This window comes from Bufo bufo, chromosome 10 (assembly GCF_905171765.1).
Source record: "Bufo bufo chromosome 10, aBufBuf1.1, whole genome shotgun sequence".
NCBI lineage: Eukaryota > Metazoa > Chordata > Amphibia > Anura > Bufonidae > Bufo > Bufo bufo.
The window spans coordinates 26,920,777-27,209,134 of NC_053398.1; the positions used below are offsets into that span (position 1 = coordinate 26,920,777).

At 43.7% G+C, this 288,358-nt stretch overlaps 1 protein-coding gene across 3 annotated transcripts; it reads left to right on the forward strand.

The window, feature by feature from the left end:
- Positions 1-57,135: 57,135 nt before the first annotated feature.
- MPPED2 (metallophosphoesterase domain containing 2) lies at positions 57,136-231,077 on the forward strand. Of its 3 annotated transcripts, XM_040410238.1 has the most exons (8): positions 57,136-57,165; positions 57,269-57,453; positions 89,662-89,905; positions 114,538-114,719; positions 148,788-149,013; positions 219,236-219,351; positions 228,962-229,075; positions 230,699-231,077. In XM_040410238.1, the coding sequence occupies exons 3-8, from the start codon at positions 89,778-89,780 to the stop codon at positions 230,815-230,817; spliced, it is 885 nt and encodes a 294-aa protein (XP_040266172.1). In that variant the 5' UTR covers positions 57,136-57,165; positions 57,269-57,453; positions 89,662-89,777; the 3' UTR covers positions 230,818-231,077. The 3 variants fall into 3 exon arrangements, with proteins under 3 accessions (XP_040266172.1, XP_040266173.1, XP_040266174.1); XM_040410239.1 differs by lacking the exons at positions 57,136-57,165; positions 57,269-57,453 and adding an exon at positions 59,076-59,174; XM_040410240.1 differs by lacking the exons at positions 57,136-57,165; positions 57,269-57,453 and adding an exon at positions 59,113-59,245.
- Positions 231,078-288,358: the final 57,281 nt, after the last annotated feature.

A 288,358-nucleotide genomic window follows, 5' to 3' on the forward strand; every position in this document is an offset into this window, starting at 1 on the left:
TGGAGTTAGGGTCGGTCACAGATTTATTTATCTTTTACTTGTTCTTCACAAAAACCACCCAACTTTATCAAATGACAATAATCGCTTCCAGTAGTGTAAGAAGCGATATGCCCCACTGATATCACAGTGGGCAAGTCTGCCTTCTCCTCTGCTCTTAGTATTTTATTTCAATCGACCTCCACGGAGGAGCCCGTGTACCTCTACACGGCGCTCCGACCACAACCCAACAGAAACAAGGCCTGTTCTACAGCGTCTTGAAGCCAGAAAGAAAAATATCTAGGCCACACCGCCACGGGAATGAACGAAACGAGAGGTCCTAGCATTAACAGTGCGTCTGCCTCTCTCAATAGCCCCCGCGTCCCTGGCACCCTGCCAAGTAACTCTGGATACCATCTCTGACCAAACCAAAATAATTTCCGGAAAAAAGGTAGGAATAGCTAATGGTGTGCTGTCCGCATTTTTTGCGGACCCATTGAAATGAATGGGTCCGCATCCTATCCGCAAAAAAAAACGGAACAGACACGGAAACAAAATACGTTTGTGTACATGAGGCCTTAAAAGAAGAGATCCTTAAGGCATCCTCTGTCAGTGACCTTGCTCATCTCCTGTTAGTCGACAACAGTGCACTGTCATCCATACTTCCAGATGTGTGCGTAGCCTTGCTACTATTCTTAAAGCTACCTGTGACAGTAGCAAGTGCTGAAAGATCCTTTTCAAAGCTGAGATTAATAAAAAAAAACTACTTGAGGAGTACTATGTCCGAACAGAGGCTTTCTGGACTTGCAGTGCTGAGCATTGAAAATGAGAGAGCTAGGAAACTAGACATAGACAGCATTGTAGACACGTTTGAAGAACTCAAGGCGCGCAGGCGTGTGTTGTAAGAAACGGTCTTCTGTGTAAGTGTAAAGTTGTTTGGGAGGTTTGAAGTTTCAGCAGTTGACCGTTTCCTGCTGAACTAACCAAAAAGTTTTACTAACAGTTTCTTTATTGGAATTGCATATATATTCAGTTTAAAGTAACACTCCTGAAAGAGTGTCACTTTTTATACTGTGAGGATTGAATAGATACTGTGATACTTCTCAAATGATTATTTAGGGGAGTGGTGTTCTCTAGGAATAATAATAAGAATAATAAAAAGGTCAGTATGCATAATGTAGCAAGAAATGTGGTTTGGATTGTCATATATCTTCTATATAAAAAGAATCTTCATATAAAAGAGAGGATAAAAAAAAAAAACGTAAAATGATATTATCCTTCAGGCGGACATAATCGCCTTTAAGTTCTTTTTATCAAGTATCTTAATTTGATTTGTGCAAGCAGTGAAACAAAGGGACAATTGTATATGCAAAAATATATAATCGTTTATTATAAAGACAAAGAATATAAAATCAATACAATTGCAAAACAAATGATGAAGTTACAAAATAATACCCAAAATGCACCACACGGTGGTGTTAACATACCCCTATCTGATCAGCACAGTATGATTTTGTGATTTATGACAACCAGTGTCATACTTTTAACAAACAGACTCATATACCAAGAGAAACTTAGGATCTTCTGTTTATCAAACAGGCTATAGCAATAAAACACGGATTATACAGGAAAATAACTGTTATCCCTTGACTCTGTTTTTTTATGACTAATCAAAAATATATGATATTAATATGATAAAATATTCAGCTCGGCAATCAGACTATGGAAAATAACTTTCCAAGGGTTTAGTCCTCTTTTTAAATAATGTCCGATCTTCCATTAACAATATGCATCTTTGCTAAGAGAATAATCAGCATTATGGAGGCGCCTAACACTATATATTCCCACAGTATGGGGACTCTTGCCTTTTTCCCGAGAGAAATATCTTATTAATATCACGAGTAGTAAACAAAATATACGTTACCGGGTCAAAGGTAGACAGAGTTCAGATGGGATCAGTTCTGAAGAACTTTCCTAGTAATCCAGAAAGAATAATCCAAGTTTCTTCTGGTAAAGTTTTCTTTTTGATTGATTGAATGAATGGATTGATGGATGGATGGATGAATCTATGGCTTAATATGGATCAATATGGATCTATATGGATCTCCCTTGCTACTCCACACACGAGTAATTATTCCCCCCTTATCTAAGAATCATCCCCTTTAGATTAGGGATTCCCAATCAGGTAAGGTGGGTGTTTTCACATGCTAATAACACCATGATGTCATATTAACTCCTAATATGGTATAGAACAAATAATGAAATAATATAATATTGTCCATCTGCCTCCAGATGGCACTGCGGTACTGCAGATGAACATCACAACTTTTAAGCATTAAAATTAAATATCTAATAATATGTTCACATGACCTCGTTGACCTTCTTAATATAAATCATTAAGGAAGGTCTTTTCCTGACACTTTTAATTACCTATCCTTCCTGGACTTGTTGGAGTTGGCTGTCTTCTCCTATCTTTTTGAAATATAGGTTGACTTTATGAAAATTTTATATAACGGCTTTGATGCTTGGCATCGGAATTTGTACATTTCACTTATCTACATCCATGAATAACTATTGTTTTGAAATAACATTTACTCTTCTCAGAAATCCAATTAACATAAATTTACTTCAATGTTTCTGTACCTTCTACAATACCTTCTAAATGATAAATACATGGTATAACATATATATAAATCGATACATTGTTACACATACAGTACAGACCAAAAGTTTGGACACACCTTCTCATTCAAAGAGTTTTCTTTATTTTCATGACTATGAAAATTGTAGATTCCCACTGAAGGCATCAAAACTATGAATTAACACATGTGGAATTATATACATAAAAAATAAGTGTGAAACAACAGAAAATATGTCATATTCTAGGTTCTTCAAAGTAGCCACCTTTTGCTTTGATTACTGCTTTGCACACTCTTGGCATTCTCTTGATGAGCTTCAAGAGGTGGTCCCCTGAAATGGTTTTCACTTCATAGGTGTGCCCTGTCAGGTTTAATAAGTGGGATTTCTTGCCTTATAAATGGGGTTGGGACCATCAGTTGCGTTGAGGAGAAGTCAGGTGGGTACACAGGTGATAGTCCTACTGAATAGACTGTTATAATTTGTATTATGGCAAGAAAAAAGCAGCTAAGTAAAGAAAAACGAGTGGCCATGATTACTTTAAGAAATTAAGGTCAGTCAGTCAGCTGAAAAATTGGGAAAACTTTGAAAGTAAGGGCTATTTGACCATGAAGGAGAGTGATGGGGTGCTGCGCCAGATGACCTGGCCTCCACAGTCACCGGACCTGAACCCAATCGAGATGGTTTGGGGTGAGCTGGACCGCAGAGTGAAGGCAAAAGGGCCAACAAGTGCTAAGCATCTCTGGGAACTCCTTCAAGACTGTTGGAAGACCATTTCAGGGGACTACCTCTTGAAGCTCATCAAGAGAATGCCAAGAGTGTGCAAAGCAGTAATCAAAGCAAAAGGTGGCTACTTTGAAGAACCTAGAATATGACATATTTTCAGTTGTTTCACACTTGTTTGTTATGTATATAATTCCACATGTGTTAATTCATAGTTTTGATGCCTTCATAGTCATGAAAATAAATAAAACTCTTTGAATGAGAAGGTGTGTCCAAACTTTTGGTCTGTACTGTAGATAACACATTATATGAATTATTGATTAACATATGTTGTAAACTAAATATACCATACAGAGATATATATAATATAATTATGAATATATACATTGAACCTCATACAGCAGGTGTGCCTCAAGGATATGAATCCTTATCACATCATTGCTTATCCATGAAATAACCTTGTTCCCCCCAGACAGACATGTCTTAGGAAGTTGGCTTACTCCTTACTGATAATCCCATATCTTTAGTAATAACTTTAAATACAATGTCCGTTTTATGTTCACAATTATTTTTATATAAACTGAACTTGCCATGAACTCATCTTGGCTTCCTCAGCCACATAATAGAACTTTGGTTCAGGCTGATTTTATTCTTAAAGGCAATGAGATGAGCATTCATTTTGATTATAATGTCATTAGATAATATTGTATACGTATGAAAATGCACAACAGGATATAGGGGTGGTCCTCTAAATGAGTTGGTCTGTTGGAGAGGTTTCACTATATATTCAATTCTTACCTCTGTAAAGCTGACCATACACATTAGATCTGGTGAACGCTGGTTTCACAGACACAGTAATAACCATTTTAGTCTATTTGACTGTTGTTGTTCAAACTTCCATACATGTTCAATGAATAAAACAGGTCTAGAAATATCTTTCATGGAATGTTCTTTCAAAGAAAGAGCTTTTGTTCACAGTCTTTCTATGAACAAAAGATCTTTTGGCTGCCTATCGGACGACATCGGTATTGAACACTTCTTTTCCACCATTGTTCCCCTAAAACTGTTCGTCATTGTTAAATTTCACCCGACAATCATTTCTTTTCATAGATATTGTCCATTTTGATCAAGTGTAAAAACGATATGTATGGTCCCCTTTGGATTTTATTAGCTGCCCAAATGTTTGACTGGTTTGAGGGCCTGGACAGTGTTTATAAAGACACAAACTAAATGTTGGTTTCTTTTCTCTAGGTTGCAACGCCATTGGTTTCAAGTTCTGTTTATGTTAATGTAAGTTTTACAAACATCGTTTGAACCAATCCTGCTATAATTTCTAAATGTAGAAGAAACAGAATTGTACATGCATATGGATGAGTTATATTTCCTTTTTTGTGTCCAAAGATTGCTTTCTTGTTGCACTTCTACGTGTTTATCGTTGAAATACATGTGAATGACAGAGATGGTCCTCTCCTGGTTCTTTTGGTTTCTGGTAAGATTTTTGTTGTATTATATGTGTGTAGAATTTAGTACATTTTAAAATGTCTGTTATACTTTCAAATATAAATAGTACATTTTATGTGAGAATACATTTTTTTTTTGTTATTTAGGTTGTAGTTATGTTTTTCAAGTTGGAACAAAAAAGCTAGAAGAGATGGAGACAAGAAAGTTCTGATTTTATTTGTCGTGTTTCAGGTACATTTTTAATAAACTGTTATGCCTTTTATTTGTTATGCAATACTTTTATTATACTTATAACAATTTGAAGAGCATGTCACCTCTTCTCCCACTATATCACTTTAGTAAATAATGCATTCCTAACAATATAACACTTGTTGATCATTATTTCTCTTAACTGTGCCTTGTGCAATTTCCCTGTTCTAAGTTATTCTGAGTTCATTGTCAATTGGGTACGTCCCTACAATCTGAGACTGCATCAGGCTGTATAGAAACACATCCACCATTTTGTAAATACAGTTGCCAATAAACTTAGAAACTTAGAATAACAGAGTAATGAAACAATGCAAAGTTGTGAGAAAAGATTATCCGGAATTGTTTGTTGTGGAATGCAGTGTAATTAATAAAACAGACATATCACAGGTGTGGTGATGGGTCCTATTTCACAAAGGGGTACAGGAAAAGAAGGGAGGGAAATGTAAAGTTTGGCAAAGGCAGTGATACAATTCTCTATATCAGGGATCAGCAACCTCTGGCACTCCAGCAGTTCCTAAACTATTATACGCAGGATGCTTAGTTCACTTCTATGGGGGTTACAAGAACAGCTTAGCAAGTGTGCATGCTGGGAGTTGTAGTTTCTCTGCATCTGGAGTGCCAAAGGTTGATCCCTGCTCTATATAATGAAACATACATACATACATACATACATACATACATACATACATAATACAGTCCTGATCAAAAGTTTAAGACCACTTGAAAAATGGCAAAAAATCATATTTAGCATGGCTGGATCTTAACAAGGTTCCAACTAGAGCTTCAACATGCAACAAGAAGAAATGGAAGTGAGACAAAACATTTTTGGAGCATTCAATTTAATGAAAACAACGAATAAATTGAAACAGGCTGTTTTTCAGCTGATCAAAAGTTTAGGACCACACCTCCAAAAAAAAACGAAACCCCGCCAAAACAGAAATCCAACTTCCAAACATGAACTCAGTAATGAGTAGCTCCGCCGTTATTGTTGATCACTTCAAAAATTAGTTTCGGCATGCTTGATGCAAGCATTTCCATGAGGTGAGTGGGAACATTTCTCCAAGTGGTGAAGACGGCCGCACGAAGGCCATCTACTGTCTGGAACTGTTGTCCATTTTTGTAAACTTCCCTTGCCATCCATCCCCAAAGGTTCTCAATTGGATTTAGATCAGGGGAACACGCAGGATGGGCCAAAAGAGTGATGTTATTCTCCTGGAAGAAGTCCCTTGTCCTGGGGCATTGTGTACTGTAGCGTTGTCCTGTTGAAAACCCCAGTCGGTACCACACAGATGAGGGCCCTCAGTCATGAGGAATGCTCTCTGCAACATCTGGACATAGCCAGAGGCCGTTTGACGCCCCTGCACTTCCTGAAGCTCCATTGTTCCACTGAAGGAAAAAGCACCCAAGACAATTATGGCGCCCCCTCCACTGTGACGCGTAGAAAACATCTCAGGTGTGATCTGCTTGTCATGCCAGTAACGTTGGAAACCATCAAGGTTAAATTTTTTCTCATCAGAGAATAAAACTATCTTCCACCTTTGAATGTCCCATGTTTGGTGCTCTCTTGCAAAGTCGAGCGGTTCAAAACGAGCAGTTCTGTGGCGTTCAAGGGGACGAGGTCTTTGAAGAAGTTTTTTGTTTTTGAAGCTCTTCAGTCTCAGATGCCGTCTGATGGTTATGGGGCTTCAGTCAGCACCAGTAAGGGCCTTAATTTGGGTCGAGGATTGTCCAGTGTCTTGACGGACAGCCAATTGGATCCTCCGGCTGGTGAATTTTTTTGGGGTCTTCCACTTGACTTTTTTGTTCCATAACCCTCAGGATCATTTAAGAAATTCCAAATGACTGTCTTACTGCAGCCCACCTCAGCAGCGATGGCGCGCTGTGAGAGACCCTGCTTATGCAGTTCAACAACCAGACAACGTTAAAAAAGGGAGAGTTTTTTTGCCTTTGCCATTACAACGTGTGACTACCTGACAGAAAATGACAAAGAATCCACATCTTTGCACAGATTTGGCCTTTCAAAAGGCATGTGGTCCTAAAATTTGGATCAGCTGAAAAACAGCCTGTTTAAGTTTAATCGTTATTTTCAATTAATTGAATGCTCAAAAAATGTTTTGTCTCACTCTCATTTCTTCTTGTTGCATGTTGAAGTTCTACTTGGAACCTTGTTAAGATCCAACAATGTAAAAAATGATTTTTTGCCATTTTTCAGGCTGGACTGTATCTTCATGTATTATGTATATTTAACATTATATTTATCTAAACAGAGAGAATTTCTGTGAATTGAAATGCTGTGCCAGGGAAGGTTCTTCGGAAGTCCAAAGCAAGAATTTTGTATCTTTTTGCTGGAATCTGTAACTGTAAAAAAAGTGCAACATAGTCTTGGAAAGGTCAAATATTTTGTTCCTGGCAATAAAGTGTTTTCAGTATTAGTTACAAGTATTTCAGCCTTTGAATCTTTTTTTTACCTCCCCATGTAAGGGGGCTGTAAGGGATGCGTGGGGGGGAAGGGGGTGATCTTGACTAGTCACAGGAGTGTGGGGGTTGCATGGGAGGAGGGTTAAGACTTTGACAGGGCCCCCACAACAGTATTATGCAACCTTTTGCTTTGATTACTGCTTTGCACACTCTTGGCATTCTCTTGATGAGCTTCAAGAGGTAGTCCCCTGAAATGGTCTTTCAACAGTCTTGAAGGAGTTCCCAGAGATGCTTAGCACTTGTTGGCCCTTTTGCCTTCACTCTGCGGTCCAGCTCACCCCAAACCATCTCGATTGGGTTCAGGTCCGGTGACTGTGGAGGCCACGTCATCTGGCGCAGCACCCCATCACTCTCCTTCATGGTCAAATAGCCCTTACTTTCAAAGTTTTCCCAATTTTTTGGCTGACTGACTGACCTTCATTTCTTAAAGTAATGATGGCCACTCGTTTTTCTTTACTTAGTGTCATGGTCTTACCTTCTTGCTGTTCTCCTTCGTTTGACATGTGCTGGCGGCCATCTTGGTTTCTGGGTTTCTTGTAGCCTTCCACCCTGCGGCTCCTCCTTCCCACTGGGAGGAGCTGGATGCCTAGCTCATATATATAGGAGGTCTGTGGCTTCAGTTCCTTGCTTGGTCCTCCTGTGTTCACATGCTTCTAAGACTGCTGCTGCTTCTGGTTCCTGATCCTGGCTTCGTCTGACTACCCTGCTGGTTCCTGATCCTGGCTTCGTCTGACTACCCTGCTGGTTCCTGATCCTGGCTTCGTCTGACTACCCTTCTGGTTCCTGATCTCTGGCCTCTCAAAGACTCTGCTTCGGTTTCACCATTCGTTTGGACTTTTGCTTTACAGCTTTATTTTCAATAAAGCCTTCTTATTTTCACTTATCTCTTGTTGTACGTCTGGTTCATGGTTCCGTGACATTAGGACCAAGCCATGAGTTCTGACGGTACAGGGCCATCCTCGCTACCCATGCTGGTTGCCAGACTTGATCAGCAGGATCACCTGTTGGGTCGGTTCGCTGTGGCGTTGCAAACCCTGCTTGAACGCACGGCTCATTTCGCTCCCGTTGCCGATGGGTCGGTTGTCGCTCCTACTGCCGCTCCGGTTGTTGCGCCAGAGTCTACCCCGACACCTGTTGTTGCGCCTGCGGTGTTTCGGGGTATGACCGGTTCTGCCCCTCTTCCACAGCGCTTTGGGGGAGAGCCAACTCAGTGCCGAGGTTTCCTTAACCAGGTGGGCATTTATTTCGAGTTGCTGCCACATGCCTTTCCTACTGAGAGATCAAAGGTGGGCTTCTTGATCTCGTTGCTCTCGGACAAGGCCTTGGCCTGGGCCAGCCCTTTATGGGAGAACAACAATCCGGTGGTTGCCGAGTTTTCCGGTTTTGTTGCTTCTCTTCGGAAGGTATTCGATGTGCCGGCTCGTGCTGCCTCTGCTGCGAAGCTCCTTATGTCCATCAGACAGGGTTCACGATCCGTAGCTGAATACGCCATTGAGTTTCGTACCCTGGCAGCAGAGGTGGGCTGGAATAATGAGGCTCTGGTCGCTGCTTTCTCTCATGGTCTCTCGGATGCCTTGAAGGATGAGGTTGCAGCTAAGGACCTACCAGTGGAGCTCGAGTCTCTTATTTCTTTCCTGATTTTGATTGACACCAGACTCAGGGAGAGACCTTCCTTTAAGGAGAGCCTGCGGAGGTCTTCTAACAGATTGGCGCCTACGTTTGCTGTCCCACCCGTGCCTCCCTCTCCTCCCACGCCTCCTGGGGATGACTTGTCTGGGGGTGAACCCATGCAGCTGGGGTTTGCTCGCCTGTCCGAGGGGGAGAGGGTACTCCGGAGACGCGAGGGTCGATGCATGTACTGTGGTCTCGGTGGGCATTTTCGGTTGGCATGTCCGAACTGTCCGGGAAACGCTCGTACCTGAGATCCTGTCGGGGGCAGATCTTGGGTGGAGTCTCCTCGTCCCCGGTTTCCCATGTTGACAAACCATTGATCACTGTTGTCCTCTCCTGGGTCGGGGGCTCGGTGACGACCCAGGCGTTGGTGGACTCTGGTGCTGGTGGTTTGTTCATTGATAGTGTGTTCGCTGCCGCCAATTCCATTCCTCTGCAGGCTCGAGGTTCCCCACTGGCTCTTGAGGCGATAGACGGCAGACCCCTTCTGTCGTCACACGTGACTCATGAGACCCTTCCAGTGGGGATAGCCATTGGTGCCGTTCACAGAGAGTCGGTCTGTCTCCAGGTTATTTCGTCTCCACACTACTCGATGGTCTTGGGGTACCCCTGGCTCCAGAAGCATAATCCGACTTTCGATTGGAGATCGGCCGAGATCCTCTCGTGGTCACCGCAGTGTGGGGCCAGTTGCATCCATGGGTCTGTCAAGTTGCTGTGTACTTCCTCGGACTCTCTGTTGCCTCCTGAATACGAGGAGTACCGGGATGTATTCGATAAGGTGCGCGCGGTTGCCCTACCTCCGCACCGCCCATACGATTGTGCCATAGAGTTACAACCTGGTGCCGTTCCTCCTCGTGGCAAAGTCTATCCACTGTCGGTAGCGGAGAATGAGGCCATGGAGGAGTACGTGAGGGAGGCGCTTTCACGCGGACACATTCGCAAATCCTCGTCCCCGGCAGGGGCTGGATTTTTCTTTGTGAAAAAGAAGGGCGGTGAGTTGAGGCCTTGCATCGATTACAGGGGTCTCAATCGCATCACGATCAAGAACGCTTACCCGATACCCTTGATTTCCGAGCTGTTCGATCGCCTTAAAGGGGCCACGGTCTTTACCAAACTCGACCTGAGGGCGGCATATAACCTGGTAAGGATCAAGGCGGGCGATGAGTGGAAGACCGCGTTTAACACCAGGACCGGTCATTATGAATCCTTGGTTATGCCCTTTGGGTTGTGCAATGCGCCCGCAGTCTTTCAGGAATTCATCAACGATGTTTTCCGTGACCTGTTGCAGCAGTGTGTGGTGGTCTATTTGGATGACATCTTGGTATATTCTGAATCCATGGAGGCCCACATTCTGGATGTCAGACGAGTGTTGCAACGGTTACGAGAGAACAAGCTGTTCGGTAAGCTTGAGAAATGCGAATTTCACCGATCCCAGGTAACCTTCTTAGGTTACATCATTTCCGCTGAGGGGTTCTCCATGGATCCTGGGAAGGTTTCGGCTGTCTTACAGTGGCCCCAGCCCAGTGGTCTTCGTTCCCTGCAGCGCTTTTTGGGCTTCGCCAATTATTATCGGAAGTTCATCAGGGACTTTTCCATGCTGGCCAAGCCTCTCACGGATCTGACCAGGAAGGGCAGTAATTCCCAGGTCTGGCCGCTCGAGGCCATCCGAGCTTTTGAGGCCCTAAAGTCCGCTTTTGTGTCGGCTCCGATTCTGTCGCATCCCAACCCTGGGTTGCCCTTTGTCCTCGAGGTGGACGCGTCTGAGACGGGAGTAGGCGCCCTTCTGTGTCAGCGTAGAACACCAGAGGGTCCTCTGCTTCCTTGTGGGTTTTACTCCCGGAAACTGTCTTCCGCGGAGTGCAACTATCAGATTGGTGACAGGGAGTTATTGGCCATCGTGCAGGCCCTTAAAGAATGGAGACACTTGCTCGAGGGTTCGGTGGTTCCGGTTCTCATCCTGACGGACCATAAGAATCTGACCTACCTTTCTGAGGCCAAGAGATTGACACCACGTCAGGCCAGATGGGCTCTGTTCTTGTCACGTTTTAATTACGTGGTCTCCTACCTACCCGGTTCCAAGAACATCAGGGCGGATGCCCTATCACGGCAGTACTCCGAGCTGTCCAGGGAGGAGTCGATTCCGACTTCGGTCATACCTCCGAATCAGATCCTGGCCGCCATTCGCACCAGCCTGACCTCTCCCCTGGGTGAGCAGATTTTGGCGGCTCAATCTGGTGCTCCCCCTGGGAGACCCAACGGCAGATGTTTTGTGCCTGAGGAGTTGCGCACTCGGTTGTTGCGAACCTACCATAACTCCAAGACCGCGGGGCATCCTGGAAAGAATCAGCTGTCCTGGGCTGTTTCACGTCTGTTCTGGTGGCCTTCCCTACGTTCCGACATCGCCGCATATGTAGCGGCATGCTCCGTTTGTGCCCAGAGTAAGTCCCCTCGGCACCTTCCGTTGGGCCTTCTGCAACCCATAGCCACCGGGGAGCGCCCATGGTCACACCTGGGGATGGATTTCATTGTGGACCTCCCTGCATCCCGAGGCCATACGGTCATTCTCATGATTGTGGATCGGTTTTCCAAAATGTGCCACTGTGTTCCTCTCAAGAAGTTACCCTCTGCACAAGAGTTGGCCACGATTTTTGCCAGGGAGGTCTTCCGGTTGCACGGTTTGCCCAAGGAGATTGTGTCGGATCGGGGGAGTCAGTTTGTGTCCAGGTTCTGGCGCGCCTTTTGCTCCCAGTTGGGGATTCATCTCTCCTTCTCCTCGGCCTACCACCCTCAGTCCAATGGGGCCGCAGAACGATCCAATCAGGCCTTGGAGCAATTCCTTCGTTGCTATGTCTCCGATCACCAAGACAATTGGGTTGACCTTCTGCCTTGGGCTGAGTTTGCCAGGAACACGGCGGTGAACTCTACCTCTGGGACGTCTCACTTCATGGCCAATTATGGGTTCCAACCTGCCGTGTTACCGGAGGTATTCTCTCCCCAGGATATTCCGGCTGTGGAGGATCACCTTTCCGTCCTACGTGCTTCTTGGGTACAGATCCAGAAGTCCCTTGAGGCCTCTGCGCAGCGCCAGAGACTCCAGGCTGATCGCAGACGAGCCCCTGCTCCTTCCTACCAGGTCGGAGACCGTGTATGGTTGTCCACCCGCAACCTCAACCTTCGAGTGCCCACTCCCAAGCTGGCGCCTCGCTTTGTTGGTCCCTTCCGAGTGCTTCGCAGGGTAAACCCGGTAGCCTATGCCCTTGCGCTTCCTCCTGGCATGCGGATCTCTAACGTGTTTCATGTCTCCCTGTTGAAGCCACTGGTGTGTAATCGTTTCACTTCCTCGGTTCCTCGGCCTCGTCCGGTCCGAGTGGGCAATCATGAGGAGTATGAGGTGAGCAATATCCTGGACTCACGCCTGGTCCGCGGTCGGGTGCAGTTTTTGGTCCATTGGCGTGGTTATGGTCCAGAGGAGCGTTCCTGGGTTCCCTCCGCAGATGTCCATGCTCCTGCCTTGCTCCGAGCCTTCCACGCACGCTTCCCTCAGAAACCGTTTTTTGCTCCGCGGAGGAGGGGCCCTTGAGGGGGAGGTACTGTCATGGTCTTACCTTCTAGCTGTTCTCCTTCGTTTGACATGTGCTGGCGGCCATCTTGGTTTCTGGGTTTCTTGTAGCCTTCCACCCTGCGGCTCCTCCTTCCCACTGGGAGGAGCTGGATGCCTAGCTCATATATATAGGAGGTCTGTGGCTTCAGTTCCTTGCTTGGTCCTCCTGTGTTCACATGCTTCTAAGACTGCTGCTGCTTCTGGTTCCTGATCCTGGCTTCGTCTGACTACCCTGCTGGTTCCTGATCCTGGCTTCGTCTGACTACCCTGCTGGTTCCTGATCCTGGCTTCGTCTGACTACCCTTCTGGTTCCTGATCTCTGGCCTCTCAAAGACTCTGCTTCGGTTTCACCATTCGTTTGGACTTTTGCTTTACAGCTTTATTTTCAATAAAGCCTTCTTATTTTCACTTATCTCTTGTTGTACGTCTGGTTCATGGTTCCGTGACACTTAGCTGCTTTTTTCTTGCCATAATACAAATTCTAACAGTCTATTCAGTAGGACTATCAGCTGTGTATCCACCTGACTTCTCCTCAACGCAACTGATGGTCCCAACCCCATTTATAAGGCAAGAAATCCCACTTATTAAACCTGACAGGGCACACCTGTGAAGTGAAAACCATTTCAGGGGACTACCTCTTGAAGCTCATCAAGAGAATGCCAAGAGTGTGCAAAGCAGTAATCAAAGCAAAAGTTGGCTACTTTGAAGAACCTAGAATATGACATATTTTCAGTTGTTTCACAATTGTTTGTTATGAATATAATTCCACATGTGTTAATTCATAGTTTTGATGCCTTCAATGTGAATCTACAATTTTCATAGTCATGAAAATAAAAAAAACTCTTTGAATTTGAAGGTGTGTCCAAACTTTTGGTCTGTACTGTATATATATATATATATATATATATATATATGCAGTACAGACCAAAAGTTTGGACACACCTTCTCATTCAAACAGTTTTCTTTATTTTCATGACTATGAAAATTGTAGATTTACACTGAAGGCATCAAAACTATGAATTAACACATATGGAATTATATACATAACAAACAAGTGTGAAACAACTGAAAATATGTCATATTCTAGGTTCTTCAAAGTAGCCACCTTTTGCTTTGATTACTGCTTTGCACACTCATGGCATTCTCTTGATGAGCTTCAAGAGGTAGTTCCCTGAAATGGTTTTCACTTTACAGGTGTGCCCTGTCAGGTTTAATAAGTGGGATTTCTTGCCTTATAAATGGGGTTGGGACCATCAGTTGCGTTGAGGAGAAGTCCATGAATCATGGACCGGGAACCAGTTTCATAGCGAATGACCCACTCCAAGAAGGAACTAAATAATTAAAAAAAGTGGCAATAAATGGAGCAACCCATGGGGAGGCAGGTGTCAAAATAATAACACTCATCTATCATGCAATCCAGCAGATGGTAACAATCCGGGTGCACTGGAAGCAGCCGGAAGGCCGTTTCTATATCCAATTTTGCCATCAAAGCACCTTTGCCTGCCTCCCTGACCAAAGTGACCACTCTGTCAAATGAAACGTAGGAAACCGAGGCGTCGTCCTTTGAAATACCATCGTTACCCGAGGATCCCTTGGGGAAGGAGAGGTGGTGGATCAGACGAAACTTCCCTGTCTCCCACTTAGGGACAAGTCCCAAAGGGGATACCTTGTTAGAAAAAGGGGTTGAAGTAAATGGGCCAACTATTCTCCCCAATTTAACCTCCTTGTGAATTTCTTCCCGCAAAACGGCTGGGTAGCATTTGGCGGAGGAAAAATTATCGGCATGAGTGGGGGAACTGGAAAAATGGAAAGGAATGAAAAAAACGAAGGAAAAACCGCAGTTGGGCAGCGGCACGTTTATTGAGGCACTGGTCGAGCCACGGGGACATCGTGACCACTAGAGTCTTTCCCACTAGTGGGCCCTGAGGGGTGCATGTCGTGAACATCGAATGGCTGGGTGGCAGCCGCCGCATACCAAGCATTCGTGTTTGTAATTACACAGTGCAAATAATTTGAAGTGGCTCTCGTTATAGAGCCAGCAAGCTCCAGGTCTGAAAACGACCACAGGCCCCTGACCGCTGGAGGAGGAGACAGGGGCTGTGGCTGGAAAGGGGTGGACTCTCTGAGACATCATCAGGTGTAGCCAAATATCTGTGGCTTTTACTCCCCAACCAATTTCCAGGTGAAGTGCCAAACGTCTACGGAATTCCTCATCATATCGCCACCAAGCGGACTTGCCATGCGACTTATAGGCACTGTATATAGAATCCATTTACACAACTTATTCTGAACAACGTTCTGGATGTTGCTGCCCCATAAAATATCCTAATACTGAGAACACTTGTAACCAATTACCCATGGTGTGAGCCACCCTGGGCCTGCGATAAATAAATCTATCAGATTTGGGCCTACGCTCTTTGTCCTAAGGGAGGAAGAGGAGGGAGTGTGGCTGGGGCTTAGGCGACATGGAGGGCGGGTGCGCCGTGGGGTCCGCCTTTCCCCAACCGAGGAAGATGCTGGCAGAGCTAGAGGGGGCTCCTGCAAGCCAGACAACCGGGATAAGAATCCCGGTCCCTCAGCTTGGAGCTTGGCAGAGATGGCTGCCAAAAGTGCTTTTTCGTCGGCCATACCTGCAGAAGGGAACATTCCTGGTGAAGGTGCCAGTGAAAAAGAGACCAAGAAGGGGTAAGCCCTCCTATTTATTTACTCTAGGGGAGGGACAGGAGGAAACCAACTAAACTGCACCAAAAGGAAAGGGGGAAGGGGAAGAGGGATTTGGGGAGGGGCGACCAGCAACACAAAACAGGCAGAGCTGTGCCTGTAGGAGAAAAACACCCCCCAAACCACCATGCCTCGGCAGGAAGACATGGTAATTTAACCCCCCGGGCTACCCATTCAGTCTCTGCAGTCAACAGCGCCCTTGCTATTTGATGTGGCGCTTACCACACCCCCGACCCCCGCTACAAAGATAACTTCTTATCTCTCATTCCTGTGGTGGAGAGGAATAGCAAAATGGTGCAATACCAGAAGGTCCTTGTGGAAAAATTGCTCTAAAAATTTCCATCTGACAACGCTGGCAGCAGAGTATGTAGTTCCTTGGCCAAACGAGGATGGGAGACGAGGGGAACACACAGCAGTTCCAACAGAGGCAGGGCAACACTCTCCAAGGCCTGGGACAGTTTCATGACACCCCACCAGCACCCTCACCTTGATGCGTGGCCTAGTGTCACAAGGAGGGAAAAGTTTTGGAAGATGGTCCTCAATGATCCCTCTGTGCCTTACAATTATTGGGTGTCCAAGCTGGACACGTGGCATAAACTGCCGCTCTACGCCTTCGAGGTGCTGGCCTGCCTTGCTGCCAGCGTTTTGTCAGAGCGGGTATTTAGTGCTGCTGGGGGCATAATAACTGATAAGCGCATCCACCTGTCAACTGAAAATGCTGATCGGTTGACTCTCATCAAAATGAACAAGGCCTGGATTGCCCCTGACTTCTCTACTCCACCAGAGGAAAGCGGCTGAACATAAAGGCACTTTAAATGTGCCTTTTATGGTGTATTGAATACACTGTATTCCCATGCACCCCTTCCACCACAAAAAAGGGTATATGGTTCAATCTTCCTTTTCTCTTTCTCATCCTCCATCATATCAACATGCTTATTAGGCTGCCCTTGCTCCTAATGTTTTAGAGGGTCAGCTCAGCAGCAGACCCTCACCCCTAATGTTTTAGATGGTCAGCTCAGCAGCAGACCCTCCCCCTAATTTTTTAGATGGTCAGATCAGCAGCAGGCCCTCGTCCATAATGTTTTAGATGGTCAGATCAGCAGCAGACCCTCACCTCAAATTTTTTAGATGGTCAGCTCAGCATCAGACCCTCACCCCTAATGTTTTAGAGGGTCACCAGCAGTCTATCAATCATAATTTTTCAAGGGTGTGTATGATGCCCACCTTTATGTGTAATAAAGGGTGTTTTGGAGTGCCGGTTCCTTGTAATTTTTGGCAGCCCTTTCACTTAGTGCATAGGCTTTATGAGTGTAGGAGTCCCACTACCTGAACAATTGTACCACAATGTGAATGAGGCCCTCCTTTATGTGATATACAGGTTGTATCGGAGTGCCTCTTCCTTGTAATTTTTGGCAGCACTTGCACTTTATATACAAGTAAATATACAGGAAAGAATGTTTCCTAACAATTTTTCCTCTAAAATCGATTTTATCTTCGGTTTGACATGTATTATTGTCAGTCTGTGAAAGTGGCGTACTACTCGTTCAACATCGTTCCCAGAAGCGACCTGGGAGTCCAAGACGCATCCAGACAACCTCTCCATGCTGTTCCCGAACTATTTCGGTGGTGTTTCCATCAATTTCTTAACTTTTCCTATGAACCAGACACGCTCCCCTCTTCAGAGCAGGGGGTGTCGGGTTCTCCCATTGACTTCCATTGTGCTCAGGTGCTCTGTAGAGCCCCCGAGCATCCCAAAGTGTTCTACACGAGCACCCGAGCACTTTGGTGCTCGATCAACACTACTATTAATAAATACCAACAATGGCTGTATGACAATGTAAATTCACCGCAGAACGGCTAATAATACGTACTTATTTTTCCCATTAATACACTCCAACAATGGCTGTATAACGATGTCGGTTCACTGCAGACTGGCTAATAAGACGTATTCTTTTTCCTATTAATACACCCCAAAAAAATAAATATAACAATCACAATTCACCACAGAACGGCTAATAGGACGTACGTATCTATTCTATTAATACACCCCGTGAATGGCTGTAGTACAATGGAACTTCACCGATGAACGGCAAAGAATATATATTTTTTGCCACTAATACACGCCAAAAAGGGCTTTAATTTTCTCACTTCACCACACAATGGCTAATAGGCCCTTTTTCTTTTTCCCCACTAATACACGCCAAAAAGAGGCTTAAGAACATTTAACTGCAACTGTGAACGGCAAATAATATATTTTTTTGCCACTAATACACGCCAAAAAGGGCTGTAATTTTCTCACTTCACCACACAACAGCTAATAAGCCCCTTTGTTTCCCCCACTAATACACAACAATAAAAGGCTTTAGAACATATAACTGCATCCGTGAACTGCAAATAATACTTTTTTGCCACTAAGGGCTCTTTCACACCTGCGTTGTTGTCTTCCGGCATAGAGTTCCGTCGTCGGGGCTCTATGCCGGAAGAATCCTGATCAGGATTATCCTAATGCATTCTGAATGGAGAGAAATCCGTTCAGGATGCATCAGGATGTCTTCAGTTCCGGAACGGAACGTTTTTTGGCCGGAGAAAATACCGCAGCATGCTGCGCTTTTTGCTCCGGCCAAAAATCCGGAACACTTGCCGCAAGGCCGGATCCGGAATTAATGCCCATTGAAAGGCATTGATCCGGATCCGGCCTTAAGCTAAACGTCGTTTCGGCGCATTGCCGCATCCGACATTTAGCTTTTTCAGAGTGGTTACCATGGCTGCCGGGACGCTAAAGTCCTGGCAGCCATGGTAAAGTGTAGTGGGGAGCGGGGAGCAGTGTACTTACCGTCCGTGCGGCTCCCCGGGCGCTCCAGAGTGACGTCAGGGCGCCCCAAGCGCATGGATCATGTGATCACATGGATCACGTCATCCATGCGCATGGGGCGCTCTGACGTCATTCTGGAGCGCCCCGGGAGCCGCACGGACTGTAAGTATACCGCTCCCCCGCTCCCCACTACTACTATGGCAACCAGGACTTTAATAGCGTCCTGGGTGCCATAGTAACACTGAACGCATTTGGAAGACGGTTCCGTCTTCAAATGCTTTCAGTACACTTGCGTTTTTCCGGATCCGGAGTGTAATTCCGGCAAGTGGAGTACACGCCGGATCCGGACAACGCAAGTGTGAAAGAGGCCTAATACACACCAAAAAGGGCTTTAATTTTCTCACTTCACCACACAACGGCTAATAAGCCCTTTTTCTTTTTCCCCACTAATACACAACAAAAAACGGCTTTAGAACATATAACTGCACCGCACAAGGGCTAATAAGACCCCAATAACAAGAACGTTTTGCTGGAATTACAGAGGTATTGCAAACCTGAAATGAGCAGCAGTATGGATTGGCAGTCAGTGCAGCAAGGTGTAATAGGGTTGTTCCTATTACCCAGGCTGTACACTCCTCTATTGAACCATGTTCTTCTTCAATACTGTGGAATAATTCCTCCCTATCCTTTCCCTACACTTCTACTGCTCTTTCCCTGAACTTCTATTGAGGCTTTTTGTTTTTTCCCCCCAAAAAAACGCTTGAAAAAGTGCCTGACTTACTCATTATTTTTGTTGTAGCACTTTAATGAGGCGTTGTTGCCCGTTTTATCACCTAGAGTTTTTTTTCAAAGCTTTTTTGTATGCCTGCCATTTAATTTTTTAGTTTTAGAGGAACGTATTTTGTATTTAAAAAAAAGCTTTGGTTTAAAAACAACATGGCATTAAAAACGCCAACACAAATCGCAAATGCGTTTTTTAGAAGCTGCAAATAAAGCACAAAAAGAAAGAAAACAAAAAATAATAGAGGTCTATGGGAGGAAATATGTGCTATGGTTTAAAAAAATGCAATTGACTCAAAAACCACACCTCAAGGGTGAAAAAAACTCTACATTGTGTGCAATATCAAATGGTGCCATTAAAAAGTGCAATTTAGGGTGGATTCACACTAGCGTTAGGGTTTCTGTTATGCCTTTCAGTTATAACATGGTTATAACGGTAAATAATGGAGTCCATAAGACGGAAGGACGTATCCGTTCTTCTGCCCATAGACTTGTATTACGACGGAATGTACAGGGTGGGCCATTTATATAGATACACCTTAATAAAATGGGAATGGTTGGTGACATTAACTTCCTGTTTGTGGCACATTAGTATATGTGAGGGGGGAAACTTTTTAAGATGGGTGGTGACCTTGGCGGCCATTTTGAAGTGGGCCATTTTGAATCCAACTTGCAAATAACTCATGAAAGAATAAAGTTACGTTAAAACCAAGCACACCATTGTTTTTCTTGTGAAATTCTCAATAAGTTTGATGTGTTACATGACCCTCTTCCGATTGAAAAAACAAAAGTTGGATTCAAAATGGCCGACTTTAAAATGGCCGCCATGTTCACCACCCATCTTGAAAAATTTCCCCCCTCACATATACTAATGTGCCACAAAGAGGAAGTTAATATCACCAACCATTCCCATTTTATTAAGGTGTATCCATATAAATGGCCCACTCTGTACAATGGAAGCCTTTAAAAAGCATTCCGTTTGCTCTCCGTCCTAATAAAAGTCTCTGGGAATAAAAACGGATCCGTCTGGGTCCCGTTATGCAAGACGGAAAACAGGACTTTGTTTTCCGTCTTGCATAACGGGACCCAGACAGATCCGTTATGCTTTCCCATAGACTTCTATTAGGACGGAAAGCAAACGGAATGTCTTTTAAAGGCTTCCTTTTTGCATTCTGTCTGGGCATTCCGTTATTTTTCGTTATAACCTAATGCTAGTGTGAACCCACCCTTTTCTCTAAAAAAGAAAACAGAGCAGAAAAATAAAAAAGTTATGGCTCGGGGAAGGCAGGGAGTAAAAAATGAAAACACAAAAAAATTAAATCACAGGTTGCTGAAGGGTGCTAAAGTGTTCCTGTACTTTAGCAAAACATTTGATATGTCATAGGGACATATAAAATATTTTGATTGGTGGGGATCTGAGTGCTGAGACCCCCGCCGATCTCTAGAATGAAGAGAAAGAAGCGCTTGCACAAAGCTCCATCTCTCCTCACTGCAGATAGGCACATAGAAATGCCGAGCCCGTCTTCAGCAGAGAGGAGATATAGGGCTCTCTGTGAGCGCTTATTTCTCCTTGTTTTAATGATCGGCGGGGGTCTCAGCACTCAGACCCCCACCAATCAAAACCCTTGATGTGCTACTGTGACATATCATAAAGTACAGGGGCACGTTAAGAAGAAGATTATGGAAACATCTGTGTATCCCTCTTCATATTTCATGCTATCGAAAAATCCACAATTAGTTTGAGATTTATATTTCTACTCTCGAAAGTGTTTCATACATGATTTAGAGGGCGGCAGGAAGGCGTCATCAATAAACAAATTTGCCTGAGGGTACAATGTATCTTGAGATAAATTGTTAAAATATAGGACAAAATATAACCAAAAATATTGTCTACTTTCAGTCCTAATATTAATAGATCCTTTCCATCTGCGTTGCTTTCATGGTATTTGGTATGGTAATGTGTTTTATGTGTCTGTTGTAGCCCTTGGTAATTGATTATCCTTACGAATGTGGTGCAGGCTGCATCTATTTTCTGTAACATTAAGTACACACATTATCTATTTGTCGTCAGCCCTGGCGTGTTCTGTACGATGTAGATGGTGAAATGCGTTACTCCCAATCTATCATCTACTGTACATTCCTCTTTGCATTAGCTGGTAGATTGGCATGAATTTCAAGATTGGCTCCAATTTTTTCCAGCTGTCTTTGGCTCCCTCTGATCCTTTAGTACAAATGCCCAAGTGTACGTAAAACTAACGCATTTCTTTGTCAGCATGGTGGCAAGGATTTAAATAAAATGCAATCGGACCAGTGAGTGCCACCTATAACCAAAGAAACATTAGGTGTATATCATTCATATTACAAAATAATAAGAAACGAGATGTGCATATCCTGAAGGCTGAAGAAAATACATAGTGCTTGAAAAGAGCGGAAAGCTTTTGTGTGTGTTTGAGAGAGAGAGCTTAAGGTACATAGTGCTTGAAAAGAGCGGAAAGCTTTTGTGTGTGTGTGTGAGAGAGTTTAACATGTAATAGAACAGTTGAAAGGTACATAGTAATTTCTGTATTCTACTGTGGTTGGTGTGTTATTTAGAATATAATACTAGAGGCATAGTCTATACTAACACCAAGTGTATCTAAATCATAGTATATATAATATAGAATTGTAGAGAATACTAGTACAGTTCAAAGTATATAGCAATTATTGCACAGTCAACAAAAATGATCATGTATTATTTGAAATGTCATGCAAAAAAATGTGTTACCTACTAGCTAGTGCTGAGCGAATCGAAGTACAGTACAGACCAAAAGTTTGGACACACCTTCTCATTCAAAGAGTTTTCTTTATTTTCATGACTATGAAAATTGTAGATTCACACTGAAGGCATCAAAACTATGAATTAACACATGTGGAATTATATACATAACAAACAAGTGTGAAACAACTGAAAATATGTCATATTCTAGGTTCTTCAAAGTATCCACCTTTTGCTTTGATTACTGCTTTGCACACTCTTGGCATTCTCTTGATGAGCTTCAAGAGGTAGTCCCCTGAAATGGTTTTCACTTCATAGGTGTGCCCTGTCAGGTTTAATAAGTGGGATTTCTTGCCTTATAAATGGGGTTGGGACCATCAGTTGCGTTGAGGAGAAGTCAGGTGGATACACAGCTGATAGTCCTACTGAATAGACTGTTAGAATTGGTATTATGGCAAGAAAAAAGCAGCTAAGTAAAGAAAAACGAGTGGCCATCATTACTTTAAGAAATAAAGGTCAGTCAGTCAGCCGAAAAATTGGGAAAACTTTGAAAGTAAGGGCTATTTGACCATGAAGGAGAGTGATGGGGTGCTGCGCCAGATGACCTGGCCTCCACAGTCACCGGACCTGAACCCAATCGAGATGGTTTGGGGTGAGCTGGACCGCAGAGTGAAGGCAAAAGGGCCAACAAGTGCTAAGCATCTCTGGGAACTCCTTCAAGACTGTTGGAAGACCATTTCAGGGGACTACCTCTTGAAGCTCATCAAGAGAATGCCAAGAGTGTGCAAAGCAGTAATCAAAGCAAAAGGTGGCTACTTTGAAGAACCTAGAATATGACATATTTTCAGTTGTTTCACACTTGTTTGTTATGTATATAATTCCACATGTGTTAATTCATAGTTTTGATGCCTTCATAGTCATGAAAATAAAGAAAACTGAGAAGGTGTGTCCAAACTTTTGGTCTGTACTGTATATGAAGTGGACTTCAATCCGAGTTTCAGGGAAAATTGGATTTGCCGTAAAGCCGAATTTTCTCGTGCTTTGCGGTAACTAATCAATTTTCCCTGAAATGGAAGTTAAAAAAAAAAGTACATACCTCATTCATTTGAGCGCAAAGAGGCTGCCACGGCCATCTTGATTTAAGATCCCACACGAAATCTCCTCCGCTGTGATGTATGATGTCACCACGCCAGCAAGCCTGGTAAATATTTATTTATATATTTATATATAAATATTTATAAATAAAATATCAGACTATGAGGAATAACAATACAGTACTTTCCAAGCACTATAATAACCCCAGGCATCACCCCCACCCATCTCCTCCAAACCACCCACCCGGCTTGTAGCCTAGGAGCTGGGGATCCGTCGTGTCAATGGTGTCACCGTTCCTATGCAGGTTGAGGACACCAGGAGTTATGTTCCTGGACTGTCATCCTGATGGAGGAGAAGGCATCAGTCAGAACGAACCATGCATCTGACATGGTGGTGGTGGACGTCCAGATGCTAGAAGCTCTGCAGGTGGGGTTCCAGGTTCCTCTATAGCAATGTGAGTACTTGTCAGTAGGAAGCAGGGTAGTGATCCGGAGGAGCTGAGTAGATTCATATAAAATGTTTTGGAAAATGATTAAACATTAATTAGATTTCATTATATTACAGGGGACCTCTCACCTCTCCTGACACATCTGTTTTAGTAACTACTTGCAATCCCCATGTCATAATAATTATGCAGCATTGATTCTTAAAACTGTATGTTGTGTTATAATAGAGGAAAGGCTCAATATAGAGTCATAAGTATAAATGTTCCCAACATTGTTATTTCATGCGGAGTGCAATTATGTACTAATACAGACATGTCAGGAGCGGTGACATGCCCTCACCAAAAATGTAATCTACCAGTTAAAATCAGATAGTAGCACATCTCCTTTATTTCTAATATGCTTTTATTTTCTGATTACAGATTTTTGTATTCTATTTTCTGAACATTATTATGGGGGCGGCCATCTTGCCTGAGCTGTTCTTAACAGCATTTAGAAAGCATAAAGAAAATTGCTTTACAGCAGCCCCGTGGTCCATAGACACAATGGTCAGGAGAGGACCCTATTGACTTCTATGGGAGAGTTTTCTAGGCATGTTCTGTGACCTGTGCAGAGGTCATTGTACAGAGAGGGAGTAGATCAGCTTTGGCAATCACCTACTGTGAATGGAGGATCATGTGTTATCTATACACAGAGGTGATATCATTACAGGCAGGATTAGAATGACAGATAAGGAGGTAACGGCAGTAAAGTGATCTGCACAGACCAAGAAGTGGTGCTTATTATTAGGCTTAGTGGCCAGTGCAAAAACTGCAGGATTTTATGGGTTTTGTTTAAAATATAGCTATGGAAAGTTAAAAATAACAATCAAATATTCTTTAAAAAAAATATGTTAAACATAAAAACATGATTTAAACAATAGCTTATTTTCTAATGACATATTCCCTTTAAATCCTTGTTTTTTTGCTTAGGAGTCCGGTGGGCGGTCCCAATAAGTGATTGGCAGGCTTCCTTGTTTGAGAGTTTTCCCAGGATTCCTCAGTCTAGAGTGGGCATTAGGGTACTTTTACACTAGCGGCAGGACGGATCCGACAGGCTGTTCACCCTGTCGGATTCGTCCTGCCGCTATTTTGCCGTGCCGTCGGACCACCGCTCTGTCCCCATTGACTATAATGGGGACGGGGGCGGAGCTCCGGCGCAGCACGGCAGTTCGCGGTGAGAGGCCAACGGACTAAAAAGTCGGACATGCAGTACTTTTAGTCCGGCGGCCTTTCGCCGTGCACTGCCGTGCTGCGCCGGAGCTCCGCCCCTGTCCCCATTATAGTCAATGGGGACGGAGCGGCGGTCCGACGGCACGGCAAAATAGCGGCAGGACGAATCCGACAGGGTGAACAGCCTGTCGGATCCGTCCTGCCGCTAGTGTGAAAGTACCCTTAAATGATTCTGAATCTTTTCCCACCAAGCTATATATCAGTTTACTCAGCTTATCCAGCGCTATAGCATACTACCTCAGATCAGACCGCATTTTCAACCCTTCAGTATGAGTGATTTAACATTTTACTTATGAACCAAGAAGCTCAATATGAACAGTGTTATAGGTTCTTTTTTAATAGTATTAAAATAAGGTAAAAAAAATTATAAATAAAAAATAATGATATATTGTATATTTATTTATCCATCTATCATATATATATATATCGGTGAAACTCAAAAAATTTGTTCATTTATTTCTGTAATGCAACTTAAAAGGTGAAACTAATATATGAGACTCATTACAGGCAAAGCGAGATATTTCAAGCCTTTATTTGTTATAATTTGGATGATTATGGCTTATAGCTTATGAAACCCCAAAGTCACAATCTCAGGTCCCCTTTGCTCAGGGGGTATGGATTAATTAGCTGACTAGAGTGCGACACTTCGAGCCTAGAATATTGAACCTTTTCACAATATTCTAATTTTAAGCTGCATTAATGCAATTCCTTTTAAGTTGCATTACTGAAATAAAACTTTTGCACAATATTCTAATTTTTCGAGTTTCATCTGTGTATATATATATATATATATATATATATATATATATATATACACACATATATACAGTGTATATATATTGTCTGTTTCCACCTTGTGCCAGTAGATGAGAAGCTTATACTTTCCTTCTCCGGGTAGATGCACCGGTAGAAACACATTTCTGTAAAATGGCCCCATTATTTTTTCCATAAATCAAGCCCACAAGTTAGATGGTGACATAATGTCTCTGTTAAATTGCTCGGCCCCATTTCTTGGCACGTCTCTTATACAAAGCCATGTTTGGTGCTGGCGTAAAGGACACAATTACGTAGCTATTAGCACGAGGGAACATTTCTTCGTTAGCCAAGACCGATCCTGGCTCTGGTTCAAGTTATCATGCCTATGGTGGAAGAAAAAAAAAAAAAGAGCAAAAATAGAAATGTATAGAATAAAAAAAGGACACATATAAATCAGAGGAGGAATTATTTGTCTAGTAAAGCAGAAACCCACAAGTAACATTAAAAGAAATAAACATTTACATTTAAACGAGATGCTTCTCAGTGGAAACATCAATAGATGAGTGAAATGCTGTTCCCTGTATAAGGAATCTGAATGCTCAGAATTTCAAAACGCTATTTCTAAATGGAAAAATTCCTTTTCGCCCCAGAAGTGGGCGCTATTGCTAAATATTAAGCATACTTATCAACACTGCAGTTGGTAAATTAAGGACAGGAAGGCTTGCCCCTGGGAACTCCCCTAAATCACAAAAGACTGCCCACTTATGGGTGAGGCTTAGATAAGCCCCACCCATTTGGGGGCAGGTACAGACCGAATTTGCAGGGAATGTGTCTCTGAAAATTAGGGACAGTCGCTTCAAATTTGGGACTCTTAGCAACTATGATTTAGGTGTCACAGTGGTGAGCAATATGAATTACAGATATGGACCCTTGGTTTGATTTATATTGTGCCATATGCAGAATATAAAACTTACCACTAGGGGGAGCTTACTGCATACTGTTGATACAGTGATCTCAATAATAACATAGTATGCAGTAAGTTTCTAAACTCCCCCTAGTGGTGGAATCAGGCAACCAGAATGTTATCATTTAAATCGATGGCTGTTCCGGGAAATTTGGTAACTTGTATAAGAAAAAAATAGGAGCTCTGACTGGTATAAGGAAATGAACGCAATATTTGGCGCCTAAAATTGTAATGATGATAAAAGGTGGTGATTTTCTTTAAACAGGTTGTACGGGTGTTTCAAGGGTCACTATCTCTCCAAAAATGTTTGATGTCATATGACATATCAAAAGTTTAGATTGGTATTATCCCCTCATCGATCCCTAGAACAAGGGGAGAGTAGTGCACAAATAGCACACTCTCTCCTCACAGCTCAAGATGGGCTCCATAGAAGTCTACGGGGCCATCTTGATTCCATCCTCAACAACGAGGAGAGAGAGTGCGCTTTGCGTTCTAAGGATCTGTGGGGGTCTCAGCACTCTCACCAATCTAAACCTATGATACTGTATGTCTCTATGACATATCAAAAGTTTTTTGAAAAGTTTGTGACCCTTTAATCCTTATGACTAACGTCAGGATAGGTCATCATTATCAGATCTTGGGGGTCCAACTCCTAGCACCCCCACCATTCAGCTTTACACATAAAAGTATGGGTCCGCGCTAAATGTCTCTTAGGTACAAGATTGTTCACAAGCAGTTACTCTTCCAGAGGCCGTTCCTTTTTAATCCCTGGCTTCCAACCTCTTCAGTCACTGAACCAACCGGCAGCAGAAACCTTCTTTTGTCCCTTCGAAAGGAAAGAGATATAGTGCAGACCCGCAAGTATAAAACTTCTCTGTATTTTATTGTACTTACAAGATCATTTCTTGCAACATCGCATATACTAATGTCCGTATACGGAACAGAAACGGGAAAAAAAAGTTTGTGTGCAAGAGGCCTAAGAGGCATTTAGTGCGGACCCATACTTTTATGTGTACTGTTCAGATTTTATAGGGAGAACGGACCTACTCTCTGTTTTTGGGACTGCAGCTTTTAAAAGAAAAAACGTTCAGAAACTGCACACAAAACCCTTTTTCTTTTAACCCAGAGTCTGAGACACTCCTATGAGCACTGCAGCCTCCTCGCCGCTAACCAAGCATGGCGCCATCCATTGTAGAGTGGCTGTGCTTGGTATTGCAGCTCAGCTCAATTCACTTCTACACTGAGGATAGGCCATCGATATCAAAATCTCGGACAAATCCACGCAGTATGATTTGCAAGAAGCATGGTATAAAGCGAGAGGAGCTGAGCAGTCTGATATATAATTTTTGGGGAAAAGCTAAGTATAACATATCGTTTTTTTTCATTTTTATTTCAATGTATTGTGGGCTTAGAAGTCCATACGTCGAGCCTACTCAGTGGTTGACAGCTAATTCTGTATGTATACTAATACAAAGAAGGATATCAATCATTAATAGGACTCCTAAGCCTAGAATAACCAGAAATCTAAATGAATAAATAACATTTTATCCTGAACCTTTACCAACAAACAAACTATATCTGCGCAGCTCCTCCAGCTCTATAACATGGTGCCTGCAGATTATTTTGCATTTTCATGGCAACAGGTTCCCTTTAAAGTGATAAAATGCATCTCTCGTGTAGTTCTCCTTTAAATTTCAGGGTCTATTAGTTCCCCTTTAAATTTCAAGGGTTTTTTTTGCCCATTTTTGTGATATGAGGTCTGCCTTTTGGGACTTCAGCTTACACACGGACAATAAGTGACAGTCTGAGTTTTATTTCTAGAGAAGACATGTTGACAAAGCGAAAAGGTACTTGAAGCCAGCTGCTCTCCGGAGAGATTTCTCACAGGCCGGCAAAGGGCACTCTCTGAACGGAGGTCACCTTACAATAATTAAGGGCAGGATAAAGAGATTGTTTCTGCCACCGGTAATGCCAGGTGATTGAATGGCTTCTTTAGGCCTTTATGGATGCATCTTGCGCTTTTCTTCCACATTATTAAAAGAGATGACAACGCCAGTCGTTTAAAAGGTTAAAAATGACAGCACAACAACATGATAGGGCCAATTACGAAGAATGATATACATTATGTATCAGCACACATCAGGCGCCATATATCGCCATGGTAATAACAATTCGCCAGGATAAAGATTTGTCACCAATCGTACTGATTTGCATTTTAGAGAACCAACCCAGAAGAGAAAGCTTGAAGATTAGAATAACCTCTCTCATGTAGAAATATGAAACAATGCTTAGAATTTGTGTAGAAGAAGAGGCGGCTTCCAGCGATTTCAATAATGGTGCTTTTTAATCCAAGAAAAAAAATAGTACAAGCAACCCAGATGTGTGACGTTTCGGCTATACCTTACCCTTCCTCAATCATGCTTGAGGAAGGCTAAGGTATAGTCGAAACGTCGCACATCTGGGTTGCTTGTACTCAGTGGCGGACTGAGAACTTAAAGTGGCCCTGGAAAAAATACTAAAAGTGGCCCCGTTTTGTAGTTGGGTCCAAATTGATGGAAGGCAGGGCCCGTAATACCATATTGCGGCACATCATACCACCCCAACAGAGCCAAATACCACAGTCCACCACAAAATACTGCCAGCAGCACAAAATGCATCCCCAAAAACTTTCACTGGCCGGCCGTGAGGAGGGCCCAGGCGGCCCCCTGGGCATCGGCCCACCAGGAAATTTCCCTGTAAGATCTATGGCTAATCTGCCCCTGCTTGTGCTATTTTTTCTTGGACTAACCTAAAAAACGCCTCCCAAACCACCAGCATTATCTTAAAGTAGCCATCAGTAGGTTTCTAAAGATCCTATTCTTCATCCGGCCAGATGCACCAAAATCTTGAAAAACAAACTTTATTCCGCTGCACGCACTATGTAACAGCAGAGTTTGAAGTCAAGGGGGCAGCGGCCTCCTCGCTTCAAGTCAGGATAACCACGCCCCCTTTCCCTGCCCCTTCACCTCTGATTGACAGCCGCGCACGTGAACGTTCTGATGCACACTCACACCCCGGGAGCCTGCAAATTGAGCCGCTAAAAACTACCTATAACAGCGGTATACAGCAATGTGCAGGCACGTTAATAGAGACGTCAGGGCGCATGTGTGAGACTTCGGCCAGAAGTCAATCAAAAGCAAAAGGGCAGGGAAAGGGGCGCGGTTATCCTGACTTGAAGCGAGGAGGCCGCTGCCCCCTTGACTTTAAACTCTGCTGTTACATAGCGCGTGCAGGGGAAAAAAGTTAGTTTTTCAGGATTTTGGAGCATCTGGCCAGAGGAAAAATGGGATCTTTCGAAAAATACTGCTGGCTACTTAAAGGTAATGCTGGTGGTTTGGGAGGCGTTTTTTGGTGACAGGTTTCCTTTAAAGAGCACCATTATTGAAATCACTGGAAGCTGCCTCTTCTTCTACACTGACCACAGGAATGGGCTTTTGGATACAGCTCTGGAGCGCTCATCTAGGTTCTCAGGACTTGATTCTTTTGGTAGGTGCTTCATTTGTTTCATTTTAAACGCTTATAATTAGAGATGAGCGAAGCTCTTCAAAGTTCAATTCGGCTGCTTCGCCGAATTTTACAAAAAAAATTGGTTTGTGATGGATCACGAAGTGCAATTCTTTGTAAGTAGTGGGTGAAATGAAATGGCCCGCCGATTGCGCCGCTCCCTGTCATTGTATCCCTCAGATGCCGCAATCATACATGAAGATCTGGCCGGAAATCTCGCGCGGCCCGAGATGACGTCATCACACCAGCTGCCAAGGATTTCGGCCGAGATCTTCCATCAAGATGGTGGCGGCCGGCCTGTGGCGAGTAAATAGAGGAGGTAAGTATAATTTTTTTTGTTTTTACACTAATTCAGGTTAAATCTACTATGAAGCACAAGAAAATTTGGCTTAGTGGCGAATCAAATTTATCCTGAAATTTGGAACGAATTCCACTTCGTCGGATTCCATTCGCTCAACACTAGTTATAATTAAATAAATAAAAATAATTATGCTTTTTTTTTTCTCCCCAGAAACAGAGCCATGCTTGCCAATGGGCAACACCTGGTATGGCAGCTCAGTCCTATATTTCTGCAATACCACACACAGCCTATGGACAAGAGTGGCACTGTTTCTGGATAGAAAACAGCCATAAAACTTCTTTATTTGGTGCCTATGCATAAGGCCACTAGAGAAATGTCATTCTGATATTTTCAAAAAAAGTTTTAAAAGGGTTTTACTCTCCTCAATATCTGATCTGTAGAGGTCTGACACTTGACACCCACACCGATCAGCTGTTTGACACTCACTGGAGAATTGTGACCAAGTAACTGGTTTGACGTTGGGCCAAACCCTAAGGGTGTTATTCTGGCGCTCTCCTGGTTTTCACCCTTTAACCCATGTACACGGATGTAGACTTCGCTGCAAGGGAGAAAGTGGACTACCTCCTAAGATGGTCATGAGGTACTTGGTAGCTGACCCATGGTCATAGACACTAGTGGAAGGCACCAGTGGCACAGACTAGGCACTAAGACAGAACAATGTAGAATACAGGCAAATCCAAGGCAAACACGTAATACAGGCAAAAGACAAAACACGGAACACAGGCAAATGGACAGACTTTAGGAACCCAAACATACAGATTACAGTAACCCATTCAGAAACAGCAAATACATGTGCAGTAACTTAGCAAGATGACCTTCAGGAACCCATTCACACATAGCGAATACATGCAGTAACTCAGTAAGACAGACTTAAGGAACCCATTCATGCGAATACTGGATGGCAGCAGTAAAGACATCTAGGTGGAAGGATGCACAAGACACTCACCCTGTTGGCACAGGAAACAGTTCACACAGCGGTACAGGACTTTAGCAGTGCACATACAATCCATGACAAGGTCAAGCAAACAGTGTACATATAATGCATAGCAAAGTCACAGGCTATGGCATACAACACTAGGTCAGAATTCGGACAGAACCAGAACAATCCAGACACAAACCGGATAAAGCTCCAAGACAGGACACAGACAGACTCCAAATGGATCAAAGCAAGGCATGACACGTTGCACAACCAGGGTAGGTCACAGAACTCAAGAGACAAATAACACTCTGAAAGAACTCAGGAACATATAAAGCAGACTTAAACTCATTGGACAAACAGATGACCTCGCACAGCCAGAGAATGTTATACCCTCGCCATGCAGAACTGAGGAGCAATACAAGCACATTGGCACAGTTCACACCACATGTAAACGATGGCGGGATACACGGAGCAGCGGCTGCATAATTGCTTATTCTTGCTCATTTGTCACATTCAAATGTTTCAGATCATCCGACTAATTTTAATGTGAGATAGGGATTGCGCGAGAAAACACAAAATGAGCTTTTAAGTGATCCTTCTATTTATTGAAGATGAATATGTATTCAAAAACCTATCAGCCAGGTGAAGAAGTAAATGTCTTCCTAATCGTACTCATTTTTTGCAGAATTTTATTCATTCAGCTACTGTACATTGGAGGCAGTGGCGTACATAAAGAAGTAAGGGCCCCATAGCAAGGATCAAACCAGGTCCCCTACACAGGACATAAGGGTTTCCACCTAAACCCCTTTTCAATGACCCTTGGGCCATTGTTTCCACTGCCTCATTTACTAAAAGTTGTTTCTTTAGAGGGTAGAGTCCTGACTAAGTTTTTACCTCCAACTGGACCCCCTCTTGCCCTGGGCCCCATACCAGTCGCATGGTCTTCCGCTATGGTAGTTACCGGTACACCCCTGATTGGAGGATTTTCAGGCATAAACTATGCATTTATGTGAGAGGTTTAGCTTTGTGCCAGATCTAGCTTTGACTAATCAGTCAGTAAAATATTTTCCAAAAGTCTTTGGGGTTATTTAGATTTTTTTGGGTCAAAAGTGAGATGAGCTTTTGTCTTATTTTTGTTCAGAAGTGGTTTGCCCCTTGAAACTCTACCGTGGATGCCATTTTTGTCCAGTGTCTTTCTTACTGTGGGCCTTAAGTGAGGCCTGTAGTTCTTGAGATGTTGGTCTGAGTACTTTTGTGACCTTCTGAATGAGTTGTCAATGGTGGTGAAATTTTTTATAGGCAGGCAACTCCCGGGAAGGTTCACCACTTTTTTAAAGTTTTCTTCATTTGTAAATCACGGCTTTCACTGTGGTTTGCTGGCGTCCTAGAGTCTTATCAATGGCTTTGTAGCCCTTTCCAGACTGGCAGAGTTTGATGACTTTGTTTTGCATCTGAATTTGAATTTCTTTAAATTGTGGCATCATTTGTTACTTTTTAAGATCTATCTGCCTGCTTCACATTGCCAGAAAGAGGGCTTGTCCCAATAAGACCAATTATTCCCAGTCCACAGGATAGAGGATGCGTCTGATCAGAGGGGGTCCGACTGCTGGGGCCACCGAAGATCATGAGGATGGGGGCCTGTGCTCCTCATTTTGAATGGAGTGGCAGTCACACATGCACGCTGCGGCTCCATACAGCTCTACAGGGCTGCCGAAGATAGCAGAGAGCTTGCACTTAGCTATTTCTCTGGCAGCTCCATAGAGTTGAATGGAGTGGTGGACACACATGCGTGTCTGCTTCTTCATTCAAATGGAGATCACGGGCCCACATTTATCGTGATTGGGCGATCCTGTAGTTGCACCTCCACTTATTAGATACGGTGGACAGAGGATAAGTTGTCTCAATGGGAGAACCCCTTAGTGATGTTCAGATTCCACAGGTTTGGCAGTAATCATGCCCAGGCGTGGCTAGTAAAACGGAACCCAGTTGTCAACCAAATCTGGTTAAGGGGCAATTACTTTTTCACACGAGGTCAGGTAAGGTTGAACAGCGGTTTTCCTTCATAAATGAAATCATCATTTAACCCTTTACTGACATCCGCCGTACATGAACGGTGGATGTCAGGTCTTTAATGATGCTGCCTGCTCCACCACACAGCAGACACCAGGGGCAAATGTCTGCGATTGGTGATAATGTGACCACAGCATCTGAGAATAAAAAAATTAAAAAACTGGAAGCATGTGCTTCCTGGGCAGGAATGCCTCCCCCTCGCTGAGATCAGTGAAGGGGTTCTTTGGTAGTAATAGGCCAGAGCCTGTACAAGGCTTCTAGGCCTATTACTGGAATATTCCAGTGCTGACCAGCAGGTGACAGCACTGCATTGGAATATACTGATGTATTCAGTAATGAATAAAATTCCATTACTGGCAAATCTGAAGACTGTAGGTCAGGGACCCTCGGGGCCTAAATGAAAGATAAAAAAAGGTAAAAAAAAGAAAAAAGAAATTTATATATATATATATATTTGTGTTGGGTACAGCTATCAGAGCGATATTATGTAACCAATTGCAGCAGTGAAGGTGTGGCGGAACTGCTATTTGATAGGGCAGCCTAAAGGGGGCCGACCTAGGAGTGAAATGAGGAAGAAAAACAGTTGGTCAGATCAAGAACACTCTCCAGGAGGTAAGTGTATCTGTGTCAAAGTCAACAATCAGGAGAAGACTTCACCAGAGTGAATACAGAGGGTTCACCACAAGATGTAAACCATTGGTGAGCCTCAAAAACAGGAAGGCCAGATTAGAGTTTGCCAAACGACATCTAAAAAAGCCTTCACAGTTCTGGAATAAAATCCTATGGACAGATGAGACCAAGATCAACTTGTACCAGAGTGATGGGAAGAGAAGAGTATGGAGAAGGAAAGGAACTGCTCATGATCCTAAGCATACCACCTCATCAGTGAAGCATGGTGGTGGTTGTGTCATGGCGTGGGCATGTATGGCTGCCAATGGAACTGGTTCTCTTGTATTTATTGATGATGTGACTGCTGACAAAAGCAGCAGGATGAATTCTGAAGTGTTTCGGGCAATATTATCTGCTCATATTCAGCCAAATGCTTCAGAACTCATTGGACGGCGCTTCACAGGGCAGATGGACAATGACCCAAAGCATACTGCAAAAGCAACCAAAGAGTTTTTTAAGGGAAAGAAGTGGAATGTTCTGCAATGGCCAAGTCAATCACCTGACCTGAATCCGATTGAGCATGCATTTCACTTGCTGAAGACAAAACTGAAGGGAAAATGCCCCAAGAACAAGCAGGAACTGAAGACAGTTGCAGTAGAGGCCTGGCAGAGCATCACCAGGGATGAAACCCAGCGTCTGGTGATGTCTATGCGTTCCAGACTTCAGGCTGTAATTGACTGCAAAGGATTTGCAACCAAGTATTAAAAAGTGAAAGTTTGATTTATGATTATTCTGTCCCATTACTTTTGGTCCCTTAACAAGTGGGAGGCACATATGCCAAGTGTTGTAATTCCTGCACCGTTCACCTGATTTGGATGTAAATACCCTCAAATTAAAGCTGACAGTCTGCAGGTAAAGCACATCTTGTTTGTTTCATTTCAAATCCATTGTGGTGGTGTATAGAGCCAAAAATGTTAGAATTGTGTCGGTGTCCCCATATTTATGGACCTGACTGTATATATATTTGGAATAAACTTGCATTACTAAAAAAAAATCTGCTAATTTTTGGAGTCACCCCGTCACGTCCGCTGTCAGACGTATCATACCTTGAATACTCAGGCTCATAAAAAGATAAATCAGAGCGGACTGTTTAATGGGATCCTAGTTGGCAGACCCTGTGATAAGGCTGCCCCCTTTTATTGATCAAGGTCAAACCTAATTTATTTACTTGCTGGGTTACACTACGTCGCAGGCATTGCAAGTAATTAATAGTGTATTTAAACAGCAATCACTACTATATATTCGCACTTGTTATACTCTATAGATTTACTGTCAGGCGGAGGAGCGCACTGCCGGCAAAATTATTTTTTTAATATCCTTTCGTTATTTTACTTTTACTGTTAAAAGCGATGCTGTGGTGGGTAAACAAGAAACATAATAAGGGATTTTACCCGGCAACAGACAGGATGAATTCTCCATATGATATAGTTTTATGGCGCTCAGTCTGCCGCATAGGAAATGTGACATTTATGGCTCGACCTTATCTGCCCTTTTTGCAGTTCAAAAACCTCAAGTCACATTTAATCTATTGTCTTGTAATGCCCTTTACCCACGTGGAATGATTCCTCTCTTAGGTTTCCTTTCCGAAATTCAAGTGTTTTTTTTTTTTTTTTTACAAGCTTTTTTAAATCAGGTCTTTTTTCTACCACTATACAGAAGTCTATGGGAACTTAGAGCATGAAAGGTACATTTTACAAACCAGCACCTGGATCTGAACACTACATTATTTAGTAAGATCTACTGTATGTGTATAGCACCCCCTGCTGTTTGACCTTTCCCTTATTTCTGCTGAGGTGGTCGCACATGCTCAGTTCCATCTTTTAACTGCCCCAGCCATATCTACTGTTAGAATCTTTGACAATTACAGGGAAAGAGAGGAACAGAAAGGACACGCCTCCTTAGCTGTGATAGTTGGAGAGCTGCAGCAGAAAGGACACGGCCCTGAGCTGTGTTAGTGAGAGAGCCGCAGCAGAAAGGACACACCCCTGAGCTGTGTTAGCGAGAGAGCCGCAGCAGAAAGGACACACCCCTGAGCTGTGTTAGTGAGAGAACTGCAGCAAAAAGGACACACTCCTGAGCTGTGATAGGAAGAGATATTAAGGAAAAAGAACACTTTCCCTGAGCTGTGATAAGGGGAGAGAGCTGAAGCAGAAGGGACCACCCCTGAGCTGTGATGAGGAGAGAGCTGCAGTAGAAAGGACACACCCCTGAGCTGTGATGGTGGGAGAGAGGTGCAGCATAAAGGACACACCCCTAAGCTGTGATGCGGAGAGAGCTGCAGCATAAAGGACACACCCCTAAGCTGTGATGTGGAGAGAGCTGCAGCATAAAGGACACACCCCTAAGATGTGATGGGGAGAGAGGTGCAGCATAAAGGACACACCCCTAAGCTGTGATGGGGAGAGAGGTGCAGGAGAAAGGACACAGCCCCTGAGCTGAGATAGGGAGAGAGGTGCAGGAGAAAGGACACAGCCCCTGAGCTGAGATAGGGAGAGAGCTGCAGGAGAAAGGACACACCTAGAGCAGTAGCAGAAAGGACATGCCCCCTGAGCTGTGATAATCCAGGTACAATACACACAGTGATGTTCTGTGTCCAGTGAAGTCATGTTCACAGTTCCTGGATAATAAACACAGCATCATAATACAAGGATAATGCACACAGTAATGTTACAGCACAGAGGTAATGAACACAGTGATATCACAGTATGGAGAAGTTATAAACAAGGTCATAAAGGCTAAAAAGGGGTAATGCACACAGCGATGTCACAGTACATGTAACAGACGGACACCTATAGGCAGGGTGTACGCATCCTGCGCTCTTGGCCCCTAATGTTTAGAGGGTTAGTTCTTCAGCCCATGGTATTCAGCCATTGGACTCTAGTCAATAATTCCCAAGACCAGTGTCCAGAGGTCACTAAGTTTTGTGCCTCGTCCTGCACGACTCTCCTGCTTCATCAGATCCACTTATAGATAACTTCCCATCTTCATTTAACTGTGCAGGAAACAAATAGAGCAACAGTCATCTGATAGCGGATCCACTGACATTCATTAGGATTCATTATGATTAGCAAGTTCCAGAAACGGCGCCATTCTAGGTCATGGGATGGGTCTAGTATTGCAGCATAGCCCTATTTAGGCCTCATGCACACGACAGTTGTTTTTTGCGTCCACAAATTGTGCGTCCGCCAAAAAAAAAAAAGCATGCGGCATCCGTTTTTTTGGGAGGATCCGTTTTTTTCCACAAATCCCTTGTAATAAATGCCTATCCTTGTCCGCAAATGTGAAAAAAGTAGGACATGCACTATTTTTTGGGCTGAAGGGAAACACGGACAACGGACGCGGAACACAAACGGATAAACTATCAGCATTTTTTTGTTGACCCGTTGAAATGAATGGGTCCCCATCCTATCCGCAAAAAAAACGGAACGGAGGCCGAGAAAAACATGGCCTTCCATATCTCTGTATCTTCCATTACGGATAAGGATACTACTGTTCTATTAGGGGCCAGCTGTTCTGTTCCACAAAATACAGAATGCACACGGACGTCATCCGTATTTTTTGCGAATCCGTTTTTTTTTCCGGACTGCAAAATACATACTGTCACGTGCACGAGCCCTAAAGCTGTACTTCTGGATGACTGTTCCTCGGTCCTAAAATATACATCACATATTTCTAAGCTTCCAGAAGATTACCTAAAGAGTTACGGACTCAGCGCCTAGCATATTGTTCCCGGCCGCTAATAATGGTATAAATTTGCATGCTATGTGATATAATAATATTATTCCTGGGGTGATAGTCTATTGGAGATGGTTGGAAAATTCCGTTTTCACCGCAGTGCATGATCATTAGACGCTTTCATCCCATTCCGCACACTGAAGCATGCGATGCGGCCATCTGAAATGGTATTATATTATTTAACAAGCGATTGCAGGTTGTTATTTTATTACACTGGATGTTAATACCTTAGGTGTGATGAAAACGCCATCATTCCTGCTGTGACACTTTCGCTTGCAGACACGCCGTAAACTTGGCGGAAACATTATAGAGGTAGCAGGAGGGCGCGATTTAAAGGAATTGTCAAATTTAGCAATCTTTCGAGGCCATGCGACAACTTGTATTTTATGGTCAGAGAATATGTGGTGCATTTCTGATTAATACTCCCCATCCGAAAATAAAAGGCTCTCGTTTTGTGCTTTTCCCGTTTCTTTATGCTCTTCTGTCCCAGTATCTAGATTTTCACCCACCTGGGGCAAAGATCCAGTTTGCTGTCCTAAAGACCCCCATGCTCATTGACGTATTGTCAGCTGAATCCCACCGTATGGGGTGATCCCAAGTTTACTCTCCCCTGACAGATGATGTTGAGGGAGAGAAGGATTAAGTGCACTGAATTTCACTCAGTCCTTTTGTTCTCCTCTCTCCCCGTTGACAACACATGCATGCTCGGCCAATGTGAGATTGTCTGTGTACAGGGGGGTTGGGAGATATAGCCTTATTGGGCCGGCAGCTACTGAAGGATTATAGGCACCCTAAATTTGCTGACCGAGGTACAATGGGTTGTTTGTGCCCCATTTGACATCTAGGCACATTTCATGCCAGACTCCCGCCGCATCCTAGCTACAGTATGCCCCCTGGTGTTTTGCGGTGTCTAGAATTTGGAGGGCAAAGGGTGAAAAAAAATTGTTACACCTACAAGCTATTAGTAGTGTAGTGGCAGAACGCATAGCAATATCTTGCCCTAACAGCCTGGGTACCAAGTGCAAGGAATGCAGAGAGATCTCAGCTCTGAAGCATGCAGAATTATGAATTCAGCTCTGTACAATAATACAGACTGTAACTCGCTATGAGTACAAGATAAGTAATTACACTTCAGAAAGGCCTCCAGGCCCCTTTTAGACTTTTATAGTGAGTTCACCGCCTCCTCAGAGATTTCCATAGTCTCACTGCTCTCACTGTAAAAAAGCCTCTTCTATGTTTTTGTAGAAACCTTCTTTACTCCAGACTATGTTCTCATCAAGGGCATCTATGCCCCTTTTGATGCACCCCATAATCGTATTGGCCTTGGCAGCAGCTGCCTGACACTGGTTTTTGCAGCTTAGTTTGCTGTTCACTAAAATTCCTAAGTCCTTTTCCATGTCAGTGTTACCGAGTGTTTTACCATTTAGTATGTACGGGTGACTTGCATTATTCCTTCCCATGTGCATAACTTTACATTTGTCAGTGTTAAACCTCATCTGCCACTTATCTGCCCAAGCCTCCAATCTATCCAGATCCCTCTGTAGCTGTATACTGTCCTCTGTTGTATATATATATATAAGTCTATCAAGAAAAAACGCATCCGTCACTACCCGATGTGTGATCAATCTGAATAGACCCTTATCAGCACTAAATCAAAAGCGATATTCGGTGGTGCTCTGCTCAATAGATTCATATAAATACTTAGTAGTAAGAAACACAAGTAACGGCACTCACCATAATGTTCACTTTGCAGCTTTATTGGAAGTAAAAAGGATCAGACACAGGCACTGCACAAAAAATCAGGCAACAGCCATTTCGCACCCCTTGCGCTTTGTCAAGCTATATATATATATATATATATATATATATATATATATATATATATACAGTATACTGTCCTCTGTAAGATATGTACATACAGTATACTGTCCTCTGCAGAATATATGTATATACAGTATCGGGTCCTCTGTAGTATATATATATATATATATATATACATACAGTATACTGTCCTCTGTAGTATATATATATACAGCATACTGTCCTCTGTAGTATATATATACAGTATACTGTCCTCATTTGTGTTAATTACTTTTCATAGTTTAGTGTCTACTGCAAAAATTGATATTTTACTGTGAACGCCTTCTACAAGATCATTAATAAAAAATATTAAAGAGAATAGGGCTCAACACTAACCCCTGTGGTACTCCACTAGTGACAGTGACCCTCCAACACTAACCCCTGAGGTACTCCACTAGTGACAGTGACCCTCCAACACTAACCCCTGAGGTACTCCACTAGTGACAGTGACCCTCCAACACTAACCCCTGAGGTACTCCACTAGTGACAGTGACCCTCCAACACTAACCCCTGAGGTACTCCACTAGTGACAGTGACCCTCCAACACTAACCCCTGAGGTACTCCACTAGTGACAGTGACCCTCCAACACTAACCCCTGAGGTACTCCACTAGTGACAGTGACCCTCCAACACTAACCCCTGAGGTACTCCACTAGTGACAGTGGCCCTCCAACACTAACCCCTGAGGTACTCCACTAGTGACAGTGGCCCTCCAACACTAACCCCTGAGGTACTCCACTAGTGACAGTGACCCTCCAACACTAACCCCTGAGGTACTCCACTAGTGACAGTGACCCTCCAACACTAACCCCTGAGGTACTCCACTAGTGACAGTGGCCCTCCAACACTAACCCCTGAGGTACTCCACTAGTGACAGTGGCCCTCCAACACTAACCCCTGAGGTACTCCACTAGTGACAGTGACCCTCCAACACTAACCCCTGAGGTACTCCACTAGTGACAGTGGCCCTCCAACACTAACCCCTGAGGTACTCCACTAGTGACAGTGGCCCTCCAACACTAACCCCTGAGGTACTCCACTAGTGACAGTGACCCTCCAACACTAACCCCTGAGGTACTCCACTAGTGACAGTGACCCTCCAACACTAACCCCTGAGGTACTCCACTAGTGACAGTGGCCCTCCAACACTAACCCCTGAGGTACTCCACTAGTGACAGTGACCCTCCAACACTAACCCCTGAGGTACTCCACTAGTGACAGTGGCCCTCCAACACTAACCCCTGAGGTACTCCACTAGTGACAGTGACCCTCCAACACTAACCCCTGAGGTACTCCACTAGTGACAGTGGCCCTCCAACACTAACCCCTGTGGTACCCCACTAGTGACAGTGACCCTCCAACACTAACCCCTGAGGTACTCCACTAGTGACAGTGACCCTCCAACACTAACCCCTGAGGTACTCCACTAGTGACAGTGGCCCTCCAACACTAACCCCTGAGGTACTCCACTAGTGACAGTGACCCTCCAACACTAACCCCTGAGGTACTCCACTAGTGACAGTGACCCTCCAACACTAACCCCTGTGGTACCCTACTAGTGACAGTGACCCTCCAACACTAACCCACTAGTAACCCCTCCAATACTGTCCCTTGTAATATTCCACCAGCAACAGTAACCCGACTGATACTGACCCCACTAGTACTAACCCCTGTGGTATCCCACTAGTGACAGTAACCCATCCAATAGCTTCCCCTGTGATACCCCGACTAGTATTGGTAACTCCTCCAATACTAACCCTACTAGTAAGGGTCACCCCTCTAAAACTGACCCCTGTGGTACCCCACTAGTAACAGTGACCCAATCTGAGTATGTACCAATAATAACCACCCAGGCAGTTACTTACCCACATACACGCATTTTTTTGGGTTGGGGAATAGAATTCCAGCCATTGCGCTGTGATCAGAATACAGGAGGCCATATTCTTCCTGCAGAGAATTACAATGAAATAATGGCTTTTATGTGACATCTGTCACGGCTGAGGATGGGGGAAATCCTCAGCCGTGTGGCGCCCGGTGATGTTACGGCTGCTTGGCCATGAAGACAGGATTAGGGAGCAGGTCACCTCCTAAACGCATCCCTAACCTGACCCTGGCTCCTAGCTACATGAGCCAACCTTGATGGTAGGAGGGCCCATGCTCCGGAACCTAAAAGTCCCTGCTAGCCCTCAAGATGACCCTCACCTAGGAGCTGAGTAAGACAAGCCCACTCCTCCTAGACACGGAGGAGCAGGAGTCTCAACGGCCAAGCTGCAGGAAAAGGGGAGACATAAACAGCTCTATGGATATGGCAGGTGAACAAAGAGTTCCACCTACCTGCCACAGCCTTGCTGACTGGATCCCTGTGTTAGCAGGGTGCAGATCACAAACGCATCCCCACACAGGGACCCAGATCCATAGCTGCACAAAATCACATATAAAACATCACACGGACATCACACATAACTAGAAATAACTTAAAGCGACATTATGGTTATGACATTATGGTTATGACCACAGGGGTGGCTCTTACTGGCAGGTAATAAATACATGCGGCTGCTCTCAGCTAAGCATGGCTGAAGCAACCTGAAGGCCTGCAAAAGCAGTGAGGCTTTATAGGCCAAGAAGCCACACCCCACAGTCGGACACACCCAGTGATCACACACACTAGGAAGGGGATTAACCCTTCCAACACCAGGGAAGGGAAAACACCACTTAAAGGGAACGTGCACACAATAACATAAAACACAGTGCACACATCCACACATCACACACAAAACCGCATGCGCAGCGTAGCGAGCTGCATGGCACAGCTCAGCCTGCTACGCTGCCACATACATACTGTTGCCAGCGGCAACCACAGGTGAGGCCAATACCACAGCCCTCACCTGTGATTGAACACCAATGAAAACCGCTGACAACCGCATGCGGTTCAGGAGTCACGGTCATAGCCATGGCCGTGACAACATCATATGACTGGCTGGCTATTCGTACCTGATAGCTGGAAGCTGATGAGTGCGGTCAATGGGGGAGGGGTGGTTGAGGAAGCACAAAGAGATCTTAATAAGCCCTATATCTGGCGGTGGATCCGCCAAGGTTTTGAAGAGGCGCCGGCCTCTACATAACTTCGGTGTATCCAGCGCTGGTCTAAATGTAAGCCATTTTCTACACCTAAAACAAGCATAGAAAATTATAAATGAGATGGGCCGGCCGGCCCCGTCCTCTTCCCGCCCATTCTTTTAGATCTGGGAAAAGTCGTAGATTGCGGTGCAAATAACTTTTGTGCCACAATCTGCACCAGAAATACCCCTAATATAGGCGGATTTCTGGATAATAAATGACCCCCTTAGTATTTTATTTACACAGGAGGTTAAGATGTTTTGCACAAATTGCTAAATCTGGACAATTTCTTATTCCTTTAATATCCTGTTATTATAACAATTTCTATTATGGGGGTTCTTGACTTTATTTCTATATCAACAAAGCTCGTATCATGAAACATTTGATGTGTTGCAACCGTGCAAAATATAAAGTGCTGAAAATTCTGGGCAAGGGCCATGATCTCAGGAACTACGCCTGCAGGGAGCAGTGTGCATTTACTTTCACAGAACATCCTGTATGGATACTGTATGTTAGCTGATCTCTTTCAACATATTGTATCAATACAGGTTTCTTTATGGAAATGCATCACCCAAAAATAGCCGCCACCCCCTGACGTCCCGGAGAAGAACAAGCACAGATCCCTCACAGCCCATACGTGCACTGCTCGTGTTGTTTAGGGCTACTTTAATTCGTTAACCCCTTAAAGGTGCGGAGTTGTTTTTGTTTTTTTTAATTATCTCCATATTTCGAGTCGTTTTTTAACATTTTTTTTTATCTCCACATTTAGAACACCATAACTTTTTATTGTCCACATAGTCGTAAGAGGGATACTTTTTTGAAGGGCGGGTTTTATTTTTTAAAACTGAACATTTTCGAGTTCATATAATTTATTGTATAACTTTTTTACATTTTTGGTGGTGGATGGCAGCATTTTCACCTTTGGCTTTTCTTTTTTCTTTTGTTTGTTTATATGGCATTCACTTTGCAGTTTTAGGGCTCACGCAGACGGCCGATGAACCGGCCGTTCTGTGCATTGGGGACTGCAATTTCCATGTGGATTCCGCAGACGGATTCTAGACCCATTCGACTTGAATGGGTCCGTGGTCCGTCCGCACCGCAAAAAAATAGTGCATGCAAGTTGAATGGGTCTGGATTAGTGATGAGCGGCAGGGGCAATATTCGAATTCGCGAATATTCGCCATATATTCGAGAATTCATGATCTCCAGGCATTATTTTCTCGATTGCAAAAATTTGCATGAACTGGTATTTAAAAAAAAATAGAATATTCGCGATTACGAATATATTTTGCGATATTCTAAATATTTGCAAATTCTCGAAGTGCCGATATTCGCGATTAAAATTTGCAATTAGAATATTCGTGATCAACACTAGTCTGGATCCGTCTGCGGAATCGGCACGGATGTTGCCTGTACATTGCGGTCCCCAATGCACAGAATGGCCGATCAACGGTTGTGTGCGTGACCCCTTATACTGCAAAGTGAATGCCATATAGACAAACAAAACAAAGAAGAAACCAAAGGTGAAAATGCTGTCATCGACCTCTCTGTTTGAGGGCCGCAATACGGGCACGGCCCTAAGTGATATGATAACTTACTCTGTCGGTCAGTATCATTACGGTGATACTAAAGTTATGAAATTTTCATAAAGTTTTTCTTTTTATACTTTTCTACTTCTAGGCTAATGTCTATATTTTTTTTAAATAATTTGTTTCTGTGTTGCCGCATTCAAAGACCTATAAAAAAAATTTCCATCCACGATACTCATGCACATGGGAAGGAATGATGCAAGTCAACCATACATACTAAATGGTAAAACACTGGGTAAAGCCTCATTCACACGTCAGTGTTTCAGGGACGTGTGCTGTACGTGTTCTCCACGGACAGCACGCGTTCCCATTCATTTTTTAATGTGTGTATTCAGACATCAGTCTTTTAGCACCGTGGGTCAGTGTTTTTAGCTCTATTTTGTCCGTGTTCACGGTTCCATCACGTCCATTATAGTCTATGGGTCCATGAAAACCACGGATGCAACACAGATGCCATCCGTGTGCCATCCGTGTTTCACGGATCATTAAGAAGAGATGCTTTTAAAATTATTTTTCAGCTGTTCAGTGTCAGTGAAACACAGATGCAACACGGACAGCAAAAAACGGCCACACATGGACCCGACACGGATCCTTCACGTACAGCTTCACCGACAACCTGCTCACGGATTTGAGCACGAACACGGACGTGTGAATGAGGCTTAACACTGAGAGCATGTTGTTTGGGGGAGATGTATTTTGCATTGGTGGAATTTTGATAATTTTTTATTGTGTTATTTTATTAGACGGAAAGGACAATAAATAACTTTTTTATATGTTTTTTTTCTACAGGAAAACAAATTTGATCACTTTATTGTATTAGTCATTACGGGCATGGTGGTGCCAATTATATATTGTTTTTTTTTCAAGGAAATAAAGACCTTTATAATAAGAATAGGCTTTTTTTGCATTTTTGAGGTTTCTTGAAATTTTTTGTTCTTATTTTTCAAAACAATTTTTTGTCTTTTTTTTTTACAGTACAGGATTTGAACCTGCAATCTACTGATCATCCATATAATAGACTACAATAATTTAGTAAATCTAGCAGGGTCTAATAGACGTCCATATGTGACAGGCCTGGAGGAGGCCATTGTTATGCCCCTGGCAGTCCGCAATTGCTTCATGTGGGGACAGATGGGGAGATAAAGCATGTCCCCTGCAGAGCTACCTGAAACAATTCCATTTTTTTTTTTACACCATTCATTACGTGCATTGACCCGTAGGGGAAGTGCTGTGAGCAGAATAGGAGTGGTAGTTGTGACACTGATGGAAGTTGTAGTGATCACGGCAGCTGTCCACACTCCAAAGCTACCGTGGGCTGTGCCGTGAATAGAAGGTGCACCCTGGGGCCCCCGCCTGGTGATAGTTGGGGTGCTCTTGATTGTAGATAGTTGGCAGGGAGCAAGGCAGGGGCAGATACTTGGGCCGGCGGAGATATGGTGGAGTTAAAGGGGTTCTCTGGGCTCTCCTATATTGATGACCTATCCTCAGGCATCTAAAGGCCTTGTTGTTTGCAGGACGACTTGTAGTTTTTACTGGGGCCATTTTGGTTGTAAATATGAATTTTTGATTACTTTTTATAGGATGAACAAAGAAAGAGAAATGTTGCCACCTTTGTAGGGTTTTTCTTACAGCTTTCACAATGCTGGAAAATGAACAGGTGAATTTTATCGTACAAGTTGTTATACCTGTAGATATGTCAATACCAGTTATGTGTATAAAAATATTTTTCTATATGCTTTACTTACATTTTATTTATATTTTTTCATGTCTTTCAGCCCTACTTGGCCATACAGTCCTTTTTTTTCTTAAATAGCACACTGCAATACTCCTGTATTGCAGTGTATTATACCTGTCCGTGTAAAACTGTCAGTCAGACTATTAGACTATTAGGCTAGGTAGGTCTTCCCGCGACACATAGGGCACAACTACACTGCAACATGTGTCGCGCGACAATTTTTATAATTATAGTCTACGGTGTCGCACTGTGACATGCTGCGACGTGACAGTCGCAGAAAAATCCATTTCGAATGGATTTTTTGCGACTGTCACGTCGCAGTATGTCGCATGTCGCAGTGCGACACCATAGACTGCCATTATAAAAATGTCGCCGTGTAGACCTAGTCTTAGGCATTCATACATGATAGACCTGGGGCCTTTGTTAGGCCCACTGCTGCTATAACAGCCTATCAGCCCCCTCGGATCATGTCTCAGGGGTGCCAATGAGTTTACAACTGCCGGGATCTGCGTTAACTCAGATCTGCACACGACCGTATGTGTTTTGCGGTCTGCAAATTGCGGATCCGTTTTTTTTTGCGGATCCATTGTAATAATGCCTATCCTTGTCCGCAAACTAGAAAAAAATAGGACATGCACTATTTTTCTTGCGGAGCAACGGAACGGACATACTGATGCGGACAGCACACGGTGTGCTGTCCGTGTTTTTTGCGGACCCATTGAAATGAATGGGTCCGCATCCTATCCGCAAAAAAAACGGATCGGACACGGAAACAAAATACGGTCGTGTGCATGAGGCCTTTAGTCTGTGGCTTTTTTTTTTTTGCAACTAAAAAAAAAAAAAATCGCAGTGCGGGCTCATGCACACAACCGCTCTGTGTTTTTTGGTCTGCAAATTGCAGATCCACAAAACACGGATGCCGGCCCGTGTGCGTTTCGCAATTTGCAGAATGGAACCGGTCGCCCATAATATAAATAGATATTCTTGTCCGCAAAATGGACAAGAATAGGACATGCTCTATTTTTTTTGCGGGGTCACGGAACGGAGCAACTGATGCGGACAGCACACGGAGTGCTGTCCGCATCTTTTGTGGCCCCATCGAAGTGAATGGGTCTGCATCCGAGCCGCAAAAAATGCGGCTTGGATACGGAAGCAAACAACGTTCGTGTGCATGAGCCCTGATAAGGGTGGGTTCGCACTAGCATTATGGCATTCTGTTATCGGTTCCGTTTCTAACGGAATATAACTTAATGCCCAGCCGGAATGCAAAATGGAAGCCTTTAAGAGGCATTCCGTTTTGATCCGTCCCAATAGAAGTCTATGGGCAAGCATAACGGATCTGTCTGGTTTCCGTTATGCAGGGCAGAAAAAAAAAAAAGTCCTGTCGACAGGAAACCAGACGGATCCGTTATGCTTGCCCATAGACTTCTATTGTGACTAGAGATGAGCGAACTTCTGTTTTAAGTTCGGCGTCTAAAGTTCGGCTTCCGGTTAGCGGAGGATCCCGATATGGATTCCGAATTCCGTTGTGGTCCGTGGTAGCGGAATCAATAATGGTCATTATTGATTCCGCTACCACGGACCACAACGGAATTCGGAATCCATATCGGGATCCTCCGCTAACCGGAAGCTTATTGATTCCGCTACCACGGACCACAACGGAATTCGGAATCCATATCGGGATCCTCCGCTAACCGGAAGCCGAACTTTAGACGCCGAACTTAAAACAGAAGTTCGCTCATCTCTAATTGTGAGGGATCAAAACGGAATGCCTCTTAAAGGCTTCCATTCTGCATTCCGGCTGGGCATTCCGTTATATTCCGTTAGAAACGGAACCGATAACGGAAGGCAATAACAGAAGCACAAACCCCCCTCTAAATCTGCTGAGAAACTAATTATCATAGCTGACCACTCCCATTTTACCGCCCACTTGTCCAATCTGGAGTGAGTGGTGTAAAAATGCAAAAGATCACAAACTGCACAAATAAGTCCAAAACGTGGCAAAAACAAACTATAAAAAAGTAGTATCCCTGCTCTATAGTTGGATTATGCTTGCTTCTAAGGATGCGGCTACACGGCCCGGATTGCAGAGTGTCCGTGATCCCGTAGAACTGAATGCGATTGCAGCGCGAGTCACAAAAAAATCCAACACTGCTGGACTGTTTTGTGAGTTACGCAGAAATCCCATACATTTCTATGGGATCACCGCTACTCTGTGATCCTGGCCACGTCAGCTGTCGCGCGACCAGTGTTGCCATATGGCCGTACAACCATAATGGCATATCTCTGTTGGGTGGGACAATCTCTTTTGGTTCCCAAGGCAGGGTTTTCACAATGCCCCCCCCCCCTCCCATTCCTCATACAGTTTGGTATGATAGCTATTGAATGGGCAATCATTAATTTTATTTCTGTATAAGGGCTCATACCCACGAACGTAAGGGCACTGTGGCGTGCAACTAGCGGTCCGCAATGCACAGGCACCGTCCGTGTGCACTCCGTGCTCCGGATGCAGACCCATTGACTTGAATGGATCCGCAATCCGCAAAATACGGCAGAAGATAGGGCATGTCTTATCTTTTGTGGTGGGGAGGCACGGACCCGAAAACTCACGGAAGCGCTTCGTAGTGTTTCCTTGGGGATTCTGATCCGTGCCTCTGCTCTGCTAAAGATAGGACACGTCCTACACTTTGGCCGTATCTTGTGGATCGCGGACCCATTCAAGTTCACGGGTCCGCATCCGCAGCACAGAGTGCACACGGCTAGTGCCCGTAGACTGCGCACCCACCGTTTGTGGTCCGCAATATGGGCACAGAGCCCTTAGGCCTCATGCACACGACCGTTGTTTTATTCCGTGTCCGTTGTTCAGTTTTTCGTGATTTTCTGCGGACCGGTTGACTTTCAATGGGTCCGTTGAAAACTCGGCTAATGCACCGTTTGTCATCCGTGATCCGTGGTTCCAGTCCGTCAAAAAAATATAACCTGTCCTATTTTTTTCACGGAAAATGGTCCGCGTCCGTTTTTTTCCTATCATTTGCATGGCAAACTTGACTTAGACTTTTTTTTTACTTTACTTCATGTCTGGTGTTCCTCCAAAAATAAAGGAAGACACACGGAAACGGATCACGGAACACGGAACAACGGAAACCCATTTTGCGGAACGGAACACAACAACGGTCATGTGCATGAGCCCTAACAAAACGTAATGGTTATATAAAAAATATATCAGCATCAGGCCTCATTCACATGAACGTTGTTTTGGTTCGCATCCGAGCTGCATTTTTTGCACCTTGGATGTGGACCCATTCACTTCACTTCCGTGGCCCCACAAAAAAAATAGAACATGTCCTATTCTTGTCCGTTTTGAGGACAAGTATTGGCATTTCTATTATGGGCGCCCGTTCCTCAAAATGCAGAACGCACCGTGTTTTGTGGATCCGCAATTTGCGGACCACATAACAAAGCGCGGTCGTGTGCACGAGGCCTCAGAATGTAAGTGGTGAAGGAACGGTGAGTAACGCTTTTTTTTTTTTGCATTTTTAACCCACTCTGTCTCTTTTTAAACAGATTTTATCTCCTGGACAAGCCCTTTAAAAAAGAAAAGGCAGATATTATCTGTAGAGTAAAATTCTTTTAATTCGGCAATGCATCAATTAATATGATACCTGGCCAGCGAACACATGCGGGCTGCCATCTTTAGTAAGGCAGACTCACCCGTCCGGCGATGCACAGGTAAGTCCTTACCTGTGCCTGTGCTGCGAGCTCGTCTGAAATCAAATGCAGTCACCGGAGCAGGTAGTTCCGAGAACAGCCCGCCGGGGGCCTTCATCGGGCTGTTCTCGGAACTGCCTGCTCCCGGTGACTGCATTTGATTTCAGACCGGCTCCCGGCACAGGTAACGGCTTACCTGTGCATCGCCGGACGGGTGAGTCTACCTTACTAAAGATGGCAGCCCGCATGTGTTCGCTGGCGAACACTGCGAACTGACCCTCACTGTACCTGGCACTCGTTTCTAGGGTACAACCGCAATACTAGAATAATAATAATGATATTTTTATAGCGCTTTTCTCCCTGGGGACTCAATATAAAGTGGAATTTTACAAGTTCACATGGAGAAAAGGGATCAGAGAGCCAGTTATTTAATGTCTGTGACTTTTCAACACATCTGACTGGGGTCATCCATGCCCATGCTGGAGGAACAACCCCATTCACATGTGTGGAACTGATTCTCAGTCACAGAAAATTCTGCAGCAAATCAGTAAGTAGTTAGGTGGTCATTAATCAAACAGGTATAAAGTAGAACTGGCTTAGTTGTCCATAGCAACCAATCAGATTCTACCTTTCATTTTGGACTGCGCCTTTGGAAAATGAAAGGTGGAATTTGATTGGTCGCTTTGGGCAACTAAGCCAGTTCTACTTTAGTCCAGTTTGATAAATGATCCCCCTACCTAAATACTTCCTTTATACTTTTGGTTCCACTCTTGTGTGTTTGGCTAACAAATCTATGCAAAAACTACGGGGGAGATTTATCAAACTGGTGTAAAGTAGAACTGGCTTAGGTGCCCATAGCAACCAATCAGATTCCACCTTTCATTTTCCAAAGGAGCTGTGAAAAATGAAAGGTGGAATTTGATTGGTTGCTATGGGCAACACAGCCAGTTCTACTTTACACCAGTTTGATAAATCTCCCCCTACGGCCTCTTTCACACGGGCATGTGCACCACGTTGCCGTATTGCAGACTGCATTTGCGGATCCGCAATACACGGGTGCCGTTTCGTGGGCATTCCGCATCACGGATGCGGACCCATTCACTTTAATGGGTCCGCAAATCCGGAGATGCGGAATGGTGCGGAACGGAACCCTACGGAAGCACTACAGAGTGCTTCCGTGGGATTTTGTCCCGTACTTCTGTTCCGCAAAAAGATAGAACATGTCCTATCTTTTTTCGGAATGGACGGATCGCGGACCCATTTAAGTGAATGGGTCCGCGATCCGCTGCGGCTGCCCCATGGACTGTGCTCGTGCATTGCGGCCCGCAGCAAGACCATGGGGCGCACACGCTCGTGTGAAAGAGGCCTACATGTGTGATTCCAGCCTAAGGCCTGATTCACATGTCAGCGATTCACGGACGCATGCTGTCCGCCTTCTCCACAGATACCACACGTACCCATTCATTTAAGGGCTCATGCACACAACCGCATGGCCGTGGTGCCCGTATTGCGGCCCGCAAACTTCAATGGGTGTGCAATCCGCAACGTACGACTGAAGATAGGCATTCACCTAATTTTTGTAGAGTGGAACCACGAATCGGAAGCCCGCCGAAGCACTGCGAAGTGGTTCCTGGGGCTTCAGATTCGTGTCTCCGCACCGCAAAAAGATAGAACATATTCTAACTTTGGCCGTATGTTGTAGATCGTGGACCCATTAAAGTCAACGGATCCACATCCGCAAACGTAGTGCATACAGCCGGTGCCCTGCATTGCGGACCGCCATTTGCTGCCCACAGCACAGGCACTGAGCCATTAAGCTTGTGTGCAGGAGCCCTTAATGTGTGCGCTCACAGTCCGCAGGTCCATGGTTTTTGCTTGGAAGCATGCCCTATTTTTTCCGTGCTCACAGATCCATTACAGTCTATGGGTCCGTGAAAAACATGGAAGCAACATAAATGCCATCCGTGTTTCATGGACCATTAAGAGGACATGTTCTGAAGATGAATTTTTAGCTGTGCAGTGCTTGTGGAACACGGATGACACACGGAGAACACAAAACTGACACAATGACCAAACACAGACTCTTCACAGAAATCTTCATAGATGAATCGCTGATAGTGTTGAGCGAACTTCTGTTTTAAGTTCGGCGTCTAAAGTTCGGCTCCCGGTTAGCGGAGAATCCCAATATGGATTCCAGATTCCGTTGTGGTCCGTGGTAGCGGAATCAATAATTGGCCATTATTGATTCCGCTACCACGGACCACAACGGAATTCGGAATCCATATCGGGATTCTCCGCTAACCGGAAGCCGAACTTTAGACGCCGAACTTAAAACAGAAGTTCGCTCAACACTAATCGCTGATCATCTCATCACAGATTTCATCATGGAAACGGACGTGAAAATCTGCATGAAATCGCCACCAAAACCGCACAGAAATTTGGCTTTTTCAGTGTTTTGCAGGCCGTTTTTAACGTATCCGTTTTTCAGTTTTTTGTTTCAGTAGTGTTTCCTGTTCCATTTTTCCATTCCGTTTTACCATATGGCATACACAGTATACAGTAATTACATAGAAAAAATTGGGCTGGGCATAACATTTTCAATAGATGGTTCCACAAAAACGGAACGGATACGGAAGACATACGGAGTACATTCCGTATGTGTTCCTTTTTTTTGCAGACCCGTTGACTTGAATGGAGCCACGGAACGTGATTTGCGGGCAATAAGGCTCCATTCACACGTCCGCAAGTGTTGTCGGCACCCGTTCCGCAATTGTGCGGAATGGGTGCGGACTCATTCATTCTCTATCGGGACGGAAGAGATGTGCTGTCTGCATCCGCATTTCCGGAGCGCGCCCCCGATCTTCCTGTCCGCGGCTCCGTAAAAAAATAGAACATGTCCTATTCTTGTCCGCAATTGCGGACAGTGGATACATTTCTATGGGGGTGCTGGCCGGGTGTGTTGCGGATCCGCAATACACTACGGACGTGTGAATGGACTCTAATAGGACATGTTCTATCTCTGAACGTAACAGAAATACGGAGACGGAATGCAGGGGGGTAACTAGAAGTGACTGGGCCCCACAGCAAATATTTGTAAGGGCCCACCCAGCGCGCTTCGCACCTCCCTCCTCCTGTGTAAACCCCACTCCTTTGGCACAGTGTAGCGGTATACTGTATATTGTGTGGCACAGTGTAGAGGTATACTGTATATTGTGTGGCACAGTGTAGCGGTATACTGTATATTGTGTGGCACAGTGTAGCGGTATACTGTATATTGTCGGGCACAGTGTAGCGGTATACTGTATATTGTCGGGCACAGTGTAGCGGTATTCTGTATATTATGTGGCACAGTGGATGCTATATGTGTATAACATAAACATATTTCACATGAAAACTTACAGTTACTTGACTTGGCCCTTGGGGGTCTCGAACGCCACTTCCACACTTTGGCCGGGGCTCGGCTGAGCTGATGTTGTGCTTTATCCTAATGAGAAAGATTTCATAATAAGGTTTTGGAGAAGGGGCAGAGGTATAGCAGAGCAGGGAGAGGCTGGTGCTGCTACTAGGGGGTCATACCATGGGGGAGTAATAAAGCCCACCATAATGCCCACCCCCCAGTAGTAATAATTCTCCTTATAATGTGACCAGTATCAGGTGCCTCCCCCCATGTGCCAGTATCAGGTACCTCTCTTTCCCCCCCCCCCATGTGCCAGTATCAGATGCCAACCCCCCCCCCCCTCCCCCCCAGGTGCCAGTATCAGGTGCCAACCCCTCCCCCCAGGTGCCAGTATCAGGTGCCAAGGTGCCAACCCCTCCCCCCCCCCATGTGCCAGTATCAGATGCCTCTCTCCCCCCCCCCCATGTGCCAGTATCAGGTGCTCCCCCGCTCCCCCCATGGCAGTAACAGTCGGGTATTAAAAAATAATAATAAACACCTCTACTTACCTTCATGTCAGCCTCTTCCTGTGTCCCGCCCTGTATGTCCATGTATGGAGTCAGTGCTTGTAATTCAGAAACGGATTCTGCTGGGATTCGAACCCACGACCTTCTGTATCAGAGGCAAAGCATCTAACCACAAGACCACAAGAGATGCCTTGCTGCTGATTGAAAAAATATGAGACTTCTACTGTTATAGCTGACATCTATACACATGACAGCTGCTCATATATAGAGATATAGCAGAGCTGAGTGTGCTGGGACAGCTGTCATATAGAGATATAGCAGTGCTGGGTGTGTTGGGGCAGCTGTCATGTGTATAGATGTAGCAGAGCTGGGTTTGCTGGGGCAGCTGTCATATAAAGAGATATAGTAGAGCTGAGTGTGCTGGTGCAGCTGTCATGTGTATTAGATGTAGCACTGCTGGGTGTGTTTGGGCAGCTGTCATGTGTATAGATGTAGCAGAGCTGGGTTTGCTGGAGCAGCTGTCATATATAGAGATATAGTAGAGCTGAGTGTGCTGGTGCAGCTGTCATGTGTATAGATGTAGCAGTGCTGGGTTTGCTGGGGCAGCTGTCATATATAGAGATATAGTAGAGCTGAGTGTGCTGGTGCAGCTGTCATGTGTATTAGATGTAGCAGTGCTGGGTGTGTTGGGGCAGCTGTCATGTGTATCGATGTACACTTAGCCAGCTATAACAGTAGTCTCATATTTTTTCAATCAGTTGTATTGCAGCCTTTATGGTTGTGAGGGTAAATGCTTTGCCTCTGATCCATTCAGACATTGGAGGTTGTGGGTTCAAATCCCAGACACATCAGAAGACTTTACTGTCTGTAAGATTAGATCACATTAGCGAGGGGGCCTGGTCGATATTTAACGAACTTGAAAATAAACTGTCACACACGCTGCCGGGACGCCGGGCCCCCTTGGCAGCCCCGGGCCCCGAAGCAGCTGCTTCCCCGGTAGTTACGCCACTGACGAAATGCATACGGAGTACATTCAGTTTTTTTTGCGGAACCATTGAAATGAATGGCTCCGTATTCGGACCGTATACGGAACGCAAAAAACGGCCCGTATACGGAACGCAAAAAATGTTGGTGTAAACGAGCCCTTAAACGCAGGTTTTTTTGCAGTTTCTAGGCGGTATTTGGTCCGGATTTGCTGTGTTTTTGGAAAGGGTGAAATTCGCACACAGAAAACACAACAATAATTGACATGCTGCAGATTTCATGCTGCGGACCCGCAATACGGATGGATTTTCACGTGAGCATACTAATATATCCACTATACAGACATATCATCAGTGTGTCAGTATATCATCAATTCTACTGATCAGTAAGTCCTTATTCAGACGTCGGCGAATCGCGAAGATGTGCTGTTCGTGTTCTCTACAGACAGCACACGTACCCATTGATTTTAATGTATGTATTCACACACCTATGATTCACCATGATCCAGGCTTACACCACGGAAGTATGCCCCATGTTTGTCTGTGTTTACTGATCCATTGTTGGTTGGGGTAAATCTTTCGAGGACTATGTGCACCATGAAATGCAGTGCAATCTGTAAGCAACGTGTTATAGAGCAGGAGGAGCTGAGCAGATTTAGGGCTCATGAGACGAACGTGTGCCGACCTGACCAGTACTGCCGCCCGAAAACAGCGGGTCTGCAATATACGGGCCTTGGCTGTTTTTGCACCGCATCATGGATGTGGACCCATTCACTTGAACGGGTCTGCAATCTGAAAGGTGAGGTGCGGAACGGAGTCACGGAACCCCACGGAAGCACTATGGAGCGCTTTCATGGGGTTTCTGTCCATGCCTACTGCATGCACTACTTTTTTGCAGTGTGGACCGTCGGATGCGTATCGCAGACCCCATTCAAGTGAATGGGTCCGCGTCTGCATACGGCGGCCCTACGGTTGGTGGCCATGCATTGCGGACCACAGTTTGTTTGTGTGCATTATAGGTTTGTAGCAAAATAGTCCTCAAAACCTGCATTTATTCATTTTATACAATGATATTTACCTGCCTAAAATCCAGAATATTCAATAATCTGGCACCTAAGAAGTCTCATTTCATACTATTTTCATATTTTGCAAGCTGTTTCTCTCTCTCTCTCTGGACATTGGAAACATCTCTCAATGTGTATACCTTTTAGCGTCCAACGCAAAAATATTATAATGTCGGTAGGACTATGTATGTGCAAGCATTAAAGGGTTTTTAAAGAAATTTGGTCATCAATATCGGATCGGCGGGGTCTAACTCCAGACATCCCTGCCGATCAGGTTTTTTAAGGAGGTCACTGGAGCTCTGGCAAGCATCGTGGTCTCTTCACAGTTTACCACAGCACCACACATTGAATAGTGGCTGAGCTTGGTATTGCAGCTCAGCGCCATTCACTTGAATGGGACTGAGCTGTGCCTAGGCCATGTGACTGATGTACGGTGATGTCACTGACCTAGGAAGAGGCCTAAGCACTCAAGGAGCGACGCAGCCTCTTCAAGCAGCTGATCTGCAGGGGTGCTGGGAGTCGGACCCCATACTATCTGATATTGATTACCTATCCTGAGGATAGGCCATCAATATCAAATTCACTGATAACCCCATTTAAAGATTTTTTTCATCTAATCTACTGTATTTACCCCTCTATTCATATTTGTATGTAATTTTATATGTGTATATATATATATATATATATATATATATATATATCATAAAAAATGTTTTTATTATCCCTCTAAATATATATATTGAGAAAGGCTTCATGTTGGAGCTGAAGCGTCGCATCACTTATGGGTGAATAAATAAATACATCCCTTTTTTTACCGCAATCTTTTTCAGCTATACAATTTGGGTAAGCCTCTCATTTGGAGCTAGCACCCATTCACAATATTGGTTGGTGCTGCCATATTTTTTACTTTATATATATATATATATATTACACACATAATGTATATGATACAAACAAAAAATAACATCATCTCTCCATGTATTTGCCCTAGGCTACAGCTACAAAGTGACGTGTTGCGCAACGAGAAAGTTGTGCGACATTTCATGCGATATATTTCAATGCAACATGGTGCGAAGCGACTGCCACCCAAGTTGATCTTTTTTGTGAAAATACATGAAATGTAGCCGTGTAGCCGTACCCTTAACATGAAATATTACAGCTGCTTGGGGTAAATATCCTGATGACCGTGAGCAGGTAGCTGCATAATCTTAAATGGCATCCCCCCCCTCCTCATTCGCCATGGAGATGAAGTGTCATTTTAGGACAAATCACCAGAAAATCTTGACCTTTGTTGCTACTCTATGAGACAGTTTAGAGAATTTGCTGGTGTGATTGACAGCTGTCACAGAGCAGCACCTTCCTATTAGATGTTACTATATTATATTATGGGACTGCAGTGAGAATGTTTGTTTATTTATATATCACCGCAACAATGTATCAACTCTGCAAAACATGAAACAAGCAAGAAGAAGAAGAAGAAGGAAGTGAGCAGCCTGTGAGGATGGGAGAGCAGAGGGTAGGAGGAGGTGACCCCAGGGGCAGCCCCTCTCTGCTCCCTGACCCAGTGGCAGCCCCTACTCACTGCACTCTCTGCTCTCTCTCTCTCTCTCTCTCCTCAGATCGAGGCTCTGCTCTCATTTTCCTCCCTGAGTCTCTCATTTCCACTCTGGAGCAGCCGAGGGACCCTCAGGGTCGAAGGTTTCACCCTGTCTGCTCCTTCTGACAGCACCTCCCGACCCCCCCAGCCCTCATGGAGGGGCTCCCAGCCCAGCACTGAAGGCAGCCCAGGGACACAGGCAGCAAGGTAAAAGAATCCTCATCCTCAGCCCACATTTTTATAGCAAAGAGGGGGGGGGGGGGGGGGATGTAAATCAGATAGAAACAACACACAAAGCCTGTGGGTTAGAGGTGCCTTGTCATTGCCAGCAGCAGGGCAGACAGGGGGCTGTGCCCCCCACCCCCACATTACAGCACAGGGCAAGGATGGGGGGGGGGGGGGTGCAGAGCAGGGGGCCACTCATTGGGCTTGTACTGGGTTGCATGATTTTTCTTTGCTAATTAATTGGAGAGCGACATGATCTGCCCTCTCCCTCCCACCTCTCTCCTCTTCTTCCTTCCTTCCCTTTCTGTCCCTCTACTTCCAGGTGGAATGGAGGGATCAGCAGGCATTATTTTGCAAGGTCTGGGGGGCATTGCAATGTCACATCAGGCCAAGGGAAGGGAGGCGGGGGGGGGGGGGGCACACACCACTGAATAATATTCCCAGGGAGATGTCTATTGTGATGGAGGCTGGGCAGTCATATACAGACACATCCCCCCCCCCTCCTCCTCCTCCTGCATATACACATATACTGTATGCACCGACTATTATATGCCATAGCAATTCTCTTGGTGATCTGAGGCCTTGGCCAGGCGAGGGGACTTGTGCGTTACAAGCAGAAAGCACATAAGTAAGTCGTTGAAACGTGTGCACAAAAAAAAACGAAAAAAAAAAGGGGCCTGTTATAATAGGCGCAAGTTAGATTTAAAAAAAAAAAAACTGGCATTCAAGGGGTTAAAAAGTCTTTGGCGCGACCACCGTGATATAAGGCTAGGGCTAGGTAGGACACTACGTAGCAGAGCCTTTCATCTTTTAAACCCATTGCATGAATTTTTTATTTTTTATTTTTTTATTTTTTTAACCCCGTCTAAAAGCTGGGGAGAGGTCGTCGCAGGTCTAAAATAATTTTTATTTAATTTTTTTGTTTTATTGAATATTTTCGGTTGGATGTTCTCTAAATCTAAGCACATTGTGATATTTATCTAGAGTGTGTATTTTGGTGGATTTAAGCTCCCAAAAAAAAATAAAATAAAATACTGGTATAATACTTTTGTCCTTAAACATCACATGGTACCACGCTATTTTTTTTATTTTTTTTTTGCTACACATCGTCATTTTAAAATACAAAAAGGTTGTTGTTGTTTTTTTGGACATTTCTTAAAAATATCCCCTTCGGGTTTTGCAAATCTAATATTAATGATTTACGGAATAATGAACCCAAAAAAATAATAATTGCAAGAATAATTATTATATAGGTTAAGACTCATCTACCCCATGCAGTTATCATAAAGAAGACGCCCTCCTTTCCCTGCCGCCTTTTAATAGCTTGTCCCCTAATAATCGCTCAACCTGTCATATTCCTGGCGCAGTGAAATAATATTAATATCTTTCATATATCCCCCCCCCCCTTCTTTTTTTTTTTTTTTTTCTCGTCTGTCATGTCCCCCAGACTCTGGATTTCACAGTGCAGCGGCCAGCCAAGTGCATGCTCATGTCACAGCCTTTGGTCACTGATTGTAATCAATCAATCCCAGAATAAGGCAGAGGGGAGGGGGAGAGAGAGAGAGAGAGAGACAGGGAGTGTGTCAGCCAGAGAAAGAGAGAGAGAGAGGACTGAGAGGAGACACTGAGGATCAGCCAGCAGGGAGATCTACAGGGGGAAGACCATCAGCGATCAGCATTCAGCCCAGCATGGACTTTAATAGGTAGCGAGCAGCACTCTCTATCAGCCTCACAGACTTTGCAAACTCCTAAAACCATCCCTTTTGCAGGAGAGGTATAGATTTTAGTGGCATGGATGGACCCTTTAAGAAAGCATCAATGTGCATGTCCATGTGTTTGCATCAGCTAGTGATACTATGTGTCTATCCATGCATCCTTGTATACTTATACCATGTATTTTTTTTTTGGGGGGGGGGGGAGATGTTTTGAATGGCAATGTTGTGTTTGACTTTCCTGCCTAAAGGGTTGATGTCATTGTGTATAGACCTATGCTATGAGGTCTGGGGGGAGCGAGAGGTTTTGAGCAAATACAGTATTTACGTGGGCACCTGCTTTGTGGGGTGGTAAGACTGGCATCCGCTGTAAGTGCAAACGTAGGGTCGAGGGGTGGGGGGGGGGGTAGCTCCTGGATTTAGATTGTGTAACGCCGGTTTACTTTGCTGATGTATTATATTGGTTCATTTCTTGGATGATTGAATTGCAGCGTGGAAGGCGAAATTCCTGCCAATTATCCGCAGCTAGTGTTTCCCAGCTCCGCAATTAAAGTACGATGCATATGATGTGGCACGTTTCGCTGCTGCAGAAACGGCTTCATGGACTTTCCAAATGCTTAGAAATTAATAACAGTTTGATTAAAACCCACAGTTATTACAATGGCCCCCCCCCCCCCCCCCCCGATACCATGCGTTCCAGAAGCCGGGACGGCTGCTGTCCTAAAGTCCACTTCATACTGATGCAGATGGGAAGCCTTTGTTCTGTACTTTCCTAGGATTTTAATTGTCGCGTAATAAAAATTATATCCATAAACAATATTGATACCTAGGACTGTCCTCCTCGTGTGATTGTAGGAGAGATTGGTGGGGGGGGGGGGGGGGGGGGGGGGGATGTAGAACTGATAGCTGTATACGATATCAGCCATAGCTGTGTGTATGGATGGAGAGTAATATGTTTCGTCTGTCTGTGATAAGTGGAGGATGTCATTATATATTATGGTCTAGATAGACGTGTGCGTGTCGGCGAAGTAGACGCAAGTTCATATCAAGCTGGATAATTCTGTCGCGTTCCAACTTTGGAAAGCGTCTACACATTTATCCGGATCTTTTCTTTAGACTGTACTGTATATATGTACAGGTAGATCCTGATTATTTGTGTGCATATACTCTACGTGAGAGTGTATATTATTGTACTAGTATATGTAGATAGATGATGGATAGAGCGTTATTTTGTAACCCGGTTGAATTTGTCATTTAGTTATCTTTAAGCATTTCTATAATTCCGTGACTTAAGGTGACTTATTAAGTTTATCGTCCTGCGCCAAACCACAGAGGGCAGATTGCCAAATTACAAAATGAGCTCTGCTTTTTGGTCTATAATGCATGTAAAAGTTTTAAATTGAGACACATCACATGCCTATAAATCTGAAGGCCCGTGGACACATAGCACAATATCTATCTATCGACTATCCTCTTTTCTGAAAAGTAAGCTATTTCTTGAGTTGGTAAAGTATTGAGTTTTGATTTTAGTATTGACGCATGTTTTTCTATCTTTCTATTTTTATGTAGAGAGAAATATCTATATAATATCTATATCAGTCTATATGTCAATTCATTCTACTAGTGAGTAGTAGGATGCTAAAGTTTGAATTCTTAAATATAATATTGAGACTTTATTATCTATCTATCTATCTATCTATCTATCTATCTATCTATCTATCTATCTATCTATCTATCTATCTATCTATCTATCTATCTATCTATCTATCTATCTAAAAAAAAAACTAAAAGTAGCAGCAGTACAGTCAATGTGATGCTGGGTGCAATCCCTCCTGAACTTGAGGCGAAAGTCCACAGACAATATCCAAAAAGCAAATGATGAGGCAGCACTCCGAAATCCGTGAAGGCTGTCAGACCTGCTTATTTCCCCAGTCGCAACGTTTCAGCCCAGCTCGATGATATTGGAGTGCTGCCTCCTCATCATTTGCTTTTTGAATATCTATCTATTTTTATGTAGAGTAAGCTGTTTTTGGGTTGATAAAGTATTGAATTTAAAATATAGTATTGCGATGTTTTAATCTGTCTTTTTTATGTAGAGAGAGAGTGAGATATAGATAATTCTAAGGGTCCATTCACGCGTCCGTAGAATGGGTCTGCATCCGTTCCGCAAATTGCGGAACGGGTGCGTACCCATTCGTTCTCTATGGGGCAGGAATGGATGCGGACAGCACACAGTGTGCTGTCCGCATCCGCATTTCCGAAGAGCGTCCCCGATCTTCCTGTCCGCGGCTCCCTAAAAAAATAGAACATGTCCTATTCTTGTCCGCAATTGTGGACAAGAATAGGCAGTTCTATGGGGGTGCAGGCCGGGTGTATTGCGGATGCGCAATACACTACGGATGTGTGAATAGACCCTAAGGCTCCATTCACACGTCCGTACTGTGTTTTGCGGATCCGTGGATCCGCAAAACACGGACACCAGCAATGTGCGTTCCGCCTTTTGCGGGACCGCACATCGCCGGCACTAATAGAATATGCCTGTTCTTGTCTGCAATTACGGACAAGAATAGGACATGTTCTATTTTTGAGGGGAATGGAAATGCAGACCCGGAAGTGCGGGTCCGCATTTCCGGAGCCGGGCAGCACATCGTGCAGCCCCATAGGAATGAATGGATCTGCAATTCGGTTCCGCAAATTGTCGTGTGAATGGACCCTATGTATTGTATAGTTCTACTATTGGACGGCGGTTTATTAAAGTTTGGATTCTAAAACAGAATTTTGAGTCTGTCTGCCTGTCTATTGGTCTGTCGGTCTCTGTTTCTCTCTCTCTCTCTCTCTCTCTCTCTCTCTCTCTCTCTCTCTCTCTCTCTCTCTCTCTCTCTCTCTCTCTCTCTCTCTCTCTCTCTCTCTCTCTCTCTCTCTCTCTCTCTTTATATCTTTTTCTTTCTCACTGTGTATCTCTCTCTTACTCTCGAACTCTTTCTTTCTCACTGACTCTGTATTTCTCAGTCTGTCTCGCTTTTTCTCACTCACACTCTCTCTCTCTCTATCTATCTATCTATCTATCTATCTATCTATCTATCTAGATACATCTCCATATGACAGTTTTACCAGTTGGTACCTAGTGGGTAATAAAATCACCCCATGTAGTATTTTCTGTATAGAGATCAACTTAAGTATTCTTTGTCCATAACTGATGTAGCAGAGCTGAATTTGCCTTTTTACTTCTCGATAATATTAAGCAATAGGTTTACCTGCAGTCCCATGTAAAGCAACTCTATCGTGATATCACAACGAGTGGGTGACTCTAGTTTTGCTTTATCTTTGATGCGCAGGAGCTGAGGCCTTGTTGTAAACTTTTGTGCTGTGCTGTTTGTTGTGTGCGGCTGTGATCGCAGGATGTTTACGTGCGGAATTATGTCTTCATCGTTATTGTGAGGTTTATCTGTTTCTCTGCTCCATTCGTTAACATCTGTCTGGTTATTCGGATTCTTGTAGGAACGCTGCCTTTGTGTATTTCGCATAGGTATTTACCTCACAGGAAGGAATAATTGTGTCATTTCTCACCGCGGCAAGAATCCAGTTGTAAATGAGGATAGCTGCGAGCCAGGCCGCGGAGGAAAGCAGGTGTTGTCTCAGAGAGAGCGGCCAATAAGAGGAAAATTAGGGAAAGCAGCTGCTGATGGGACAATTTTTGGGAGGTTTGATTGCATTTTTATTTTGCATCTGTAAAGGGACGATCTCTCATCGGATACGTTTTGGTCCAAGAAAATATATTTTTGGAAAGGATAATCGCGGCTTTATGTTTAGGATTTTAAAAAAACGAAGCAAATCGGATCCTGCGCGGCTACAGCAATACAGGACGTCACAGTATGTATAGTGTACGAAAGGGTTAAATAATATATGACATCACTGTACAGTGTGGACATAGAGGTGAAATGTAGATTATAAATAATCGGGGCGATGTCATGAATGTTGCAGATATAGCAAAGAGGAGTTTGTTATTTGGGCCATATTTATGGGCTTACATAGGACTTGAGGTGAAATGACGGCGTTGCTTTTTTTTGCTTAAAGGGAACCTGTCACCGGGATTTTGTGTATAGAGCTGAGGACGTGGGTTACTAGATGGCCGCTAGCCCATCCGCAATACCCAGTCCCCATAGCTCTGTGTGCTTTTATTGTGTAAGAAACCGATTTGATACATATGCAAATTACCCTGAGATGAGTCCTGTCCCTGACTCATCTTACATACAGGACTCATCTCAGGTTAATTTGCATATGTATCAAATCTTTTTTTTCTTACACAATAACAGCACACAGAGCTTTGGGGACTGGGTATTGTGGATGTGCTAGCGGCTATCTAGCAACCCATGTCCTCAGCTCTATGCACAAAATCCCGGTGACAGGTTCCCTTTAAGGAGTTAAACTTTGAGCACCAATTCAGATATCTATCTAAAAAACAAAAAACTCCACGGCACATCCCAGGCTTATATCAAATAAAGTGCATTTCAATCACCAAACAGCAACGTTTCAGTCCAATCACTGGGACCTTTCTGCTGTGCTGCTCACACCTCTTGGTTTTGTATATCTATCTATCTATCTATCTATCTGTCTGTCTGTCTGTCTGTCTGTCTATCTATCTATCTATCTATCTATCTATCTATCTATCTATCTATCTATCTATCTATCTATCTATCTATCTATCTATCTATCTATCTATCTATCTATCTATCTATCTATCTATCTATCTATCTATCTATCTATCTGTCTATCCATCTAATCTGTCCGTCTCTCAAGAGAAAGGTCCTGTGATAGGACTGAAACGTTGCTGCTGTGAACATGGGTGAATAAATCACTTTCTGCATACATCTGGAGTGCTGCGGTCTAGTTATGGTTATATCTATCTATCTATCTATCTATCTATCTATCTATCTATCTATATCATTATCTATCTATCTATCTATCTATCTATCTATCTATCTATCTATCTATCTATCTATCTATCTATCTATCTATCTATCTCTATCTATCCATCTGTCTCGTATCTATCTATCTATCTATCTATCTATATCATTATCTATCTATCTATCTATCTATCTCTATCTATCTGTCTGTCTATCTATCTATCTATCTATCTATCTGTCCTTCATATAACTATCCAATCTTATCTATTTATATTTTGCAAAGCTGAGTTTGTCATTTCGCATGACTGACTGACTCGTTCAGCTCTGCTACATACCGTATATGCATTTGCAATCCTATATACCGCTATACTTTGCATTTACAGTATAAAGATCTGAATCCATGCAGTTGTGTAGATTTCTTGTTATCGAGGATTAGCAGTGAAAAACTTCTAATAACTAGTTTTAGTACTTTTTATCTAGTTTTACAGAGTTTAAATATATATTTTTTGAATTAGACATTGTCAGGTGCCACATATCAGGCCGCTCTGTGGTGTCTGCAATATATATATATATTTGACTGGGGTTCAGTTCAGTCGACAGTCAATTTAGATCCAGTTTGATTCCACCCGAAATGAAAAGTGCTCCAGTTTGCCTGAAAAATTGTGCGGGATTGTAGCAGACAGGTAATCGGACTCATACGTGTAGTAGTATTTGGGATTTGACTGGTATGGATCCGAAATCTGAGGCCCTAGAGTGTACCTCCATATTACTCTCATTTTACGCCATGGGACACCGATATTTTTTCACGGTATTCATGAGAAATGGGGTGAAAAATAATCGGGGCATATTTCAAACTTTAGAGCTATATAAAATATGGTGCAATATTTGCTGGTCTATTGAGTACCTCTCCTTGAACCCATGGGCATGGCGATGTTCTGTGCCAGGGGCCTAATGCAGAAGTCCCAGGTATTGCCAGATAGAGTAGAATCCTTTTAAGAACTTATTCACACAACCGTATGGCTTTTTCAGTGTTTTGCGGGCCCGCAATGGATCAGTTTTTCTGTTTTTTTTGCTTCAGTAGTGTTTCCAGTTCCGTTCCGTTTTTCCATATGGCATATACAGTATACCATAATTACATAGAAAAAATTGGGCTGGGCATAAAAGTTTTAATAGATGGTTCCGCAAAAACGGAAGACCTATGGAGTACCTTCCGTATGTGTTCTGTTTTTTTAATGCGGACCCATTGACTTGAATGGAGCCACAGAACATGATTTGCGGGCAAATGTCCTGTCTTTAAACGGAAATATGGAAAAATGGAATGCATATGGATTTTTTTTTTGCAGAACCATTGAAATGACTGGTTCTGTATACGGAACGCAAAAAACGTTCGTGTGAACGAGCCCTAAATAAAAGGATCTGTCAAAAGTCAGACGATCAATTATTCTGGATTATCATATAAAAGAGATCACCGCTGCGGACACTACTAATACATTACACGTGCTGCCTGTCTGCGTCTAGATGTCTGTGTAGGTGGGAGCCTAGGAATTTTTTTTTTTTCTTTCTTTTTTTTTTTAATTCTTTTTTCCTACTAATTCTTTATTTTTATATATATTTTTTTTATATTTATATATTTTTTTTAATTCTTGAAGGTAATGATCTGCTGGCATGTCAGACACTGAGGGGTTAAAAGGTTGCCAGCATTGAACATCACAAGAAATTAGTAATCAAAGGACTACTGTGCAGACAGGCATGTGATGGAGTACAGGCCCGGCGCTGCCTGCCCTCTTTCCTTCAGTCCCCCCCTGTATCATATAGGCCAGGGATCAGCAACCTCCGGCACTCCAACTGCACTGAACTACAACTCCCAGCATGCACACTTGCCGGGCTGTTCTCATAGACGTGAAAGGAGGATTCCAGGAGTTGTAGTTTCAGAACAGCAGGCGTACCAGAGGTTGCTGATCACTGGTATAGGTCTTATTAAGGATTATATATATGTAGATGTATGTATATATTTGTAAGTATGCATGTATAATATATATATATGTATATATATATATATATATATATATATATATATATGTGTGTTTGTATAAAAATATTTAGTGTGTGTGTATATATATATATATATATATATATATACACTTTATATACATGGATATGTGTTTATGTGTACTGTATTGTATTAATTTAATATTTTTCTTTATTTTAATTATAAAAATGTATATTCAGTTTGCTTAACTTTATCTATCATTTTGAGGTTTCAGATTTGAGATCTGAAACATTGGCAGAGATTTATCAAAACTAAAGCATAAGGCCGTATTCCCTCCGAGATATATACGGACCGTGCGCAGACCATATGTCCCGGAGCGGCATACATCGTGCGCACGGGAGAGCACAGCATCATAGGTTACAATGATGCTGTGCAGGTCGGGCCGCCCACGGGACTATTGTTCTGCACTCATATGATCTTGTCGGGCGGCCCGACCTGCACAGCATCATTGTAACGTATGATGCTGTGCTCTCCCGTGCGCACGATGTATGCCGCCACGGGACATATGGCCCGCTCGAGGAACGTATATCTCGGAGGGCATACGGTCGTGGGCAAGAGGCCTACTGCGCATGCTCCGGCGAACGGCGCAAAACCATCGGCAATGTGGGCACTTGCGAGTGCTCATTTGCATATCTAGGCCAAAATTAGAGGGGTTGCCGTAACACCCTGTCAGAATGTCTATGGCGAACAAGTGCGCGCCTTCCCTTCATGCAGCTGATCGGCAGGGGTGCTGGGTGTGGGACCCCCCGCTGATCTGATATTGATGACCTATCCTGAGGATAGTAGAATAACAATGATTCAGAGCAGCACCCATGGACCTTCTCGACAATGCCGGAACGCAGCAGCCTGTCCACGTCCGTAGATCCCCAACGGTCCACAGTTCAGTAATCAAACAACAGGTGACGGCAGCATCTCCAGTCGATCCATGAGGATGTACAAAAAGAGCAATCAAGTGCAATGTTTCGGCTACATCCTAGCCTTTATCACTGAATATTATGCTCGATAAAGGCTAGGATGTAGCCGAAACGTTGCACTTTATTGCTCTTTTTGTACATCCTCATGGATCGACTGGAGATGCTGCCGTCACCTGTTGTTTGATTACTGAACTGTGGACCGTTGGGGATCTACGGACGTGGACAGGCTGCTGCGTTCCGGCATTGTCGAGAAGGTCCCTGGGTGCTGCTCTGAATCATTGTTATTCTACTATCCTGAGGATAGGTCATCAATATCACAAGCCTGGAGAACCCCTTTAAGTATTCTAAGAATAAGGAATTCTATATTCCCTTTCCTTGCTTTGCACGCATCAATGAATTTAATATTCTTGACCTATAACCACATAAGCCAATAATAAAGATGTAGCAGAGCTATGTTTGTCTCTTAACCCTATGGAGTAGTTGCAGTCCCATGTAAAAAAAAAAAAATGTCATAATGCACCATGGTGGAAATTTATCAAAGGAAAACTGACTTAATCACTTCCCCCGTAGCCACCAATCAGAATCCACCTTTCATTTTCGTGAAAAATGAACAATGGAATTTGGTTGCTATGGGCGACTAAGCCAGTTTTTCTTTACGCCAGTTTTGATACATGGCCCCCAGCCCCATTATGTAATGGACAGGGGATCTGCCTGTGACTGTGGAATTTGGCGCTATGTGCGTGTCCTCGTTTAACCCCTGTATACAGTATGAGGCTTCCCGATTTAACCAGTTCCTATCTGTTGTCGGGCTGCAGCCTTGGCTCGTTCACGTAGCACGCCTTGCTTGCAGGGAACGTTTACACTAGGCCGAGTGTTCATCTGGACTGGTTAATGTAACCCCCACCCCGGCGTTGTGCAGCATATGGACTGCCATATCCAATAGGTTGTAAAATAATAAAGTAACTGACCAGTGTTTTACCATCTGTCCTAAAAGGGGCGCTTGTTGAACATTAACCACGAGACCCTGCGAGGCCGTCAGACTCCTGATTAATGGCCTCTTTGCCTGTTTGCAGTGTCCCTTTTAATATTAAATGGGTTTTCCGGTTTTACATAAATGAAGCTTAACCGCTCTACAATTAAAAAGTTAATCTGTTTTGAGGGAGATCTATCAAGAGAGAAATCAGTTTTTGCAGGTGTCTGCGTTGCTGTAATTCGCCCCAAAATTTGCCCCAAATGTATCCAATGTCACACAGTGTTTGATGACTTTGGTGCATCGTTAAATCTATTGCGATGTTCATCCGTTTCTATACCCCTCCCCCCACCTTTACTAGAGTAGGGTTGCGACATAAAAAAAAGTCGCAGTTGATGATAAATCTAGTGACTCATTTCCGTTAAACACTTTAAGGGCTTATGCACACGGCCGCAGTTTTTGTCCACATCCGATCCGTATTTTTTTTGGCGGATCGGATGCAAACCCATTCGTTTCAATGGGGCAGCAAAATATGCAGACAGCATATCGGCGGCCTGCTCTCAGCCAGGATCCGTGTTTTGTGGATCCACTTATGGCCATGCGCGCGAGCGCTAAGTTTGCAGGGATGTTCCTGACCGTTTTTTGCGGAGTTAGCAGTTGCAGGACAGCAGGCTCCCCATAGAAAAGAAAGGGTGTCTTTTTTTTTTACGGTCTCTGCCTTCTCCAAACGGCGCCCAATAAACGCTGTTTCTACAGATCAAGAAGCGGAAATACGATCACTGGCTGGGGATCTGCACAAGCTGCTGGGTCTTAGCAAACTCAGATCAGCTCTGCGGTGAGATTGAACAGACTTGTACAACTTCTGGAGGCTGTATTCCCCCAAAATACGCCAGCCAACAATAAAAAAAACTTTTTGGCCGCAAAGTGCGGTCCACTGACCCATTCAAGTCAATGGGTCTGCAAAAAGAAAAGCAAATGTCATACGGACGTCATCCACATTTTGTGGATCCGTGTTTTGTGGACAGCAAAATACATACGGTCGCGTGCATGAGACCTCGGATTGCTGTCAGTGAATGAGAACATTGGTGTTTACTTTCGGAGGCTGTAAACCTGTGCATAGCTAGTCTTGCTTACAGCGGAGAAGTGGATACGATCAGCGCTCTGTGAGCTAAATGCCTCATCGCCACCTGCACAGATCTTACTAAGGGATCATGCACGCAACCGGATGTATTTTGCGGTCTGCAAAACGCGGATCTGCCCAAAAAAAAAAAAAAAACGGATGATGTCCGTGTTGCATCCGTTTTTTGTGTGGCTCCATTGTAACAATGCCTGTCCTTGTCCGCATATGAACACGGAATGCACGTTATTTCTGTTTTTTCGCTGCCCCATTGAAATGAATGATACGGAACGGACACAGATAAAAAAAAAAAATGTTCGCGTGCATGAACCCTAATGGCGCATTTACATGGGATATTTTGTACTACAAAGTTATTATAACCTGTGTGTTTTTTTTTTTTTTTTATGAGGTTTTGAATGCACCATCAAAAACATCCTATGTACATGCACCTTAAAGGGGTTTTCCAAGATTTTATTACTGATGACCTACCAGGAGGATAGGTCATCAGTATCTGATCGGTGGGGGTCTGACACACCCCCCGGGACCCCTGCTGATCTGCAATTTTGAGAAGGCTCCGGCTCCTGTGAGCGCCACGGCCTTCTAGCGGCTTTTACTAACTAGGCCATATGATATCGCGTTCATCGGTCACGTGGCCTAGGCGCAGCTCAGCCCCATGGAAGTGAATGGGGCTGAGCTGCGATACCAATCACGGCCACTATACAGTGGACGGCGCTGTGCTTGTTTAGATGTGAGAAGAGGGGGTCCCGGGTGTTGGACCCTCACCAAAGATGGGAGGTCATCAATAAAAAAAAAAAATGAATAGTTTGATACACTGCAGTCCAGGCCGTTTAGCTCACAGAGCGTTGTGTCGACTGGTTACAATTGTATCTACTGTGTGCCTATATTTATGTTTGATATATGATGCTTTGTTGTACAGATGTAGCAGAGTTAACAGTCACAGTCATATAATGGGTTAACTAGGTGTGATAACCAAGTGTGACTGTTAACTCTGCTACATCTGTATTATCAGTACACGGTAACACAGTGCCACATGTATACCATATGGTGGCTCTGCAAAGCATGGTATAGCGGATATATTCTCCCCTAGAAGCAAGGCCATACTGTATCAACATATGCTATAATCTTCACAATGTATCTTCATATGGAACATTGCACAACGCATTACCATGGAATCCAACAACAAAAGCATGCCCTATTCCATCAGATGCCGAATTATGGAGGAACAGCGTGGAAATGACAGCATATGGCGGCACAGTATGTCACTCCGATATCTCCTAATGCAGTACTGAGGCTCTGTATAACCCAACTATAAGCGTGGGGTCGTAATATGGTGGTGCACATGAGCCGCGCATCCCTTCTGCTGGGCCGCGGCGGTAGAAATGTTCTCCGACTGGGTAACTGCTATAACCACCATCCGTCAGTGATGGAACAACATGGGTATTTATTGCAAAACCTGCTGAATAATAGTAGTATAATATGAGGGAGCATGATCCGCCATAGAAATGTATTCGCAGGTCATGGACAGAATGCAAAAGGAATCTGCGCAAAAGTAAATGGCGATAACAGAGGCATTCAACGGCTCGAATACGAAGCTGACATTGCAGAGAGGGTTTTGTCATGACAACATACTTGTCAATGCCCACGTCCAATCAAATAAAATAAAAAAATTCTATTCAGGGCAACAAAAGGCGAATCTGATGCCTGTAGCTTTTATAGTTCTTATTCCCTAGGCTGTAATAATTTGTTCTAAAAAGATATACAAATAATACAATGAATGTTTGGGCAGATTACAAAGTATCTACAATGTCATAAACAGAACGTACACATAGGCGTCTACGAATATAATAAGACTCAAGATTCAATGGTGTCATGGTCTGATATTACAGCCCAGTCATGGGGCTTGTATTGGGGACCCCAAATGGCATCCTAGACTACTAAGGCCTCATGCACACGACCGTTCCGTTTTTTTGCGGTACGCAAATTGCGGATCCGCAAAACACGGAAGCCGCCCGTGTGCCTTCAGCAATTTGCGGAACGGAACATGCGGCCCATTGTAGAAATGCCTTTTCTTGTCCGCAAAACGGACAAAAAATAGGACATGTTGTTTTTGTTTTTTTTGGCGGTGATACGTAACGGAGCAACGGATGCAGACAGCACACGGAGTGCTGTCTGCATCTTTTGCGGCTCCATTGAAATGAATGGTTCCGCACCCGAGCCGCAAAAACTGCGGCTCGAATGCAGACCAGTAAAACGGTTGTGTGCATGAGGCCTAAGGGATTGTCTAGTTTACATACTTTTACAGGTTTTGCGGTTCGGCGAAATTCCATTATGGATTCCGTTAGCACGGAAAATAACAGAATTCTATGACGGAATGCAAAACGGAAGCCTTTAAGAGGCATTCCTTTTTGCATTCCGTCATAATAGAAGTCTATGGGCCGCATAACGGATCCGTCCGGTTTCCGTCATGACTGATATGTTTTGCGGCATAACGGAACGGATGCGGCCACAAAACAGAAAAAAAACCAAAAACACAGGTATGGAACAACTGATCTGTTAAAATCGGATTGCAAAACTACAACAGTCGTGTGCATGAGCCCTTAAAGTCGGTATTTTCTGCAATGACGTTCAGTGTTTCAGTTTTTTCCCGCGTGGGCTTTGATACGTTTTTCACGCGCGGGAAAAAAAAAAAAACGGAAGACTTACAAAAAAACATATCCGGATTATGTCCGGATGCAATGTGTTTTTCACTGAAGCCCCATTGACTTCGGTGCAGCCAGGCCAACATAGAGAACATGCTGCGATTCTCACGCAACGCAGAAATGATGCGTGAAAAACAACACAGACCCATTGAAATGAATGGATCAGGATTCAGCGCGGGTGCTATGCGTTCACGTCACACGTTGCACCCGCGCAGAAAACTCGCTCGTGTGAAAGGGGCCTTAGGCTCCCTGCATACTTTGCAGATTAGGAGTAATTTTTAAGTCCACAGCATGTCAATTAGGCCTCGTGCGCACGGTCCGTAGGTCCGTGATCCGTGACCGTTTTTTCGTCCGTGGGTCTTCGTTGATTTTTGGAGGATCCACGGACATGAAAAATGAAAAAAAAATCTAAGTCAAGTTTGCAATTGAAATGATAGGAAAAAACGGACACGGATCACGGACGCGGATGACAATCTTGTGTGCATCCGTGATTTTTCACGGACCCATTGACTTGAATGGGTCCGTGAACCGTTGTCCGTGAAAAAAATAGGACAGGTCATATTTTTTTCACGGACTGGAAAACGGAACAACGGCCGCGGATGCACACAATGGTCGTGTGCATGAGGCCTAACTTGTACAAATTTTTTTATTTTTTGTGCGGATTTCTTTGCAACACCAAACCACATCAAATCCACAAGTCACACGTTCAGTTTTTAGTGCAGCAACGCACATAAATCTACACGGAGATCTATGCAGGTTTTCTGTTTGTAAACCTGCACCCAAGTAACCTAAGGATGTGTCCACATGAGAGGATACAGTGAGGATTTTCCACAACAGATTGGCATGTGGTAAATCCGTAATGTATTAGCCGCCAAGTAGATGAGATTTAAAGGAAACTCCTCCACATCCTGCGTAAAAAATCCACAGCAAACGGAGCAGATTTTAAATCCACAGTATTTAATTCATGCAGTGGATTTCCGCAGCAGATTTCACCCTTTGCAATGCAGAGAGTGAAATGCAGCAAAATGCGTTGACATATCCACATGTAACACATACGTAGGCCTCATGCACACGACCGTTGTTTTATTCCGTGTCCGTTGTTCCGTTTTTTGTGATTTTCTGCGGACCCATTGACTTTCAATGGGTCCGTTGAAAACTCGGCTAATGCACCGTTTGTCATCCGCGTCCGTGATCCGTGGTTCCAGTCCTTCAAAAAAATATAACCTGTCCTATTTTTTTTTCATGGAAAACGGTTCGCGGACCCCTTCAAGTCAATGGGACCGTGAAAAAACGCGGAGGCACACAAGATTGTCATCCGCGTCCGTTTTTTTCCTATCATTTGCATGGCAAACTTGACTTAGACTTTTTTTTTACTTTCCTTCATGTCTGGTGATCCTCCAAAAATAAAGGAAGACACACGGAAACGGAAACAGATCACGGAACAACGGAACCCCATTTTGCGGAACGGAACACAACAACGGTCGTGTGCATGAGGCCTTACCAACATTTCAGTTGGTAAAATCGGGGCATATAAGCCCCACCCCCGGGAACCTCCTGAACCCACCTAGAAGCACCAACTTATGGGCGCTGCTTTGTTAGCCCCGCCCATTTTTGGCCAGGGGTAGCGCACTTTTGCCGGGACTGTCTCTGAAAATCAGGGACCGTCCCGGCAAATTCGGGACAGTTGGCAGGAATGATAACACATTTTGCAGCAAATTTGCTGTAATAAGATCCGTTATCGGCAACTAACCTGCTTGTTTATGGCAGCGACAAACTTTTTTTTTTTTTTTACAGTGCAATGAGACAAAGTGAACGGGAAAAATAAGAGCGAGACATTCTATTCTAATGATAGCAAACCAAGAGAGTGCTCTTAAGGGAGTGGATCCCTGTGATGAAACCAGCAATAAGGGGAATTAAAGGCTATGTATACCTTTGGGGGCATTTATTTTTTGTTATTGCGTTGTACTCGTTTTTTTAACTAAAAATATTTTTTTTTAATTGGTTTTTATCAAAAAATAATATGGAGTCCTTTTCTCTGTCCAGAGCTGAGATGCTCTAGTAGCATCCTCTGGATTTTTTCTCTTTTCCGTCAGTTGGGGAGCTGACTGGCTCCTTATCTCTGCTCTCTGATATTATAAACATGCTTGGCAGTTCTCAAAATCTGTGCCAGCAGGTGTAATGAGCACCGTTTTTTTGGCGCACATATTGTTAAAGGTGTCAAGGTCGCAAAAAGTCCCACCAGCAAACTGGGACTTGTGCCAAAGTTTGCGACATTTCTACACTAGAAAACTGGTGGAACACAATGAACCCCCCCCCAACACACACAACATCCTCACTTTTTGCCCAGACTAGAGAAACTATATAGAATAGGTCGAAATTCAGAAAAGATGAGACTTTCTTACATAAATGGAGAATGTTTATTAATGCATATCTCACAGAACAAGAAATCCATTCTATGGTTTTAACATTTCAGGGGATGCTTCCATCAAATTTTTTTTATCACATATTAGCAACCTATATTAATTTAATTTTTCTTTTTATAAAACCTGGTGGATGGTTTTCTGGATATTTTTGAAGACACTCCATGTATTCTACTTCCTGTCCTGGCTCTTTAACTTTTCTCTGTTTGGACAGCACGGCATACTTGCTTAAAGAGGTATTCTCATCTTGGACATTGGGGGTCATATCGCTAGGAATGGAACAAGCACTTGTAATTACGCTGCCGAGATTTCCAAGACGATGCACAGTGTAATCTTGGAGAAGAAGTAGCAATTGTACGAGCACCGCTTCCTCGTCAAACAGCTGATCGGGCGGGGGTGCTGGGAGTTACACACCCGCCGATCAGATATTCATGACCTATCCGGAGGATAGGTGATCAATATCTACTGGCTGCTCAATGAGGGGGTGGGGGAGCTATTGAAAAGTTGTACTGTGGGGTCCAGCCTTTCCTAGTTACGCCTCTGATCCTGTGCTACAGACCTGTGCCCCTGAACATAAAAAGAAGACTCATCTGTCAACGGTCCTGCTGCTGCTCTATTCCCCGGTTGCTTCCAGTCCCCGCAGGACCAGCAAGTGGCTGGATCCCATGACGCTGTGGCAACTCACATGCTGAGTGGTCACATCTGCTTGAACAGCACCCCATAGCTGTCATGTAACATTCAAGCCGATGTTACCGCTAGGGCCTTTGATTGGGGGGCAGGAGCGTTCAGGGAGCAGGTTTGTAGCATAGGGGTTGTCGTCTACACGAAAACAGCTAAAATTTGTAAAAATAAAAATGGTTTTATAAATAATAAGTAAAAAATACCCCTTTCTGGGGGAAGTACTCCTTAAAATTTCAACATGGTAGCTCACTGAAGATCTTAGCGGTATATTGGGTAGCTTGAAGGTTCCTCCAAATATGGCAGTAGGGGGAAGGGAGTTCCATTAGATGAAGGATGCCCAATCTGCGCCCTCCAGCTGTTGCAAACCTACAATTCCAGCATGCCTGGACCGCCTACAGCTATTAGGACATGCTGGAAGTTGTAGTTTTGCAACAGCTGGAGGGCCGCAGGTTGAGCATTCCTGCATTAGATGCTCAGATGGTGGGCTCCAGGTAGGCGTTGGATTTAGGAGACATGAGACAGCCCGTGTAAGGGCTCACGCACACAAATGTATTATTTTTTTGGCATCTGATCCACATTTTGTGCTGCTCGGACGCGGACCCATTCACTTCAATGGAGCCGCAAAAGATGCAGACAGAAAACCGGGTGCTGTCCACATCCGTAAGTCCGTTCCGTGGTAGCTGCAAAAAAAGAGAACATGTCCTATTTTTGTCCATTTTACAGACAAGGATAGGACTGTTCTATAGAGGGCAGGATGTTTTGTTTTGAAAAAAATGCAGAACGCACACAGCCGGTATATCTGTGTTTTACGGATCCGCAATTTGCAGACTGCAAAACAGTCTACGGTCGTGTGCATGAGCCCTAATTGCTATAAATGATAGCTGGGACTGCAATGAGGCCTTTTCTGTAGAATTTTCATCTGTTATAAAATATACATAGAAAAATAAATAAAAATCTAAATTTGCAATGTAAGATTTAGCCCTGCTGTGAACACATTTATTATATGCTCTCACACGTACCTATACTGTATATTTCGGGCTTTCAGTTTTCTCAGAACATCCGGCCGTGAGTTGGGAAGGTGTGTTCCCTTTAAATAAACCAGTCATTTCCTGTACAGAGCCATAGCACAGCCTGGCCGTATTTCTGCAGCTTTTGCTGCTGCTATTTTATTGAAATATTTGACAAAAGATTACGAGGAGACTTTGGTATTTGAATGTTTGATCTTGTGTAATCCTCGCATTTAAAACAGTACCTTTTTAATCTCAGTAAACAGCAGCAACAAATATGGATTTGATCTAAGAGCATTCCTTATGAAATCCCGTGAGTCTTCATAAAAAGATTATTCAACGTTTTTTACATGAACACTTTTCTTGTCAGACGTGTTCAGTGATTCATCAAAGCAGTGAACTTTTTTTTTACTGTATTTATTTATTATACTCACTTATATAGCGCTACTATATTCCACAGCACTTGATAGACATTATCATCAAGCTGTCCCCAATGGGGCTCACAATCGAAGTTCCCTATCAGTATGTCTATGGGGTAACATAGTAACATAGTACATAAGACCGAAAAAAGACATTTGTCCATCCAGTTCGGCCTGTTATCCTGCAAGTTGATCCAGAGGAAGGCAAAAAAAAACTGTGAGGTTGAAGCCAATTTTCCTCACTTTAGGGGAATAAAAAATTCCTTCCCGACTCCAATCAGGCAATCAGAATAACTCCCTGGATCAACGCCCCTCTCTAGTAGCTATAGCCTGTAATATTATTACCCTCCAGAAATACATCCAGGCCACTCTTGAATTCCTTTATTGTGGGAGGAAACCGGAGAACCTGGTGGAAACCCACGCAAACACGGGGAGAACATACAAACTCCATACAGATGTCCATAGTCAGAAGGGGCGGATTGGCCATAGACCTTGCAGAGAAATTTCCAGGTGGGCCGATGCCCAGCGAGCCGCCTGAGCCCTCCTCACAGCCGGCCAGAGGACGTTTTTGGGGATGTATTTTGTGCTGTTGGCAGCAGTATTTTGTTATGAACTGTGGTATTTGGCTCTGTTGGGGTGGTATGATGTTCCACAATATGGTATTGCGCGCCCAGCCTACTTGTGTTGGCTCTGCCTTCCATCAATTTGGACCCGACTACAAAACGGGGCCGCTTTTAGCATTTTCTCCAGGGCCACTTTAAGTTCCCAGTACATCCTTGTTGGTCAGATTTGAACCTAGGACCCCAATGCTTCCAGGCACCAGTGCTAACCACTGAGCCATCGTGCTGCCCATACATGCAATTCCATTTTGCAGCCACTTTTGAAGGGTTGTCTCATCAATGAAGTCCATGCCCTTCTCGGCATTTCAGTCATGAATACTGCATATGAGGACCTTCTGCTTCTGACCCATTCTAGAGCCGTTCTAGTGAGGGGAGAGCCTCTCCATGTATTACATGGTCATCTATTCGTTTGACCGGCCAGCATGTAATACCACATTTTCCCTGCAGTGGGCGCTGCAGGGGATTTGTGTAACTGGCCAAAGAATTCATTGCAACAACAGCCGGTTGCTATTGGAAGAAGTTCCCTGAGCTTTTAAAGAATGGGCAATCTTAAAGCGGATATGTCACCCCAAATTTTGGTCTTTTATCTGGGAAATACACCTGTAGCCAAATCGCTACGTTCGTCAGAGGGTGATGTTCAGGAGATCAATGGGCAGTTCCAAGTCCTTGCGGCTGTCTACCTAGCAGTGGCATATACCTGGAGACATCATATAGTCCCTCAGAATGTGGTAACCAACAACCACCCTGATCTTTTGAAGATTGTTTTCAGTATTTTTATCCATCAAGGCAATTTGTTTCTAAAATGCAACATATGCTAGGTATGATTTTTGAGGGCATTTTCTTCCTATTGTCTTAAACTTTAACAAAAACTGCCCAGGAAAAAAGCATATTCCTGTGTGACTTGTGCTGGGTCATTTGTTTCAGTTTAAGCTATTATATTATGTTTTTGATGTTTGGCCTGTAGGATTTCAAGGGATTCTTAAAGGGCTTTTCCTAGTGTTTAATACTTTAATCCTTAGGATAGGTCATCAGTATCTCATTGGTAGGGGTTCGACACTTGCGACCCTCACCGATCAGGTGTTTGGAGAGGCGATTCCATCCATATAGTGGCGTTGCATGGTATTACACTTGAAGGGGACGAGCTGCTCTTAGGCCATGTGGCTAATGAAAATGACATCAGTGGCCTAGGAAGAGGCTGCGGCCTCTTCAAACAGCTAGTTGTTGGAGGTCGGACCCCCACCGATTGGATACTGATGACCTGTCCTGCGGATATCCTTTAAGGTATGTACTCATGGTATGTGGAAGGCCAGTTCTACTCAGAGTTATTCTGTGATGCATAGGTATCACAACTAGATCAGTGGGATTTGTCCTCCGGGACAGCCAACGATTGCAGGACTGATAGCCAGTGATGTACTCCTATATTTTTTCAGTCCCGGCCATCACTCCATTTATTCTGACGTCCACCCCATGTAGCTGTTGTTTCCTAATCAGCAGATAAGGGACAATTTGTTATTACAGGATCTCTTTAATGGTTGGAGTGACTGGGAAAGGTCAAAACTTCTAGTGGAGTAGAAGTCCAGAAAATAGCAGTTCGGATGATTTTGTTTCTCGTCGCTCACGATTTCGTATCTGTACATGAGTGCTAATTGCCACCAGGTTTTTCGAGATGGCTGTTTAAGCGTTCATGAATGATTAATGTAGGATATATGTAAACATAGAATCGTGGAAGCAGAAAAATCCAGGAGGTCCATCCTGTCTGCCCACCTTATGTATGTTTTTTTAATGATTTTTGTGTGTTCAAGAAACATGTTGTGCTTCCTACATTACATTTATCCCGGGGCGACTCTATATTAGAAGATAGAAGCCATTATGCAGGTCTATTGCCTGTTACAAACAGAAGAGTAAGGCCTCTTTCACACGACCGTATGGCTTTTTCTGTGTTTTGCAGTCCGTTTTTCACAGATCCGTTGTTCCGTTTTTTATTTTGTTTCTGTTGTGTTTCCGTTTCTTTTGAGTTTTCCGTATGGCATATACAGTAATTACATAGAAAAAATTGGGCTGGGCATAAAATTTTCAATAGATGGTTCCGCAAAAAACGGAATGGATATGGAATGCATTTTGGATGCATTTCTGTATGTGTTCTGTTTTTTTGGCGGACCCATTGAAATGAATAGTTCCATATACGGAACGCAAAAAACATCCCGTAAACGGGGAAAAAAAAACATTCGTGTGAAAGAGGCCTAAAGCTCTGTATTTACAGAGGCTGATTGAGCAAGTAATTGTCGAGAGGGAAGCGTTCCCTCCAGGCAATCGCTTGGTCGGTAGCGGAGGAGACCACTGCTATTACATGCTGCTATCTCTGCAGCATGGGGAGGAGTGATCGCCAGGCCATCGCTCGTCCCCATACTGTCTAGTGGTTTGCCGGCGGCAGATCACTATTAGACAGCCTGATCTGCCCCCGGCAAGCGCTGATTTTTAAGCATGCTTAAAAATCAGCATTGCCCAATGAACGAGCGTTTGCTCATTCATCGGACAATCAGGAGCAGTATTACACTGCCAGATGATCGCTAACGAACATTCATGCGAACGCTCGTTAGCAGTTATCAGCCGAAACATCGGCCAGTGTAATACAGCCATATGCCTATTTTGAGCTTCACCATTGTTCTAAGGCTGGGCCTACATGGGGACATTTGGTCACACAGAATTGTGGGATGACGATGGCATACGACCAGTTTTTCTGTATGGGAAAATAAATTATTGAGCAACTCTACAAGTACTAAAAAAATACCACCATGTTGGACTTTTTTCTATGATAGCAAGGCTTTCTGTAGTCTTATTTCCCACAGAAACCATTGCAGTAATCCCAGTTAACGACCACTGTGTAACCCCACCCTTAACAGCAGTAGTAAATTGCATTTTGTAAGCTGTATAGAGCTATAAAGAGTCAGTTAAAGAATATTAAAGGGGTTCATACCACGAAAAATTACTTATAGCCTATCCCGGCAGTCAGAACCTTTTGTAAACCCGATAACGAGAAGCTTCTGAGTTCCCTCTCTGAATAGACCTGTAGTGCACATGTGGGTCCACAAGTCCATTCACCATTCCATACAAGTGAACAGAGGGAAATAAAGGGATAATCCTATGAAAAGTACTTGTCACCTATCCCGGCAGTCAGACCCCCATAATCTAGAGTTATGGTTAATACATTTATCAGAATTGGTCCCTGTGTGTATGTCATTTCACAGACACAAAAACACTATATTCCTCTGAATCTTTAGGCACAAAACAGAACGAGGAAAATCTCTAATCTGTAAGCTTAGCGGTGCTTTCAAATAGAAAAAGTGCAAGTCCGTTATTTACCTGCTTCGGTCCTCTCCATTGCTGATAGATCCTCCTGCTTCATTACAAGCTTCTCCCAAAATCAATATCTCATGCATATAAATTCTGACTTCTTTTTTGCCTGGTTGTAACATGTGGAGAGAGACATTGTATCCAAATAAAGAAGCAGCACTCCAAAAATCTTCTAAAAAGAGATGTATTCACCCAGTGGACAGTAATGTCTGTAACGTAATATCTCAGACCTTAGTCACAGTATTATTGTAGTGCGTGTATCATGCAAGGGATATTCAGAACGAAGCAAGGATTTGAAAACCTTTTTCCATGTTTCTTCACCTTTGCTCAGGTTAGGGTGGTGGTTCTAAGTAATTGGTGAGTCAGCCTTGTGCTTTCTACCTTCAGCCAAGTCCTGGTGTGCCACCAGTGAGAACTTAAGCAGCTCACAAACCTAGTTGAAAAATGTTCAGCCTAGGACTATTCTACCCAAGTGCCCCATACACATACAAACTTTGCATGTCAAAATCCAACATGATCAATCCAAGACACCTCCATAAGCGTTTGATAGTTGACCAGTTCAGGCAGGTTTGGCAGATGTTTCTCTAATGTGCATGGCGCCTAATCTTGGTGGGACATAGATTCAGTATCACTAGGATATTCCATCAGTGTCAGGTGTGGGTCCCTTCGGACCTGTACCTATCTCCAGAACGGGGCCCCTGAAGTGAAGGAGAGCACACCGCGCATGTGCAGCTCGCTGTCTATTCACTTCTCCCACAACTTCAGAAAACAACCGCACTTGGCTGTTTTCAGAAGTCTGATGCACAGTTACTCTCTCTCTTTTACTTCGGTTGCCCCATTCTGGAGATAGGTGCGGGTCCCATCTCTGATACCCACTCTTATCTGATGTTGGTGGCATATCCATATCCTCATGGTACACCAGCAATGTCCCAATGGGACCGTATGTGTTTTGCTGCAAGTTGCGGATCCGCAAAAAAAAAAACGGATGACATCCGTATGCCATCCGTTTTTTTTTTTTTTTCATGATCCATTGTAACAATGCCTAAAACGGACAAGAATTAGACGTGTTCTATTTTTTTTGCGGGGCTACGGAACGGACATACTGATGTAAACAGCACACGCTATGCTGTCTTTATTTTTTGCGGACCCATTGAAATGAATGGGTCCGTATCCTATCCGCAAAAAATACGGAAAGGACACGTAAACGTTCGTGTGCATGTAGCCTAAATTTGTGATGAATATACTGATTTGTGATGAAGATAAAAAAATATATAATTTAATTTTCAAAAGAAAATTTCACGGTAAACCTGCAGCTAAATTTGTGATAAATCTTTATGTAATGTATTTTCATTTTCAAAACAAAATTCCACGGGACATCTGCAGCAAATTTATGATAAATATACTGATTTGTAATGAAGAAAAAAAAAAAGATATTTTAATTTTCTAAAGAAAATTCCACGGTAAATCTGCAGCTAAATTTGTGCTAAAACTTCATGTGATGTATTTTAATTTTCGAAAGAAAATTTCTACTGGAAATCTGCAGCAACATTCTCGATAAATCTTCATGTAACATATAAATTTCTCATGGATTTATCTGCAACTCTTCAATGGAAAATCCTCCCCATGTGTCCGGACCATTATAAATCAATGTGTGTCCACTTAGGGACGCGATTGTCTAAAGACTGGCCTTTTTTTATACCATCTGAGTAGTTTTTTTTAAAAAAATTTAAGAGGCGTTCCTTGGATATTGTGCACTACACACTGAAATCTACACCATCTATGAGCTGGCCTACAATTCAGTTTTGATTCAGTCCAGGTGTCCCCATCCCTTCCGCTAAATATTTGTCATATTTTTGCTGCCAAAAAAATTGTAAAAAGATGCAAATTTTGACGAAACTGCTGTTGTGTGTGAAATTTCCAACTTTTGTATGCCACTTTTGGTGTATAACATTAATAAAAGTGCCCCTTAGTGTCTCCTAAGGGCACTTTCACACTAGCGGTTTTCTTTTCTGGTATTGAGTTCCGTCCTAGCGGCTCTATACCGGAAAATAACTGATAAGTTTTATCCCCATGCATTCTGAATAGAGAGCAATCCGTCCAGGATGTCTTCAGTTCAGTCTTTTTGACTGTTCAGGACTGAGATAATACCGCAGCATGCTAAAAATCTGGAAAACTTGCTGGAATGCCGTCCGGAAATGTGAAAAAATAAATTCCGGATCTGTTTTTCCAGATGACACCGGAAAGACGGATCCGGCATTTCAATGCATTTGTAAGACGGATCAGGATCCTGATCAGTCTTACAAATGCCATCAGTTGGCATATGTTTTGTCGGATCCGGCAGGGAGTTCCGGCGACGGAACTGCCTGCCAGATTCCTCTGCCGCAAGTGTGAAAGTACCCTTAAAGGGGTCCCAAACAAAGGACATTCACATGACCTAATACGGCAAATGGAAAGCGTTTATATTTATTAGATAAACCCTTTATGTGAATATATTTTGCAAATAATAAAAGTTAAAAAAAATGCACTTAAAGCGAACCTTTCACCAGGATTTCACTTAATAAACTATTACCAGTACCTTATAGATTATCCTCCTTGTGTTTCAATGCATTCTTGTGCCGCTTTCCTGGGATGTATATTCATGAAAAAAACGACTTATAAAGTCCTCGTCTCCAGCTCCTGAAGTCACGCTAGAAGTCTGGACTCAAGCACAATCCTGTAACTGAATCGCCCGTGAGGAAGAGAAGACAGGCAGGCATCGGGGACGGCGCATGCGCGATTCAGTTACAGGATCGCGCTTGAGTCCGACGGCTCATGCGCCGCCTGTACAAGCGCGGTCCCGGCGACTGAGCCGGGTGTCAGTTACACTACTTAGAGGAGGGGTTAGGGCAGGGGAGTTACAGCCCGGAGTGAGGGAAGGGCTACCCCCTTGACTTCTAGCGTGACTTCAGGAGCTGGAGACGAGGACTTTATAAGTCGTTTTTTTCATGAATATACATCCCAGGAAAGCGGCACAAGAATGCATTGAAACACAAGGAGGATAATCTATAAGGTACTGGTAATAGTTTATTAAGTGAAATCCTGGTGAAAGGTAAGCTTTAAAAAGCAAATTTTACCTCCCAGACATTTACAAAAAATTTTAATGGAAAGGATTTTTTTTCTGTTTTCAGTATTAACATTTTGTTGTGTTGCCGCATTAGAATGCAATTGTCTGAACTTGTCTCAGTAAATTAGTTAATTTTGTTTTCTGCTTTTAAAGGTACGCACGCCTCTATTTTCACTTCTTCTTTTTTATAGGTATTATTCCATGTGATCACTTGGCCCATCAGAAATGTGTAATGTCGAATAATTGCCTTTATAAATGCCATCATTCTGATTATTACCCAGTTCACTGGCAGGCCGTGCGCACATGAATAAAAACATTTGACCTTTTGCGTTACTGGTAATTGGACTGATGGCAGTCGGACTCCTCTCTTATGTCTCAGTATCTGTTATTAGAGCCGTCTGTGTTTAGGTTGAAGAGGAATGCAAAACTGTGTCACTCTTATAAATGTCTTTACGTGCAGAGATTTTCAATTTAATTTTTTTTTTTACTTTTACAAGCTGCTCAAACAAACTTGTATGTAAGAAAGATTTATTTTAAAGAGGTTCTCCGGTAGTGATGGACGAACATCGGACGGGATGTTTCACGAACGCGTGTTCGCGATCAAATGTTCGCGAACCGCGTGTTTGTGGCGGGCCCCATTCACTTTAATGGCAGACGAACCAGGTCATATTTTCAGCCACCAAATACTTACTAGAAGTGCACAAATAGTCCCACAACATGGACAGTGACATACCAGAGGGGGATCAATGGCAAAAATTCCCACAAAAAATATGTATTTTAATCAGGGGCCATTTTTATGCGTCTTAACTCTCAAAAATGTTGCCTGCTGGAGCCTTGAAAAATTTTATGTTAGGCCACGGGAGTAAAGGCCCCAAAAATTAGGCATTCACCTGACCGAAAAGAACAATTGATTATGTGGCTGGAGGTACATTAGGCGGTCACTGAATAACAATTTTACTGTAGGCCAGTACAGGCACCAAAAATGTGGCATTCACCTGACAGGAAATAACTAGTGATTATGTGTCTGTAGTTACATTAGGCGGTCACTGGATAAAATTTTTACTGTAGGCCAGTGGAGAACAGCCCCCAAAAATTAGACATTCACCTGACAGAAAAGGCATTTTATGCCGCTGTATATACATAAGACAAGGACCATTCGTTGTTCTGGGTGGTGGCTGATATGTGTGGGCTGGCATGAGGAAATTCAATTACATGTGTTCGTTACAGGTGTTGAATTTCTCCGAGATCCATGCCTCATTCATTTTTAGAAATGTGAGGTAGTCCACACTGTGAGCTAGGTGAGTGCGCTTATCGGTCACGATCGCCCCTGCTGTGCTGAACGTCCTTTCGGACAGGACACTTGACGAGGGGCAAGCCAAGAGTTCCATGGCAAATTGTGCCTGCTCTGGCCACAGGTCAAGCCTGCACACCCAGTAGTCAAGGGGTTCCTCGCTTCTCAGAGCGTCCACATCGGCTATTAACCCGATGTAGTCAGACACCTGTCGGTCTAGGCGTTCCCTGATGCTGGATCCAGTGGCGGCTGTCGATGGGTTGGTTGAAAGAATGATCTCCTATCCGAAGTGACAAACACATCTTCAAACCGCCCTCTTCTTACAGGCGTGGTAGCGGTGGAGCGCCCAGGCTCCTGCTCATCGCCTAGGAGAATGTCGGTCTCCTCTCCCCCAGCCACGGACAACACCAGGGATCCCCGAAAAGTTTATAGTCCCACTCAAAGCCTGCTTTTCTTGCTCCTCCTCCTCCCCCCAGCCACCATTCTCCTCTGACTCCTCTTCATACTCCTGCTGACTTGTCTCAGATGGAGTAGCCCCCTGGGAATTAATTCAGCATTGCGACTTCCTCATCTTCCAGCTCGTGCTCCTTGACGACTTGATCAATGACACGACGCAATGCATGCTCCAGAAAGAAGGCGTAAGGTACGATGTCACTGATTGCGCCCTGGCTGCGACTGACCAGTTTTGTGATCTCATCAAATGGCCGCAGAAGTCTGCAAGCGTCACGCATGAGCAGCCACTGGCGCGGTGAAAAGAAACCAAGCTCCCTAGAACTTGTCCTGCTGCAGAGTTCGTACAGATAGTCGTTATGGCACGTTGCTGCTGGAGCAGCCTATCAAGCATATACATGGTGGAGTTCCAGTGCGTGGGGCTGTCACAAATCGGACGTCTGACTGGCAGGTGGAGTCGCCAGTGAACATCAGCAAGACGAGCCATGACCGTGTAAGATCTTCTAAAATGGCCAGAGATTTTCCTGGCCTGCTGCAAGACGTTCTGGACCCCGGGGTATTTGGCAACAAATCGCTGCACGACTAAGTTCAGGATGTGTGCCATGCACGGCACGTGTGTCATTTTGCCCTGTTTCAGCGCGCTCAGCAAATTGGCACTGTTGTTGCACACCACTTTACTAACTGTCAAATTGAGCGGGGTTAGCCACTAATCGTCCTGTGAATGCAGAGCTGGAAGCAGTGCAGGACCGATGTGGCTCTTGGCTTCCAGGCACAACAGCCGCAGCACAGCATGGCAACGTCTCACCTGGCACGTCGAATATGTTCTGGGGAGCTTGGGGGGTGCAGCGGAAGAAGCGGTAGCAGTGGAAAAGTAGGAGTCAGCCGAGGAGGAGACAAAGGATGGAGTAGGAGGAGGAGAAGAAGAGGCAGGTCTGCATGCAATCCGTGGCGGTAACGCCAAATCCACACGGGTGCCACGGGTTACATGCTTGACGGCTGTCAGAAGGTTTACCCAGTGGGCAGTAAAAGTTATGTACCTTCCCTGCCTGTGCTTGCTAGACCACATGTCTGTGGTCAGATGTATCTTGGCACCGACACTGTGTGCCAGAGATATATTCACTTGCCGCTAAACGTGGCCATATAGCTCTGGGATGCCCTTCTGGGAAAAATATTTCCTTCCAGGGACTTTCCATCGCTGCTGAGGTGGGACGCAGTAAGACAGTCATTTGGAATTTCTTAAATGATCCTGAGGGTTATGGGGAAAAAAAAGTCAAGTGGAAGACCCAAATAAAATTCGTCAGCACTGAGCCGGAGGATCCAATTGGCTGTCCGTCAAGACACTGGACGATCCTCGACCCAAATTAGGCCCTTACTGGTGCTGACTGCAGCCCCATAACCATCAGACGGCATCTGAGACTGAAGGGCTTCAAAAACAAAAAACTTCTTCAAAGACCTCGTCCCCTTGAACGCCACAGAACTGTTCGTTTGGACTTTGCAAGAGAGCACCAAACATGGGACATTCAAAGGTGGAAGAAAGTTTTATTCTCTGATGAGAAAAAATGTAACCTTGATGGTCCTGATGGTTTCCAACGTTACTGGCATGACGAGCAGATCCCACCTGAGATGTTTTCTATGCGCCACAGTGGAGGGGGCGCCATAATGGTCTGGGGTGCTTTTTCCTTCAGTGGAACAATGGAGCTTCAGGAAGTGCAGCCGCTGGCTATGTCCAGATGTTGCAGAGAGCATTCCTCATGACTGAGGGCCCTCGTCTGTGTTGTAACGACTGGGTTTTTCAACAGGGCAATGCTACAGTACACAATGCCCGCAGGACAAGGGACTTCTTCCAGGAGAATAACATCACTCTTTTGGCCCACCCTGCGTGTTCCCCTGATCTAAATCCAATTGAGAACCTTTGGGGATGGATGGCATGGGAAGTTTACAAAAATGGACAACAGTTCCAGACAGTAGATGGCCTTCGTGCGGCCGTCTTCACCACTTGGAGAAATGTTCCAACTCACCTCATGGAAACGCTTGCATCAAGCATGCTGAAACAAATTTTGGAAGTGATAAACAATAACGGCGGAGCTACTCATTACTGAGTTCATGTTTGGAAGTTGGATTTCTGTTTTGGGGGGGTTTAGTTTTTTTTGGGAGGCGTGGTCCTAAACTTTTGATCAGCTGAAAAACAGCCTGTTTCAGTTTTTTCGTTGTTTTTATTAAATTGAATGCTCAAAAAATGTTTTGTCTCACTCCCATTTCTTCTTGTTGCATGTTGAAGCTCTTCTTGGAACCTTGTTAAGATCCAACAATGTAAAATAAATTCTTTTGCCATTTTTCAAGTGGTCTTAAACTTTTGATCAAGACTGTATTTTGTGGAAGCAGTTATATTGAACCCCTTAATATTTGGAAGCAGGTATATCAAACCCCTTAATTAGTATTTTGTGGAAGCAGGTATATCGCACCTCTCCATCAATATTTTGTGGAAGCAGGTATATAGAACCCCTTAATCAATATTTGGTGGAAGCAGGTATATTGCACCCCTCAATCTGTATTTTGTGGAAGCAGGTATATCAAACCCCTTATTCAGTATTTTGTAGAAGCAAGCAAATCGCACCCCTCAATCAGTATTTTGTTGAAGCAGGTATATCGAACACCTTAATTAGTATTTTGTGGAAGCAGGTGTATCGCAGGCATCAATCAATATTTTTTGGAAGCAGGTATATCAATCCCCTTAATCATTATTTTGTGGCAGCAGGTATATCGCACCTCTCAATCTGTTTTTTGTGGAAGCAGGTATATCAAACCTCTTAATCAGTATTTTGCGGAAGCATGTATATCGCAGGCCTCGATCAATATTTGGTGGAAGCAGGTATATCAATCCTTTTAATCCGTATTTTGTGGAAGCAGGTATATCAAACCCCTTAATCAATATTTGGTGGAAGCAGGTATATCGCACCCCTCGATCAGTATTTTGTGGAAGCAGGTATATCAAACCCCTTAAACAGTATTTTGTGGAAGCAGGCATATTGCACCCTTTTTTTGAGAAACAGGTATATCACACCCATTGCAAATGGTTGTTCCAATAGCGCTTGTCCCTCTATATACCTGCGGTATCTCAGCAGAACCGCAGAATACAAATGCACTATATATTTTCTATTTTAGAAAGTATATTATAGGTATATCACATTCCTCAGTGTTTTTGGGGCAACAGGTATATTGCACTAGTTGCAATTAGTTTTTCCAATAGCGTTTGTCCGTCTATATAGCTGCGCAGCAGAACCGCACACAACTGCTGCACAATACAAATGCACTATAATATTCTTTCTATGTTAGAAAGTATATTAGAAGTATATCACACCCCTCAGTATATCACACCTATCGATAGCACACCTATACCAGTCCTTAAAAGGACTTTTGTGGCCCTATTAGCTAGCGATTGGTGTCCCTAACAGTCTGTCCCTGCTCCACAAAGCAACCTCTCCCTACACTGGCAAAACACAGAATGTAAAATAGCTGCCAGATCGGGTTTCTCTTATAGGGTGGGGGTGTGTCCATGTGCTGAATTGTCTCAATTGGCTGTCCTGTCCCACCTGATGGATGTGTCATGGGTCAAAGTTCGGCGCAATGCAAAAGAATATGGCGCATGCGAATAACGCCATAAGTTTGGCGAATCGTAAACAAGCAAGGTTAGCCGCAAATCGACCACCAGTCGAATCGCAATGGCATCTCTATTTTCCGAGCCTGTACCTAAAAAGTCTCTTTCAGCTAACCTGAGGACAGCTGGGGTCAAGTGACCATCCAACTAGCTACGGCTCTTCTGATATTGTGTCCAGATGTCTTCCTCTTTCTTCCTGTTCAACTGAATAATGTTGATGAAACTGAACAGAAAGAAAGAGGAGCACATCCGGTCACAACATCAGAGTACGAAGCCACAGCCAGTTGGGTGGTCATGTAATCATTAGAGTGATGGAAGGGTAGGTACTTCTCAAAGTGTCTTTGCACAGGTTAGCTGAAAGAAACTGGGTACAGGGAGATCCAAGGGTCTGTGTTTAGAAACTCCGGGGCATGTACTACTTTGTTTTATGTCTCATGGAACATGGACTCGTAGGCCATTAGAGACAATTGCCTCCTCCAGTGGTCACCAGGTCCATGACCAACATACACATATGAACATTGAAATATCAATAAAACAAGACCACCATGTTGCTCTTCTATATAGAGACCATCAACCATAGTTTGCACTTGGCTTTTCTCTAAAAGGAGAAAAAAGTCCATGGGCCTAGAGTACTCACTCATGGCGCAACATCTTGCCTCCCTACTATTGAAGGTGTATTATTTGGGTTAAACAAATTGTTAGATTGATGATGTTGTATGAGGATTCACCATTAGGTGAAACTTTATGAACGTATAATAATTTAATGTAAGACTGATTTACTAAGAACGTTTTCCTATCTGATTTAGATTTCAGCAGTGTTGATGAACCGATTACTGGGGCTCGCAGTTGGTGGACACATGATGGTCACTTCCCTCTCTTGTTCCTGTACGCTGTGATTTGCTCATGTCTATAAGAAGGAAGGATGGCTCATGGTATTCCCTCACAAGGCAAAGTGACAGTAACGGTGGACGAATATAGTTCCAATCCCACCCAGGCATTCACACACTATAACATCAACCAAAGCCGATTCCAACCTCCGCATGTCCACATGTAAGTAGACCTGCTAATTTTTTTAAGTATAGTACTGTATGTAGATGGTCATGGATACATTGATGGCTAGAAACTATTCTTAAAGCATATCTGTTTTCTGTGTATACATAATATCCGAACATTAGCTGATGTGTATATGGCATTTTTACAAGTTTTCTGCATCGTATGCTGCATCTTTAATTCTCTATTGTATCTGAGCTGGTGGGTGAGAACTAGGTGCTCATTATGTCTCCTGATAGAGTAGCCATAGAAGCAATAGATTCTACTCTTATTCTCTCACTTGTAAGTTCCATATAGGACATTTTAGATAGGTACTGAACAGTATAGATGTTAATAAAGCACCTGGGTGAGATATAACACTCTCCTTGTCTGCTTGTTTCTCTCTGCACTTCCTCCTCTCCATAAACTTCTATGGAATGATGTAATCTGATCTTTCAGTGAGCAGGCAACCGGTACTAGTTTTAACAAGAATGATTTATTACAGATTTCAAATAGAAAGTTAGTTTAGAAAAATGGGGATAGCTGATAATTGGAGAATGAGCCATTTTCTCTGATAAAGGTATACTACAAGGTTTCTTATTTTCGCTTGTACTATTGATTTATGCAAAGTTGTATGGAACTGCAGTGACCATTTAAGACAAATTCAACTGAAACTGCATGTTTAACTAGTAGGAACATATCTTTCTTGGCATGTTATTGAACTTGGAGCTGCCTCCGGCTTCATTACAGTGGTCAACATTGCTACTCCACTGCAACATTTGGGGAGAGTCACAATTTCCATGACTAGTCCGTCTATAGATAATGTGCCCATATATATGTTGACTGAACCCAATGATTTTGGTGGGGTCAGCAAAATATCTGACATGTATGGTAGTATCCCGACTCTCCCCTGACATGAATTTTACGAGCCTTATTATAGTGTTATTGGGAGGGTTGAGGCCCAGCCAAAGGTGTTTGGCAGCAACTGGCTCCCGTTGGTGGGATTGGAAGGAATAGCTGTCAGCTGAAAGACAGGGGTAATTCCATGCCCTAAGCTTCCTGTAGGATGTTCCCTATAGACAATCATACCTTAAAGGGAATCTGTCAGTAGTTTTGACCATGCTAAACGGCTCACCGCACTAGGAGAGCAATACGAACATGCCTTTCATTATCAAGAGTAGTGTGACTATGATCATCGGGGTAGTGAGATTATGACCTTTTATTGTGCCAATTTCTGCACCTGTTTCCACAGCGATATGGGACTAAGCACTGGCCCCAGGCGGCCGGGCTTACAGAAACAGCCAAGCAGAGTATTGCACCACTGTTTCTATAGCTACGCAAATAACATAGCAGAACAAGCTACGCTTCTTCCATAACTCCTGGAGATACAGAAGCAGCATAGCTTGCTGTGCTACATTATTTGTGTATTATGGAAAATATGGAGCGCTGGTCTGCACAGCTGTTTCCGTAAGCCCAGCCATCTAGGGCCAACACTTGGATGGGACAAACCCCTATAAGTGCACTGGAGGTAGACCTTCACTGTTAAGTGCATTCTGCATTGAGCTACTTCACAGCCTCTGCTCTGAGTGACAGCTGTAGCATCCAACCAGGAGACCAGTACAGCTGTCACTCAGAGAAGAGGGGAAGGACAGGGAAACATCTCAATGCAGAGAGCACGTCACAGTGAATGTCAGAATAAAAGTTCATAATCTCACTACCTCTGATGATAAATGTTCCACAAAAGGTATGTTTGTACTGTTCGCTTCATCCCCTAGCTATTGCTGTCATCAGTTTAACATGGTCAGAACTGCTGACAGATTCCCCTTAACACCAGCTGATTGAAGCCTCTGAAATATGATTAAAGCGAAGCTGTCATTAGCATTTAAGTGATGCTACAATGGTGTTGGCTTAAAACATACCGCTGGTATTCCTTTGTCGATTTTCTATGTCCAGGAAAAAATGTCTATTCTATATGCAAGTCAGAGTGCAAAGTGGCCAGCGGGGTATATCCAAACTTTCTAAGAGCCCAAGCCCACCCATTCACAGAGCCCAGTACCTCCACCGTGTGCTCCTAACTGCCTGCAACATCACGACACTCTCTCCCCTCTGCTGGTGACGTCACATTCCCGCTCTCTGCCTTGGCCTGCTCGTCACGGTATATAGTAAGGGCATCGGCATCACTATAGTTGCTGCGCATATCTTCACTGTGGGAGCGCCGCGATCTCGCAGTGAAAACACCAGCGAAGCACAGAAAGTATAATGAGGCCGATGTCCTTAATATATACCGTGACGAGCAGGCCAAGGCAGAGAGCAGGGAGGTGATGTCACCAGCAGAGGGTGTTGGTGACGTTGCAGGGAGTTAGGAGCGCACAGTGGAGGTACTGGGCTCTATGAATGGGCAGGCTTGGGCTCTTAGCAAGTTTGGAAATGCCCTGCTGGGCATTTTGCACCCTAATTTGCATACAGAATAAACCCTGTTGCCTGGACATAGAAACATTTAAACCAAGTCTGACTGCACAACAGCATGGTAGCCTTACTTATATAGGCAAAACATTGGTAAATAGTTAAAAAATGTTTGAGAGAGCAAATTCCAAAGGATGTGTACCTTGTTATCTCAAGTACATATTAAGGGATTTCATGTTTCAAAAATTATTTCTTAGAAGAAACCTAAAACATTTGAGGCACCCTCATCATGATACAAGAAAAAAGCTAAAAATAAACATCATTACAATTTTTTTTTTATTGCTGCTCGGAGATAAAACCTTAGTGCACGTAAACATCTTTTTCAAGTGCAGAAGAAACCGGCCCGAGTCCTTCAGCTTGAGATTTGCATCTTATCTTTACCTGAAGGGGTAAAGGTGTCATAAAAGGACGACTGAAAACAGTTTGCTTGAAAGCATACATCCTGCAATGCTCTATTTGCCGTCTCCACCGCAATAATTTTTTAAACTAATCTGTTTAAACAACAAATCTTCTAATGGAATTTTTTTCCAATTTACTATTTTTGTAGGTGATCTGAAGTCTCCATTTTTCTTGAAGGTTAAATTAACAAGATGATTTGACCTAAATCATTGGATTTGCTTTTTATTGACATGTGCTGACCTCCCAGAGGTGGAGGTGATGTTGTATCCGCTTTCCTTTATACAGACAGGTATCAACCTAAGATTTTGTTTTTCGCAAAGCACTTATTAGGTCAGGTGATGTTTGGTGTCTGCATATGCTCTTTGATAACTCGAATAACTGTAGTGCTCTTGAGGTGATCAAACGTTTTAGACATGTTGGCCATAATAGACAACTTTAACTTAATTTGCCTACAGTTACTAAGAAATGATGTATCTTAATAGGGAACGTTGCATTTTCCTTCCCTTCCAGCGGCCCATCTTCGGCATGTATTTTCAGAAACCACCTCAGTTACCAAAAATCTGTCTAGTTTAAAGCTGTAAAATAGTAGACCCTTTAAAGGGATGGGGAACAGCAAGAAGGGACAACTGAAGAGTAGAGCACAACTCCGGCATCACACCATTCAGATTTTTTTAAACTTCTTCTATCACCATGGTGTATTTATGGGCCCATTGGCTGATTGTTATGGACAACTGTGTTGGACATGCTACCGGTCGTTCACACAACATCCTCTTATTATCTAATGTGAATGGGCAGGTTTATGACACAGGCAGAGTTTATTAACTTAAAGGGGTTCTACAGTTTGTTTTAACTGATGATCTTTCCCCTGGATAGATCATCAGCATCTGATCGGCGGGGGTCCGACACCTGGGACGCCCGCCGATCAGCTGTTTGGGACGGCAGCGGCGCTCCAGCCTTCTCGCTGTTTACTGCTGGCCCAGTGACGTCACGACTGGTATCAACTGGCCTGAGCCGGGGCTAAGCTCCATTCAAGTGCTTTTTTAATTGCTCTTTATTAAAAAAAATTCAGCAGTTTTTTTTGATACATATGGTTAAAAATCAGACTGTTTGCAGGCTGTCCTCAGCTGACAGCTCATGTGAAGCCTCATCTCTGATCTCCTGACCTTATAAACACTCACTATAGCTAAAATGTTACTAAATAGATAATAATAATATGGCTTAAATGAGTGTTTGAGGTCAGGAGATCAGAGATAAGGCTTCACATGAGCCGGGTAGCTGCCAGCACTCAGAAGGGGCAATCTGCAAATAGACTGATTTTTAACTGCATGTATCACAAAAACGGCTGAAAAGTTTTAATAAAGACCAATTGAAAAAAAAAATTCAGCCCAAAAATTAGTAAAATGCAATCATAAAAAAGCCACAAAGGTGTCCTCAGCCCTCAAGGCCCATTTCCATGTAACTGATATCTGGGCGATTATCAGGAACAAATGTTTGTATAACTGCAGCTCTCACCTCCTCTGATGACCAGGCAATTATCAGAAAGGAACGCTACCTTCAAGATCAGTTCCTCCTCAGTTGGCGCGTGTACGGTACATGCACCATTACAATATGTCCACTTGGCAGTTTTTATAGTGCTTACATTCACACTATGCTCATATGTACTACTATATAAAATTTAAAAAATGATACTTACCTCATCCATTTGAGCTTCACTGCCTCCATTTGAAGATCTAGCGTCAAATCTCGCGCGACCCGTGATGATGTCACCATGTTGCCTGGAGTGGTGACCTCATACGTCACAGCGCACGGGATTTCGTGCGAGATCTTCAATTAAGATGGTGTTGGCCGGCTCGTTGCAATCAAATGGATGAGGTAAGTATGATTTTTTTAAAATTTTTCACTGCCATTCAGGAAAAATTTATTCGATACCACAAAGCACGAGGAAATTTGGCTTTGCGGCGAATTGAATTTTCCCTGAAATTTGTACCGAAGTCCACTTTCTGGATTTCGATTCGCTGACCACTAATATATATAGATCTCTTTTTTCTCTGCCTGCAAACACATTTTTAAATTTACCTTTGGGGAGTGATTTGAGGACATTTTAGCTCATGTACTATACCATACAGTTCACCTCATCTCTGCCTGCACGTTGCGTTGTGTTACCGCTCCGAGGCACTATGTACCATTGAGGCCAGCACATTGATTTGCGTTGCTGCTGAAGTAATTACGAGGTTTACTGTATAAACATTAGCATATGTCTGGGTAGCAAGGTTAGTGCTTTCATGATCTCCTCACTGTTCTGCTGCCAGCATAACCCGCAGCCGCCTAAAATCTATAAAAGAACAGGTTGTCTGTCAATGGTTTGTAATAAGGATGATGTTTACACTTCTGTATCTGGGTAAAAAGCGATCTTACATCGGCTAAAGGTCTGCGCTATCTCTTAAAGGGGTTTTCTGAAAATACAAACCTGTCCCCTATCCACAGGAGTGGGGATAAGGATCTGATCTGTGGGGGTGCAACGACTGGGACCCCCACTGATCATGAGAACGGGGGTCTCGTTCCCATGAATGAATGGCGAAGTGGGTCGAGCATTCACATTGCTGCTCCATTCAATCCCTAAGGGACTGCTGAAGATGGCGGGGGAGTGGTGAAGATGGCGGGGGAGTGGTGAAGATGGCTGGGGAGTGGTGAAGATGGCGGGGGAGTGGTGAAGATGGCGGGGGAGTGGTGAAGATGGCGGGGGAGTGGTGAAGATGGCGGCGGAGTGGTGAAGATGGCGGCGGAGTGGTGAAGATGGCGGCGGAGTGGTGAAGATGGCGGCGGAGTGGTGAAGATGGCGGCGGAGTGGTGAAGATGGCGGCGGAGTGCTGAAGATGGCGGCGGAGTGCTGAAGATGGCGGCGGAGTGCTGAAGATGGCGGCGGAGTGCTGAGGTTTGCTACTTCCGGCAGACACACAGATCAGCGTTTTACGGCAATTGTTATAATCTCCTGCGCCTCCATAGGATGCGACTAGTTTATGGTGAAGCACAGGCCTCATACTCACTGATTCCGTTTTTCAGAAAGTAGCAAGGACTGCGCAAAAATGCTGCTTGCGACAAAATGTGTCGCAAGTGGTGTTCAAAAAGTCACAAACATGCAGTTTGCAACTTTTTTTTTCTGCCACTTTTTTGGTGCAGGGAGATAAGTCTCCCCCATAGATAATGAATGCAGCCGGAGTATGACCTCTGTTCTGGTGATCAGTGGGGGACCCAGTGATACGTATGCCCTATTCTGTGGTTAGCGGATACGTTTGTATTACGAGGAAACCCCTTTGAAGACCAGTTGAGAATAATAATCTGATAATAAGGAATGGATTACGCCCCTCTGACTAAGCCCCCACCGTAGAGTCTGTTACATGCAACACTTTTTGCTCATCAAAATGACGGGCATCTCGATAGAAAAAACGTTCAGACCTATTACAAGCTCCATTGGCGTAGTTGCCACCAGTGCCAAATTTACAGGGATTATCCCTTAATTTTAGACACAACCTTGGTAAATTTGGGCTGTCCTGCGCCAAAAATGGGCAGGATTTTATTAAGCCCTGCCCATAAGTGGGCATTTCTGGGTGGGTTTGGGGAATCCCTGGGGCGGAATGTTTGTATGACGGATCTGGCGCTGTCATGGTTTCCATGAAGCAGGAATTGGACGGTATACACCCACTGGTCTTCTGTCTCTGTATTTTAGCTCTTGGATTATCTCTATGAATCAGAGTGCTCAGGATGAGCAGCACATCAGGTCCTTTCCAGAGCAACGTGCGCCATAATTTAATAGATCATGAATGATGTCTAGAATGGTAACCCGGCTGATACATCTCTACCCCAAACAGACAATCTGTATAAGGCCTCTTTCACACGGCCGTTTTTTTTTCCCGTTTACTGGCCGTTTTTTGCGGTCCGTATACGGTCCGTATACGGAGCCATTGATTTCAATGGGTCCGCAAAAAAAACGGAATGTACTCCGTATGCATTCCGTTTCCGTTTTTCCGTTTTTCCGTTCCGTTTTAACATAGAACATGTCCTATATTTGGCCGCAAATCACGTTCCGTGGCTCCATTAAAGTCTATGGGTCCGCAAAAAAACGGAATGCATACGGAAGTGCATCCGTATGTCTTCCGTATCCGTTCCGTTTTTTGCGGATCCATCTATTGAAAATGTTATGCCCAGCCCAATTTTTTCTATGAAATAACTGTATACTGTATTTGCCATACGGAAAAACGGAACGGAAAAACGGAACGGAAACGGAAACAAAACGGAAACAAAAAACGGAACAACGGATCCGTTTAAAACGGATCGCAAAACACTGAAAAAGCCATACGGTCGTGTGCAATAGGCCTAACTAGATCCCCTCCAGGGATAGCATGTCATCTAGATGTCCTATTAGCCATTTTCTTGAGAAAGCAGGAAGGAGATTGGGTGTTAGGATGCTTTCACATCTGCGCTTTCCCTTTCCGCTATTGAGATCTGTCATAGGATCTCTATAGCGGTGGAAAACGCTTCCGTTTTGTCCCCATTCATTGTCGATGGGGACAAAACTGAACGAAATGGAGCCACCAGAATGGATTCCGTTCCGTTTGGTTGCGTCCCCATCGCGGACAGAAAAACGCTGCAAGCAGCGCTTTTTCTGTCCACGATGTGGTGTGGAGCAAGAAGGATCCGTCCTGACACACAATGTAAGTCAATGGTGGCAGATCCGTTTTCTCAGACACAAAAGAAAACAGATCCGTCACCCATTGACTTTCAATGGTTTTAGAGATGGATCCGTCTTGAGAACGGATGAAGACGGTTGTATTATTATGTACGGAAGCGTTTTTTGCTGATCCATGACGGATCCAGCAAAAATGCTGGTGTTAAAGTAGCCCTATGTCTGTAATGGTCACTCGGCTCTACCCCAGATAATCGACATAACTAGACCCCACCACCCCAAATATAACATGTCATCTAGATGTCCTGTTAGCCACTTTCTTCAGAAGGCAGAAGGAGATTGGGTGTTATTTGCAATGCTGTCAGGAAGATGATGACTACAGCCTGCTCGCCGTTACCAATATCAATTCTAGTTCAGCATCTGTCTGCACTGATAGCGGTCAAGGACGGCCGCGGCGCTGCCTGCTGGGAGGCGAAAATATATTCACCTGCTTCCAGTGGAGATTAACCTGTTGCCTTTCCCAGGGATCTGCGATGGGTTGCAGCACATTCACTGTCAGGAATGTCTGTATATCAGATTTCACCTATACAGATAAACTTTTTACCCTGCTAAGAAACGTGTCCATGTGCTGGGTACATGTGTTGGCACAGGACTCCAAACTAGAGATTGGAGTTGGTGGCACTCAAAGGGAATGTGTCATCAGAAAATGACCTATTGTTTAAATCCCATTTTTATGTGTAACATATTTTTAAACAATTTTTTATGATGATATTTTTAATTTTCCATGTCAATATCTAAATTTTTAAAAAATAAAAAAATAAAATCCTGCTGTTTTTTGCACTGGCCACTAAGCCTAATAACAGGCGCCACTTCTTCTTCTGTAAAGATTCTTTTACTGCCGTTATCTGCTTATCTGTCATTCTAATCCTGCCTGTAATGATATCACCTCTGTCTATAGATAAGACAGGATCCACCATTTACAATAGTTGATATCACAGCTCGTCTATTCTTTCCTTGTACAATTACCTCTGCACAGGGCGCAGAGCATGTCTAGAAAACTCTCACATAGAAGTCAATGCCGTTCCAGTCTGACCATTGTGTCTATGGCCCATGGGGGTTCCGTAAAGCTATTTTTTTTAATGCTTTTAAAAACAGCTCAGGCAAGATGCCCCCCCCCTTAATAGGTTCAGGAAACAGAATGCAGATTTCTTTAATCAGAAAATAAAAACAGATTAGTGCAAAAGGAGATGTGTCGCTATCTGCTTTTAACTGACAGCTAAAATTTTGGTGACACATTACCTTTAATATAGATTGACATAAAAAGGCATGCGCAGTGCCCAATGCTGTGCCGGTCAATGTAGGAGAGATCTTTCTCAGGATACAGGCTGTTTTTTTTTTTTTTGTTTTTTTTTTTCATCCTATTTGTTCATATACTGCAGGGGGTATCTACAGATGGAGCAGAGCTGATTTGGTTATTTAAAGCAGATTTTCAACCTTCCAAAAATAAGCATGTATTAGTAACTAAGGAATTAGAGCAGCAACTGAAGTTTAATAATGGTTCATTTCCTTACTGAAATATTGTCGTTTTGCTTGTAGGATGTGGAGGCCATTTTTGCATACATTACAACTGGAAATGCAGTCATGTTGGTTGCAACTATGGAACCCTTTAAAGAGGACCTGTATGCATGATCAACCCTATTAAACCACACTGCCTGATAGAGTTGACCATGCTGATTAAAACAATCAGTTTTCTTTTGGTTTTTGGCTGGTAATGCTGCAGAGATATCATTACTTTTATATCTATGCAAATTAGTAGGAGTACCAAGGGGCTGGCTGCAGCACTAGGAGCACTGTTACAAGTATGCAGCAGTGCTTACTACACTCCCCCCCCCTCCCATTTGATTGACAGGGACAGACACTTCATTTTGCTGTGTCATCTGGTGCCTGCACTCTGGCTCACAAACTCGGCGCTTGCGCTCTCTATCTACTGCTGCTTGCTGAGCAGGTGCTGATGATTTCCTTCCACCCGGGAGTGGAAGCACTGCCAGCTTCAGAGACAGAGGAGGAATTGCGTCACTGTGAATCTGCACTGCACGGCAAGCAGCAGCAGATCTAGAGTGCAGGCGCCAGGTTTGACAAGATGTCTAGACCTGTCAATTAAATAGGAGGGGGCAGTGCACTGAACACCATGACATAGCTGTAGTGGTGCTCTAAGCACTTCAGCCAGCCCCTCTGTGCTTCAACTAACCAATTGTCATGAATATAAAACTAATGATATCTCCGCAGCGGTACAAGCCAAAACCAAACAATATTGTTTTAATTAGCATGATCAACCCTAACAGGCATTATGCCTCGTTTAAAAGGGTTGATTATGCTGATAGGTTCTCTTTAATTTAAAGGGGATATCCACCAGGATCATTATATTAATGGCCTCACCAGGTGTGGAACTTTTTATATATACATTCAGGAATAGCTAGGAGTCATGTGCAGGTGTAGTACTGCTTTACTAGAAGTCTAGGAACTAGGAACAAGACCAGAAACAAGAAACATGGGTGCTTTAGGCAGCAGCAACAATGGAAAAAATAAAGTTCTCTCAAAGGAGGTCACGTCCTAGGAGGTGTGGACATTGCAATGCAAGTCCCCATTATCAAAGGTCCTTAGGTCCTTTCTCGGACATGATCTCCTGTCATGTACCTTAATTTTTTCCATTGGATGCCTGCCACAGACCAAGAACAAAGTGGCATGTGACAGGGTCCACAAGAATAGCCAGCAGATGCAACCATTTTGAGAACTGCTTCATGAACTATACACAGACACTAAAAACAATAAGTGGGGGATCTTCCTTGGGTTATGTAACAGACATTGATGAACTCCTCAGAAATTGATATGTAAGAACAGAGCTCCGAACTAAGAAGAATTAAAGAGCAACTGTAATTTCATTAGTACAAGTGATTAGTAGAAAGTTTGTAATAGATCTTATCAGAGAAAGTTGCTCCCTTCTTTTCTTCTGAGGCTCTTCTCCTGCTCCCCCTCCTGTTCACTAACTCTCAATTCATTGCTGAGATTCATCTTCAGACCGGGTGCCTGCTCACTGAAGGATCAGATTACATAAATGTTTATAGACAGGGGGAGAAGGGGGAGGGGCTGCAGCAGACAGGCAGAGAGACAGACTGAGGGAATGCTGATGGTTTGTAAGTGATTTACTGTCTTTATTAACTGTTAAGAGTTACATACCCTATAAATTGCTTCGGTCTGCTGTGTCATGTTCTCCATTACTGCTTCTGCAGGTGGGCTACAGAGGGTTAGTACCAGGGTCCCCTGTTTATCTATGTCCTGCATCTGAGCAGACAAGATTCTAACTAGTCTCCACCTACCAATTCTCACCCTCATGGCAGTTTATTCTGAAAAATTACCTAAAATGACTGTTACACTTTAACCAGTGCTTTGCTGCGGCAAGGGGTAGATGAACAATGGAGAAATACAGGATGGCGGTGGAGCAGGGAATGGTAACGGTGCAAACATAGCTGTTAGTGGCAGACAATCCAAAATGCCCTCATATTTATAAAGACACATGCACCTTTTAATAAATTTGCCACAAATCACCCAACAAACTCTTAGTAAATGTCTTCTTGTCTATGCAAGATTTTGGAGCTCTTTATGAGAAAAGGAGGATCTGGCTGTTATAACGTTAGGTTAAAAAAATGTATTATTACTGAATTTTAACCTGTTTAGAGTACAAGAATAAAATGGCATTGAAGAACGTTCAATTTAAGTTGTTTGTGATACAATTGTAAGAGGGTGGGCAAAATGTTAGACTATAAACTATGGCCCTGATGTATCAAGACAGGCGTGTTTTATGCCAGTCTTGATGGTCCCTGCGCTGCCGGAGCAGACAGTAAATTTACGACAGGTTTTGTCCTAAATTAAATGCCCACTCTGGTAGTCCACCAGCCAACTTGAAAACTACTCCAGCTCGTAGCTGGCATAGATTTCTGTCATCATTTATGCCAATTTCTGGCATAAATGTTAATAAATGTGCCAGGACTGATGGCCCCACTGATACCCCATCCTCTTTTCAGAAACTGCCAAGGACCACGTAAAAAATGCCAATTGTGATTTAAATCTAGTCTCATTGGCACTTATTTAAAAATTCTGAAAAACTGGTTTTAACGCCAAATCTATGGCATCGGGGGATGATCAATTTCCCCCTGTGTTTCCATAGGGTTAAGAAATAATTTGGCCAACCGTTTTTTTTTCCTGTGAGGACCGAGAAGCACACACTGTGTGATAGCTGCATTTCGGGCTGCATTTCGTTATTGCTTTCCGTTATAACATGGTTATAACGGAAAATAACGGAAGTTGTAAGACGGAATTCCAAACGGAAACCTTTATAGGCATTTCGTTTTGAGCTCTCATAGAGGTCTATGGGCAAGCATAACGGAACCGTCTGACAACAGGACTTTCTTTTCCGTCCTGCATAACGGAAACCAGACGGATCCGTTATGCTTCCCCCGTAGACCTGTATTATGACTGATCAAAACGTAATGCCTCTAAAGGTTTGCATTTTGAATTCCCTCTTACAGATTCTGTTATTTTCTGTTATAACAGAAAACAAGCACGGAATTCATAACGCCAATGTGAACCCACGCTAACCTGAACTCACAGCATCATAATGATTTATGATGCTATGAGTTCCTGCCCAACAACAGGTCTATTTTACTGTACTCACGGCATTATGTAGGCACAGTACAGTATACCCGCCATCAGGCAGGAACTCGCAGCATCATAAATCATTGAGACTGTGGTTTCAGGACAGAGGAGCAATACTCAGTCCTGGAAACGCAGCCGTCACGTGGAGCATGTCTTCCAGATCGAACATGCTCGTGTGATACGAACCTTAGTTATTTCCTTTATTTATCTACCTATTCACAAGTAACAATTTTAATAGATAATGGGAAATGAGCATTTGCCAGAGGAACACAGAGTGGACCGCTGAAATCTAAACCTATATTTCACAAAGAAAAAAAATGAGCTGTGTTGACTCTATATATGCATGGCGTATAGGTCACCGTCATGAAAGCACAGTTTACACAGTTGAGCATCAAGTTGACTCTTCCCAAATTGCTAGGGATGCCCTTATGCCCTTTAGAAACCCTTCTAATAAAAATCCAGGGAAGAGACTTTAGTTTTGAGCCATATATATATATTTATACAAGGAATTAAACTCTCCCAATGACTATTTTCCCAGTATAAATAAGCACAAATAATATAGGTATCCTTTATTTTACCTTTGAGGCCCATCAAAACTATGAATTAACACATGTGGAATTATATACATAACAAACAAGTGTGAAACAACTGAAAATATGTCATATTCTAGGTTCTTCAAAGTAGCCACCTTTTGCTTTGATTACTGCTTTGCACACTCTTGGCATTCTCTTGATGAGCTTCAAGAGGTAGTCCCCTGAAATGGTTTTCACTTCACAGGTGTGCCCTGTCAGGTTTAATAAGTGGGATTTCTTGCCTTATAAATGGGGTTGGGACCATCAGTTGCGTTGAGGAGAAGTCAGGTGGATACACAGATGATAGACCTACTGAATAGACTGTTAGAATTTGTATTATGGCAAGAAAAAAGCAGCTAAGTAAAGAAAAACGAGTGGCCATCATTACTTTAAGAAATTAAGGTCAGTCAGCCGAAAAATTGGGAAAACTTTGAAAGTAAGGGCTATTTGACCATGAAGGAGAGTGATGGGGTGCTGCGCCAGATGACCTGGCCTCCACAGTCACCGGACCTGAACCCAATCGAGATGGTTTGGGGTGAGCTGGACCGCAGAGTGAGGGCAAAAGGGCCAACAAGTGCTAAGCATCTCTGGGAACTCCTTCAAGACTGTTGGAAGACCATTTCAGGGGACTACCTCTTGAAGCTCATCAAGAGAATGCCAAGAGTGTGCAAAGCAGTAATCAAAGCAAAAGGTGGCTACTTTGAAGAACCTAGAATATGACATATTTTCAGTTGTTTCACACTTGTTTGTTATGTATATAATTCCACATGTGTTAATTCATAGTTTTGATGCCTTCATAGTCATAATAATAAAGAAAACTCTTTGAATGAGAAGGTGTGTCCAAACTTTTGGTCTGTACTGTGTGTGTGTATATATATATATATATATATATATATATATATATATATTATATTATATTATATTATATTATATTGAATCTCGTGAACAATTTCATGCAGCTGTGATTATTACGTCCATGAAATGGAATATTACAGTTTTTGTCATAGTCGTATATACGAAATTCATTTTTGCTAAATAGAAATGCAAAGGAATGATACCCTTGGAGAACGCAAGTACTTTAGATGATACATTAAAGGGGTTATCCAACGTCTATAATGCCCCCCAAAGTGCCTGGGCACCTCATACAGGTTATACTTGCCCTGCTTCCCAGCACCCGTGTTGCTCCTGATGCCCACACGGCCGCCGCTGCATCTCCCTGTCACGCGGATCAAAACATCTGGCAATAGGGGGGCAGCCAATAGCAGGCCACAAGAGGAATGAGCCTCCCTAATGTCCCCGTCGCGGCCAGCTATTAGCTGCTCCCCCCGTCGCCGGTTGTTTTGATTCGCAGGACGGAGAGATGCAGCAGCGGCTGTGCGGGCATCAGGAGCAATACGGGTGTTGGGGAGCGGGGTAAGTATAAGCTGTGCGAGGTGTCCGAGCACTTTGGGGGGCATTATAGATGATGGATAACCCCTTTAAGGAAGTTTCCAAACAGGCTATTGATGGCCTATTCTCTGCCCTATATCAGAGGCTACGGCTGTCATCAACCCTGCTGATCGGCTGTATTAAGAGGCTGCGGCACATGTGTGAGTCTGACAGTGAAAGATATTGCAGTTTTGTCCCATTCACTTGAGCGAGACGAAGCTTCAACACTTGAGTATAGGCCATTAATATCCTGATCCCAGAAAACCCCTTTAATGTAGACTCCTTAAAGGCGTTTTCCATGACTTTTAAAGGGGTTGTCCCACGAAAAACATTCTACACTTTTATGTTTACATGTAATTAAAAAATTTAGTATAGCCTCTGAGCTATTCCCTAAAAACTATCTGTATAGCGCCACCTGCTGTTTGCTCTTTTTTCTAATTTGTCTGTCCTGCTCACTGACATGGAAGCAGCTCAGTTCCAGTCTTTAACTGCCACATCTGAAGTAGAAAGGACACGCCCCCTAAACTGCCAGCTTGATATAAATCTAGCAGAGCAATGAATGAGGAGATCTCTGGATCCATGTGAGGTACAGGGCTGCTCTAAGTTTGTTAGAAAGAGACTGTCATGTTCTATATGATATAGAGTTTTCATTTTTTTTTTACCACAATCATGGAAGAACCCCATTAAATATTGATGGCCTAGCTTTTGGATTATAGGGAAACCATCTCCACCACTCGGCTTCATGAAGGGTGCCAAGCTACAGACAATGCCATGTCCCCTTCTTGGTTCTGAAACTCAGTCCCATTCAAGGCCCCCTGCTTGTGCTTATAGGTAACACCTCCAGGAGGCAGACCCCTACAAATGAAATACAGCTGGCTCATACTAAAGCTAGCCCATAAGTATTTAAAGGATTTATCCCATGACTAATGTAAAAAATGAAAATCAGACATCATATAGAACATGACAATCTCTTTCTAACAAAGCTAGAACCAGCCCTGTACCTCACATGGATCCAGAGATCTCCCCATTCATTGCTCAAGGCAGCTCAAGGGGAGTGTCCTTTCTGCTGCAGCTGCTAAGAGGCCGTGTCCATGCTTTCCCTATCACGGCTCAGTGGGCGTGTCCATGCTCTGCCTATCACAGCTCAGGAGGAAGCTGAAGGATGAAACTGAACATGTGTGGCCATCTCAGTGAGCAGGACAAAGAAACAAGAAAAAAGAAACTAACAGCAGGTGGCGCTATACAGATACATTTTATTGAATAAACAGGTACTGATTTGAAAGCTGTACAATATTTTTCGTGGGACAACCCCTTTAAGTATTTGAGACTGATTATCTGTTCCTCATCAGCTGTGTAATTGCTCACCACTAGTATATAATATATTTGCTTTTGAATGAATTAATCCTGCAGAGCTGCATTTAAAATCCTGCCGGCTTCAGAGCTGAAGTCTCCTAGCATTCTCTGTTGGCTATTGTTGACTTAACTTGTATGCTTTGCCCAAGGCTCTTTATTCTGAACTGAGGTAGGAGAACTTACCTCTGCTATTCTATTACAGGAGGTCAGCTAAGTGGTTAATTTTATGTCTGTCAATAAGCGTGTTGACTGTTTCCAGTAACACCCAAGCAGAAGTATGAATGCAGCTCTGGAAATAATGCAGTTATTAAAGTTATTGTGATTTATTTCCAGTTGTAAATTTTTTTATATTTTGTTGAAAGTGGACATGGTTTTTAAAGGGATTTCCAGCTTTATGCACTTTGGTAAGTTTGAAGCCTGGCCAGAAGTACCTGTTGAAAAAAAAAATCATGCTCACCTCCTCCGCCCTGCTCCATTATGGCCCCCTGGCTCACTTCACTGGACTTCTGTCTGTGAACTTCTGGATGGCCGGCATGTTTTTGCTGGGCCACATGACACTTGGGGACACATGAGCCATGAGACCAGTCAATGACTGCAACGGTGGACGTGACTACCCCACTCCCCGTCCAGACGTTCACAAGATGGGGACCGGAAGACCACAGAAGAGAGCCAGAGAGCCGGAGTGGAGAAGCATTAGTAGGGTTTCTTCAGCAGGTACAGATGGCTGGGCTTAAAATTTAAAGGAGTTGTCCAATCACAGGATATCGCTAGGATATGCCCCCATTGTCTTATGCGGTGGGACCCTCACCTATACCAAGAACGGAGCCCAAAAAGTGGCGGGGGGCGCACTGGGCATGCACAGCTGCCCTCCATTCATTTTCTATGTGGCCACCGAAAATAGTTGAGTGCTGGCTCGGCTATTTCATTTGAGCCCATAGAAGAGAATGAGAGCGGTGGTTAGTCATGCATAGTGCGCTCCCATTAACATCTATGAGGAGAGCGTTTGGTGGTGGCCAGACCGAAGTCCTCCTGCCACCACTTTGCGGGGCTCCGTTCCCGATATAGATGCAGGTCCTATCGGTGGGACCAGCACCTATAAGACAATGGGGGCATATATTATATTAAAGACAACCCCTTTAAAGCCTTGTTAGATTTATCATAGACACTGGATGAATTTGTCAGCCACAACATACAGAAAGTTACGGGGGGAAAAACAATGGATTAGCCTTGATAATTACAATTCGGGAATATAATAGGGGATGAAGTACTGTATACAGAGTTCTAGGTCCTGCATTCTTACAATGAAGGGCCCTGTTGGGAAATAATTCCATTAGTGCAGAAACGTGCAGCACATTTGTGTTTTCCTTGAAATGTAACTGGTATTTCGTCCTAGGCGCTGAACTATTGATCACACAGGAAATTTTACATTGATTGCTTTTGGACCTAATGAGCCACTGCAGCCATGCTTACTCTGACCAAGCAGCTTCTGCTCATTTGTAGAGGGTTTCTTCTTAAAGGGGTTCCAATCTCCGGGAATTAAGAAAATGAAAATACTTAAATATTACTACCAAATACCTTTTTATTAGTTATAATGGCTCATTTTGTCCGGGGAGTAATCATTAGGAAAAAACGGTGGCCGCCATCCTACTTGTCCACACAAAACCTGTCCTAATTACACAGGAGGACAAGTTAAAGAGCTGCGCCATCTACCTCTCTTACTTGTCAGAGATTATGATCCTGAATACAGTTTAATATGATCTTCAGATGAATCTCTGTAGGAATGGAGTTCATGGGGAGACATGAAGTACAGAGAGGAGGGTGGGGTTGTGGCTGATGAGCAGCAGCACTTGTATGCAGTCTCCATTACCACAGCCCCACATTACCTGTCCTGTCCGTCCTCTCTGTACTTCATGTCTCCTCATGAACTCCATTCCTATAGAGATTCAGCTGAAGATTTTATCATTTGTATTCAGGATGATAATACCTGACAAGTAGGAGAGGAGGATGAAGCAGCTCTTTACCTCAGTGTTGTAAAGTAACTTGTCCTGCTGTGTGATTAGGACAGGATTTGTGTGTACTAACAAGACGGCGGCCATTTTATTTCTCCTAATGATTGTTCCCTAGACAAAATGAACCATTATAGCTAATGAAATGTATGCGTGAATATATTTATTAATAATAAATTATAAGTAATTATAAGTAATATTTATTTAAGTATTTTCATTTTCTTAATTTCCGGAGAACCGTTTAATTAGACACCAGGAGTCAAGTGTTGTGTTCTGCGATGACTGATGGATAGGTACGCTCCTATCTAAATCACAGGGGCTGCCCCAAGTGGGCTTTGCTCATGGTCTGAATCCTTCAAGTGAGATAAGTCTACATAATAATGTATAACATATAGTATTTCTAAGGAAACTAAATACACTTTGTGATTGTGAAAGGCTTGAGCTTGTCTCACTTCAGCACATAGCATTTATTTTGTAGAGAAAGTTAATACAAGGCACTTACTAATGTATTGTGATTGTCCATGTTGCCTCCTTTGCTGGCTGGATTCATTTTTCCATCACGTTATACACTGCTCGTTTCCATGGTTACGACCACCCTGCAATCCACCAGTGGTGGTCATGCCTGCACACTAGAAGAAAATGCGGGAGCTTCTCTGGCGGCCGGGACTGTGGGACCGCACATAGGCTTGCTTTTTCCTATAGTATGTAAACACAACCACTGCTGCTGAATTGCAGGGTGGTTGTGACCATGGAAAAAAATGAATCCAGCCAGCAAAGGAAGCAATATTGACAGTCACAATACATTAGTAAGTGCCTTGTATTAACTTCCTCTACAAGATTTAGTTGAGTTTAAATGAGTTGCCTGCTTTAGGTAATTTCTTATTTTTTGCTAGAAGGGTCCACAAAAAATTACCTCATTGCAGCAGCACCGCCACCATGGGGTAAATGAGGGGTTACCTTGAGCCCTGTGAAATCAATTGACTATGTAATTCATGGACATATTGAGAATTCTAGAAAGCAAGAGAAGGAGATGCTTTTTGAATAGTCTTTCCTTCTCTGCTCCAGCTAATTGACGGAGGTACCAACCAAACAAGGGACTCCCCTATATTAATTCAGTGTTTCCTTATAATTTTTCTGTAAACCAGACAAGTCCTTTAAAGAGTAACTACTCTTTATTTTTTATTTTTTTTTATGGTATGTCATAGGGACATATCAGAAGTGTTCATCGGCAGATACCAGCTTTGAGACCCCCACCGATCGCTAGAACAGGGGGTCAGAAGCGCTCAGCCGAGTGCTGCTTCCCCTCTAACTGCTGAGTGCGAGACTGTGGCCAAGCTCATAGACTTTCCATTAAAACCGTTTACAGTCTCGCGCTCAGCAGCGAGGAGATGCTGCACCTGGCTGAGCGCTTCTGACCCTTCACTCTAGCGATTGGTGAGGGTCTCAGAGCTGGGACCCCCGCTGATCAACACTTCTGATATGTCCCTATGACATATCAAAAAAGTATAGTTACTCTTTAAGATACAGAATATGGAATTTCTTATGAAATACAACTTTTTCTGCATTAACCATAACCAAGGTATGGAGACTGCAGCATCACCCCCCTCTTCTCCACCTTCCCTCTCCTCTCCTCCCTATCATTTTGTGTTACTGAGGAGCAACTTTTTAGTGACTGAGGGGGGTTTCTGAACATTTATAGAGAGTTTACCGGCTGCTTCACACAACTAGTAACCTACAGCATTGTTGCTGGGCTTCTGATAAGCTACAGTATGGAGTGATATATCCATTGCTTCAAAAGTGTGAGCTCTAAAGATACACATTGGTGGCATATTGCTGTTGACAGATCCTGTTCTGATCACCAGAACAAAGAGGCAGTGGTTTCGGGAAAACGTTGTGCCATGTCACCTGTTGGCTGTAATCGGGGTTGCCAACCGTCCAGAAATTTCTGGACAGTCCATAAAAATAGGCAACTTTTTTCCTGTGTCCGTGCAAAAAATTACACGTGTCCGTGATTATTTTTTTGAGGTTGATGGTACCTGACTAGATTATTTTGGTGGTAATTATCATCATTTTACAGTTCACAGTAAATGCTGGTGATGAGGTTTTATCAGTATATTGTGCTGTAGATATGTATGACTTATAATCTTTTTAATTTATTATGGTTTTCTAATTTGTTCGTAAAAAATGTCGGCTGTCCGTGATTTTGGGATAAGTTGCCCAGGAAAAAGAAAAAATTCTGGTTGGCAACCCTGGCTGTAATCCGCCTACTCCAGATCATCCCCCACAAGGCTCCTTAATCTTTTCTTCTTTATATTTAAAAGCTTCCTAGAAATCTTTCAGAATTCATCTTTCGCCTGTACATCTGGGTTTATTGTGTGGTGCATTTCATGGGCAGCTTCGACCAGAATAACTTCACGTGTCTGTGACAGATCTCAGGGCAGATGTTTGGTTCCCGCAATGAAATCTGAGCCGTGCTTCTGTGTTCTGGCTTCCCCTGCCCCAAGTTAAACAGAGCCTTGCATAATACAGATACAAAAGTTACAAAAGTCGGATGCTGGAGATTAAATAGTTTAATGAAGTCCCTTCATTAGCTTTCAGTGCAATTACGGAATCCTAATGCGAGCGTCTGGTACCTTCTCAAAAGGCTGATCATTGTGGGCAGGGCCGTCTTTAATATTGATTGGACCCTGGGCAAGAATTTACTTGGGCCCCCTGGATCCCGCCTTCCCACGCCCTCCACCACAACACACACACAAAAAAAAAATCCACACACCTCTTAGAGTAGTAAACGTTAATGGTGATGAGTGGTCACTAGACGTGTTCCTTGGCAGTAATGTAAATACTACCTTTGTTTCTGAAAAGGCAGTGTTTACATTACAAAGCTTGCAGAGACAAGATGCTATAGACACCAGAACTACTACGTTTAGCTGTTGTGGTTCTGGTGACTATAATGTCCCTTAATAAAGAGAAGAAAAAAAAAAAGAATCAGCACAAAAGTATCAAATAAAATGGCTGTATCATTATTCTAAAAATTAAAAAAGCACAACTTCTGACACAAATTATATAGTATTTTGCAGATTACTTTTTTTTATTTTTACAATGTGCAGATACAGTAGTACTGTACTACTAACCCCTCCATCCACCACTACATCCAGTGACGTCTCTTTGATGTAGATGTTCTCTTTCCTCATCTTCTCCTTTCAGGCCAGACCACCATTATTCAGCCATTTCTCGTTTCTGCAGTTTGACAAACAAAATCTTAGTTTACTACTTTTCCATCATCCTCCCATCTTCTGGACAAATTATCCTACCACCCCTAATGCTGTGCCGCTGTCCCCAATACTATACTGCAGAAATGGATAAACCCCCTGATAATAGTAGTACCATGCAGATAGTGCCCTTCAATAATTATTGGCACACAGTGCCCTAAAATAACTGTGCCCAGCAAATAGTGTCCCTGACACTAATAGTGTAAACATAACGTCCCCCAAAAATAATTATGGTAAGCTGATACTGTGCCAAGGTGCCCCCATGGTAATAGTGCTCCCAAAAGTCCCACCAATAGGAATAATTCTCTGCTAGGGCACACATGGTAGTAATAGTGCTCCTACAGTGCCCCCAACATGTCCCCACTGTGCCCCAGAAGTAATAATGCTCCCATAGTGCCCATACTAGTAATCATGTTCCCCATAGACACCCAGTAGTAATAAAGCCCATCATAATGCTCTCCAGTAGTAATAATTCTCCTTATAATGTGCAAAAAATACCCCCTTTTAATGCCCCCAGTTGAGCTAATGTCCCCATAGTGCCCCCATAATGTGCCAGTATAAAATGCCCCTATATAGTACCCCCAGTAAATGCCCCCATAGTGCTCTTCTCCCCCCCTTCTTAGTGCCCCCATAATGTATTAGTATAAAATGCCCCATATATAGTGCCCCAGTAGATGCCCTCAGTGTCCTCCATAATTTGCAAGTATAAAAAAACACTTCTTAGTGCCCCCCATAGATGAGCCCATAGTACTCCACTCTCCCCTTCCCCATAGTACCCACTATAATGTGCCACAGTATTAAATGCGCCTATACAGAGCCCCACATATAAAATATCCCTTTTTTGTGGCCTCAGTAGATGCCCCCAATAATGTGCCAGTAAGAAGTGCCCCATAGATGCCCCCATAGTGCCACCAATAATGTGCCAGTAAGAAGTGCCCCCATAGATGCCCCCACAGTGCCCCCCAATAATGTGCCAGAAAGATATTCCCCCATAAATGCCCCCCAATAATGTGCCAGTAACAAGTGCCCCCATACATGCCCCCTAATCATGTGCAAGTAGCAGGTGCCCCCATAAATGCCCCCAATCATGTGCCAATAACAGGTGCCCCATAGATGCCCCCCAATCATGTGCCAATAACAGGTGCCCCATAGATGCCCCCCAATCATGTGCCAGTAACAGGTGCCCCATAGATGCCCCCCAATCATGTGCCAGTAACAAGTGCCCCCATAGATGCCCCCCAATCATGTGCCAGTAACAGGTGCCCCCATAGATGCCCCCCAATCATGTGCTAGTAACAAGTGCCCCCATAGATGCCCCCCAATCATGTGCCAGTAACAGGTGCCCCCATAGATGCCCCCCAATCATGTGCCAGTAGTAGTACCATATAAAAAAATAAACACTTGTACTAACCTCCATCAGGCTGGCAGCGATGCAGGCCCGTTCCGGCCTGAGTCCCGCGCTGTACGGCTCAGACCAGGCAACGACATCATCGCGCCGCCTGCACCGGCCTCTGATAGGCTGCAGGTATTAGGCCTGCAGCCTATCAGAGGAACGGGGAAGGGAGATGCCTCTCCCTCTCCTGCCCCGCCGCAGCGCATCTATCTTTATCGCTGTCCTGAGGACGGAGATACAGATGACTATGGAGATTAGCGCTTCCACAATGGAAGCGCTCATCTCCCTGTGCCCTGCCGCCACCCCCCCACATCACCAGTGGCCAGCGGGGCTTAAGAGGCAGCTGCCTTGGGCCCCCCAGGAGCAACTGGGCATGGGGAAGCTGCCCCTTTTGCCCCGCTTTAAAGACTGCCCTGATAGTGGGTCCTAGATGTCGGACCCCACTGATCAGATACTAATGACCTATCCAGAGGACAGTGAAAAATTCTCAGAAAACCCCTTTAAATTTTGTAATACACAGAAAATATACTGTCCTAAGGTGCAGGGCAGTGGTACGTGGTCAATTCCAAATTGGTAACTGATGAGTATCCATATAAAAAATCCAGCACGCCATTCCAATAAAACTTCAAAAATGTATTCTGCCATAAAAATCTGAAACCGCAAACAGGTGACAAGAAACAGCTTACACTTCTCAGACCATCAAATACAGGTCCTTAGTCATGGCTTATTGGTGGAATACATTTTTGAAGTTTTATTGGAATTGACATTCTGGATTTCTTTCGTGGATCTGGTTAAAGCTGCAGGAGGACGCTTTTTTATCACATTAACAGTTTATCCCTGTACAGTATATCCTTAGGACTAAGGAGCAAATAGATATAATTGATGATTCAGGAATCTGTCCATTTATCAATGTGAGTGAGATAAGTATGTACCGTAATCTGATACTCTAGATCAGGTTTAGACAACTACATGTCTATGGTAGACAGTCCCATTTAGACTCCTGCTCAAAGCAGTTACGCTAGCTATTGGTGGGGATCCTAGCGATCAGTCATTTATTGCCTACCCTGTGGATAGTTTATTACATTGCTAAAAGACAAACCTCTTCCTTAAGGGCCCTTAACATGGGCCGATTCTCGGCCAGATGATCACTAACAAGCATTCATAGGAACGCTTGCTAGCGATTATCTGGCGGTGTAAAGGTGCCGCCAATCACCCGATGAACGAGCGAAACACACTTTCATCAGGTAATCATGTCATTCATGCGATCACAAAAATCGTAATTGGCCGGCAGCAGATCATGCTGTGTAAACAGCATCTGCTGCCGGCAGACAACGAGTCAGTATGGTGACGAGCGATGGCATTAGCGATCGCTCCTCCTATACTGTGGAGGAGATCACTGCATGCTTCTTTCCTGACAGTCGCCTGCAAAATTGACCCGTGTAAAGGGGCCTTTAGAGCCAGGACTGGTACCTACTATTAGAGATGAGTGAATTGACTAATAAAATTTTGTAAAAATTTTAGATGAATTCGGAACTGAATTTCTGGTCATTAAATTTGGGCAAATTTTGAAGAGATGGAGAGAAAAATATAAATATATATATATATATATATATATATATATATATATATTAAATAAAGGGAAAGACAAGAGGAAAAATATGAGACCTTAGAGTGTCCTACTCAAATTTATGAGACCTTAGAGTGTCCTACTCAAATTTTCAAGCCATTTGGAGCAATTTCAAGGCAGGTAGAATTGATATGGCCCTGAATCAAATTTTCTACCTAGAATCTACAATACGACATAGTGTCCATGCAGATGTCCATTAGAGATGAGCACATTTCCGCTTATGAAATTCATTCACACTTTGTTTGTTGGTTAAAGGTGAATTGCGTTATGGATTCCGTTACCACGGATCATAACGCAATTCTATGCCTCTAAAGGCATTCCGTTATGCATTCCGTCATAGAATTGCGTTATGGTCCGTGGTAACGGAATCCATAACTCAATTCACCTTTAACCAACAAACGAAGTGTGAGCGAATTTCAAATGATGAAATTCGCTCATCTCTAATGTCCATCATTCATGTGACCTCATCATCCAATCACTCTGTTGCCGCACTTGAATATTAGAAATATTTTTAAATGACAAATGATGTAACTATGTTTTCTTGGCTCACGATGGCGTATTATATTGTATATTGTTAACATGACTTATTCTATTTAGTCTGCTGGGTAATACATTTCATTTTGATTGAATATATCACTGGAAATGATCTGTTGGTGTTTCCGTTAGATTTTTGTGTTCTGCCTTTTCAGCTGCTATATCTGTTCTTCTCTTGTCTCCAAGTTCTAACACACATTTAATTATCTCTGCTCCAGGGTAGACCCCATCCCTTATGACACTCCCAAACCAGCCGGCCACACGCGTTTTGTCTGCGTCTCTGACACACACTCCAGGACAGATGGTATCCAGATGCCATACGGGGACATCCTTCTGCACACAGGCGATTTCACAGAACTGGGACTGCCTTCCGAGGTTAAGAAGTTTAATGACTGGTTAGGTAAGGATCTGTTGCTGCCCAGTGACCCCAATTAACCTCCATGTGGCCATCTCACTTCATGTTGCCTAATTAAATGTAAGCTCTTGACTCTTATCTGTGTTGTGCCTCTAACAAGGCTGATGAATTTGCAATTACAGCTGAATGAAAGAAGGAAGTATCAATGCTATTTTCCCTTTTCATGCTTGCACTGTATAGAAGACATTTGCTAGAAATAGCAGGTGCCCCAGGGGTATGACTATTTTAGTTTGGCTAAAATTAATTAGGGGAGGGGGGGTAGAAAAGAGGCTGAAAGACAAACTATATGAAACCAGATTGGACATGCAAAGTGCAGTTAAAGGCGAGTTCCAAGAAATGCCACCAAAATGCTGTATATATGTTATACATTTTACTTTAAGGAATTTTATTTTAAAGGATTTTCCAGCATTAGAAAGACCTGGCTGCTTTATTCCAAAATACAGCAGCATCCTGTCCATTTGTTTGGTATTGCATCTCGGCTCAGCCATGTTTCTCTAATTCTGTTCAACCCATTTTACAAGGTACTGAAAGGGCTTTTCCTCAAATAGTGTGTGTGTGTGTGTGTTTATATATATATATATATAATCGTTTATGTACTCCCATTTATTTCAGCACTGAGAGTAGAAGAATGTGTAGCCTCCAGTCCACAGAGAGGTTGAGACTAAAGATGAGCAAATTTGTTGAAATTCGTTTTATCTGAATTTTCAACTAAATTAAATTGGTGTATGAATCGATTCTACTTAGAGAGACAGACAGACCCCTTTGGAAAAGAGACGGGCAAGTCAGGTCTCCTTTCAAAAGGAAAATAAAACTGAGTGTCTCTGAGTAACGTTCCTCTGGAAAAGAGATGAGCAATTCAGTCCTTCTTATAAAAGGAAAAACTGTCTCATACCAGCAAACCCCTCTTTCCTTGTTTATTACATTTTATCTGAGCTGAACAGAGAGAATAAGCTTAGCCACCTGAGAGGCCTTGGTTGGATCCCGGGAGCGTACTATTTCTACTAATGGAAAGCACCTAGTATGTGTGAGGAGTATTGTAGGCCAGGCAACGCTTCTGTGGGTTTCTGGGAAAAATATATACAAATTAGCACATCTTACGTCTGCTGGCATAGAGAGGCTTAGCTTTCTTCTCCGTTTGGAAGGAAAGTTAATTTGCATAGCTTCAGGTTTCTCTCGGTCTTTCTGATTCACCTGGAAAGAATCTCAAGAAATTCAGAACAAATTCCAAATCAAATTGGTTATCTCTAGTTGAGACCAGGACTGTTCCTTCCATGACAGCGATCTCCAGTCCATGCGGTCTATCAAGAAACAAAGTCCAGTAGCACTTAGGGAAGGCTTTATCAGAATGTTTCATATACTGCACTCCTCCCAATCACCTTAATATGATTGTGAGGGGAAGGCTATCCACTGGGGTTTGCCTCAAGTTGCAAAAGAATAGCCAACATCCCATTGCAGACCACACCTGCATTCCAGAAACACAAGCATCATACCAGTTGTCTGTGTATGGAGACCTTCAACTAGGACATCTGCTTTCTTAGGTGAATTTCCACTACCCATTCAGCTCTTTCAGTTCACTTACATATGGAATGAGATTTTTCTCTATGAACTGTTCCAGTCAAGAAAGTAGAGATAACTGTCTACCTAAAAGCTCATGCATGTGGCTGCATTACTGCTCTGAATAACTCTGTACAGAGCTGTAGCACAGCACCCATAGAAATGTATGGTAACAGATTGTACTCTAGTATGCCTCTGATTTCACTGATGTGGTATTATGCAGCGTTATTAGTAACTTCACAAGACTGTGCCATAGTGCGACTCCATATGGTGGCACACAGAGTATCTGTGGCTCTGTATCATTGAACCATCTGTACCTCCCTACGGGCTCAATGCAAATGTCTCTGTCATGTGCATGAGGCTTAAGGGTACAACCACATGGCGCAGTCGTGATCTGGTTGAGTAACGGTCAAGAACCACCGTGGCCAATTAGGCTGCAGCAGCCTGATATATGTACCTTCAACAGTGCATGGCCATTAAAGGGATTCTGTCACCAGGTTTCACCCCTTTCAGCTAAAAATATGCTGATGTTCAGGGCAATATAACAAAATAATAGCAAAGACAGGTGCACTCTGCGGTCTTACTAAACCCTCAAACTGATTTTAAAATTGAGAGATTAGCCAACATGTCCTATGGTGTAGGACATGTCTGAGCCCGGGCACCACGCCAAGGTTTCTCAAGTAGCTCGGGACCTAACACTCTCCTACCTGAGCCGTATGGGCAATACCAGGAGCCAGTGGGCAAATTACAGGAGCATGAGGCCGACTCGCAAACAACTCACCAGTTACCCCCAGCATGTAACCATGCTTGCAATGGGAGGAGGGAGGAGTCTGCGAGTCCCACTCAAGACTGGCTGATATGACCCAGGCCTCACAGGTGCACCTAAATGTTGATGTTCAGGGCATCTTCACGATTCCTAATGTGGGCTTATAAATGTCATCTGTGGGCTTATTTAGCTAAAAAACAGCTTTTACTAACCTGTCAGTCAAACAAATAAGGTGCCCAAGGGGATGTTAATGGATGCAAGGTGCCGGCTGCACCCGCCGCCGTTCGTGCCCAGCGCAGCCTTTCCGGACTTCTGCGCCGCCTCCTAATCCTCTGTGCCGCCTCTCGCTCTCCCTCCCTCCCCCCTCCTCCTGCTGTAAGATCTCGCGCATACAGGGGTTGAGCGAAGTGCCGGCGCATGCGCACTTCGCTGTAAGAAGCCAAATGGAGAAGTCTGCACGGGCGCATCAGGCAGAGCCCTGTGCGCAAGCGCGAGATCTTACAGCAGAAGGAGGGGGGAGGGAGGGAGAGCGAGAGGCGGCACAGAGGATTAGGAGGCGGTGCAGAAGTCCGGAAAGGCGGCGCTGGGCACGAACGGCGGTGGGTGCGGCCGGCACCCTGCATCCATTAACATCCCCTTGGGCACCTTATTTGTTTGACTGACAGGTTAGTAAAAGCTGTTTTTTAGCTAAATAAGACCACAGATGACATTTATAAGCCCACATTAGGAATTGTGAAGACGCCCTGAACATCAGCATATTTTTAGCTGACAGGGGTGAAACCTGGTGACAGAATCCCTTTAAGGATTCAGACTGCCTATACAGTCTTCCTTAGTTAAAGGGGTTTTCCGGGATTTTAAAAATGATGACCTATCCTCAGGAGGTAATAAGTATCTGATCGGTGGGGGTCCGACACCCACTGCCGATCTGCTGTGAGTGCTGAGGCCTTCTCGCAGCTTGCCAAGCACAGAACCGTACATTGTATAGCTGCTGTGCTTGGTATCGCGCTCAGCCCCATTAAAGTGAATGAGGCTGAGAATTTGATATGTGTAGTATCGATTAGCTCATCTCTACTAGGCACCATATTATGGGAACTCTGTTCTCCACTGTATGGTGCCACCATCAGCCAAAGTACACCCCCTAAAATCAGTGGAAGATGTAACTTCATAAAGTCGTCAGCACTTGAAGGGTCAATATACAGTATGGGTACCGCACGTATCTATAAAGCTGCCATGAGCACTAGATAAAAATCTGTACGTGTGACCAGAATGCTAAACCCTGGCCGTTGGCATCAGGCTCATGCCAGATAAATAATCTATATTGGTTTTGCATAAAAGTTTCCAGACCGCGCAGAGATTGACCTTTGTGGTCACTTAGTGACTGAAAAGGTCTGCAGGATAATTTATTTTGCATTGTTTTCATACGAACATGCCCCTTGGGCCTTGTAACTCCGTAGTCACTTGACCTTGGCAATTGTTAAATGCTTTAAACACAGTTAGTTTAAATAATTGTTTTCATTTGATCGGTTGTGACCTGAACGCCGGAGAACACGACTTCACAGAGTCAGGATCATCTTACAGTTCACTTCACCCCAAGCCACGGTCTCGAATGGGAATTTTTTTCTTTTTAAGTATTCAGTTCTACTAATTGACTGGAGTATTGCTGGCTTCCCGCATAGACTGAGGGTCATACAAAAAATTTTTTAATCCGAAAGCCTGCCGTGTGAGCGCAGATCGTGTGTAAACTATATATGAGCGAATCCCTCCTACTGTAAATGATAAGAATATTAGAGGTATGTGACCATTTAAAAGCAGATGCTGCCAGCAGAGTACCTTAAAGGGGTTCTCCGGGTATTAAAAAAATTAAAATACTTAAATATTACTTTATTATAAATATATTCTCAAATACCTCTTATTTATAATGGCTCGTTTTGTCTGGGAAGCAATCATCAGGGGAAACAAAATGGCCGCTGTCCTATTAGTTCACACAAAACCTGTCCTGATCATACATGATGACAAGTTACTTCACAAAACTGAGGTAAAGAGCTGCCACATCCTCATCCTCCTCTCTACTTGTCAGGGATTATAATCCTGAATACAGCTGATAAGAACTTTAGCTGAATCTCTGGGGAATTTAGTACAGAGAGGACGGACAGGACAGGCTGTGGTAATGGAGACTGTAAGCGAATGCTGCTGCTCATTAGCCACACCTCACCCTCCTCTCATGTCTCCTCATCTTCTCCATTCCCACAGAGATTCACCTGTATTCAGGATCATGATTCCTGACAGGCAGAGCAGAGAGGAGGATGAGGCAGCACTATGGCTCTATGTGGTGAAGTAACTTGTCCTTCTGTGTGATTAGGACAGGTTTTGTGTCTACTAATAGGATGACGGCCATTTTATTTCTTCTAATGATTGCTCCCTAGACAAAACAAGCCATTCTAAGTAATGAAAGGTATTTGTGAATATATTTATTATAAAATAATATTTGACGCATCTGATGATAAGACGCACCCAGGTTTTTGAGGAGGAAAATAAGAAAAAAATATTTTGAACCAAAAGGTGTGCTTTTGGTGGGTTTTGAACTAATGGGGGTCTGTGGATGACGCACTGTTATGGGAAATCTGTGGATGACACTATTATGGGGGGGATCTGTGGATGACACTGTAATGAGGGATCTGTGGATGACAATGTTATGGGCGATCTGTGGATGACACTATTATGGGGAATCTGTGGATAATCCTGTTATGGGGGATCTGTGGATGACACTGTTATGTGATTACAACCACCCTCATCCATAGGAATCCACCTATATACTGCAGTACATGGGTGGATTTCTATGGATGAGGGGGGTTATAGTCATATTTGGCACACATTTTTAATTAGGGTACCGTATAGTGACCCTGAGCTGTCCTCACCATGGGACTTAGGCAGCAATCTATGGTACCAGGACAGGGAGGAGGTCATATGGTGCAAGAAATGTAAGGAGCTGATTGGTGGAGGAAATGTACGGAGCTGATTGATGGTGGCAGGGGGAGCAGGACGCGCTCACCACCAATCAGCACAGAAGGCAACACAGAGAAGGGGATCCTACTGTGGTGAGTGAAAGGACCAACGATAGTGTAGTGTATCGCATTAATGAATGAAATGGAAGCCCAGGCTGCCGACATCACTTAGCATTCAGTGAAGCAGCCAGCCCGCCCAAGGTGCTGCTTAGTGCCACGATGTATGAGCGGGCTGGAGGCTTCACTGAAGGCTAAGTGCTGCCAGCCTGCGCTAACTCACTCTCGCCTGCATCGCCCACCCAGTACATGTCCGCCCGCCCGCCTGCACTATATCTAGTGCGCTCCTAAAGTTTCATGGCAGCTCAGGAGCCTTTAGTGAGAACTCCAGAGCTGCCGCAGCGCACCAAAACATGGTGACCTTTCGCTTATAAGATGCACTGACTTTTTCCCTCCACTTTGGAGGGGAAAAAAGTGTGTCTTATAAAGCGAAAAATACGGTAAGTATTTTCATTTTTTAATTCCTGGAGAACCCCTTTAATGCAGGTGATGGAACACCGAGATGACCTCTAATAGTGATTCTAACTTATAGTAGGGACACAATATTTGTTATAATACATCAACCGCTGCAGAACCTCTTTTTGACATGGGCCAAGGATGAGGCTATTTATTGGGAATGAACACTTGATCGTGAATGGACAATGCATTAACGCTTATCCATGAGGGACTTGCCATAGAAGCAAAGTCACATGTTGACTATAGGGACAATAAAACGAGAGGCAAATTTACCACATTCTCCAAATGATTAAGTAGAATAAAGGAGTTGTCCATTGGAATTAAATTTTTTGTAAATAAGGGAAAGGATGGTATAAAGAAATAAAAGAAGTATTACTTACAGATCTCACATCACAGCTATTCTAACGCTTATTGGGTCCCCATTGGTCTCCAGTTCCTGGTCTGGGTTTAACACACAGGAAAGTGGCAGGAGATGACCACTCAGCTAATCCCTGGTCACAGCAGTAATCCACCCCAGTGAGTGGCTGAGCGGGCGTTTTTCCTGGCATTTCCTGTGAGTTAAGGTGGAACCAGGAAATGAAACAGCAGCGGGGAATCGGTGAGGTGAGTAATGCTGCTTTTTTTTTTTTTGCACCATTTTTTAATTAATTTTTCACTTTTATATAGCGCTGACATATTCCACAGCTCTTTACAGACATTATCATCACACTGTCCCCGATGGGGCTCACAATCTAGATTCCCTATCAGTATGTTTTTGGAGTGTGGGAGGAAACCTTAGTACCCGGAGGAAACCCATGCAAACACAGGGAGACCATACAAACTCCATGCAGATGTTCTCCATGGTCGGATTCGAACCTAGGACCCCAGCGCTAACCACTGAGCCACCATGCTGCCCTTTATCTAAAAAAAAAATGATCCCACCAGGCAACCGCTGTTATATAGGTTTTCAGGTTTTATGAAGAATGCCATAAATGTTTGATAGCTGTGGAATATATCTGTTCCCAGAATGAAGGTCCCCCACCGCCATTCTGACTGGTGAGGTGGCTGCCAAATGAGTAGGTGGCCACACATTTGTGCTATTATTTTCATTCACTTCTATGGGAGTTTCAGAAACAGCTGATCTGCATCAATTAGACATTTTATGGCATATCCTGTAGCCTGAGTCACCTGCAACAACACAGCCTGGACATCAGGATGACAGCTCTTATCTACACTGATAGACCGGTAACCAAGCACATCCGCTCTGTGTGCAGCACTAGGTTAGGACAGGTTTTTATTATTTAAAATAGAAATAATAATACTATGTATATAGAGAGTTAGGTGTAAAATTGTGGGAAGGGAAGGGGACAGGTCGGTAGGCCAGTCTCATTTACCATTTTCTATGCCTTTTTCAGGCATAGAAAAGGGTCTAAATGCAAGACAGCTCAGAAGCTGTCTTACATTTAGAACTGGCGCCTCTTCATAACTTCGGTGAAACCTCCGCCAGTTTAGAGGTTTATTAAGACCAGCGTCTAAAACGCCGGTCTTAATAAATGTAACTGGGAGCCGGCGACGTGCTTCCCCTCTGCAGCGCCGCCGGCATCCCGCTAGTGAAGAGTAGCTAGGTCCTGTCCGATGGGTGAGTTACGACCGCTGCCCATCCATAGTAGACCGTGGTCTCATATTTCCATGGATTTTGTCACGACCTACCGGTTTTGGAGGGTAAATCAGTTTTGTGGGTAATCGTTGACAGATTTGGCAAAATGGTTTATTTCGTTCCTCTGGCAAAATTACCTAATGCTAAGACTCTAGCTTCCCTGTTTGTGAATCATGTAATGCGTTTACATGGAATTCCGGAGAATGTAGTTTCGGACAGAGGCGTTCAATTCGTCTCAAAGTTTTGTAGGGCCTTTTGTCATAAATTTAATCTCTCTGGCTTTTTCTTCGGCCTTTCACCCGGAAACCAACGGTCAAACTGAATGTCTTAATCAGTCTCTTGAACAGTATTTGAGGTGTTAGGTCTCCGACAACCAACATCTTTGGATGAAACATTTGTCCTTGGCTAAATTCACCATTAATAATCAGGTGAACTCGTCTACTGGTATATCTCCTTTCTTTTGTAATCTTGGGTTTCATCCGCGTTTTAACTCATTTTCGCCGTCTTCCTCTCAGATTCCGGAAGCAGATCTAATGGGTAAGGAACTGTGCACAGTCTGGGCCCAGGTTCAGTCGAACCTGAAAGAGCCCAGGAGGTTCAAAAAATTAATGCTGACAAGAGGCACTCTCGAGGGGTAGATTTCGGGTTGGGAAATAAGGCGTGGTTATCTACCTGGAATTTATCTCTGAAAGTACCTTCGGGTAAATTTGCACCTCGATTTATTGGTTCTTATGAAATCATTGATATCATCAATCCCCAGTGTCTTTTAAGTTATGGTTCCCTGACTCATTTCGCATCCATAATGTTTTTCACAAAGCCTTTCTCAAGAAGTATGTGTCTCCTGTATCTCCTGCACAGGAACCTCTGCCGCCAGTGGAGGTTGCCGGTCAACTAGAATTCGAGGTTTCTAGAATTATTCATGCGAGAAAGGTTCATAATTCTTTGCAATATTTAGTTCACTTAAAGGGTTTTGGTCCCGAGGAAAGATCTTGGGTTTCAGTGAGTAAAATGCATGCTACAAGGTTGGTGAGGAGATTCCATTTAGCTCACCCGGAAAAACCGTCTCCAGTGAATATGGGTCCGGTGGCCCCTCGTGGAAAGGGGGGTACTATACCCGGGAGCCGGCTATGCTCTTCCCCTCTGCAGCGCCGCCGGCATCCCGCTAGTGAAGAGAAGCGAGGACGCGAAAGGCGTCCTCAACTCCATAGCAACCAGAGGGCTGGGATGACCCGGCCGCACACGCTTCCTCGGCATGGCCGGCGTCTTCCATCCCCTAGGCAACGAGCACGTGGGGAACAGAGCTCCGATATTGATGAGTCGGCGCTCAGCTGTTCTGAGTTGCGGGGGATGGGTCATGTGACACTGGCCACGTCATATGACCCATCAGGAGGACCTATTTAAACAGGTAACCTGCTGGCCACAGGTTGCCTGCGATTGGTCTTGTTACCCTCACCAGCAGTTTCCTATTGTGCATTTCTGTGTTCTTGGACCTCGGCTCTGTTTTTGACCTCGACCTTGTGACCTCCCTGGATTTGACGTGACCTCTTGGCTTCGGACTCCGGATTGTGTTTTGACCTCGTTATTGTATTGCTCCCTGTGTACCTGCGTGACCTCCTGGCTTTAACTTTGGCTTGCCTGACTCTGTTACGATATTCCTCTTATCTTCTTAGGCCCCTGCACCTATCTAAGCGAGGGACTGCCTCCAAGTTGTACGCCGTCGGTTAGGACGGGCCGTGCAAGTAGGCATGGACAGAGGTGGGGTGAAGTTTAGGGCAGCATTTATCCCTCCCCTCTGTAGTGACACCCATACTGTCTATTAACAGACAGAGGACATAAATCCAAAAATGGTGTGGAATTGAAATCTAATGTTCCAGTAAAATATATTGTGTTCTCATATAGACAATATGACATATCCACAAGATATAGCATAAATGTCTGACAGATTTAGCGAAATGGGACTCCGAAAGGAAATAGTTGTTGAAAAGGGGAATTTTTTTTCCCATGATAAATGTAAAAAATGAAAATACAATATAGTACATGGCAAGCTCTTTCTAACAAAGCTAGAACCAGCCCTGTACCTCACATGGAACCAGAGATTTCCCCATTTATTGGTCCTACTGCTCTGCTAGATTTATATCAAGCTGGGAGCCCCTGGTGATCTATACTATCTGCTGGAAGCTCTCTCACTATCACAGCTCAGAAGGCATGTCTTTTCTCAATTTCTGACAGTAGATACAGCTGGTGGCAGTTGAAGGATAGAACTGTTGAAGTGTTACTGAGGTGGACAGAGAAATCAGGAAAACAACAAACAGCAGGTGGTGCTAAACAGATACATTTTAATGAATAACTGTGCTCAATGTTTAATTGCATGCAATTACAAAAGTATTCAGATCCATGTGCTCGCTAGCACAGCTCAAGAGCCCTTTCTCAGTTTCTAAACCGTAATATGGCTGGTGGCAGTTGAAGGATAGAACTAAGTATGTGCGACCACTTCAGTACTGTAACTGAGGTGGACCGTGAAATAAGGAAAAGAACAAACAGAAGGTTGCACAATGCAGATACATTTTACTGAATAACTATGCAAAATGTTTATTTGCATGGCATTCCAAAAGTATTCAAATCCAGGTGCTGGTTTGAAATTGAAAAATCTTTTTTGTGGGGAAGGACCTTAAAGGCCAGCTGTGGATGTAGACTTCAGACCATTGCACTTGAAGGTGGCAGATACCACAGCTGAAAACTTGGGACATTATTACATCATTAACAAAACTCTTTCTGTACTCTGGCCAGTGACAACACCCATGAAATATGCAGCAGATCTGTGCGCATTCTCTTATTTCTATGCCGTCGCCACATCTGTGTGTCTCTGCCTCCGTTGCGACGGCTAATGAGTATGACCGTTCAGCTGTTACTGTACACTTCTTCCCCATTGTTGCCGATGCGGTATGCAATTGATTTAATCCCACCCAGTGAGTTTTCATGAGTGAGACCGGCCCAGTTTCGTGAGTGTGAGGATAGAACATAGAAAGCATGCAGTCATAAAGATTAGCAGGCTGTGTAATTCAATTTCGGGCCGTTAGTCACTTTTATTTCTTTTATGTTTTCAGTCTGTCGGCCCGTCTCCCTCCCCCACTTTCCCCGGTTCTCTTCCTTCAAGACTTTTACCTTCTTCCTTTTGCTTTTCTATTAATATCTTTCCTTTGCCCTCTTCATCTCCATGGTGTTTCCCTTTCTCTGACCTCTACAGTTCTTTGTTATTTTCTTCTATGTTTTTCTTGTCCTTGTTTTCCTCTTCTACTCCTCAACCATTCTTCTCCTCAGCGGTTAGGATGGTCATTCCCTTTGATTGCTCTCCTCCCTAGTTATTTATGTCTTCACTTTTATTTCCCTTTGCTTTATGTTATATCTTTCTCCCAGTTGACCTTGCTCTTGTCCATCCTACTATTTTGGTGTACAATGTCTTAGTCCTCTCTACCTTTCATGTTTATACGTTCGTAGAAACACGAAGATCTTGGATAGCCGATATCCACACTAATATTGCTATAGGTATAACAATCATGGGAATGATGGTATATTTGATTATTTTAGTGCTCTTGAAGTCTTTGAAAGTTGATATAGAACTGTAACATTTATTTTCTATTGACTTTGACAATGATTTTGACATTAAATCAGATTAGAATCAGATTATAGTCAACTATCTTAGGTGCTAAACCTGTCCTTGGTCCTCATACACATTAGGCTACTGTCAGCCAAAGCCAAGACTGGTTGACAGTCTGAGTGTGGGGTCCTCACAACTCTGCTCCAACTGATGTTGTGGGGAGAAAAAGATCGGGAGCTTAAAATGTTAATGCCCGATAATTTTGATCTCATGATCTGACAACAGAAGTATCTGACCCCAGCTTTCTCCTCTCTCCCATACAAACTTGGTCAAACCCTATATGTATGGGGAATTGGGAGAAATAGCTATTGGCTGACAGCGATTAAGGGTTTATGGGCACCTTTAGGGGTCATGCACAATCCAAAGCCATATGGTTGTACAAAGCCAAAGACACTCTGGGTAAAGTAGAACTTTTCATTTTTCACATCTCCTTTGGAAAATTAAAGGTGGAATCTGATTGGTTGCTACTGGACTACTTTATTGCCTGTTCCAGGGCAAGTGCTCCTCTCACCAGCCTTTTGCTCTACTGAGCCTTCTCAGGTGGTGCCCATCACCTACCAATCCTGGAGCTGGCTGCTGCTGACAGCTTTGATTGGCACACCTTGCCGCCACCTTCTTACTGTGTGCTTTCGCCATGTGTTCCTTGCCTTGTGCTATCGGTGCGCCCTGCTGTCATTTTCTTTTGCTTTGGTCCCTGATTTTCTGATATCTCTCCTTGGTCTTTAATCTTTGTCTTTTTCCCTATTTCGTCCTTTTTATCTATGTTTGTTAGTTAGTGCCTGGCTTTGCTCTACATTTTTCCTTTTGCTTACAATATATCATTCCTTGACTTTTTTTTCTTTTTTTGACTCTTGGTCTTCATTGCCCTTCACGCCTTTCCTTACAAACACAACCATTGCCATCCACTGGTTCGTCCATCCTTATCTCCCCCTGATCGTTCCAATTTCTCTACGGCTAGCTCCCGTTTACCACCTTCCCCATAATTCTCTGTTTGACAGTTTCCCCATGCATATTATTTGACTACCAAACTCCTAATCTCAGTTTGCCCACCATCTCTCAGTCCACTTGCTCCTCTCGCCTTGTACATTGTCCCATTGTATTTCTTTCACCCACAACCTCCTCCTTCCTCTCCCTTTCTTCTTTGTCTTCCCTTCTTCCCTTTTAGATTGTATGTAACATTCCTCCTTAACCCCTTTGTTTCTGATTTCTCCTTTTTCCCTTTCGCTCGTTTTTGTTTCCTCCTCCTTTGTCCTCGATCTTTCTCTTCCGCTATTCTCTGGCTACAAAACATTATATTTAATCCTGCTGCAACCTGATCACCCTAATGCATACGGAACCCTTTTATTAACGATGCAATGTCCATGACTGCAATTAAAATCCGACTTTGCCAGGGCTTTCAAAAATTCATTCTTGGGCACTTTGCATTCGAGGCTCATGCATTATTCTTCGGCAGGAAACTAGAAGGACTTCCTGATTGAAATGTGTATGTATTCTACGGAGGCTGCTATACAGGGGAATGTGTGTATATCTCAGCCTTCTTTCTTCTGCTCCCAGCATGTCCCCGCGGAGCACACCTCCTGCCAGCTTCTAGTTGGTATTTTGTATACAATTCTGGGATGCCGGTTATTTAAACAGCTTCCCTTGTTTTGCACACTAAACATGGAATGGATTTCTTACCATCCAAGTGCCGAAAACTGATTCATTCCTCCTTCTGGTATACGGTCCCTGCAGAGACAGAACAGGATAACACAATGAGAGAATCTAAAACGACTTGTAATCATTTGCATACAATCTCTGAGAATCGTAAGGATTTAGAAAGGGTAAAGAGTCTCATCTGTTTTTTGTCTTCCCTTAACGTCTGCCTTGGGTATCATCTTACACGATACCCAGTATAAAACACAAGTGACAATATTATAGCTCTAAATGCATAAGTTAAATTATCCTTTTAAAGGCTGGGGTGGTTGGGACCTAATTCGAGATGTAGGTAGCCTTTTCCTTCACCTGGGCTAAGGTTTAATTCATCACCCAAGCCATGTATCTTAAATACATTGGCAGAATGTTGTGTTGGTGCCCACCATGGCACCTAATGTCCAATGCACAAAAATATTAGGATTAGAGATGAGCGAAATTATTGAAAATTCAATTCGGCTGCTTTTCCGAATTTTACAAAAAAATTCGCTTTGTGATGAATTACTTAGTCACGAAGCGCATTTTTTTGTAAGTAGCGGGTGCAATTACAAGGAGCGGCGATAAAGCCACCCTCGTCATTGTACCCCTCAGATGCCACGTTCATACATGATTGCGGCATCTGAGTGTAAAATTTGACAATAATTTAAACTTACAAAATCAAACTTATCTCCTCCATTTGCTCGTGACGGGCCGGCCGCCACCATCTTGCTTGAAGATCTCGGCCGAAATCCCATGTGGCGCGAGATTATGTCATCACGCCGGCTGGCGTGATGATTTAATCTCGTGCCGCACTGGATTTTGGCCGAGACCTTCAAGCAAGATGGAGGCTGGCGGCCCGTCACGAGCAAATGGAGGAGATAAGTTAGAATTTTTATTCTATTATACTATTTCAGGTTAAATCGAAGCACGAGGAAATTCGGCTTCTAGGCGAACAAAATTTATACTGAAATTCGGATCGAATTCCAGTTCGTGGGATTCAATTCGCTCATCTCTAATTAGAATGTCATTGGAAAAATTCTCCCTTAGAAGCTTTGCTCCAAATGGTGGCACAAGGAGTGCCTACAGCCTAATATGAAAGCACAAGGACTCCATGCTGTGTATGATGCCTGTGGGCATATGGCCTGTTGACAAAGCTCTGATTTACAGAACATAACTTATTCCTACATTACCAGTATGAGCTATGCTATAAAATATATATGACTTAAAGGGGTTGTCCCATTAGGCTATGTGTCTGATTGGCAGGGTCCAACCTCTGGGCCCTCCGCCAGTCATAAGAACAGGGGCCTGTACTCCCCATTTGAATGTAGCAGCAGATACACATGCTTGACCACCATTTTGTTCATCATTTGTGGGACTGCCTGAGATGGTCAAGTATAAGCGCTTGTACTTGACTATCTCCGACAGCCCCACAGAGTTCAATGGAGAGGCAGTTTGCATGTGTGACTGCTGCACCATACATAAGGGGAAGCACAAACTCCTGTTCTCATGATCCTGGGGGGCCCCAGTGGTTGGGCACCCACCAATCAGACGCTTATCCCCTGTTCTGTGGATATGGGATAAGTTATCTTGACTGGACAACTCCTTTAACTCTGATATATCCTATTATTTTTTTTTATTTTTTTTAATACATGTAATATCAATATTTTTTAACTGTTAACGCATAATTTTTTGAATATTTTAAATAGGTGCCTGAATTTTTTTTTGATGATGTAATGTCTGGCTTGTAGAGATCTTATGAAGGGCAATCAACAGGCTAAACCATATAGGTTAGACTTAGTAATAAAATATGGAATTGCATGGAAAACCTTTGCAAAACTACATGCATCTCAAAGCGGTGATGTAGACATTCACAGAAGTTTGCCAAGACTTTCTCTTTTATACTAGATGTAAAAAATCTTTAATGGGATAAGTATTCCTGTACATGTGTCGTGGCCCACTGTTAAAAGGCTGCTCCATCCAAAATGCATCATTTTTTTTTTTACCTGTGCAATCACTTGTTCAGGATTTAAAGGCTATGAACACCTTCGGTGGCAATTTTCTTTATGATTGCATTTTAGTCATTTTGGGCTAAAAATCTTTTTTTTTAATTGGTCTTTATTAAAACATTTTAGCAGTTTTTGCCTAGCTATGAGCATCTTACTTTCACTTACACGTTGAGCCATCATCTGACAGCTTCTTATTTAAATAAGTGGTTATGAGCTGTCAGGATATCAGAGATGAGGCTTCACATGAGCCATCAGCTGAGTTCCCTGACGGGACACAGTGTAGACACAGAGTCTGGCAATAGAGAATCTCAACGCTGTGCAGAGAAAGGGGCTAAACATTTTTATTAAAGACAATTGAAAAAAAGATTTTTAGCTTAAAACGAGTAGAATGCAATAATAAAAATACCCTTAAAGGTGTTCATAGCCTTTAAAAAAAATTGGCAAAGTGCTGGAAAAGTGAATGAAATTATTATTTTTTTAAATAGAAGAAACTCCCAGGAATGTATTTCTCCTGTAGTGGCAACTACTCCGGCTCCAAAAAACAGCAAGCTACTTTTATATAGTGGCTCTCCATTCTGTCTCATAGAGGGGTTGTCGCCTGTGATGTCCGACACTCTGCACCCCTGCCAGCCAACTCTTGCCTTATAGCTCTGGTGCTGGAACTACACAGCTCAGCCCATTGTGCATTGAATAGTGCTTTAATAGGATCGGTGCTGCAGTTACCAGTTCTGTGTAATCCTGGCATAGGAGCTACTCATAAACAGCTGATGAGCAGGGGGGTGGTGTGTAGGTCCTGCCGACCAGATAGTGATGGCCTAGGCCAACAATATTAAAAATTCCAGAAAACACGTTTAAGTGGGTTGTGCCACGAAAAATATTCTACATTTTTTAAACCAGCACTGAATACTTTTGTGATTACATGTAATTAAAAATTAAGCATAGCCACTGAGCTATTCAGTAAAATGTATGTCTGTAGCACCACCTGCTGTTTATTTTTCTTATTTCCTGTCCACCTCACTGAGGTGGTCGCACAAGCTCAGTTTAAATCTTCAACTGTCACCAGCCATATCTTCTGTTAGAAGCTGTGGCAGTTACAGGGAAAGGGCTACAGCAGAGAAGACACGCCCTCTGAGCTGTGATAGGGAGAGAGCTGCAGAAGAAAGGACACGCCCTCTGAGCTGTGATAGGGAGAGAGCTGCAGAAGAAAGGACACACCCCTGAGCTGCCAGACTCAAATAAATCTAGCCGAACAGTTGCAGCAATGAATGGAGATGTATGAAGAGATCTCATGTTCCAAGGCTGGCTTTAGCTTCGTTTGAAAGAGCTTGACATGTACTATACAATGTCAGATTTTTCCATTTTTTACATCAATCATGGAATGACCTCTTTAAGTATCTTAAATGGATTAATATAGGCACTTACAGTCAGAGGTCCCCTTTTTGTTTTTGGAATATCTGGATAAAAAATGGTGGAATGGGTAAAAGTTCACATTAACACTAAATTAGCATGGAGCTGAATGTCTTCATTGAATGTTCTCTTCTCCACGTGTATCTTCCTTTTAATAACTAATCGGGAGAATGATATGGGTAGAGTTGGGACATTTCCAGTCAAGAGGTATATTATCTGGCTGAGGTTTCCGAATTCACCTCTGGTTTTTTGAAATATTGGACAAAAGACATCTCAGAGCACATTCTCAGAAACCGAGGCATGCGATAAAGGCAACACAGGAAGAATTGAGTTTGTAATGAGCTTCCCCGGCCATATGGATATATTTGCATAGCTCCAGACAATCAAGTCTTTGTGACATGTTGCACAGCGCCTTCAATAGTTAATTAAAGATGAATCAGAAATAGATTTTTAACATGTTAAAATATACAGTAAGAACTGAAATATTATTACAAGTGAATAAGATGGTTGTTTAAGATCAGATCCAGCCCAGTCATATGTGTTCTTACAGGCGGATAATCCTCTCTTTAAGGCCTCTTTCACACGGACGTCCCGGATTTGCCCTGGATGTGTCGCATGTGCATTGCGGGAAACTCGCGCACGCAATTTCAGTCAGTTTTGACTGCGATTGCATTGCGTTGCGTTGTTCAGGGTACAATGCGTTTTGCACGCGCGTTATTAAAAACTGAATGTGGTACTCAGATCCGAACCCAGACTTCTTCACTGAAGTTCGGGTTTGGGTTAGGTGTTCTGTAGATTTTATTATTTTCCCTTATAACATGGTTGTAAGGGAAAATAATAGCATTCTGAATACAGAATGCTTAGTAAAATGTGGATTGAAGGGTTAAAAATAAATAAACTCCCCTTATCCACTTGATCGCGCAGCCGACATCGTCTTTTTTCTTCTTCTTTCAGGACCTGCAAAAGGACCTTTGATGATGTAATCGCGCTCACCTCCCTGGCTGTGACGCTCTGCGCTGCGATTGGACAGCGCTGCAGCCAGGGAGAAGGAGACGCACACAGAGAAAGACTGCGTCTCCTCCCCATTGCTCCGATGCTCAGTATTAGCATACTGAGCGCGAAATGTGCGGGGGGGGGGGGGCATAACGGGGCGCAGGAGCGCTACTCTAAAAAAGCAGGCAGGGTGGCAGCACGGCGGGGGGTACCCCGCAGGCACAGATATTTATCTCACTTACTACAAACCCATGAAAGGTCCTCTTTAAATTGTGATTTTATGCGCTTTCACACTTGCATTGTTAATTCCGGCATTGAGATTCGGCAGAGGATCTCAATGCCAGAATTAAACGGTTCCATTTTTATTTTGCACATTAGGATGTATCCGTTCCGTTAGGATGCGGCTGTGTGAAATGAAAACGGGAAAAAAAACAGATCCATCACTAAATACATTGAAAGTCAATGGGTGACGGATCAGGTTTTTTTCCACCATTTTTATGACCGGACATAAAACCGCAGCTTGCAACGTTTTTGTGTCCGGTCACAAAAAGGAATGGTGTCGGAACGTTTTTTACGGTATTGAGATCCTTTGCTGGATCTCAATACCGGAATACAACAACACTAGTGTGAGAGTAGCCTTAAACATATATATTTTTACATTTTTTATTTTTTCATTTTCCATGTCGTTTTCTATATTAAAATATATATAATCCTGCAATTCTCCTTTACACTGGCTAGGTCTAATAATAGGTCTTGATTTCATGTCCTACGCATGTACGTTTTTAGTAGTTATTATCATTATCACTGGAGATGAGCGAAACGATCTTCGGATGCTACATCCAAAGACACTTCACTAAAAAAAATTGTTATAATATTGTACGGAGATTCGTCTCCGTACAGTATTAGAATGTATGGGCTCCGATGAGCCGAAGTAAGTTATTCTTAAGGTCGCTAGAGACTTCGTTGAACAACTTCGGTAATTGATTATTACAGTAAAAATACACTTCATAACTTGGAACCGAACTCGGCTTTGGTTCAGAGTGGAACCTTGGAACCGAAGCAGTGTTTGGTTCCAAGGTTTTTCACTGTCATAATCAATTACTGAAGTTAATTAACAAAGTCTCGTGCGACTTCGTGAATAACTTACTACGGCTCATCGGATCCCATACATTCTAATACTGTACGGAGACTAATCTTATGCAGTTCAGCCCCATTGAAGTAAATGAGGCTGAGCTGTAATACCGTACAATGTACGGCGCTGTGCTTGGTGAGCTGAGAGAAAGACAAGGCGCTACTGCAAGCGCCGGTTCCTTCTCAAACAGCTGATCTGCTGGGGTCTTGGGTGTTGGACCTCCACCGACCAGATACTGACAATCGGGTAAGTGAAAGGTATCATTCCATTCCGCTGAGCTAGCCCTACAAGGCATTGTGCCTGGTTTAATAATGAATTTCCTGGTGACAGACTCCCTTTAAAGGGGTTCTCCAGAATTAGAAAAAACCTGGCTGGGCTGCTTTCTTCCACAAGTTGTGTTTGCTAGGGAAATTTGTGGCCTTTGCCTTCAGTAGAGCGGAGCTACAATATCTGCTTCAGGCTTTGGAGAAAGAAAAAAGAAAAATAATCACTATAACGGTTTTGCGGTCTGGCAAGGTTGGTGACAGAAGGGCATTGGAATAACAAAATTATGCAGCTTTCTGAGAAAAGGTATATCCTAAAGGTGGGTTTAGACCGCTCGACGTAGCAGATGATTGTCGAGAGCTAAGGCCCCTTTCACACGAGCCTGACGGATTAGGTCTGGATGCGTTCAGTGTGCGTTCAGTGAAACTCGCACGATTTTGCAAGCAAGTTCAGTCAGTTTTATCTACAATTGCATTCAGTTTTTTCCACGCGGGTGCAATGCGTTTTGATGCGTTTTTTAACACGCGTGATAAAAAACTGAAGGTTTACAAACAACATCTCTTAGCAACCATCAGTGAAAAACGCATCGCACCCGCAATTGCTTCCGGATGTGATGGGTTTTTTAACTGAAGCCCCATTCACTTCTATAAGGCCAGGGCTGCGTGAAAAACGCAGAATATAGAACATGCTGCGTTTTTTTACGCAAAGCAGAAATGATGCGTTAAAAAAACGCTCATGTACACAGTCAGGATTCAGTGCGGGTGCTATGCGTTCATGTCACACATTGCACCCGCACAGAAAACTCGCTTGTGTGAAAGGGGCCTAGGCGTTTCTTCCCGACAGTCGACTGCTCTTTAAGTGAAGGAGACCCCTTCACAGTTTGAGGATGAAGGATCACTTTTACAATCCCTCGTCCCCATAGAGAATCATTGTTTCTGGGCGGCAGATCGCTATTTAGAGAGCTTGTTCTGCTGCCCAGAAACTATGATTAGCGGTGCCTGCACGAACTGGATCACCCGATGAACAAGCATTTCGCTCATTCATTGGGTGATCGGCGGCATATTTACACAGACAGTTGAGCATTTCCAGGAACAGTCATTCAAGATAATCTGCCCAATACCTTAATTGGCTCGCGTAAATCCACCTTAAGGATACTCAACCAGTTTGTAATTGGTGATGGTACTCTCCCACCAGTGTTTGTCTAGGCTCCTTGGCCGGCCTATACATGTGACTGTGCCTGGTACTGCAGATCAGTCCCATTCACATGAATGCATTCAACTGCATGGCCCATTCATAATTCTGATCAGTGGAAAACTATATTGTTGGCCCAAGAAAGAAGTCTTAAAGGGGAGTCCAGCTTTACAAAACTTTTTAAATTTGGCCAGTACTGGTCAAGAAATCTACTTAGCTGCTGCCCACCACTGGTTTCCAACACAGAGGCTTTGCTCAGCGATGCTTTGGGTCCCGGGCCTGTAGACATCGCATGTACCGTTGCAGCCATTCATTGGACTCATCTCCAAGCAGCCCATCTATGAAATACCACTTGGGGGCACATCACTGTTGAGGCCAGTGATTGGCTGCAGCGGCACACATGTCCCTGTCCAGATGATATAGGCCTAGGACCGGAAGCATCACTGAGAGGAGCTTCTGTGTTGGAACTGAGAGGTGGTGAGCAGGTTAGTAGATTTTTTGGCCAGTACTGGCCAAATGTAAAAAGTTTTCTAAAGCTGAAATACCCCTTTAACATCCCGTGGAATGCCGTTATAACTAATGTTGGTATAGGTTGCATTGTTAGGTCACACATTGGGACAGCATCTCATAAGAACTGACTAGGGTTAGGGCAGTGAAGATTTAGAAAAAATTAGTCAAAGAATGAATGTTGTATTCTGTTATTACCTTATGCAACCCCGGAAAAGCTTGAAGAAGAAGAAGAAAAAAAAACTCCCGGTTTGGAACAAGGGTCCTCTTGTCTCTCTGACACAGAGGGAAATGTTCTCTACCCATACTCCAATTTCTTGAAAGCCTAATGGCTTGGATAGAATATAACTGCCTTGTTGAATGATGATTATTATGCTAGTTGTTTAGAAAAAGTATTTGGCCCTTCAGGAAATACTCCTTATAGTATATTTCTGTATTATTGACTATTCCACCCCTAATAATTTTTTATTTATTTAAAGGGAATGCTTGAAATTAGGATAGGTCTACATTTTTCCAGAATGTGCGTCACACTTGTCAATGAGCCCTGTCAGGCATTCCAAGAATACCTGTAAATACCATTTCCCCAGTATTTAAATTCATCCCCCAGCAAAAAGGTCAGCTGTGAACCCAGCCTAAGCGGCATGGCTGGGGTGAAGGCATGTGCCAGGGGAGACACCAATACCCTGGTGCCCTGTGTGACCAGGGCATTTGGATACAAGACTGGGAAAACTAGCAGCCTCTCCGATGCATATTTATCTTGGTCAGGTTCAAACCCATGGTCCCGGTGCTGCAAAACAACCACCATGTTTCCATTTGTTTTATAGAAATGTTGCGCCATTAAATCCAGATAACTGCTGGCGATACGTTAATAATTCTTGTGCCGCTTGGAAGTATGAGCTCAATTACAAAGTTAAAGTATTGCTTCAGCAAAAAGAATTACTCGGATAGTTTTTCCCCTCTTTACTAATAATATTTGATGACCATAAATGTTGTTTGAAAATTTCCTCCTGAGTGGAGAAAATGGCGTTTGCTTGCGGTAATTGAATTTCTAAGCGCTTGCTCTGTCACTTTCCAATATAGACTAAGTCAATTGGAACTTATGATTTCATTGCTTTCTGGAGGAAAGTAGTATGTAAATTGATCCAGGATGTGTTCGGAGAAAGCAGTTTGGAAATTGAGATGGCTATTATTTATCGTGTTATAGCGGCATCTGGTCGATGAGGTCCCGTGTCACATTCTATTAGACAAAAAGGAGGCCTGGATTCACCCTCCATAGGGTTTATTTGTGTGTAGACTGTCTTCCTATCTGCCAGTTCGATGGTTATTACAGGTTATGAGCAAACATTTTGATTGGGAATCATGAACTCCCGGGAGAACACATGTGGTGGATTGGGAAAGGTGGTGATAGATGGTGTATTTTAACTGAAAAACTTGACATGGAAATTTCCAACTAGTGTAGACAACGAAGGAAAGAAGTGTCCAAAACTATTTTAGTTGCACTGGAGAGTTGGCAATCAACATCAGATGGCTTGCAGTGGGCAAGTAATCTCCAAATGTTATTTGCATTCTTTTTGTAAATGGGCCAAGGGGGTGAACAAAAATGTTAAACAATTTTGCAGCCAGTTTGAATGAGTTAGTGCAGTGTTCCTCAACTCCAGTCCTCAGGGTCCACCTACCAGTCATGATTTGAGAATATCCCACAGAATGAATACCTGTGGTAAGTCCTGATGCATGGACACTAATTATATCACCTGCTCAATACTAGGGAAATCCTGAAAACATGACTGACAGGTGGGCACTGAGGACTGGAGTTGAGGAACACTAAGTTAGTGGACAGGTAATAAAAATTCCATAGATGTTAGTATAAAACAGTCCAATGACCGCTGCGCCAGCTGCAATTTTTTTTCAGACTGTTGACTACCTGACTGCTGGGAATTGTTGAGTTCTGATGAGGACTTACATGTTTTGATGAGAGCATCTGATAGATGCCCTACAACCGTTAAGCTGGCCATCCACATTAGATCTTCGTTGGGTGAACCCACCATTTCTGTGGGTTTGGACAACCATCTAATGTGTGTGGGTCCTCCCACCTCTATCCTGACCGCTGATGTCATGGGAGATTAGGATTGAGCACATTGAATTTTAACTGCTCGATGCTTTAGTTGTCGGGGATAAGCTGCTATCAGACGTGTCTCGTAATGGCTTTCACCCCCCCATTCTCTATGGATGCTCGGCTGAGGCTAACATGCATATCTGTGGGAGGATTGTGAGAGTCAGCTGCCAGCCAAATGAGCAACCAGCCAACAGTTATTTGAGACGTATGGCCAGCTTTATGCTTGTAAATTCAGTTGTGCCCAATAAATGGCTGCAGAAAGTTCATTGGGAGAGGCGAAGGGCTATGCCAACCCATTTACGGAATTTTTAATTTAAAGATTGACCAGCACGGATTAGGGAAGCTCATTTTGCTATAGCCTGAGGCTCCAATTTTCTCCTCCATTTTGGATTTTTAGGGCCGTACCATGGATGAAGCTGCATCTACTAGCTCACTACTTTAGTGTATATGATCCTTTATGTTATACCCAGTGTTGGAATGGGGTTTCCTGGACCCACCAGAGGAAATTATTCTCAAGGCCCTACCCCAATATCATCAATAAGGTCTAATAGGTTTTGAATCAAAGAGATTAGCAAAAGATTGGCTTTAAAGCCAACTAAATTCGTTTTTCTTCTCTGGTGGGCCAGTCTGACCATGGTTATACCTGTGTTTTACTAAATCAACTCGGTCTGGTAACCGTGGGAGCTAGTTCTCCCACAACACCTTATAACCCAGGTTTACTAATGAAGCAAATTTTCTCTATGGCAAATTCAGAAACCTATCTTGGAAATTTGGGACTTTACATCTAAATCTGGGAATAGGTTGTTGATTGAGGAAGTTATTTTGATTGCAATATTTTAGTCGAGAAGGAATATTCCCCCTAAGTTGACACAAACTGGCTTCTAACTCATGGGTTGTTTTCTTCTGGATCAACATTGGAAGATAATAGGCTAAACTAGGTAGACTAATGTCTTTCTTAGACTTACAAACTGTGTTGCTAAGAAAGTTCACTTTTCTGAACAGATTAAAATTGGTCTTGGTTTGTACTTGTACGTGTTTTGTTGTTTCGAAGCCTAAATGGCAGATAAAGACTAACTTCTCCATTGCACCTTTGTGAAACCCATTTTTTTTACATTCCAACCATGCGTCGTATTGTTCATTAGCTGCAAATGGCGTCATCTTTTTTTTATTAAACTGTATGCCATGTATATCTGCATGTGCATGCGGGTTCTAGTGCTGGCACTGCTGCCACTGTGTCTCTTAACACTCAGTTAACATTAACGCCTCAGCTGCTAGGCCCCATGAAAATTAATGAAGCCTGACGCGTAGGGAGTGAAAGGTCAAAGCCTGAACTTCCGCTGCGCTTGTGCTGTTTTGTTGTCTGCCACAGTGTTAACAAAAGGTGGAAGACTCATCTTGCTGTGCCCGACACACACTCTTCACAGGAGCTCATTCCCCCTCCCCCGCTCCCTATTAACCCTGGGACTAGATCAGTGTTACACCTCAGAGACTCCACATCAGGAGACAACATTTCATGGTGCTGTGAAGAAGAGAGAATAAGAAGCGGATATACCTTTCCAGCTAGATCTGAAGCTATTTTATTTTAAATATATGCTTGGACTTACTGGAGGACCTGTTTTATTAGAATGGTTTCTAGACTATAATTTGTAGCAATGCATTTCTCTTTTTGAGTCTTTAAGGCTATTTTCACACTTGCGGCAGTGTGATCCGGTGGGCAGTTCCGTCGTCGGAACTGCCTGCCGGATCCGCCGATCGGGATGTGACTGAAAGCATTTGTAAGACGCATCCGGATGCAGATTCGTCTTACACATTGCATTGCAAGAACGGATCCGTCTCTCCACTTGTCATGCATCTTGTATCTTTTTTCACATTTTTACCGGTCTGCAAGGACGGATCCGGCATTCCGGTATTTTGAATGCCGGATCCGGCACTAATACATTCTTATGGGGAAAAATGCCGGATCCGGCATTCAGGCAAGTCTTCAGTTTTTTTTCGCCTGAGATAAAACCGTAGCATGCTGCGGTTTTCTCTTTTGCCTGATCAGTCAAAATGACTGAACTGAAGACATCCTGATGCATCCTGAACAGATTACTCTCCATTCAGAATGCATGGGGATATGCCTGATCAGTTCTTTTCCGGTATAGAGCCCCTATGACGGAACTCTATGCCGGAAAAGAAAACCGCTAGTGTGAAAGTAGCCTTAATCTTACATTCCCAGACAACTACAATGTTTCTCTATTGGAAAGAGTGTTACAAGTTTGTAAAATGCACAAAAATTCCCGATAGTGATATATTTAAGTCAACATGATGCCTTAAAGGGGTTTTCTGGGAGTTCAATATTGATGGCCAATCCTCAGGATAGGTCATCAGTAATGCATCTGATTAAGGAGATCTAACTTCTTGACGATCAGCTGTTGAAGGGGCCACAGTGCTCTGGTGAGTAGTACACGCCGTACATTGTATAGTGGCTGTGCATGGTAATGGAACCCAAGCCCATTCACATGAATAGAACTATTCTGCAAATAGGCCATGTTACCAATGAAAGGTGAGATCACTGGCCTAGGAACCGACTGATCAGCGGAGGTGCCGGGAATTGAATCCCCACCGATCTGGTATTTATGACCTATCCTTAGGATAGGCTATCAATATCGAACTCTTGGAAAACCCCTTTGAAGGGGTTGTCTGGCTTTATAAAAAATAAAGTGTGTTCAAAAAATGAAAAAAAATCCTTACTAGCACTGTGCAGTTTTTGCACACTTGACCACTCAGACCAATGAGTGGTTGCCGCCACTCATTGGTCTTGTGGCAAAGAAGAGGTCCCCCTGACTTCCCGTGGTGTCTGGCATGGACCACCAGGACCCACAGCTCTGGAACGAAGGGAATTTTGAGGGGTTAGTAAGTTTATACTGTATTTTGTTTGTTTTTTAACACACTTGTTCCTTCCATTAGGCCAGACAACCCATTTAAGAAATTGCCTTCTGTAGACAGTTTATTCTAATTTGCACTATTATTATGTGTATAATATTGGAAGAAGACTTCTGTGACTAAACTGGGTAACCTTTTTTGGATATACAGTGGATATAAAAAGTCTACACACCCCTGTTAAAATGTCAGGTTTCTGTGATGTAAAAAAATGAGACAAAGATAAATCATTTCAGAACTGTTTCCACCTTTATTGTGACCTATAAACTGTACAACTCAATTGAAAAACAAACTGAAATCTTTTAGGTGGAGGGAAGAAAAAATAAAAAAAATAAAATCATGTGGTTGCATAAGTGTGCACACCCTCTTATAACTGGGGATGTAGCTGTGTTCAGAATTAAGCAATGACATTTAGAATCATGTTAAAAAGGAGTCAGCATACACCTGCCATGAGATATCAGTAGGATACCTGAGCAAATACTGTATATACTGCATAGACAAAGAAAAAATACATAAAAAGGTGGCCTTTGGTTATATGTTTGGAGGGTTAAAATAAAGTATTTTATGTGTGATACCTGTAATTTGAGTTAAGTATTTTATTTTATTTTTTCCAGTAAGAGCCTCAACTCTATGTCCAAAGGGGCCTAAAGGGTGAAAGCCTAAGAATCCAAAATGTCTAAACCTTGCTCCCTGATGGAAGGCGTTTGGATTTTATTGGCAGTCTGCAGGCATTAGAATGTCAATTGACTTAATATCTACTGTCAACTAAAAATTCATATGCACAGTATAGTGCTGTGATCTATGTCTGTAGCCATGGACTATACTATGACTGCTTCTGATCTGAAGCCTACAGACTATATATTACAGACTATACTCTACTGGCAGGTCAAGGACTTGGATATTATAACACTCTTGTCACTAAATAGACTGATTCCAACAATACCACTACACTAATTAATCGTTATATTGAGCCAGATTTCCTACGTGGCCTTTATCTAAAGCCAGGCCAGATTTTCTACTTGGTCTTTCTGTAACGCCCCAGAGTGGCACTTCTGCACCCTGCTACTGTCTCTTATGGGCTAATATAATGTCATCTTATGCATTTATTTCAGGTCCAAACACTGTGCATTTCTAATGTTGGTAACTGTTCTTGAACCTGGTTCACCAGAAGGTGACAGCAAGCATGGCAGAGCTACATTTATAGAGAGTGGAACCCTTCTTTCCATTCTAACACATCCCCCTCTGTGGTCTGGTGGGCATGTCCCACTTGCTGCAGGAAGGGTGGCATTCTAGTTAGAATCAGTTCAAGTTTACCCACTGCCAAGGGAGGGTGTGCAGCAGGTGCACGTCCCTGCTGGACATGCCTTGCCAAAGCCAGCTAGAGCACCTTCAGCTCTGCTGGATGTAGAGGCCACAGCTTGGAGCCTCTGAAGCCAGGAGGAGTTTTCCCTGGACAAATCTAGAGTAAAACTACAAAGAGAAGTTTCAGCAGACAGCTAAAGCAAAGTTATTCAGTCAGCCTGTCAACACAGCAGAGCCAGAGAGCCCCAGATGTATCAGAGTTGAGTTTGTTCGCCTGCCAGAGTTAATGCTAAAGCCTGCTGGGAACCAAGACAAAGCCTGAAACTATTGGAGAAACGTGTATGCAAAATAAAGCTGTTATTGAACTTAATCACAAGGCCTTAATCAACAACCCCCCTTTCATTGCTTTGGGGCCAACGCCTGGGGTCCAGCGTATCCAGGTAGGAGCACCGTGACACGTGCACAAACATTAAGGGACATTTAGGCCACCCTACACCACTCTGGCATTCTTACACCTGGGTACCATCCACAGTATCACTAAAAAGGCCCTGTGCCCTTGTTGCTGTATTGCAACTAGCGTCGCAAAACAAGTACTAGTATTCTTAAAGGGCCCTGGGGGGAGGCACCCGCTGCATTTGTCTAAGGCCAGGCCAGATTTCCTACTTGGCCTAACCTAAGATAGCTTGTTCGGTTGACAGATTTCGCTCCCTATTCCTCATACAGGTTATCCATAAAAGACAAAAGGGTGTATTCCTCTTGAGAACAAAATATTCTCAACTGCCCAGTTTTTATCTCCTCCAACATTTGCTAATGAGAGAGAGTCAGGAGGTCTCCCGAACACATTAGATTTTTGGTGGGGTATTCAGCCACCATACAACTAATGTGTATTATCAGCTTTAGGCTTTAAAGAGGAGCTCCTGACATGCCTGTTTAATAGCTTCATGCATTCCCCAATGTAATAACAATTCTGGGGCATCTATTTTTATGACTCTATGTTGTGCCATTCCTCTATTATTCCTGCTAGAAGTTATGAATGAATTGCTAGCAGTCTGCAGTAAGGGTACAGGGGGGCGGTAACCAGTTGGGGGGGGGGGGGTGGTACCTGCACGGTCTGAGAATGGCAGCACTGACTGGATAGAGTGAGACTGTACAGGGACACACACCCAACCCAACTGGTTACCACCCCTCTATACCCTTTCTGCAGACTGCTAGCATTTCAATCATAACTTCTAATTGAAATAATACAGGAACGGCACAACATAGAGATATAAGAATAGAGGCTCCAGAATTGTTATTACATGGAGAATGCATGAATCTATCAAAACAGACATGTCCGGAGAGGTGACACGGGCTTGTCCCGTTTCAGGAGGAAACTGAATAACACAGGGGATCTGTCTGTAATAAAGTAATGATACTTATTTACATGGCAGATCCCATGCTGCCTCTCCGCTAAGAGCTGCGATTGGCTGCAGTGGCACTTGTTGATGTGACATCACAGCTGCAGCTGAGTAAACAGATCCTGGCCAGGAGAACCGGAACGGGATCTGTCAGGTAAGTAATGATCACATGATCACTACTTGATTGCATTCGGATCCCCTGCGTTGTCTGGCTTCCTTCTGTTACTCCTTTAAGGATATGTATCATGCGCTATATGTACTTGTGTGTGTATGTATGTATACATACACAAGAACATATGTTTTATTCCCTAATATATATATATATATATATATATATATATATACAGTTGCAAGAAAAAGTATGTGAACCCTTTGGAATTATATGAATTTCTGCACAAATTGGTCATAAAATGTGATCTGATCTTCATCTAAGTCACAACAATAGACAATCACAGTCTGCTTAAACTAATAACACACAAAGAATTAAATGTTACCATGTTTTTATTGAACACACCATGTGAACATTCACAGTGCAGGTGGAAAAAGTATGTGAACCCTTAGATTTAATAACTGGTTGAGCCTCCTTTGGCAGCAATAACTTCAACTAAACATTTGCTGTAGTTGCAGATCAGACGTGCACAACGGTCAGGAGTAATTCTTGACCATTCCTCTTTACAGAACTGTTTCAGTTCAGCAATATTCTTGGGATGTCTGGTGTGAATCGCTTTCTTGAGGTCATGCCACAGCATCTCAATCGGGTTGAGGTCAGGACTCTGACAGGGCCACTCCAGAAGGCGTATTTTCTTCTGTTTAAGCCATTCTGTTGTTGATTTACTTCTAGGCTTTGGGTCGTTGTCCTGTTGCAACACCCATCTTCTGTTGAGCTTCAGCTGGTGGACAGATGGCCTTAAGTTCTCCTGCAAAATGTCTTGATAAACTTGAGAATTCATTTTTCCTTTGATGATAGCAATCCGTCCAGGCCCTGATGCAGCAAAGCAGCACCAAACCATGATGCCCCCACCACCATACTTCACAGTTGGGATGAGGTTTTGATGTTGGTGTGCTGTGCCTCTTTTTCTCCACACATAGTGTTGTGTGTTTCTTCCAAACAACTCAACTTTGGTTTAATCTGTCCACAGTATATTTTGCCAGTACTGCTGTGGAAAATCCAGGTGCTCTTGTGCAAACTGTAAACTTGCAGCAATGTTTTTTTTGGACAGCAGTGGCTTCCTCTGTGGTGTCCTTCCTCGAAATTCATTCTTGTTTAGTGTTTTACGTATCGTAGATTCGCTAACAGGGATGTTAGCATATGCCAGAGACTTTTGTAAGTCTTTAGCTGACACTCTAGGATTCTTCTTCACCTCATTGAGCAGTCTGCGCATGCTCTTGCAGTCATCTTTACAGGACGGTCACTCCTAGGGAGAGTAGCAGCAGTGCTGAACTTTCTCCATTTATAGACAATTTGTCTTACCATGGACTAATAAACAGCAAGGCTTTTGGAGATACTTTTATAACCCTTTCCAGATTTATGCAAGTCAACAATTCTAAATCGTAGGTCTTCTGAGAGCTCTTTTGTGCGAGGCATCATTCACATCAGGCAATGCTTCTTGTGAAAAGCAAACCCAGAACTGGTGTGTGTTTTTTATAGGGAAGGGCAGCTGTAACCAACACCTCCAATCTCATCTCATTGATTGGACTCCAGTTGGCTGACACCTCACTCCAATTAGCTCTTGGAGATGTCATTAGTCTAGGGGTTCACATACTTTGTCCACCTGCACTGTGAATGTTTACATGGTGAAATCAATAAAAACATGGTAACATTTAATTCTTTGTGTGTTATTAGTTTAAGCAGACTGTGATTGTCTATTGTTGTGGCTTAGATGAAGATCAGATCACATTTTATGACCAATTTGTGCAGAAATCCATATCATTCCAAAGGGTTCACATACTTTTTCTTGCAACTGTATATATATCTTTTCTACTGTCTCATTGCAGCCTGTAATTCTGTTCATCCTCATTCTAAGCAGAAGTTTAGTTTACAACAAGGATCATTTGTATTTACCACGCATGCTTCCAGTCTTCGTCACGTGGACCTGGCCAAATGTAATTGTAAGAAGTATTGATTGTTACTGTAATCACTCTCCGCCTGTAGGCTCTCTGCAGTACATTGGGTCAAGTTATTACAACACCTACTTATAGCACAGAGTACTTTTTGGTGATGTTCCACAAACACCTTGGCAGATATAATTATGAAGACTGCCAGCGCTTGTGAGAGATACATTTCATAGAGACGTCCTTGAAAAAAAAAAAATTGTATTTCTTAATTTTTTTTTTTTTAAAAAGCGCACATAGGACCCATTTGCGGTGATTAGAGAATACATTTCGGGAGGTAACATTACAGCCTCTCTTTCCTTTCCTGCAATATCACCTATAAGGCAAAAAAGCGTAGAAAATGACCCAAAAATATTAATAAAATAGAAGAATCTTAATTTCATATAAAAGAAACAATACATGAATATGCTGTGGTTAAAGGGGTTGTCCCATGAATAATAATCTTGAGTTTTCATATCCATAGTCAGAACAAGGGTTTGGTCCATCATCCTCACCGACACACTCTTCGGTGTCCAAGACTTCATGGGGGTGGATGCCTGACCAAACCATGTTCTATGGGTTGGTACCTTGAATACCTAATTTACATATTAACAACAGTGGCGGCCCTAGGGTGTTTGGCACCCGGGGCTGGTCCTTTCTCCGGCACCCTACCTCCTCAATACTTTAAAAAAATTGTACCCCCTCACAGTAGTATTGCCCTCATTGTACAACCTTCACAGTAGTTTTGTACAAATGTGTGCCCTCTCACAGTAGTTATGCCCACATTGTGCCCTCTCACAGTAGTTATGCCTACATTGTGCCCCTTTCACAGTAATAATCCCCATTGTGTCCCCTTCATAGCAATAATGCCCACTGTGCCCCCTTTACAGTAGTAATGCCCATTGTGCCCTCTTAATGGTAGTAATGCCCACTGTGCTAGTAATGCCCTCTGTGCCCCCTCCATAGTAGAAATCCCCATTGTGCCCCCTTCCCAGTAATAATGCTCACTGTGCCCCCTTTATTGTAGTAATGCCCTCTGGCTCTGTGCCTCATCCATAGTAGTAATGCCCTCTGTGCCCCCAGCTGTTTGAAGAGAGGGCAGCGCTCATATGAGAGCTGCTTTCTCTGCTCTGTTCACCTGCTCGCCGGAGCATTTGCAGTGATGAGCAGGTAAACAGAGCAGAGAAGGCAGCGCCCATACAAAAAAAAATAAAAGTGGACAACCCCTTTAAAGACCTACTTGGAAAACATGACATACAGCGCTACAGAACATACAGGGTCATACAGCGCCACATATGTACCTCTTACATCCAGTGACTTCTCTTCTCTGATGTAGATATTCTCTTTCCTCTTCTTCTCCTGTTAGACCAGACCGCCATGGTGCCTTCTTTCAGCCGCGCCTCGTCTCTGCAGAGTTTAACAAACGGACATCTTACTTACCTACTTTTCCATCATCCTCCCACCTTCTCAACACCTCATCCTGCCACCCCCAATACTGTGTCCACTGTGCTCCCCAATACTTTCCTGCAGAAACAGTCCCCCTGAAAATACTGGTACCACACAGATAGTGCGTCAGTACAAAAAGACCCCTTTATATTGTGCGTTAGTATAAAAAAAATCCCCCCTTCCTTTCAGATCAGACCCCCATATAAAATCCTAAATGAATCCCCCCATCTCAGACTAAACCCCCTTTAGACCTCTATGTCAGACCCCATATAAGACCCCAGCTTTAAACCTCAGATCAGACCCCCATTAGACCTCCATGTAAGATCCCGACCCAATATCAGACCTCAGATAAGACCCCAATATCAGACCTCCACACCCCCCATTAGACATCCAGACTCCCACTAGACCTCGAGACCCCCATATCTGACCCCCATTAGACCTCCTGACCCCCCCAGTCAGACCTCCATACCAGACTGTAAAATAATAGAGTAACTTACCTCTCCTGTCGCCACTCTCCCTGTCCTGGCTGTCTTCTCTTCTCTTAGGGTCGGCGCTGCAGTCACCTGACCTCCTGCAGCGTCAGGTCAGAGTGCGCTCGGTACGTCTTGACGCTGCAGACAGCCAGGACACAGCAGCGCGGGCCCTGAGAAGAGCGAGCAGGAGGAGGGGTAAGTACTGTACAGCGCTGACAGCGCTTTTCTCCCCCTCCTCCTGCAGACTAGTGAGCGCAACCGGGGAGACCGCACCGCCCCCCCCCCCCCCCCTTCCCCGGGCACGCCACTGATTAACAAGTTAATTTTCTCGGGAATGGCACGGAAAGAGCATAAGTGAGTTGTTGTTTTACACAGTAGGATCAACCCTGCCCAACATTATGCCTGGTTTCACAGGGTTGATCCTGCTGACAGGTGCTAAAATGAATAACAGTTTTTACTGTTATCTTCACAACCTGTTCCTGCAATGTTATTGAAACCTCTGCCCCCCAAAGTCTTCAGGAAGACATTAAGGACATGAAGGACAATAAACATTTGTGTGCAGCCCGATACTATACTGTATATTTTGATATCATACAGCCTATTTTTTTTTGTTATCTCTAATGTTGAACGAATCAAATCCAACAAAGTGGAATCGATCCGAATTTCAGGATCAATTCGATTTGCCGCGAAGCCGAATTTCCTCGTGCTTCGTGGTAGTCGATTTAACCTGAAATAGTGTAAAAAAATAAATCATACTTCATCATCTTGATTGAAGATCTCGGCCGAAATCCAGTGCGGGGTGACGTCATCTTGGGCCGTGCAAGATTTTGCGCCAGATCTTCAAGTAAGATGGTGGCGGCTGGGCTGTTGTGAGCAAGTGGAGGTGGTAAGTATGATTTTAATCCTTTTTTTTTTTTAATTTTACACAGAATTTTTACTATTGGAATGCCACGATCATGTACGATTACGGCATCTGAGGGGTAAAATGACGGGGGGCGGTGCAATCGCCATTCCCTGTTATTACAAAGAAATGCGCTTCGTGATGAAGTAATTTGTCACAATTTTGAAGAATTTAGCTCATCTCTAGTTATCTCTGCTGCAAGTTATTGAGATTTCAGACTATCAGTAGTATTAAAGAGGAGCTCTCACCGACCTTGCATTCCCTGTGTAATAATCATTCTGGAGCATCTATTCTTATGGCTCTATGTTGTGCCGTTCCTGTATTATTCCTACTAGAAGTTATGAATGAATTGTTAGCAGTTGGCAATGAAAGTCCAGCTGAGTGTTACCAGTTTGGGGGGGGGGTGTCCCTGCATAGTCTGACACTATCCAATTGTTGCTGCCAGTGTCGGACTGTGCAGGGACACCCCCTCAACTGGTAACACCCATATGGACCTTCACTGCAAACTGCTAACAATTCATTTACAACTTTCTTCAGGAATGGCAGATCATGGAGTCATAAGAATAGAGGCTCCAGAATTGTTATTACGGGGGGAATGCAAGCAGTTACTAAAACGGACAGGAGAGGGGACGGGTCCTCTTTAAGTAAAACAAAAATGGCTGACTTTTGGATGCTAGGGTAAAGAAATAGGTGTTTGAATTTATTAAAGGGGTTATACAACCCCTGAAATGCACCCCCATATGCCCGGGCCCCTCTGCCTGCTATTGGCTGCCCCTGCCTGTTTTCATCCGCACGGCGGGGGGGGGGGGGGGGGCGATGCAGCGGTGGCCGTGCGGGCATCAAAAGTGACATTTGAGAGCGAGGTAAGTACATTGTGTGAGGGGCCCGGGCCAATGGGGGAGCATTTTTCAGGGATTGGATAAATGTGCACTACTTCATGATACATTATAATGCATCTAAAAGAGATCCTAAAGCAATAAAAAAATAAAAATGTACAAATGAGAAAAAAGTAACAAAATGGTCCAAAAATCAGCAAAAATAAAAATGTTAAATGTTTTATTTATTTTTTTCCTTCTGTGTAATTTTCATTTTTTTCCTCTCTTCTGCCTTGTAGGAACCTTACCCTACGAATTTAAAATCGTGATTGCTGGGAATCATGAACTTACTTTTGATAAGGAATTCATGGCCGATCTTGTTAAACAGGATTACTACCGCTTTCCCTCAGTTTCCAAATTGAAACCCGAAGACTTTGATAACGTGCAATCGCTCATCACTAACAGTATTTACTTGCAAGATTCAGAAGTGACTGTGAAAGGATTCCGAATATACGGCGCACCATGGTGAGTTACCTTTTGGATATTGTTATCGGCCGCTGGATGACAGCTCTTTCCAGCAGAGTACCGTTCTTCATATAGTATGTGCTGGGGGGGGATTGTCGGCAGGGAGCTCGTTTTTAGGCAGCTTATTCTGCCATTCTTCGATGGGACCTTTAAAATGTATTATTCTGTTCTGTTCTATGTCTTGCTGGTCTGGAGCAAATTGCTAGTGTTGAGTTTAGGTTTATGGACGGGTGTTTATAATATCAAGTTCTAATGGTCTTTGTGTTTGTTTTTACATGTACAGATAACCCCCTGCTCTAACGCTAGCCGTACACTCACTTACATTGCAGTGCTTCAGCCTTAATGGAAATGCATGACCCCGTGTCTCTAAATCCATTTTACTGGTGCCATCCAACCTGACATTGACCCCATAATGGAAACATCCATTGGTCAAATCTGGTCCAGATATACCATCAGTGACTGGATGTTCTTATGGGGCGAGGACTCGTGATGGTTTTGCTTTATACGGGATACTTTTGGTCCCCTCTTATTCTGCCCTGCTTATTGTTGGGCTAAAAACTGCCGGCTTATTTGACAATACCTTAAATGCTAAGGTCAACCACACCCAAAGGAGACCTCTGTAGAGAACAATCAGAAGACTGTAAGGCCCCTTACACATGGGCGAGTTTTCCGCGCGGGTTGAATGCATTGCACCCGCACTGAATCCTGACCCATTCATTTCTATGGGGCTGTGCACATGAGCTGTGATTTTCACCCATCACTTGTGCGTTGCGTGAAAATCGCAGCATGCTCTATATTCAGCGTTTTTCACGCAACGCAGGCCCCATAGAAGTGGATGGGGCCGCGTGAAAATCGCAAGCATCCGCAAGAAAGTGCGGATGCGGTGCTATTTTCACGCATGGTTGCTAGGTGACGATCGGGCTGGGGACCCGATCTGTATTATTTTCCCTTATAACATGGTTATAAGGGGAAATAATAGCATTCTGAATACAGAATGCAAAGTAAAATAGTTATGGAGGGGTTAAAAATTAAAAAAACATTAACTCACCGAGTCCACTTGATCGCGTAGTTGCGGATCTCTGTCTTCTTCTGTAATGTTGAGCTGCCGGCTAAGGACCTGTGGTGACGTCACATCACATGATCCAATCACATGGTCCCTCACCATGGTGATGAACCATGTGATTGGACCATGTGATGAGCACAGTGATGTCATCAAAGGTCCTATTCCTGTGCACAGCAAAGAAGAAGACAGAAGAGATGTCGACTGCGCGATCAAGTGGATTAAGGTGAGTTAATTATTTTTATTTAATTTTTTAACCCCTCCAGCCCTATTGTACTAAGCATTCTGTATTCAGAATGCTATTATTTTCCCTTATAACCATGTTATAAGGGAAAATAATACAATCTACAGAACACCTAACCCAAACATGCCGATTTTTCTCACGCGCGTGCAAAACGCATTACAATGTTTTGCACTCGCGCGGAAAAATCGCGCATGTTCCCGCAACGCACCCGCACCTTTTCCCGCAACGCCCGTGTGAAAGAGGCCTAAGTGTTTTGTGGTCTGCAAATTGCAGATCCATAAAACGCAGACACCATCTGTACTGTATGTGTTGCGCATTTTGCAGAATGCATGCGGCCAGCCCTATGATAGAAATGCTTATTCTTGTCCAAGATTGCAGACAAGAATTGGACGTGTTCTATTTTTTTTGCGGGGCCGCGAAATGGAACTACGGATGCGGACAGCCCACGGTGCGCTGTCCGCATCTTTTGCGGCCCCATTGAAATGAATGGGTCTGCACCCATTCCACAATTGCAGAACGGACCTGGAATTATGGTCGTGTGAATGTACCCTTAGTAACATAGAGCCACATTTAATAAGACCAGCGTTTTAGACGGCGGTCTTAATAAAGCCCTATACCTGGCGGTGGATTCACCAAAGTTATAAAGAGGCGCCAGTGTGAAAACTTTGTTAACAATATAGCCTACTGTAAAATGTATGGGCTCCACGGAGGTCTTTGCGAACTTGAGGCAAATAACGCGAGACAAAGCAAGTCTATGACATGACATGACACTTTGTTTATTCCCATAAATTACTGTGTCAAAATCCGAAGCTGAACTCCGCTTCGGTAATGAGGCAGGAAGCCGAGTTCAGCTTCGGATTATGACACCGTAAGTGTCACATCATAGACGTGACCGCGTCCCTTCCTGACAACTGGCTGCTCGGTCAGTGTGGGTGAAGCGATGCATTTACACGCAGCGATCACCTCCACAGTATGAGAACGAGAGATCGATGTTGCGATCACTCGTCCTCCTACAGGTGCATTGTTTCTGGGCAGCAGATCCTCGTTTAAACAGAACGATCTGCTGCCCAGAAACGATGATTTACTTGCCAGCACTAACGACAGTCTCGCCCAATGCATGAGCGAAACGCTGCAACTAATCGGCTGCAATTTTATCGGCAGATTATCGGGAACGAGCATTCGTAGGAACATTCATCCCCGATAATCTGCACGTGTAAATCCACCATTAGTCTTTATAGTTTTCCGTGACTTGCTGTCCGAATCCACACCAATCATTTTCTTAGCTGAGTTTGCACAAATAGGTTTGCTTTTAATGATTTATGTATGTTAGTTGTGCTATTAGACAAGGGCTACATGGCGACACTGGTCACGCGACAGCCGTGTTGGATTTCTTGCAACTGCCGCGGCGATCCCATTCATTTCTGTGGGATCACCACTGCTCAGCGATCCTGGTGTAGCCCTTGCCTTATTGAGCAAAATAGTACCGTATTTGTTGATTGTTGGCTTTTATGTCTTCTTTAAAGAGTTCATTTTGTTTACTAGATCACAAGGTAAAGTTGTTAGTATGTATCAAGGTCTCATTGCTGAAAGCTAAAAAGCAAAGGCTGAATGATCAATAAATGTAGTGGTTGTATGAGGTCAGAAAAAAAAAAATTTTTGTTTTCAGACCACTGCTGTCAATTTGGCAAATGTAACCAGACACCAAGAGAAAATGCACTTGTGTCCTGAGGGCTCGGACTAGTGATGATTGATGTCTGGGGTGATAACTTTGAATAATGGGAGTTGTAAGTCTGACTCACCTGTTGAGTAAATGAGATCTCCCATGCGTTATCACCTGCTGGTCACTTGCCATTCATTCACCTTGAAAAGGAATAAAAACACAAAATAGACTGAAATTATACTATAGTTAAAGGGATATTCCGGTTTTTGAAAGTTATCCCCTATCCACAGGATAGGGGATAACTATTAGATCGGTGGGGATCCTACCGCAGGGTCCCGTTGGTAGGACCCCATTGATCTAATAGTTATCCCCTTTAATGTTACAACTAGAGATGAGCGAAGTTTTTGAAAAATTCGGCAACTTCCCTGAAGTTCGTTAAGGAATTTGATTCGTTACGAATCAATTTGTCATGAATCCCTATAAATCGGGTAAACCCAGGCCACTCTGCCTTAGGGTACGACCACACGGAGCAGCCATGCTGTGGGGAAGAACTGCACAGGCAATTAAGCCCACAGCTGCCTTTCATTTAATAATAAAGAGCACACTGTATAGTTGGTCTTCATTGTTTATGGCCGCGCTGCACTTTTAATGCACAGGGGCTGTTGCAGGTATGGAGTTTGGCTGGTTAGGTGGGGGGACAATATGCATATTATTGCTGTTCTTGCCTGCAATCTCCTGCAGGTTATTTGACAGTAAACACTGAATATTAATCAGTTCTGGCACACCTACTTCTCCAACCCCAGCGCTCTCCTGCCTTACAGATGGGAGCCCTTCTTCTGCCATCTGCTTTTCCTCCTTTTCCACATCATCTAATATCGATGAGAATATGTCATCAGGGACATCCAGCTCCTCTCTCTGCATCTTGCTGACTTTTCTAGGACATGGAGACTTTGAAGGATGATTTGGAAGCAGTAAAGCCAGCAAAAGATAAGGATGGTCATCGTTAAGACCTGGCCTCCCTAAGGGGTGCAGACTGGATGGTATTGATTGGCACGCTCGCAGTGGAATAATAAAGGCTTCTATCTTAGGCTAATTTCACACTAGCTGCAGGGGACTCCGGCAGGTGAACAGCCTGTCGGATCCGTCCTGCCGCTAGTTCATGTGTGCCCCCGGACTGCCGCTCTGTCCCATTGACTATAATAGGGGCGGGGGCGGGGTTCTGGCAGCAGCACGGCAGCGCACGCCGAGAGGCGGCCGGACTAAACGTCCTGCATGCAGTACGTTAGTCCTGCTGCCTCTCGGCGTGCGTTGCTGTACTGCCGCCGTAATTCCGCCCCCGCCCCTATTATAGTCATTGGGGACGGAGCGGCAGTCCGGGGGCACACGTGAACTAGCGGCAGGATAGATCCGACAGGCTGTTCACCCGCCGGAACAGCGTGTCGGAGTCCCCTGCCGCTAGTGTGAAAATACCCTTATTGGTATTGAATTACATATCTTAGTTTACAGCTGATGTAGGAATAAGTAAATGTAGGAATAAATAAACAAAACCAACGCAGAATAAGTCTCCCCCCACTATCCCCGCACTCTCCCCGCCCGCACTCTCTCCGCAGTCTCCCTCTCCAATATTATTCTCATAATTGTTTTCAGCAACACTGTCCCTAGCTCATGAACACTTTACCACGCAGGATGAGGGTTTTATAGGGTTGGGACATCACAGGGGCTGGATATCTGAGGATTGGCTGGCTGCACGGCATTATGGGTGATCTTGCATTCCCAGGCTTGTGCAGCCGCCATTTTAGGAAAAACTGATTCATTACCACGAAGCACGAGGGAATTCGGATTCGTTGTGAATCAAAGTTTTCCTAAACTTCGGACTGAATTCCGCTTTGGATGCTTCACTTCGCTCAACACTAGTTACAACTAAAAAATGTTCATTCCTACAGGGAAACGCACTCACACTGTGTTCCTGATTGCATCTTTCTCATTTCGTCAAGAGTTCAAGGATTTTTTACAAGAGTTGCATAGTCTTCCACAATGTTTGTCTTTGCCCTTCCCACATTTTGTTTCTCCCTCATGGTTTTTTGTATTTGTCTTAGTTTGTCCTTTTCTATGTCCTTTTCCCTGGTTATCTGGGGAGCTTACAGTTCTCCTGAATCACAGTGCTAATCCTTATAATAAAAAAAATTAACCCCTTAAGGACCCTTTATTTTTTGCGGGACAAGTTGTACTTTCTAATGGCACCATTTACGGTTGCATACCATGTAGTAGGGATTTTACACTGTACACTATGCGGCAAAATTGACCTGTTATCTTCATTCTCCAGGTCAGTACGGTTCCAATAATACCACACTTGTATAATTTTTCTTGCGTTTTAATACTGAAAAACAATTTTTTCCTCAAAGGTTTTAATTTTTTTTTTTCATAACCATATTCTGACCCCTATAACTTTTTTGTAGCTATGTCTACGGGGCTGTGTGAGGGCTCATCTTTTGCAGGACGATCTGTTCTTTTCAGTGATACTAATTTTAAGTGTGTGCCACTTTTTGATCCATTTTTATTAAAAAATTATTGGGTTGTTGAGGTGACCAAAAATGGCAAATTGGCTGTTTTGATTTTTTTTCCCACTACGCCATTTAATATTTTTGTATTTTAATAGTATGGGCATTTTTGCACACGGCGATGCCCATGGTGTTTTTTTATTGGTTAAGTATTTTTATTTTAAGGAAAGGGGGGTGATTTGAACTTTTCATTCATTCATTTATTTATTTATTTATTTATTTGTAAAAACTTTTTTTTAAACTTTTTTTACTTTTTTACTTTTTTTAAGTCACCTTGGGTGACAATAACTGGCAATCATTTGATTGCCCATAGTATTCAATGATGGCTAAATAGCCATCATTGAAGACTTAATTTGCACTATATCAATACAAGGCTGCCACCTAGTGGCCTGTATTGATATATACATCTAATTGACTCTGAAGCCTGCTTGAGGCTTCGGTCAATTAGCGCAAGGTAACAGATTCCCCGATCTCAGCTGGGGAAAGCTGTGACCGGACCGGATCGGAAGCGCGCAACATTTGACCACGGCATCTGAAGGGTAAGATGTATGCGATCAGCCTTATGGCCGATCGCATACATGTGCCGTGGGTCTTCTGCTATTTAAAATAGCAGAAACCCTGCGGCTAAGGTGCCCGCTGCACGTGCGAGCGGGTGCAATGTTTAGGGATCGGACCCATGACATAAAGCTACGTCATGGGTCCTTAAAGGGTTATTATGAGAATCCATATGCTTTTAGAAAGATTTCATGCAAATATGTATCTCTCAAGGAAGACCACCACTATGTGGAAGTGCAGCCAAACAGAATTCTACTCCTTACTGATGAGGGGCAAGCACCCTGAAACAACTGTTTATGGATCGATATCTGGCTTGACATTTACCTTTGTTATGTTCCAAGGCTTGTTAAAAAGACAGGTCTTGACTTACAGGGGGCCACTTTATATAGATGGCGCTGGCGAGATGTTTCTCTTCTTTGGGAGATACCTCCTTCCCATGGAGAATTCCCAATAAGTCTACGTACCATGGAATACTTCCAGTGAGTCTCCATACAGGACTGGTCTCCTTAAGGAGATCCAGCACCCTGCTTAAGGAATATTTCATTTTATGTTTTATCTGTGTGATTTTGTGAAGGACCCGTCACATGACTCCTTCATATGCCAAAACCATGACACTAGTGTTTATTGATGATTTGACAACTATACATTTTATATGGAGAAGCCACAAAACATTTTCTTTATGGCTTCTACACACTTTTCTGTTCATCACCCCCCTTTGAACTTAAAAACCCAAATTCTATTGAAACCCAAAAATGTACATTGTAAGTTATCAGGTTCTTCTATGTTTCCGTATAATTATGTACACTGCTTTAGAATGGTTCCCAAATATTTTGAAGGCTTTCATTCTTCAAGTTGATCCTTTCAATTTGGGCATAGAACATGTGTATAAACTGGGTTTAATTACAAGTTATATTTTAACCACATTGTTAAATCTCTCTGAACCTTTGTTCTCTGTGCTCAAAAAATGATAAATTGAAACATGCCATTAAACCAATGATTGGAAACTTACAGAAAGTGTACAGAGACTCAACATGTGTTTCGGAGTAAAGGTCACTGTGACCAAATTGCTTTTTATGAAATGTCATGTTGCCTTCTGGGTTCACAGCCAAGTATGCAAATCCTGTAAGCACTTCATAAAAGGCGCACCTCAGTAATCTTTACATGTGTTCCTGGTCAGGATGCCATGCCAACCTTAGCATTGACTCTACTTCTATAATCACACGGTGTAAAAAGTATTTATGTCCTGTAATAAAGAACAAATGAACAGCTATGATTAACCTTAGGCAAAGCAGACAAATAAAACCAAATGTCTGGTAGACCTGAGTTTATAATACTGCTGTGGGCATCAACTAATGTTACCATGCCTTGCCAGCTAGAACAAACTGGGATAGGATTATTAATTTTTTTTGTAGACTTTTTAAAATTAGGCTGAAATAACAGCACTACGCATGTTCAAACTTAATAAAACCTAGTAAAATGAGTGCGTAAAAATGTAGTCTTGAAGTGTTGATCTCATTGGAGTGGAGATAGACTAGAGGGAAGTAAGGCGTTAATTGATGCTTCACATATGATCTTTTGTAAAGGATTCTTGGCCCATACACATAGACTATCTATTTGGACTAGACAGACATACCAGCTGCTGTTTTTTTTCATATGAGAAATATGGACCTGAATAAAAAAAGTTATGTATGTTGAGCTGACCATTTGTGATTATATTATGATACTTAACAACACAACGGTCTCGAGAGAAGTCCAATTCCAATTAGACGAATCAAGGTGGCTCATTGGGTGGATTTTCTAAGCAATTCATCTTGTTTCTGTTGTCAGCAAGTGAACCCATGCCTCATAAAGTATCTTGTACGGACCCTGTCTGTTTTAAGAGCATCGTTTTAAGACATGGATGGATTTTGATATTATAGTTCTACTGTAATAGGGTTGATGCTAATGAAATGTTGTCCAGGATCAAGAGGAGATCTGAGATGTCCACTGTTACATTGAGATAACCATCCAGGTTTAATGGTGGTAGACTTAAAGTGGTTTTCTGAGATTTTCCTCACTGATGACCTATTTGGCAACTGTTTCAGAAGGCATCAGTGCTCCTTTGAGTGCCGCGGCTTTCTGTCTGCTTTTCCTACGCCGAGTGACAACACGTTCATGTGTCACGTGGCCTCGGAGCAGCTCAGCCCCGTTCAAGTGAAGGGGCTGAGTGCAATACCAAGCACAGCCGCTATACAATGTACAGCGCTATGCATGGTAAGCTGCCTTCTTAAAACAGCTGATCGGCGGGGATCCCGGGTGATGGACCTATTCAGAACTGTACATTAGTAGGTCAGTTATACCTTTGTCTTAAAGCTACCTCTCACCTAGGAATCTGAGAGGCAGGTTTTTATTTATTGTACAGTGTTTGATGAAACTTACCCCCCAGGGGTTTGGCATGGAGGTATGTGGGAGAACTAAAATTTTCTTCTTAAGAGTTGGCTTGAACGTGTAATGGGTGCATCCTTGACTTTTGACTATATCTGTGGTTTCCATAATGTGGCCCTCAAGCTCATGGAGACATTGATCAATACTCATCTTTCTCCAGCTGTTGGAGACCACAGGTGTCACAGAAGGTGAGGGAAGGGAAGCAAACCAAACACAACAAAATTAAACAAAACAGCAGGCTAGGGAACAGGGAAAGTTCACCTCCTGACAATCCCTGAGCCTTTCCCTGACTGCTACCAACATGAACAAATCTCGATGGTAGAAGTGTTTATGCACTCGAACCTAAGCCTTGCTGCAACAGTCACAAACCCTCAGCTAGGGAGCAGGCGAAAAGACAACCGAGTCCTTGCACAAGATGAAGGAACCAGCATCTATCCAGTACAAACAACAGAAGGGAAGGAAGGAGGACTTAACTGAAGACAAACTGGGAGCAGGATATCCACCAAACACCAGCAGAGAACTCCAGGAGAAAACCTTAAACCGCAAGGGTTATAGTGAGAGGCAGGTATAAATAGCATCACTAACTAACTAATAAGCAGAACCTGTGAGGGGGTGGGATCCTTCCCAAAGCCACAACAAAGCAATCTGTCAGATATATTCACGTGCAGCAAGTCTGACAGATCTTCTCAGATCACTCACAGGGCAGGGCGTGACAACAGGTTTATAGTCATAATTTTCCAATTGGTGAAGACCACTGGTTTATAGTCGTCATTCTCCAGCAGTTGGTGACAAGTGGTTAGTTTCCATCATTTAGTAGCTGTTGGAGACCACTGGTTATCCATTATTCTCCACTATTGGAGCCTACTGGTCTTTTCTATCATTCTTTATCTGTTGGAGACTACAAATCTATAGCCATCATTCTCAGGCTGTTGGAGACCACTGGTCTAGATCTATCATTCGCCAGCTGTTGCAGACTACTAGATCCATCCTTCTCCAGCTTTTGGAGACCAGTGGAATCTACCCAGGAGTCTCCAGCTGTTGGAGACCACTGGTCTATAACCATCATTTCTAAAAGCACATAATTACTTAGTTTGATACTTCATTTGATAGCTCCTACCAGAAATTATACTTTTTTGTTTCTGAAAATAAATGTATGAAATAGAATAGATGTATGACTTTTTTCTGAAGGTACTTATCCAAGTGGTACATCTAAGCTGGGCATAGCGTAGAGCTTTCCCACATAGTAGAGCATGTAGAATTAGAGTGGTGCCCATGACTAGAGTACAGCTCTCGGAGCCAAATTCAGTAGCTTCACTAGTACCAGCCTGTCTAGTTGAGAGTCAGTGTCTCACTACAGTTCCCATTCATTGTTTGTTAGTTTATCATAGTTCTTTGAAGCAGATGTGCTACTGTACATTGGTGTTTCTTAAACCACTGTGTGCGTGCCCTTCAATTTTTTTCCCAACTCATTACGAAACACCTTTTGTAAAAGGCCCTGACTGTCACATCTAGGTAGGGAATGAATATGACCTCATTGAGTTATTGGCACCCGGGTTCCAAATGCTTTTAAGACATTTCAGCTTAATTCTTAAATAGCTTGTAGAAGTCATTGAAGACAGGGGAAGACGTAATGGCTTTTGGTAATTCAACATACATTTTACTATGTGACTGAGAAGCTAAAAGCTATTTGAGTGCTTTGGAATGTTAGTTTCTTAGATTGTGAATCCTCAAATGGAAAGTCCTTTGAAAGCTCGATGAAAACAGTAAGTACTGCTTTTCAGGTTAATTTAGGTGAGGCGGCAGCTCACCCGTTTAATATTACTAAAGCAAAGAACCTCCTTGGAAAATATGCAAAGCATTGGAGTTACATTATTTATTATTCATTATGTAGATTGTGGAGGAAAAAGCTTTGCAGAAGGTTTTCTCTCTTCTGTTCCTTCGTAGATCAAGATGAAAACGAAGTAGCTATAAGGCAAAAAGATCCAGGTTGTTCAAATGGTCAGACTACACAAAATGGTCTACGTAAGAAGTATTAGGAGCCTGGAATTGATTAAGAGAGCGTTTTATAGCTTCTGCCAATTGGTTATAGTTGTACCACTCGGGGCTGTAGTCTCCCAATCCCATCATGGCCTACTTACCTTCAAGATACAAAAAAACAGCACAACATTCCTAGTACAGTACATTTTCTTTTATAAAAATGCATATATTTATGCATGTGTTATTGTTTGTTGTTGTTTTTTTGTTATTGTAAGCTTTCTTTTAATTTATTTTTACTAATGAAATAATAGAAGTAATAGGTTATAATAAGGTATAAGACTAGAGGCGATATATTGTAGTCATACAATAGTCCTACAGCTGGGATTTGACCCAGTTAGACTGTCCAAATAATCAGTTTCTTATCTTTTAAGGCAGTGTTCCTCAACTCCAGTCCTCAAGGCTTATATGCCGATCATAATTTGAGAATATCCCACAGAATGGCTACCTGTGGTGAGTCCTGATGCATTGACCCTAATAATATAGCCTGCTCGATACTAGAGAAATTCTGAAAATGTAACTGGCAATTGAGCCTTGAGGATTGGAGTTGAGGAACACTGCTTTAAAGGGGTTATCCAACCCCTATAATGTCCCCCAAAATGCCCAGGCACCACATACAGGTCATATTTACCCTTCTCCCTGGCACTCGTGTTGCTCCTGATGCCCACACGGACGCCGCCATCTTAAATGAAGCTCTAGTGCGAAATCTCGCGCGGGCCATGGTGACGTCATACGTCACCAAGCACGGGATTTCGTGCGAGATCTTCAATCAAGGTGGTGGTGGCTGGGCCATCGCGAGCAAATGGATCAGGTAAGTACGGTATAATTTTTTTTTGTTTTTTGACACTATTTCAGGGAAAATACTTTGATTCGCTCAACACTAGCAGGTAGCCTTATGCCCCTTTCACACGAGCGAGTATTTTGCACGGGTGCAATGCGTTATGTGAACACATTGCGCCCGCACAGAATCGGGACCCATTAATTTCAATGGGGCTGTGTACATGTGCGTTGGTTTTCACGCATCACCCTTGCGTTGCGTCTGCGATTTTTCCACGCAACGCTGGCCCCATAGAAGTGAATGGAGCTGTGTGAAAATCGCATAGTATCCGCAAGCAAGTGCGGATACGATGCGTTTTTCACGCATGGTTGCTAAGAGATTTTGTTTCTATGCAATCAGTTTTTTATCACGCGTGTGCAAAACGCATTAAATTGCATTGCACCCGCGCAATGAAAAACTGAACGCGATCACAGGCAAAACTGAATGACTTTGCCTGCGAAATCACACATTTTTCACTGAACGCATTTGCAACGCATCCGGACCTAATCCGCTCATCTGCAAGGGGCCTGCCACACATTCAGGTTTTTTGGTGCAGTTTTTGAAGCCAAAATCAGGAGTGGATTGAAAAAAGTGGATAAATTGTATCTTCCCTTAAAGGGGTATCCTGCTTGGTTGAAGTTATCCCCTATCCACAGGATAGGGGATAACTATCAGATCGGTGGGGTCCTACCACTGGGACCCCCACCGATCAGGAGAACAGGGACCCTGTACCTCGTGCAGCCCCCCCTGAAATGAACAGAGTGGCCAGAAATAGCCAGAGCGGCTATCTCCGGAACCCTGTAGATAGGTGATAACTTCAACCAACTGGAATACACCTTTTAATACTTTCTCTCCTTTGATGATCCACACCTGATTTTGGTTACAAAAACGGTATCGAAAAGCCTGAACGTGTACCAGCACCCTAACTGAGACAACCGAATATATTTCGATCACCATAAAATATAAAAAAAATTAGGTATTATAATAAAAGCTGGAACATTAAATGAATGAACATTACACAACACGAGTGTAAATACTTGCCTGTAGACTGCCCTCTGAGTGCCCCATAAGCATTACATTTAATATCCTTCCGACTTATCTATTTTAGGTTGAAATGCTTCGCCAAAGTGCACAGAATTTTCTTCATAGTCAAAATGGTTGCACATGTTATGAAGTAACAGAGGCTATAAAGCTATCAGTCTGCTGCCTCCAGCTCCCTGTATTTATAGGAATGCTGGAAAGTCTTGCTCAATTTCTTATCTGTTAACCTCTTTGGCGCCACAGGCATTCTGTTGTCCTGCAATCTGGTCTCTATTTGTGACAGGGGTTTTTTTTGTTTTTTTTTGTGTGTGCGCACTGTATGTTGTCAACTTTAACCAGCATGTCCTTTCCCATAAAATAAAATAAATTCCCTGAAGTTTCTTTTGAAGTAGTTTGCTCGTTAAATGTGCTGAAATGAAGGATAGCAATTTTTTTTTTCTGAGCTCCTCAAAAGATTTGCTTGAATTGAAAGAGGCATCCAAGATCAATCATTGTCCAATCATTACTTCTCTGCAAGCCCTGTTGTTTTATATCAGCCTGCCTCGAATTCTATTAAATTTGTGTTCCGATCCTGCTGTTAAAAAAGCATTGAACAGAGCTATCAAGAGTCATTCCAGTGAATTGTTAGGCCATGGCAGAAACCTCTCTCCTTGCAGGGCTCCACATGCTCATTGTCTGCACTCTTTCTCCATTTGAGGAGCTGACGGAATGTTGTATATATTTTTGTCTGTTTGTCTACTATTTTTCTTTTCATCTCTCTCATTTATCTAATTATTTATCTTAACAACCAATCTGGCCACCTTTTTAACTCTTGCAGTACACTGTATTTGGGGTGTGACAGCGTACCTATATTTAGTAGTCTGGAAATCGATAATTACAAAAAATTACAATCAATTTCCAGAAGCAATCATTACAAAGAGTGGTTTAAGATTAGTGTTGATCGAGCACCAAAGTGCTCGGGTGCTCGAGTAGAACACTTTGGGATGCTCGGGTGCTCTACAGAATACCCGAGCACAATGGAAGTCAATGGGAGAACCCGAGCATTAAACAAGGAACCCCACTGCTCTGAAGAGGGGAGGGTCCCACTGAGGTCTATGCAGAAGATCGCTGTACAGTGGGGGAATCCCGCAGTGTGAGTCCGCGCTTAGGAGTCCCTGCTCTGACTCCATATATAGCTATGTCCAAAAACATGCCACTTATTTCGTTACACAATTTAGCCAGGAGTTTCCTGCTATCTGCAGGATCATGAAAAAATATTTCCATGTTTGAAATTTCGATGGTAATTGGTCAGAAATTGTGTCTAATGGAATAAAATGTGTGGCTAGAAGAGCGCCTACTCTGGGCAATATAATCAGCCCAAACTTCTTTACAGAAAAGAAAAGACCACAAGCCACATGGCTTCACTATAAGGGTAGCTTCAAATGCGGACACAGAAAATGTATCTGCTGCGAGCACACCACCATTGAAAAAAACTTTCGATCTACCGCTAATGAAAAAGAGTACAAAATACAGTCTTACATCAATTGTAATACTAGGCATGTAGTCTATCTCATCACATGTGTAATATGCTCTTTGCAATATGTTGGTTGTACTTTTAATCCATTAAAGAACCGGGTACGCAAACACATATCCGATGTGCCGCATTATAGAGACCGTAATGTCTCTGCAGCCAGCCTGCATTTTGCTATTTCACATGCGGGAGATGTGTCCAGCCTTAAAGTTAAAGGCATAGAAAGGGTCTATCTGCCACCAAGGGGGGGGGGGGGTCACAGAAGGAAACTCCTTAACAGGGAGGCCTTCTGGATCTTCCAGCTGGGATCCCGTCAACCCCAGGGATTAAACAAGCGGCACGATCTTATTTTGCAATATTGATTGCATGATATATATATTTATTTTCATTCATTTGTATGTACTCCCTTCTGGATTATTTGTGAACACTTGATTCCACTTAACACTATTGTTTTAGTGCTTTAATTTATACCTCAGCTTTTTCTCTCTATTTTTCATGTTATGGCTTGTAGGTTTTTTAACCAATCTAAGTTTGCATGGGAGCGCCACCCGATACCTCCTCCTCCCAGGTGATATTCATCAACTTGGGGTTAGCACAGGATATATCTGGAGGTGCTCCCATTTCATGTTCATGTTTGTCATGAGGAAGGACCCATATATTTGAGAGGTCTGAAACGCGTAGCAATACTTTGTTGTACAGAGATTTTAGTCGCTGGAACAAAGTTAACAATACTTCACCTGAACTGAGCTGGATTACTTATTCTCATTTTCGCTGGACTTTACCGCATCCAGGTGCGGCATCCGTGCACAGAGGGTGGTTGAACAAGCACAGGTGAGAGCTGCCTTACAATTGAATCTATAGCTGTGTCCATATATGGAGTTAGTGCTTGGGGACACCCAGTGTATTTAAATCTAATTTAGCCTCTATTTCTAAAAAGTTTCTGCTGGGATTTGAACTCAAAACTTTCTACATTAGAGGCAAGAAACTTAACCACTGAATGATAAACTGTGTCAGAAAAACCTCATAGTAATTTCTCATGTAGTAAGTATTCCTATACAGCAGAAGTATCATTTTATATTTAGAAAAAATGTGGGGGGTTGAGTCAGCACAACCCGTATGTAGGTGCATATCACTATGGCGAAATACATATACAAACGGAAAATGCAAATGTGATCGCACTCTACATCCAGCACTCTGCCCTGCCTCCATACTGGATAAGACATTGGTGTACATTTTGGCCAAAGCGTAATAAGCCACTCACCACGTCAAGGTTGCCTCATTTGAGTGGTCCCTAACACTAGTTCCTACCTGTTTATGGGCCATGACAGCCACACAAAGTCCAGGGAATGCAGGTCAGCATGCAAGCCAAGCACACTCTGCTTTTAACCCCGTCCGGTGCCATTACAGCTTTCATCGGATCCAGGGATGCAAGTACCAACATGCATGCTGAGCCCACCATATACTTCTCCTGGATCATTGTATATTTAACTGAAGGTTAACATGCAGCTCAATAGTGCAGTGGTTAAGGTTCTTTGCTCTAATGTAGAAGGTTGTGAGTTCAAATCCCGGCAGAAACATTTCAGAAATGATACTTATGCTGTATAGGAATACTTACTACATGAGAAACTATGAGGTTTTTCTGACACAGTTCATTATTCAGCTTTATAGCTGAGTGGTTAAGGTTCTTGCCTCTAATGTAGAAGATTGTGAGTTCAAATCCCAGCAGAAACTTTTCAGAAATAGAGGCCAAATTAGATTTAAATACACTGGGTGTCCCCAAGCACTAACTCCATATATGGACATAGCTATATATGGAGTCAGAGCAGGGACTCCTAAGCGCGGACTCACACTGGGGGATTCCCCCACTGTACAGAGATCTTCTGCATAGACCTCAGTGGGACCCTCCCCTCTTCAGAGGAGGGGGTGCCTGTTTTTTTTTTTTTTTTAGTAATTACACATTTATTTTGTGCCATACATTTTTTACAATTACAAAAAAATATACAGTACAGACCAAAAGTTTGGACACACCTTCTCATTCAAAGAGTTTTCTTTATTTTCATGACTATGAAGGCATCAAAACTATGAATTAACACATGTGGAATTATATACATAACAAACAAGTGTGAAACAACTGAAAATATGTCATATTCTAGGTTCTCCAAAGTAGCCACCTTTTTGCTTTGATTACTGCTTTGCACACTCTTGGCATTCTCTTGATGAGCTTCAAGAGGTAGTCCCCTGAAATGGTTTTCACTTCACAGGTGTGCCCTGTCAGGTTTAATAAGTGGGATTTCTTGCCTTATAAATGGGGTTGGGACCATCAGTTGCATTGAGGAGAAGTCAGGTGGATACACAGCTGATAGTCCTACTGAATAGACTGTTAGAATTTGTATTATGGCAAGAAAAAAGCAGCTAAGTAAAGAAAAACGAGTGGCCATCATTACTTTAGGAAATGAAGGTCAGTCAGTCAGCCGAAAAATTGGGAAAACTTTGAAAGTAAGGGCTATTTGACCATGAAGGAGAGTGATGGGGTGCTGCGCCAGATGACCTGGCCTCCACAGTCACCGGACCTGAACCCAATCGAGATGGTTTGGGGTGAGCTGGACCGCAGAGTAAAGGCAAAAGGGCCAACCAGTGCTAAGCATCTCTGGGAACTCTTTCAAGACTGTTGGAAGACCCTTTCAGGTGACTACTTCTTGAAGCTCATCAAGAGAATGCCAAGAGTGTGCAAAGCAGTAATCAAAGCAAAAGGTGGCTACTTTGAAGAACCTAAAATATGACATATGTTCAGTTGGTTCACACTTGTTTGTTATGTATATAATTCCACATGTGTTAATTCATAGTTTTGATGCCTTCATAGTCATGAAAATAAAGAAAACGCTTTGAATGAGAAGGTGTGTCCAAACTTTTGGTCTGTACTGTATATAATATATAAATTTAATTTAGCCTCTATTTCTGAAAAGTTTCTGCAGGGATTTGAACTCGCAACCTTCTACATTAGAGCCAAGAACCTTAACCACTACACTATAGAGCTACATGTTAGCTTGCAGTCCAATATAAAATGATACTTCTGCTGTATAGGAATACTTACTACATGAGAAACTACTATGAGGTTTTTCTGACACAGTTTATCATTCAGCTTTATAGCTGAGTGGTTAAGGTTCTTGCCTCTAATGTAGAAGGTTGTGAGTTCAAATCCCAGCAAAAGCTTTTCAGAAATAGAGGCTAAATTAGATTTAAATACACTGACTCGAGCATCGCAGTCGAGCATCGTGATGCTAGAGTCAAAATGGTGTTTGGCTGAGCATGCTCGATCAATACTATTTAAAATAACTCTTTAATAGATTTAGATTACTTTGCAGATTTGACTGTACTTTTTTATTTTATTTTTAGTATTTACTTTACTTTTTCACTATTATTTTCAGCATTTACATTTTTACTATTTAATATTTACTGTTGTCACAATTTACTTTAATATGTACTGTTTTGATAATATACTATTACTTTATTTACTTTATTTACTATTTTTACAATATTTTATTATTACTTTACTATTTTCATATTATATTATTATTATTACGATTACTTAAAGGTGTTGTCTCACTTCAGCAAATAGCCTTTAGAGTCCATTCACACGTCCGCAAATATTGCTTCCTTTGCTGGGTGGATTTTTTCCCCATCACAGTATACACTGCTCGTTTCCATGGTTACGACCACCCTGCAATCCATCATCAGTGGCCGTGCTTGCAGACTATAAGAAAAAGCACTGGCCTATGTAAGCGGTCCCGATCACCAGAGGTCGACACTTTTTTCTATAGTGTGCAAGCATGAACACCACTGATGGATTGCAGGGTGGTCGTAACCATGAAAATGAGCAGTGTATAATGTGATGGAAAAATCAATCCAGCCAGCAAAGGAAGCAATATGGATAATCACAATACATTAGTAAGTGCCTTGTATTAACTTTCTCTACATAATAAATGCCACTTGCTGAAGGGAGAGAATCCCTTTAATTATTTTGTCTTCACAATGTACCATCATTACTATTACTACTTTATTGTTTACGGTTTTCATAATATACTATTACTATTAGTACTCTATTACTTTCACAATATACTGTTATTGAAATTATTATTATGTGGTTATTCACTATATTCATAATATTATAATTATTATCACTTAATCCCTATTTTCACAATATACTATTATTACTATTACTACTTTATTATTCACTATTTTCGCAATATACTATTACTGTTAAGATGTTATTTATTATTATTTTTAGAATACTTGTATTCTGTTACTGTATGTTACAGGCTCACAGTTACCCTTGAAATATAAACTGCTTTTCAAAAGTACATGAAACTACCACATTTATGTGTTCTCCTAAATTAGCAGAGGTCTTACAAAAACAGCTTGTGGTCTATAGTAATGCAGGGACTCGCTGTATTCAGACCTGGCATCACTCCCTTGCCTTGGCTTCTCTGCCATCCAGAACTAAATTTCTGTGTGCTTGTATAACCACTTGAGTCATTTCAGGTATCTCGGTGTTTGTTAAATGATTTGGCAATCCTCACTTCTTTCCTGTAATCAAACTGTGTCTTTATAATATAACAGTATTTCTTTCTTCCTAGGTTATAATGAATGTTTAAAGAACTAGACTATAAATGTGCAGGGTGTGCTTTTTGTCTGTATTACAGTTAAAATCTTAAAGGGACGCTACACCTAGACATGACCCACCAGAGTATCAGAGGATCCTGTGATGGGCCTAAGCTATGACGCTTTAAAGCAGTTGTCCAGCCAGGAAATGAAAACTAAGATAATGCTTGTGCACCACTGGTCAAAATTACTGTTAGTGTAAGTGAAGTTAATTGTCCCCCAGAGGTCTTGTATGACCTTATGGGGGACACAAAGTGCAAAATAAAAATAAAAAATTAATAGTGTTTTATGAAAAAAAAATTAAAAAAAACTTTCACATGTCAAAAATAAAATTCCCAATTAAGTCATTGAAAAAAAATGTTAAAAATAGAAAAAAATAAAATGGACATATTTGGTATTGCCGCGTCCGTGACAGCTGACTCTATAAAGATATAACATGATCCACCCCATTAGGTGAAATAAATAAACATTTGCCAAAACAGCTTTTTTAGTTACCTCACCTCCCAAATAACATAATGTTAATCAATCAAAAAGTTGTATATACTCCAAAATGGTAGCAATAAAAACGTCACCTCATCCTGCAAAAAGTAAGCCCCAACACAAGACCATAGCTAGAAAAATTATAAAAATATGGCTCTAAGAAAATTGCAACACAAAAACATGATTTTTTTGTTTCTAAAAATGCTCTTATTGTGTAAAACATAAAAAAAATAAAAACAAAAGACATTTGGTATTGCCACGTCCATAACAACTTGCTCTATTAAAATATCACATGATCTATGATCACATGAAAACCCCAAATGAAAGGCGTAAAAAAATAATAATAATTATGCCAAAACAGCTTTTTTTTTAGTCACCTCACGTCACAAATAACATAATATCAAAAAAAAATCGTTTGTAGCCCAAAATGGTAGCAATAAAAACTTCACCTCATCCCGCAAAAAAAACAAGCCCTCACACAAGACCATAGCCAGAAAAATAAAAAAAAATATGGCTCTAAGAAAATGGCAACACAAAACATGATTTTTTTTCCTAAAAAGTTCTTATTGTGTAAAACGTAAAAAAAAATAAAAAAATAGATATATTTGGTATTGTTGCGTCCATAACGACTCTGGATCTACAAAAATATCACATGATCTACCCTATAAAGTGAACGGTGTAAAAAAATTATAGAAAAATGACACGATATAGAAAAAATATAGAAAAATGACTTTTCTTTTTGTTCACCTCACGAAAAATTAGATAAAAAGCTATCACAAAGCCAAATGTACCCCAAAAAGGTACCAATAAAAACAACAACTTGTCCCGCAAAAAATAAGCCCTCACGCAGGTTAGTCAACAAAAAAATAAAAAAGTTATCGCTCTTAAAACCCATGACAGAAAATTCCATGTTAGAAAATCCAGATGCCGCTCCTTACCTTCTGAGCCCCGGCGTATCCCCAAATAAATAAGTTTACGACCACAATTGGGGTGTTACTGTATTCAGGAGAAAGTGGGTAGCAAATTGTGGGGGGATATCTCTGGTTATCTTTTGTGAAAAAGAAAGTTTGGGCCTAAAGCACCATTTTCTTGTAAAAATTTTCACAGCCAAGGGTTATAAATTCTATGAAATGCCTGTTGGGTCAAAGTGCTCGGTACGAGCTGAACCTGGACATACCCATAATTTCAACCAGGCAGCCCCCCCTGACATGATCATTTGAGCAGTTCATGTTCCGATGCTCTCCCTTGCCATGCGCAGGATCGTGCAGGGCAGAGGCTCTTTTATTTACTATAACACACTGCTAGATGGAGGCTTATGCCCAGCAGTGTGTTCGGTGGTGTCACCGGCTCTGATGTGCGGGCTTTAGCGCTGCCCTAGCTAAAGCCCGCAAAATCTGCCCTCAAAAAAACATGGCGCTCCTTGCCTTCTGAGCCCTGCTGTTTGCCCATACAGCGATATATACGACCACATATCGGGTGTTTCTGTAAACTCCAAAATCAGGGTAATAAATATTGAGGTTTGTTTTGTTGTCCCTTGATGTGTTACAGGAGAAAATTGATTAAAACTGAAAATCTGCAAAAAAAATTTGACATTTTGAAATTTCACCTCAATTTTGCTTTATTTAAAAATTCAAAAATTCTAAACCTTCTAACGTCCTAAAAAAAAAAAAATTACATTACTAAAATGATACCAACATAAGGTAGACTATGGTGAATGTTACTTAATGAGTATTTTATGAGGTATCACTATGTGTCTTAAAAGCAGAGAGATTCAAATTTAGAAAACAGTGAATTTTTTCAAATGTTCGTTAAATTTTGTATTTTTTTTTATAAATAAAAGTGAAGTATATTGACTCAAATATAACATTAATATGATGTACAATGTGTCACGAGAAAACAATCTATGAACGGCTTGGATAAGTAAAAGCATTCAAAAGTTATTACCACATAAAGTGACATATGTCAAATTAGCAAAATTAGGCCTTGTCAGGAAGGGGGCAAATGGCCCAGTCTGGAAGTGGTTAAAAAAGTCATAATCACCTTGCCGATCCCTTACCACCCTGTTCTATTGCTTCCTGTGTTCCCCAACCATTCTCTACCGCCTGGTCCCATTTGACACAGAAAATGTGACCACTCAGCCAGTTGATGACCACAGCAGTGACCCATCCAGCCAGTGAATTACCTGTGCAGTCATATTTCTACATGGAGAGAGTCCAGGAACTAGAGACCCACACACAAAAACTTGAGCAGCAGGGGATCAGTAAAGTTATTATGACCTTTTTGTCCTAAACTAATACAGTGGAATGCAAAAGTTTGTGCACCCCTGGTCAAAATTACTGTTACTGTGAACAGTTAAGCCAATTAAAGATTAAATGATCTCCAAAAGGCATAAAGTTAAAGATGACTCTAGGGATCGACCGATTATCAGTTTTACCGATATTATCGTCCGATATTCAGGATTTTGAAAGTTATCGGTATCTATTTTGCCGATATTCCGATAACGAATCGGGAACACGGTTCATGCTGCTCTCAGCGCGATCCGTGTTCCCTCAGCAGCACAGGGGAGAAGGAAGCAGTGTCTCCCTCCCCGCTGCTGCCGCTGCCACCAATGAGAGGAGGGAGGTCAAGAGGAGGGGAGGGGCTGTGGCCACTGCGCCACCGATGAAGATAACTCTCTCATTAATTCATATACAGGAGGCGGGAGCTGGCTGCAGAACAACATAGCCTGCTCCCGACCTCTATGACAAGTAGCTGCGATCTGCGGTAATTAACCCCTCAGGTCAGGAGCCGGCTATGTGATTCTGCAGCCAGCTCCCGCCTCCTGTATATGAATTAATGAGAGAGTTATCTTCATTGGTGGCGCAGTGCGCCCCCCCCCCAACCTCAGCATTAAAAACATTGGTGGTGCGATGCGCCCCCCCCCACCCAAGCCCCCCAGTATTAATCATTGGTGGCAGTGGCCACAGGGTACTCTCTCCCCTCCTCCTCAGTGGCAGTTCCCATCGGAGCCCCAGCAGTGTAATCCTGGGGCTCCGATCGGTTACCATGGCAGCCAGGACGCTATTGAAGCCCTGGCTGCCATAGTCGGCTCCCTGCTGCTGTGTGCACAAAGCACAGAGCAGCAGGGAGAGTGTGAGGTCCTATTCACCCTGATGGACAATAGGAAAAGGGTTTTAGTCCCTAAGGCTAAGTTCACACGGGTGAGATTTCCACGCAGGTGCAATGCGTGAGGATAACGCATTGCACCCGCACTGAATCCGGACCCATTCATTTCTTTGGGGCTGTGCACATGAGCAGTGATTTTCACGCATCACTTAAGCGTTGCGTGAAAATCGCAGCATGCTCTATATTCTGCGTTTATCACGCAACGCAGGCCCCATAGAAGTGAATGGGGCTGAGTGAAAATCGCAAGCAAGTGCGGATGCGGTGCGATTTTCACGCATGGTTGCTAAGATGACAGTCTATTCACTGTATTATTTTCCCTTATAACATGGTTATAAGGGAAAATAATATCATTCTTTAATACAGAATGCTTAGTAGAAGGTCAATTGAGGGTTAAAAACTATAAAATAATTAACTCCTCTTGATCGCGTAGTTGCCGATCTCCTTACTTCTTTAATCATGAGCTGCCGGCTAAAGGACCTGTGGTGACATCACATCACATAGTCTAATCACATGGTCCATTATTTTTTATTTTTTAACCCTCAATTGACCTTCTACTAAGCATTCTGTATTAAAGAATGCTATTATTTTCCCTTATAACCATGTTATAAGGGAAAATAATTACATCTACACAACACCGAACCCAAACCTGAACTTCAGTGAAGAAGTTCGGGTCTGGGTACCACAGTCAGTTTTTTTTATCACACGCGTGCAAAACGCATTGCACCCGCGCAATAAAAACTGAACAACGGAACGCAATCGCAGTCAAAACTGACTGCAATTGGGTACCTACTCGCGCGGGTTTGCCGCAATACACCTGGGACGCATCCTGAACAAATCCGTCACGCCCGTGTGAACCCAGCCTAAGGGGGCTAAAAGTTAGTAAAAAACAAAACAAAAAAAACACCAAAATATTAAGTATAAATGAAAAAGAAAGATTTACAAAAAAAAAAACTACATGTTAATTAACAATAAACATGTTCCTTTTTTTAGCAGATTTATGTAGGAATATTTTTTTTTCAAAAATTAAAGTTGACAGATTATCGGTATCGGCTCTAAAAAATCTATATCTGTTGATCCCTAGATGACACATTCCCTTTGTATTTTAAGCCAAAACAATTTTTCTATTTTCATCTTTTACATTTTCTAAATGGCAAAAAAAGAAAAGGGCCCAAAGCAAAACTTTAGGCACCCTACATGGTTAGTACCTAGTAGCACTTCTCTTTTGAGGTCTATCCACAGATTTCCAATGTTCAGATCAGGGGACTGTGATAGCCATGGTAAAACTTTTTGAGGTGTGTTGGCTGCTTCACCGAACTTCGACAAGAAATTTGATTTGTTACAAATTACTTCATAACGAATCGCATTCCATTTTATAGAGCAGGCTCAATGACGGAAAACAACAATCGTGCTGCCCCCATCATTTAACCCCTCAGATCCCGCATTCAATGTTGATTGCTCCATCTAAGAGTCAAATTCAGAAATTTCCTGGTGGGCCAATGTCCAGGGAGCCACTTGAGCCCTCCGAGTATTCTGCATGTCATTTTCTAGTTCAGTTTGTAGTAAACCTTTCTATGGATATATTAGAACCTATTCATTACGTAGCATTATCGAAGGCCGATCAGAAAGCTTTCAGCAGAAGACTGAATGAATGCAAAGCAATTTAGTGCCATTTGCGGGCAGAAGATAATTCTTGAACAGTCCTTATATTAGCCTGTTTTTGTCATTCTGCTTGTTAAGCCTCCATGCACCCTTGTATTTAATTTACGGAACGTCGCTCTGTATCATTTTAGCTGATCTGTGAATTGCTGGTGTTGTGCGCTGTGTCATATAAATAGTGCATGTATAGGGCCAATGTATATTCAGGATTTACCACACAAATCTATAGATGTTAGTGACTGTGAGAACTAAGCTAATGCAGTAGATCACTTCTTTCTGTATATTTCAGGTGCATCTATCTATCTATCTATCTATCTATCTATCTATCATCTATCTATCTATCTATCTATCTATCATCTATCTATCTATCATCTATCTCCTATCTATCTATCTATCTATCTATCTATTCATTATTGTGCAAAAGTTCTAGGTAGGTGTGGTAAAATGCTGCAAGGAAAGAACGCTTTCAAAAATACAAGTGTTAATAGTTTATTTTCATCAATTAACATCTGTGGATGTAGGCTTGTTCAAATCCGTTTATCTCTTCATGTAATCTCAGACAGACTGGATCATGTTGAGATCAGGGCTCTGAGGCAGGGGCGGATTAAGTGCATGATAGGCCCGGGGCTGTCTACCCAACTTGGGCCTCAGTCTCTTCCTAGGCCATATGACATCTTCAGACTATGAAATCAGACTATATGTCCTCCTGTGTGCCCCCCCATGTCCCCCAAAGTAGACACATGAAATAAATAAAATAAAAAATAAAAAAAAATTAAAAGCCAAATACTCACCTATGTCCAGGGCCAGGCGCTTGCTCGCAGAGGAAGGCGGGATGAGGCAGGCGCGCACAAGTCACAGTGCTGCGTTCCGGCACAGGCTCGCGATGACGTAATCACGCCTGCCTGCACTGGGATTTCACTACTGCATAGGCCTCAGGCCTACTAGGCCTGAAGCCTATTGCGGTGATTGGCGGCGGGGCAGGGAACTATGAGCTCCCGTACCCCACCACAGTATGTCGGCGTTGGGCCCCCCAGCGGTGCAGGGCGAAAGCCCCTATTGTAATCCGCCACTTCTTCCAGGACATCTATCTATCATCTATGTATCTATCTTTCTGTCTATTATCTATGTATCTATTTATATGTCACCTCCTTGAGTTGTTAGAAATTTATTGGGGTCATTTATCAAACCGGTGTAAAGTAGAAATGGTTTAGTTGCCCATAGCAACCAATCAGATTCCACCTTTCATTTTGGACAGCTCCTTTGGGAAATGAAAGAATAAATCTGATTGGTTGCTATGAGCAACTTAGCCAGTTCTACTTTACACCAGTTTGATAAATGACCCCCTATGTTTTTTACTCACATCTGTTTCTAGTAAAGCTGGAGACAACCAGTATGGCCTCTGTTACAACTCCCAGCGATCAGTCAACCTCCCTAAAGTCCCGAATGGCAAATCTGGCTATTTCTGCAGCAATATGGGCGCGAGTGATGCATCGCCGCATAACTAACCAGAGTTAATACAAACACCTAAGAAAGCTGCGACCTATAATAGTATAATAAGCATATTAGTTTTTAAAAAAACGTCTATCACCTGCGACCTCTCTAACCATTTATTTGCAGGCACGTAGCTGTGATTTCACCTAATTACAACACTGTTTTCCTTTTGTTGATCTTAGGTTCCATTCTGGAGTTACGATACTTGTCATACTATGCAAATGAGGTGTAGTGTGCAAGGAGGGCGTCACTATTGCTCTTGTTGCACCCAGTGGCCAGACCCTCCCTCGCTGCTTTGTTTAACAGGGCTCCGCAGTTGGAATGCAGTGAAGCAGGGGCTGGCCACCGAAATGAGTGAAGCTTGGGTGCAATGGTGATACCCTTCTTGCGCCATTCACCTAACTGGCATATTTGGAAAAAGTTATTATAACTTGAGAATGGCGTCAGAATTCTTAGCGCCTGTAGCTGTGTTCTTGCCACCATATCTGATAGAATTGCACAAATGTAAATCCTTGCTGGGTAGTGAATAACGATGTGCTATCCATATCACATCTGCAGTGCTGCCTCAAGTCAATCCCTTCTCTAAGTAAAATAACATTGAGCCAACACGTCCCCGGAATAAGACATCAGTAAAAATAAGATGCAAATAGTATGCAAATGAGCCATGAATATAAGCATTCTCTGCTCGCTGTGTTCTCCTTTGTTAATGACGGGAAATAATGTCACGCTAATTTAAAGGCACGCTTTGAATTTAAGGCCGTAGACTGTGGTAAGAGAGCGTGGTAACACAGGCCGCTGAAATCAGCGTCACAAACAATAATAATAAACTATTTCGTCATTTTTCTTATTTATCTGATATTTTATTATATTAGGTTTAATATTTTTGTCTTTTTTTTTTTGTGATTTTGTATATTTTGTTCTTGAACATGTTTCGTTGTCATTCTAATAGAGAAAACTGGTCCGGTGAGTAGTGAAACGTCTTTAAAAAAAAAAAAAAAAACATTTATCACCTATCCACAGGAGCTGGGAGCCCCACCAATCACTAGATTGAGAGTGCCAAGCAACCCTGTTCCTTCCCACTGCAGCCGTGCAGATTTAGGCCTCTTTCACACAAGCGTGTCCGGATGCGTTGCGGCAAACCCGCGCGAGTGGGTACCCAATTGCAGTCAGTTTTGACTGCGATTGCGTTCCGTTGTTCAGTTTTTATCGCGCGGGTGCAATGCGTTTTGCACGCGCGTGATAAAAAACTGAAGGTGGTACCCAGACCTGAACTTCTTCACAGAAGTTCAAGGTTGTGTAGATTGTATTATTTCCCCTTATAACATGGTTATAAGGGAAAATAATAGCATTCTGAATACAGAATACATAGTACAATAGGGCTGGAGGGGTTTAAAAAAAATATAAAAATTTAACTCACCTTAATCCACTTCTTCGCACAGCCAGCATCTCTTCTGTCTTCTTCTTTGAGGAATGGGACCTTTGATGACATCACTGCGCTCATCACATGGTCAATCACATTATCTTTTACCATCATGTGACGGACCATGTGATGACCGCAGTGATGTCATCAAAGGTCCTTTTCCTCACAGATGAAGACAGAAGAGAAGCCGGGCTGCGCGAACAACCCCTCCAGCCCTATTGTACTATGCATTCTGTATTCAGAACGCTATTATTTTCCCTTATAACCATATTATAAGGGAAAATAATAATAATCTGGTCTCCATCCTGATCGTCTCCTAGCAAACGTGCGTGAAAATCGCACCGCATCCGCACTTGCTTGCGATTTTCACGCAGCCCCATTCACTTCTATGGGGCCTGCGTTGCGTGAAAAACGCACAAAATATAGAATGCTGCGATTTTCACGCAACGCACAAGTGATGCATGAAAATCACCGCTCATGTGCACAGCCCCATAGAAATGAATGGGTCCGGATTCAGTGCGGGTGCAATGCGTTCACTTCACGCATTGCACCCGCGTGGAAAACTTGCCCGTGTGAACGGGTCTTATACCCCCGAACTTTTTGGACGGTCAAAGAGGGACATTTATTAAAGAGGACCCGTCACCACTCCTGACATGCCTGTTTTAATAGCTTTATGCATTCCCCATGTAATAACAATTCTGGAGCATCTATTCTTATGGCTCTATGTTGTGCCGTTCCTTTATTATTTCTACTAGAAGTTATGAATGAATTGCTAGCAGTCTGCAGTAAGGGTACAGAGAGGTGGTAACAAGTTGGGGGTGTGTACCTGCACAGACTCACTCCATCCAATCAGTGCTGCCATTGTCAGTCTGTGTAGGTACACCCCCCCAACTGGTTACCTCCCCTCTGTACCCTTACTGCAGACTGCTAGCAATTCATTCATAACTTCTAGCAGGAATAATAATGGAATGGCACAACACATAAGTCATAAGAATAGATGCTGCAGAATTGCTATTACATGGGCAATGAATAAAGCTATTAAAACAGACATGAAGGGTCCTCTTTAAGCATGTTGTGCCAGAATTATGGCGTAAAATGCGCAAAAAGAATGGAGTTTTAATTTGCACCAAATATATCAACTGTTTTCTCCATAATTTTCACCATAAAGAATGCATCACGCCAGAAATAGGTTATAAATGTCAAATTGGCGCATATTACGCCTCATTTATCATCCTCTTATAGTCAGAAATGGCTCAAATTGTAGCTGACAATTAAGACAGCTGATGTGGTGTTTTCTGTAAAAAGTCGCATTTATAAAAAGAACTGGTGGTGGGAACAAGGGATAGAAAAGTATGAAAACAGGATGATATAAGGCTAAACAGCAGGGTCTTGTCAGTAAATTGTCATTCAACAAAAACAATACAATAACAAAAAAGTCCAGATTCTGAGACAAAAGTCACAATTTACCAGTGGAAATGTCGCAAATAGGCTTCAAAAGTAGCAAGTGTAGTCTGGCGGGGGGGGGGGGGGGGGGGGCTGAAAAGGCGCATTTCAGTTTTAAAAAGTCTCATTTTAGTGCTATTGCGCCTTTTGATACAGAAGGTAAAACAAATTACTACTTTTGATTTGTGATGTTAGTATTTTTTTAATGCAAATTTACGCCTTTATTGATAAATGACCCTCAATAAGTTTATTCATGATAATTTATTTCCGAGGTCAAAAAGAGGGGTATTTAAGAAGCAAAGAGGGACAGAGGGACTTGAGCCCAAAGGAGGGAGCGTGACCAATTCATTTCTATGGGGCCCTGCACAGATCCATAGCGGGTCCATGTGGCTGTTTCTCCAATGATAGAACTTGTCCTGTTCTGGTCCATATTGCAGAATATCTATTTCCTATTTGTTGATGGGAGGGAGAATAATGTGAAATGCACACTGAAGGTGTCCACATTTTGCGGATTTTTTGTTTTTTGTTTTTGTGGACCAAAATAAGGACACGGCCACATGCATGAGGCCTCAGGCTGCGTTCACATATGCATAATAGCTTTCATCTGCTATACAGTGGATATTTACATCTACCGACAAGACCCATTGATTTATCATGGGATTCATCTGGGGCCCCATCAAGGGTTCTGTTATTTTTTCAGCAAGAATAGCACTGCATGCCAAGCTATTCTTGCTGTCACAAATGACAAGTAGTGAAATGCGCCAGAGCATTATAGAGCTATCAAGGAACATTACCTGGAAAGGTGGTACCCCAAAATATGATGTCCTCATTTGTATGGACAGCAAATTGCAGACAATTCGGCTCAGCCCTCTTACATGCCTTTGTTTTATGTCCCTATATGTCATTAATGCAGCTAGTTTTGCTCCTTTTTTCTTTATCTTACCTGCGTGCCCCCAGCCCAGGTAGTGCAGAATATGAATGCCCAGTGAGAGCAGTCACAGATGCAGGATCCCTATGATGCAGATGGTTCAGGTCAGTTAAACCCATGGTCAGGCCGTGACACGCAGGCACACACTTACGTGAATCTGGCCTTAGCTGCAGACCAAAGGGTTCAAACAGATGGTAAGCGCCCGGCTACACTCCTCAAGTGAAGAGGGAGAGATTTTGAGAAAAGACAGGCCTAACACACGTGAGAAAGGAACTTGCTACTAATTTTTGTGACAGTTTTTGTTGCATTGTAAGTACTGCAACCACTAAGAATTTGTGCCTCTGCTTGTCAAATGTGTAACCACAAAGTTAAGTGCTAGCAAACTTCAGTTTGTTCCTGATTCCTGGATTCGGGGGTTGAACTACAATATTGCATCAGCTGACAAATAGTGTAGCAACTGGAGAATCTCTGTTTTCACTGTGGTACCCACTGGAGGAGCCAGAAAGCTCGTTACTGTCAGGGGCGTTACCAAAAGGAAGTCCCTCTTGTGGCTCAGAGAAAGGACTGGCCCAACACACATGGGGAAGGAACTTACTATTATTCTAGTTTTTGTAGTTGGAGTTTTTGTTGTTAGCCTGTAAGTACTAGATCTTTGTGTAATGGATGTGTAACCATTAAGAATTTGTACCTCTACTATGAGACGTGTAACCACAAAGTTAAGTGCCAGTAAACGCCAGTTTGTTCCAGCTTTCTTGTTTCCTGGACTGTTTATTTGGAGGGTTGCACTACATTATGACATCAGATATAGAGCTATATAGATTGAACCAATCCATATGTTAAATTGATACAAAAAGTGTAAAATTGTCATTTTTCAATAAATAACCAGCTTAGGCTGTAATACCATTTTACTGACCTTTTACTTTTCCCTAATATTTAGGGGTTCACGTAGTCTGATTTCCTTCTAATGTTGTCAGCCTTCCACTTACTTGACGGCTGTTAAATGGGGACCAAGAATAATTACTATTTAAATTGACATCATTTAAACAAGATTTTTTTCGGTCGTCTCTTTGGGGACCTTCACACAGATCAGAGTTTATGTATAACCAAGAATTACCAGTCACAGATTAATTTATGAAATGACTGCTATTAATATTACACATCATGGATTAATATATGCAAATGTGTCAGTGTCCTAATTTAGTGTTTTAATTGGTTTAGTTTTTTTTTTTCATTTTTCTTTCGATGGGGGAAGCTGCTGTTCCCAGTTCTATGAAGATCTCCTTTGGAGCCAATTTCGAGGATATAGAAGGCAGTTGCTTGAAAGTCAACTCCATAATGTAATGTTATTGATTGGATCCCTCCCATTAGCACAATTTGGCTGTTGGATGTATTTCATATTCCTACCAGCTTCCCTGCGACCTCTCAGCAGACTACAGGCTGCTGCATATGGCAGTCTATAGTCTGCAAGAAGTGCAATGTGCTAAATGTTTTAAGAGGCGCACACACATGGGCTGTCCTTTTAAAGGGGTTGTCCTGCGATTTTTATTGATGACCTATCAATATCTGATCGGCGGGGGTCTGACATTTGGCACCCCCAGCTCTTTGAAGAGGAGACCGTACTCCATGCGAGTGCTGCATCCTGTTCATTACACTGCCTGTTATCCCAGAAGTGCAGTGTAATGACGAGTACTCGCTCCATTCACGTGAATACAGCAAGTATAATTGTAATTACACTATGCCACCGCTTACAGGAGACAACACGTAGTGTAGTGAAAAGGAGTGCTGCCTCCTCTACAAAACAGCTGATCGGCGGGGGTGCCAGGTGTCGGACCCCCAACGATCAGATATTGATGACCCATCCCAACCATCGATATAAATGGCAGGACAACCTATTTAGCCAGGAAATGAAATCTAGGACTGTTATGATCAAGTGTAAATTTGCCTCACTTTTTAGTCCTATTTTCTGACTTTAAGGGGTATTCCAGCTAGAGAAAGTGGGAGTCCTACTGCTGGCACTCGCACCGATCACAAGAATACACTGTGGAAACCCCTCTGAAACGAACGGTCGGAAATGTGCGCTGCTGCTCCATTCAATTCTATGGGAGCGCCAGAGATGGCCAAGGGAAATGTGCACCGCCCTCTGCAGGAGAAGCAGGGGGAGCAAGGGTGAACAGAATGGCTGTGCCCAGCCAAAAAGGAGTGAGGTTTATGTAGGCCCCATCCAGAAGTGGGCATTCCCAGGTAGGTTTGAGAAAAATTCCAAAACTTCATTTCATCTGCAGCTCTGCAGGGAAAATGCCGGTGTACCTACAGCTCCAAACTGGAATCGGTCACCGTAACCTAATCCCCCAGCTCATCTATGTTAACGAATCGCAACCCCTTCCTCTCTGCTCCATCTGCATAGAGTATATATCATTTACTCTCTTTCTCACCTTGCGTCTACCCCAAAGAAATATTCCTTCCTGAACGCTCCAGTTGTCAGGGCTTCAGATCCACATTGGTATTCTAATATATTCAGCCAGTCGCTTCCTAGACGGCAAGTCACAATTAAAAGCAGTCATCAGAAAGTGTTTTTTTAATTTTTTTTTAAATAGGGAGTTTTTTTTAAAGCGAGGAGCATAATTAAGTTTGTAAGTGAAGGGTTTCCATTTTTGATTTAAGTGACACATTTATGCCTTCTTTCCTGAAAGATGTCATTTTGTGAGGGAATGATTCTACCCTTGAAGCGTAATGATACACATGTCACAGCACCAGCTTAAATTAGCCCAAGTCTAAATCACTCTAGATAAGTCACCAACATCTGGCATTAATGATCTTCCAGACATACTTTCCACTCCGTTTGTCAGCCCCCCCCCTCCCAAATCCTAATTGATGGATCATTTGATTGTGGTGCTTAATCAAAAAGTAGTTTATATTTACATCCTATTACGAGTAGCCGACCATTTGTGAGTTGCGTCTTGAAGGAAGCCATTTGCTTTGGCATTTTTTTGAGTGTGGCTTGAAATATTGTATATTGATCTTTATTGTTGGGTTTAATATTAAAAAACATGGACATGGACCTTTAGACTGGGTTTCCACATTTTGGCTTTTTCAGTGCTGCTTTTCAAAGCCAAAGGCAAGAATGGATTCCAAATGTGGAGACGACTCAAACTTTCCTTGATATGTGTCCTCAGTTTTTCTGGCTTTGGCTTCAAAAAACTGAATCTGAAAACCCAGCCTTACGGGATACTTCTCTTTGGGATACAAAAATTTTCCAGTAAATATACATTCTCCTAGGCTTCATAGATACGGCTGTATGGCAGCATTATATAGAGACGTAGGAGGCTTTAGGGTTTCTGTTTTCGTTAAAAATTGGGCCATGTTCCATTCATCTGTATATTACGGAGGTACTCTACCCTTAAAGCATTGACTGTAGCTTGGTAGTATGACTCTGCCATGTGTACAGTGTCTGTGAATAGGCACCATGTGGTCCTCTGTGAAATATTTCTAGGGGAGAATAGCTCCGTAATATGGCACACCATGGATCCTAGGTTTTTGTTGGATTCATATGGATTCAAATCTGTTCCCAAAAATGCCATATGTCTCGGTATAAAATTGGAACCTTACATAGATCCAGTAGGATGCCATTAAATGCTATGGGTGTCCAGTAATGGCCCTGTACAACTCAATACATGGCCATGTGCAAGAGTCCTGAAAGTTCTCATGGTCTATAGATTGCAGATACTAGGTGGTCACTAATGGCAATCAATAAGCCGGTTATACACATTATATTTTTGTTGGCCGAACCTGCAGAGAATGGCACACTAATGTGTGTGGGGAGCTTCCACACTCCCCTGAAACAATCAAATAAGGATCCGGTGAAATCAGTATGTTCGCCCTATCCTTTTTGTTTTCCACCGCCAGAAATGTCTGTCAGCAGGTTTTTCCACTTTTTGGATACAATAAGCAGACACGTTCCACTGAGCTGAATGTGTTTGTGTATGGGGAAAGCCAAGAACGAGACGGTAGAGAAGACTGTTGGCCGAACGATTGTTGGGTTGATAGCTATTGAATGTGTGTGGCCAGCTTTAACACTGCTATTAGGTCTAGGAGTTGTCATCAGGCCCTTCACAGGCACTGGATTGTATACAGATCTGCATTTCACCAACCTCCAGTATTTTCATATGCTCTTTTAGAGAGCTGGAAATGAATAGAGAGGGCTCTCCCGTTTAGGACCCTCATCTTGGCCAGAGAGGAGAGAACATTTCTCATTTTGGAGGACCAATGTCCATTTATTACACGGAAAGACCATTAAAGGGGTTGTCCGGGTTCAGAGCTTGACATACCCTTATTTTCACCCAGGCAGCCCCCCTGAGGCTAGCATCGTAGCATCTCATGCTTCAATGCGCTCCCTTGCCCTGCGCTAGAACGCGCATGCAAGGTCTCTTTTGTTTTCAATAACACACTGCCGGGCGGAAACTTCCACCCGGCAGTGTGTTCGGTGACGTCACCGGCTCTGATGGGCGGGCCCATGGAGAGCCCCGGTATATCACCGGATCTACAAAAAATGCCTTTGCCCTGCGCGATTTAGCGCAGGGCAAAGGAGAGCATCGGAGCATGAACTGCTCCGATGCTCAAGTCAGGTGAGCTGCCGGGGTGAAAATGGAAGTGTCCGGGTTCAGCTCTGAACCCGGACAACCCCTTTAAGTACAGTAAAAACTGTGTAATACTTTATTTTCCCTTTGGAGGCGCTGCAGGTGCTGCTAGGATCCTACACAAACTAAAGCTAGAGTCTCAGAGGTAGGACACATGGAGACACAAGAAGAGACTCTTCTAATAAAACAGTTTTGTCGATAGATAACCCATTACTCTACCTAAAAAAGTGTCCTATCTGGCTACCTACGGTGACTTTCTTTTAAGGTCACTTTAATACATATGTAAATAATTCAGCCGGTGACAATCAGAGGTCGGGTAAGAACAGATTTAGACTTCATAGGTTCACGTGGCCTGGTAAATAGCTTGCAGCACAGTTGGAGACTATGGTAAAATCAAAAAAGCCCCCCTGGGTGTCTTGGCGGGCCATTTAGGTCCAAATGTGTTCAATCTGTACCCAAAATACTCTGTTTAAGATGAAAGCTTAAGATCTCTCAACCTTGTGTCATGGGGACTCGCAGCGGGGTGTGAATCTAACAACGCAGAGGAGAACCTACTATTCCCAGAGCCCCCCGCTGTGATCATAGGCGCGGACCTCGTAGTTATCATGAATTATTTCAGGTCTCAAAGTCCTTTAGAATAGGAGAGCGGTGCATTTATTTAAGGCATTAGCTTCCTGTACTACCTGGCCAAAGGAAAATGAATTAAGGCACAAAAAATAAATTTCAGGTTCAGTCGGTGTTTCTTCTTTCGTTGTGTGTTTGTGAAAAACTCTAAGGTACTTAAAGGGCATTTCTAGATTTCAGCACAATTTTAACTTTGTATGTACATTGAATTACTTATCCTGTATCGATTCAAAGTTAAAGTTAATATAGCCCACAGCTGCATTAACAATTCTGTTAACGTCAGAGCTGAAATCTCCCATGTATTTCTGAATGGCCTATCGTCTGCACAGGGACTGTTCTGTGAATTAGCATTTTGGTCACACAATTAAAGGGGTTTTGCCATCTCTGACATTTATTCCATATATTTCTAATTAGGAGTAGGTGCTACCTCTGGAACCAGGGGCGGATTGGCCATACACCTTACAGGGAAATTTCCTGGAGGGCCGATCCCCGCCTGGGCCCTCCTCACGGATGTCCAGTGGAAGTTTTTGGGGATGTATTTTGTGCTTGAGTTTGGTATTTGGCTCTGTTGGGGTGGCATAATGTGCAATACAATATGGTATTGCTGGTCCTGCCTTCCTTCAATTTGGACCCAACTACAAAACGGGGCCACTTTTTTGTATTTTTTCCAGCGCCACTTTAAGTTACCAGTCCGCCCCTGTCTGGAACCCATACTTCCCTGATGAAATGGCTGCTGGCAGGCAGAAACAGAATGGAATGGAGGGTGGTGTCTGCACATCCGCGTGGTTCTTTCTGTTAACCTCTGGCATTAAAGAGGTTGTCCAGGCCCTTGAAATGTCTCCAAATCTTTACAGTGTAACATAATAAGCTGAGTAATACTCACCTTACCGATCCCTAGCAGCTCCCGAGGTGCCACGTCCCGGGTCTCTATATCCCGGCCTCCAGTCTTGACATTTCAGCATGGACAGTCATTGACCATAGTGGTGTCTGCTGCAGCCAATCACTGGCTGCAGCAGACACCACTGAGTTCAATGACTGTCACATGTCTGTGTTGAAATATCACTAAGATACAGAGGCCTCAGGGGAGTTGAGAAGTGTTGTCACAGGCGAATGTGGGAGGAGAGGATCAGTACACACCTGTAAGCTTTTGGCAAAAAAATTCCAGGGGCTGGAAAACCTCTTTAAGAGACAAAAGACAGGGGAAATTGGGGTAAATGTATCTCCCACCTAGTATCGCTTACTGCCGGTATAGGTAAAGGTGCCGAAGGTGGGGCCTTTACCTATAATTCATTTATGGGATACCCTATGGATATGCCATAAAAATCTGAGATGGAAATTAAATTTGGCCCTTGATATATAGACTATATATGGGTTATACCCTTCAGTGTAGGTTCTTGATGTTCAATATCTAATATATAGGTGTTTATGTATGGATTCTAGTTATCTGCTTGCTTTTGCTCCGTCTGCTCCAGGGAAGTGTCAGGGTTAACATCTCTGCAGGCAGCTGACAGTAGCTGGTACACAGGGCTCCTGTTTTGTCTGACCTTTTCTGGTTTTCTGTACTTGAGATTTATAATTATCATTAGGCAGTAACACCCAGGGAATAACACAAGCCAGACATGGCAGTCCTGACACATGCTGCATCTTATCAGATTGTGCTACTGAAACATCTAAGCTCCGTGGAGTCTTGGAAATCTCATTGTCTTGCAGACCTCATTGCAATATTAAATACAGCCCGGAACGAGCGCTCTGATATATATGTACTAAACAGAGATATTTAGCGTTGTAGACCATATAATTGTATTTAAAAAAAAAAAAAAAAAAAAAAAGTTGCAGAAGTTTCCCCAGGGGTGGCATTTATAGCATACCTATAGGGTTGGATATTGTTGGGGGTCTGACTCCTGGATGTGGAACTGTTCCCATATTCCTTTTGCATCGATATTCTTAATTTTTTTGCAACATTGGCTCATAATTGTAACCATGTTACAAGTTTATAAAAAAAAACTCAATAAAAACAGTTTGTAAAAAAATATAAACTATAATGGTAATTGGCTGCTTCTCTCTATCATCCCTGTTCTTAAGATCGGTGGAGGGATTCCAGTGGTTGGTGACGCACCAAATTAGACATTTATGGCCTCCAGTCTATACTATATACCATGAAAGTCTCCAATGAAAAAAGCACTTTAAAGGGGTTTTCCAAGATCCCCTGGATAGGTCATCAGTATTTAGTCAGTGGAGGTCCAACACCCAGGACACTCACCGATCAGCTGTTTGAGAAGGCACTTGCACTCCTGTGAGCACCACGGCTTCTCTCAGCTTTTCCTAGGCGGAGTGACAACATGTTCATGTGTCACGTGGCCTAGGAGCAGCTCAGTCCCATAGAAGTGAATGCGACTAAGCTACGATACCAAGCACAGCTGCATTATAATGGATGGCGCTGTGCTTGGCGAGTACAGAGAAGGCAGCGAAGCTCACAGGACCGCTGGTGCCTTCTCAAACAGTCGATTGGCCGGTGTTTGACCACCCTGATCAGATCCAGAGGATAGGTCATCAGTATTAAAGTCTTGGAAAAACTTTTTAAGGGTGCCTTTACACGTGGCAGAATGCATTTGTGGAAAAATACATGTCATAAATAGTTACAGAAATTCAATTTGGGTCTGATTCGACCAAATTAAGCATCTCGTTAGATTCGGACCCAAAGCGATTCAGCCAGAATCGAAAGTGCTTCAATTTCCATGAAAGGCTGTGAATAGCCTTCCAGCTCTCTCTCTCTCTTATTTTTTTCTTCTCCCTCGTCTCTTTTTTTTTTTTCTCTTTTCTCTGTCATCTTTTCTTTTTCTCTTCTCTACTTTAGTTTTTTTTCTTATCTCTCTTTTCTCTCTTCTCTTCTTTCCCTCTTTTCTCTTATTTCACTCTTCTCTCCTCTCTCTTCTCTTTCCTCTTTTCCCTCCCTCCCTCTCTAATTTCCTCTCTTCTCTTTCCCTTCTCCCTCTCTCATCTCTCTCACTCTTCTCTTTACTCTCTTCTATTACCCCTCTTTCTCTCTCATTTCCCCTCTTCTCTTTCCCTTCTCCCTCTCTTCTCCCCCCTATTCTCTCTCTTCTCTTTACTCTGTTCCCTTTGTCTTCTCTCCCTCTCTCTCTTGTTTTCCACCTTTCTCTCCTCTATCTTCTCTTTACTCTCTTTCCTTTCCCCTCCCTCTCTAATTTCCCCTCTTCTCTTCCTTTCTCCCTCTCTCATCTCTGTCTTCTCTTTACTCTCTTCTCTTTCCCCTCTCTCTCTAATTTCCCCTCTTCTCTTTCCCTTCTCCTATCTCCCCTCTTCTCTGTCTCTTCTCTTTACTCTCTGTTCCCTTTGTCTTCTCTCCCTCTCTCTTGTTTTCCACTCTTCTCTCTCCCTCTTTCTCTCCAAGATTTCCCTCAAATGGATTTACCTAGGATTCTGATTCTACAGAATCCAAATGTATGGAAACATTTGGGTCGAATTTTGACTCTATAGACTTGATTTGTTCATCGCTATTTCCCATGTTTTTCTATGGAGTCTACTCAAAAAATCTGTCTGTCTGTGTTCTGCTGCAGAAAATGTGATATGTTGCAGATTTTGTGAAGCTCATTTTCTCCATAGACTTCAATAGAAAATCATAACCCGCTGAAATTTGCACCAAAGTCCTGATGAACCAAAAATTATGCACATACGGATTTGAGTGCATATTTTTTTGCGAAAGTCCAGGTATCCCTGGTGAATTGCTGTTTCAGTTGATCCATTGTCAAAAAGTCTGTTGAACCTTTCCACAGTCATTTATGTTTTTGGAAAGTGAGATAAAAACCAATATATTGACCTATTACTGCTCCTTCGAAGAGATTGTTGGCCAGCTCTCCCAGACTGCTGAACGTCAAGTCTGTCTGTTTATGCAGTACTGGCACACATTCCCATTTTGCTGCATCGGGGATGTTTTACACACCTGTATCCAAGCAAAAAGTAGTGAATAAAAGACCATGGTAGAAAAATTGCTCACCATATAAAAAGTATTTATCAATAAAGGGTGTTTTTGCAAAAGTTTTCATATCTTTATAAATTTCTTATTTTCACACTGTCCGTGGGATTAATTTTCCTTTCGGATCTTTTGGTCACTTTTTTTTATTTTTTATTTATTAATTTATTGCATTTGATCAACAATATAGACAATATAGGTTTGTTATCTCTGAAAGCAGCTGAAGGAAAAACCTTTCCTGGGCCGATGTCACCCTCAGCAGGTGTTCTGGTTACGGTCTATGCCGTAATGCAGGGCTTGGGCTACTTAGCAGCAGACCTATGAGGTTATCTGTGATAAGTAGTGCTTTTCATAGAAACGATTTGCTCAAAAGTGGACAGAATGGAGAGACCTTTACTTCCTGGTCCGTCTTTGCTTTCCTTGTGATCCTCTGAATGAGAAAACGGATGTGAATTTTGGCTGATTGGATCTTCAAAAATCACAAGGTGGTTTAGAGACTGTAGATGTGGCCAGGGATAAGCGAATTTCGTGTCATGTCATGCGTTATGGATTTCGTAACCACGGACCATAACGCATTTCTATGATGGAATGCATAACGGAATTCCATTAGAGGCATTATTCCGTTATTCATTCCGTCATAAAAGAAGTCTATGGGCTGCAAATGGATCCGTCCTGTTTCCATTATGCAGGAGAGTACTCCCCTGCATAACGGAAACAGGAAGGATCCGTTTTGCAGCCCGTAGACTTCTATTATGACGGAATGAATAACGGAATGCCTCTAAAGGCATTCCATTATGCATTCCGTCATAATAGAGGTCTATGGGCTGCAAAACGGATCCTTCCTGTTTCCTTCCGAATTGCGTTATGGTCCGTGGTAACGGAATCCATAACGCAATTCTGCTTTTACCACCAAACGAAGCGCAAACAAATTTCAAAATATGACATTCGCTCACCTCTAGATGTGGCCAGTATATTTAGTGTGGGCTCCTTTAATCTTGCATCTGATAATCCAATTAGCAATTCTTGGGGGTAAAGACATTTGCATTATTTAGCTCCAGTACTACAGTAGTATATATATATATATATATATATATATATAAGCTGCATGGACGAGGGTGCACAATATGTAAGGAGAGGCAGAATATTGCCTATTGTGCTCACGCACTGTGTATTCCAGGCTATAAATTTCACGTACAACACACAGCACAGAAGCAGAGAAGAGAGAAGTGGAAGTGCGGACAAGAGGAGCTATATTACACTGCATAATTGATGGCCTACTATGTTTAAAGGGCTCCTGTCAGCAGATTTTTGTCCCTATGACACTGGCTGACCAGGTGCGCTCGGCAGCTGAAGGCACCTGTGTTGGTCCCATGTTCATGTGTGTCCACATTGCTGAGAAAAATGATGGTTTAATATATGCAAATGAGCCTCTAAGAGCAACGGGGGCGTTGTCGTTACACCTAGAGGTTCTGCTCTTTCTGCAGCTGCACTTTGATTGACTTTAGGAGAAGTCAGGACAAGGCGTGATGATATTTTCACTGTCTGATCCTGTCCAGTGCAGAGGGTGCGGCAGTAGCAGAGAGAGAATAGCTGTAATGCTAATGTACGATAAAGCCAAACTAACGGCCAGCAAACACGGCATACCAGACACACTTTTCGCAAGCCGTCACACTCTGAACACCCTTGAGGGCCGGGGTACTCTTCACCCGCCTCCAGCAGGAAGGAGGATTTTGGCAGGGCGGCTGGTGGCTGGGCACACTGGCCACAGTTGGGCAAAATCCCAAAGTAAATACCGTGACACTATGCAATGGTCAATAGGGAAACACGAGACTGGTCAGTAAATGTAAGCCAGGGCACCAGAACCAGAAGACAACAAAACCAAAGCCAGAGTCAATAACCAGAGAAACCACTCACCAGATAGCTTCAGATCCAGAACCAGGGAAGTAACTAAATAATTAGCAGTGAGGGAGGGAAAAGACCAGGTTTAAATATCCCTCCACAGATCACCTGACACTGCTGGGAACACAACCAATCTCCACCCTCAGACCAGGGAAGCACAGGTGAGGACAGGTGTGCAGAGGAAGGAACCTCCAATTCAGGAGACATGGCAACAGAGGTTCCCTGGCAACAGTTATTCCCAGGATGCCGGAACCCCTGACTGGCGTCCCGTACCAAGATCAGGAGTGGATCTCACAGAGTGACGCGGGCACGTAAAGAGCAAATCTTTAGTAGCTCTGCCCTCCGGGGGGCGACACTCCGCACCTTGTGGCCAGCGAGGAGTGAGGTATGTCGGGCCGGAGACCACCTGGGAGAATGAGAGACACATCTTCACGTGGTGACATGCTTCCGGTGAGACTGTTTCTGTCTCCCTGGCTGCCTTGACAGCCTCTAGGAGTAACGGCAACGGCCCCGTTGCTCCTAAAGCCTCATTTGCATATTTTAAGACTTCATTTTTCTCAGCAATGCAAGTCAGCCAGTTTCATAGGTGCAAATCTGCTGACAGTTGCCCTTTGAATGGGCATACCCATCTCAAACATTCGAAGCCTTGCGCTCGGATCGGCCACCAATGTTAGATAGGTGTGGGTCCCACCTCTGGGACCTGCTCCTATCTCCAAAATGGGGCCCACAACGTGAAGGCGAGCACACAGCGCATGTGTGCATGCTCTCTATTCATTTCTAAGGGATTTTCTATACTAGCCAAGTGCAGCTCTGCTCGGCTGTTTTCGCAGGTCCCATAGAAGTGAATGGAGAGCTCAACGCACGTGCATGGCCACCTCTCTGTTTTACCGCTGTGGGACTTCCTGGAAATAGCGCTTATATGGGTCCCCCCAGAGTGAAGCAACTCCCACTGCAGTCAATGGAGGATGGCTGTGCTTGCACAGTAAGCTCTCCTCCCATTCTGGAGATAGGAGTGGGTTCCACAGATGGGACCCGTACCTATGTGACATTGATGACATATCTTAGCGACACGCCACCAATGTCTGAGATGGGAAAACCCTTTTAAGATAGATTATTAATATCCGATCGCTGGGAGTCTGACTTCCAACACCACCCAGCAGCTGAATAAAGGGTTCACTCCACCGAGTAAATGGGTCTGAACCAGCACCAAGCGCCAAGTCAGAAGCTGTGTCTGGAAAACAATGAAAGGGATGCTGTGCGGATTCGATTTTATATTTATTTTCTGTTTCTTGAATGCATTTTTCATGCACAAGAGCAGAAGTAAATGACGTCAGAAACCGTACAGACGCTTCCGACTCTGTAGAAATGGGCTGCATTTACTGCACAATAAAAAGGAAAATGCTCATATCCATAAAAAAGTGATTGGATAATGGGAGTCTTATTCCCTCATGATTATTACTTTCTAATCTAAATGAAAACATTTTTATTTTTATTTGTATATATTTTTAGCATTTACAGTGGTAAAAAGAAAAGAAAAAGGGCATATAATAAATGTATAGCGAAATGGGAACTGTGGAGGCAGATTGAGTAGAAGTGAGTGAAAATATTCAAAAAGTTTTCCCAAGAGTTTAATACTCTCTGGATTGGTCGTCAGTTTCTGATCAGTGGAGGTCCGACGCTCTGAACCCCCGCTGACCAGCTGTTTGAGAAGGCATCGGCTCTCCTGTGAGCGCCGCGGCCTTCTCTCGGGTCACCAAGCACAGCGCCGTACATTGTATGCTTGGTTTTGCGCTCAGCCCCATTCACTGAGCTGCGTCTAGACCTGTAACCAAGGAACGCGTCGTCACTCGGCCTAGGGAAAGCTGCGAGAAGGCTGCGTTCTCCAGCAGCTAATCAGTGGAGGTTTCGGGTGTTGGACCCCCACCAATCAGATACTGAAGGTCTATCCTGAGGCTAGTTCATCCACTCATTAACTCCACTCATAATGGACTGGTGTAAAGGTTCCCAATACAAATAGTGCATTGTTTATAGAACAAGTACCTGAGACAGAAAGAGATAGGGTGTCCTACCAGAGATGTGAAAGAGGGATGGCCACCCATGGCACGCACACTAGGATGTCACAAGAGTTCTGAGTTGAAAGCTCCACAATTGCATGCTCTGAAGACACCATCTAAACCAATCAAGGTCATATTCCGAAGACAACTCTCCTACACATCTCCCAAATTTTTTTTATTTTTCATGGGATTGTTCCATAGGGTTTTTGTAGTTCTACAAAAAATGGCGCATTTTTAATTTGTGTTTCCATGATGTATGGGGTGGTGGTTACAATGTCCCATGAAAAATAATCTACATTTTTCATACCTGCACCTGAATACTTTTGTAATTGCATGTCATTTTTTATAGCTATAGAGTTTTTCAATGAAATCTTTCTGTATAGCGCCACCTGCTGTTTGCTTTTCTTCTAACGTCTTTGTCCTGTTCACTGAGATGGAAGCACATGCTCAGTTCCATCCTTCAGCTGCCACCAGCAGCAAAAAAAACACGCACCCCTAAGCTGACAGCTTGAACATTTGGAGCAATGAATGAGGAGATCTCTGGACCCATGTGAGGTACAGGGCTGGTTCTAGCTTCGTTAGAAAGAGATTGTCATGTACTATAGGATGTCTGATTTTCATTATTTATATTTATCATCATATTGCGATTCAGATATTTGGAGATGTGTAAAATTGCACAGTGGGATGTACTATAAGCACAAGGAGCACTGCAGTAGCTGGGACCATGCAGTGTTTAGTGTGGATGATGGGCACATATGCCATAGTACTGCCTCCTACTGCCTGGGATGTGCATTGACCAATTGCTCTCCTGTACACTTTGCCCAAGTGTTTAAGGATACTTTCACACTAGCGGCAGGGGACTCCGGCAGGCTGTTCCGGCGGGTGAACAGCCTGTCGGATCCGTCCTGCCACTAGTTCACGTGTGCCCCCGGACTGCGCTCCGTCCCCATTGACTATAATGGGGGCGGAGTTCCAACCGCGCCGAGAGGCAGCCGGACTAAAAGTACTGCATGCAGTGAATCGGCCTGAGCTGCAATATCAAGCAAATCGAATTGAAGTGGAATTCGATCCGAATTTCAGGATAAATTCTATTCGCCGCAAAGTCAAATTTCCTTGTGCTTCGTGGTAGTGAATTAATTTAACCCGAAATATTGTAAAAAACATGAATGTGGCATCTGAGGAGTACAATAATGGGGAGTGACGCTATCGCCGCTCCTATTGCACCCGCTACTTACAAAAAAAGTAATTCGTCACAGAGCAAATCTTTGGGTTAAATTCGGTGAAGCAGCCAAATCGAATTTTGAAGAAATTCGCTCATCTCTAACCGCAACGCTCACTGGAGGACCACAGCCTTTTCAAACAGCTGATCGGCGGGGGTGTCAGGAGTCGGACCCCCACTGATCAGATATTGATGACCTCTCCTGTGGACAGGTCATCAGTATTAAACTTTAATATTAGGCCATTTTGCAGTTATATTTTTGGATTTTGGATGTATAATTGTTCCGTACTTACGAACACTTGGTTCCCAAATCAAAAGAAATATTAGGCGCTACCCTAGCTTTTGCCACTACCCTGATGTGGTCCAGTTTGGAGGGCAGTGCTCTGCCATTCAGTATCCATAGAGAGAAAAAAAATAATCAATATTGCAAACTTTTGCATAAAGTACCCTAATTTACCATTAAAAAAACCCCCCACAAATGGCTCCAAACTCAATATCATTTTGCGTGGTGTAGTTCGAGCTTTGCTCAGGGAAGCTCAATTTGCATTGTGTAGGAAGGCGCAAGGGTCTGTCGTTGACGGAAAGTATGTGTCACCGAGATTCCTGGCCTCGGTGGAGTAAGAGCCAGTTTTCATGTGTCAGCAGCAGTTGCTGTTTGACACCTAGCTATTTAGTATAGCTGATCCAGGACGGCTCTTACTGGGAGTAGTCAAAGTGCTGGGTGGGTGACTACTCCCCACGTTCCAGGCCGGGTCTTGACTGGCCTATAAAAAAATCCAGTCGGCAGTGTCAGCTGGGTGTGATTACCTCTCTCTCTGACAGAGGAGCTCTGGCAATCGCTGGATTGGGATCTGAGCCGTGTGCAAGGCTGGAGACCTGAGTTTGGGAGGCCTGCTCTGTCCTGAGCAATGCCGATCGGGTGTGAACTAACACCTAGGATAACAGGTGACTGTGTTGCTGTATGAACTGTCTAGGTGTGAACGAACACCAAAACTGCAAATGGACTGTCATACTGTTTTGTTGCAATAAGTGTGAATAAAACACTAAAGTTTTTTTTGAGTTGCAAACTGGCCTTTGCCTCTATACTGCGTCCGCTTGTCCTGTCCACCAGAGCAAATCCCCACAATTGTTATTTCGTTTTTGTTTGTTTTTTTTGTTTTACCAACCCCAGGTATTTTTTTTTAAACTTTTTATTTTTTGCAGGTGCCTTAGTTAGCCGCAGTTGGCCCCTTCTATTATGTGCCGTAGATTTAGCTTCAGATCTTGTCTTTTCTCTGTGATTATATTGATAAAAGTTCAGTGCCCTCTTTGTAATGAAACCCTCCTTCTTCTTTCGGTGCTGTGACAAGCCGTGTTGAAATGCAGGCTCCACCATTGTATATTTTCTCAAGCATCAATCACAATCAGGCCCCGGCTCATGTGTGTAAGGCCATTGTTGTCCTATTTTTAATGGTTCCTTCCTGTACAGCAGACAGTTAAAATAGCACAGGCAGGGGTCAGAAATATCTTAATGGGTTTGGTTCCCAGAGATATCAGTAACCAGAGGAAGACTGGTCCTTCCTGAGCAGATAAACAAGATCCTAGGTGAGGGCACGCGCTGAATGATGGCCAGCTCTCTGGCTAGGACCATACGTTGAAAGGACTGGCAGCAGTAAAACATCTTATCAGTATAGGAGTAAACCTAAAGTGCATTCATCATATCCTTAGATTTCCAGACACTTGACGCAATCATTTTCGTCTTCTTCCACCCCAAATGTGTAGTATTGATGGAGCCGCCTCGTTCAGGAACTTAGGAGCTTCTAAGGATGAATTATGCTATAGCTTGTGCAATCTTAAAGTTAGCCAAGGAAGAAAATGGTGTGACGGTGCTCAGTGGATCATCAGAAAATTCTGTGTTCGGCGAGTTTAATATTGATGACCTATCCTCAGCATAATCGGTAGGGGTCTGGCACCGGCCGATCAGCTGTGGCTCTCCAGTGAACACAGTAGCCTCCTTGCAGTCTACCAAGCACAGCGCCATACATTGTATAATGGCTGTGCTTGGTATTGCAGCTCAGCCCCATTCACTTGAATGGGACTGAGCTGCGTCCAGGATCGGGCTGGCCTACCAGAGTACCAGAAACCCTGACAACCTGGGAACCCTAATAAAACGGGGCCTATAAGATTCTAAATACACAGAGGATAGGCCCTTAGAATCATTTCCTCTGGTGGGCCCAAGGAACTTTAGTCAGACGATGGCTGCGCCTATACCATGTGACTGATGAACGCGACATCACTGGCCTAGGAAGTGCTCTGCCTCTTCAAATGGCTAATCGGCTGGGGCACGCACCGATCGGATATTAATGACCCATCCTGAGAATTTGTGATGACATTATTTTTACATTTTCCGTGTCACTATTTTATTTTTTTCTTAATTCCTAATGCCCTGCAGTTTTTCCACTGGCCACTAAGCCAAATAATAGGCGCCACTTCTTGGACTGTACATATCGCCGGTCAGCAGTCATCTCATTATCATCACAGGCAGGATTAGAAAGACAGCTATCACCTGTATATAGGTAACACATTCACAATAAGGGACGATTAGAGCTTATCTACTCCCTCCCTGTACAATGACCTCTGCACAGGTGACAGAGCATGCCTAGAAAACTCTCCCATAGAAGTCAACGAGGTCACCTCTTGTCCATTATATCTATGGCACCATGGTGGCTGCTGTAAAGCAATTTTCTCAATGCTCAGGCAAGATGGCCCGCGCCGATAATCATGTTCAGGAAATAGAATAAAACTTGTAGGTCTATTTGCCGGCGTTTGTAGCATACGATATACCTGGCATCCATTAGCAGGCTTGACCTAATTCAGGTGGACAAGTTCATAAAATTCAGAAGAAGAGCGCGGTAATCGCAACCTCCATGTAAAAAATGTACCTGCTATGCGCCTGCTTAATGTTTAAGCCCATCTATAATGCATAGATATATCCAGACATCTATAATGCATAGCATCTGTAAGGCAGCGGCCTCGTGTTTGCAAGTAAATTGACAGCAGAGAAAATGTTTTCTTTTTTGTTCTTTAGGTGTCTAAATTGAAATAGGCAGATTCAATTACAGGCCCCTAAATGAGTTTAAAATATTTCATTTCCTGTTTTGCAGACCAAACACAGACTGGGGCATGAAACTTAATATTCTCCCCACATATTCAGCCAGTTAAATTACCGTCTTCTCCTTTTACCCTTATTTTACTCTGCAGGACTGTAAAACCTCTCCAGTTGTTGTGGCGCTTTTTTTTCTTTTTTTGCATGTTTTTTTTTTCCCCCCCCAAGTGAACTGAATGTTCCAAAAAAGAAACAAACTATCGTAAAGACTATCCGTGACCCGTCCACGTTCGGCGCCCAATTAGAGTCAATTATGTTCACGTTGCTGCATACATGTCATGTCTGGATGATTATGATTAACGCTCAGTCGCAATGTTAAAAGGGCTATATCGTCAGATAATGATCCATTATTTAAATTAGGTTTTTAATTTAGTTTGTTTTGTTATATTTTTTTACTTTTCACATAAAACATTGAAATTGTTCAGTTTTTGCACTGGCTACTAGAGCAGTCACAATAGGCTTGGACACAATTAGCAGAGTCATCTCATTATGTTTATTGAGGGGAATTTAAAGGGGTGTTCAAGCACAAGCATTTTTTTAAATGTTGGTGTGTTTTAATTTACTTTTTTTTTAAATGTTAGTGGTTTATTATTTTTTTACTATCCACATAGTTCCGTTTTTGTACCGGCTACTAGAAAGGTCACAAAAGGCTGACATTTCCACTTGTCTGCTTTGCTGTGTACAGTGGGACACTGTTAGCAGAGTCATCACATTATCTTTATAGAGGAGGTGTTCATCCACAATCGTTTTTTTTTTATGTTGGTGTCTTTTATTTTATTTATTTTCTTAAATGTTAGTGTATTACATTTTTTTTTACTTGCCACATAAAACAAAGAGGCACTGGCCTCTACATAACTTCGGCGCATCCACCGCCGGTCTGAATGTAAGACTGCTTCCTTGCTGGCTTAAACTTAGACCATTTTATACGCCTAAAAGGTGTAGGAAATGGTAAATGAGACAAGCCTGCCGACCCTTCCCGTTCCCCACCCATGCCACACCCACTTTTTTAGACCTGGCGTGAGCAGAGATAAGTCGCAGATTGCAGCACAAATAACCTTCGCGGCACAATCTGCAACGCATATACACCAGAAAACTGGTGTATATCTGATAGTAAATGATCCCCATTATCTACATATTGGAGGATTTGAAGTAGTATTTTTTTTTTTTAAATGTTAGTGTTTTTTTTTTTGTTTTTTTTTACTATCCTCATAAAAGAAATATTGAAATAGATCAGATTTGCACTGGCTACTAGAGTGGTCACAATAGGCTGAGGTTTCCACTTTTTCTGCTTTGCTGTGTAGATTTGGACATGGTTAACAGAGTTATCACATTATCGTTATAGAGGGGGATTTAAAGGGGTGTTCAAACACAAGCATGGCCATCTCTATTTTATAATGTATGGAGAATGTGGTGGCTAGGAATCAATACAGTTTTTTTTGTTATCTTTATTTTTAAGTAACCATTCCATGCACTTGCCATGTAGACCCCTTAGGACATGTTCACATGGCGTTTTTTGCTGTACATTTTTATTTTTTTTATGTAAATCTGGAGCAAAAAATGCCTAAAGTCATTGTTCAATGTGGATTGGGAATCTGTATTGTGGACATAAAAGAATGTGCAAGTTTTCTTGGAGGGCGGCCACACTGAATGGGACAAAAAATATGCAGGCGGATCTTTGGAAGAGCAAATGGCAGAAATCAGTGGGTCAGCCTTGGATTTCTGCAGCACGTTTCACAGCAAATACAAAGCGTATTTTTCTGATGTGTATTTTGTCCACGTAAATACGTCCTTACCAAAAACGGGAGCTGATTACAGGCAGTGCAACTCTACACAGTCAGTTTTACATTGTGTACAAATTGGACTATGCCTTTAACAAAGAACATAAATTAACAATCCCGGAGCATTTTTTTAAAATCTACATCTGTTTTTCCTCTGTTACTCCTCATGGAAATAGTTGACTAAATTGGCAGCTGCGTGTTATCATTCCCTTGTGAATGGGGCATGTCCATTCATACACGGTGACACTGTCCAGTCATACAAGAGGAATGGAAAAGCCCAGTTGTTGTTTTTCATACATTTTTTCAGGAGGAATAGTAGAAGAACAGGACAGCACAGAGTCCTAACAAACGTTTTTCTTTTTATGCAGATTTTATAGTAACACAAGAATTTACTGTGACAGACTTTCTTTTTAAAGAAAATCACTTTTTTATCATTTCTTTTTTATTTTAATGATATATCTTTTATTTTGTAAACGTTATTATTGGATATAAAAACGAAGACGTGCACACAAAAAATACAAATAATCTGTATCCACGTCTCTAGAAACATGGAAAAATTAATTACAAAAAGAAAGCTTTAGCCCCCTGCCCATCCCCCATGACATTGCCATAGAAACTTTCTTTATGATTTTTTGGAGTCCTTGCAGCCTCATTAAATCCAAGCCTCATTTAACTAGTAGGACGTTTGTACAATAGACTTACTGACGTGTTGTGATAAATAGCAGCACAACCTCCCACAACAATGGTCGCTATCGCCGCCGCGGTGTCAATAAACACCTTCCAGCGGGTACTGGGCTGTTGAAAATGAAAGACCGTATGTTACCTTTCTCTCAGAAAAACAGCCTGGTGGAAAATTGCAGGAATTAAGAACCCGGGACGTCTGAAGAAAAGGGGCGAGACTCCATTTATAATTACCAAGGTGAAAAGGTTTCCTGAAACCCGAGCCTGAAGTCAACCGCTGACATTGAAAATTCAGACCTATTCACATGTCAGAGGGAATGTCAAATATCCAACTTCTGATCATATTCCAGGACTTGTTCATACTATGCAGGCAAAAAACAAAAAAGGTTAAAAAAAAAAAGTATTTATATATAGATGTAGTGTATATATGTATATAAATATATGTATGTATACTAACAAAAAGTTAGGGATATTCGGTTTTCGGCTGAAATTTATGGAAAATGTAAAAAGTTCATGCTACAGTGATAGATTATTATTGAAACAAAAGCCAACACCAGTGCTGGGTATACCACCACAAAAATGTCAATGTCTCAGTAGCTTGTCATGTGGCCTTGAGCATCAATTACAGCTTGACACCGACGTCTCCTGCTGTTTACAACTCGACTTATTGTCTGCTGAGGCATGGCATCCCACTCTTCTTGACGGCCGGTCCTCAGGTCATTGAGGTTCTGGGGTACAGAGTTATGAGCCTATACATGGCGACTCAGCTGATCCCACAGGTTCTCAATGGGATTCAGGTCTGGAGAAAGTGCATGTCTCCAGCAGCTGTTCCCTAATGATGCGACCTGGTGCATTGTCGTCCATGAAGATAAAATTAGGCCTGTGTTGTTCATGTAAAGGCTCAATGACTGGATTTATGATGTTATTCGTGTAGTATGGGCTTGTCACTGTACCATTCACAAAGTGTAGGGCAGTTCTGTATTGACTAGACAGACCTGCCCACACTGTAACATCAACACCACCAAAGGCTTGTCTGGTGACAGCAGTCGGTGATGCATAGCACTTTCCTTGATGTCTCCAACATCGTTGGTGGCCATTATTACTGCTCAGCGTTAATCGACTCTGATCAGTGAACAGCACTCCCACTGGTCCCTCGTCCAGCATAGATTCTCCCTGGCTCATGCAAGACGATGCCACCTGTGGCTGGTGGTGTGGTAAGGTACCCTTGCAGGTCGTCTACCATGCAGACCACGCTGATTATAAATGGTCTCCAATGGTCTGACGTCAAACTTGGGTGCCTCTCACCTCTCTTAAATGTGCCTGGCGTGTGGGATTCATCATCCGGTTCGGCCGGGTATTGTTCACAATGAAACGCTGATCAGTGTGGGATGTGGCCAAAGGACGTCCAGTATGTTGTGCTGCACTGTGGTGTTTGGTTCTGCTGGGGCAGTATATTGTGCTGCACTGTGATATTTGGTTCTGCTGGGGCAGTATATTGTGCTGCACTGTGGTAATTGGTTCTGCTGGGGCAGTATATTGTGCTGCACTGTGGTAATTGGTTCTGCTGGGGCAGTATATTGTGATGCTCTGTGGTATCTGGTTCTGCTGGGGCAGTATATTGTGCTGCACTGTGATATTTGGTTCTGCTGGGGCAGTATATTGTGCTGCACTGTGATATTTGGTTCTGCTGGGGCAGTATATTGTGCTGCACTGTGGTAATTGGTTCTGCTGGGGCAGTATATTGTGCTGCACTGTGGTAATTGGCTCTGCTGGGGCAGTATATTGTGCAGCACTGTAGTATTTGGTTCTGCTGGGGCAGTATATTATGCTGCACTGTGGTACTTGGTTCTGCTGGGGCAGTATATTATGCTGCACTGTGGTACTTGGTTCTGCTGGGGCAGTATATTGTGCTGCACTGTGGTACTTGGTTCTGCTGGGGCAGTATATTGTGCTGCACTGTGATACTTGGTTCTGCTGGGGCAGTATATTATGCTGCACTGTGGTACTTGGTTCTGCTGGGGCAGTATATTGTGCTGCACTGTGGTACTTGGTTCTGCTGGGGCAGTATATTGTGCTGCACTGTGGTACTTGGTTCTGCTGGGGCAGTATATTGTGCTGCACTGTGGTACTTGGTTCTGTTGGGGCAGTATATTGTGCTGCACTGTGGTATTTGGTTCTGCTGGGGCAGTATATTGTGCTGCTCTGTGGTATCTGGTTCTGCTGGGGCAGTATATTGTGCTGCACTGTGGTAATTGGCTCTGCTGGGGCAGTATATTGTGCTGCACTGTGGTAATTGGCTCTGCTGGGGCAGTATATTGTGCTGCACTGTGGTAATTGGCTCTGCTGGGGCAGTATATTGTGCTGCACTGTGGTAATTGGCTCTGCTGGGGAAGTATATTGTGCTGCACTGTGGTAATTGGCTCTGCTGGGGCAGTATATTGTGCTGCACTGTGGTAATTGGCTCTGCTGGGGCAGTATATTGTGCTGCACTGTGGTACTTGGTTCTGCTGGGGCAGTATATTGTGCTGCACTGTGGTACTTGGTTCTGCTGGGGCAGTATATTGCACTATGGTATTGCTGACCCTGCCTACTTATTTTGCTCTACCTTCTGTAAATTTGGACCCCCCCCCCCCAACAACAGTTTTAGATTTTTTTTTTTTTATTTTTTTTTTTCAGGGCCACTTTATTCCGCCCCTGTCCGGGGTACATATTTGGTTGCACTTTTAAAATGTGTAGCCTGACCGTAGAGTCTAGCCTCAGAGCCAAGCAGCAGGACAACTGCAAAAACGTAATTCCTGTTCATGCGGGCTTCATTTTTCCCGCGACCGAGTGGTGATTGAGTCCTCGCGGCTGAAGTCTGTTTCCATCACATCCTCGCTATCAGCTTAAAAAAAAAAATAGCTAAATTGAAATATTGTAATAAAAGTCATTTAGCGCTGGCGTGCCTCCAGACAATGAGCGGTTTTCAGCCCATAGTTATTGACAGATTGAAGATGGTTTTGAGCGAAGAAGAGCAGAATTCATATGTAAATAATTGCAGATCAATATACAAAGAAAGTGATTGAAAGGCTTGCACTTTATAGAAATGTACGTCGGGGGCCATTGTTTAGAAGTGATTTAATTATTTTTCTGCCGGCGTCTTGGTGATCTTCTAGCCCCCCCCCCCCCCCCGTCGCCCCCTTGTATTGTGCTGTGAGGAAAAGAAGATTTTCATAACCTTGAGCAAATATGTAGAGCTCGGGTTTTGTTAAGATCTGATGGCAAACATCACACAATGACAGGACTCTGACGTCTTCTTTACTGCACAGTAGACGACAAAAAGACTGAAATGGGTGATAATATAATTAGAGCTGAGCGAATTTCATACTGGAAAAAGGTGAATTGCGTTATGGATTCCGTTACCACGGATCATAACGCAATTCTATGATGGAATGCTTTTAGAGGCATTCCGTTATTCATACCGTCATAATAGAAGTCTATGGGCTGCATAACGGATCCGTCCCGTTTCCGTATCCCAGAAGAGGACTCCCCTGCATAATGGAAACGGGACGGATCCATTATGCAGCCCATAGACTTCGATTATGACGGAATGAATAACGGAAAGCCTCTAAAAGCATTCCATCATAGAATTACTTTTTGGTCCGTGGTAACGGAATCCATAACCCAATTCACCTTTAACCAACATTTCATAGGCGGAAATTCGCTCATCTCTACATATAATGTCCAGGTTGTGGATGGACTAAATTAAGGTCTTTTTTATTATTTAGGGCAATAGCTAAACATTCTTAAAGGTACAGTGAGTTCTTACCCAGACTCTTAGGCCCCTTTCACACGGGCGAGTATTCCGCGCGGATGTGATGCGTGAGTTGAACGCATTGCACCCGCACTGAATACCGACCCATTCATTTCTATGGGGCTGTTCACATGAGCGGTGATTTTCATGCATCATTTGTGCATTGTGTGAAAATCGCAGCATGCTCTATATTCTGCGTTTTTCACGCAACGCAGGCCCCACAGAAGTGAATGGGGTTGCGTGAAAATCGCAAGCATCCGCAAGCAAGTGCGGATGCGGTGCGATTTTCACGCATGGTTGCTAGGAGACGATCGGGATGGAGACCCGATCATTATTATTTTCCCTTATAACATGGTTATAAGGGAAAATAATAGCATTCTGAATACAGAATGCATAGTAAAATAGGGCTGGAGGGGTTAAAAAATATATAAAAAATAATTTAATTTAACTCACCTTAGTCCACTTGATGGCGCAGCCCGGCATCTCCTTCTGTCTCCTTTGCTGAACAGGACCTGTGGTGACGTCACTCCGGTCATCACATGATCTATCACCATGGTAAAAGATCATGTGATTGATCATGTGATGACCGGAGTGACGTCACCACATGTCCTGTTCAGCAAAGGAGACAGAAGGAGATGCCGGGCTGTGCCATCAAGTGGACTAAGGTGAGTTAAATTAAATTATTTTTTATATATTTTTTAACCCCTCCAGCCCTATTGTACTCTGCATTCTGTATTCAGAATGCTATTATTTTCCCTTATAACCATGTTATAAGGGGAAATAATACAATCTACAGAACACCGATCCCAAGCCCGAACTTCTGTGAAGAAGTTCGGGTTTGGGTACCAAACATGCGCGATTTTTCTCACGCGCGTGCAAAACGCATTACAATGTTTTGCACTCGCGCTGAAAAATCGCGGGTGTTACTGTAACGCACCCGCACATTTTCCCGCAACGCCCGTCTGAAAGAGGCCTTAAATGAGCGTTTTTTTTAAAGTAAGAGTAGGGCTAAACGAGGATCTAAGTTGATTACAACAGCCACAGAAATTAATGAGGTCACACATTTGCCATCACCCCAGAATTGCGGGGAAAAAAACAATCCCTGCTGGATTTTTGCCGATTATTGGGTTGCAATACTTTTTGCCGTGTAGCCCTCCACTAGTTCACACTGTTTCCATCGTAAAAAATACCTTTTACATCAGGTTTTTGCTGTCATGTGTCCTCCTTGGTGCCGCTGCTAATCTTTGCTAATCTCCTTCCCTCTCTGGCAGCTGACCATATAGTGCAGGGATGGCCAACCTGCGTCTCCCCAGCTGTTGTAAAACTACAACTCCCACCATGCCCTGCTGTAAGCTGATAGCTGTAGGCAGACTGGGCATGCTGGGAGTTGTAGTTTTGCAACAGCTGGAGAGCTGCAGGTTGGCCATACCTGATATAGTCCTTGTTCCTGCACAGTCTGACACTGGCAATACTGATTAGATAGTGTCACAGTCCCAGCTGGGCCGACATTGCAAACTGCTATTAGTTCATTCATAACATCTAGTAGGAATAATAGAGGAACAGATTAGAGTGATATGAATAGATGCTCATGGGAGATGCAAGTAGTTACTAAAGAAGACATGTCAAGAGAGGTGACGGGTGCGGATGAACACACATAAGATCCGCACGAATTTCCGTGCGTTTCTGCAGCGTATCCACACCAAAACCCACAATTTCTCATTGAGGATTTTGACGCAGATTTCAGCCTTCCATTGAAAAGAGTGAAATCCGCAGCTAAAACCGAACTGACATGCTGTGGATTTGGAAATTCGCAATGCAGGTCAATTTCCACGCGGAAAAAAAATCTGTAAAGTCTACATGAGATTTGTGTACACTCCTATGCTTTGCTGGTACTGTAATACGCTGCGTTTTTTCCAGCAAGGGAATTTGCGCTAAAAACTGTGTGTATTCTGCAACATGTGTATTCTGCAACATGTATTCTGCAACATGACCCACCGTATGCGGCCCGCAATACGGCAACGGAGGGGCAACGGCCGTGTGAATGAGCCCTAAGGCCGGGTTCACATCACCACTTCTGATCTGTCAGAAGAACAGAAAACAAAGAAAAAGGATCCTTTATTTTGAGCATCTGTTATGCTCTTTTTGCCCCCGTTTTAGCCATTTCCGTCTGAGATCCGTTATTTTAGACAGAAGAAAAGTTCTTTAGACGGAAATGGCTAAAACAGATGCAAAATGAATATAACGGATGCTCAAAAAAAAGGATCCTTTTTTGTGTGCTTTCTGTTCTTCTGACTGATCAGAAACGGTGATGTGAACCCGGCCTTATGTCTAGTGTAAGGATGTACATATTGTACAGATCTACATGTATACTGTAACAATGTCTTATTAATATGCACATGTATGATCTGTGCACATGTAGCATGTAAGTATGCAAGTATTATGTGTACTGCACCTATATATATATATATACACTGCCTGTCCAAAAAAAAAAAAGTCGCCGCCCAAAAAAAAGGTCACACACTCTAATATTTCTTTAGCTTTGATTACGGCACGCATTGGCTGTGGCATGGTTTCGATTAGCTTCTGCAAAGATTTATTTCCATCCAGTGTTGCATTAATTTTTCACCAAGATCTTGCATTGATGATGGTAGAGTCTGACCGCTGCGCAAAGCCTTCTCCAGCACATCCCAAAGATTCTCAATGGGGTTAAGGTCTGGACTCTGTGGTGGCCAATCCATGTGTGACAATGATGTCTCATGCTCCCTGAACCACTCTTTAACAATTTGAGCCCGATGAATCCTGGCATTGTCATCTTGGAATATACCCGTGCCATCGGGGAAGAAAAAATCCATTGATGGAATAACCTAGTCATTCAGGATGTTCAGGTAGTCGCTGACCTCATTCTTGGAGCACTTACTGTTGCTGAACCTGGACCTGACCAACTGCAGCAACCCCAGATCATAGCACTGCCCCCACAGGCTGGTACAGTAGGCACTAGGCATGATGGGGGCATCACTTCATCTGCCTCTCTTCTTACCCTGATGTGCCCATCACTCTGGAACAGGGTAAATCTGGACTCCTCAGACCACAGGACCTTCTTCCATTGCTCCAGAGTCCAATCTTTATGCTCCCTAGCAAATTGAAGCCTTTTTTTCTGGTTTGCCTCACTGATTAGTGGTTTTCTTACGGCTACACAGCTGTTCAGTCCCAATCCCTTGAGTTCCTTTCGCATTGTACATGTGGAAATGCTCTTACTTTCACTATTAAACATAGCCCTGAGTTCTACTGTCGTTTTCCTTCGATTTGATTTCACCAAACGTTTAAGCGATCGCCGACCACGATCATTCAGGATTTTTTTCCCGGCACATTTCTTCCTCGAATACGATGGGTCCCCACTATCCTTCCAGTTTTTAATAATGCGTTTGACAGTTCTTAACCCAATTTTAGCAGTTTCTGCAATCTCCTTAGATGTTTTCTCTTCTTGATGCAGGCCAATGATTTGACCCTTCTCGAACAGACTAACATCTTTTCCACGACCACGAGATGTGTCTTCCGACATGGTTGTTTAAGAAATGAGAAGCAACTCATTGCACCAGTTGGGGTTAAATAACTTATTGTCAGCTGAAAGATAATCGCCCATGCAGGAATTATCCAATAGGAGGCTCATAGCTATTTGCTTAGTTAAATCCAGGTGGCTACTTTTTTTTTGGACAGGCAGTGTATATATATATATAATATATATAATGATGAGGTTGTTTCTTCGGTTTAGTTTTCATTTTCCTTTTAGTTTTCATTTTTCTTTTCCTTTTCATTGAGCTGGGAGCAGACTATGTGAAGGCCTTTGCATTGCACTTTTGTCTTTTCGTTGTATCTCCCTGCTATTCGTTTTCTAAATGGGAACTAGTGTGGGTAGACAATGTGGAGAAAGAAGTGTTGGATACGGCAGGTGTATGCCGAAAGCCGTATTATCTCGCTGTCTGGGGCTTTGTGCTCATCCTCACTTACAGAGGAATGAAAGAGAAATCTCATGGCGTACTGAATTGTGATACTCTGCATCGTTGCATGAACTGCGGGCAATAATCGCGTTTTATAATCTGCACACTACGAATCAAAGGGTCCCTATCCGATAATACACGGCCCTGTGAATGCCATGGTTTCCCCTGGCTGTCACCCCCTGCAGTGAGGGGACGCAACAGAGGGATTAGCCAGTATGCTCCTTTATAATGGTAGAGGAGTGGAGCGAACAGTAAAAGGAAGAAGCTGACGGTGGTTGGAATCCGCTTCTATTGTATGCTCGGGGCAACAAAGGGTTTGTCGTGGACTATAACAATATGGAAGTCTTTCCAGCGCTCGTGACTAAGCCGACCTGACACCCCTGTCCACCTGGTTTCCTGCATACTGGTTTTTGATGGACTATCTCTGTGTCCTTTATAGTCAAGCCTTAGAAGTAACTGTACCTCTATTGGCAAAAATGTCGCCCGTAAAAGCTTTGTGCAACAATGAAGGCGGATTTAGAGGGTTAATTCACCTAAGGCGGCTCTGTACCGTACGAAGCAAGAAGGAAACCAGTGCATGTGTCAAATACATCTATAGGTTCTCACTCATCACATGGAGGCCAGAAGAATGGCTTCCATCGGGCACAGCATTTGTCAGTATACCATTTTTCTGGTGTATGAAAGCGCTGACTATGTCATCTAAGGGGTTAAACAGTCAGCATCGGAGTGAGTGGCAGTACAGCAGGGGTCTGGCCGTCAGTCACAGTCAGGCCCCGGCCCAATCAAGCGAGCTCGGCTCGTCTGCCGGTCCAATCACTGCATCATTACATGTATGGAGCGAATGCGGGAACTCCTTTCTCGCTGCGCAGTACATGTACAGCGGATGTTGAGAAGGGGTTAAAGAGCTTATTCCACTATAGTAAGGTATTTTATATTGAAAGCCTGCACACTCACTTATGGATTGGAGGGGGTCTGAATGCTGTAAACCTCAAGGATCCATGGAATGCAGGGCCTGCAGCATTAGTTGAGCACAGCGCCACTCATGACTTGGCAGTGTACTGGCACTGCAACCCGACTCCATTCATTGGCTGCCGGCAGCAGAAAACGCCAAAGCAGCTTAAGGCCCTTTGTTACACTGATCGATAGGTGTCCTAGGAGTCAGACTCCAACCAATTGTATGCCCCAGAAAAATGCCATCAGGGTGGCACTCATTGTGGGCAAAAAAAAGCATTTTTCATTTTTTTTTCAATTCTTCTTTACTAAAAAACAAGAAAAATAGGTTCAGCCGCTTTTGAGGTACAAGGGTTAAAAATCAGCCTATTTGCAGAATATCACTTTTCAGTCCTGTCAGCTGACAGCTCATGTGAAGCCTTATCTCTGATCTCCTGACCTCATTATAGCTAAACTTTTTTTTGAAAATGATAAGATGATGGCTTAAATGAATGTTTATAAGCTGTCAGGAGACCAGAGATAAAGCTTCACATGAGCTCTTAGCTGAGGGAACTGAAAAGGGATATTCTGCACACAGACTGATTTTTAACCCTTGTAAGTAAAAAAAAAAGCTCAACATTTTTAATGAAGACCAATTGAAAAAATTTATTTTTATCCCAAAATGAGTAAAATGCAATCAGAATAAATAGCCCCAAAGGTGTCCATAGCCTTTCACCTCTCCGGACATGTCTGTTTTAATAGCTTCATGCATTCCCCATGTAATAACAATTCTGGAGCATCTATTCTTATGGCTCTATGTGGTGCCATTCCTTTATTATTTCTACTAGAAGTTATGAATGAATTGCTAGCAGTCTGCAGTAAGGGTACAGAGGGGAGGTAACAAGTTGGGGGGGGCTGAAAATGGCAGCACTGATTGGATAGAGTGAGTCTGTGCAGGGACACCCCCCAACTGGTTACCTCCCCTCTGTACCCTTACTGCAGACTGCTAGCAATTCATTCATAACTTCTAGTAGAAATAATAGAGGAATGGCACAACATAGAGCCATAAAAATAGATTCTCCAGAATTGTTATTACATGGGGGAATGCATGAAGCTATTAAATCAGGAATGTCAGGAGTGGGGACAGGTCCTCTTTAAATGAAAGAGAAAATTCCCGGGTTTTGGGCCTTGATGTGAACAATGACTTAAAAGAGCTTGTCTCACTTCAGCAAATGGCATTTATTATGTGGAATAAGTTAATACAAGGCAATAACCAATGTATTGTGATTGTCCATATTGCTTCCTTTTCTGGCTGGATTAATTTTTCCATCACATTATACGCTGCTCGTTTCCATGGTGACAGACCACCCTATAATCCATCAGCGGTGGTCGTGCTTTCACACTATAGAAAAAAAGCACTAGCTTATGTGCTGTCCCACGGTCCCAGGCACCAAAGGGGTGAGGCTTTTTCCTAAGCACGGCCACCGCTGTTGAATTGCAGGGTGGTCGTAACCAGGGAAACAAGCCGTGTATAATGTGATGGAAAAATGAATCCAGCCAGCAAAGGAGGCAATATGGACAAACACAATACATTAGTAAGTGCCTTGTATTAACTTCCTCTACATAATGCTATTTGCTGAAGTGAGACAATCCCTTTAAGGTGATGGAAGAACAAGGGGCCAGGCTACGCAGAACCAAATAGCGTATTCCTGCCCCATGTCTTTTCTTTTGTCCCGCTCCACCATTTGGATCATAGGGACTAACAAGCAGCCGCGTAGACAGTGATGCCTTCCAGACAGCGTGCAGTCCCTGCGCAGTTTTCTGGTGTCAGGAGAGGCTGGAAGATTGCGTTGTTTTACGGCCCCCTCCATGTTCAGCATACAGGAGAGGTCCTGAATAGAAATGGCTCTTTAGAAAAGGTGATAATGAATTTTACGGCCGGCAATAAATGTTTACTGCCTCTCCTCTCAATGGATATCAGGCAGGAGGCAAGCTGTTCCTTTCCATGCAGCCTTTTACCCATTTGTATCCAATAAGCCTATATGATGGGATGAGATGGCGGCACAATTATCCAGGGTAGGACATTGATTTCTGCTCTACGCGGTCTTCGGCGTCCTTTTTAGAGGGTCATTATTGATTAAACGTTGTCACCTTCAGGAGGACGTAATATCGGGTAGCAGTAATAATATACACAAATGAAACGCGTTATCCACGTTCCCCATCAATTTACAGAGCATCCAGGAAAAATACTAAATTACATTACATCAAAAATACATAAAAAATATTCCCGCTCATTCCCTGTTGCTTTCTTCAATTTCTGTATAAATTAGGAAAATACTTGTAATAAATAAGGGTCTGTTTTTTTCCCCCCAGAAACAGCGCCCCCCCCTCGTCCATAGACAAGAAGAGGGCACGCTGCGAAAAAAGCAGACCCTTTTCTTTTCAACAACCCCTTCAGCCTCTCCTGACATGTCTGTGTTAGTAACTACTGGAGTCCCCCATGTAATAACAATTCTGGAGCCTCTATTCTTATGACTCGCCATTCCTTTATTATTCCTGCTAAAAGATTTGCCAGTAATATCCAATGAAGGTCCATAGGGGTGCTACCGGTTGAGGGCGTGTCCCTGCGCACAGTCAGACTGTGCAAAAACACACCGCCATCTGGTAACCGCCATCTGGACCTTCATGGCAAACTGCTAGCAGTGTCTTCATAACTTCTAGGAGGAATAATAGAGGAATGGCACAACATAGAGTCATAAGAATAGATGCATAGGTACATAATGTATTACTGTCTTCATGAATACTGTGGGGAGGGCGGCAGTATTTTGTGCTGTCCTGTGGTATTGGTTCTGCTGGGCGGCATTCTGCGCTGCACTTAAGTATTGCCGGCCCCGCCTACTTTATTTATCCCCTCCTACTTGTGTTGCCCCATCTTCTCTCCAACAACATGGGGTCACTTAGTTTTTTTCCAGGGCCACTTTAAATTCCCAAACCGCCCCTCTGTCTAATTCAAGCACTCCCATAGAAATGAATGGAGGGGCGGCAGCGCATGCGCAGTGCGCTCTCCTTCACTTTGGGTGCTCCATTCTAGAGATGGGTGTGGGACCCACACCTGACATTGGTGGCATATCTTAGCCATATGCCACCAATTCTTGACCCGGTGCTTGGCTCAGTAGAACAATCCTATGGGGCGTCAGGTGTTGGAGATGTAAAACAGATCATATGTAACACATTAAACCGCGACACATGTACCATATCTTACCGGTCACAAAACTGCATTCATGCTGTACCAGTCCATGGCGCCAAGTTCTCGCAGCGGTCTGCACTGAGTTGTATTTTTTGCCGCTGACAACCATATTTACTGGTTATAACCCATTGTTGCTATTCCATTCGTTCCTTCTAGGTGTAAGGATTCTGCTACTTCTATTCTACTGCTTCTATCAATCTTTCTGTATTATCCCTCCACGGATATGCAGGGAAGGCACCACATTGACCTCTCATGGTCACCTTCCCAGCAAGGAATGAGACATAGATTTGTATAAGTCAAGGCCGTTTGACATGATTTGTCAGACAAGTCCCTGCGGGACCGGTGATATCTCTGATCTACGAGGAGACGTCAAGTAGCGGTGAAGGAAAATGGCCACGTGTCATGATTCTTAGAGTATTGAGGGCGACATCCACGCAGCGCCCGGGCTTCTTCCTCTAATGATGGTGCTGCGGTGAGATTGAGCTGTCCGAGGCGTTTGGGGGATGGAGGATGATCATGACAGCTTTGTGATACTTGAATGGCAGTGCCGTGAATGACAGTAGCTACTGGGCTGCCAAGGACTGTCTGACAGTAGGAAATGCTTCAGAAAGCAAAAAGTTGATTTCTAGAAGTGCAAAAATTCTGCTTTTGGAGGAGAAAAAACATCTCGGCAAGGCAGCTTTCCCAAGGATAAGGAATAGGGGTGGATTGTCGGGGGTCCGAACGCTGGGACTTCCGTCAGTCATGAGAACCGGGTCCTGTGTCCCTCGAGTATGTCTTGCAGCTCCTTAGACAATGAATGGAGCAGCAGAGGACATGCTCAGTGGCCGCTCTGTTCAAACTGGGGGATACAGGACCCCTATGCTCAGAGCCCCCAAAGGTTAGATGCTTATCCACTATCCCATGCATAGGGGATGTGCATAAATCTTGGGGCAACCCCTCTAAAGAAACACTCCAGTTAAAACCAAAAAATTGCATTATGCCTAGCGCAAGGCCTGAAGAGGTAAGGGCATGTGTGTGGTGTCCTCTGAAACCCCGAGTCATATTCGGCTCCCTAAAGGGAATGTGTCATCAGATTATGTTAAACATTTTTTTTTTCCACTTAAAGGGGTTGTCTCACTTCCTCAAATGGCATTTATCATGTACAGAAAGTTAATACCAGGCATTTACTAATGTATTGTGATTGTCCATATTGCCTCCTCTGCTGGCTGGATTCCTTTTTCCTTTACATTATACACTGCTCGTTTCAGGGAGTTATGACCACCATGTAATCCAGGAGCGGTGGTCGTGCATGCACACTATAGGAAAAAGCAGGGGCCTCTCTGGTGGCCGGGACTGTGGGAGCGCAGATAGGCACACATGCGCAGGAGCTCCCGTCACACTGCCACTTTGTATCTGTGCTGCAGCGGAGATCATGACCCCTGGATACGAGCCGTGTATAATGTGATGGAAAAATGAATCCAGCAGCAAAGGAGACAATATGGACAATCACAATACATTAGTAAGTGCCTTGTTTTAACTTTCTCTGCGTGATAAATGCAATTTGCTAAAATGAGACAACCCCGTTAACATATTTTAGGCCTAGTGGCCAGTGTGAAAATTGCAGGATTTAATACAAGTATGTTTAATATAAAGATGTGGTTTAGGCTACATTCACACATCAGTATTTTTCTATATCCCGATTTTCGGTCTGTTTTTTGCGGATCCGCTGTTCCTGAAAATGTTTCCGTATGTCATCCGTTTTTTGTGGATCCGCAAAAAACGGAAACATGTATAAATTTCAATAAGCAAATAAAGTTGTTTGGGTTTCTTTGAAAAAAAAAATAAAAATTTAAATGTCATTTCCAGGAACGGAATCCGCATAAAACGGATGACATACGTAATGACATCCGAATGTCTTCCGTTTTTTGCGGATCCATTGACTTTGTATTGTACCAGGATCCGAATTTTGCGGAAAAGAATAGGACATGTTTTATATTTAAACGGACATGCGGAACGGAACAACGGAAACGGACAGCACACATTGTGCCGTCCGTTTTTTTCCAGGACCCATTGAAAATGAATGGGTCCAGATCTGTTCCGCAAAAAACGGAACAGATCAGGAAAGAAAAAACGGACGTGTGAATGGACCCTTAAACAATAGGTCATTTCCTGATGACACATTCCCTTTAAGGCCCTGCACTGGAGTATTCCTTTAAAGGGAAATTTGCAGTATCTTGAATGTAACTGTAGCTTTAATTATGTAATGTAATTATTGGATTCTTAATATCGCAGCTATATAATAATAAGAGTGTGTGAGACGCATAGTATGTGATATTCTCAGCATTGTCCTCCAGGGTTTGGGAACACAATGGCCATTAGTGTAGTGTAACAGCCCGAGTGTCTTGAAGGAATACAATGCCCCTGCAAGACAATGGGTGGGATAATTGCCATAATGCTCTTCATGTCAAGGCTGTGTGTTTTCTAATTAAATAAATATTATTATTAAGTAATACATGAAACAATAAATTAGACTTTATACTAAAAAATAAACACAATAATCAAAAATATTTGTCTGGAAAAGGAGGCACGACTGCCCCAAATTGTACCAAAATGTCTAGCAAGATGCGCCAAATCTATCACAGAGTCACTGGGGCAGATTCACTGATCCTATAGGTGGCGTAAACGTAGATTGGGTGTCTAGACCTGCACCAAATAGACAGTATATCACAGGGGCTCAGCCTGGAGGATAGACCTAGTACATCACTGTGTAACCGCTATCGGTTGGATTAGTTTGAGATAGAAATGTGGTGCCATTTTGGCTCTAAACGTTGCATGTGTGGCCACGACCATTCCAGTGAAGCCATGCCCCTCGTGGAGCGAAGTGCAGAGGATTTCCTAAATTTAGTGTCTGGGTACACTGACAATAGTCAATGTGGAGCACTGTGTTAAATTTGGCACATCTTCTGCCTGCCTGTACAATACAAAGGGTGTATGCGTACAGTGGCAAATTTTCGGTGCATTCGGGCTCACGCACGGGACCGTATTTTGCATCCATGTCCAATCCGCATTTTTTTTTACAGATTTCACACAGACCCATTCATTTCTATTGATCCACAGAAGAAAAAAACGTACAGCACATGAATGTTATGTGTGTGCTGTCTGCATCCGTAAGTCCTTTCCCCAAATTATAGAACATGTCCTATTCTTCTCCGTATTGGGGTTTCGCACACGGAAGGTATATGTATTTTGCAGATCTGTGGTTTGCAAACCACAATATGGACACGAGCAGGTGCAGGAGACCTTATACAGTATCGGCTAACTACATGAATACTGAAACCTGCAACATGTTTGGTGGATTTCCAGTCCAGTGGTTTTACCCTTTGCTAAGGGTGAGATCTGGGGCAAATCCATGTCAAAATCCGCAAAGAAAATCCATAACGAACACATGTGGATTTTGGTGCAGAAATGCAGAAAAACTGCATAAGAATTCACATGAAAAATCGACATAAACGGCACCGCCGTGCGCCCTTAATCTCCCCCCTCTGTGCTCCGCTTTCTCCGTTGGCCTTCATCTTGTATCGTGTGCTTTTATTTTCTGTCTGTTTTTGAATACATTTTTTTTATTTTGCTTGTGATCGAAGGACGTGTATGAAAACTGTATAAAGGGAGGAAAATGAACTGTTCCGATTGTTTGTTTTTAATTTTTTTTTATTATATATCAAAAGGTGGATGGCCATGGGAAAAATAATTTTGGGCATAAAAAAGATAGTCCAGTCCCCTCCTCCCCCCTAATGTACTTGTATGGTTCAGCAAAAGGGAAAAGTTTAGGCTCATGCACATGACCGCGATTGGACCGCCACATCTCACGGGCCGACTGTAGCTCCCGGATATGATCTGGAGGCATTGCGGTGATTTATGGTGTAGACATTCTCTATCTGATCGCGAGGCTATTGCAGCGCACTCGCATCATCTTGCGTCCTGCAATCATGGATTACTGTAATGCAGTCAGGTCAGGGAAGCCGCAGTCGGCCTGGGAGACGCGGCTGACACACGGACTGCGTTTCCCGGGCCGATCACGGCCGTGTGCATGAGCCCTTAATTTATGGAGCAGGTGGAGGTGAGCGGTGGCCACATGAATGTAAAACTCATGCAAACTATGGAGGACCAGTTTTTGGAATCTGACTAAGGCCTCATGCACACGGCAGTTGGCCGGCCCTGCCCATATTGCGGGCTGCAAACAGCGAGTCTGCATTAGTTTGTGCACCGCGTCACGGAGGCGGACCCATTCACTTGTTCTATTTTTTTTTGCAGTGCGGACAGATCAAGTTGAATGGGTCTGGATCCGTCTGCGGCACCCGCGCGGATATGCAATTTGAGGTCCCCAATGCACGGAACGGCCGTGTGCATGAGGCCTAATAATCAGTAATACAAGAAATCGGTGCTGTGCCGCCATACTACTGCTTCTGTAGGCAATACTTTACCCAGAGGGCAATCGTCTGCAGTTCTGCATGTAAGCTGCTGATGTTCTAACGATTTATGCCACATGTTGGAGACTGACGTTTGTGTCAAAGTAAATTTGCATCGTCCCTCCTGTGTCCTTTATGTGATGGGTTATATATTGTACTATCTCAGCATCAGTTTTCCTTTGGCTCTGCGGCCCGCAGCGGGGGTCAGAGAGCTCTTGAAAACCTTCTCATCCATGCATGTTATAGATGAGTCAAGGAATTGTCCTCTACACATTCTTCCACCCTCGTCAGATTACCCCCTGCACCCATGTTTGAGCAGCCGTGACAAATCCCCACGCTTTGCTCTGACACAGCACCAGGCTGTCGACTGAAACCTCTCTTTTTTTTAATTTGCATCGTCCCACTCTTGACCATCTGCAGCTCATTTTCTGCGCAATGAGACATAGGTGACTGAGCATGGTGCAATATATCGAGTGACGTTCCTGTGGTTCCCAGCGGGTCCCATGTGGTCAGAGTTGGGGTATGTTCACATATAGGGGTTAAAACCACATTGGGGAAATAAACATAATGCAGTTACGCTGTGGTTTTTGATGCAGGTGAAATAAAATATCCCACAAAATGCATTGAAAACGGCATCATGGTTTTTTCGATGCAGTTTTAGGCCTTTTTCACATTTTCCGTGGACAGCACACGTACCCATTGATTTAAATGTGTTACATTTCAATATTTTTTTAATGACTGTGGGTCAGTATAAAAATGACGGGGACATGTGCAATGGCCAAGTTTGGGTGGCCCTAACACTATGCTGGGTCCCCTGGACACGGTTAAGGTGTCACCACGTATTGCTACTCTCTGGAAGGGATGGTAAGGTGTGGTGCCCCCCAATGGGATCTAAGTCCAGAGAGTCAGGTCTGCAGTAAACCAGGGTGCTTCTTTACTGGAGGAATTCAGGTACAAAACAATACAGGTGGGGAATAAGGCTGACTTCTCCAGTCTCCTCCCTGACAGAAGAAGGGTTTGATGCTGAGGAAAGGCCTGAGTTAGCTGTCGCTCTTTCTCTTTAGAAGGCTGGTACCCTGGTTCAAGGCTGGTGATCCAGGGTCTGAGGCAGCGTATCCCCATCTCGGCGTCTTCTTCTGGTCACTCAGTAGTCTGGCAGAGTCGCCTCCCTGGCAGAAGAAGGGTTTGATGCTGAGGAAAGGCCTGAGCTAGCTGTTCCTCTCTCTCTTAGAAGGCTGGCATCCGGGTCAAGGGCCCACGGTCTGTAGCTCTGTAGTCCGGGTGGCTCCTTGGTCACAGGGCTAGTTACCCATGGTCTGTAGCTCAGTGTCTTCTTCTGGTCACTCATGCAGGCTGGCATGAGTGTCCCCTCCAAGCACTGGTCCCTAACTGCACACACTAGGGGCTCTGACTGCTCTGCTTATATACAGTTTTTGCTAGACTAGAACATTCTAGTGGGAGGAGGGGTGGAGTGAAGAAGCTCAGCACAAACAGATACATCGTTTCAGCTCCTGTCTGGTATAGACTTACATTAGAGCTTTAATGATACTCAATAGCAATGACACAGCAGGTTTTCCAGACAAAAACAAGTTTCCAGACGTGACAACATAGCTAAAACCAGACATTTAAAAGGTCAGGCTGTCTGCTTTTGGTGGTGAACAAGTCTGGGTTTTTCCCTCCAAAACATGGTCTTTTTTAAACCCTATAGTAGCTGTGGAAAATTACCAGGTTCTCAATCAAAGCCCTAACAGTCTCTGAGTATTTATTAACCTTTTCCAGAAAGCCATGTAAATAGAGTGATAATGATTAGGATATATCTCACAACATATAAAATGCAGGTACACAGTATTAAACAGTATAAGTTAACCCTTTAAAGAGAAATAAAGTAAGAAGTTTTAACTTTGCATAGGGGATATAGGCAAATGTCAAAGTACTCCCTGCTCTACACATGCACTACTTTGATCCGTGATGCGGACCGAGCACGCCCATTGAAGTCTACGGGTCTGTAAAAATCACTGACACACATCCGTTTTGTGTCCGTGTTGCGTCAGTTTTTCACTGAAGACTAATAGGAGATTCTTTGGCAATTAATTTTTAGCTGAGCAATGTCAGTGAATTACGGATGACATACGGATGGTAAAAACGGACACACGGACCAGCCACAGACCCTTCACAGACATCTTCACAGATGAAACATGTACGCTTTTTTCACAGACGTGACACTGACACGGAAAAGTGAACGAGGCCTTGGGCTACATTCACATGACCGTGTTGTGTTTTGCAGTCTGCAAATTGCGGATCCACAGAACACGAATGCTGGCTGTGTGCGTTCCACATTATAGAAATGTCTATTCTTGTCCGCAAAATGGACAAGAATAGGACATGTTCTGTTTTTTTTGCGGGTCAAGGAACAGATCAACGGACGCGGACAGCACACAGAGTGCGGTCATCATCTTTTGCGGCCCTATTAAAGTGAATAGGTCCGCATCAGAGACACAAAAAATGCGGCCTCAGATGCGAACCCAAACAACAGTCATGTGAATGAGGCCTTAACCGTGCGCCAGCGGATTAGTGTGAACATATCGTTATACTTTAAAGGGGTTATCCAATCCTAAAAAAATACTCCCCCATATTCCGGGACCTCCCCGCTGAATATACTTACCTGGCTCCCCGCGCCACTCCTGGTCCCGCACCGCTGCAGCTGCTTCTCTCCATGCACGGAAGAAAACAAACAGTGTCGGGAGGGGGGGGGTTGAGCAGCCGATGGCAGACGGTGACGAGCCTCCATAATGTCACCCGCGATGCTAGGGAGGCTCGTCAATATCCCTGCCTGCCATTGGCTGCTCCCCCCTGACACAGGATGTTTTTATCCGAGCACGGGGAGCCAGGTAAGTATATTCAATGTGAGGGGGCTTCTTTTTAGGATTGGATAACCCCTTTAAGGCAAGGAAAAGGCAGAGCGCCATGTAGGGGAATACTATATGGAACCAAGAATTAGAAAGGTGCATCTAATATTGTTGTGATTAATGATGACTGAGGTATTGAAAAATTTGATTCGGCTGCTGCGCCGAATTTTACAGAAAAATTAGATTTGCTACCTTTGTGGTAGCATACGGAAATTCGGATTTGCGGTGAATCGAATTTTCCCTGAAATTCGGATCGAATTCCATTATGTCAGGTTCAGTTCGCTCAACCCTAGTTGTGATCAGCTACAACCACTGTTAGGGTGTGTTCACATGTAGCCTAAACACTGCAGATTTTCCATCTGGACTTGAACAGAGATAATCTGCAGCATATTACAGTAGCGGCACAGAGGATGAGATCCTAACAAGTCCACAGGCTGCTGAATAAAATCTGTCTAGAAATCGGCAGGTGGTGTGGATAATACATGTCAATCCCCGTGCAGTGCAAATCTGCAACAAAAACCTCATGTGAAGCATAGAACAGAGAAATCTCAATCCAGGAACACTACAGGGGTCACAGGTACCGCTCCAGGAGATTCAGCGAGCGTCCCAGGCTTCTGAACAGGGGTGCAATAGAAATGTACAAACTCACCAGGTATCAGAGTGGAAATGAACTTTATTGCAAATACGGTTCACAAATAAATAACGTGTTTTCAGGGAGAGTCGCCTTCTTCAGGACATATTCATACAGTGCAGGTTGAATACATGACAGATTTAAGGGAGAGTCGCCTTCTTCAGGACATATTCATACAGTGCAGGTTGAATACATGACAGATTTAGAAAATTGCCACCAATGGCCTGGGTAAGGATTACTGATGTACATATGTTGTTGACCCCCATCTGCAACCCACCCCGGCCTTTGGTGACAAATCATTGAATTGCTGTGTGACCATTTTATGTGCTGATACCCTGTCACAATAGAGGACATGAGGTACATCAGAAGAACCAGATCTGAAGAGTGATCATCTATCTATCTATCTATCTATCTATCTATCTATCTATCTATCTATCTATCTATCTATCTATCTATCTATAGAAAAAAAAAGGCAGCACTCCAGATTAGTGAAAAAAATGTGGATGGTTTATTCACCCATCTAGCAGCTAGATGGGTGAATAAACCATCCACTTTTTTCACTAATCTGGAGTGCTGCCTTTTTTCTTCTATATGTACTTGGGACCTTGGTCACAGGCCCCTATCTATCTATCTATCTATCTATCTATCTATCTATCTATCTATCCATATCTATCTATCTATCTATCTATCCATCCATACATCTCATATCTATCTATCTATCTATCTATCTATCTATCTATCCATCCATACATCTCATATCTATCTATCTATCTATCTATCTATCTATCTATCTATCCATCTCATATCTATCTATCTATCTATCTATCTATCTATCTATCCATCCATACATCTCATATCTATCTATCTATCTATCTATCTATCTATCTATCTATCCATCCATACATCTCATATCTATCTATCTATCTATCTATCTATCTATCCACCTCATATTTATCTCTCTATCTATCTATCCATCCATCCATCCATCTCATAATCTCCTCCTCTTGAAGTGTCTGGAACGAAACCTACTAAAAATCTTGATGTTGCGGTGACAAATCATCACTTTCCAACCTGTAACTGATAAGAGCCTTCTCTTCAACAGGACACCATGGTTTAATGGATGGGGATTTAATCTTCCTCGAGGCCAGTCTCTACTTGACAAGTGGAACCTTATCCCGGAGGGCATCGACATCCTAATGACTCATGGACCTCCCCTCGGTAAGTTACAGACCCGCTGTCACCTTACACACACACAGGAGCGCCCTTTAATGGAAGCCGCATGAATCTTCCCATCCCGGGCACCAGCTTTCCCTCCGCACACAAAGCAATGAATAAAAAAAAATTGATGCCTTTACAGGAGCCCGGCATGATAATTAAACCCAGCAGATCTAGAGAGTTCCTAGGTGTTGTTTAAATTAAATTTTCTGATTTACTGGAGCCGGTGAGAATTAAATGGATATCCACAGCAGTTCTGCAGCTCTTCCAGCTCGGTCATTTGTTTTATTAACTGTATTTATCTGACAGGTAACAGCTCCCAATTCTAAGGTTTTATGGGTTTAGTGGATGGGCTGAAATCGAAGAGCTTCTTTTAAGACTGGTACTAGCTCCATCTGCTGCCCATGTGCTGTACCCTGCACTCATGTCGTCCTTTGCAGGGTACCAGTAAGGCAGGACTGGAAATGGATAAGCTCATGGACTCTTTTACTGGGGGGGTTAAAGTGTAACCGTCATAATTTTTTTTATTTGTGTAATGTATAGGGGCAGTGATACTGACCATTTTTGTAATATAATTTAATTACTGAAATCGTACATTTCTATTAGAAAAATAGCTCTAAAGTGGCCCATTTTGAGCCCTAGCAACGCTCCTCTGTCTTCTGTTTACATAACTGGAGACCTGCTCAACACTGACTGTGTTATGTAAACAGAAGACAGAGGAGTGTTGCTAAGGCTCAAAATGGGCCACTTTACAGCTATTTTTCTAATAGAAATGTACGATTTCAGTAATTAAATTATATTACAAAAATGGTTAGTATCACTGCCCCGATACATTACACAAATAAAAAAAAGAATGACGGTTACACTTTAATGAACAAATAAATTTGCACTTCTAAGAGCATAAAGAAGCTAAGGTTTCCTGTACATGGCAGAGCTGTGCGCGTGGAGACTGCACAGAGGCACAATGAGTCCCTGCAGCTTCAAAAGATGGATCCATAGTCACTCTGTGTGCCGCCATATGGCGCTCTGTAATACAGTGTCCGATGGAGCATGACTCTGCCTACAGAGGTAAAGTAAGGAGCCATGGAAATAGTCAGGTCCATAAATATTGGGACATCGACACAATTCTAACATTTTTGGCTCTATACACCACCACAATGGATTTGAAATGAACCAAAGAAGATGTGCTTTACCTGCAGACTGTCATCTTTAATTTGAGGTTATTTACATCCAAATCAGGTGAACTGTGTAGGAATTACTACAGTTTGCATATGTGCCTCCCACTTGTTAAGGGACCAAAAGTAATGGGACAGAATAATCATCATAAATCAAACTTTCACTTTTTAATGCTTGGTTGCAAATCCTTTGCAGTCAATTACAGCCTGAAGTCTGGAACGCAGAGACATCACCAGACGCTGGGTTTCATCCCTGGTGATGCTCTGCCAGTCCTCTACAGCAACTGTCTTCAGTTCCTTCTTGTTCTTGGGGCATTTTCCCTTCAGTTTTGTCTTCAGCAAGTGAAATGCATGCTCAATCGGATTCAGGTCAGGTAATTGACTTGGCCATTGCAGAACATTCCACTTCTTAACCTTAAAAACTCTTTGGTTGCTTTTGCAGTATGCTTTGGGTCATTGTCCATCTGCACTGTGAAGCGCCGTCCAATGAGTTCTGAAGCATTTGGCTGAATATGAGCAGATAATATTGCCCGAAACACTTCAGAATTCATCCTGCTGCTTTTGTCAGCAGTCACATCATCAATAAATACAAGAGAACCAGTTCCATTGGCAGCCATACATGCCCACGCCATGACACTACCACCACCATGCTTCACTGATGAGGTGGTATGCTTAGGATCATGAGCAGTTCCTTTCCTTCTCCATACTCTTCTCTTCCCATCACTCTGGTACAAGTTGATCTTGGTCTCATCTGTCCATAGGATGTTGTTCCAGAACTGTGAAGGCTTTTTTAGATGTTAATTGGCAAACTCTAATCTGGCCTTCCTGTTTTTGAGGCTCACCAATGGTTTGCATCTTGTGGTGAACCCTCTGTATTGACTCTGGTGAAGTCTTCTCTTGATTGTTGACTTTGACACACATACACCTACCTCCTGGAGAGTGTTCTTGATCTTGCCAACTGTTGTGAAGGGTGTTTTCTTCACCAGGGAAAGAATTCTTCCGTCATCCACCACAGTTGTTTTCCGTGGTCTTCCAGGTCTTTTGGTGTTGCTGAGCTCACCGGTCCGTTCCTTCTTTTTAAGAATGTTCCAAACAGTTGTTTTGGCCACGCCTAATGTTTTTGCTATCTCTCTGATGTTTGTTTTGTTTTTTCAGCCTAATGATGGCTTGCTTCACTGATAGTGACAGCTCTTTGGATCTCATCTTGAGAGTTGACAGCAACAGATTCCAAATGCAAATAGCAGACTTGGAATTAACTCTGGACCTTTTATCTGCTCATTGTAATTGGGATAATGAGGGAATAACACACACCTGGCCATGGAACAGCGAAGAAGCCAATTGTCCCTTTACTTTTGGTCCCTTAACAAGTGGGAGGCACATATGCAAACTGTTGTAATTCCTGCACCGTTCACCTGATTTGGATGTAAATACCCTCAAATTAAAGCTGACAGTCTGCAGCTAAAGCACATCTTGTTCGTTTCATTTCAAATCCATTGTGGTGGTGTATAGAGCCAAAAATGTTAGAATTGTGTCGATGTCCCAATATTTATGGACCTGACTGTATATGAGCACCACGAACCAGCTCTGTAATACACCTATAAGAAATGTAGTACCAGTGTGCATGGGGACTAAGACTGGCGCTCATAATAATTGATTTACAGAAAATCCACCACATCAAGACTTCCACTATGTTTTCTTATGACAAACTGATTCTGCAGTGGAAAACATTGCAGAAAATCCATGCGGATTTTGTTGCAGCTCTTTCCGCAGGGCTTTCAGCTGCAGAATCAGTTTGCCGTTGAAATGAATGGAGACATTCTCATATAGAAAACCTGTGCCAAAATCTGCACCATAATTCACACCAAGAAATCCGCAACAATCCTGTGGATTTTCTGGCAGAATTTTTATGCAACGTATGAAGGCACCCTAACCGCCATCACACCTGGCTCTGTCAAAGCGCAGAGGGTGCGGCAGTTGCAGCGAGAACTGAGCCTTTAGGAGTAAGGGCTCTTTCACACGAGTGGATCCCATGCGGGTAATCTGCTGCGTGAAAAAGAGCTAAGCCCTGTTCTGGACAGCAGAGACACGGAGCAGTAACATGATTGATAATGCTCCGTGCCTCTCTCTGGGACCTTTTTACTACAAAATCACAGTGACAACTTTATCTCACTGTGATTTTGTAGTAAAAAGATCAGAGAGAGGCACGGAGCATTATCAATCATGTTACTGCTCCGTGTCTCTGCTGTCCGCTTGTGTGAAAGAGCCCCCGTTTCTCCTAGAGGCTCATTTTCATATATTAAAACTTCATTTTTCCCAGCAATGCGGGCACATATGAACATGGGACCAACACAGATGCCTTCAGCTGCCAAGCGCACCTGTAACAGGTCAGCCAGTGTCATAGGTACAAAACTGCTGACAGATGCCCTTTAAACCCTACAGCTCATTCTAGGGTCACAAAGTTAAATCTGAGATATTGGGGAGTGGGGTTAAGACGAAGAGTATCTTGTATTTTTTTTATCAGTCCATTTGTTTGGAAACATTGTATCAACTTTTTATAAATATTTTAAAATTGTGTTGTTTGTTTTTACTTTTTTATGCACAACATGAGGTTTGAATGCCTTAGTTTAGGGCACAATAAAAGTACACGGTGCAGATGTCGGCACTTACATCAGCCTGAGATCCAAATGTTCAGAGCTTTAGCCAGGGCCTGGGAGCAGCCACTGGCGCCAGTCGATATATAGATGACACAGAAGTGAACAGACCCACATGTAAGCTCACGTCAGACGAGTGGGAAGATGTTTTTGGCTCCAGGAGCCTGATCTCCATGGTAATGTTGAGCACTTCGATATGCTGCGAACACATGTACATATTCCTGTGGTCCCCGGATCTTGCACCGTTGCGGCGCAGGGTTTTGTCTTCCTCCTGGGCCCCCTATAACGAGGAGGTTGCTTTTATTGCCAGATTCCATTTCTATCTCTCTAAAAAAAAAAAAAAAAAAATCTGCATTAAGCAATGTAGTGTAACAAGTTTTTCTTGTGGGGCTTTAAAAGCCCAATCTCTCTTAATTACCTTTTATTGAAGATTCCCTGCTGTGTAAATTGAGATTTTGCGAGGTTGCGAGAAACTGCACGGCTGAGTTTCGTTAACCTCTTTTGGACCGGTCTAGGATTAGCAGTCTTGCGTCGGCCTGGAACGGGTTAATAAGACTTGGTCAAGGGTGGTCCGGCTTCGTGTCATCACTTGTATTTGCAGGTTTCTGCAGAATTTCATGGCGGATGCTTGTGGTGTAGAGTCGGGGTGATGCGGGGCCCAGGTAGTGAAAGTGTTAAGAGCGGCTGACGGTTTTATATTTTAACGAAGGAACGTCTTTGGTTGTTTTAGCGCAGATTGAATTAAAATGAAGCTTTATCCGTAAAGCAGAGGTCACCTCCATTATATAAAATAGAACGATGGTTTTTTTTTGGAACAAAATCTCTCTTCCCCCATCACAGATGTATCAGGACTAAGATTGTGAGATGTAGCAGAGCTAAGTTTGCCAAGGTTTTGTGTGCAACATGAGTTGCTTCATGCCATTTAAAGGGTTTGTCCAGTCTTTCAGACAGAAAAAGTGGGTAGGCAGCGATTTTCTGTTTTTGCGTTTTTAGTTTTTTTTTTACTCTTTGCCTTCTCTTCACATAGATGTATGAGGGCTTGTAGTACTTTCTAATGCTAATGGCACCTTTTAATGTTGCACATAATGTAGTGAGCTGGAAAAAAATTCCAAATGGGGTGAAATTGGGTTTTGTTTTTACAGCATTCCCTCTGCAGTAAAACTGACCTGTTGCCTTCATTCTATGGGGCAGTATGACTACAGCGATACTACATTTATATAGTTTTCCTTGTGTTTTAATACCTAAAAAAATATAAAAATAATGTTTTCTTTTTATTGCCATATTCTGACCCCTATAAATCTTTTATATTTATATATTTTCGGAGCTGAGTGAGGTAAAGCGACGAAAAATGGCAAATTGGCCACTTTTTTCACTGTACAGAATAAATATGTCAACATTTTAACAGTTTTGGTATTTTGAGATGCAGTGATGGCAACAATGTTTATTTTTTTTATTGTTTATTTTTAATATGGGAAAAAGGGAGGGGGGGGTGATTTACATTTTAATATTTTGAAAAACTTTTTTTTACATTTTTAAAGTCCCCCTAAGGGATTGTATGATCGCATCTCCCATAGACGGCAATAAATTACCATTGCCGTCTATGGGAGATTCACTCTGTTCCTATGGAGTTCTGCCACATGTAAGCCTCTGCTCTTTCAGATGGACCAAGGCTGCCACAGCAACCCAACAGTTCCCTCGGTTTCCCCGCTCAGATGACGTGGTCGCAATTGCCCACGGCATCTGAAGGGTTAACCGTCAGTAATCGTCAAAAAGTGTTATTTTTCGGCCGGACAAAAACTGTTGCATGGAACAACTTTTGTCCAGGTGAAAGCCAGCATTTTTCTGGAAAGTGTCTGGATCCCCGGCAGATCTGCTTAGGCCAGGACCGGTGGACACTGAGCAGGCTGTTCTAGCAGAGAATCAGTTCAACAGAGGTATGAACCTGCCTTAAAGCCACTCCCTTTTCCACTAAGCCACACCTCCTCAGTGGGAGAGTCAAAAGAAGGGTCTACAACACCTAATAAATGTAATGCAAAGCACACCGGACAATTTTTTGCGCTAACTGCTGCAGGATTTTGGTCATTTTGATTAGTAAATCTCCCCCAAAATGTATAAAAAATCTGTGTCATTTTTCATGACCTAGGGATGAGCGAACCTGAACTTTACATGTTCGGGTGGTGTAGGAATTCTGTTATGGATTCCGTTTGAAAGGATTTTGTAGATGTAATGCCAAACGGAAGCCTTTAGGCTGGGTTCACACCTGAGCGTTCTACAGCGCGTTCCTACGCGCTGTAAAACGCTCAACAGGCAAGAACCAATGCTTCCCTATGGGGCATGGTTCTCACCTGAGCGTTTTACAGCGCATACGAACGCGCTGTAAAACGCCCTACGCCCCAAGAAGTACAGGAGCTTCTTTGGGGCGTAATGTCGCGCGTTCCCGTACATAGACTTCCGGGAACGCGCGACAATGGGCGTTTGCTTGTTTCCGGAGCCGCGTATGTAAACGCCAGATAAAATCGCGCATACAGAGCGCAACAGAGTACGCTCAGGTGTGAACCCAGCGTTACGTGTGTGCCCCGTGCACGGTTCGTGTGCAGGAGGCCTTAGGCCCCTTTCACACGGGCGAGAATTCCGCGCGGGTGCAATGCGCGAGGTGAACGCATAGCACCCGCACTGAATCCGGACCCATTCATTCCAATGGGGCTGTTCAGATGAGCGGTGATTTTCACGCATCACTTGTGCGTTGCGTGAAAATCGCAGCATGCTCTATATTCTGCGTTTTTCACTCAATGCAGGTTCGTTCATCCGTGTTCATGACATAACATTTAATTGGCCGCTAACCTCCCTCCAAACTTTGTGTTAATCAATAGCACAGGTGAATATGAGCAGCTTTGATGGAATTGTGGCGACTATAAGTGACTTTGTGCTGAGTGGTCTTCTACATAGATATAGGCGCCTCACCTGCCCCATCGGAAAAGCTTCTTCTCACTTCTGCTCGTGCAGTAATTGATGTTCAGTTTTATGGATTCTCTACATTAACTGTAGAACTAAGTGGCTCTTAAACTCGAAGAGCCATCAATTAGCAGTGACTTCATTGCTAGGGATTTATTTAAGTTTCCGAAAGTCTGCGATTTTAACCTTTGTGCTGCCATGCTCTTCAGAACACTTTCTGATTCCAGTGCTCCAAGCTATGCATTTTCTGTGCATTTAACATTTCCGTAGACTATCAGCGTTCCCTGGTACTGAGCAGAAGATCATACAGAACCAGGGGCAGATGGCCATAGACCCTACAGGGAAATTTCCCAGTGGGCCGATTGCCTAGGGGGCCACCCAAGTCCTCCTCTCTGCCGCTGACCGGGTACATAATGAGCTCTTAACAGTAATTAACTCTGTAAGAATCAGGTACTCACGTACCCGGCCAGCGACCGCACATGTCCTCCTGAATTAAACTGCTGTGGCCCGCACCTCACCTCCTAAGCCCCCTGCTCCATAGACAACTGGAGGAGGAGGACAGAAGATGGTAGCTATTGATGGCCACCACAGAGTGACAACTTTTGGGGCAGTATATTGTGCTACACTTTGTTGGTGGAATGGTATTTTGCTCTATGGTATTGTTGATGCCGCCTACTTGCCATTATTAGTGTTGAGGTTTCACGATAAATTCAATTCACAGCAAAGCCGAATTTCCTCGTGCTTCGTGGTAGCGAATCGATTTTACCTGAAATACTGTAAAAAAAACAACAACTAAAAACGAAATAAAATAAAAATCATACTTGCCTCATCCATTTGCTCGCGACAGGCCGGACGCAAATGGATTAGGCAAGTATGATTTTTATTTCTTATTTATTAATTTTACACTCTGGTATTTATATAAGATGCAGTGATCAGCGATGAACGCGGCATCTAAGGGGTACAATGACGGGGAGGCACAATCACAATTCCCGGTCATTGCACCCATTACTTACAAAGTAATTCGTCATGAAGCAAAATTTTTTAGTAAAGTTCTGCAAAGCTGCCAAATCGAATTTTTTAATAATTTGCTCATGTCTAGCCGTTATCTATCTGTCTACATATCCGTCATCTATATAGCTCTGTTTATCTCTTTCTCTCTATCTTTCTAATCTATATCTATCTATCTATCTCTCTCTCTCTCTCTCTGTCTGTCTAACAATTAAGCAATTGGGTTAATCCATACCATCGAGAGCTTTAGGCGCACCCTAAAAACACATCTTTTTAGGTTAGCCTATCGCATCCCCCGATCAAACCCTTCTCCATTCACTGCTCCCCCCTTCAGAATGATTCCTCTGACCCTGATCCATCAGCATCCACCACACCCCGTGCACTCAGAAGCACTACAGATACCGGCTCATGCAGCCTTACGCCTCTTGCACGTGAACTCTTTTTTATTTTTTCGTTTACATTCTGTTTTTTCCGTTCCATATACGGACTGTATACGGAAACATTCATTTCAATGGACCTGCAAAAAAAAAGAAAAACGCAAGGTATTCCGTATGCCTTCCGTTTCCGTATTTCCGTTCCGTTCAAAGATAGAACATGTCCTATTATTGTTTGCATAACGGACAAGGATAGGACTGTTCTATCAGGGGCCGGCTGTTCCGTTCCGCAAAAAAAACAAAAAATGTACACGGACGTCGTCTGTATTTTTTGCGGATCCGTTTTTTGCGGACTGCAAAATACTGAAAAAGCCATACGGTCGTGTGCAAGAGGCCTTATATCTACTCCCCCATTGTGTTAGGATGGCCGGACCACTGTAAAAAAACAAGCACGACTTTAATTATTGTGTCACCCCTATCTCCTCATAGATTGTAAGCTCTTGCGAGCAGGGCCCTCATTCCTCTTGTTCTAATTCTTGACATGTTTGCTGCTATGTCATTTATGACTCTGTTTGTACTTGAACCCCCTGATTGTAAAGTGCTGCGGAATATGTTGGCGCTATATAAATAAAGATGATCTATCTATCCCTAAGTTTCTATATACTTATAGATACAGTATAACATATTTTACCTAAACAGCAATTGAACATCTCCCTTCTCCAGGGACTGTATAATGGTGTCTAGGTGTCAGGCAGTCAATGACCATTACCAATTATACCGACTATTAGAAGCTTTTAGCCCTTTAATGAGTGTGGGTGACATCCTTGTGACAACTTGTACAGATCTTGTCACATCAGTGATGTAGGAAAATGACACCATTTCCATTCCTAGCACTTCCACTGTGCAGAATGGCTGCGTCTTATGGAGTGATGGTCTGCAGCAGAGAGCGGCGGTCCACCTGTGACTTGTAAGAACAGATAAAAGCAGCAGATCATTGGGCACATGATAAAGCTGAGATATTAAAAACCCTTTCCAGTGTTTTCCCGGCTAAATGAGAGAAAAAAATGCAATTAAGTAAGAAATGAAATGAGAGAAGAGGATAAGGGAACGGCTAAATAATTAGGTTACTGCCGGGAAAAACCACAGAGGAACTCCGAGGAATAAAGTTAATTCCATCACCCTCACTTTTATAAATCAAACTGGTGGGAAAAAGAAAATGTTCATTATCTTAGAGAGACCCCAAAAATGGGAACGTTGTGACAGAGATAAGGCGAGGGCTTCTTAAAAGCATTCTGCAAGCGTTTAATGGCCGGTGTTCTATTACAGATATTGTAATAAACCTTTTCATGAATTATGGTTTCCAGCAAAGACTACTAGAAGGAAGAACCACCTTTTCTTCTGGAATACTAAGTACACTGATGTCTTTTCTTCTCTCACCTTTTATGTTCTTCAGGTTTCCGGGACTGGGTCCCTAAGGAGTTACAGAGGGTCGGGTGTGTAGAGCTTCTCAACACCGTGCAAAGGAGGGTCAGGCCTAAGTTGCATGTATTTGGTGGAATCCATGAAGGTAAGCTGCAAATCCAAGAATAACTAAGCTGTTTCCTTGTAGATGTAGCAGAGCTGAATTTATCATTTTAAAGGGTTGGCCCACCTGGACAACCCTTTTACTAAAGGAGGATCTGCTCTGGACACTGCATGTAATACATGGGCAGGTTGAGACCTCCAAAGGGTGGCTCTCTGACTAATAGATGGAAATCTCAAGAGCGGTCCTCTCTTTATTATGTCCCTATGCCCTGTTTTAAAAAGACCTATCAAGTTTTTCACAGCAATGAGAAATACTTAAAGGGGTTGCCCATCTTCATAACCCCTTTTAAATTTGGCTAGTACTGCGCTACTGTAACAAACCTGCTCCCACCACTCCATTTCAGCATTGAGGGCTTATTCGATTCTTCTTCTTGTCACCGACCTGTAAAATTCCAGATGGGGGTCACATGTACCAATCACTGGTCTTAGCGGTGATGTGTCCCCAAGTGGCACGTGACCCAGCAGTGATGTGCCACCAAGGGTAGTGATTGGCCTCAGAGGCGAATGTAACGCGGTCTGCAAGTATACAGGCCGGGAACCGGGAGGAGCATGGATTGGGCCCATCATGCTGGGATGAAGTTGCCAGGAGCAGGTGATTGTATTTTTTGGTTTTGATGGACAACCCCTTTAAAGGGGTTTGTTGGCCAAAAGCATTGGCCTAATACAGTTAAAGTGTAAAAAGAAAAGTTTTGAAAGAAGACCCTTTTAAAGTGGAAATACATATTTTTATATTGGTCGGTGACTGGACTTGATAAAATAGACTTTACTCACACTAACATCAGAGCTTCTGGCCTTCACTAAACCTAGACAACTATGCTAGATCCATCTCAATGAATCCCGACAGAGCCCATTGACTTACAGCAGGGGCGTAACTACCATAGCGGCTGACCATGTGACTGCTATGGGGCCCAGGTCGGGTGGCCACTGGCTTCACCCAGGAAAGCCGGACCTCACCAGCCACGCCCACAAACTGATAACCATGCCCACCTCTGTGAAGCCACACCCCCATCACCACCAGGGGGGAAGGCCCTTCACAGTAGTTATTAACCCCTTTCAGCAGTCCCGCATTCAAAGTATTTATTACAGTGCAGTATAATGGTCTCCATCAGCATCGAGTGTTTTTGATGCCAGTTGGAATAAAACGTAGCAAATTTCTTCAGGCATGTTCTATCCCTCTGTGCATGTTGTCACCATCAGCTCATGGCAGAGAGAAATACCAGTGGTGCATATGTTAATGTCTCTTAGGACGTTGTCTGATACAGGGATATCTGCTCACGACATCCTTCCATGTATATGCAACAGTTACCATCGCTCTAGAAGGCATTTTATGGGGCCACCGTTTGCCGGTTTACTAGGCAGGAGAACATTACACCATCAATGACTTGACAACCGCTCAGGAGGAGAAAACAGTTCACGATTATTTTTCTGCCTCTCAAGGCGGCATGTCGTGTTTGTAAGAACCTGAAAATGAAAGCTCCTTACTCTGTGTAAAGAGGATTAAGGCTCACATTTATTTCCATGCCATAGCTTATAGCATTTGGGCTTAAGGCTTGTGCAATTGTTCCATATGACTTGTCTGTATAACTGTATCGACTTCTTCTCGCAGGTTACGGGATTATGACTGATGGTTACACAACGTACGTCAATGCCTCAACGTGTACAGTCAGCTTTCAACCAACCAACCCTCCCATTATTTTTGACCTTCCTAATCCCCAGGGATCATGAAGACCCTTTTGCACATCAGAAAAAAATGGGTCTATAAACTGCTAAAACTGCATTTTTTTCCCCCTTTTTAATAATATCCACGCCTCTGTTGGTCTTTGTAACTATTTAAAGTTCCTTTTCTCATCTTCTTTTGGGTTTTGGTACAAGTTTTTTTTTTTTCTACTTTTAATTTATCAGTTTTTATTGTATCCTCAGACCGCTGTTGTAAATTGTACATATCCCAGGAGGGTCCCCAAACTATACATTACATTAATAAAAAGAAAAAAAAAAAAAGAAAAAAAATTAAGCTATTTTTTTTTAAAACCACCGGGATTTGCACAACCTAATATTATTTGTATTGTGTGTATTGTAATTTTTTTTTTTTTACTGTTATTGAATTTGTGTGCATTTTCTATCACTTCAAGATGCATTTTTCCCTGGATTTTTTCCCCTCCATTTTTAGTTCATGAAAACCTTTGTACGCCTATTGTTATTATTAATACATTACTTTTTGCGCTTCTGTTTTATTTTTATTAAATTATTTCTTATCTTTATTATGTATGGGGCTGAAACAGCTGTAAAAAAAATTGTATGCCATACATTAAAACATGTAAATGCAAGACTCCTTTTAAATATGGATTTATATATATGAGTATTTTTTTTCTGTGTTATAACAAAATGTTGGATTTATTATTGGCAGTTATAGGCATCTGCGAAACAAACAAAAAAATCTAAATGTCACACACGGCTAAACTGAATTATGAAGAATGGGGCGCATCTGCAAGCGTCCTTTTCTCCTGGGTATTTGTGGCATTTTTAGGCATGTGTTGACTTAAATGAATACAATCGATGAGAAGGGCTCTTTTCTTTGTAGCTCTTTTTTTTAAGCATTCTTGAACCCCCATTTTTCCCATTAAAGGGAGTCTATCGCCAGGATATTCACTGTCGAACAATGCCTTGTAGGACTAACTCAGCTGAATGCGATGATACCTTTCAGTAAGCCATCCCTTGCTTTTGTCTGGAAAAAATTAGTTTGAGTCCATATGCAAATTAGCAATTTAGTGCACTGAGGGTGGGGCTAAGCCACTCTATGCACCCTAATTCCTCCTACTTCCACTGCCAGCCCCTTCCCATCCTTCTTGATTGGCAGGGACAGTCAAGATGACTATGCGGGAATCTGGTCATGTCAATCAAGAAGGAAAGGGTGGGGCTAGCATAGGAAGCAGGAGGCGCAAGGGTGCACTGAGCAGCTAGAGCCCGCCCCTTGGTGCACTTACTGCTAATTTGTATATGGATTAAAAAGACTTCTTTCCTAGAATAAAGCAATGGATTACTAAATGTAAGCGATCATTGCAGTCCACTGAGCTAGCCCTGCAAGGCATTGTGCTTGGTCGATCAGTGAATTTTATGGGGACAGGCTCCCTTTAAACCGTTTCCTTTCTTATTTTGCACTGTGTATAAATGCAATCTTGCTAGCACAAAAATATCGTTGCAAATGGCTCTTTTCTGTTGACGTCTGTAAATGCTTTTTCCAGGGCTTGTCCTGTTTTTAATTTTTTGGTTTTTTTTGCAACCTTGTTAATGGACTTTAGAAAACCCTTTGTTTCTTTTACATTTATTGTGATATATATCTAGCGCCTTTATATGCAAATAAAATTGCAAGATTTTTAAATACAGGGTTTGGCTTTTCATGTTTCGATAGACTTAAAGTTCTCTAATAGCATTATTTGGCCCAAACTGGTCCTTAAAAATTGCCTAGATCATAAAAGTTGGTAAGATCAGCAGGCGGATACAAGTGCACTAGGTGATGGCTATTTTGCATGGACACATTGTTATAACTTTTTCCTATCATGACTCTTTCATTACAGTAAAAATTCCTAAAACCAGACCGCAACCCTTTCATTTTGTGGCTCTACCGGAAGGCTAGACCGCCATTGTTCAAAAATTGATGGTCTACCCTAAGGACAGGCTATTAATATTATAGCCTGGAGACTACCATCAAGCAATGGCAATTTAAGTGTGTCTTCTGAAAATGAAATGGATGAGCTATGGGTGGGGAAATCTGAACGCTGTAGGCTTCATGTGTTCTAAGGAAAAACTTGGCAACAAATTATAATGCCTTAAAGGGTCTCTTCCACCTGGATAAGTCCTTCTGTACACAAGAACCTGCTAGTGATCATCTGATCACCGTGAGCCTAAGGCCTCTTTCAGACGGGCGTTGCAGGAAAATGTGCGGGTGCGTTATGGGAACACCCGCGATATTTCTGCGTGTTTTGCACTCGCGTGGGAAAAATCACGCATGTTTGGTACCCAAACCCGAACTTCTTCACAGAAGTTCGGGCTTGGGATCAGTGTTCTGTAGATTGTATTATTTTCCCTTATAACATGGTTATAAGGGAAAATAATAGCATTCTGAATACAGAATGCATAGTAAAATAGCGCTGGAGGGGTCTCCTTTGCTGAACAGGACCTGTGGTGACGTCACTCCGGTCATCACATGATCCATCACCATGGTAAAAGATCATGTGATGACCGGAGTGACGTCACCACTAGTGATGAGCGGCAGGGGCAATATTCGAATTCGCAATATTTCGCGAATATTTGGGCGAATATTCGCCATATATTCGAAAATTCGCGAATTCATGATCTCCAGGCATTATTTTCTTGATTGCGAAAATTCGCATAAAATTCGCCTAAAATTTTTGCATAAAAATTCGCATGAACTGGCATTTTAAAAAAAAATCGAATATTCGCGATTTACGAATATATTTAGCGATATTCTAAATATTCGCGAATTCTCGAAGTGCCGATATTCGCGATTAAAATTCGCAATTCGAATATTCGTGATCAACACTAGTCACCACAGGTCCTGTTCCTGTAATGAATGCTCACCACAGGTCCTGTTCAGCAAAGGAGACAGAAGGAAATGCCGGGCTCCGCGATCAAGTGGATTAAGGCGAGTTAAATTATTTATTTATTTATTTTAACCCCTCCAGCGCTATTTTACTATGCATTCTGTATTCAGGAAATAAAAGGAAAATAATAATGATCGGGTCTCCATCCCGATCGTCTCCTAGCAACCGTGCGTGAAAATCGCACCGCATCCGCACTTGCTTGCGGATGCTTGCGATTTTCACGCAACCCCATTCATTTCAATGGGGCCTGCGTTACGTGAAAAACGCAGAATATAGAGCATGCTGCGATTTTCACGCAACGCACAAGTGATGCGTGAAAATCACCGCTCATGTGAACAGCCCCATAGAAATGAATGGGTCGGTATTCAGTGCGGGTGCAATGCGTTCAAACTCACGCATCGCATCCGCGCGGAATACTCGCCCATGTGAAAGGGGCCTAAGAGCTGAAACCTGCTGAAGAAATTTGGCTTTAGATCAGACGAATGGGCCACCATGAAATACATGGTCACACTGAGTCCTTCAGAACCTTTGCACTGTCTCTCAACACTATGACCTCCAAAAGACCTATCGTGGTATAAGTCTGGGGTCACCCTATGGTATTGTACAAGATTACAAAAAAGTTTCTATGTTCTTTCCCTCCAGAAAAACAGTGCCACTCTTTTACATAGGTAGGTTGACTGAACACGGAGCACCGTTTACCTAATTCCCACTATTAAGCCTAATCTCGGTGCCTCATTGCAATACAGGGTCTCCCCTGCCCCACCGTTTCCCAGTACACTACCAAAACTCCCTGGCAATGTGGAATGCAAAGATTTCTGGCAATGTTACCCTTTTTTTGAAGTTTAAATAAAATTTTAATTGCGATACAAAAAAAGTCACTCTCCGCCTCACTCACTTTATCCCGAAAAATAAATATGGCGCTCGTTCTGAACACCATACAATCGGCAGCCTCCATACAGTCTGCCACTTCCCTCAGAGTATTCCAAAACTGCCTGCCTGAAGCCACCAGTGGGGGGAGCTTAGTGCCTAAGAATTTATACAGTTGCCACTCACTGCAACAGAAGCTGTAAAAAAAAAAAAAAAAAAAAATCTCCTTGCACTGAGCTCCCCCTAGTGTTGGTCATAAAAAGGCAGGGCTTTCATGTCTGGAACAGAAGAAGGAGTTCAGCGCCGGGCCCCACAGCAGTCACGTTATCTACGGCACTACTAATCTCTACGGTTTTGATGCCTGTGCATGTGAGGCTTGTATATATTGTGCTGGTTGTGATTGTCACGCCGATTCCAGTTGGTCTCGGGCCGTCATTATCTGCTCAGGGGCACTTGAGTAATAAGCTCTGAACCATGTTATGACTACACGAGGGCAGGGAAATGAAACATACCGTATGACTCAGCCTGGCATAAAAGCAAGTCTCCGCTAACAAGTGTGGAATCAGCAGTATCCTGTATAAATATGTGTATTTGTGTCGGAGCTCGTTAGCATTGGGCTTCCATTATCACAGATGACTGAATTGTTGTGCCTACGCAGGGAGGAATAAAAAATAATTAATTTGTTGTTCTGCATAAAATTATCTTATCCCCATGCCAGAACTCGGAGATAAAACAGCTGTATAGGTTTTTATTTTAATAGATTTTTTTTCATTGTCTTTTATTTTTTGTTGTATTTTTTTTTAGTTTATTTTTTGTTCTTGTCTTGTCTAAGCTTATTTAATTACAATGTCAAATACATCCCTAAACTCCTGGCCTACGAGGTGTCTGCCTTTTTCTATGGATTTAAAGGAGCAGTCCGGGCAAACTGGATAGCCTGTGCTATACCTAGCGAAGGGTATGATGGGCGCTGCATGATCCTGGGAGTCTCATCCCTGCTTTATGCACCGCCCCAGCAGGCCTTGCACTCTGCATAAGGGCTCATGCACACAACCGTCTGTATATTTTGCGGTCCACAAAGCGCAGATTTGAAAAAATACGGATGGCGTCAGTGTTGCATCCGTATTTTTTGAAGACCCATTGAATGGATGTACGGATACGGAAAGCACATGGGAAGCATCCGTGGGCTTTCTGCATCCGTATATCTGTTCCGCAAAAAGAGAGAACATTTTCTATGCTTGGCTGCTAAATGCGGATCACTGACCCATTGAAGTCAATAGGTCCCCCCAAAAAACAGATGCAACACGGCCCGCAAAATAATACAGTTTTGTGCATGAGCCCTAACACAGTATCCGTTTTCTCTGGAGCGCTTCTTTAGCCAATTGAAGTCAATGGGTCCGCAGAATTGCGTTATGGATCCCTTGACCACAGACTATAAGTAATTCTGCGGTAACCCGAACCTCTAAAACAGAAGTTCACTCATCCCTACTCAGAAACTAAGCTACACTGTAGCCACCAGGTGCCTGGACATTTAACCCCTGTGACCATGGCATATGAGCGGACTTTTCCTGGGAATGCTGCGTTCCTGTGGACTGAATGGCTCACCCTCGCTGAGATCGAGGAAGCCATTAGGCTGCTATGACAGCCTTGGGCCCTCTAAAGGGTTCCAAGGCCTGTCATAGCAAAATTCCTATGGAGCCGTGCCACAGGCATAGCAACATAGTTGATCTCCCATAGGCTGCAATGTTAAATCATTGCAGACTATGGGAGAAGGGATCAGACGATCGATCGCATGTTCAAGTCCCCTGGGGCACTTAAAAGAAGTGTGAAAAAGTAAAAAAAAAACAAATTTTTAAATATAAAAAAAATATAAAAATTCTAACCTCCCTTCTTTCCCCATTTTAAAAATAAACAATAAAAAGAAGTAACAGCTAACTTGGTGCCATAGCTGGGAGTTGCCAGCAGTGGCCATGATTGCTCTGATCACTGACTTAATTGTGGGAAATTGGGACCATGACGTAAAAAGATCATGGGAACTGTTTGGTTGCTACGGCAACCACATGCCTTCAGACGCCCTTGCTGCTGTAAATTCCCTATTAAGTTCATATTATTCATCCTCGGTAAACTGTGCAACTCTGTCCCTAGAGTCTTCTGGAGCATCCAGAATGCTCCTCCTCACACATGTGATGGCATGATACACAATCTGTGTCTCTCCTGCACTTGTGAAATACCATCATGCTACCACAAGGAATTTAAAGCAATGGAGACCCCAAATTCTCTAAAACGGTCCTTAGAGCTGAAGGCCATGTAGGAGCTGAGTCAAGGACAGAGAAGGGGTAGCATTGAACCTCTAGACCAGGGATCAGCATCCTCCGGCACCCCGGCTGTTCTGAAACTACAGCTCCCAGAATCCTCCATTCCCTTCTATTGGAGTTACTAGAACAGCTAAGCAAGTGTGCATGCTGGGAGTTATCGTTTCAAGGCAGCTGGAGTGCCGAAGGTTGCTGACCTCTGCTCTAGACAATTTCATTAAGTGTTCTTGCATGGCAAGACCACTTACTGTTATCTCACATATATATTCTTATTATTATAGCCAAATTTACCACCCTAACGCCTCCCACGGTTTTTACACTACATAGACAGTAATATACCGAAACGTGCGGATTGTTCTCGATTGGTGTGCTATTACTTTGTGGAACGTTTTGCCGAATGGTTCACAAAATATCGGCGTTTTTGTGGCGAAATTGGTCCTATAGGAATGAATAGCGGAATTTTCAAAACTAGAGTGGGAGCTCATAGGACATTATTTCTAAACTGCCACCACTCCCTCATTCTCAAGCCCACCTACACAAATCTTATATCAAAACGTTCAGCTATCCCTGCTGCCACAAAAAATAGTTTTCACAATATTACCATTTGTTTGCAACTCACGCCGCCGATTGACATTCATTGAAACTCCACTCTAGCCACCTCAAATTTGAAGGGCAATTTCTAAACTGCGACTGTTACTTCATTTTTAATATTTCATATAGTGACATACTATGCATCAAAATGTAGATCTGGGTCTTGTGATTCTCACACTATAACGCTCTTCGCTGTAGGATTTATACTTTTTAAACTACAACAGTTTGAAGATGGCAACCGCCAGTGAAGTGAGCAAGTTGGAGCGCTTTGTTTTTAACCGCTCTTCTCTGCCCTTGCTGTAGAGTGAGTTGCCATAGGAACCCAGGAGTGTGAGCAGCCAGCAGAGTGACAAAAGCTAGAGTGTGAGCTGAAAAATCAGGACATGATTTCTAAACTGCCACCACTCCCTCATTTTCAAGCCCACCTACACAAATCGGCTGCTAATGTTTTTATAAATGTATGTTTTAATGTAACTGTGAAGCCCTTTGGGAACAACATTGCAATTAAATGTGCTATATAGATAAATACAAGTTGAAATGCATTTCTCACTCTATCAAGCTTGCCATGTGCACTTTTTAAATTTGATCAATCAATTGGTTAGTGTAATGTTTACTTTCTTTACTCACTCCAAACACTCCACACAGTTTTACTCCGCCCACTCCATAAAGTTACTCTGCCCAGTCCAACCTTTCAACAGTTACTCCAGCCACTCCAACCACACAACAGTTACTCAAGCCACTCCACCCAGTTACTCTGCCCACTCCAGTTGTAGACTACTGGTGGAGGCAAGAACACTTCACACAATTTTCCCAAAAATTTTAGCTTTTCTAGTTATATAATAAAACTTTTTTTTTTTTTTTTTTTGCAAATGCCACACACAAGGGTTAATTTTGAAGCAATCGCCCAGTTTGTGCTGCTGAAACCACTAGTCACTATGACATTTTAATGGGATGTAACAATTGGGTAGAAAAAAACATGCACACATATTGCTGCTCCACAATTACCTCCCAGTTGTCAGACATCTCTGTGTTTTCTACACCACGTGTGATCATGGCGTGGAGAAGAGGCTCAGCAAAAGAGCAAGGGATTTCTTGGGGACTATTTAACCTTGTCACAGAACCAACCATGTAGTGAGGGAACATCTGTCACCACGTGGGGGAGGAATCCAGGATCTGACATCAGGCCACAATTAGAAGTGATTAATCATTTGCTGGTTATCATGGGAGGATGTCTACGAAAGCTGCACCACAATGATATGCAACTGACAACTCTGGCTAATCCCTCAGGCTGATGTTAAGAACTGAGACTTTAGCCAATGTATTCCAGTCAGGAACACATCGGAGCCCTTTTGCACCACCGTCAAGGTATCTCAGTGTGGCATGGGTTCCTACCACTAGACTACCTATGGTGTGTGAACACGGTCTGAGAGGTGCTAGGATACAACTTGCAGCCAAGCTCCCACATACCTCCATAGTGAGATCACTCAGGCAGTGGGAGAGATAAGTCTGACACAGGCTACCAGGTGCAACAGAATGCTACCAGCAGTACACAATGGCACGTTCTAAACATATCAAGAAAAATAACTGAAATAAAGTGCCCTAAATGGGAGGAAACGCTCAATAACCCCAAACACTGTGACGTGTTTATAACCGGGGGAGCAATTCCTCTGCATGTGATCCGTTGCTAACGGCAATCCCCAGCAAAAATGCATACAATGGAGGATGTCGGCAGCGGACCACATGCACCACAATGGCATCCTACACAAGATGGAATACCTTAGGTAGTCTAGTGGTAGGAACCCATGCCACACTGAGATACCTTGACAGTGGTGCAAAAGGGCTCCGATGTGTTCCTGACACGAATACATTGGCTAAAGTCTTAGTTCTTAACATCAGCCTGAGGGATTAGCCAGAGTTGTCAGTTGCATATCATTGTGGTGCACCTTTCGCAGTGATTTATGTATTCTTATATTTGCATCCACACATTATCCCATCTTGTGTAGGATGCCATTGTGGTGCATGTGGTCCGCTGCCGACATCCTCCATTGTTGGCATTTTTGCTGGGGATTGCCGTTAGCAACGGATCACATGCGGAGGAATTCCTCCCCCGTTTATAAAAACAAGCTACAGTGTTTGGGGTTTTTGATCATTTCCTCCCATTTAGGCCACTTTATTTCAGTTATTTTTCTTATCATGGGAGGACTAAAACTACTGAATTTTTTTTTTTTTTTAAAACAAAACAAAAACTATTTGATTTTTTTTGTTTTAAAGGGGATCTATCAAATGGAACCTCATATCACAGTGCAGAGCCAGAGGAGCACAGCAGACTAATAGGCTGGATCTTCTCCCACAAACCTATGTAAATTGTAATTTAACCACTGATGTCACTGCTGATTCTGAGGTTAAGAGTCCAGTGGGCGGTCCTACTTACTGATAGTGCCTATAGAATGCACAGCCTCCAAGTGGGCAGGTTCCCCTTAAAGGACATCTGTCAGCAGATTTGTCCCCATGACACTGGCTGACCTGTTACATGTGCACTTGGCAGCTGACGGCATCTGTGTGGGTCCCATGTACATATGTGCCCGCATTACTAAGAAAATTATGTTTTAATATATGCAAATTAGCCTCTAGGAGCAACAGGGGTGTTACCATTACACCTAGAGGCTCTCTGCAACTGCTGTGCCCTCTTCACTTTGACAGGACCAGGCATGAACACGTTTTCACGTGCCCTATCAACCAACATGAAGTTGCAGATAGAGCATAGCCTCTATAAGTAATGGTAACGCCCCCGTTGCTTCTAGAGGCTCATTTGCATATAAGAAAACATAATTTTTCCAGCAATGCGGGCACATATGAACATGGGACTAACACAGATGCCTTCAGCTGCCAAGTGCACATGTAACAGGTCAGCCAGTGTCATAGGTAAAGATGCCCTTGAAGCGGTAAAACTTCATGTTTCATGCTCCATCATAGGTGATCAGATCTCACTCACTGTCTTAAAGGGATTGTGCCACCATTAAAGGGTATTTTAAAATAATTATGCAAGAAATACTAGTTGCTTCTGTAACTTTTGTTACAAAAATGCCCAAGTTGTGATATATTCTCTTTTCTTTATGATAATGCTACTCCCTGGTGTTTAATCTGTAAACGAATGTGCACTACTTAGCTGGTCGCACATGCTCAGTTCCATCCTTCAACTGCATCCAGCAATACATATCTTCTGGTAGAATCTGTGATAGGGAGAGAGCTGCAGCAGAAAGGACACTCAGCCCTGAGCTGTGATAGGGAGCAGGCTCGGACTGGCCCACCAGGGAGGCAGGGGATTCCTCGGTGGGCCCCCAGTCTCCTGTGCCCAGAGATAAGACAGAGGAGTAATTATTTCTCTTATTTCTCAGGTGACATAATTATTCTAGCCACAGCGATGCAGCCTCCTACTGTTGTAAATTGTATAGGAGGCCCCGCAGTATCTTCTAAACTTCCCGGCTGCTGGCAGTGAAGGAGGAGAGAACATGTCTGGCCATCTTCCTGCCCTCCTTGCTTTCAGAAAACTGGCTGCTGGAGAGAAGGACTTCTCTGCGGTGCTGGGCTGATTTCTCAGGTGTGTGACAGTAGTGAGCTGTAGGAGGGAAATAGGGGATTTGTTTATAGCAGACACAGATCTATGAATGTATGCTGCTCTCTGCAGAGTTCAGAGTGGCATTGGGGGGACTCTGCCCTAGGTCCCCCAATGCTTCTGCTTTAGGTGCACCCTCATAAGTGCCCCAGCTCCAGATGCCCCCACTCTAAATGCACCCCTAATATTGCATCTTTTCCAGTTCCCCCCTAATACCTCTGCTCCAGGATCCCCACTATTACCCTGCCTCAGGCGACCCTAATGCCTCTGCTTTAGGTGCACCCCCATTAGTGCCCCAGATGCCCCCACTCTAAGGCCTCTTGCACACGAACGTGTGCGCCCCGTCACCGTGCTGCGGCCCGCAAATTGCTGCAGCCGATCACGGACCCATTTACTTTAATGGGTCCGCGATCCGACCGTTCTGCAAAAAGATAGGACATGTTCTATCTTTTTGGGGAAGGGAAGTATGGGACGAAACCCCACGGAAGCACTCTGTAATACGGCCACGGGGCGCACACATTTGTGTGCAATAAGCCTAAATTCACTTCTAATATTGCCTCTTCTCCAGGATCCCCACTATTACCCTGCCTTAGGTGACCCTACTGCCTCTGTTTCAGTTATGGCCCTCAGTTTGTGCCCTTTGCTCATGTTGCACTTCTAGCACCTTTGCTTGGGCTTTGTAAAAGGTTGTGACCTGCAAAGAGAGTTGGACTTATGACTGAAAAATTCTGCACAGTGCGTCACATTCTCCAGTATTGGCACGAATGGTTTACATGGCGGTAGTGATGATATTCCGTATTTACAGGCATCACTGCTGCCATGTAAAGAGATACTGGTGGTGGAGTGGTAGAGGATTTAAAGGGGTTGTCCAGGTTTTCAAGTTATCCTCTCCACACCATAAGGCATAACCATATGGTGATGATGATCCTATTCTGCGACCCCCACTGATCCCAGTAACGGGTCCTGTTTCCCCTTTCTGATGGTGTGGCAGGCCACACATACGCCCTGCAGCTCCATTTATTCTCTTTGGGACCACTGGAAATAGCCAGCGCTGTACTCCGCCATCTCCAGTGACCCCATAGAGAATGGATGGAGAGGCAGGGCATATGCGTTCAGATCCCCAAGGATCACTTAGTTATCCCCGATCCTGTGGATAGAGGATAACTAGAAAAGTGGACACAGGCCCTTTAACAGGCGAGCATTTCTATTTAAGTTTGAGACATATTTTGGGCCAGATTTTTTATTTTATTTTAATTTATTTTTTTACACCCAAAGAAAACCTTTAAGGATAGGGAATGGGAAAAGGTCCGACAGCTATGACACGACAGGTGATAAGTGTCTGATTGATGGGGGTCTGACTGCTGGGACCCCCATGATCAAGGGAATGTGGTCTTAAGACTCTTCTGTACATAGATTGGCGGTCATGTAATTGACTGTCTCAGGACCCCTATTTTCATGATCAGTGGGTGTTCCAGCAGTCAGACCCCAGCAATGTAATATTTATCACCTATCCTGTAGATGGGAAATAGGTCATTATGGTAGGACAACCCTTTTAATTATAATGTAGATTATGTACAATATGAGGAGGTTACCATTTGGTAAATTTCATGCCAGACATTTATGTTTAAAGGGGTTAAAGGGTTTGTCTCACTTCAGTAAATGGCATTCATCATGCAGTTAATACAAGGCACTTACTAATATATTGTGATACTCCATATTGCCTCCTTTCCATCACATTATACACAGCACATATCCGTGGTTATTGCCACCGTGTAATCCAGCAGCGGTGGCCGTGCTTGCACACTATAGGTAAAGGCTGGAAGTCCGCATAGGCCAACACCTTTACCTATAGTGTGCAAGCACGGCCACCGCTGCTGGATTACACGGTGGTAATAACCACGGATACGTGCTGTGTATAATGTGATGGAAAGGAGGCAATATGGACAATCACAATACATCAGTAAGTGCCTTGTATTAACTTTCTCTACATGATAAATACCAATTGCTGAAGTGAGAAAACCCCTTTAAGTGTGCTACACTTAATAGGGTTAGGCATAAATGTCTTGGTGTGTGCATTGCGTGTTTCCTATGTGTGATTGGTGTGCGCTATATATGATCTATGTATCAGTGGTGTATGTGCAGAATGTGACATATGTATCAGTGGCATGTGAGCCACGTATAAGTGTCTTGTGTGCCACGTCAGTCCAATGAGTGATTGGTGTGCGCTGCATGTGTCTTGTTTCTGACTAAAGTGCAGGATATCCATATATGTGTACATTCTGTTTGTGCATTTTGCTGTGAATGTCTGCCATCATGCTTCATCTTTAATATTTCTGTTATCACTGTAAGGGCTCATGAACACGACCGTTGGATGTTTTGCAGTCCGGAAAACATGGATAACGGATGTGTGCATTCCAGTGGTGTATCTTGGTTTTGTGCTGCCCTAGGCGAGACTAAACTCGCCCCTAATAAAAATTTGACCCACCCCTTCCTGTCAAGGCCAAACCCCTTTCTCTCTAAACCCCACCCGTTCCTATGTGCCATCCACAGATCCCCCCCTAAACAGTGCCATCTACAGATCCCACTCCCCTAAACAGTGCCATCCACAGATCCCCCTCCCCTAAATAGTGCCATCCACAGATCCCCCTCCCCTAAACAGTGCTATCCACAAATCCCCCTCCCCTAAATAGTGCCATCCACAGATCCCCCTCCCCTAAACAGTGCCATCCACAGATCCCCCTCCCCTAAACAGTGCCATCCACAGATCCCCCTCCCCTAAACAGTGCCATCCACAGATCCCCCTCCCCTAAACAGTGCCATCCACAGATCTCCCCCTAAACAGTGACATCCACAGATCCCCCTCCCCTAAATAGTGCCATCAACAGATCCCCCTCCCCTAAACAGTGTCATCCACAGATCCCCCTCCCCTAAATAGTGCCATCCACAGATCCCCCTCCCCTAAATAGTGCCATCCACAGATCCCCCTCCCCTAAACAGTGCCATCCACAGATCTCCCCCCTAAACAGTGCCATCCACAGATCCCCCTCCCCTAAACAGTGCCATCCACAGATCCCCCACCCCTAAACAGTGCCATCCACAGATCCCCCCTCCCCTAAACAGTGACATCCACAGATCCCCCTCCCCTAAACAGTGCCATCCACAGATCCCCCTCCCCTAAACAGTGACATCCACAGATCCCCCTCCCCTAAACAGTGACATCCACAGATCCCTCCTCCCCTAAACAGTGCCATCCACAGATCCCCCTCCCCTAAACAGTGACATCCACAGATCCCCCTCCCCTAAACAGTGACATCCACAGATCCCCCTCCCCTAAACAGTGACATCCACAGATCCCCCTCCCCTAAACAGTGACATCCACAGATCCCCCTCCCCTAAACAGAATCTAGAAGAGCAATGCATGGGGAGATCTCTGGATCCATGTGAGGTACAGGGCTGGTTCTTCCATTGTTAGAAAGAGATTGTCATGTACTGTATAATGTCTGATTTTAATTTTCCATATCAATCAGGGCAAAACCCCTTTAAAGGGAACCTGTCACTGGGATTTTGTGTATAGAGCTGAGGACATGGGTTGCTAGATGGGCGCTAGCACATCCACAATACCCAGTCCCCATAGCTCTGTGTGCTTTTATTGTGTAAAAAAAACGATTTGATACATATGCAAATGAACCTGAGATGAGTCCTGTCCCTGAGATAAGTCCAGCGTGAAGGAGCCCAGCACCGCCCCGCATCCTCAGAATCTCCTCCTTGCTCCCCGACGTCAGAAAGCTAGAGCGCCGTAATATCGCGCTGTGCGAGCTAGCGCATGCGCAGTTCGTTCCCTGAGGCTGATGCCAGCACAGGGAAGGAACACTATGAGGACACTGCGCAAGCGCCAGCTCGCGCATCGCGAGATTACGGCGCTCTAGCTTTCTGACGTCGGGGAGCAAGGAGGATATTCTGAGGATGCGGGGCGGTGCTGGGCTCCTTTACGCTGGACTCATCTCAGGGACAGGACTCCTCTAAGGTTAATTTGCATATCTATCAAATCAGTTTTTTTACACAATAAAAGCACACCGAGCTATGGGGACTGGGTATTGCGGATGTACTACCGGCCATCTAGCAACCCATGCCCTCAGCTCTATACACAAAATCCCAGTGACAGGTTCCCTTTAACCTCTTCCGGACACAGGGCGTACAGGTATGCCCTTATGTCCTGGTACTTAAGGACACAGGGCGTACCTGTATGCCCTGTATATTTTCGATCACCGCCGTGCGGCGGGCGGTGATCGTAACCCGATGCCTGCCCAAATCATTGAGCAGGCACCTGGGGCAAATGCGCGGGGGGTCCTGTGACCCCCCGTGTAGGTGATCACAGCAAACCGCAGGTCAATTCAGACCTGCGGTTTGCTGCGTTTCCGGGTTATTCGGGTCTCTGAGGACCCGATAACCCGGAACAGGATGGTGATCGGTGGTGTGTTTTTACCCCACCAATCACCACCCTTAGATCCTGAGTGGTGATGGTGACATCACCTCTCAGGATCGCCTCTAATTGGTAGGTGGGCGGGGCGGCGGGAGATTCAAATCATAGCAGCGCTCCTCTCCTCCTCCTTTTGTGTCTGTAGCCCGAGGAGAGAGGAGCGCTGCCTGCACGTGTGGAGCATCACCCCATCTGTGCCTCAGCACCCCATCCTTGCCCCCAGGACCCAATCTGTGCCCCAGCTAGGCAGGGATAATAAAGGGAAAGTTAGTGTAAAAAAAGTTTTATTGCATCACCCTAAGTAGGGTGTCTGGGGTCCACAGCACAGCTGTGTGACCCTAGACCCCCCAGGGGTGCTGCCGCTTGCCCCCCTCCCCCTCCCCCCCCCCCATAACTTTTTTGGGGCGCAGGCATTTATTTTTTGTGCGTACGCCGACTGTGGCCGGCACTCTTAGCGTCCGGCCACTGTTAGCGCATCGCACACCCCACCGCTGATCAACTTCGGATGGTTGATCAGTGGTTTTGAATTGAATTTTTTTTTTTTCACATTTTTCCCCTTTTTTTAGTTAGTCTTTTTTTTTTTTCTGTTAATTTTAGGGATAAGTACGTGAACACCTGTGCCCCCACACACATGCACACTGAATAAAGATTTACATGCACGCACGCAGACACACACTCCCCTATGGCCCGCTGGATGTTCTCGGCCGAGGAGGCATACGCCCAGCTTGCCTCCAAATCCGAGAGTCCTAGTGAGGACGAGGATGACCCCACTTTCCTGTTGTCATCCGCGTCCTCTTCATCATCTAGCGATGATGATGAGCCCCCAAGGCGGCGGAGACGCCGCCAGGCGGAGCAAGGGGACCGCCATGCTAGGGACCCTGTGGCCCACCCTAGTACGAGCAGCTCCGGGGCTCGTACTAGTTTTCCGGCCCACCAGTTAAATCCACCGGAGCCCCCTGCCGGTGAACTTGTCTGGTGTACCCCAGAGCGATTTGAGCCCGTGATTCCTGAGTTTGTAGGCCAACCAGGAATCCAGATTTCCACAGTGGGCTTCACTGAATATGACTTTTTAGTCTTTTTTTCAGTGACCAACTGGTAAATCTAATGGTGGAGCAGACGAACCTGTACGCCCAACAGTTCGTTGCTCAACACCCGGGCTCCTTTTTGTCTAGGCCCGGTGGCTGGACCCCGGTCAGTGCAGCCGAGATGAGGACATTTTGGGGCCTCGTGCTGCACATGGGCCTAGTCAAGAAACCTAGTGTCAGGCATTACTGGAGTGGGGACGTCTTCTACCAGACCCCACTTTACAGTACGACCATGACACGTACCCGGTTTGAGGCAATCCGGAAATGCCTGCATTATTCAGATAATGCAGCATGTCCCCCCCCCAAGGTGATCCTGCCTATGACCGTCTGTATAAGATACGGCCGGTCATCGATCACTTTGGGGCCAAATTCGTACAGGCCTATGTACCTGGAAGGGAGGTCGCGGTTGATGAGTCTCTCATTGCGTTCAAGGGGAGACTCATTTTCCGCCAGTATGTTCCCTCAAAGCGGGCGAGGTATGGCGTGAAGCTGTACAAACTTTGTGAGAGTACCTCAGGGTACACTTACAAGTTTCGTGTGTACGAGGGGCGAGATTCCCGTATTCAACCCCCAGAATGTCCCCCCACTCTGGGTGTTAGCGGGAAACTTGTGTGGGACCTTATGCACCCGCTGCTAGATAAAGGTTATCACCTGTACATGGATAACTTTTATACTAGTATCCCCTTGTTCCAGTCCCTCGCCGCCAGATCCACGTCAGCTTGTGGGACCGTGCGGAAAAATCAACGCAGCCTCCCTACCCACCCCCTCCAGGTACCTATCCCCAGGGGTGAGACCTGTGCCCTTACCAGTGGAAACCTGTTGCTGGTCAGATATAAGGACAGGAGGGATGTCCTTGTACTGGCCACAATTCATGGTAACGGCATCACCCCTGTCCCTGTGCGAGGTACCGCGGCAACGGTCCTCAAGCCCGATTGTATCGTCGACTACAATCGGTATATGGGAGGAGTTGATCTCTCTGATCAAGTCCTCAAGCCATATAACGCCATGCGCAAAACCCGGACATGGTACAAAATAGATGCGGTCTACTTGGTGCAGGTTGCCATGTACAACTCTTTTGTGCTGTCCCCAAGCGCTGGCAGCACAGGGACGTTCCTTCAGTTCTATGAGGCAGTCCTCAAGGCCCTGATCTTTTCGGACCGGGAAAGAGCAGGCCGGAGTACCTCGGGAATGGCGCCCGGATCGTCCCTGGCCAACACTTTCCAGGTGTGGTCCCCCATACTGGAAAGAAGGGACGAACCCAAAAAAAGTACAGAGTGTGTCGCAGGAGGGGGATACGGAAGGACACCACTACTCAGTGCGACACGTGCCCCGATCATCCGGGCCTCTGCATTGACGGTTGCTTCAGGGAGTACAACACTTCCATGGAGTACTAAAGTTATATCCCAATTTAGCCACTGACATCGGATAAAAAAAACTGGTTCTCAGACTTGAGACACCAAAAAAAAAATTGTAAAAACTAAAAAAAGTAGAAAAATTAGGTATCGCCGCGTTGGTAATTAACACAGTCCAAAAAAAAACAAAAACGGTGCAAAAAAAGAACTTTTTTTGTCACCTTACATAACAAAAAGTTTAATAGCAAGCGATCAAAAAGTCATAGTGCCAATAAAACCGTCCTCTCATCCCGCAAAAAATGAGCCCCTACAAAAGATAATCGGCAAAAAATAAATAAAAAAAAATGACTTTTTGCTATCAAAAAGGATAATATAGTCTAAAACCTAAATAATTGTAAAAAAGTAGACTTATTAGGTATCGCCGCGTCCGTAAGAATCTCCTCTATAAAAATACCCCATGACCTAATCCCCCATATTAACACGGTCAAAAAAAAACTAAAACTTGCCCAAACAGCTATTTTTTCATTTTTTCCGGTAACAAAGCAAGGGTTAACAACCAAACAAAACTTAATATTTATTACCCTGATACTGCAGTTTACAGAAACGCCACATTTGTGGTCGTAAACTGCTGTATCACTAAAAGGCAGGGCGCAAAAGGAAAGGACATGGTTTCTGGAAGGCCGATTTTGATGGCCTTTTTTATTGACACCATGTCCCTTTTGAAGCCCCCCTGATGCACCCCTAAAATAGAAACTCCCTAAAAGTGACCCCATCTAAGAAACTACACCCCTCAAGGTATTCAAAACTGATTTTACTAACTTTATTAACCCTTTAGGTGTTCCTCAACAGTTAATGGCAAATGGAGATGAAATTTCAGAATTTCAATTTTTGGTAACCTTACCTCACAAAAATGTAATATAGAGCAACCAAAAATCATATGTACCCTAAAAATAGTCCCAACAAAACCACCACCTTATCCCGTAGTTTCCAAAATGGGGTCACTTTTAGGGAGTTTCTACTCTAGGGGTGCATCAGGGGGGTTGAAACAGGACACAGTGTAAATAAACCAGTCCAGCAAAATCTGCCTTCCAAAAACCATATGGCGCACCTTTTCCTCTACGCCCTACTATGTGCCCGTACAGTAGTTTACGGCCACATATGGGGTGTTTCTGTAAACGGCAGAGTCAGGGCAATAAAGATACAGTCTTGTTTGGTTGTTAACCCTTGCTTTGTTAGTGGAAAAAATGGGTTAAAATTGAAAATTTGGCAAAAAAAAGGAAATTCTCAAATTTCATCCCCATTTGCCAATAACTCTTGTGCAACACCTGAAGGGTTAACTAAGTTCGTAAAATCAGTTTTGAGTACCTTGAGGGGTGTAGTTTCTAGAATAGGGTCATTTTTGGGTGGTTTCTATTATATAAGCCTCACAAAGTGGCTTCAGACCTGAACTGGTCCCTAAAAATTGGGTTTTTGAAAGTTTCTGAAAAATTTCAAGATTTGCCTCCAAACTTCTAAGCCTTGTAACATCCCCTAAATATAAAATATCATTCCCAAAATGATCCAAACATGAAGTAGACATATGGGGAATGTATTAACAATTTTTGTAGGTATTACTATTTATTATAGAAGTAAAGAAATTGAAACTTGGAAATTAGCAATTTAAAAAAAAAAAAAATTGTATTTTTTTATAAATAAAAATTATTATTTTTTTACTTCATTTTACCACTGTCATGAAGTACAATATGTGATGAAAAAACAACCTCAGAATGGCCTGGATAAAGGGTTTCTACCACCAGAAAACAACATTGCTTACCGGTAATTGTTTTTCTCGATACCCATGACGGCACCCCATGCGACCAGGGACCTCCCATCCGGGACAGGAAACCTGAGAAGATAAAAGGTTCACACCCCCACCAAGCACCAGTGATAGTAACAAACAGTACTCCGGAGGTGAATACACGTAAGAAAAATAGAGAGAGAGAGATCCAATACGGTACATTATATCTCTTCAATACTTGAGAGAGAACTCTCAGAAACCAATAAGGAAGTAGCGGGCTACTCCGCATATAATCTAATAAAGGACAACTAAAGGCTTTTTAGTTTTTTTTTTTTTTAAATATACTTCTATTATAGGGAAGGGAAAATTTCGGGGGTGCCGTCATGGGTATCGAGAAAAACAATTACCGGTAAGCAATGTTGTTTTCCCCTCACCCATGACGGCACCCCATGCGAGATAGACTATTAATGAGAAATTAGGGGGGGACAACCGCCTGAAGCACCTTCCTACCAAAGGCGGAATCCGCATGAAGATGGAGCCTGTAATGTTTTAAAAAGGTATGTTGGGAGCTCCAAGTTGCTGCTCTACAAATTTGGGCCAGGGAGGCATCCGCCTTCTCGGCCCAGGACGTAGCTACCGCTCGAGTGGAGTGGGCTCCAAACCCTGAAGGGGGAGAGAGACCCTGCGCTGAATAGGCCTCGGAAATGGCCCTTTTAACCCATCTGGCAATAACCGCCGTGGACACTTTCCGCCCCTTATTTCTACCCCAAAACTGAATAAGGAGGTTTTCATCCAACCTCCAGGCCGAGGTAGACTCTAAATAAGCAAGCAGACATCTTTTGACATCTAGGCAATGATACTCCCTTTCTAAACTATTAGAGGGATTAGGGCAAAAAGATGGAAGGACAACATCCTGACTTCTATGGAAGTCCGAAACCACCTTTGGCTGGAAGGACGGGAGAGGCCTAATGATAACTTTGTCATCCAGGACCTGGGTATAAGGAGGAAAGGCCGAGAAAGCCTGAATCTCTGAGATCCTCCTAGCTGAAGTAATGGCCAGTAAAAAGGACATCTTAAATGAGAGCATATTCAATGGCAAATCTGACAGGGGCTCAAAAGGTTTCTGTGACAGGGCCGTCAAGACCGTGTTTAGGTCCCAAGGAGGGGACAAGGGTCTTATCGAAGGGCGGATCCTGGAGGCTGCCGACAGAAACCTTTTAACCCAAGGATGCAGGGCCAGCTGGGAATCGAAGAAGTAACTCAAGGCTGCCACATGTACTCTTAGGGTGGAAGCCCTAAGCCCCTTATCCAAGCCAGCTTGTAAAAAATCTAGAACCCTAGAGACATCTGGAGGAGAAAAGGGGTCAGGACTGATCCCTAAAAAGGAGGAAAAGACTTCCCAGATCTTATTATATTTTCTGGCCGTGGTGTCCTTCCTACTTCCCAAAATGGTGGAAACTACAGATTGGGACAGACCCCGACCTAACCAAATCTCCCTCTCAGCCTCCATGCTGCCAGATGCAGAATCCCTGGACTGGGATGCAGGATCGGGCCTTGATATAATAGATCCTCCCGAGGGGGGAGAATCCAAGGGGGGGCTATTGCTAGGTCTAGGAGGCAGGAGTACCAGGACCTTTTCGGCCACACTGGGGCCACTAGGGTAATCGTTGCTCTCTCCCTCTGGACTTTTTTCAGGACCTGCGGAATTAGGGAAAATGGAGGGAAGGCATAACCCTCCTCCTGAGTCCAGTCCTGTGCTAAACCGTCTAAAGCTGTTGGATCGTCCAGACGATTTATGGAGAAGAACCTTTCCACTTTCCTGTTCTTTCTGGAGGCAAATAAGTCGATCGTAGGGAGGCCGAACTTCTGTGTTAACTGGCAGAAGACTTCTGAGTTTAGGCACCAGTCCCCCTGCTTTAGCTGGGTGCGACTCAGAAAATCGGCTACTATGTTTTCTTTCCCCTTTATGTGGACTGCCGACAGAGATAGATGTCTCTGCTCCGCCAGCTGAAAGATCTGGTGACAGAGTATTGCCAGAGAAGGTACTCTTGTTCCGCCTTGATGGTTGATGTATGCCACTGTAGTCAAGTTGTCTGAGTATAGAACTATGTTTCTGAAGGATATGTCTGGAGCTATTGCTTTTAAGGCCATCTCTACTGCTTTCAGTTCTTTGAGGTTCGAGGTGGCTTTCCTGGTGTTTAAATCCCACCTCCCTTGCCAACCCTTGTTCTCCGAGTGGGCCCCCCAACCCCACGGGCTGGCGTCCGTTGTTATTACAATGGGATCCCGAAAGACCCATGGTACTCCTGCTGAGAGATTCTCTGTCACAGTCCACCAAAGAAGAGACATTCTCGCCTCTGCGGACAAGTGGAAAAGCCGGTCCAACGACTGCTTGCAGCCGTCCCATTGGCGCAGGATGCATGACTGTAGCTTCCTTGTATGAGCCTGTGCATATAGGACCGCTGGAAAGGTTGCTGTCAGGTGGCCCAGCACTGCCATTGCCCTCCTGAACGAGCAGAGGTAGGATCTGAAAAGATCCAAAACATGCTCTCTGATGGAGAATATTTTGGCGGACGGGAGGAAGGACTTTTCTACTCGGGAGTCTAAAAGGATGCCTAAAAATACACAACTCTGGGATGGAGTTAGGCAAGACTTCTTCCAATTTATTTTCCAGCCCAGGCTCTTTAACAGGGCGCAGGAACCCTCGATGTTTTGAATCAAGCCCTCTTTGGTCTGGGAAATAAACAGGAAGTCGTCCAAGTATGGTAGCAACGGAATCCCTGACAATCTTAGGAAGGAGGCTACTTCCGCAATCACCTTCGTGAAGATTCTGGGGGCTTGAGAAACCCCAAAGGGGAGGGCTCTGTATTGCAGGTGTAGACATTCTCCCTGAACCCAGACTGCTGTCCTTAAATATTTTTGGGAGGACGCATGTATTGGCACGTGGTAGTACGCGTCCTCTAAGTCCAGAGTCGCCATCCAGCAATTCTTTGATAGTAGATCTATGGCCGTCCTTATGGTCTCCATGCGGAATCTTTTGTAGCTGAGGAATTTGTTTAATTTCTTCAGGTTCAGGATTACCCGAAAGGATCCATTGGGTTTTTTTACTAAAAAAAGAGGAGAGTAAAAACCCTTGCCCCTCTCTGCCTGCGGAACCGGGACAACCACCCCTTTCCGCAGAAGTAGCAGGACTTCTGACTCTAAGGCCTGTCTCTTGACTAGATCCTTGGGGTAATCTGTTAGCCTGAACGAGTCCCGGGGACGGGTCACAAGCTCCAGCCGGAACCCTTCTCCAATTCCCCCCAGGGTCCAGCCGTTCTTGGTTATGTTTTTCCAGGCTGGGAGAAAGAGTGATAACCTTCCCCCTACCTGGGATTCGGCGTCATTGCTTATCTTTGGGCCTTTGATCTTGGGGTTTAAAAAGGAAACCTCCGGATTTCTTAGGAAATCTATCCTTTTCCCTTTTATCATACTGCCTACCCCTTTGCCTTTTGCCTTGGTATCTACGAAAAAAGGGGGGGCGTTGAGGAGCTGGAAAACCCTTCTTCTTATCTGAGGCTTTTTCAAGTATATCATCAAGGGAAGACCCAAAGAGCCTGTCACCCTCACAGGGGATAGCGCATAACCTAGCCTTAGAACCCTGATCCGCCTTCCAGGACTTCAGCCAAATAGCTCTTCTAGCTGCATTGGATAAGGCGGAAGATCTGGCTGAAAACCTAACTATATCTGCGGAGGCATCGGCTAAAAAATCAACAGCCTTAAAAAAGGTGGGAAGAGAGGCCAGAACTTCTTCTCTTGGTTTCTTCTCACTGAGATGCTGTTCCAGCTGTTCCAGCCAGATATGTAGTGACCTAGAGACCCATGACGCTGCAACCGCCGGCCTCAAGCAGGTAGAGGATGATTCCCAGGCCTTCTTCAAATAAAAATCCGCTTTTTTATCCAGAGGATCGGATAAGTTACCCAGGTCATCGAACGGAAGAGCAGACTTCTTGGCAATCTTTGCCACCGGAGCATCAACAATAGGGGCCTTGTCCCAACAGGCTGCTACCTTTTCATCAAAGGGATATTTCCTTTTGACAGAGCTTGGAATAAAAAATTTCCTATCAGGATTCTTCCATTCCTTTTTAATTAATGCCTGCACATTCTCATGAACGGAAAAAACTCTCTGCTTTCTGGGACCTAACCCCTGAAAGGCAACGTCTGCAGTTGATTTAGGCTGTTTCACCTCTTCTAATTGCATCGTCGCTCTGACCGCTTTAAGGAGGTTTTGGGTATCTTCAGGCGAGAAAAGGGATCCCCCTGTTTCTTCTTCTGCTGATGAAGTATTATCATCAGAGAGTAACTGGCCTGCTTCTCTTTCCTCCGCGTCAGAGCGGTCTATATCCGAACCCCTCATATCCGGAGATCTTCCCGGAGACTGCGGGCGATTCGTAGTTAAGGATTTAAGGGATGCTTTCACTTCAGATCTTATTAAAGATCGCATATTCCTGGAAAGACTCCGTGACTCCTCTGCCACCAATTTATCAATACATGGGGTGCATAACGGCTTAGAATAGGAGGAAGCTAGGGGGGTCTTACATCCTGCACACTCCTTATGCTTCGTCTTTGAGGCCGCTTTTTTGGGGGGCTTTGCCACCTACACAAATCAAGCAGATAACACCCCATTAATAAAGAAGGATACATCTCACCAGCCTTCTTTAGCCCCCACTCCTCAGGACTGGTACCGGACTCGCGGGCCTTGAGGGTTCCAGGGGTTCGGCGCGTCCGTCTGTAGGCTCCGACATCTTGCTGACCGCAAAGAGCCTCTTCAGCACCACACTGTGTGCCACATCAGCCGGCTGGGTTCCCCCCCTCTGCCCCATTTATATTTTAAAGGACGCGCCAGGGCACACATCGGCGTTCAACCCGACTTCCGGGTTAAGCCCCGCCCCCCCGCGTCGGGGCGTGCGCATGCGCAGACGCCCCTTCCGACGCCGACAGGAAGACAGGCAACCCGGGAGCAAGGAGAGAAGCCGCCTGAACACGGCCACGGCGGCTTCCTCAGGCCAGCGCCGGAATGTGGGGGAAGAAGCCCAGACTGTAGGCAGCAGCCCCGGAGAGCTTGACGCCACCTGGGGGAGGCCACCCACCGGATAAGAACCTGGGCCTCCCCCCGGCTGTAGGTAAGAACCAACGTGAACCAACATGAGCTTCCCAGAGACTTCCCATCCGGAGGACAGGAAACCTGAACTGGTGCTTGGTGGGGGTGTGAACCTTTTATCTTCTCAGGTTTCCTGTCCCGGATGGGAGGTCCCTGGTCGCATGGGGTGCCGTCATGGGTGAGGGGAAATACTGTTATGTAGCTGACTGATATAGCGATGCGCTAATGTCAGCACTACATAACAGTATGTTTCTAACGTTAGTCCCTGCAGCAGTTTTTGTTAAAAAAAAGCACTTTTATTATATGCTAATGAGCCTCTAGGTGCTATGTGAGCGTAAAATCAGCACCTAGAGGCTCCGTCCACTCACCCTTTATCCCGCCCAGGTCCAGTGTTCTGCCCGCCCAGCTCCTCTTGATTGATGCCACTGTTCCTTGCATCGTTGGCGAAATCCCGCGCCTGCGCCGTTCACTTCTGTCTTCGGTGCAGTGAGTGAATGATGCGATCCTGGTGCCGGCTTCCTCACTGCGCCTGCGCCGGCTACGTCACAGTGAGGCAGCCGGCATCAGGAGAGCGGCCTTCACTCACTGTGCCTGCGCCGAAGACAGAAGTGAACGGCGCAGGCGCGGGATTTCGCCAACGATGCAGGGAACAGTGGCATCAATCAAGAGGAGCGGGGCGGGCAGAACACTGGACCTGGGCGGGATAATGGGTGAGTGGACGGAGCCTCTAGGTGCTGATTTTACGCCCACATAGCACCTAGAGGCTCATTAGCATATAATAAAAGTGCTTTTTTTTAACAAAAACGGCTGCAGGGACTAATGTTAGAAACATACTGTTATGTAGTGCTGACATTAGCGCATCGCTATATCAGTCAGCTACATAACAGTATTTCTGGTGGTAGAAACCCTTTAAGTCAAAGCGTTTTAAAGTTATCACCACTTAAAGTGACACTGGTCAGATTTGCAAAAAATTGCCTGGTCCTTAAGGTGAAATAAGGCTGTGTCCTTAAGGGGTTAAATGGGGCTGAGAAGCAATACGAGATACAGCCCATGGACAAAACTGGTGCTATTTCTGGAGATATGACACTTTCTTCCTAATATCATACAACCTCATTGATTATACAGTATGTCATCATACCGCAACCCTGCCCATATCATTGAGGCCTAGACATAAGCTAGAAGTGTTGCAGCCAGTCCCCATCACTACTACTGTAAATCAGAGAACAGCCTACATACAGAAGGAAGACGCAGGGAAAGCATTTCCAAGACGCAAGAAGACATGACTTGTGCTCAAACCACATGACAGAAAATCAATGCCCTTCAGCTTTGTAGGGAATAAACTAACAGATATGTATAATAGGATGAAAAATACATTCTATTACAGAGGACCAGTCAGCTCTCGTGACATGTCTGTTTTCAGTAAGCACTTGTATTTCCCATGAAATAAGAATTCTGAGGAATTTTTTTTTTAGAACTGTACGTGATGCCGTTCCTCCATTATTCCTCCTGGAAATGTATGGCTAAATGGACAACTGAGTGTTCAGTTGTCAAAGTGGTGTGTCCCCACCTAGTCTACTACTGTTCAATGGGTGCTCACAGTGTCAGAATGTATTGGGGCACCCCCTATTAATAAGTGAAATGGTAACATCCAGTTATATGATAGAATTGTATCTATGGCTGAGAAATATTTCAGATATAATATTTCAGCCTTACCAATAGGTGGCGATGTTAAAATTGCCTGTGATATTTGGCAATGTATGAATAGTAATACCACGAAGGACAGCTAAACTATCGTACAAACAAAGGAAGGCCTTGAAGATCCTGGAACCCAGTGAAAAGCCATACCTGGGCACAGCAACTTAAAGGGAGTCTGTCAGCAGTTTTGACTACGGTAAACTAATGACATTACTAGGTACGAGCTGTGGAAAACAGTACACACCTGCCTTTTGCAGAGCTTTTATCAGGAGTAGTGTGAATATGAAGTTTTATTCTGCTAGATTCTGCTTCAGCAAGTGCTCAGGGCAGAACTTCACTGTGAAGCGCTCTCTGCTCTGTGTTGAGCTGCTTCACAGCTACTCCCCTCTGACCTGAGTGACAGCTGTAACATCCAACTAGGAGATCATTAAAGCTGTCACTCAGAGCACAGGGGAGGAGCTATGAAGCAGCTCAACACAGCAGAGAGCACTTCACAGTGCAGCTCTACCCTGAGCACATGCAGAAGCAGAATCAAGCAGAATAAAACTTTGTATTTACACTACTCCTGATAATAAAAGCTCCACAAAAAGTATGTTTGTCCTGCTCTTCCCAGCCTCTATGTAGTGCTTTCAGTTGTTTAGCATATGAGCCTCTAGGAGCAACGGGGGCGTTGCCATTACACCTAGAGGCTCTGCTGTCTCTGCAACTGCCGCGCCCTGTCCACTTTGCTTGACAGTCCAGGCAGTGAAAACGTCATTACACCTGGTCCTGTCAATAAAAGTGCGGAGGACGTAGCAGTTGCAGAGAGAGCTGAACCTCTAGGTGTAACGGCAACGCCCCTGTTGCTCCTAGTCAGTAATTGATAGCAAGTGTTACATTATCTATTATGATGCACACATCAGCTGCTGCAGAACCTCTTTTTAAGAGTAAGGCTGGGTTCACACTGGCGTTGCGGTTGACGTGCGGGAAAAGATGCGGGTGCGTTGCGTTTTGCATGTGCGTGAGAAAAATCGGCATGTTTGGTACCCAGACCCGAACCCGGACTTTTTCACAGAAGTTCGTGATTGGGTTAGGTGTTGTGTAGATTTTTATTGGTGATGGATCATGTGATGGACCATGTGATGAGCGCAGTGACGTCACCAAAGGTCCTTTTCCTCCCAGGTCATCAAAGAAGAAGACAGAAGAGAAGCCGGGCTGCGCGAACAAGTGGATAATGCGAGTTTAATATATATATTTTTTTTAACCCCTCCAGCCCTATTTTACTAAGCATTCTGTATTAAAAATGCTATTATTTTCCCTTATAACCATGTTATAAGGGGAAATAATAATGATTAGGTCCCTATCCCGATCATCTCCTAGCAATTATGCGTGAAAATCACACCGCATCCGCACTTGCTTGCCATTTTCATGCAGCCCCATTCACTTCTATGGGGCCTGCGTTGCGTGAATAACGCTGAATATAGAGCATGCTACAATTTTCACGCAATGCATAAGTGATGCGCAAAAATCACAGCTCATGTGCACAGCCCCATAGAAATGAATGGGTCCGGATTCAGTGCGGGTGCAATGCGTTCAACTCACGCATCGCACCCGCGCGGAAAACTCGCCCGTGTGAAAGGGGCCTAAGCAGAAATACCAGTCCACCATTGAATATTCAAAAATAACAAAAAAAAACATCCTTTTCAAGAAGAAGATCTGCAGCATTCGTGGTGTGCATTATGATGTCCCGCCGCATCCAGGACTCAGAACTGTGTACTGCAGCTGCTGAAGAACCTCTTTCTTTTAAAGAAAAGGTGAGCACTACCTGCTAGTGGCCGGAACAGTAGAAGGAACTTCCTGCAAAAGTGACCTGTGACAGACAGCTTCTGCGGAAGAGATAAGAGGAGTCTCTGCAGCGCCGCTCATCTCTGTATAATTGTCAGGTTCTGTGATGTACGCTGTACACCAATATTACTTCTACTCAAGTCAAAATTTCAGGCGTCACTTTAATGTTCTGCACCTTTGAAGAACCTCAAGATCAAATCCTTTTCTTCCATTCTCGCCGGGCTTTCTCGCTGAGTGACATGGCAGGTGCTTGACGGAGTTGTTCCATATTCATCTCTCTGCTGTTCCTGCCAAAGCCCATTATGCGAAGAAAGAAAGTTTGGGATTAGGAGGATTCTGGGTTATTGTGTGAGCCCCTGCAAAGCCGAGCTTCTTAAGAGACCAGCTGTTTTATGAGACTCTATCGTCCCCTCGCCATAATGTGTCTGCTCCTGACTATCGGGGGGAGGGCGTCAAGTGGACGGGGAACCATCTTGAACGGGAATTGTGGTTCAGATGGTAACAGTGTCTCCAGCTGGTTCCATCAAATGGTACTCCGTTGCTAGCTGAGCCCGTCACATCTCCTGCATTCTTTGACATAGCGCAGTCCTCATCTCAGAGCATTAGGCCAGTAATCCCTCCGCCGGCCGCCTATACCTACGGGGCGATAACATTTTTGCAGCATAATCCTTTGTTTTCAGCGCCTGATAAAATTAGTTGTGAACGGAAGGGCAACGACCCGACTCCTAATCACATTAATAATTTACGTTAAATTAAAACCGCGCCCTGTATTGAATATAATAAATGATAATCTCATCTCCTTGGCTTTATAATAGAGATCTGTCACTTGTAGCTCTTGTAACCTGCGTGGAACTAGAAGTTTCAGCAATTCCTATTTGTGGCTGTACTTCGGCTGCTCTATTTAAAAAAATAAATAAAATAGTTAAAGGGGTTGTCTCATCTGAGACAATGGGGGCATATCGCTAGGATATGCCCCCATTGTCTGATAGGTGCGGGTGCCACGGCTGAGACCCGCACCTATATCGAGACCTGAGCGGGTCAAAGTGGTGGCTGAAGGACTCTGGTCCGGCCACCGCCAAGTGCTCTGCCCGTAGAAGTGAATGTAGGCGCACCGCGCATGACCGGCCACCGCTATCATTCACTTCTATGGGGCCGACGGAAATAGCTGAGCCAGTGCTCGGCTATTTTCAGCGGCCCCATGGAAATGAATGGGGGGGGGGTGGCTGCGCATTCGCAGTGCGCCCTCCACCACTTTCAGGGCTCCGTTTAGGAGATAGGTGCGGGTCCCAGTGGTGGGACCCGTACCTATCAGACAAATGGGGGCATATCCTAGCGAAAATTTCCCCATTGTCTTATATGAGACAACCCCTTTGAGATTATTCACTTACAGTCTATGGACACCTTTTTTTTATCATTGCATTCTACTCATTTTGGGCTAAAATTCTTTTTTTTCAGCGGTCTTTTATTAAAAAATTTCAACAGTTTTTTTCCTCTACAGCTTTCACTTTCAGTGTATCTGCAGGCTATTGCTTCCCCCTTACCTGACGGCTCGATCTGTAGCCCTTATCTCTGAACTCCTGACAGCTCCTAAACAGCCGTACTCGTTATAGCTAAATTCTTATCAAACTGATAAAAAAAAATTGCTCTGAGTGTTTAGGAGTTATTACAGATGAAGGTTATAAATCAAGCTGTCAGAGCAGCTCTCTCACAAATTTAGGCCTTTTGCACACAAACGTGTGCGCCCGGTAATCATGCTGCGGGCCGCAATGCACGAACACCGTCCGTGGGGCAGCGGATCGCGGACCCATTCACTTTAATGGGTCTGCGATCCGCCCGTTCCGCAACAAGATAGGACATGTTCTATCTTTTTGCGGAACGGAAGTACGGGGCGAAACCCCACAGAAGCACTCCGTAGTGATTCCGGAGGGTTCCATTCCGCACTATTCTGCATCTCCGGATTTGCGGACCCATTCAAGTGAATGGGTCCGCATCCGTGATGCAGAATGCCCACGGAACGGCACCCGTGTATTGCGGATCCGCAAATGCGGTCCGCAATACAGCAACGGGGCGCACATGTTTGTGTCCAAGAGGCCTTACTGCGAAGCTGAAAGCGGGGGAGACGGTATCCCCTTACATTATAACAAATGGTCACATGATGCAAGGGGAGCCGATGACCGCCGCGGCCAGTGATTGGCTGCGGCGATGTCAGACGGGATATTTACGGCAAGGGAGCCCAGCGGAACATCACTAACCGGGAGGGGAAGGAGCAGGAATCCAGCACTGGGAAGCAGGTAAGTCATCTTCTCTTTACAGGTCCATGCAAGTTGGCGTGGCGGGGGATGCCAACCTCCCCATTCTTGCACAATCCCGTTAAGATAAATGTCCAGAACATATTCTAGGTGCAATCCGTGAAAACCACGAACCAAACACGTTATTTTCATCCTTGTCGTGTCCATGTTTTTTTTATAGGGATCTGTAATCATGGACAAAAGTAGGGCGTGCTTCCCAGGAGTCACCACAGAGCCCCACTCCATGGAATATCACTGATGTGTGAATATGCATGAAAGTCAATGGATATGTGTCCTGGCCGTGCAGACCGTGGACAGTACGCGGCCGCGATTCACTGATGTGCGAAAGAGGCCTAAATAATAGTGTAAGGCCTCATTCACACATACGCTGTGGGCTTCGTGTCGCCGCTCTACAGTAATACACTCGTATAGATCATACAAGTGTATTACTGTACAGCAGCGACGGCACGAAGAGCACAGCGTCATAGCAACCAATGACGCCCTGTGCGCTCGTGTACTCAGCAGGACGAGTTTTCGTGGACCGTAAAAAATCCACATATGTGTGAATGAGGCCTAAGTCTGTAGATTTCATTTGCTCGGGACCAGTTTGCGGAGCTGCTCTTCTGTGCTTGTAATGTCCGTTGTACTAGGTTTCCTCTCCATCAGAAGCCTATCCATTACAACCCATGACTTTCTTTGTATTCTTAATGAGCCCTTTGTACTGAGTTTGTCTTTCACAGAGACTGATTTTGTTCCACTTCTCCCCTGCCCTCTCATCTTTGCAAGATTCATCTCTTTTATGACTTAATGCTTCCGAGGAGTGCCAGAAAATGCACCCTCAGCTGCCGCGGGAGCAGGAGAATGGGAGTTCGGAGACCTGGCAGGAGGCCTTCTTTCACACATCTAAACATACTTTCCTCTGATAAATGACTCCTCTGTCCATGGAGATGGGAAGTTTAACTTTTCAATCTAAAGAAAGTTAAAAAAAAAAGAAGAATCTCGTCCTCATCGTGAGAATCTGGAGCAGACGGCAACAAAGGCTCAGGTGCACGGTCGGAGTATTTACTGTGAGATCGGGTCTGGCTCTAGGGTTGCCCGCTTTTCTTACACAGGTGAACTTTGCCAGTTAGGTTTGAGAGTTGATGACGTCAAATTCTTCAAGTTACTATTATTGAACCCCTTAAAGAGGACCTGTTCTCACATATCAGTTTTAGGCTACTTCCACACTAGCATTTCTATTTTCTGGTTAAGGGGCTCAATACCGGAAAAAAACGCTTACGTTTTGTCCCCATTCATGAAACATCCGAAGTCGATTCGCATAAAATCTTGTTCCAATACTGTACGGAGCAGGAGCTCCGTACAGTATTAGAATGTATTGGCTCCGATGAGCCAAAGTTATTGCTGGGAACCGAACCCGAGTTCGGGAAATGGATTTTTACAGTACAAATTAATTTATGAAGTTATTACCCGAAGTCTCATGAGACTTCACAAAGAAATAACTTTGGCTCATCGGAGCCAATACATTCTAATACTGTACGGCGCTCCTGCTCTGTACAGTATTGGAACAAAGTTTTATGAGAATCGGCTTCGGATGTTTCATCCGAAGTCGATTCTCTCATCCCTAGTAATAACCATTTATACCTTTATTGCAAACTGCTGGCAACTCATTCATAACTTCTAGCAGGAATAATAAAGGAATGACAACATCGAGTCATAGGAATAGATGCTCCAGAATTATAATTACATGAGGAATGCAAGTACCGTATTTTTCGCTTTATAAGACGCACCTGATGATAAGACACACCTAGGTTTTAGAGGAGGAAAATAGGAAAAAAATATTTTGAACCAACATATTTAATAAAATGACAATAATATTTTACACAGTTATGAGAATATTTGGGAGATCTTTGGCTGACGCACTGTTATGTGACTATAACCCCCCTCATCCTTTAGAATACACCCATTTACTGCAGTACACTGGTGTATTTTTAAAGATGAGGGGGGCTATAGTCACATTATCAGCACTATCCAGGGACTATAATGTAATTGGCCTGTGTTTATATAAAAATGACTATAACCCTCCTCATCCATAAGAATGCATCTATTTACTGCAGTACATGGGTGTATTCTTAAAGGAGTTGTCCGGGTTCAGAGCTGAACCCGGACATACCCCCCATTTTCACCCCGGCAGCCCACCTGACTTGAGCATCGGAGCAGTTCATGCTCCGATGCTCTCCTTTGCCCTGCACTAAATCGCGCAGGGCAAAGGCATTTTCAAGAGTTCCGGTGACTAACCAGGCTCTCCATGGGGTTGCCAGGAAGCCCGGTGACGTCACCAGCACTGATGGGTGGGCTTTAGCGCTGCCCTAGCCTCCGCCCGGCAGTGTATTATTGTAAATAAAAGATCAATTGCCCTGCGCAGGGCAAGGGAGGGCATCGGAGCATGGGGGGGGCTGCCTGGGTGAAATTATGGATACGTCTGGGTTCAACTCTGAACTCTGAAAACCCCTTTAAGGATGGGGGGGGGGGGGGGGGGTTATAGTCACATTTAATATTAACACTGTCCAGAGACTGTAATGTAATTGGCATGCCTTTATATTAAATGTGACTATGACCCCCCTCATCCTTAAGAATGCACTCATGTACAGAAGTATATTGGTGCATTCTTATGGATGAGGGGGGATATAGTCCTATTTAACACGCAGTTAATTTTTAGGTCAGCCCCTGAGATGTCATTTACCAGGGACTTTAGTTGACAGGGGATAGAACAGGGCGACGGAGGCCAATACAACTCCTTCCTCCCTCCTATCTCACAGCAGTTTTATTGGTGGTCTGTGGCAACGGCGCTCATGGCCGGACTGGAGGGTAGGGGGTAAGCTTATTGGTGGAGGCGGCAGTTCCCGCTGGCGCACACAACCAATCATCAGTACGTGCGGGCGGCAGTGCAGTGAATGAGAACTGATCTCCTCTCCCCTCTTCTTCTATGGAGCAGATCCAGGCGGCAGCTGTGTACTATGGACGTGCGGACTGGCGGCATTTAGCCTCACTGAATGCTTAACTGCCGCCCTACACTTAAATCGCAGGATCAGGAACAGGCTAATTAAAAGCTCCTGCAAGCCTGCAATACGGCTGCCCTTTTGATATTCAACAGATTAGCTTTATAAGATGCAGTCACTCAGCCCCCCCCCCCCCCCCCCCCCACTTTGGGGTGAAAAAAAAGTGCGTCTTATAAATCAAAAAATACGGTAGTTACTAAAACAGACATGTCAGGAGAGGGGACGGGTCCTCCTTAATGACCAGCACAAATGTTTTCCTCTCTGCATTTCGTCAGCCATAAGTTTATTTGTTCATTGTTTTAAAATGCAATTTTTTGATGTTGTTTGAGGGTACATATTAATAGTATGGATACCCAATATGTGTATTTTTTTATTTACTGTGTGTACAACAAAATGTATTTTACGCTAATAGCAATTTTCTTTTTCATAGGTGCATTTTTTTTTTTTACATTATTTATAAAAAAAAATTTTTTTTTGAAAATCCCATTATTTAATTATTATTTTAGGACTATTTCACACTTACAATGTATTATCGTACTCCTGTATGCTAAGGCTACTTTCACACTAGCATTCGGGTGTCCGCTAGTGCGCTTCGTTTGAAGGGGCTCACGAGCGGCCCCGAACGCATCCGTCTGGCCCCAATGCATTCTCAGTGGAGGCGGATCCACTGAGAATGCATCCGCCTGCCAGCGCTCAGCCTCCGCTCCGCTCAGTGAGCGGACACCTGAACGCTGCTTGCAGCGTTCGGGTGTCCGCCTGGCCGTGCGGAGGCGAGCGGATCCGTCCAGACTTACAATGTAAGTCAATGGGGACGGATCCGCTTGAAGATGACACTACACTGCGTGCAGAATTATTAGGCAAATGAGTATTTTGACCACATCATCCTCTTTATGCATGTTGTCTTACTCCAAGCTGTATAGGCTCGAAAGCCTACTACCAATTAAGCATATTAGGTGATGTGCATCTCTGCAATGAGAAGGGGTGTGGTCTAATGACATCAACACCCTATATCAGGTGTGCATAATTATTAGGCAACTTCCTTTCCTTTGGCAAAATGGGTCAAAAGAAGGACTTGACAGGCTCAGAAAAGTCAAAAATAGTGAGACATCTTGCAGAGGGATGCAGCACTCTTAAAATTGCAAAGCTTCTGAAGCGTGATCATCGAACAATCAAGCGTTTCATTCAAAATAGTCAACAGGGTCGCAAGAAGCGTGTGGAAAAACCAAGGCGCAAAATAACTGCCCATGAACTGAGAAAAGTCAAGCGTGCAGCTGCCAAGATGCCACTTGCCACCAGTTTGGCCATATTTCAGAGCTGCAACATCACTGGAGTGCCCAAAAGCACAAGGTGTGCAATACTCAGAGACATGGCCAAGGTAAGAAAGGCTGAAAGACGACCACCACTGAACAAGACACACAAGCTGAAACGTCAAGACTGGGCCAAGAAATATCTCAAGACTGATTTTTCTAAGGTTTTATGGACTGATGAAATGAGAGTGAGTCTTGATGGGCCAGATGGATGGGCCCGTGGCTGGATTGGTAAAGGGCAGAGAGCTCCAGTCCGACTCAGACGCCAGCAAGGTGGAGGTGGAGTACTGGTTTGGGCTGGTATCATCAAAGATGAGCTTGTGGGGCCTTTTCGGGTTGAGGATGGAGTCAAGCTCAACTCCCAGTCCTACTGCCAGTTTCTGGAAGACACCTTCTTCAAGCAGTGGTACAGGAAGAAGTCTGCATCCTTCAAGAAAAACATGATTTTCATGCAGGACAATGCTCCATCACACGCGTCCAAGTACTCCACAGCGTGGCTGGCAAGAAAGGGTATAAAAGAAGAAAACCTAATGACATGGCCTCCTTGTTCACCTGATCTGAACCCCATTGAGAACCTGTGGTCCATCATCAAATGTGAGATTTACAAGGAGGGAAAACAGTACACCTCTCTGAACAGTGTCTGGGAGGCTGTGGTTGCTGCTGCACGCAATGTTGATGGTGAACAGATCAAAACACTGACAGAATCCATGGATGGCAGGCTTTTGAGTGTCCTTGCAAAGAAAGGTGGCTATATTGGTCACTGATTTGTTTTTGTTTTGTTTTTGAATGTCAGAAATGTATATTTGTGAATGTTGAGATGTTATATTGGTTTCACTGGTAAAAATAAATAATTGAAATGGGTATATATTTGTTTTTTGTTAAGTTGCCTAATAATTATGCACAGTAATAGTCACCTGCACACACAGATATCCCCCTAAAATAGCTAAAACTAAAAACAAACTAAAAACTACTTCCAAAAATATACAGCTTTGATATTAATGAGTTTTTTGGGTTCATTGAGAACATGGTTGTTGTTCAATAATAAAATTAATCCTCAAAAATACAACTTGCCTAATAATTCTGCACTCCCTGTATATGGCTCAATCTTCAAGCGGATCCGTTCCCCATTGACTTACAATGTAAAGTCTGAACGGATCCGCTCAGGCTACTTTCATACTTAGAAAATTTTCTAAGTTTTAATGCAGACGGATCCGTTCTGAACGGATGCGAACGTCTGCATTATCGGAGCGGATCCGTCTGATGAAACATCAGACGGATCCGCTCCGAACGCTAGTGTGAAAGTAGCCTAATACAGTGCATTCCAAGGGGCGAACTAGCCACAGACTCTACATGGAGATTTGCCGGTGGCACGATGCCCAGGGGCCCGCCCAAACCCTTCTCATGGCCGCCAACCAGGTACATAAAGTTCTGATGCTCTCAGCATTTATTAACCCCTTAAGGACTCGGCCCTATTTCACCTTAAAGACTTGGCCATTTTTTGCAAATCTGACCAGTGTCACTTTAAGTGCTGATAACTTTAAAACGCTTTGACTTATCCAGGCCATTCTGAGATTGTTTTTTCGTCACATATTGTACTTCATGACACTGGTAAAATTAAGTAAAAAAAATTCATTTTTATTTATAAAAAATACAACATTTACCAAAAATTGGTAAAAAATAGAAAATTTACAAGTTTCAATTTCTCTACTTCTATAATACATAGTAATACCTCCAAAAATGGTTATTACTTTACATTCCCCATATGTCTACTTCATGTTTGGATCATTTTGGGAATGATATTTTATTTTTGGGGGATGTTACAAGGCTTAGAAGTTTAGAAGCAAATCTTGAAATCTTTTAGAAATTTTCAAAAACCCAATTTTTAGGGACCAGTTCAGGTCTGAAGTCACTTTGCGAGGCTTATATAATAGAAACCACCCAAAAATGACCCCATTCTATAAACTACACCCCTCAAGGTATTCAAAACTGATTTTACAAACTTTCTTAACCCTTTAGGTGTTCCACAAGAATTAATGGAAAATAGAGATACAATTTCAAAATTTCACTTTTTTGGCAGATTTTCCATTTTAATAATTTTTTTCCGGTTACAAAGCAAGGGTTAACAGCCAAACCAAACTCAATATTTATGGCCCTGATTCTGTAGTTTACAGAAGCACCCCATATGTGGTCGTAAACCGCTGTACGGGCACACTGCAGGGCGCAGAAGGAAAGGAATGTCATACGGTTTTTGGAAGGCAGGTTTTGCTGGACAGTTTTTTTTTTACACCATGTCCTATTTGAAGCCCCCTGATGCACCCCTAGAGTAGAAACTCCATAAAAGTGACCCCATCTAAGAAACTACACCCCTGAAGGTATTTAAAACAGATTTTACAAACGTCATTAACCCTTTAGGTGGGCTGGATCTCACAGGCTCGTCACCGGAAGGCAGCGCAATGCCTTCCTTAGACATCGCGCTGCCTTCCATGCCATCGGGTCCCCCCTACAGCCGCATGGGGACCCGATGGCACCGCCCGATTGCCGCCGCAACCGCAGGTATGAATTGACCTGCGGTTTGCGGCGATCGCCGATACAGGGGGGTCACATTACACCCCCCCCTCCCCCGGCATTGTGACAGGATGCCCGCTGAATGATTTCAGCGGGCATCCTGTTCTGATTAACCCACGCCGCAATCGCGATTTAAACCCATGACGTACCGGTACGTCATGGGTCCTTAAGGACTCGGGAAACATGCCGTACCGGTACGTCATGCGTCCCTAAGGGGTTAATGTAGGAGCATCAGGTCAGCTCCTCAGGTGCCCTCCTGAATTCATCTGTATCACCATCCTCAGGACGATGATACCGTTCCATACAGTGGTGTGGGTGGCAGTATTTTGTGCTGTACTGTGGTATTTGTTTTTGCAGAGACAGTATTTTATGGGTCAATATTTTTATTGAATTATTCAATACATAACAAAACTACAGAAAACATATTCCCCCATCAGGTTGCCACAAAATCAATATAATATAGCGTCTTTAGCTATTGACACGACCTTCACACAATGGTGAAGCAAATCTCCGAAGTGGCACATCTTTCAGGCTGAAGTCAAATAGATGATGCTTGTCTTCAGAGACAGAAGGTGCAAGGAAAGAAAAAACACGAAAGATAAATCAGAAAAAAAAGGAAAGGGAACAAAAGAGAAAAAAAAGCACCTATGTCATGGTATACAATGTATGTCGTATGAAAGAAAGAAAAAGTGGGTGAGGGGCCTAAGTAGTCCCTCTTGGCGTCCAGGCTCCCCAAAAACTGCACATCCCCATAATTTATAAGTGGAAAGGAAATTAAGAAATTGTACGATCCACCAACAAAAGGTGTTGCAGAAACCAGGTAGTGAGTTGAAAGCATTCTTTAAGATTCTGTATGTGGGAGGGGAGGATTGCAATAAAACTTTTGCAAACTTCAAATAATTTCCCAGTGAGTTTCTCCATTTTTTATGCTATTCCACCCAGTCCATTTTCATAAGGAAAGCTAATTTATCTAAAAAGAGTTTAACGGAAGGTGGTCCCGAGTGTATCCACCTGTGTAAGATAGTTTCCACCCTGGCTGCGGCTATCAAATGTAGGCGTTTCCTACTTCCTGGAAGCAAATTCTGACATTTTTTGACAAAATCGCTAAGCCAACTAACAGTCCCACAAGCAGTGATGCCACAAGATTTGCACACCTGGATTTGGGAATTTTCTGCCATTCTCTGCAGATCCTCTCAAGCCCTCTCAGGTTGGATGGGGACCATCAGTGGACAGCCATTTTCAGGTCTCTCCAAAGATATTTAATTAGGTTCAAGTCAGGGCTCTGGCTGGGCCACTGAAGGACATTCATAGAGTTGTCCCTAAGCCACTCCTGTGTTGTCTTGGGTGTGTGCCCCCCAAAACAAGATTCTCTGGTCTGATGAAACTTAGAATTGAGGCCAAACAGTTCAATCTAAGTGTTTGGTCTGGATAAAACAAGGCATTGCTCATTATCTGCCCAACACCAGGGTTGAGGGGAAGCCGAATGGAGAAATGTACAGAAATATTCTTAATGAAAACCTGATCCAGAGTTCTCTGGACCTCAGACTGGTCTGAAGGTTCACCTTCCTACAAGACAATGACCCTAAGCACACAGCCAAGAGAACACAAAAGTGGCTTAGGGACAACTCTGTGAATGTCCTGACTTGAACACAATCATCTCTGGAGAGACCTGAAAATGGCTGTCCACCAGATGGTCCCCATCCAACCTGACAGAGCCTGAAAGGATCGGCAGAGAAGAATGGCCAAAAATCCCCAAATCCAGGTGTGCAAACCTTGTGGCATCATACCTAAGAAGACTGAAGGCTGTAATCAATACCAAAGGGGCTTCAACTAAGTCCTGAGTAAAGGGTCTAAATGTCAGCGCAAGATTTTGGTTTTTCCTTTTCAGTAAATTAGCAATGATTTCTTCTAGCACTCTGTTAGCACTTTCTCATTATGGGGCACTGAGTGCAGAAAGATAGAGAACAACTTGAATTTTATTTTAGAACAAGGTTGCAGCGTAACAATGTGAAAAAATGAAAGGGTCTGAAGACTTTCTGGATGCACTGTATGTAAGGCTTGAGTGAAGTCAATTCGTTCAGACACTTTGTTTTTATGCCGTCCGTAGACCTGTTTCCGTACAGCCTTTAAAATGTATTGGCTCCATGGAGGCAAAATTCATTTCAGCCGAAGTGGTGCAAGACTTCGGTGAATGAATTTGCTATTCATTTCTGCATCTTTAAAAACATTTAAAATTAGCAATCCGAAGTCGGGTTTGGTACCGGCTGGTACCAAACCTGACTTCGGATTGCAAAAAGTTTTTAAAGACGCAGATGTGATTACCAAATTCATTCCCCAAAGTTCTGTGTGACTTCGGCTGAAACTAATTTTGTCTCCACGGAGGCAATACATTTTAATGCTGTATGGAGATTTAAAATCAAAGTGTTTGATCGAATCGACTTCAGATCTATGATCCGAAGCTCGATTCGCTCAACACTACCTGTATGTTACACTGATAACTGGGTGCTGTCGTCCTCTGCTGTAAGTTATTGTGCATGTATCAAGACTAGAAATGAAGAGAATTGAAAGGGTTAATAATTTCTACTTATGACAGGCACACAAACTTCTTTACATAACCAATCCTGTTTGCATTTATTTATGTTCAGGCCCCCACCGGGTCCGTCAATGGGAAGGACTGTTTTGATGTATCTGGTTCAGGACGGATCAGCACAAATCTGAGTACTAAATAATTCACGGCGGCGATGGCGAGTTTGCATACCCTGGTTCGTACAAGTGGAATACTACATATTTAGCAGAGGCTGGAGGTTTGCCAGCTGCATATTTCCAGTCTTGACCCTCGGTTGTCCTGATGTGGGTTTTAATAATACGGATAAGTAAGATGAAGCTGCAGAGTATTGCTTCGCATTTACAGGACGGGATTTGCACATTTTCAGAAGTGAACGTTGAACCTTTGTAAAGGCGGTTTAAAGGCTTCTCTGTCCTCCTTTTCCAAAATGCTGATCCCTGGGTTTGACACTAATCCCTTGCAGGAGGTATATTGTGATTTGACATGAGTTTCAGAAAATTATATGAATATTTCTAAAAATTACAGTTGCCTACTCAGCCGAGCATTGTGGGTATATGCATGGGGGGTGGAGTTGGGAGGGGTAGCTGCCGGGCAAACGAGCGATCAACTATCTAGTGCAGGGATCAGCAACCTCCGGCGCTCCAGCTGGGGTGAAACTACAACTCCCAGCATGCACACTTGCTTGGCTGTTCTTGGAACTCCCATAGAAGTGAATGGAGTACGCTGGGAGTTGTAGTTTCACAACGGCTAGAGTGCCAGCGGTTGCTGACCCCTGATCTATCGTCTGGCCAGCTTTAGTGACGTCAGAAGGTTTGATCGGCTCTGCTCAGGGCAACGGGGTCAACGGGCCCATACAAAGTGTATGAGACCATGCAGCATGGGAGGAGAACAAAGCTGATCGCTCCTGACCCTTTGTTTCAGCAATTAGCGGGTGCCTCTGCATCCAGACCTCCAACTGGACGTGTCAAAAGTTAGATGGAACAACAGTTACCCTAGTATGGTATGTCAGCCTGACAGAGTCAATATGACCCCATAACAAAATCAAATTCTTCAAATCTTCTGAAGTGAAGCGTAAGTGATCGGTTATTTCATGATGGACCCATATCTTTGGTGGTCAGTCATATGGGAAGGAGCCTATGAGGTGAGCCTATGCTTGCACAATGAAAGAGGTGTTCGATATTGATGGCCTATCCTCAGGATAGGTCATCAATGTCTGAAGGGTGGGGCTCGAATTTCTAAATCCCCAACATATTAAAGGATAACTGTCATATATATTTTTTTTGGAGTATTGGATTGTACTGATTAATGTCACCTTGGTGGCCCTATTTCAACTTTTCACTGTGTATTCAATTACCCCTTAATTTCACATTTTTGTTCCCTGTACTGCCTACTTTTACTTGTGCTTAAAACAGGGTTGCTAGGCATGGTCCGAGATAGACGGAGCACTGTGCAGGGTCAGATTACTGACAGCCAGGGACTGTAAGTAAATGATTAAAGCCAGGTCCTCCCCAGCAGCTGATAACAGTGCCTGGGCTGTGTGCACTTCTCCCTGTCCCTGCGCTTGGCAGACACTCCCTCACTCAGCAGAGCTGGAGAAGTAGAGTTGAAGCAGCGCAGACCAGGGAAGGGAGATCTGCCGTCTGCTCAGTGTATAAATGAAAGCAACATGTGGTAAGAGGACCCCTTTGTGCTGCAGGAGATTAACCCTCTAGGGGGAGGGCTCTGGTTATTGACACTTTTGGGGGGCTATTGTTACTGGCTAGTGAGGGCAGGCGGGATTAGCCTCAGGGTGAGGGCAGTGGCGGCCATCGTAACTGAATAGTGAGATTGCAGTTTTATGCAGACTGGTTGCTAAGGGCTGAATCTTATTAAATATGGGGTAAGTCAGTCTAATAGTAACTGATTCTGGAATATCATGTTATTAGTAACTACATATATGAAAATTGAAATTAGGGTCTAAATGTGACCGTTATCCTTTAATTATGTGTGGGTTTTATCTGTGGATTTCACACTTTTCAACCTGAAGGGTGAGATCTGCAGCAAAAGTGCATCAAGTCCGCACCAAAAACATCAATTAGAATTTTTAATTTTTTTTGTGCAGTTTGGGTGCAGAAACGCAGAGAAATCGGCATAGAAATTCATGTAGATCCGCACCTGTGTGCAGGTGTCCTTAAATAATTTTCGGTGATGTAATTTTTTATTTTCCATGTCAATACCTGTATTAAAATAAAAACTTTCAGTTTTCAAACTGCCCCTTAAGCCTAGTAATAGGCATCAGTTCTTGGTTTGTACGGATCACTTTACTGCAGTTATTTGCTTATCATTAGAATGACAGATATCACACAGAATCTACCATTCACAATAGGTGATATCACAGCTTATCTACTCCCTCCTGACACAGGTCATGGAGCTGCCTTAGAAAAATCTCCCATAGAGGTCAATGAGGCCCCCTCCTGTCCTTTATGTCTATGGCCCATGGTGGCTCCTGTAAAGCAGATCTCTAAATGCTGTTAACAACAGCTCAGACAAGATGGACACCCCCATAATCATGTACAGGAAACTGAAAAAAAAAAATCTGCCATCAGAAAATAAAAATATATTAGAAAAAAAAAGGACATGTGTCGCTATCTAGTTTTAACAGGAAAAAAATAATTGGTGACACATTCTCTTTAAAGATGCCATCCCACAAACTAAAAGGATAAAATCTGGAGTAAAGCACCCCATTATCTTAACTTTATCAATACAACAAATCCTGCTCCAGTGCAATTTTGACCCTTTTTGGTGTATTTACTCACCCCTCTGCAGCTCTGGTTTCTTCCCTTTCTATTGACAGGAAGCAGCTCGTCCAATGTGACAAGCATCTGCATCTCTCAGGAGTGCATGTCAGTCAGCTCTTCTTACTCCCTTCTTTCCCTGCATAGAAAATAGTCCATCACACGCGGCCCGAGCGATTTCACTAATAAATAGCGCTATGGTATACAGATATATTTCTATGAAATATGAAGCAGGAATGAATGAAAGGAGTATGGGCCGCTTCACTATGGGATGATTATGACAGCACTGAGAGGAAGAAGAAAGCAGGAAAGCTACTGAGTATGTCTGGTCCACCACTGAATGCAGGGCAAGGTGAACCAAATTTTGGATGCAGGATGAACAGCAGAGGGCGCTACTGGAGAAGAAAATGTAATGTAAAACTACAACACCTCTTTGATCTTGGATAAGATAATAGTTCTATTCATTTCTATGTAGAACGAAGGAACGTTGGGCAACCAAATCGGTGCGCTAAAGTGAGCACATGAGAACTAGATATACAGTAGCTGTCCCTATTTTAGGTCCTTCAGGTTGATAGCAGGAAAAAGAGAACACATGGTAAAAGACATGTTAGCAGGGGCGTAGTTATAGGTGGTGCAGAGGTAGCAGTCACTACCGGGCCCAGGAGCCTGAGGGGACCCAAAGACCCTTGTGCCGCATAAGAAGACACTAGTATTATAGAAAGTGTATGCTGGTCAAGTTACACCTCTGGCTGGAGGGAAGGGGTTAGGTGAAGAATTTGGCATGGGGGGGGTCCGATTCAATTTGTGTGCTTCTCTGCCCCTGGCCACAAACACTGAGAGGGGGCCCAAGCTGAACTCTTGCACCAGGGCCCATGAGCCTTTAGCTAAGCCCCTGCAGGTTAGTGCACACACATGCACCCTCTAATCCTAATTAAGAGGCCTATTCTCACTGAGAGGAGTCATGTGTCTGTACCTCCCTGCCCTATAGACTAGTGATGAGCGGGAGGTGCCATATTCAATTTCGCAATATTTCGCGAATATTCGATTGAATATTCGTCTATGGCCTAGTTCACACGAACGTGTGTGATCCGTGGCCGTATTGCGGCCCGCAAATTGCGGGCCGCAATACACGGCCACAGTTCCGTGTGCATTCCACATCACGGATGCGGACCCATTCACTTCGATGGAACAGGACCCCCCGCACGGAACGGGACCCCTCGGAAGCACTACGGAGTGCTTCCGTGGGGTTGCGTCCCGTACTTCCGTTCCGCAAAAAGATAGAACAGGTCCTATCTTTTTGCGGAATGGGCGGATCGCGGACCCATTAAAGTGAATGGGTCCGCGATCCGATGCGGCTGACCCACGGCCGTCGATCGTGCATTGCGGCCCGCAATACGGGCGCGGGTCACACGCGTTCGTGTGAACTCAGCCTAAATCGAATACTCGTCATTATTCTATTTATCGCGAATAATATGCAATTTAGTTATTCACGTATTGCGATAAATTTTTATTTTTTTAACTGTATAAGGCAACTTTCCTATTGGTTGGCTATGGCTATGGCTAATATGTGTATATGACGAATATTCTAAAAAAACTAAGGCTACTTTCACACTAGCGTTCGGAGCGGATCCGTCTGATGTTTCATCAGACGGATCCGCTCCTTTAATGCAGACGTTCGCATCCGTTCAGAACGGATCCGTCTGCATTAAAACTTAGAAAATTTTCTAAGTATGAAAGTTGTCTGAGCGGATCCGTTCAGACTTTACATTGAAAGTCAAGGGGGAACAGATCCGCTTGAAGATTGAGCCATATGGTGTCATCTTCAAGCGGATCCGTCCCCATTGACTTACATTGTAAGTCTGGACGGATCCGCTCGCCTCCGCACGGCCAGGCGGACACCCGAACGCTGCAAGCAGCGTTCAGGTGTCCGCTCACTGAGCGGAGCGGAGGCTGAGCGCTGGCAGACGGGTGCATTCTCAGTGGATCCGCCTCCACTGAGAATGCATTAGGGCCGGGCGGCTGCGTTCAGGACCGCTCGTGAGCCCCTTCAAACGGTGCGCACGAGCGGACACCCGAACGCTAGTGTGAAAGTAGCCTAAGTTATAGCAATATAGCGAATATTCGTAAAATACACATATAGACTGTAATTTAGCTAATATACTGCTATAATCTTTTTTTTTTTAGAGTCAAATTTTTTTGTCTCTTCTGAAGTTCAGATTTGGAAAAAATTTACACTATTAAAAATACTATAGCACTATATTACAGTCCATATGTGTATTTTACGAATATTCTAAAAAACGATTTATAGCAATATAGCGAATATATTCGTTATTTAGAATATTCGTCTTTTCTTTTCAATCTGTACTGTTATTCCACTTTGGCATACTCCTCCCCGACAAGCGTCCCCGTCACCATGGGAACGCCTGTGGGTTAGAATATACCATCGGATCTGAGTTTTCACGATCTCGAATTCGCGATTAATATTCGCTATTCGAATATTCGCTCTCAACACTACTATAGACTTGCTTCTCTCTAGGCATCCAACCCGACCAACTGGAAGGTGTAGGTGGGTGCACTTCTTCATAGGCCATGTATGCTATGATGTGCGCTTATTGTGCTTTATAATACGGCATATACCTTCATAAGTCTTGGGCTCTTTACTTCCGTTTCCACTGGCGTTCTTTAGCAGAGGAGAGACAGATGAGTACATAGACCACATTGATCACTTAGAACAGGTCCGGGTTCAGTGCACATGGCAAACTTCCCACAGCGTATGACAAAAGAGGGCGGCCGAGCTTGTCCTATTTTCTCTCCGTGTGAACAATCACCTCTTCTCTGTTGAGCTGTCAAAAAGTAAATGGAGGCAAAATGGATAAGGAAACACTTCTAGCGGCAAGCTCTACCCTGGATCTACAGTGGCTGAAATGCCAGCGTCTAACAGGGATGCTCAACCTGCGGCCCTCCAGCTGTTGTAAAACTACAACTTCCACCATGCCCTGCTGTAGGCTGATAGCTGTAGGCTGTCTGGGCATGCTGGGAGTTGTAGTTTTGCAACAGAGTACCCAAGGTGGGTACTATAAAACATGACCGTTTTGACTATCCCTGTTCTATCTGTAAAGGGCATCTGTCAGCAGTTTTGTACCTATGACACTGGCTGACCTGTTTCATGCTCGCTTGGCAGCTGAAGGCATCTGTGTTGGTCCCAAGTTCATATGTAGAGATGAGCGAATTGAAGCTGACGAACTCAAATTTTTTCTGAATTTCAGGAAAAAATTTGATTCTGAACGAATGCGAATTTTCTTGCGCTTCGTGGGAACGAATCGCAATTTTTCCTAACATGGCGACTAGCCGGCAACAATGGCGGCTACACGTGTGAGGACTTGGGGCAAGGAAGGCGGGGTGACCCATAATGCCATGCATGCAGCCAATCAGCAGCCAGCCAGCCTGGTGATGTCACAGCCTTATAAATACGGCGGCCATCTTAGAGGCTGCCATTCACTACTGTGCTTTGTTCAGGGGCGGACGTGTATGCAGGCGCTAGGGAGAGTGAAAGAAAAACTAATTGTTAAAAAAAAAAAAAAAAAAAAAAAAAAAGGAAAGAAGCGATTTACTAGTGCAGGGAAAGGATAGTGAGAGGAATCATTTCACAGGCAGGGAGAGACGTGTGGAGATGCTAGTAGGGAGAGTCATAGGAAAATCCCCATTGTGAGAACCAGCGATTTACAAGTGCAGGGAAACATTACTTGGGGATCCAGATAGTCTCATAATACAGCTCTGTCATTCCAGCAATTAGTTATTGGGGTGCAAGTGCTATGTGGAAAAGCCTTTAGTGTCTTATATCAGTGGAAAAAGAGAAATATATACGCAGGTCACTTTTGCTGTTAACTGCGCTGATCTTATTTAGTGGCCTATTTCAATACAATACGAGAAATATTTACGCAGGTCACTTTTGTTGTTATTTGCGCTAAAAGCGTTTATTGCCAAATTTCTAGAGAAAAATAGACTAAGTTCATATTTGCTGTTATTTGCGCTAAAAGCATTTATTGCCATATTTCAGTAGAAAAAGAGAAAAATAGACGCAGTTCACATTTTCTGTTATTTACTCTGAAATCGTTTAGTGGCCTATTTTAGTCCAATACGAGAAATATATACGCAGGTCACGTTTGGTGTTATTTGCGCAGAAATAATTTAGTGGCCTATTTTAGTACAAAAAGAAAGAAGATATTCGTCACTTTTAGGGGTGTTTTAATTTCTGTTTCATTTGTTTAGTTCAGCTACAAGTATGTCGGGCAGTGAAGTGCCAGGCCATGCACAGAGGAGTGGCAGAGGCATGAATGTTTCTGGCGCAAGCAGAAGTCGCATCAGAGTAAGGGGGTCGTGGCAGCAGTAGTCGCAGCGAGAGGCCTGAGCTCCCGGTGTCATTTACCGGTCATGTCTTGACCAGCAAGCCAGTGGTTCTTGATTGGTTAACTCGGTCATCCACTTCATCCCAAGTGACATCCGACCCCCCCAGCCAACAGTCGGTGGGTTAGTCGGACACAACCCTTAGTTGGCATGGCCCGGGAGCAACCTGCCTCTGTCCTTTTCTGTTCCCTCACCACGAGAAGTAGTATATGCTGTAGGGCAAGTAGTGATGAGGAGAGTGGCATGGGAGCGGTCAGGCTCCTGACCCAGAGGCCGTTGAGGAGGACATAAGTGATGTGCAGACACTAATGGATGATGATGAAGCCGATTGCACTTGGGAGCCGGGTGCAGAAGGGGCTTCATCATCATCAGGAGAAGAGGGTGGCAGCTTGCCCGTGAGGCAGCGGCAGAGCCAGCAACGTGGTAGCCTGGCTGGGAGTCAGCAGGGTGGCAGCAGTGGGAGGTCGGGATCCAAAAGTGCCCGGGGTAGACCACCTACTTCGCAGAAGCCTACCTGTGAGCTGTTTTTTACTGTGATTTTCTACTGTGAACGTGCTAGGGATGTGCTGTGAGGGACTGTACACTAAGATGGGAGGCAGCTGTGTGTATGCAAAGGGAAGGGGGTATCTGGTTGTATATTGGAGGGGGGAGGGGCTGTGTAGTAGGGGGGTGTCTGTGGGTTGTATGTGAGGGATTGTACACTGATATGGTGGGGGTTGGTTGTGGATGCTGAGGGAGGGGGTATCTGTATGGGGGGCTGTATTGCATGTTATGCTGAGACTGGGGGCCTGTGTTCTAGGTAGGTGTTTGGGTTGTATATGGGGGGCTGTGAGGGATTGAACACCGAGATGGGGGGGGGGGGGCAGCTGTGTAGATATCTGGCTGTATGGGGGGGGCTATGTTTGATTGTATGCCGAGATGGGAGGCTGTGTAGTAGGGTGGTGTATGTGAGAGGGACTATGTGGGATTGTACACTGAGATGGTAGGTGGGTGGTTGTGGATGCAGAGGGAGGGGGCATCTGGTTGTATGTGGGGGGTTCTGTGTCGCGTTGTATGCTGGGTGGGTGGGCGGTGTCTGTGGGTTGTATGTTAGGGGGAGCTTTGAGTGACTGTACACTGATATGGTGGGGGTGGTTATGGATGCTGAAGGAGGGTGTATCTGGTTGTATGGGGGCTGTATTGCGTTTTATGGCTGTGTGATGGGGGCAGCAGTGTGTATGCTGAGGGGGGGGTGTCTTGTGTGGGATTGTATGTTGTTGGTAGTGTGTGTAAAGGCTGTATTACATAGGCAGAGTTTACAGGCGATAAGGAAGGAATCGCCTGCTCACTTGCTGAGGAGACGGCTCCTATTACATGCAGCCATCTTGTCCACAGTACGGGGAGGAGCGATCGTTGTACCATCGCTTGTCTCCATGCTGTACAGTTATTTGCCAGCGGCAGATTGTAATTAGCACGATCTGCCATTTGCTTGTCCATCGGTTAATTACTGGCAGTATTACACTGTATTGATGATATGGGACTTCAGACCAGAGGTCGCAATAACGTTTATAAACTGCACCACAGGCCCCCTCACGTACTGCACCACAGGCCCCCTCACGTACTGCACCACAGGCCCCCTCACGTACTGCACCACAGGCCCCCTCACGTACTGCACCACAGGCCCCCTCACGTACTGCACCACAGGCCCCCTCACGTACTGCACCACAGGCCCCCTCACGTACTGCACCACAGGCCCCCTCACGTACTGCACCACAGGCCCCCTCACGTACTGCACCACAGGCCCCCTCACGTACTGCACCACAGGCCCCCTCACGTACTGCACCACATGTCCCCTCACGTACTGCACCACAGGCCCCCATCACACGGTGCACCACAGGCCCCCTCACGTACTGCACCACAGGCACCCATCACACAGTGCACCACAGGCCCCCTCACGTACTGCACCACAGGCACCCATCACACGGTGCACCACATGTCCCCTCACGTACTGCACCACAGGCCCCCTCACGTACTGCACCACAGGCCCCCATCACACGGTGCACCACAGGCCCTCTCACGTACTGCACCACAGGCACCCATCACACGGTGCACCACAGGCCCCCTCACGTACTGCACCACAGGCACCCATCACACGGTGCACCACATGTCCCCTCACGTACTGCACCACAGGTCCCCTCACGTACTGCACCACAGGCCCCCTCACGTACTGCACCACAGGCCCCCTCACGTACTGCACCACAGGCCCCCTCACGTACTGCACCACAGGCCCCCTCACGTACTGCACCACAGGCCCCCATCACACGGTGCACCACAGGCCCTCTCACGTACTGCACCACAGGCCCCCTCACGTACTGCACCACAGGCACCCATCACACGGTGCACCACAGGCCCCCTCACGTACTGCACCACAGGCACCCATCACACGGTGCACCACATGTCCCCTCACGTACTGCACCACAGGCCCCCATCACACGGTGCACCACAGGCACCCATCACGTACTGCACCACCTGTCCCCTCACGTACTGCACCACAGGCCCCCATCACACGGTGCACCACAGGCCCCCATCACACGGTGCACCACAGGCCCCCTCACGTACTGCACCACAGGCCCCCTCACGTACTGCACCACAGGCCCCCTCACGTACTGCACCACAGGCCCCCTCACGTACTGCACCACAGGCCCCCTCACGTACTGCACCACAGGCCCCCTCACGTACTGCACCACAGGCCCCCTCACGTACTGCACCACAGGCCCCCTCACGTACTGCACCACAGGCCTCCTCACGTACTGCACCACAGGCCTCCTCACGTACTGCACCACAGGCCCCCCTCACGTACTGCACCACAGGCCTCCTCACGTACTGCACCACAGGCCCCCATCACACGGTGCACCACAGGCCCCCATCACACGGTGCACCACAGGCCCCCTCACGTACTGCACCACAGGCCCCCTCACGTACTGCACCACAGGCCCCCTCACGTACTGCACCACAGGCCCCCTCACGTACTGCACCACAGGCCCCCTCACGTACTGCACCACAGGCCCCCTCACGTACTGCACCACAGGCCCCCTCACGTACTGCACCACAGGCCCCCTCACGTACTGCACCACAGGCCCCCTCACGTACTGCACCACAGGCCCCCTCACGTACTGCACCACAGGCCCCCTCACGTACTGCACCACAGGCCCCCTCACGTACTGCACCACAGGGCCCCTCACGTACTGCACCACAGGGCCCCTCACGTACTGCACCACAGGGCCCCTCACGTACTGCACCACAGGGCCCCTCACGTACTGCACCACAGGGCCCCTCACGTACTGCACCACAGGCACCCATCACACGCTGCACCACAGGCACCCATCACACGCTGCAGCACACGCACCCATCACACGCGTCTCATGCATCATACACTGCCCCACACGCTTCTCATACATCATACACTGCCCCACACGCTTCTCATACATCATACACTGCCCCACATGCACAACACACTGATGTGTGTGTGTGTAAGATGCATGTAGTGAATGCAGAGTATTAAAGCCAAGAAGTAAAGTACAGGGAGGATCCGCCATATTGGACTGGACTTTATCACTTCACTATAATTACCTCCTATAAACTATAATAGTTAGACAAAAAAAGTGCTGCATATAAGGCTTTTTTTTGTCTGTGATGGAAAAATGAATCCAGCCAGCAGTGGAGGCAATGTGGACAATCACAATACATTAGTAAGTGCCTTGTATTAACTTTATCTACATGATGAATGCTATGTGCAGAAGTGAGAGGCGGGCTATGTCAGGATTTGGGGGGGGTTCCATCTCTCTTTATGGAGAGTACATTTTAGGCACGTTTAAAATGGTGTACTACTGGTTAGGATTCTGTAGGTGCACTGGGGTGACATGGTTTAGCACTGGCACAGTGTGCAATTTGCGGGCCGCAATACGTCCACGGATCACACATGCTTTTGGGAGACTTCAGATGTGTTTTTGCAAAATGTAGCCTGGCTTGGATGTTTTTCTTGGTAAGAAAAGGTTTTCGTCTTGCCGCTCTACCCCATAGCCCAGACATAAAGAATACGGGAGATTGTTGTCACATGTACCACACAGCCAGTACTTGCCAGATATTCCTGCGGCTCCTTTAATGTTGCTGTAGGCCTCTTGGTCGCCTCCCAGACCAGTTTTCTTCTCGTCTTTTCATCAATTTTGGAGGGACGTCCAGTTCTTGGTGATGTCACTGTTGTGCCATATTTTCTCCACTTGGTGATGACTGTCTTCACTGTGTTCCATGGTATATCTAATGCTTTGGAAATTCTTTTGTACCCTTCTCCTGACTGATACCTTTTAACCCCTTAAGGACGTACCGGTACGCCATGTTTGCCGTGTCCTTAAGGTCCCAGGGCTTACCGGTACGTCCTAACTTTAAAATTGCATTGCGGTGCGGCGGGGGTTAATCGGAACAGGCACTACAGGCAATACAGAAGTATTGAAATGCATTGTAAAAGGGATTAGACCCCCAAAAGTTGAAGTCCCAAATTGGGACAAAAAAAAAAGTTTTAAAAAAAAGTTGAAAAAATAAAGTTTTCCCCCCAAAAAATAAAAAGTTTCAAGTAAAAATAAACAAAAATGTCATTTTCCCCAAATGAAGTAAAAAAAAAATTAGTAGAAAATAGGGAAAAAAAAAAGTTGACATATTAGGTATCGACCGGCTCTATAAACATATCACATGACCTAACCCCTCAGATGAACACCGTAAAAAATAATAATATAGAAACTGTGCTAAATAAACCATTTTTTTGTCACCTTACATCACAAAAAGTACAACAGCAAGCGATCAAAAAAGTGTTTGCCCACCAAAATAGTACCAATCTGTCACCTCACCCTGCAAAAAATGAGCCCCTACCTGAGACAATCGCCAAAAAAATAAAAAAACTATGGCTCAGAATATGGAGTCACTAAAACATCATTTGTTTTGTTTTAAAAAAGCTGTTGTGTAAAACTTACATAAATAAAAAAAAAAGTATACATATTAGGTATCGCATCGTCTGTAATAACTTGCTCTATAAAAATATCACATGACCTAACCCCTCAGATGAATACCGTAAAAAAATAAAAATGGTGTAAAAAAAGCAATTTTTTGTCACCTTACATCACAAAAAGTGTAATAGCAAGTGATCAAAAAGTCACATGCACCCAAAATAGTGCCAATAAAACTGTCATCTCATCCCGCAAAAATCATACCCTACCCAAGGTAATCGCCCAAAAACTGAAAAAATTATGGCTCACAAAAATGAAATCATTGTGCAAAACTTACATAAATAAAAAAAAAAAAGTATACATATTAGGTATCGCCGCATCCGTGACAACCTGGTCTATAAAAATATCACATGATCTAACCTGTCAGATGAATGTTGTAAATAACAAAAAATAAAAATGGTGCCAAAACAGCTATTTCTTGTTACCTTGCCTCACAAAAAGTGTAATATAGAGCAACCAAAAATCATATGTACCCTAAACTAGTACCAACAATACTGCCACCCTATCCTGTAGTTTCTAAAATGGAAAATTTGCCCAAAAATTTTAATTCTGAAATGTCTTCTCCATTTGCCAATAACTCTTGTGGAACACCTAAAGGGTTAACGACGTTTGTAAAATCAGTTTTGAATACCTTGAGGGGTGTAGTTTCTTAGATGGGGTCACTTTTATGGAGTTTCTACTCTGGGGGTGCATCAGGGGGGCTTCAAATGGGACATGGTGTAAAAAAAAACAGTCCAGCAAAACCTGCCTTCCAAAAACCGTATGGCATTCCTTTCCTTCTGCGCCCTGCCGTGTGCCCGTACAGCGGTTTACGACCACATATGGGGTGTTTCTATAAACTACAGAATCAGGGCCATAAATATTAAGTTTGGTTTGGCTGTTAACCCTTGCTTTGTAACTGGAAAAAAATTATTAAGATGAAAAATTTGCCAAAAAAGTTCAATTTTGAAATTGTATCTCTATTTTCCATGAATTCTTGTGGAACACCTAAAGGGTTAACAAAGTTTGTAAAATCAGTTTTGAATACCTTGAGGGGTGTAGTTTATAGAATGGGGTCCTTTTTGGGTGGTTTCTATTATGTAAGCCTCGCAAAGTGACTTCAGACCCTAAAAATTGGGTTTTTGAAAATCTCTGAAAAATTTCAAGATTTGCTTCTAAACTTCTAAGCCTTGTAACATCCCCAAAAAATAAAATATCATTCCCAAAATGATCCAAACATGAAGTAGACATATGGGGAATGTAAAGTAATAACTATTTTTGGAGGTATTACTATGTATTATAGAAGTAGCGAAATTGAAGAGCAGCTGAACTTTATTTGGGGTTAATCAGAGGCACTTTACATGATGGCCGGTGTATGCTGACTCCTATTTAACAGGATTTTTTATGTGATTGCTTAATTCTGAACACAGCTACATCCCCAGTTATAAGAGGGTGTGCTCACTTATGCAACCACATTATTTTATTTTTATATTTTTTCTTCCCTCCACCTAAAAGATTTCAGTTTGTTTTTCAATTGAGTGGTACCGTTTATAGGTCACATTAAAGGTGGAAACAGTTCTGAAATGATTTATCTTTGTCTCATTTTTTTTACATCACAGAAACCTGACATTTTAACAGGGGTGTGTAGACTTTTTATATCCACTGTATGTGCATGAGCCATAAAAGTCAGAATTTCTCAATATGGGAGCATCTGACCAGATAAAAAAGGGTACTGTTTGAAAGAGTGTGACGTGCCCTACAATGGTGGTTAGTTTACTATTGTTAATTCTGCTGACAGACTCCCTTTAACCCCTTAAGGACACAGCCATATTTTACCTTAAGGACCAGGCCATTTTTTGCAAATCTGACCAGTGTCACTTTAAGTGGTGATCACTTTAAAACGCTTTGACTTATCCAGGCCATTCTGAGATTGTTTTTTCGTCACATATTGTACTTCATGACACTGGTAAAATGAAGTTAAAAAAAACCATTTTTATTTATCAAAAAATACCAAATTTACCCAAAATTTCAATTTCTCTACTTCTATAATACATAGTAATACCTCCAAAAATAGTTATTACTTTTCATTCCCCATATGTCTACTTCATGTTTGGATCATTTTGGGAATGATTTTATTTTTTGGGGATGTTACAAGGCTTAGAAGTTTAGAAGCAAATCTTGAAATTTTAGGGACCAGTTCAGGTCTGAAGTCTCTTTGCGAGGCTTACATAATAGAAACCATAGAAAATAATAGAAAAAAAATGACCCCATTCTAGAAACTACACCCCTCAAGCTATTCAAAACTAATTTTACAAACGATGTTAACCCTTTAGGTGTTCCACAAGAGTTAATGGCAAATGGAGATAAAATTTCAGAATTTAGATTTTTTGCCAAATTTTCCATTTTAATCCATTTTTTCCCACTAACAAAGCAAGGGTTAACAGCCAAACAAGACTGTATCTTTATTGCCCTGACTCTGCCGTTTACAGAAACACCCCATATGTGGTCGTACACTACTGTACGGCCACACGGCAGGGCGTAGGGGGAAAGGAGCGCCGTGTGGTTTTTGGAGGGCTGATTTTTGTGGACCGGTTTATTTACACTGTGTCCTGTTTCAACCCCCCTGATGCACCCCTGGAGTAGAAACTCCCTAAAAGTGACCCCATTTTGGAAACTACGGGATAAGGTGGCGGTTTTGTTGGGACTATTTTTAGGGTACATATGATTTTTGGTTGCTCTATATTACATTTTTGTGAGGTAAGGTTACTAAAAATTGAAATTCTGAAATGTCATCTCCTTTTGCCATTAACTGTTGAGGAACACCTAAAGGGTTAATAAAGTTTGTAAAATCAGTTTTGAATAGCTTGAGGGCTGTAGTTTTTTTACATGGGGTCACTTTTATGGAGTTTCTATTTTAGGGGTGCATCAGGGGGGCTTCAAAAGGGACATGGTGTCAATAAAAAAGGCCATCAAAATCTGCCTTCCAGAAACCATGTCGGTCCTTTCCTTTTGCGCCCTGCCTTTTAGTGATACAGCAATTTACGACCACAAATGTGGAGTTTCTGTAAACTGCAGTATCAGGGTAAAAAATATTAAGTTTTGTTTGGTTGTTAACCGTTGCTTTGTTACCGGAAAAAACGAATTGAAATAGAAAAGTGCCAAAAATAGCTGTTTTGGTACCGTTTTTAATTTTTTTTTTGAACGTGTTAATCTGGGGGGTTAGGTCATGGGGTATTTTTTATAGAGGAGATTCTTACGGACGCAGCGATACCCAATATGTCTACTTTTTTACAATTATTTAGGTTTTAGACTATATTATCCTTTCTGAAGTCTAATAGTAACTTATTTTTTTTGTTTTTTTGCCGATTATCTTATGTAGGGGCTAATTTTTTGCTGGATGAGAGGACGGTTTTATTGGCACTATTTTGGGGGCTATATGACTTTTTGATCGCTTGCTATTAAACTTTTTGTTATGTAAGGTGACAAAAAAAAAGTTCTTTTTTTGCACCGTTTTTTTTTTGACCGTATTAATCTGGGGGGTTAGGTCATGAAGTATTTTTATAGAGGAGATTATTACCGACGTGGAGATACCCAATTTGTATACTTTTTTGAAATTATTTTAGTTTTTACAATTTTTTTTGATGTCTCAAGTCTGAGAACCATAGTTTTTTTTATCCGATGTCAGTGGCTAAATTGGGATATAAATTTAGTACTCCATGGAAGTGTGGTACTCCCTGAAGCAACCAATAATGCAGAGGCCCGGATGATCGGGGCACGTGTCACATTGAGTAGTGGTGTCCTTCCGTATCCCCCTCCTGTGACACACTCTGCACCTTTTTTGGGTTCGTCCCTTCTTTCCAGTATGGGGGACCACACCTGGAAAGTGTTGGCCAGGAACGATCCGGGCGCCTCCAGTTCCCGAGGTACTCCGGCCTGGTCTTTCCAGGTCCGAAAAGATCAGGGCCTTGAGGACTGCCTCATAGAACTGAAGGAATGTCCCTGTGTTGCCAGCGCTCCGAGACAGCACAAAAGAGTTGTACATGGCAACCTGTACCAAGTAGACCGCATCTATTTTGTACCATGCCCGGGTTTTGCGCATGGCGTTATATGGCTTGAGGACTTGATCAGAGAGATCAACTCCCCCCATATACCGATTGTAGTCGACGAGACAATCGGGCTTGAGGACCGTTGCCGTGGTACCTCGCACAGGGACAGGGGTGATGCCGTTACCATGAATTGTGGACAGTACAAGGACATCCCTCTTGTCCTTATATAGGTTTCCAGTGGTAAGGGCATGGGTCTCACCCCTGGGGATAGGTACCTGGAGGGGGTGGGCAGGGAGGCAGCGTTGATTTTTCCGCACAGTCCCACAAGCGGACGTGGATCTGGCGGTGAGGGACTGGAACAAGGGGATACTAGTATAAAAGTTATCCACGTACAGGTCATAACCTTTATCTTGCAGTGGGTGCATAAGGTCCCACACAAGTTTCCCGCTAACACCCAGAGTGGGGGGACATTCTGGGGGTTGAATACGGGAATCTCGCCCCTCGTACACACGAAACTTGTAAGTGTACCCTAAGATACTCTCACAAAGTTTGTACAGCTTCACGCCATACCTCGCCCACTTAGAGGGAACATACTGGCGGAAAATGAGTCTCCCCTTGAACGCAATGAGAGACTCATCAACCGTGACCTCCCTTCCAGGTACATAGGCCTGTACAAATTTGGCCCCGAAGTGATAGTCATATATTTGTACAAGATGATCTATAAGGGGTTATCTCATGATTAATGTAAAAAAATGACAAATCTCTCTGTAACAAAGCTAGAACCAGCCCTGTACCTCACATGGATCCTGCGATCTCACTATTTATTGCTCTGCTAGATTAATTTAAAGCCGACAGCTCAAGGGGCATGTCCTTTGTCAGGGGACGTGTCTTTCTGCTGCAGCTCTCTCCCTATCACACCTCAGGGGGTGTGTCCTTTCTGCTGCAGCTCTCTCCCTATCACACCTCAGGGGGTGTGTCCTTTCTGCTGCAGCTCTCTCCCTATCACACCTCAGGGGGTGTGTCCTTTCTGCTGCAGCTCTCTCCCTATCACACCTCAGGGGGTGTGTCCTTTCTGCTGCAGCTCTCTCCCCATCACAGATTAGCTGGTGTGCCTTTTCTACTGCTGCTCTCTCTCCCTGTAACGGCCACAGCTTCTAAAAGAAGATCCAGCAGATGGCAGTTGATGGATGGAACTGAGCATGTGAGTGCATCTGAGTGAGGTTTCTGAGGTGGACAGAGAAATAAGCAAAAGAACAAACAGCAGGTAGCGCTATACAGATACATTGCACTGAATAACTCAATGACTATACTACATTTTTAGTTACATGCAGTTACAAAAGTATTCAGATCCAGGTGCTGGTTTGAAAAATATATTTTTCGTGGAACAATCCCTTTAAATAGTTCAAGACAAAATTTTAGGTTTTGTGCAGCCGGCAGAGACAATTGCACTGATCCTAAAAGACACTACACACAATTGTGTAACACTGAACCATAGACAGTTAATGTGGCCCCATATGGTGACTCCATACAGCCCGATTATTCTGTATCTGAACACATTTGCAACATGACATCTGGCAAGGTGTGCCAAACTTTGTTTTTTTTTTGGATTCTGTGTCAATCCAACATAAACTTTGTAGCCTCCATATAAAATTGGACAAACAAAATGGCCCCATAGACTGCAACTCAGTGGGACACAACAATCTACGGTGTCTTGTCCAAGGTATTTAGATACAGGGCTAGGGCAGTGCACTGAATATTTGAGCCTCACAATTTAGTAGGATTAATAAACCCCACATTGATTATTGTGCTCAATTTTTTTTCTTCAATGTAACATAATCTGGCCTGCGGATTATAGCATTTTTACCACCTGTTAAAGGGAACCTGTCAACCGGTTTTAAC

Excerpts from the sequence above, each read along its gene's own strand:
- MPPED2 (XM_040410238.1), top strand. The coding sequence starts at position 89,778 with ATGGCTCATGGTATTCCCTCACAAGGCAAAGTGACAGTAACGGTGGAC. Across the intron at positions 149,014-219,235 it reads CGAATATACGGCGCACCATG|GACACCATGGTTTAATGGAT; the intron begins GTGAGTTACCTT and ends TCTCTTCAACAG. Across the intron at positions 219,352-228,961 it reads GACTCATGGACCTCCCCTCG|GTTTCCGGGACTGGGTCCCT; the intron begins GTAAGTTACAGA and ends TATGTTCTTCAG.